Source organism: Protopterus annectens, chromosome 14.part0 (assembly GCF_019279795.1).
Source record: "Protopterus annectens isolate FY-2018-M chromosome 14.part0, PAN1.0, whole genome shotgun sequence".
NCBI classification, from domain to species: domain Eukaryota; kingdom Metazoa; phylum Chordata; order Ceratodontiformes; family Protopteridae; genus Protopterus; species Protopterus annectens.
The window spans coordinates 783,756,572-784,044,929 of NC_056748.1; the positions used below are offsets into that span (position 1 = coordinate 783,756,572).

The following is a 288,358-nucleotide window of genomic DNA, read 5'->3' on the forward strand; positions in this document are numbered from 1 at the left end:
AATCGGTACAGGTCCTTTTCTCCCTCCTTAGTGTCCAACCTTTCATACAACTCTTCATACGCCTTATCCTTAGCCTTCGCCACCTCTCTTTGCCATGCACCTCATCTCCTTATACTCCTGTCTACTTTCTTCATCTCTCTGACAATCCCAATTCTTCTTTGCCAACCTCTTTCTCTGTATACTTTCCTGTACTTCCTCATTCCACCATCGTGTCTCCTTGTCGTCCTTCCTCTGTCCAGATGTCATACCAAGCACCTTTCTAGCCATCTCTCTTACTAGCTCTGCTGTAGTTACTCAGCTATTCGGTAACTCTTTACTGCCACCCAGTGCCTGTCTTAGCTCTGTATGTGAGAAATCTGCTGAAAATAACACCTTTTTTCTTTTCCTAGAAGTGAAGACTTGGAAAGACAAAAACTATAGTATTGTTTTAGATGTTATAACATATAATGTGTTCACATTTTGTATATTAATACTTTATACTGTAGCATTATTAACTCTAATTATACATATTAACTGTACAAATTAATTGAAAGAAGTAAAGTTGCAAGTTCATTTTTGTTTCAATAGTTTAACATTTTAAGAGTAAAATGATAAGCTGAGATGTTCTGAAGTGCACAGAGGACACAGAAGTGTTGTTCTTCTCTGTCTGTTGCTACAGTCAGTTAAAGAGGAGTGTGGTTAAAGTAAGACCGGATAAGACAGGGGTCTACTGTATGGTGGATAAAGGTATCATTATCTTTTAAAAGAAATCTTTCTAAATACACAGTATGGATAGTTTTAATCAATTATCTATTAATGTAAATGGATTAAATAATGGCAACCAAAAGGAAATCATTAACAAGATATCTAAAATTAAATAGAGGAGACATTATATTCTTGCAAGAGACTCACTTGATAGCTAAAGATATACAATACTTAAATAGCTGAGGTTATGAAATGTTATCATCTGCTTCTTTTAACAAAAAGAGGGGAGGAACTGCTATACTTTGGAGAAAATCTACTGTAATGCCTAAGGTCATGGAATCCATTAATGATCCCAAATGAATATATACATTTGTGATAATTAAATATAATGGTAAACTCTATATGCTAGCTAGTTTTAACTGGATCTCTGGAATAGCTGTAAGAGTGGCTAAAAATCAATTAAACTTACTACAAAGTCATTGGAAGGGTAGTTTAATTTTAGCAAGGAATTTTAACTACATATCTAATGTAGAGGATGCAAGTGGACAGAAGAAAGATAAAATACTGACATCAGCTAAAGCATTAAACAGATGGATTAGTAATAATAATTTAGTGGATTTACTCATAAAAGCAGAAGATAAGTCATTGTTCTTCACTCATTATTCATATGAACATGAAACATAAACTAGTATTGATAGGATGTATACCTCTATAGATTTAGTTAATAAAGTAAATTATTTTAAAAAGATTCCTTGTCCTTTATCTGATCATAATGCACTAAGTATTAATATAGTAATGATTATAAGGAAATTTCAGATTATTTATAGAATCCTAGTATAAATCATGAAATTAAAAGAGTTTAAGTGTTACCACAAGGAACAAATCGAGAATTTGTTATCTTTGAATGATAATGGTAAGGTTAGTAAACTCATACTATGGGACTCCTTAAAATGCATAGTAAAGATAGAATGGTAAGATGAGCTAGTAATAAAATAAAAGTGTGGGTAAAGAGTTATTAGAAATACATGATGAAATACACAAAGAGGGGTTTGAACAACAAACAAAGAAATTAGATAATACTGAAGTCATTAAAAACGAATGACAAAATATCAAACAGTTTTAATGCATAAAGTAGAAATAGCTTTATAAAAATAAAATTGCACAGTTATGCAATGACTTCAAAAAATCTACACAGATTAGCTAATAGCATTATGATGTTAAAAAGGCACAAATCAATAATATCCAAAATCCTCACACTAATAAGCTTAATCCAGACATAGAGGAAATGCTTAATATTTTTTTAAAAATCTACGAGGATCTTAAAAAAGATAAAAAATAATAATCCTGATGATTACAAAATTGACAACTATTTAAAGAAAAATGTTACTAATAAACTTAATGACCAACAAATATATTTGTTGAATAAGCCTATTACTCTGAGAAATGATAAAGAAGCATTGGGGAAAAGGGTAAAGCTCCAGGGTTAGATGGTTTAAGTATGGAATTATACAGTCTGCTTCTGTTAAATATTTTAGAATTACTGAATGATGTTTTCAGGATAATTCAGAGTGACAAAATAATTCCTCCCACAAGGACATTTTCTGTAATCTCACCTATACTTAAACAAGGAAAGGATAATATGTTAGTTTCCTCATATAGACCTATTTCATTATTAAATTTAGACTATAAAACATTTATTTCCATTTTTACTACCAGATTAAGAGATATAGTACATTAATTAATAAAGAGCAAACATGATTTATAGTCAATAGATTTTCTTACAATAATATAAAAAGGGTAGCAACTATGTTAGATTTAGCAAAATGAATGAACAAGAAATTGGCCCTAATTAGCTTAAATATCGAGAGAGCTTTTGATTCTATAGATTGGAACTACTTGTTTAAAACTTTAGGAGTGTTTTCATTTCCAGAATATTTAGTTGGAATATTAAAAAAACTGTTATAGAGACTCCAAAGCATATGTTAAAAACTGGATCTTACTTTTATCAAGGATTCACTTTAAATAAAGGCATAAAGCAAGGCTGTCCCTTGTCCCCTCTATTATTTGCCTTAATTACTGAACCCTTAACTAACAGTATAAGAAGTAATGAAAATAACTGATGGATTCTTAATCAACATAGATGTCAAGCTAAAATGCAGCTTTTTGCAGATGATATTTTACTAACTATAGGAGATTTAAATTATTCAATCAAAGCAATAGACAAGAAATTGAAAAGTTTCAAGAAGTGCCACTGCTGAAATTTAATAATAATAAAACTGAAACTTTAGTGTTAAATCAATCACTAGATAGCAAGTTTAAGGATAAATATAAATAAAATTGGGAAGGAAAAGAATACAAATATTTAGGGATAAAAATATATCAAGATGTAAGTAAGATTATTAGTAATAATTTTGAAAAAGTAACGTATTAGAAAACTGAATGAATTTTATTTATGATTATATTAACCAAAATTTTACATATGTATATGTATATATATATATATATATATATATATATATATATACACACACACACACACACACACACACACACACACACACACACACACACACACACACACACACACACACACACACACACACACACATCATTCAATAGCTTTAATACCTGACAAGATATGTTTAATGAAAATGGAAAAAAAATGTAAACGTCATTCTTATGGTATCCTAAAAAGCTGAGAATTGCTTATAGAAATCATATAAGATTATGGGAGTGTGGTGGTATTAGCTTCCCAGATTTAGAATCTTATTCTATTGCTGCAAGTTTTAACTCTGTTATACTCTGGACAGATTCAATTTACACCAGTCAATGGAAACCATCTAGGATCAGATTATCTTATAAGTCTACTGAATATGATAAATTAGAAATATGCAATAATCCTTTCATCTAGTTAACAAAATTTACCTTAGAAGGAAATTCATTTCAGTCTTTGGACTCTGCATACATGAAATCAATTCTTAAAACAGGTAAGAATATGTTTTTAAAACGTCATTAATATCAAAATGGAAATTGTTGTGCTTTCCCATTAAATACACCTCTTGATTTAAGAAAACTCAGAACAATGTTAAAATGACTTTATTAAAAAGGAATGGATTAGTATTTTGGTCTGATTGCTTTGAAAAAGGAAAAGCCAAGTCACCAGAATATTTAATTAAAGAATATAAGTTGGATGAATCTGATAACCAGTTAATATTATCCATCAGCAAGAAATTAAGTTAATTTTGAGCCACGGTGGTGCAGCGATAACATTGTCACCTCACAGCAAGAGGTTCTTCCATTTGATTCTCAGCTGGAACACCTTCTGTGTGGAGTCTGCATGTCCTCCCTGTGGTCAAGTGGCATTCGCAAGACATGCGTGAATAGGCATGCCTTAGTTGAAGGTTGGGCATCAGGCTGGCACCTCGGCACCATAAAAATCGATTCCCAATGATTAGCGGACCAGAGTTCCACTGTTGCGACCCCTAAACAGGAAAAGCCGAAAGAAAAACATGAGTGAAAAGGAACACAACACTATTCCCCAATTATATGACTATATGAATGCTTTCAATTAGGAGTAAATTGATCTACAAAGGAAGCTAGTCCAAGTTATATAAGTTAATTATAAATAATAATAATAATAATTTTGATACAAAATTCTGGAACTGTTTAGATAGCAGTGGATTGAGTGGCTCAATACATGGTAAGAATAAAACTTTATTACTTAAGTCAATCATTCAAACTTATTCAAGTTTATTCTGGAAAGTTTTTATGTGGAAATATATACAAAGAATGCTTATCACTCCCCATAAAATCTGTGAGTTTAATAAAATCTCTTCTTCAGTTTGTTCGAGATGTACTAAAGCTGACTGGATACACGTGTTTATGGACTGAAAAATTAAATGCATATTGGGAACTGAAAAGTGGGGCAGCCACAGTGGTGCAGCAGTTAGCACTGTTGCCTCACAGCAAGAGGTTCTCTGGTTCTATTCTCGGTTGGGGTGCCTCCTGTGCGGAGTCTGCATGTCCTCCATGTGGTTGCATGGGTTTCCTCCTGGTGCTCTGGTTTCCTCCCACATCCCTAATACAGGATGTAGGTGGATTGGCCACTCTATATTGGTCCTAGATGTTAGTGTGTATGTTTGTGCCTTCTATGGAAGGTTGGGCGCGGGGCTGGCATTTCAACATCGTAAAACTCCACTGCCAATCGTTCTGTGGACCGTTGTTCCATTGTGGTGACCCCTCACCAGGATAAGCCGAAAGGAGATGATGATAATTGGGAACAGAAAAGTATGTTTTTAAGGAGTTATGGTCTGATAATTGCTCTTTAACTGGATCAGTAATATTAATGAATGTTCCACTTCATGTATCTGCAAAAACCAAAGATCAAAAAATGTTCTGGGTTCACTTGGCAGTTGCTAGAAAAGTTAAATAAAAAAACTGGAAATCTAACTCATTTCTTACAAAAGTGTTCATTACTTTAAATAAACGGGACAACGTAAAGGTCAAAGAAGGACTACTTCATGTTGATTTTGACAATGAGAATATTCTACTCTGGTTAGCTGTCTGCTACAGAGTACCTACAGGAATACAACAGTGGATTACTTTAAACAATAAGGCTTTTCCTTTTCTTTTTACTTGTTGGTCCCAGACAGAACCAGCCACTACACTGGGCTTGGAGAGCATCTAAGAGGGTCTACTCTACAACAGGTAGCCCACATTTTTTACTGCATGATAATGAGAAGATGGACAAGGCATTGAGATGGTCTGCATCGTTTTTAGAATTTAGACCCTAGTGTTGTGGTCATTTCAGTTGTGACAAGGGTTTGGACAAGTGCTTACTTGAAGGGGTATTATACTCAATAACTGGCCTAATATGTACCAAGTAAAGTGGAACAATTACATACCTGGATCTGGATAACTTTATAAGCTATATGATGAAAAAGAACTTTCTTACTGCATTGGTTTTCATACCAACTGTTTGGGACAGGCCATCTTGGAGGATATTGGAGTCCTCTGAGAAGATTATGATGACACCAATTTTGCAGGTCATCTGCAAACTTGGTCAGCCACAAACCTTTATCAATAGCTTTGACATCTGAGAATAAATGCCAAACAGAAGTGTCCCAAGATCTGAACTCTGGGATACACTGTTAGTGACAGTTCTTTTGGAGGACGTACAGCTACCAAACCTAACTTCTTGGGTTATGATTATCATCCAATTTGATATGCAATTAGTTAAAAAGGGATTGATATTTAGCTGGGAGAGTTTATTTATGATACCTGAGCATGAGATTGTGTCAAATCCCTTTGCATGGTCTAGATATGTGGTGAGCACTCTACTGCCCGCATCCACTGCTTTAGTATCTTTTTAGAAAAAGTCAACTAGGTTGAGTAGGCAGGACCTGCCCTTTTTGAATTTAAATGGGTCTACAGTCTGTATGATTTTCTGGAAGAGGCAATCTACTCAATTTATCAGCATTAGTGTAACACTTGCTTGGCCTGTAGACACTGATAATAAGTAAAAGAAAAAGATGAAATGGACTATCATTATCCAAATAGGTAATGGTTTAAGAAGAAAACAAACTGAACCTGGACATATATTAATAAAAAACAAAACTCATTTACTGTATGATATGATTGTGTGTGTGTGTGTGTGTGTGTGTGTGTGTATATATATATATATATATATATATATATATATATATATATATATATATATATATATATATATATATATGTATGTATATATATCATACACATATATATATATATATATATATATATATATATATATATATATATATATATATATATATATATATATATATATATATGGATCTATATTACGATGCCGAAACGGCTAAACACCATATGCTATTTCAGCGACACATAAAGACTGAACTACAAGTTATGCAAATGGCCAGATCACTGATTTTTTTCCTAGGGAAAAAAATCGGTAGGCCAACCAGACACGACACACCAGCTCAAACATTACAAAATGGGGGGCTGTGCCCCTCACACCCCCCTAACTAAATATACCCACTCTGAGATCGCACTACAGTGGGGAAAAGGGCAAATTCACCACAACAGCCTAGCAATTTTTTTTCCCTAGGAAAAATTCAGTGATCTGGCCATTCGCATAACATGTAGTTCGCTCTTTATATGTCGCTGAAATGGCATTCGGTGTTTAGCCATTTCGGCATAATAATATAGACCCACATATATATATATATATATATATATATATATATATATATATATATATAATTTACTATCAAAATGTTGAAAGCACTTCTTCGAATACTGTGTGTTTGAATGCACTGTTGTTAAATTTGCACAATGCTGAACTGAAATATTAAGAACTCATAATAGCGAAAGGAAAGCTTGATTCGCTATTATGAGTTCAGCATTGTGAATGGAGAGTGAGATACAGTGCAGATTGGGAAATTTACCCTTTTCCTCACTGTAGTACGACCTTGGAGTTGATATATATATAATTTGCAGGGGGTGTGCAAGGGGGCTTGCCCCCACTGCAGAAATGTAAAAAAATGTACATGTTTCCCATGGTACCTTCTCCATAACAGCCTGAAGATATGACATCACCTTCTCTTAGGTAAATTGATTTTGATTTATTGTGAATGTTGACCTTCGTGGTAGTGAGTTCTGACATTCTGAACAATCGACCATTCGACATATGCAAATTCAACACAATGATTCAATCATGTTAGTAAAAAGTGTTGTGACTTTCAACATTTTTATAGGAAGGCTATTTATATATATATATATATATATATATATATATATATATATATATATATATACACACACACACACACACACACATACACACACACACACACACACACACACACACACACACACACACACACATGCACATACACACACAGATGACAAACAGCTTACATGTGATCAAGACCATGTTATTCTTAAATAAATATCATGCACATAATACCTCTACACTAAGCACATGCTTAATACTTAACATATCATCTGGTTCAGGTTCATGGTTTGCCTCTAATTCCACTTGTGTCTCCATTTTAAAAGTAACGATCAGTTATATATGCCCCTCCTCTGCCAGAGTTAAACAGTCTATATATAACCATAAATATATAAAGTCAATGGCCGCTACAAACAAAATGTATGAATGTGTTTGGCTAGGACATTTTAACATTTTTTTCTAATAGCCAACTTATATTTCTTGATTTAGTCCTGAATACTTTTTTTTTTTGGTCTCTGCTACATAAAACGTGTTGCATTTACAACTTGCTCACTACACCGCATTCTCCAGAGAACATGTGACAAAATCTATAAAATGGTTCCAAGGGGTACAAACATTTACCTTCTGTAATAAGTTGACATAGTACATAATATAACATTTATAAGTGGCCTTTGTATTAAATTTCATTTTGCAGCCTTTTCCCCAGCTGCCTACCTGGGCTGTGATCATCCTGTATCCTACACAACCAGGCTATCAAATTCAGTTTTTAACTGTACTCAGAAGATATGTCAGATATGTGTTTATTTTAGGCACAAATGTGGGCTTATTTCCAGTTTCATCCAAAATGTCAGAATCTGTAAAGACTGTTCTTTTTCCTGATGGTTCTAATTACATGACTACCACTGACATTTTATTACCAGTTTCTGTAATGGATCTAATTGTACCAGTTTCTCTAATGAATCTAAATGCACTACTATCAACTGAATTTTTAATTGCAAATATTTTCCACATACATGACCCTCACCACCAAAAGCTTTGTTCAATGTTATCTGCCTAGTAATTACTTAACTACAGAGTAGATACACCTTTTCTTTCATTCATTTCTTACAGTATACAGTAGTCAGTTTAGCATATTTTCTGGATAATCTCTACAATGAAACCCTACCTTCATTTCATTAGTAAAAATCTCAAATATTCCTTAGTAGTATTCCTGGCTAATCCTAGAAATCAATCTCTACTTATGTTTTTTTAAGAGAATTGGATTAGAAGATGTTCAAAATATAATACCTATATCTCTGCACAGTCCTTTTATACAAACAAGTTTATAGTTTACTCAGCTTGATCCATAAAGTTCTCTGTGATAAGCATAGCTAAACTTTATGTTCATATTAGTGTCTTGCATACATGATATAACATTTTTTAAAATGAGTACACAACAAAATATTTCTGCAATAAATGGTCCCACAAACAAGTAAAGCAAAATATACACAATTCAAAATAAAGCAGGACCAAAGCTTGAGCTAGGCTGTTCTCGAGAAATAATAAGTACGTCCAAGTTGTTGTTGTATATAAAACTTTAATAAAAGATAAGCACTTTCACAAATGTGCTTCTTCAGACCATAAAGTAAGACATAAAACAGATGCTGTTATCCCTCACAGGAAGAAAAATGAATAATCCAATTACCCAATAATTAACTCTAAAATACACATACACTTATCTTAAAGAGAACATACCTACATCAATGCTACAACAGTGAAGATATGGCTCTAACGTACCTCCTTCATCTTTAAGAAGGGGTATAGGGAGACACGGTCATTTAGTCCTTTACCATAATCATCCCTAAGTGTTATAGTTCATTTGGCCTCTACTGATTCAGTATAGGTTTAGTTTCATAGTTTCATAGTATAGTACTAGGCTATCTGCCCTAGGGCATTTATAAGCCTAGCCAAAGTATATGTGGCTTTCACCACCCCATGTAATGATACAAAAATGTACAAATTAAATTTATTTTACTGTGCCTCTGTCTAGTAATGACACAGAGATGACCCCCCGGGGTAAACCTATGATCACCCATCCATTCGTCAAGATTTCTCTTGAAGAGAGTCAGTGAGGGACTCTGCCTAACATGGACTGGGATCCTTTTCCAGAGAGAGGGAAGCCTCTGGGTTATGAATCTGTCCCTCCAGCATGTCCTATTCATATTTGTGCTGAGGTTTAGATCTTTAGCTCTCGTGGCTCTGATAGATTTGGAGTTTTTGAGGTGGAGCATGTCCATTAATTCTGAATTGGACATGGCCTTGTACGTCAGGCACAGATCACCTCTGAGCAGGTGGTATGCTACTGAATAGAGCTGGAGCTGTTTTAGTCTGGCAGCATATGACATATGTTGGAGACCCTTGATCCTCTTGGTAAGGTACTTTTGGGGTCTCTCCAGCTGCTGCAGGTGCCGGGTGAGGTACATACCAAATGGGACATTGTACTCAATCATAGGCCTGATAAGGGAGGAATATAAGGGTACAATGACATCCTTTGATCTGGATGTGAATCCCTTCATGATAAGGTGGGCAAGGTAGAAGGTCTTTCTAACCACTTTGGCGACGTGGGTGTCAAATGAGAGGTCACTGTCAACTTGGGTCCTCAGGTCTCTGATTACTTTTTCTGTACTTAATGGATTACCACCTATATGGTAATTTGTGGGTACTTTGTTTTTTCCAAAGGGGATGACTATACATTTTTTGGCATTTAGTTTTAAGGCCGTGACTCTGGCACCAGTCATCTCTTTCTGTGAGGCCCTTCTGAAGGATGCATGTGTCAGCTGGTGTATCGACTATCGCGCCTAGTTTGCAGTCATCTGTGAACTTTGTCAGCCACGACCCCCCTATGTTTGCCTGCACGTCTGAGAAATAAATGCCAAACAAGAGGGGTCCAAAGACGGAGCCCTGTGGGACTCCACTAGTGACTGGCTTAGAGTCTGACATAGCTCCAGCTATTCTGACTTTGTGGGTTCTGTCCTTTAGCCAGTTTGCAACCCATCTTGTGACAAACAGGTTTACATTTAAGCTGTTTAGCTTGTCTATGATGTCTGAGTGGGGTATTGTATCGAAGGCTTTTGCCAGATCCAGGTAGGCTGTATGAACTGCTTTGCCTTCATCAATGGCTCTAGTGACTGTTTCAAAAATGTCCACCAAGTTTAGAAGGCAGGATCTGCCTTTTACAAAGCCGAACTGGGTAGGGTCAATTGTCTGTAGGTCCCTGATGTCTTTGTTTATGAGTTCCGTAATGATCCTTTCCATAGCTTTACAGACCAGGCTGGTCAAGCTTATGGGGCGGTAGTTTCCAGGGTCCATAGAGGTGCCACCTTTGTGGAGTGGGACCACTGTTGCTGTACACCAGTGTTCAGGGACACAACCTGTAGCAAGGCTAAGATTAAATAGCATTCTTATGTGCGGGTTAAGCTCCTCCAGGAGTTCACGTAGCACGCAACCTGGGACACCGTCTGGTCCCATGGATGCTGTATTTTTAGCTTTGCTGAAAGCAGCTCTCACCTGGACATCTGAGATGTCAGGGAGGTTGCATTCAGCTGACATAATTATTTCATCTTTTCGGGGAGAGGGAGGGGAGAAATTTGCACTGAACCTGTCTGCCAGTATGTTGGCAATATCTGTGGGTTCAGTGTATTTTTTGACATTATGAACTAACTCTGAGCATATCTGAGGGTTTCTGCCCAGGTTTCTAACATAACTGAAGAAGGCCTTGTGGTTATCTTTAGTGTCCTTAGCGATTTTTCTCTCAAAGTTGGCCTTTGATGATTTTATGAGCGAACGTAGTTTTTTGCTAGTGCTGATCAGAGATGCCTTCCCTTTATGGAATTTTGCTCTGTCTTGCAGTAGCTTCCTTCTCTTGTTATAAAGTTTGTTTATGGCTGGGGTCCACTAGATAGGATGCCTGCCTTTGGTGGAAAGGGTCTTGGTTTTATTTGGGATTGCATGATCCATGCATTCTTGGAGATGTCCGTAGAAAGCATTTTTGAAGGATTCAGCAGTGTGGGATGTGGTTTCCACTGGCCCAGGGGGCTTGAAGGATACCATTTCAGCCTTAAGGAGTATAAAGTCGGCTTTTGAGAAGTTTCTCATTGTGGTCTTTTGTGCTGGGGGTGGAGGTGGGATATGAATATCTAGGGTTATTAGTTTGTGGTCTGATCTCACTAGTGAGGGGTATACTTCCGGTGTTGAGCATTTTGTTCCCATGTTTGTGATGATCAGGTCAAGTATATTATTTCCCCTTGTGGGGTAGGTGACTAGTTGTTCCATCGCATTTAAGTTGATGAATTCCAGAATTCCAGGAACCTTTGGGCTAGGGTGTTGGGGCTTGAATAATGCACCCAGTCTATGTTTGGGTAGTTGAAGTCTCCCAATATGATGGTATTTGGTGAGACATTCATATCCTCCAGTGTCTTCAGGAAGGCTGAATGGAGTTCCTGAGATTGAGAGGGTTGTCTGTAGCATGCTACAAGTTGTATAGCAGTTTTGCCTACGGTTAGTTGCACATGGATGGTCTCCGATGCTTCGTGCGTTGCCACTGACCTGGAGGAGTGGGTGTCTTTAATGAATATGGACACTTCCCCTCCTTTTGTGGTTTGGCCCAGGTTTTGAGGCTGAAATGCATGATACAAGGTATAACCTGGTAGGGCTGGGGTGCTCTCAGGAGCCTTGAACCAGGTTTCAGTTACTGCACAGACATCGATGCTTTCCATACTGAGGAGAGCTTCGAGAGCCTGCATCTTGAGATTTAGACTTCTGGCGTTGAGCAGCATTACCCTTAGTTTTTTTTTTTTCCTTTTTTGTTTACTAAGGTGGTGGGTTTGTCTTTTGAGCCTTGCCTAAAAAAGGCACTATGGGGGTGGCAAGAGCCTAAGCCAATATCCGGAAGCCCAGTGGTGACAGATGCAAGCCGTCCCTTGCGAAGCAGCGTGGCTTGTCCAGCATGTCATCCCAAGCAGACAGACATTGGATCCCCCTAGAATGACACCAGTAATTGAGCCAATTATTAAAGCTGATCATCTTGTCTTTGTATTGCAGCATTATTCTTGGGGAGGGCAAGATGCTGCTCAGGGTCAGGGTCATACCGGCCTGGGCTACATAATCAGAGAGCTCCTCTATGTCTCTTTTCATGTAGTCCAAGGAGGTACGTCTCAGGTCATTCACGCCGGCATGGACAATGATGGAGTCATATTTGTACTTGCTTTGGAGTGACCTGAGTGCTTGTGTTATGTGGCAGATCCTAGCACCCGACAGGCAGCTCACCATTACCCTCTCTTTGTTCAGCCTGGTAAGTGGGACGTCAGTGTGTCTGACTATAGAGTCACCTATTACTAGTGTATCAGGCATGGTGTTTCGCCTTAAGGGCTGTGATTGTTGGCACACTGACTTTGTGTACTATGTGTTGCATGTGCAGTGTTTTGAGGTGGTGTTTTCTTGGGTGTCTGCTTTGGGAGCCTCTGTTGTTTTGGTAAGTTTTTTATTAGAGCCTCCGAGTATGTCTTTGTGTTTTTATGTGTTTGGTTTGCAGTTGTGGTTGGTTTATGTGAGACTGGGTTTGTTGTGTGTGTGGTTACCTTCTCCTCATGACTGGTCTTGCTAGTCCTGTGTTGAGAGAGTTCAGCCTCCAGTTTGGCTATATAGTTGCATCTCTCTCATGTGTTTGTGTTTGTTGGGAGGAGGAGAGGGTTGTCTGTGTACATGAGACAATTGTAACATTGTCTCAAGATTCCCAGATTAACCAGCTGAACTGGAGAGGACGTCAGTAATATACCACTCGACATGCCAGAATAGTATAAGGGAGTGATGTGAAACTGGGTCAGAGAGAGGACTTTGAAGGGAAGTGGGTATTAACATGGGTTGTAGGTGGATGTAATGCTTACATTAGTTTAAGGGTGCTTCACTTGAAAGAAAGGTTTTAGGAGCAAGTGCTAGGCTTATAATATACAGAATAGACTGATTTTGTTGAAAGTAGAGCTTTCTTAAGGGAAAAACTGAAGTGCAGACTTGGCAGAGCCAGGAATAGTTTAAGCCTGTTTAACCGGCGCTGCGCTATGCGCACAATTGCGCAAAGCCACGCAAACGCGGATTTTAAACAGGGAACTTCAAAATGTACAATGCAAAAAACAGGTAATAAAGCAGTTTAAACTTGTTCAAAGTAAGAAAAAGAAGGTCTCTCAGGTAAAACAGCAAAAAAAAAATACTTAGATCAGGAAAGTAGTCACTTTTCTCAGTTCTCTGCTGCTAGCACCACTCTGCAGGACCACAAGGAGCTGTTTCTGAGAAGTATAGCCAGAAAAAATGCTCAGAGGCAGATTTTAAACAGGGAACTTCAAAAGAGCTGGAAATGGTACAAAACGACCAATTACTACAAGCTCTTGTGCTGAGGTCACTCCTTCAGGGACAGATAGGCTGCTCAAGGCTCCCCACTCCCACTGGTGAGCAAAGAAACTTCCCTCTATCCAAGTAAGGCAATGGACAACACAGGAACTACACCACAGTTCAGAATACAGCAAAGCCTGTATACTGGTCTAAACTAGTCGAGAAAAGGCAGGAAAACAAGGACTTTTTGGGGGGTATTTTTGTTTTTTGGGTTAAAAGTACACAGAAATGCAGGAAAAACAGTAATAAATTGCTTACACAGGCTAGTGCAATTTAGTGGGCAGCCTCAACAGTTAAATTTAACAAACAAACTTTCAACCAACTGTAACGTAAGTGCAGATAATGTACAATGCAAAAAACAGGTAATAAAGCAGTTTAAACTTGTTCAAAGTAAGAAAAAGAAGGTCTCTCAGGTAAAACAGCAAAAAAAATCCTTAGATCAGGAAAATAGTCGCTTTTCTCAGTTCTCTGCTGCTAGCACCACTCTGCAGGACCACGAGGAGATGTTTCTGAGTAGTATAGCCAGAAAAATCGCTCAGAGGTGGATTTTAAACAGGGAACTTCAAAAGAGCTGGAAATGGTCCAAAATGACCAATTTCTACAAGCTCTTGTGCTGAGGTCACTCCTTCAGGGACAGATAGGCTGCTCAAGGCTCCCCACTCCCACTGGTGAGCAAAGAAACTTCCTTCTATCCAAGTAAGGCAATGGACAACACAGGAACTACACCACAGTCCAGAATACAGCAAAGCCTGTATACTGGTCTAAACTAGTCGAGAAAAGGCGGGAAAACAAGGATATTTTTGGGGGTTTTTTTTGTTTTTTGGGTTAAAAAGTACACAGAAATGCAGGAAAAACAGTAATAAATCACTTACACAGGCTAGTGCACTTAAGTGGGCAGCCTCAACAGTAAAATTTAACAAACAAACTTTCGACCAACTGTAACTTAAGTGCAGCTAATGTACAATGCAAAAAACAGGTAATAAAGCAGTTTAAACTTGTTCAAAGTAAGAAAAAGAAGGTCTCTCAGGTAAAACAGCAAAAAAAAAATACTTAGATCTGGAAAGTAGTTGCTTTTCTCAGTTCTCTGCTGCTATCACCACTCTGCAGGACCACGAGGAGCTGTTTCTGAGTAGTGTAGCCAGAAAAAATGCTCAGAGGCGGATTTTAAACAGGGAACTTCAAAAGAGCTGGAAATGGCCCAAAATGACCAATTACTACAAGCTCATGTGCTGAGGTCACTCCTTCACGGACAGATAGGCTGCTCAAGGCTTCCCACTCCCACTGGTGAGCAAAGAAACTTCCTTCTATCCAAGTAAGGCAATGGACAACACAGGAACTACACCACAGTCCAGAATACAGCAAAGCCTGTATGCTGGTCTAAACTAGTCGAGAAAAGGTGGGAAAACAAGGATTTTTTTTGTTTTTTTGTTTTTGTTTTGGGTTAAAAAGTACACAGAAATGCAGGAAAAACAGTAATAAATTGCTTACACAGGCTAGCGCACTTTAGTGGGTAGCCTCAACAGTTAAATTTAACAAACAAACTTTCGACCAACTGTAACTTAAGTGCAGATAATGTACAATTGAAAAAACAGGTAATAAAGCAGTTTAAACTTGTTCAAAGTAAGAAAAAGAAGGTCTCTCAGGTAAAACAGCAAAAAACTAATTAGATCTGGAAAGTAGTCGCTTTTCTCAGTTCTCTGCTGCTAGCACCACTCTGCAGGACCACGAGGAGCTGTTTCTGAGTAGTATAGCCAGAAAAACGCTCAGAGGCGGATTTTAAACAGGGAACTTCAAAAGAGCTGGAAATGGTCCAAAATGACCAATTACTACAAGCTCTTGTGCTGAGGTCACTCCTTCAGGGACAGATAGGCTGCTCAAGGCTCCCCACTCCCACTGATGAGCAAAGAAACTTCCTTCTATCCAAGTAAGGCAATGGACAACACAGGAACTACACCACAGTCCAGAATACAGCAAAGCCTGTATACTGGTCTAAACTAGTCGAGAAAAGGCGGGAAAACAAGGATTTTTTTTTTTTTTGTTTTTTGGGTTAAAAAGTACACAGAAATGCAGGAAAAACAGTAATAAATCGCTTACACAGGCTAGCACAATTTAGTGGGCAGCCTCAACAGTTAAATTTAACAAACAAACTTTCGACCAACTGTAACTTAAGTGCAGATAATGTACAATGCAAAAAACAGGTAATAAAGCAGTTTAAACTTGTTCAAAGTAAGAAAAAGAAGGTCTCTCAGGTAAAACAGCCAAAAAAATATACTTAGATCAGGAAAGTAGTCGCTTTTCTTAGTTCTCTGCTGCTAGCACCACTCTGCAGGACCACGAGGAGCTGTTTCTGAGTAGTATTGAGTAGTTTTAATATCACCTAACCTATTCATGGTAATGATCTTGTCAATAGCCATAAATTTAATGGTATGGTATGGTGGGGATATGAAGTACTGAGGGGAATTAAAAAAATGCATGAAGAACACAGCTGCATTTATTAAGCTGAATAGAGAAGAGGGCCAGACATTCCTCATATGTCCTCAAGTATAAGATTCTAAATGTTGATCCTCTAAGATACAATAATACAAAATCAGTAGCTTACTTGATATTTACTTTTGCTTCCCTCTGTTTACAAACAACAGCATTACACAGAATGCATGCTGCTCTCTCAGTCTACCATAGTTTTATAGCATTAGTTTATTCAAAACTTCTTATAAGAGACTTTTAGATAATATAGATACATCCTTTGATGGTACATGATGGTCACACCAGGAAATGTCTGAATAAATATTTTCTTGCAGACAAGGTGCTGTTTGAATGTTGTAGCCATCTAAGAATGTGGTTGGGTCAAAGCATTCATTGTATTACAATTTCTTAAGCTTGATCTACCCAGGTTTTGATATGTGAACAACAAGATTTTGTTCTCCTACAATCTGCAGCTTATCCAGTAAGTTGAGAAATTGACAGGCTGTGTGTTACAAGAACTTTGTACTACAGTAGTAATTCAGTAAGCAAATCCTGTGGAGTAAATGATGTCTGATATTCAAGCATCACACATTTATAGTGAAACACCAAGCCCATGTGTAATGTTACTTGTTATAATATACCACATTACAGCAAACAGAACAACATAAAAAAAATATTTTTTTGCCATACTTCTCAGCATGCATTACTATTTCGGACCAGCAACCTTTTCTGGACAGTGCTAAAAATAATGTGTTTCTTCTAAGACTAGCAGCTGTTTTTAGGGCTATGTTCCCGGTCTTCATCGCTTCTTTAGCTGGTAGCCCATGTAGGAAAAAAATGTTGCTAGCTGAACAACATGAAATTGGTACTCAAAAATCATTATGATGCTGTAAATGAAAAGTAATGTAGCCTATGTTACTGATCTAGTACCTTCTGCTTGATATAAGTAGAATGCTGCATTCTTGTGTCCTATTGCATGCACAAACACACACACAAACACACACACACACACACACACACACACACACACACACACACACACACACACACACACACACACACACACACACACACACACTGACACACATACAGAGTTTGTTATAACTGCTGCTATTGCTGCAGTTTTTTTTTTGTTAACCCCCCCCCCCCCCATTTTCTAACAAACTGATTATGGAGGCATATTTATATTTCCTCCCTGTGGTAATTTCATAATTTTTCAAATTCAAAACACTATAGGGTAACTTCTCTCTTTAAACATGTTGATTAAATTATCAAGTTTTGATAAAAAAAAAACAAGTTACATTATCTGATACCAGTCTAGATAACTATACCATTTGTCCATCAACAATACTTCTCCTCTGAGAGAGGGCATGACAATTGTTGAAATTCAGAAAAGTATTTCAGTATGTCTTTTTATGAAAAATATTTGATGTCTATGACTGACAAAATCTATATTAATAGTGACATCCAAAAAATGAATACTCTCCTCATCTTAAGTTGAAGTCAATTTCAAAATTTCTGTAGTATTATTCAAATACCCAACAAATTGTTCAAAGGAGACAATGCCTCCTGTCCAGAATATAAGGATGTCATCTAAAAATCTAAAGTTTCTATGGATTTAGTTCTTAAAAGGGGAAATCAATACAAACCAATGTTCCCATTCTGCTAGAACTAAATTTGCATATATCAGGGCACAGCCTGCCCCCATAGCTACAACCAAAATCTGCTGAAAAATTCCCCTTCAAAGTATACAAAATTATATTTTAACACCAAATCCAAAAATTGCATAATAACAGAACAATTAGTGTTTTTCATTTGCACATCTCTATATAAACATTTACTGAAGTAAGTCATTCCGTGATCATGAGGTATAATAGAAAACAAATTGAAAATATCTATAGTGCCCAACATAATTTTATCATTTCATGAAATATCATGTCATAACTATAATAAGTGCCAAGAATCTCATAGTATATGTCCTTGGTTGATCAATAAATGTTTACAGTGATGCTCCACATAGGCTTTTAAAAGGTTCTGTTTTAAATCCCTTTGCCACTACTATCAGCCTCAAAGGGGGATCTATGATATGTTTATGAACCTTTGGGATTCTGAAAATTGTAAGAATGACAGATTTATCCACCTTAGTATATAAAAATATATCTTTAGGTATACTACTTTAGCATAACATATGTAAAATTACATAAATCTTTGTATATGCTAAAAGTACCTCATTTCTAGGTACACTTCTATATGTATCAAAACCATACAAAATGTCCATCATTTTGCTGCTGTAAATCAAATGGTCCATTAAAACTACTCCCCCATCTTTGTCAGGTTTCATTACCCTGAGTGAATGATCTTTTCTCAAGTATGCAGTTTTCCTTTCTCCAATTGATAAATTGTCATTAGTCCTGTAAGGTTTTGATAAATTTTCCTAATTAATCCTTCACATATCTGTTTATACAATTGTTCACATTAACTGTAGCAACCATTTAATTTCTAAAATGACAAAATGTGGTTGTTGCAAATATTGTAAGTACATCAACAATGGCCCCTATGTCATGATAGAAGGGTGTAATAGTACATTAAGATGCCTAAGAGATTGCAATTGTAACACTAGCAATGTGGTTTACCTTGCCACTTGCACTTCATGCGAGGCATTTTATGCAAGCAAGACCACTAGAAAATTAAGAAAAAATAAAATAAATGGATTATTTTATTATAGATGGTCAGTTTACATGTATTTCATTTTTGTTCATACACAGTTCATATTATGAAAAAATGCAGTAACTTTCCATCTTTGGCAGCCAGTATTGTTTGTGTTTATTAGTTTTTGCAAGTATTTGTCAGTGTTTATTGTTTTGGTATAAACTATTAATTAAACCACTACAAAGTACTAAATAGTGCATATTACAAATCCAGAACTCACCAAGAGGGGACAGGTGAGACTGCCTATGCAAATGTATTACAAAAATTCAAGAACAAAGCACCTTGATTGTTTTGAAGATCACTGAACTGGATGAGACACTGTTCTTCAAAAACAGAGGAGTATGTTTATCTCTGGGGACTATTCAAATGAAATCCAAGACTCTTTTTAAGAAAAAAATAATGCAGTAGGCCATGTGCTGTCTTCAAGTGATGTTGCTTGCTAGTGAAGCCATTTTAGATTGTCAATGAAAATTATGTTTGTTTAATGTTCACTAGAACAGATTCATGCTGATTCATTGACGGTAGTTTCAGAAAATGTAAATAATTTGAGCAATGTTCACAGAAATTGCATTCAGTGAACATCCAAGGAAGGTTTTTTGCAGGAGGCTCAAGGCCCTCCATCCTCATACGGTGGACATCCACACCCCACCTAAATTATATATACCAACTGTGACATTAGACAACAATGGAGAAGGAGGCAAAAGCTCTACTGTTGATGAATGCATTTTTATTGACATTACTTCAACCATTTCATTCATGGATTTACATTGACTCACCAAAAGTAGTTTCAGTAAACAAATAATTTTAAAAATGTTCACTGAAATTAAATCCAAAGATTTTTTTTTTTTTTTTGCAGGGGAAACAAGCCCTCCTGCACTCACATGCGGGCTCACTACAACATTACCCCAAACATATATATACTAACTCTGACAACAGTGGAGAAAGAGGCAAACTCCAGTGTCAATGAATGTACTCTCAGCAACCTTAATTCAACCATTTTACATTCAACAAAAGTACCTTCTGTGACTTCATACATTCCCCACCTGAATGCACATGGACACTGTGATGATGTGAAGTAGTGCCTGCTGTGCCAGGGGGAGAAGGGCAGTGCATGTGCAACATATGCTAGCATAGCTAACTGGCATTTTGTAAAGAATTATATGTCATTTGACTATCAAACTGATTTCTACAAATGTTTGTGTTAAAAATGTATTTCTAAAGTTGCTTGTGTTGAAAATATATCAACAGTGGGTCCTTCTGGGTACAAAAGCAATATACATGTATGTCAGACTGTATTGTTGTAACTCATGAAATGTATATATAGTAACAGAGGATACTGGAAGGGAGGGGTTATGCTCAGACCAGCTAACGTTAAGAAAAATAGCCGGAAATTAAACAACTTGCTTTAGGCCATACAGATTTTATCTCACAGGTCTGAATGCAGCCAGAGACGCAATGTCTGTGAAAAGCCTGGGCTGGGATCCTGCTCTGTTGTCTTTAGTGGTGAACTAATTGCTACCATAGGGTGCCAGAGAATGGCTTGCTAGTTTCTGTAGGAAGAGCGGAAGTGTTGGAATTGTTTTATAGTATCCAGATGCTGTAATAAACCTTAGCTAAAGTTTTGTGCGTGTATTGTGACACATCAGTGCCAGATCCTGGCTCAGTTTCTAGGGAGAGGGTAGTATGGGAATGACAGAGTCATGTGACTAAATGTGATGTAACTCTCTAGCCAGCACTGAAATTATATTTGTATACAAGTGAGAGATGTGAGGAGTGCACTCTGTTTCTGGACCTGACAAGACACTCATCCACTTTCATCTTGCTTTGCTTTAATATGTAACTAGGAAACAGAATTTCTTCAGTCAGTTAAAAAATATAGTGAGATTAGCTAGATGTCATTTTTTCTGTATCTGTCTGTGCTTTTGTTATTTCCTTTGTTTGAAACTCTGGTGTTTATTTTAAGTATATATCTAGTATTTTCATGTTTTTTATTATTTATTATTAAATATATCTAGTATATAAAAGTTTACCAAGGATAATATTTAGAGTTTCTTGCAGATTTAAGCAAAACTGAGAGTTAAAGCTGTACATTTTTTGGCAAAGAAACATAAAAATAATCATTGTGTCCACCAAGTTTAATTTTATCACAAGGTGTTAAACATTGGATCGACCGTTCTTATCACCTGGCCAGCAGCTGCCACTCAACATAACACACTTTTATTGCCAAGCAAGGTACAGTTGCTTCACTTCCCACTGCAGTGTCACAGGTTTGATTCCAGTACATATATATATATATATATATATATATATATATATATATATATATATATATATATCTTACATTGTCCACGTTGGCTGATCAGACACATGCCTTTCTCAGGACAGAACTAAGGAAATGATCTTCCAGCACTATACAGACAAAAATAATGATGCTTTACAGCAGATGAAACCTGGAAAAATCAAAATGCACTTGTTTGCATGCAAATGAAAAATGTATTCCATTTGCCCCTGATTAAAGAATTGTAAGGTAAATTAAGTGATAAATGCCTGTCCTTCAAACTTTAGCTTGCAATGCTTCATTATTCTATTATTTGTTTAGCAGGTTAAGGATAAAAGGTGAAGTCCTAGACAGGTAAAATATACTTAAATCAAGTAAAATAAATAAAATAAGAAGGGGAAAATGTGGGCTCATGAATGATACATGAAATGAGTGACACATGCTGGGCAAGAACAGTGGGAGAAGGATTTTGAGATGCCCAGGATGTGAAGTAGTTGTCAGGTTCAGGCAACTTTGGGTTTTTACAGGATATTGGATCTGCAAGAGATTGGCAGAGTTTCATGGCAGACTATTGGAGCCACACAAGGGAGTGGTCAAACTACTCAACCCAGAAATGAAAAAAAGGAAGAGGTAACTGGAGACCAGCAAATGGGTTGGGGTGGGAAAAGATAATGAAAGAAAGGAAGAGGACAAAAAAAAAACATGGCTAGAAGTTTTCAGAAGAGTACATGTAAGTGGGGTGGCACAGAAAAGGGTGAAGTGAGACAGTAGGAAAGGCTATGAAAGAGAGGCAACAGAAGGAAGCATAGTTGGAAAGTCACATGAAAAGAGCACTAATCAGTTATAAAAAGAGATAGAGTTAGCTATGCTCATGCAGGTTCCAATACCTAAGGAAAGGATGAAGAAAGTGGGAAGGAAAAGACACTCTACCAAATGCCCCCGGCGGAGGGGGGAAAAACATTACACAGATCTTATGGAATGAGCACAGGAATAATGGGGACGAAATCTGATGCAGCACAGAGACTCAACAACCACCACATAAAAGGAGAAAGGCTAGGAGTGGTGGAATTACAGAGGAAAAAATTTACAGACATGAGTGATAATTGTATGGGAAAGGAGGTGAAGAGGGTGAAAGAGAGAGAGGGAACAAATAAGAAGGTTTTGTTCATTGGTCACTCAGTCACAATGGGTATTAGCAGAATAAACAAGTGAGAAAAAAATGAAAACAAATTTCACTGAAATTGGTCTTAGAGCTTAGAAGTGGACATTTGTGGTGGTGATGGTGGTATAGAAGGGGGGTGACCAAAGTGGTCATCTAGACAGGATGGGTGGACATATGTAATGATGCACATATGTAGTAATGACCTGTCAAAGGAGATAGCTGAGGTGGCGGAAAGCAGGGTCAAGGAGGTGGCAGAGAGATTCTAGAAAAAGGTATTGAAGGTGCCATTTGTTAGAAGTGTTACCTATACCAGCAACCATCACATAGAGGAAAGAAAGGATTAGACTGTAAAATGGCTGTCTGTTGCAATGGACAGTATATAAAGGCTTGAGACTTACAGGAGTAGGGTAACCTGGCAGATAGATCAACTCTGTATGAGCGACAGATTTCATCGTTGTCCAGAAGGGACAGCATAATGCTGGACAGGAAATCTGCTCCTCCACAATCATACCTTTAAATTAAAATAAAAGGAAGGAGACAGTGTCACAGGTGTAGAAGAAGGGGTAGGTATTCAGAAATAGAATACAGCAGGAGAACAACCAAGGGTGATATGGACCATGGCTGGGAAGTATTTCTATAAAATGCAAGGACCCTGAGTAGAAAGATGAAGAAGGTATAAGCAATGATGCAGAGGGGAGGATATACATCACTGGTATCACAGAAATGTGGTCATGGAGATGCTTTGGTGCAGGTTTTACAAGAATGACAGCGAAAGCAGAGTGGGAGGTGGTGTAGCTACTTAAAAACGGACATAAAATGTGAGATAAAAAAGGAGAAAGGACACTAATGCAAAAACGGATCAATGGATCTGATAGGGTCAGAACCTAACTAAAGTATCCTGGTAGTTAAAGCAGAGAAAGGGAGAAGAGTTAGTAGACTGATTCAGTGTATGATCCCATAGACACATAAAAGGAAGAGGAGGGAGGGAGAGAGAGAGAATAATGGAGTGGGATAGGAGGAAAACAGGGTAATATTCATGGAGGGTTGAATCTAGCAAGAGCAGACTTCAATTTCCAGGATACAGAAAGAGCAGGAACTGACTGAATAATTGGCCCATACCAGTCAACTGCTATAGGGCTTTAACAGAAAGTTTAGAATTGTGAATGTGATTCTAACTGGTACAGGGGGTGGGTGGGAGAATTCATTAGGTATATCCCCAATAATCCACCATTTGTCAGCAATTGTCATGATACTGTAAGCTTTACAGTTGGAGAAGCGTAGGCATACAAACAGAATGGCAATGGTGGGGGAGGGTGGAAAATGGATTTTGGCATTATAAAGGATAGAGGAGGAGAATAACAGAAGACTGCGGGACTAATTAAGCTACAAGAATGGGTCAGGGTGGAGTACTCAAAACAATGGACAAGGATGTGGGCATACTCCTCAGTCTCTTAGCACAAAAAATTTGGACAAAGACAAAAATAATGGGGGGGGGGCAAGGGCACAAAAATAGGGACGCATTTTAAATACTGATCTTATGAACTTAAAAATTAAATTGCTAGAGTAACAGGTTTTGTGTTGGCATGCATTTTCTGAAGGATATGAAGTCTGAAACTCAAATATTTCTCATTATTAAGCAATTTCAGTTTTTAGTGAGTTGCCGGAAAATCACAAATATTTTGAGGAACACACCAACAATTTGAGGCAAAAATCTGGACATTCTGCACTAATCTGGACTAGACAGCTGAGAAGTATGGCTGTGGGGAAGAGGAAAAATGCAGCTCTACAGGAATGTATGACAAGGAATTGGGGCAGAAGATAAGACATACAAGAAGTAAAATGGAGGGATAGAGAAGTGGAGGAGGCAAACTACAATGATGCTAGCAGAAAGGGAACAAAGGTGATGAGGGTAGCAAAGGTAAAACATGGAAGTGAATGAACAGGTCTGTGTAGTGTATCTGAAGGTTGCAGTTTGCCCCATACAGCACTCACTTCACACACACACCATAACTGACAACAATTTCCACTTTTATTGCATTACTCTTATTGGATTCACTTATGGCTCATATCTGGGCCCATACCTGTCAACCTCTGACCATTAAACATGTATCACAAAATACCATCATACTGGGAGACTTCAACTACCCAAACATAGATTGGGTACATTATTCTAGCCCTAATACCCTAGCCCAAAGGTTCCTGGAATTCATAAATTCAAATGCACTGGAACAACTAGTCACCTCTCCCACAAGGGGAGATAATATACTAGACCTGATCATCACAAACATGGGGACAAAATGCTCCACACCGGAAGTATACCCCTCACTAGTGAGATCTGACCACAAACTAATCACCCTGGATATACATATCCCACCTCCACCCCCAGCACAAAAGACCACAGTGAAAAACTTCTCAAAAGCAGACTTCACTCTTCTTAAGACTGAGATGGTATACTTTAAGCCCACTGTGCCAGTGGATACCACATCCCACAATGCCGAATCCTTCACAAATGCTTTCTATGGACATCTCCAAGAATGCATGGATCATGCAATCCCAAACAAATCCAAGTCCCTCTCCACCAAAGGTAAGCGTCCTGTCTGGTGGACCTCAGCCATAAACAAATTGTATAACAAAAGAAGGAAGCTACTGCACGTCAGAGCAAAATCCCATGAAGGGAAGACATCTCTGATCAACATTAGCAGAAAACTACGTTCTCTCATAAAAACATCCAAGGCCAACTTTGAGAGAAAAATCGCTAAGGACACTAAAGATAACCACAAAGCCTTCTTCACCTATGTTAGAAACCTGGGCAGAAACCCTCAGATATCCTCAGAGTTGGTTCACAACAACAAAAAATACACTGAACCCACAGATATTGCCAACATTCTGGCTGACAAGTTCAGTGCAAATTTCTCCCCTCCTTCACCCCCAAAAGAAGAAATACGTATCCCAGCTGAATGTAATCTCCCTGTCATCTCAGATGTCCAAGTGAGAGCCGCCCTCAACAAAGCTAAAAACACAGCATCAATGGGACCTGACGGTATCCCGGGTTGCGTGTTACGTGAACTCCAAGAGGAGCTAAACCCACACATAAAAATGCTATTTAACCTTAGCCTTACTTCGGGATATGTACCTGAACACTGGCGTACAGCAACAGTGGTCCCACTCCACAAGGGGGGTGCCTCTACAGACCCTGGAAACTACCGCCCCATAAGCTTAACCAGCCTGGTCTGCAAAGCTATGGAAAGAATCATTATGGAACTCATAAACAGAGACATGGGGACCTACAGACACTTGACCCCACCCAGTTCGGCTTTGTAAAGGGCAGATCCTGCCTTTTAAACCTGGTTGACTTTTTCGAAACAGTCACTAGAGCCATTGATGAGGGCAAAGCAGTCCATACAGCATACCTGGACTTGGCTAAGGCCTTTGACACAATACCCCACTCAGGCATCATAGATAAGCTCAACAGCTTAAAAGTAAACCCTTATGTCACTAGATGGGTTGCAAACTGGCTAAAGGACAGAACCCATAAAGTTAAAATCGCTGGAGCAATGTCAGACTCAAAGCTAGTCACAAGTGGTGTCCCGCAGGGATCTGTCCTGGGACCCCTCTTGTTCGGCATTTATTTCTCAGATGTTAAAGCAAACATGGGAGGGCTGTGGCTGACGAAGTTCACAGATGACTGCAAACTAGGCGCCATAGTTGATACACCAGCAGACACACACATCCTACAAAAAGGCCTCACAGAAACGGACAACTGGTGCCGGAGTCACGCCCTTAAACTAAATGCCAAAAAATGTATAGTCATCCCCTTTGGGAAAAACAAAGTACCCACAAATTATCACATAGACAGCAACCCACTGAGTACGGAAAAAGTAATCAGAGACCTAGGGACCCAAGTCGACAGCGACCTCTCATTTGACACCCACGTTGCCAAAGTGGTTAGAAAATCATTCTACCTTGCACACCTCATCATGAAGGGATTCACATCCAGATCCAAGGATGTCATTGTACCCCTATATTCCTCCCTCATCAGACCCATGATTGAGTACAATGCCCCATTTGGTATGTACCTCACCCGGCATTTGCAACAGCTGGAGAGACCACAAAAGTACCTCACCAAGAGGATCAAGGGTCTCCAACATATGTCTTATTCTGCCAGACTAAAGAAACTTCAGCTCTATTCAGTAGCATACTGCCTGCTCAGTGGTGATCTCTGCCTGACATACAAGGCCATGTCTAATCAGGATCTGATGGATATGCTCCACCTCAAAAAATCCAAATCCATCAGGACCACGAGAGCTAAAGACTTAAACCTCGGCACAAGTATGAATAGGACATGCTGGAGGGATAGATTCATAACCCAGAGGCTTCCCATGCTTTGGAACAGGATCCCAGTTCCTATTAGGCAGAGCCCCTCACTGACTCTCTTCAAGAGAAATCTTGATGAGTGGATGGGAGATCGTAAGTTTACCCCAGGGGTCACATCTGTGTCACTGCTAGACAGGGGCACAGTAAACTAATTCTATTATATAAGGGGACCTTCATTGTGTCACTACTAGACAGAGGCACAGTATTCTAAATTTATTCTGTACATTTTTTGTACCATTTCATGGGGTAGCAAAAGCCACATCACTATGGCTAGGCTTACAAATGCCCCAGGGCAGATAGCCTAGTACTATACTATGAAACTATCATAGCACTGGCCTTTAGAAATCATGGCAAAGGGTCAGAAAGAGAAGACATTTTTTTTTTCTTAATAGAAGGTCACTATGTATATATGACCATACATATAATTAGTTATACGAATCATTACACATACTTCATTTCTTGATTAAGTTCTGCACCCATAAACGGGGCTGACTTTATGTGGAACAGCATTACATATAAGAGTAGCAGCTAAAATCATAGATTATGTCTAAATCATAGCAGTTGAGAGGTACCACTGGGACAGTTTTTAAATGTTGCTCTTATATACTTAGAAACTTTGCATTAACGTTCGTTTTCTGAAATGTATGAAGTGCGAAACTCAAACGTTTAGTGTCTGCAACCCTCAACGATTAGCCAGAAAACACAAATTTTACAAGGAGCACAAGCAGACCAAAACAGCATGCAAAATCAGTAAAGTCTGGGACGCTTGGGCGGAATGCTTGCTAGATGTACATGTGCGCAAAGTGTTTGAAATTAAGAAATGGGAGGGGGGAGAACTTTGTCTTTGCAAATGAATTGTCCGCACAACAAACGACCACATCGTTGTTCTATACAGAAAGGGTTAATTTGAAAGTGCCACAGTTGCCGCAGCCGAAACTGGAACATACCAAATCAAACAATGGGTGAGCTTCATTTCTTAACAACAAACATTGTTTCAGTTGGATATTTCTAAGGAAGTTAAAGTAACCTATATGATAAAAACTACACTACGTTCTTTATTCCACTGCATAGATACGTCTTTTTTTTAGAAAATATATTTTCCAACAAATGTCTCCCACCTGCAGATAAACATGAGTTATTCCTTCCGTGTTTTCAGACTGCAAGGTTGACAGGTATATATGCTGCATTTTGCTTTTTTTTTTAATGAACCGTAATACCAGACTGATAACAATCTTATTTTTGTCCTTTCAAACATAGGGAAGCAAAAACAAAATCGCGACCTAATTTTATTTATGAGTTGCTTTTAGGGTATAAATTTACAGTTAAAACTGATTACTGGCCTAGCCACTACACTGCTTTGATATATTTCCGTTATCACATAATCCATCTGAGCAGTAATGCAGCAGTACGCTTTAGCTGCACTTGATTGGGATTAACACCTGAATTATACTATGGTGAAAAAGGGAAGATAGTTTGCTGCACCAGAATTTAAAGCATTTTTTGATCAGCTCAGTTGACAGTTCTTACTAAGAAAGAGACATGTTCACTAGTTCACACCAACACATATACAAATACAGGAAACACGTTTTATTGTTCAATTTGTATTTATAAAAATACAGAAAACAAATCTTATTTCTGCTCCGTTTGTATTTCCATAGGCTTGCTGTTCAGAGGGCAGAAACAATGTATTTATATGTTTTATTTGGTAATGATTGTCAGATCAAATATCATTTATGTCTCACTGTTGACGGAATATGTGATGTGAAATTCTGAAGCTTGCCGTTAACCATTCTCTGGTTTTAACATTTTCAGCAGCGTTTAACTATGTGTGGACCCATTTGTAGCCAAAGAAGTTCGAGTTTCACCCTAGAATAATAACTTAAGAAAAGTAAAAAGGAGACCGCTGTTATGGCTACACTGATGGATCTTTGGAGCTAGTATGCATGTATAGCAAAGATTTCATCTACAAGTCCTTCATAATTTTTGAGGTGACATTAAGAAATTATAAACGAGAAAAACTTGTGTATGTATGGCTAGAAAGTGAATGGAGGACGTGGCACACAAGGCATCAAGTGAGAAAAGCTAATGAATGGAGCAGAAGAGCTCCGGAGCAGTGATGGAAGAGTTTAAGACACAAAGGTAGGGTCTAAATGGACTTTCTAAGACAAACAGTGGTTCATAGTAGTACACTTAAGGAACAATAACCATTTGTTTGGTAGAGAAATATATCCTAATTTATCTGTTGCTGAAGCATGCTGAAGTTAACTTAATAGTATGTTTAAAAAAAAAAAAATATATATATATATATATATATATATATATATATATATATATACACATGTCTTATTCATCTGCTCTTACTGTAACTGTCTTAGTTGCTCTTCTGCGTGCTATCTGTTCAGTCGCTCTTACTCTGCACTTATTACTGCTTGTTAGTAGCCTTCTAATTCACTGCTTTCTGCACTTGTTTTTTCATTATTTGTTAATTTAATTGCATTTATTTGTACTGTATTTGCCATAGTGCTGCTACACTTTCAGGTGTGCTGGCCTGCACTACAATTTGAATTGTATTTACTACTGTTTTAGCTCCTTTTCTGTAACGAAAAAAAAAATTCTAAGCCTGTTTCCTGCCTTTCCTGTAACTAGTCAAGTCCAGATACAGACTTGCTGTATCCAGGACGGTTGGTAAGCTTCTGAGCCCCCCAAGCCTTTCTGTGTTGGAGGGAAGCCTTCTAGCTTATCAGTGGGAGTGGTAAGCACTAGGTAGCCTATCTACCACGGGAAGAGTGGGTTTTGGCCCAGAAGTTGTAGTTCTTTGGCCGTTTGGGCAGTTTTTCCATCTCTTTCTGCTTTCTGGTTAAAAGCCTGTTTTGCATTTGGTCCCCTCCTTTCCTATAACTAGTGTAATCCAGGTACAGATTTGCTGTATCCAGGACTGTTGGTAAGCTTCTGAGCCCCCCAAGCCCTTCTGTGTTGGAGAGAAGCCTCCTAGCTTATCAGTGGGAGTGGTAAGCACTAGGTAACCTATCTACCACAGGAGGAGTGGTTTCTGGCCCAGAAATTATAGTTTATTGGCCATTTGGGAAGCTTTTCCATCTCTTTCAACCTTCTGATTTAAAAGCCTGTGTTTGCGCTTGTTTCCTGCCTTTCCTGTTATTAGTGTAGTCCAGGTACATATTTGCTGTATCCAGCACTCTTTGTAAGCTTTTGAGCCCCCCAAGCCTTTCCGTGTTGGAGGGAAGCCTTCTAGCTAATCAGGCTACCTGATGTTTACCACTCCCACTATCTACCACAAGAGGAGTGGTCCCTGGCCCAGAAATTGTAGCTATTGGCTGTTTGAGCAGTTTTTTCCATCTCTTTCAACTTTCTGGTTTGAAAGCCGCACTTGTGCCTGTTTCCCGCTTTTCCTATAACTAGCCTAGTCCGGTTACAGAGTTGCTGTATCCAGGATTGTTAGTAAGCTTCTGAGCCCCCAAGCCTTTCTGTGTTGGAGGAAAGCCTTCTAGCTTATCAGTGGGAGTGGTAAGCACTAGGTAGCCTAACCTCCACAGAAAGAGTGAGTTTTGTCCCAGAAATTGTAGTTTATTTGGCTGTTTGGGCAGTTTTTCATCTTTTTCAACTTGCTGGCTTAAAAGCCTATGTTTGTACTTGTTCCCTGCCTTTCCTGTAACTAGTCTAGTCCAGGTACAGATTTGCTGTATTCCAGGACTCTTTGTAAGCTTCTGAGCCCCCCCAAGCCTTTCTGTGTTGGAGGGAAGCCTTCTAGCTTATCAGTGGGAGTGGTAAGCAACACTATCTACCACAAGAGGATTGGTTCCTGGTCCAGAAATTGTAGCTATTGGCCATTTGGGCAGTTTTTTTCCATCTCTTTCAACGTTCTGGTTTAAAAGCTGCACTTGCGCTTGTTTCACACCTATCTTGTAACTAGCCTAGTCCAGATACAGAGTTGCTGTATCCAGGACGGTTGGTAAGCTTCTGAGCCCCCCAAGCCTTTCTGTGTTGGAGGGAAGCCTTCTAGCTTATCAGTGGGAGTGGTAAGCACTAGGTAGCCTGTCTACCACGAGAGGAGAGGTTATTAGATCAGAAATTGTAGTTTATTGACCATTTGGACAGTTTGTCCGTCTCTTTCAACTTTCTGGTTTAAAAGACCACATCTGCGCTTGTTTCCCATCTTTCCTGTAACTAACCTACTGGTAGCACTAGAAAGCCTTAAACTGATACAAGCCTTCTAGCTTAGGAGAGAGACTTTGGAGTGATTAAGTATCAGTTTTCTGTACTTTCTTGTTGTACTTAACTGTTTACTGCCTAAACGCAGATTTTTCCAGTGTTTATTGTGATTTAAAAGCTTGTTTTTTTCACATATTGTACTTATTTGACTGCCTGTACTTTAAAAAGTTGTTTTTTTAAATAATTTATTTAATTGTTGTAGGCTACACACTAAAGTGCGATGGTCTTTTCTGATTGTTTGTAGTCGTTTAAAGCTGTTTTAAGTTTTTTACTGTTTTTGCCTTATCTTTTCAAAAAAAAAAAAATTCCTTGTTTCCCACCTTTCTAAGCTAGTATAGTCCAGTTTTCAGGCTAGTGCTGAATTCAGGGCCATGATACTAGTTTCTGAGTTACCCATACCTTACTTGGATAGAAGGAAGTTTCTCTGTTCACCTGTGAGAGGGGAGAGCTTTGAGCAACTTGTCTGTCCCTGGAGGAGTGGTCCCAGCCCAGAAATTAGTAGTTTATTGGCCATTTTGGGCTAATTTCTATCTCTTTCATTCCCCTACTATAAAAACCACGTTTGCACGGTTTTTGCGCACCTGGCTGTGCCGGTTAGCTACGGTTAAATTATTCCCGGCTATACTAAGTCTCCTCTTCAGTTTTTCCCTTGAAACTAGTCTAACTCTCAACCTAAGCACTCAAAAAGCATCTTACAGCCAAGCACTTGCTCAGACCTAATAGCAAGCACTAATATACCCTGACACTGATTGCCCAGCAGGGCATGGCTCTTTATTCACCCCTCACCAACCAAGTGACTAAGCAGCTCACCCTACTGTTCAGGCATGACCAAAGGGCAACTTCAGGTGCACTCTCCAGTCCATCTGGTGAATCTGGGTATCCTGAGGCAATGTTACAACTGCATCATGTACACAGACAACCCTCTCCTCCTACCACAAAACACTAACATATGCGAGAGAAGCAATTATATAGCCAAACTGGAAGCTAAGCTGTCTTCACCCAAGACTGGAACAGACAGTCAAGAGGAGAAGGTTAACACTTGCACCACAACTCCAGCCGCACCCAGACCTACTAAAACAGCACTGGCAAAACATGCACATAAATACACAAAATCATACTCAGAGGCTCTAAGTAAAAACTTGCAAAAGCATCATAGACCTCCAAAGCAGACACCGAAACAACCTGCACTTCCCGTCACAAACCAGACAACACATAAAACACAAAATCAGTGTGCCACACAATCACAGTCCTTAAGGCAAAATAACATACCTAACACACTAGTAATAGGTGACTCTATAGTCAGGCACACTGACATTCCACTCACTAGGCTGGACAAGCAGACGGTTACTGTTAGCTGCCTGTCAGGAGCCAGAATCCGCCACATAACACAAGCACTCAGGTCACTCCAGAACAAGTACAAATATGACTCTGTCATTGTTCATGTTGGTGTGAATGACCTGAGATGTACCACCCTGGACTACATGAAAAGAGACATGGAAGAGCTCACTGTGATCATGTAGCCCAGGCTGGTATGACCCTGAGTAGCATCCTGCCCTCACCAAGAATGATACCTCAGTATAAAGAAAAAATGATCAATTTCAACAATTGGCTAAGCTTCTGGTGTCATTCAAAGGGGATCCAGTGTTTGTCAGCCTGGGACGACATGCTCGACAAGCCGCATTGCTTCGCAAGAGATGGCTTGCACCTGTCACCCCTAGTCTTTTGAATACTGGCCCCATAGTGCCTTTTTTAGGCAAGGCTCAAAAGTCAAACCCACCTCCATAAACAGCACAACTAACAAAAAAACTGAGGGTTATGTTACTCAACGCCAGGAGTTTAAATCTCAAAATGCACATGCTCGAAGCACTCCTCAGTATGGAGAACGTCGACATCTGTGCAGTAACTGAAACTTGGTTCAAGGCTCCAGAGAGCACCCCAGCTCTACCGGGCTACAACTCATACCACACATTTTGGCCACAGAACACTGACCGAAACACAAAAGGAGGGGGTGTATCCATATTCATCAAGGATACCTACACCTCCAGGTTAGTGACGCAGCATACCTCCTCTGAGATCATCCATGTGCAACTAACATCGGGCAAATCTGCAATGCAAATTGTGGCCTGCTACAGATCACCCTCCATGACCCAGGACCACCACTCCACCTTTCTGGAGACACTGGAAAACATGAAGGTCCTACCAAACACCCTGATACTGGGCAATTTCAATTACCCTACCATTCACTGGGAAAACTACTCCAGTACAAATTCCCAGGCCCAGCGCTTCCTGGAATTCATCAACTCAAATGCCCTGGATCAGCTGGTAAACTCCCCTACCAGAGGTGAAAACATATTGGACCTGGTCATCACCAACATGGGCGACAGGTGTTCCACACCAGAGGTCAACCCGTCACTGGTTAGATCAGACCATAAACTAATCACTCTAGATGTCCACACCCCACCACCACCCCCAACTAAGGAAACCACAGTAAAAAACTTTTCTAAAGCAAACTTCACCTTACGTAAGACAGAGGTGGTAAGTTTAACAGCCCCCACGCTAAAGGTTAACGCTGCCCAAGATGCAGAAACCTGTACAAATGCACTCTATGACCACCTACAAGGATGCATGGATCGTGTCATCCCTAGCAAAACCAAGACTCATTCCTGTAAGAGAAGGAAACCAGTTTGGTGGACCCCTGCAATAAACAGGCTATACAATAGGAGGAGGAAGCTAGTTCAGAAAAAAAGCAAATTCCAAAAAGGAAAGACATCCCTGATCAGTATCAGTAAGAAACTGAGGTCCCTCATGAAATCATCCAAGGCTAACTTCGAAAGAAAAATAGCCAAGGATTCAAAAGATAACCACAAAGCCTTCTTTAGCTATGTTAAGAATCTAAGTGGCAACTTGCAGATATGCACTGAACTAGTGCAAAATAGCACAAAATACACTGAACCTACTGATATTGCCAACATCCTGGCAGATAGATTTAGTGCAGACTTCACCCCCTCTCGCCTCCAAAAGGGCCTTACTGAGACGGACACCTGGTGTTAAAGTCATGACCTCAAGCTAAATGCCAAAAAATGTATAGTCATCCTGTTTGGGAAAAACAAAACGCCCACGAATTACCACATAGGTGGCAGCCCCCTTAATACAGAAGAGGTAATAAGAGATCTGGGGACCCAGGTAGATAGTAATCTCTCCTTTGACAATCATATTGCCAAAGTAGTTAGGAAATTCTTCTATGTGGCCCATCTAATGGGGCGGCGAAAGCCGACACACTCTGGCTAGGCTTATAAATGCCCTTGGGCAGATAGCCTAGTACCTATGTACCCTTTCAGTTAAAAATGCAAGTATCTATGTTACTGATAAATAGCAGGAAGTAGAATGCAGTGGTACTAAGCCACGGTGGTGCAGCGGTTAGCGTTGTCGCCTCACAGCAAGAGGTTCTCCCGTTCGATTCTCGGCTGGAGCGCCTTCTGTGTGGAGTTGCATGTCCTCCCCGCGGTCGAGTGACACTAAAGACATGCAGGTAGGTGCGAGCGTGAATGGACATGCCTCCATTGAAGGTTGGGCGTCGGGTTGGCAACTCAGCACCGTAAAATCTACTGCCAATCATGAGCAGACCGGAGTTTCGCTGTGGCGACCCCTAACCGGGAAAAGCCAAAAAAAGGCAGTAGAATGCAGTGGTACTGATATCCAAGTGGCATGTTTTTGAATTTAAGGTACATAACTCTCAGACTAATCATGGGCAAAGGCAAAAAGAATAACAGAAGAAAAGACAAATCAGGAACACATTTTGTTTGTATGTGTTATTCATACAGAAAATTGTTAGATTATGCATGTTTGTATTGGCATGCATTTTCTGTTTTCTGAAGAGTAATATTTCTATAATGATAATTTGTGGTGTTGTTTTGATAATATGCACACATTTTATGAGAAATTGTGGAAAAGTCTGAGACAAAGTTAACACACTCTCAAGAGCTATGTTGAATGGAGACCACAAAAACTAAATGAGGCAGTTGTACAGTTTCTAAAAAAAAAATGGAAACTTAGATTTATGTTTTGTTTTTCTCCCCAGTGCCTGTACTCAGTACTCCCTTGACCTGATCATCTCATTCCTTCCTTATGGATCAAAAGCCAAACAAGGAGGTTGTAATCAAAATAGTAATTTTTGTTTTCTAAGTAAGTTACCAAATCCCAACCCCCTAGGTGGCTGATAGTCTATCCATAATACCTATTGCTTATGGCCATCTCCATTAACAGAGTGCAATATTTGTCAGGTACACGTTTGTCAATGCTAAACTGCTAAAATTAGCAGTAACTTGACCCATATAATGAGTGAGTAGATATAGTTATTTCCAGGTTTTATGAGTGGCAGTCATGGCTTCATCCCAGTGCACCATTGTACCTACTTAAAAATACATATTTTAATGGCATATGCAAACTGCTTGGTCCACAATGTCTATCCATTTCACTACCTTCTTGATACGTTGTTGATTAAGTATGATATATAACTTATTTATTTTTCTTTCCTCAGTGCACCCCTGTCTTTATTCCAGACCCCACATACTGTTAAATTTTCTCTCTGTTTTAATGCCGTCTTTTAAGAATGTGTATTCCAGTCATTCACACCATCTCCAGAAGAAAAGGCCACAATCCATCATGTCTTCCTTCAGCCTTTCATCTTAAATACCTGATTTTGTTTGCTGTATCTGCTTTTTGAAAAAAAAGTCCCCTGTTAAATTTTGGTGAGCTATTAAACTACCTCAATTACATCCCCTCTACCTTTTTTCACTTCTGCATATATTGAACTCCTGATATCTTTAATTGACTCCTGGTGAAGACCATGATCCATTTTGTTGGCCTTCTGTGAAATGTGAAATGCCTATGTCCTGGTAAAAATGAAAAAATAAATAAATGAATAGATGCAGTCCTAGGGAGAAGTCAGTTATTCAAAACAAACAAAAAAAAGTGGTACAGTTGAGTAGTTGTGCCTCAGCAGTTCAAAAGTGTCAAATACACTACTGCTCTTACATAATATTTTCATGACTTCCTCCACTAAATAAAAGTCATTAATCCTCTGATGTAAAAACAGCACACAGATCCCTTTCAAAAATAATTTTTTTGTACTTTTGTCAGTGCTAAAATAATGTCAGAAATATCTACTCCTAACCATCTTCTGGAAGATACCAACATTATAAATTTGGAAGGCCACTTGAGAGACAAACATACTTCTCCATACTTTACTTTATTACAAAAAAAATTACTTCATTTCCACAGTATGACACTTTACAGGTTTTCATCAAAGTAAACACAGATAAAAAAATATCACATACTAACTACTCTGCAAAACATTTACACTATTCAATAATCCAGTCAACAAAATTTTTTTGTACGAGTCCTGCTTCTCTTCAGACAACTGTCTTTCTAACAGCTGCCACACTGCTGCTCCCTAATTATGCCATCTGTGTGGACCAACTTGGTAATGCTACTAAAAGAAGCAACACAGTTTGTATGAGGATGTTGGCACATTTTGGTTTTATTTTAAAAAGTAGCCATTGACATACACACAATACTTCATGCATTCTGTAAACTACAGCAGTTGTGCCATAAACATGGTTTTGCTCAACCGTTTGATTGGACATGATCTTTAAAAACACTCTTTATACTCATGCCAAAGATGGTGTCCTGCATTCAGTCTAACATGTCATTCATACGTGGTTTGTATTTATATAATAACAAACATTAAACAAATAGTTAAAGTCATGTATTCAGTCAGTCTTTGTGGGCATTCTTTTTTAGTCTTTATTAAATCAGTCATAGTGTTTTGTGAGATACTGCAACAATGACATAACAGAGCTACTGCCATAGTCCATATTTCTTGTAATATCAGACTTTCCCTTTAGTTGTAAACATACTAAAAGTGCAGCAGCTTAGCATTTAGCATTGTTGTCTAAAGTGCTGATGTCTCCATTTCATTTCTTGGCTGGGGTTTTTTAATGTGAAGAACTCTGCATGTTCTCTGTGCCTCTGCTTGTGTTTTTGCCAACTGGTCTGGTTTCCTCTCCCATCCCAAAGATATACCATAGATGAACTTGGCATTCCTCCAAATTGTACATAGGTGTGTGTTGAGCGCTGTACCTGTCAATTCTCACTGATTCTGCAGGCCTTTCCAGATTTTTTTCTCATAATTTTAACCCGTCTCTCTTAAACTTTTTGATTTTCTGGTAAATCAGTGAGGATCACAGTCCGCCAGTCATTAGAGTTTCATATTTAATGTTCAGAAAATGCATGTTGACACAACTCCTTTTGTTTTATTAACTTTTTTTTAAGTGAATTAGAATATTATTTAAAAAGTCTTAGATTTGGGGGGTTTGAACAAAGAAGTTGAGAGGAATGTTGCGCACACACACTTACACCATGATATGGGCTGGTACCCTGTGCAGTATTAAATTCTCTGCCTTATGACCAGTAAATGCTGAGATATGTTCTGACTACCCTGCACCCTGAACTGGATAAAGCGGGTAAATGAATGATAGATATAGAAATGCAAAATGCGTATGCAAACACATAACAGCACTGGAAGCCCTGCTTGGGGTCACCCATTTTCTATAGAATCCTTTACATTCCCCAACCCAAACCATTTTCTGTCTTTGTTAGTATTCTTTGTGTTTGATCCTTACATTGTTGTTGATTAGATTGTAAATCCTCAGCTGTTAAGTGGTCATAGTATCCTAAACTGACTTCTAGGCACATCTCTACTCTAAAGTGTACAGCTGAATTTTCAAGTCTTGTCTCATTAGTCTTACCTTCTTTGAAAATAGAAACATGATTCCCTTCATATTGATATGGAGAGAGACTGTCTCTATGATTTAATAAACTATATGGGTTCAGGACATGTGATGTGGTTGTTAATGTGCTGCTCACAAGTATTTTTGCCCAATTTTTCACAAGCTTGAAAAGGTAGCCTTAGAGACAAACTGAATAGTCCACAACAGTCTTAATATTTATTAATTTTAATGTTTTTCTCCAGGCTTAAATGCCACGGCACTGATTTGTCCCTAGTTAGCAATGTACCACTGTAGAGGCCATTTTCATTCTCAGCTTGGAGTGTTGCTTGGGACATTAAAACTCTTAGTCTGCCATTTGCATTGTTGTAGAGTTGGTTATACACTTGACGTTTGTGCAGTGCCAGTTTACTTTATTTGATTAATTCCTGAGCATCACCACTTTGAAATCTTTTGGTCCTTCTTGAGAACATAATTCATCATCTGACTCGCCTTGAGTACTCTTCTGTTGTGTTCGAGTTCAAGATAATGCTGCTTATTATACTCCAGTATTTCTATCTGTTTTATTGCGCTCAGTCTCAATTGCTCAGTACCTGGTGGTATTTCGACACAGATCTAACATATCCTTAGCTACATTGTTTTGGATAGTTTTGTTCCTTCTTAAGCTCATTGTAGATGTGTGGCTATTCCTGCATTGTCATGCCTGAAATACTATTTTCAGTGCACTGCAGTGAAGTAAAAGTCTCCGAACTTTAAAATACTTTTGGAAGCTGGCTCTGGCCACTAATCTTCTTAGTTTTGCACCCCCCCCCCACCTCAAGTGCCCTATCTTATGCAGCTTTTTATGTCCCCTTTAAAAAAAGCTGTCTTTCATTGCATGTCTGATAAAGTAACTACAGTTTCACTGTAGAAGACACTGCCTGTAGCTGCTCTTTTCTTCTTGTAGTACCATTAGATTATTACCAGTAACCTTTTAGAAAGTCAGCAGATATGCATGCATATGTGTAGACTGAGTTCTAGAGCTTACAAAGCTTACAAACTGTCTAAAATGGGTAGTTTAATGTCATTTTAATAGTAGCAATTCAAGGTCCAGAGTATTAAAGTCAGCTTATTGTACTTTTGTGAAGAGTGTTTTTGGGGGGTGTACCTGAACAGTATACAGAAGGTTACCAGGAGTTCAATTAAAAAAAGAGGTGAGGTATATGTTTTTTTTTTGTTTTTTTTTTGGGGGGGGGGGCGCTCAGAGGAAATACCATGTTCCACCCTCAGTAAAGAACTAGAATTTTTTTTATATTCTAAAGAATGTTCCCTGAACTGATCCCTGTTAGTACCTGTTACATGTATAGTTTGTTACAGACCCACCCTGAGTGACCTAGTCTGTCCAGGAATGGTTTCCATGAAGCTCTTTTTAAAGAGGTTTAGAAAATGGCTTTTGTAAGTAGTCCAACATGACTGGCTATGTTTAGAACAAAACCTGGTGATAATGTATAAAGCCTGATTAAAAAAAAAAAAAAAGCAAACACTGACAAATTACCTGAAAGATCAAAGAGGTGGAGTGTTTTTTCTTCCTACCACCATCATTTTCAAGTTAACATTTTATCATTTATTTTATTTAATGATACATATATCCGCAGTGGTGCAGTGGTAGCATTGTTGCCTCACAGCAAGAGGTTCTCCCGTTCAATTCTCGGCTGGAGTGTGGGGAGTGCCTTCTGTGTGGAGTCTGCATGTCCTCCCCGCAGACGAATGGCGTTCCGAAAGACATGTGAATGGGCGTGCCTTCGTTTGAAGGTTGGGCATCGAGCTGGCAACTCGGCACCGTAAAAATTTACTGCCAGTTATTAGCGGACCGGAGTTCCGCTGTGGTGACCACTAACCGGGAAAAGCCGAAAGACAAACATCATAATATAATGATACCATTATGTATCATAATATAATTATATAATTATTTTATTAATTTATTTTATCATTTTCCGCTCCTGTTGGGCATCTACTTCTCAGAAGTCTAGGCCAACACGGAGGGACTCTTGCTGACCAAGTTCGCCGACGATTGTAAGCTGGGAGCCGTTATTAACTCTCCAAGTGATGTAGACATCCTACAGAAATGCCTCACTGAGAACAATGACTGGTGTTGAAACCATGGCCTTAAGCTTAATGTCAAAATATGTGTCATTCTCTTTGGGAAAAACTCAGTTCTGACTAATCATCACGTTGATGGTAGCTCACTGAACACTGAAGGCATTATAAGAGATCTGGGGACACAGGTTGACAGCAACCTCTCCTTCGACCACCACATTGCCACTGTGGTCAGAAAGTCCTTCTGTGTGGCATATCTCATTACCAAGGGTTTTGCACCCAGTAAGAAAGAGGTCATCATCTCTGTCTACTCTTCCCTCATTAGACCAATCATAGAGTATAATACCCCATTTGGCATGTACCTCACTAAACACCTGCAACAGCTGGAAAGGCCATAAAAGTACCTCACGAAGAGGATCCTAGGCCTTAAACACATGCCCTACATGGACAGACTCAAAAAACACCAGCTTTTCTCTGTCTCATATTGTCTATTAAGAGGCGATCTTTGCTTGACTTACAAAGCCATGTCTGACCCAGCCGTGTTAGAAATGTTGCACCTAAAGAAGTCCCACTCCCTCCGCACCACACGCTCCAGGGACCTCAGCCTCATTACTACAATCAACAGAACATGCTAGAAGGACAGGTTTATAACCCAGAGACTGCCCGTGCTCTGGAATAGACTTTCCCATACATGTCAAGCAGAGCACCTCACTGGCCCTTTTCAAGAGAAATCTTGATGAGTGGATGGGAAATAGAAAGTTTACCCCGGGGATCACTCCAGTGGCTGTACGTGATAGAGGGCATCGCGGCAGCATGATGCCAGGGCACTTCTATGGGCTAGGCTTGTAAAGGCTCCAGGGCCATTGGCCTAGTACACACCTATGAACCTATGAACAGTTACCTTGCAGAAACAAGTACAAATCAGTACAAATGTTTATTCAATTTCCCCCTCATGCAGCCTGTTTTTTTTCACAGTCAAATACATCTATTATCATAAAAATTTGCTGTTTCATTTTGTTATAAATATAAACCTGAGCACACTGGACTTCACATTTGCTGTCTACTCTAACTCTCCTGGGATATGATTTTCAGTTGCACAGCTTCCCTCTGACCTCCATGCTTCCTGTAATATTCACTTGTTCCCTAGATTGCTGGCACACCAGAGTAAAATGAAGAGGAGTAGTTTTGATTTATATTAAAGATACTTGGTGAATGGTTGACAAGTACATTGTCACCCTTTTGGAGAATGTTCTCAAACAGGGTGTTAATGTGCATATATCACCTGGTTAAAAAAAATCCATCTCTTCCCAACAGCATATTAAGCTGTGCCATGAAGCTTGGGGAGAAAAAATAGCAAATGGACACCATTATTTATGGTTGGTTAGTGTAGTTTGATGTTTAACAAGATGAAGATTAAAAAAGGAAACAAATTGGAAAAAAACTCGTACAAAAACTTAACTGCAGTAGCAGTTAAACTGTTGGCTGTTTTACTTTTCCATTGCTAAGCAGTTTTGTTTGTGTGAGTCTGAGTGAATGTGTGCATGTGTTTGTGAGGGAGAGTGCATATCTCTTTACTTGTTATGGCAAGATGCTTTCCATCAGAGCACATTGCATCAACAAGAAGTCTGAAACTCTAATGTTTGGCATTATTGACCAAATATAATCCTCAGACATTTACCAGAAAATTCAATGTTGTACTAATGACAGAGCAAAACTATGCAGCAAAATTAGTGACATGTTGCACAATCAGAGACAGTTAAGAGTCATGGGGAGGTTGCAGTAGGCATTGTGTGTTTTCTTTTTCTTAATTTGATCACAATGAGACCTCTAAGGTGTATTTAGTCAACAAAGTAGCTGTAATGTGTGTGCTATCGTTAAATACTTGCAAAACGTATATTTTGGATATAAAATATATCACAGTTGCATGTGCTACAGCAAATATGAAACATTAGTTCAAGGAAGTATTTTACATCAGGAATATAAAAAAGTGTATAGTAAGTAATAAAAACAAATAGATTACAGCCCATTCTATTAAGTCCAGTAATGCCCTCTAGGGTGGACATTGTCAGGGCTTGCTGCACTTGGCCTTATAAGAGCCTTGCAACACCCCTGGGTGGGCATTATTTTCCTGATGTTGCCCACCCTGTTGGGCATTATTGCTTTCTTATGGTCTTACTGCTAATCATCTGAGAGTAATTTTTGAGATATGTCATGTGATTTATATTTTTACTAGAGATACACATTTCTGTTAATTCTTCTGTTACCATACTCTGCTGAAATCATTGCATAAGGAGCTGTTATTGAGTCTTGCTAACTAGTGTTCAATGCTGTACTTTATCAGTTTTGAGCAGCTTCCTTAAACTTATGCTGACATTTACAAGATTAGGAATAAATGTGGATAGAGCCTGTAGCATGCTCTAACATCTCACCCATGCTTCTTTGTCTTCCGGTAGAGCTAAATGCACAACAGCTCCTACTGTTTCACTATCTGGTTCCTGAAACTCTCACATAGGCACATGACCCATATATCTTATTCTTGTAATAATGACCTTGCACTTTGTTGAGTTTATATTCTCTCACCCCGTCAAGTAGTTTGATCAGTCTATGATCCTGCTTTTCAGCCTTAGTATCCAAGACCAGAATGCTGTTTAAACAATTGTCTTTCAGTTATATGAACAACAGCTTTTGAAACAGTCTGAGTAGAACTGAGATTCAAAGAGTAAATAAATCTGTACTTCTCAGTAAGTATGTTAAATGTATATAGCTTGGAAATCTCTGCATCTGTCTTAATTTGCCAGCTTGAATAATAGTTATTCATTGTAGAAAAAAATAGCAGTTGATGTACCACTCACTTCTTCTTTAGAACTAAGTGGATAATGCTCCCCGTTGCTTTATTAAGGTCTCAGAGCGGTATACACCTGCAATTCTTTTCTGGACTGAGCACAGTAACAATACTTTTCACCCAGACCGTTGGTCTCATTTGTTTCACAGTTGCACTTGTGCATTTTATTCTGTGCAAATCCTGAACAGCTTCTGAAACTTTCATGGAGTATGGATGACTGAGGGATAGGATAAATCTGCATTTGGCAGAGACCAAACAAGCATCCCAGTTCAACAGCTAAATATTTACTTATTTATACGATTTGTTAGCTGGGGTAGAGCTCTGATCCCATTTGTCCAGTTTCTGTCTCCTCCCAGAATGTGAACATATATCAAATGGAAAAATAAAATTAATTTATATAATAAAAGGGCACACTGAAAACAAAGGAATAGTTAATATACAAAAGGAAAATATTTAAGAAGGTAGTTAACAGAAACCACTATGTACAATGTTTACATCAATTAGAGTAGCAACATATTAGTAGTTGGAGAAGAGTTGCTTTAGTGAAAATGATAGGCAGTATGTGTCAGACTTTAGTGATATTCAGAGTTGTCAAGTAAATTCTTGCTTTTACCATTTAAGTCATATGTTGTTTGTGGTGTGCCAAGTTTCAGACAGGTGAACTCTTTCAACAGTTTTTTTCTTGTACTTATATGTACAAGTAAGTAATTTCTGACCCAATGATGACACATGCAGACCCAAATAAGTAAGTGGTTAGGACATGGATGTAGCATCTCTCTCAGCTTCAGCACTTCAGAGGTTTGTGCCAACACTGTATTGCATTCTGTTCGGTATTCGCATAGCACAACTGTGTTATTATTTGCTTTAAGTTACTCCATCTAAGCTTTACACTGGTCCTTTGCTCCTTCCATATTCTGTACTTCACATTCTTGCCCTCTGTTGATCTTTTGATGTGTATCGTGCCATGAAAGAAGTCAGTTTCCTGGTCTTGTTCCACAAAATGCAGTTGCATTGAATGTGGCCTATATGTCTGCATTTTACACACTTTAGTGAACCAGTTTCTCTTCTTAAATAATGTACATATTTGATGGATCTAGCCAAATGCCAGACATCATCTCACTTTATATTTGTTTGCTTAAGCTAAGTTGACTGGACCCAGCAATCCTTTTTCATCTACAGTCGTATTATTTCAACTATCAAAATATTAAAAGCAAACAGCAACTACATTATTCAAAATAAAATACAAAGATGATTCAGCAATAGAGTATGATTAAGTACACTGGTGGAATTGTCAAACAGATGTACTCATGAGTAGAAAAAGACCTAGGATGACTGATTTAAAGAAAAACTTTCAACTGCTCTAGCAATATAAAACTGAAGCTAACATTTTTTTGCTCTTTCTAATACTACCTCATGCAAACTTTATCAGTTACTTGCTTAATGTTGTGCAACTTTTCACATGTTCTTCCAGACCTCCTTTCACATTTAAATTTACATATTTCTCTTTCTTCAGCAACATCAAGTTGAAAGTTATTTTGCTAGCTTTGCATTCACCTATGGCTTTTAATAAAATTGCAGTGAATAATTGCACTATAATTTAACGGTTGCTGTCATGCTTTCACATCTAACTGCACCTTTTTAAATATTTTCTGTATATGTACTTATTTATTACTCTTCCTTGAGCTTTTCCACCCAGGTCTCTGCTGAAAATGGGTCTTGCTTGACCCAGACTGTCCTGGTTACCAAATGAAAGTAAATACATAGCAACTTCAGTTCGACGTCTTGCTACAATCTACCCCTTACTTGATCATCTGGTATGGTTCATACATTCTGTCTTAAAACTCACCATATTCGAGTATTTTGCTTTATTCTTCATGAAAAATATGTAATGAATATATGGTAACTAACTCGCAGTAGTCATGGAATTTTTTTCAGTAGTGTTATTTTATCATCATTTCCTCACAAATCTTAAAATAATTGTACTTTCATTGCTTTCTTCACTACAGCCTACAGAAATGTGACACATTGCATATCGTCAGGCTTCTGAATTATTCCACTTGTACTCATGAACAAACATATGCTTCTGGAGCCACATTTTCAGTTTTTCAATAGAACATGTTGCAGAGAGAGACTGTCGAGAAGTTGTTATTGCACTACATCTTGCAGTATTACTTGTGATACTGTAGCATTTGGTCTTCAAAATAATGAGGAGGAGCTGTGCTGCTGAAACAATTTTTGCAATGGTGACATACATGAGTCAGTCTTCCACATGACAATATACATCCATGTACTTCAAACTCAAAGGTGCACATTTTTTAAAGGTGCAGCATTTTACACTCTAGTCATCTCACTCCCATCTTCAGCCTCTTGCTTATAACTTATTACATTCCATCTCAGTGAAATCACCGCAGTCATTCTTCTCCCCACCCCCAAAAAAGAGCCGTGTCATCTTTAAATTACACCTGCCCAGTATCACAACTGCCTGTACTAACCATTCTGTGAAACGACTGTCATAGGTTCATAGATTAGTACTAGGCTAACTGCCCTTGTGGGCCACTTCAAACCTAACCAATTAGCTCACATGAGAATCAAACCCTGCACCCTCTGGCTGTAAGGTAAACACCTTAACCATTATGTCAACCTCCCACAAAATCCACATTTAATATGTTTGAATGTACTGTAATAAAAAGGATGGCTTTCATTCTGGACATAAAACTCCTATTTTTCATTAATTTGTTTTAAGGGAACACAGATAAAGATCTTGTCACTAGTGCAGGATTTTGTGTATTTATCAATGCTCTTTGATCCAGTCCCACTGCCTTTTAATAGTTAAGTTGAAAAAATTAAAACTAGAGCTAAACATTGTTAATTGGTTTATCACTTACTGCAGAATCCTCTCTTTTAGAGTCCTCGCAGATGCTGTGCTTTCAAGTCCTTTCCTTATGTCTCAAGATTTAGTGCAGAGTTCAGTATTAGGACCTTTGTCTGTTCAGCTTGCATACAAACCTACTGCTGCTAGATGTATACATAATATAAGCAATCCCTTATGTTGACAACTTGGTCTTAATCAGATAAGATCACTTTCCCGCACTTCTTCGGTAACAGCTAACCAGAAACCCCTCAGTGGTTAACTTCTGCTTTTCTAGTAAACTTTTCGTTAAGTCTGTATTATGTGGAACAGCACCCAAACTGAAACTCTCTTCACCTTTATGGAGCATCCAAACATCCATTATTTTGGAAAAACAAATTCTCCCCAAATTCATATGGCTCTGGGTTGCTTCATTGTTCATTTTTCTCACTTAATATAGACAAACTCTCTTAAAAGTTCTCCCGCTAATCTGGAGCCTTTTAGCCAGGGAAACAAAAATCATTATTTCAGATGCACTGTTCAACTCAATGTAGACCATTGCCTGATTACATACTAGGCATGCTATTCACTGTGTGAACTTTAAAAAGTTCACATTTTCAGTCACAGATTAGGTTGAACAAGTGGATTATATAGGGAACACCAATTTGATTTTGGAATGCAAGGAGTCACTGTGGCAGATCAGTTTGGTAGCAGACAGAGCCCCTGTTCTGAACGAATGTATTAATATTAAGTGTTTTTTAGCACTAAAATAACATTCAAATCACAATAATATGACAATGTTTTTATATTAAGACATTTTTTATGAAGCGTTGACATTCTAAACTGTTTGGAAAACAAGACAGTTTTTTATTTTTATGGTATGATTTTATACCTTTAATTTAAAGTATCATGAAAGTCATGTGATGTAACTTATAAGAGGTGAGTTTTGAGAGGTTAACTTTTTTCTGAAGAAGTTCAAGAAGAATAAATTTGAACTAAAGTACTAAAGAATTGTGTTTGCTTCTAAATTACATCTACAGCCTTTGGTTTGAGTTTCATTTTCCTGATTACATACTTGTGTCAACCTTTCTTAACAATGTACATCATCTTCAGAACCTCCTAAGTAAAATTTTCTGATTTACAGTTAATTATTCATAGGTTCATAGGTAAGTACTAGGCTATCTGCCCAAGGGTATTTATAAGCCTATCCAGAGTGTGTTGGCTTTCGCCACCCCCTTGGATTAGTTCCCTGTGCCCCTGACCAGCAGTGCCATTAGTTCCCTGTGCCTCTGTCCAGCAGAACCACTGCAGTGATCCCCGGTGTCAATTTTCTGTTTCCCATCCACCCGTCAAGGTTTCTCTTGAAGAGTGCTAGTGAGGGGCTCTGCCTGATGTGTATTGGAATCTTGTTCCAAAGCATGGGGAGTCTCTGGGTCAGGAATCTATCCCTCCAGCATATCCTATTTATCGTTGTGGTAAGGTTTATATCCCTAGAGCGTGTGGCTCTCAGGGATTTGTTTTTTTTTAGGTGGAGCATATACATAAATTCTGGGTTGGACATGGCCTTGTATGTCAAGCAGAGATCACCTCTGAGTAAGCGGTATGCAACTGAGTACTGCTGGAGTTTCTTTAGTCGGGCTGCATAGGTCATCTGTTTGAGGCCAGTAATCCTCTTGGTGAGGTACTTTGGTGGTCTTTCCAGCTGTTGCAGGTGTCTTGTAAGGTACATCCCAAATGGGGCGTTGTATTCTATAATGGGTCTAATAAGTGATGAGTAGAGCGGCACAATAACCTCCTTTGTTCTGGATGCGAACCCTTTTGAGATTAGGTGGGCCACACAGAAGGATTTTCTAACCACCTTGGCAATATGATTATCAAAGGAGAGATTGCTATCTACTTGGGTCCCCAGATCCCTTATTACTTTTTCTGTATTTAGGGGACTACCACCTATGTGGTAGTTCGTGGGCTTTGTTTTTTCCAAAGGGGATAACTATGCACTTTTTGGCATTCAGCTTGAGGCCATGATTTTGACACCAGGTGTCATCGTCTGCAAACTTGGGTCAGCCAAAGTCCTCCTGCGCTTGCCTGTACCTCTGAGAAGTATATACCGAAAGGGAGGGGTCCTAGGGCTGAGCGCTGGAGGACACCACTTATAACCGGTTTAGAGTCAGACCTAGAATCTGCAACTCTCACCGTGTGGGTTCTGTCCATGAGCCAATTTGCAACCCATCTCGTGACGTAGGGGTTAATGTTCAGGTTGGTGAGTTTGTCTATAATACCAGAATGGGGAATGGTATCAAAAGCCTTTGCGAGGTCTAAGTAGGCTGTGTGGACCTCCTTTCCCTCATCTAATGCCTTAGTAACTGTCTCAAAGAAGTCCACCTGGTTTAGGAGGCATGATCTGCCCTTAACAAAGCCAAACTGGGTGGGGTCCAAAGTTTGGAGGTTCCCAATGTCTGTGTTAATGAGTTCCATGATGATGCGCTCCATAGCTTTGCAGACCTGGCTAGTCAGGCGTATAGGGCGATAGTTCCCAGGGTCCGTTGTGGTACCACCTTTGTGGAATCTGATATGCTGTGTGCCACTCTGTGGGTACGTAGCCTGTAGAGAGGCTGAGTTTGAACAGTGTGTTTAGGTGAGAGGTTAGTTCATTTTGGAGCTCTTGTAAGACACAGCCTGGGACACCTTCCAGTCCCATTGAGGCTGTATTTTTGGCTTTGGATAGGGCTGTTTTAACCTGTGTCATTGATTGCCGGGGCCTTACATTCTTCTGGTATGGTTATAGGCCCTTTAGGGGGTGAGAGGGGTGTGAAGTTTGCACTGAACCTGTCTGTCAAAATGTTGGCAATGTCAGTCGGTTCAGTGTATTTTGTGCCATTCTGCACCAACTCAGAGCAGATCTGACAGTTTCCACTTAGGTTCTTGACATAGCTAAAGAACGCTTTGTGGTTATCTTTGGAGTCGTTGGCAATTTTTCTTTCGAAGCTAGCCTTGGATGATTTAATGAGGGATCATAGTTTCTTGCTGATACTGATCAGGGATGTCTTTCCTTCTAGGGATTTTGCTCTTATCTGTACTAGTTTCCTCCTATTGTAGAGCCTGTTTATGGCAGGGGTCCACCAGAATGGTTTCCTTTTCTTGGAGGAGTGCGTCTTGGTTTTACTTGGGATAGCACGATCCATGCATTCCTGCAGATGATCATAGAGTGCCTTTGTATAGGTTTCAGCAGCTTGGACAGCATTGTCCATTGGCGTGGGGGCTGTGAACCTTTCCACCTCGGTCTTAAGCAGCGTGAAGTTTGCTTTTGAAAAGTTTTTCATGGTGGTTTCCTTGATTGGGGTTGGGGGCGGAATGTGAACATCCAGAGTGATTAGTCTATGGTCTGATCTAACCAGCGAGGGATTGACGTCAGGTGTGGAACACCGGTCACCCATGTTGGTGATGACCAGGTCCAGTATGTTGTTCCCTCTGGTGGGGGTGTTGACCAGTTGATCCAGGCCGTTAGCATTTATAAATTCTAGGAAGCATTGGGCAAGGGAGTTAGTGCTTGAGTAGTTCTCCCAGTTAATGTTTGGGTAGTTGAAATCACCCAGTATTAGGGTGTTTGGTAGGACCTTCATATTTCCCAGTGTCTCCAGAAATGCAGAATGGGGGCCCTGGGTCATGGTGGGTGATCTGTAGCAAGCTACAATTTGGATTGCAGTTTTGCCCGTTGTTAGTTGTACTTGGATGATCTCTGATGCATCGTGCTGCACCACTAACCTGGAGGTGTGAGTATCCTTGATGAATATGGATACACCCCCGCCTTTTGTGGTGCGGTCCGGGTTCTGTGGCCGAAAGGTATGGTATGAGGTATAGCCTGGTAGTGCTGGGGTGCTCTCTGGAGCCTTAAACCAGGTTTCTGTTACTGCACAGATATCTATGTTCTCCATACTGAGGAGTGCCTCAACTGCGTGCATTTTGAGGTTTAGACTTCTGGTGTTGAGTAGCATTACCCTCAGTTTTTGGTTACTTGTGCTATTTACGGTGGTGGGTTTGTCTTTTGAGCCTTGCCTAAAAAAGGCAGTATGGGGGTGGCAAAAGCCTTTGCCAGTATTCGAAAGCCTAAGGGTGACAGGTTCAAGCCATCTCTTGCGAAGCAACGTGGCTTGTCGAGCATGTCATCCCAGGCAGACAGATACTGGATCCCCTTTGAATGACACCAGAAATGTAGCCAATTGTTGAAGTTGATCATTTTTTCTTTATACTGCGGCATCATTCTTGGTGAGGGCAGGATGCTACTTAGGGTCAGGGTCATACCTGCCTGGGCTACATGATCAGAGAGCTCTTCAATGTCACTTTTCATGTAGTCCAGGGAGGTACGTCTCAGGTCATTCACACCAACATGTACAATGACAGAGTCGTATTTGTACTTGTTCTGGAGTGACCTGAGTGCTTGTCTTATGTGGCAGATCCTGGCGCCCGACAGGCAGCTAACTGTATCCTTCTCCTTGTCCAGCCTAGTTAGTGGGACATCAGTGTGCCTGACTATAGAGTCGCCTATCACTAGTGTGTTGGGTGTGTTATTTTGCCTTAAGGGCTGTGATTGCGTGGCACACTGATTATGTGAAGTATGTGTTTCATGGTTGGTGATAGGTTGTGGAGGTTGCTTGGATGTCTGCTTCGGAGGTCTCTGTTGCTTTTGCAGATTTTTATTTAAGCCTCCGAGTATGTTTTCGTGTATTTATGTGTGTTATTTGCCTGTGTTGCTTTGTTAGGTCTATGTGAGACTGGTGGTGTGTTGCAAGTATTACCCTTCTCCTCTGGACAGCCAGTTAGTCTGGGGTTGAGAGAGCTTTGCCTCCATTCTGGCTGTATAATTGCATTTCTCACATATATTAGTGTTTGGTGGAAGGAGGAGAGGGTTGTTTGTGTACATGAGGCAGTTGTAACATTGCCTCAAAATGCCCAGATTCACCAGTTGGACTGGAGAGTACACCAGAAACTGCCCTTTGGACATGCCTGAATAGGTAGAGTGAGCTGTTTTTCTTGTTGACTGGTGGAGACAAATAGAGAGCCTTGTCCTTCTGAACAGTATAAGGAGGGCTAGTGCTAGGGGTATTTAGTGCTTGTCATGAGTTTTAAGCAAGTGCTGGGCTGTAAAATGAGTGGTTTGAGTGCTAAAGTTGAAGGTTTGTCTAGTTCCAAGGGAAAAACTGAAGAGTAGACTTCATGGAGTCGGGTATAGTTTAACCCTAGCAAACCAGTGCTGCCCAGCACTCAAAACCGCGCAAATGCGGTTTTTATATTAGAAAGATTAAAGAGATAGAAATTGGCCCAAAATGGACAATAACACTACAGTTTCTGGGCAGAAATCACTCCTCCAATGCCAGGTAGGCTGTTCAGAGCTCCCCACTCTCACTAGTGAACAAAGAAACTTCCTTTTTGCCCAAGTAAGGTATGGCCAACCACAGAAGCTTAAACACAGTCCAGGTATCAGCAGGTATCTGAAACTGGACTTTTCTACCTTAATAAGGTGGGAAAATAGCAAGTTTTTTTGTTTTTTTTTCCAAGAAAACAGTGGAAACAAATGCTAAAACACTTTTATAGTGCAGTAATGGCTGTCGCACTTGAGTGGGAAGTCAGTAACAGTTAAAAATACAATTTTACAACAAACAATGAATTTTAAATTGCAGGCACAAATAAATGCAATTTTAGTGCAAAATGGGCGTTCTGAGAAGCAATAAATGCCAGAAAACGAGTGTTTAGGCGGAAATAGCAATAAGCAACAAGAAAAAACAAAAAATGATACTTAAACACTCCAAAGTCTCTCCTTTTGTCTGTCTGACGTTGTAGGTCTCTGCAGGACAATTGGGCAGGATCTGCTGAGCTTATACAAACACAAAAAACATGTTAATGCGGTTTTTATATCAGAAAGATTAAAGAGATAGAAATTAGTCCAAAATGGACAATAAAACTACAGTTTCTGGGCAAAAATCACTCCTCCAAGTGCAGGTATGCTGTTCAGAGCTCCCCACTCTCACTGGTGAACAAATTTTGCCCAAGTAAGGTATGGCCAAACACAGAAGCTTTAACACAGTTATCAGCAGGTATCTGAAACTGGACATTTCTAGCTTAGTAAGCCTGGAAAATAGCAAGGTTATTTTGTTTTTTTCAAGAAAACTTCATTCTTCTATGCATCACTACAAGGCTCACCAAACTTGTGTGGCTACTGTTTTACCATTTTTCCTTGAAAATTTCCCATACAAACTACTAAACAATAACTGTGTTCAGGCTCCTAAAAACTGCTGAAAAAGGTGAGATGGTGTTATTTATTATTTTATATAAGGGGTATAGACTGGGCTTTTTTTCAGCAGTGACAAAAATAATTAATGTGGTTGGAAGAAGGATACTTACAGGAGGTGGAGCAATATATGCAAATATTCTATACAGTTCAGGGTTAAACAAGTTAACAGATAACACACTCAGAAGCAATGGTTGACATATATATCTATATCTATATTATATTATATATATATATATATATATATATATATATACAATATACTTATCTATAAAAGTAAATGCAAAGGATCACCACAGCATAAAACTGCACGTGCTTTTACCTGAATTTATTTTGATTCCTCCAGTTAATCCAGAATTATTCCCTCACATTAACTGCTATCTGCAAGTAAACTGTTTAGTGTGAGAGGCTGTAAGATTTGGAAAATTCCATTGAAACAGTAACAAACTTCTTTCATGCATTAAAATCGTAAATGTTGTCCATTCCCAAATGCTGATGGGTCGTTACCTAATTGACTTTGCTATCGGACTTTGTAATCACCCCCTTCGTTCTGTGTGGCTAATATAGCAATAACCCACGCTTGGGTGTGGGTAATGCTGGATTTACCCACGGTTGGTGTGGTTTGGTCACGAGGTCGAAGTCCGAGTGGCCAAACAAAGCCAACCGTGGGTAAATCCAGCATTGCCCACACTCAGAAGTGGGTTATTGCTATTATACAATGACAAATAATTACTTTTCTTAAATAATGGCATTGTATAATGCCTCCTTGCTGCCCTTCCGCAGCTGTCTGGTATTCTGTGGCAGTTCTGATGTACTGCGCATACTTATGCCTACGCAGTACATCAGAGCTGTGGGCAAAAGCAACTGAGAAAGCAAGATCTCCGTTGCTTTTTACAAACTGTTTTGCTATGTTAAATAAGTTTAACATAGCGAGACAGCTTTAAAATAAGCAACGGTCTCGCTATGTTAAACCCATTTAACATAGCGAGACAGTTTTGAAAAAAGCAACGGAGAAAGCAAGATAACTGTTTCGTTATGTTAAATGGGTTTAACGTAGCGAGACAGTGTTGCTGTAAGAGTTATATTAATGTAAAAAGTCTGGGCGACCGGACCTTTTTCCATTACTATAACTTGGATTTACAACGTGCACGCTGACCAATCAGCGTGCACGTTTTTGAATATTAATGGGGAGTCGTTTGTCTGTTAATCTAACATTTTTCCACAGGGCAGTGGTTTGAGTTCATATGCAACATTTATGCATTTACTAGAATGGTATTGCAACATTTATGCATTTACTAGAATGGTATTGTTTTTAGTGCTTTATTAACCGTTTGAATATTTAATCAGTGTGTTTGAATATCTAATCAGTGTTTTTGTTTTCATTTTGATTTTATTCGGAGTGTGTATTTAACATTATTTTGGTTTAAGTTCATATGTAACATTTATACATTTACTAGAGTATGCAGTTATTTTTAGTCTTTCTGTAAACAGGTTGAATATCTAATCAATGTTTTTGTTTTCATTTTGATTCTACTATAAGTAAATTTGTACTTAACATTATTTTATCAAATCACTTTGTTCAGCTGCTAGTGAAACTCTGCTTAGTTTGCTAATTGTGTAGTTTGCTAATTTTTGTAGCTTGGTTTGACACAGGTCAGAAGGACCATTTCAGCCACAGTTCAATCTAACTAGCTTGTAACGTGCTTGATTCTAAATGAAATTTAAACTGGAATTCAAATTGAAGAAAAATGTAACAATTGTGGTTTTGGAATTGTAAGAGATTTATATGCAGAGTGGTCAATGAAAAGGAAGACTGCAATATGAAATATATATTTCATCTATTCGGTGTATGTATTACTGTTTTAGGAGTTTCTCCAGCTCCTCTATTTTCATTGTATGTTTTATATATAAATTCTTCATATTGCTTCTTTTTACAGGTTTCAACTGCTGGACCTGCCATGGGAAGATATCCTAGTACCACATATTCTCCGTTTAGTGCCACTGCACCACCTTATGCGACTCCAGACCGTCAGCAAGCAGTTTCAGGCACTCGTCCAAATGTATGTGGCCAACTGCCGCCACTTTACTGCTTCCCAGGTACAGACCTTCTCACCAGTCTTTTATGTAGTTTTAACTGTACTAGGATGTCCAGAAGTAAGGTTTGATTTGTCAGATTGTTAAAATCTATAGTTTCTCAAGTCTCTTTTATTGCAGTGATACTTAACTTGTTTCCTCTGAGTTATATCTTGCACAGAACATCAAACAGTGGTTGTTGTTGTCTTTCGGCTTTTCCGGGTTAAGGGTCGCCACAGCAGAACGCTAAGGATTGGCAGTAGATTTATGCCAGCTCGACGCCCAATCTTAAATGAAGGCACACCCATTCACGCATGTCTTTCGGAACGCCACTCGACCCACGGGGAGGACATGCAGACTCCACACAGAAGGCACTCCCATCATTCCAGCCTGAGAATCGAATGGGAGAACCTCTTGCTGTGAGGCAACGCTACCACTGCACCACTGCGGATCTAGAACATCTAACAGTGGTAATGGTTCAGAAATATTACTAATATCCAAGTTCAGCATAAAAGATCAAATTGGATTTTACAATCTCTAAAAGCAAATACTTCATAATGTATTCACTGTACACCTTATAGCACATATACTATTTAGTGAGATTTCCCCTAATATAACAAATGAATATATATCCAAGATATTACACCCCACTTCTTGTACTGAGAATTCTCTGTGTACCTTAAATTTTAGTAGAGCAAACTGTACAACAACCTATTTTTGAAAATCTAGAATTTAATATAGCTCACTTGCACAGCATTAATTACACTAGATTCCATACAGAGTTTATTATATAATGTATTTATGTGTGTGTGTGTTTGTGTACGCGCACACACACACACACACACACACACACACACACACACACACACACACGTGTAATTTAAACCAAACATGTGCTGGGTCTTTTGTGTGTGTGTGTTGTCTGAAGGATTGATGTATGTTTGTGTGTGAGTTTGTGTATTTTAGGGTTAGAGTCAAGGTAGGTTAGGGGGTAGGTGTAATATTGTTTGCGTGTTTGTAAATACTTGTTTGAGTTTGTCTTGTGTACCAGCAGTTTTATGGGAAGCTTTTTGGAATGTAAGGTGTAGGGTTAGAGTTGAGGGAAGGGGCAGCATTAGGGTTAGCAGACATTACCAAGGTGTTGGACTACAACCTGTAACTGTACCCCTACAACTTACCTTCCTAAAAAGCGTCCTATCACACTACCAGTATTCAAACGCATTTGAGTCTTGTGTTATTGGGGTGGTTTTGATGTTAGCATCAGCAGCGAAAATAGTTTTCCTTTCTCAATATATTTTTTTTTTTTTGTGTGTTTATTATTATATGTTCATTTGTCAGCGTTTTTTTTTTTCCAAATAGAATTTTTATTTATTTTCAATATAACATCTTCACAAAACAGTTACAGAATATGAGTGTCATTCAGTTACAAGGTTAGTAGGTGAATACAATCTATATACACCAGTGCTGCATGTAGATATACATCTGGATTAACATTAATAGAAAACACAAGAGTGAGCAAATCAACATTTCACCTGAACACATGGTATAATCATTTATTTACAATCTAAAGAAGCAATCATATTAAGGGAAATTGTTTGTTAACTGAGCCACACATGGGCAGTGTAAAGGGAGAGAAAAGAAGAAAGAAAGAGAAGCAACAATAGGGTAAAAGCCTTTAAGTCTGAATCCTCAGAGTTAAATAGTATGCTAATTATCAGATAATACTTCAAATAAGGTATCCCAGAACCTTTGAAAGTAAGTACGTTTTTGGGGACTACTTAATAACAGTTTTTGTGATGTAATATATTTAGTTGCCATGTTTCTGAAACCTATCCATGACAATTTAGTACGATCCAACCAATTTTTGGTAATGTAGAGTTTGACAAGTCGACAAAGAGTGATTAAAAATGTGATATTTTAACCTTGGGATATTCATGTCTGTGATATGTAGGACTGCCATTTCCCAGGAAAGGGTTGATTTGTGGTATCCCATTTTTTGAAGTCTCACCTTAAGAGAATACCAAATACTATGTGAATATCTACAAAACCAAACTATGTGTAGGATGTCTGCTCTGGGGTAAGAGCAGCACGTGCAAACAGTTGAGACATTCGGATTAAATGTATTTAGGTGGACAGGTATGAAGTATAGGTTATTGGTAATCATATATTGTCCATAAGTAAGTTTTTTAAAAGGGGAGAAGGAAAAAGTAGTTTTAATGGCTGATAATTTCTGCTCCTTAGAAAAATTCAGATCATGCTGGTTCCAGTAGTTCGCAAATGCTACTTTATCTTAGTGTAGGATTGTACCAATCAGCCTATAGGCAAGGGATACCATACTCTTATTACTGGTTAAAATTTCTAATAATTTAGAGACTAGATTTATATCTGGACCATCTATGTTGAAATCAAAGGGGAAGATGGCAATAAGTTCCCTAAATTGTCACAGGATTAAGATATATTTTTTAGATAGACTTAGAACCTTCCGTAGATCCGTAAGTGACAACTCTGTATGCCTGTGAATATCCCATACAGTGTATTCTTTGATAAGCGGGTATTCATTTAAGTTAATAATATTCCTATTCAATTGGAGATTTGGGTTTAGGTGTAAACACTGCAGTAGCTTGAGGTTTTTCTCCAGATTCAGGGATTCAAGTAGTCCATGAAAGGATTTGATTGTTTTCTTTTAATATATGATGCAGCTTTAATTTTCTAAGAACACATCAGTCAATGGAAGGAAGAGCTTTGGGGTTCACTCCGTTTTTTAAGGTATGGTTAAATCACATTTTTATCCAAAGGGGAGGTCCATGCTTGATTGTTGGGCCTGTAATTAGCAATTTTAATTAGTCTGCTGGTGTGTAGAACTCTATAATACAATTGTTAGATTTGTCATTGTTTTTAATTCAACATTAAATCAGTTTGATCATACATAATTGAACCGTGTGTGTGTGTGTATGTGTGTATATATATATATATATATAAAATGTATGTGTGTAAGTAAATGTATACATGTTTACTTATTTTGAAATAGGAAGATTTGAGTAAACTAGAGTGTATTTGCTGTTTTCAGAAAAAACATTTCAGTGCTACTAAATACAATCCCTTTATGTTAGGTATGCCATTGTGTAGAAAATATCTAGCTGTAATCTTAACAAGAAAATCTGAAGGTTTCAAAGAAGGTTTTGTCTTCTTCACAATAGCCAAATGTGTGATCTGTCAAATGCAATTTCCCAGACACATCAATTGTCAGTCATTGCAAACAAGTGGGAACCTGATCAGTGATAAATGCATCTTCCTTCTCTTTTCATGTTTGTAGACTGCTACAGTCTCTCTGAATCTAGTTCTCATTTAATGTACATATCTCCTAATAAACAGTTACCTGTGACCACCTCATCTAGACACGTGCAGTACATCATGATCTTTTTTTTTATTGACAACAAATAGTTAAGTGTTTGGATAACGAAGCATTTAGGTGATGCTAAGAAGGAGCTGGAATTACTTCTTCTCATGATATAAAACGTTTTAACATTTGTCTTCTCAAGATGAGATCATGGGTAAAGGAAATAGGTTTTCATTTTTAGTGTTAGAAAAATATCAACCATTGGCAATTAACAAATTACAAACTTTTTATTCCTCTAGTACTAAACAGAGACCACCGAACAAAGACTGAAAGACAATTTTTGACTAATAAACAGTAACAGTAACTGTGTCCATTATAGGGCCTTTCAGGTGACATTTAATGATCCTTGAGTAGTGACATTACCATATAAAGCTCTTATACTCCCACTTTTAGAACATAATTCATCTTTTTGTAGTTACATCTTGTCTAAAATTAAATTGCTACATTCAGTTCAATGATAGTTTACTAAAAAACTTCCTCTTTGCAAAGAACTGCATTACACCTGTAGGTTGAAGATGCTGGTTGCCCTTTATAGCATTAACTAGACATATCAAAAGGTAGTTATTTCTTGCATGTAAGACATTCTGTGATGAACATCTAAGAACCATATTAGGTGTGGAAAGCTTTACAAAGCAGTTGGCATTAAAACATGTCAATGTGAAATAAGTCATCCCTTTGATTATAACAAAAAAGAGATGGAAATTTATTATGCGAACATTACCTAGGTTCCAGAGTAATGTATACAGAGAAAGGGAGAGAGCAAGAAATATGTTCAGTAAACCGAAAATCTACACATAATCTGGCATTTGTATTCCCTGATGGCCTCGTGCCTAAATACAGGAAAGATTTTACATATTTAATAGCTTTAAAAATTGGTCTGAATTTAAAACATAACTTTTAATGACTTAAAAATCTCAGAGGTCTTGACCATTCAACCTTTCAAGAGATGAACAGAATAAAATACTAGCCACATTTATAGATTTATTGCCATTACAGAGGTAATTAAAATGTGGTCTAAGCTAATTACAAATAAGTGAATGTACACTTTATAGAAAAGCATTTCATTTAGTCAAGAGTATTCCGCCAGCAAGGGTCAGAGCTGTAGCTGGCAGATGTAGCACCCAGTTCCTTTCCCTGATTTGGCTGTCCTCCACTCTAACTTGAGCAAAGAAAACAAAGGTTCCTGATCTGATGCTCCTCACCTCTTTAGGCGTAATCTAAGGAGCATCTGTTCTTCCTCATCTGCATCCCTCAACCTTACATTGATAAGCAAAAAAAAAAAAAAAAACTCTTAAAAAAAGAAAACGGGGGAAAAAAAACAGTTTGTAATTTTTTCAGCTTTAGACAACTGCTTGTTACACGCAGCAAGTGGCATGCTATAACTTACCACACTCAAAGCAATAGAAAGTATTTCACTGCTATGTTATGTTCAGACCACAAAGACAGCATCTGAATTTATTCTTAACTGGCATTAATACAGGAGCTGGACTACTGATCAATTGGCATCTCCCAATAATGCCCCCTAACACCATACACCCGGGCAGCTGCCCCCTCTGTCCCACCCTAGCTACACTTCTGCCAGGGGTGATAACTGTGGTATCATAATTTTACAAGTTTCCATTTATGTAATAGGCACTGTTAGATGGAGTGGATGTTTCAGCATAAACTTTGTGTCATCTAAGTAGTGTTCACTTTCAGAAAGATGTCACACTATTGGTATAGATATTTGTTTATTTCTAACATTAATTGTATGTTTTAAATTTTTTTTGTTTAGTTTCTCATAAAAAATATTGGTACAGTCAAAAAAAGTAAATAAATGAATAAAAATAAAAAAAAAATCACATAAATTACTGCCTCAGATGCACTTGAGATTTGCTTATTGTGTATTTAACCCCATTCAGCATGCACATATCACTTTTTGTAAAATTACACACTGCACAGTGTCCACACTACAAATGTGTTTGTCACAATTCTTCTCTTATTACATAAATTGCTAAAAAGTATCATTTAATGCCAGACCTTTCATATAGACAAGTATGAGGTTAGATAACAAGATTTGCTCTGATAATTCTTTAGTTATTGGAACTTCAAGGTGGCTTCATGCTGATCAAAAGCTTAACTTCAGCTCTCCCAGTGTGAAAACAGAAAACTGAGAAACAGTGGCCAGTGATATTGTCAGCTTGAGAAAAATTCAGTTACTGGCTAAATAGTACACTGCCTGGATGCCTTCAAGGAAGAAACTAAGAGTGCCTGAATGAAAAGCAACTAGAAAGTGTGAAGGGAAAACACTGACTGGGAAGAACCTTGCAGCTGTTCAGCAAAAAAAGCAGTTCAAGCTCCAGCTTTGGTGCAAGACATGGCTTCCAGTAATCTAGAGGAAAAATAAGTCAAATGTACTCAGATCTGATAAAATAAATGAAACACTAAAGGAATATATGAACCCAAATAAAAAAAGGCTGGAAAAACTGGAAGAAACTTTAAAGAGATAGTCGGATAAACTGATAAAACTAGAAAAAAACAGAAAAATCAGAGGTCTAAGTGAAGAAAAGGCTGGCTGAGTATAAGACTTTTCAAAAAGAGATGTTTCAGAAAGTGGTACAATTAGAGAACAGAGCACATCTGAGATTTTCTGGTGTACCAGAGAAACTAGAATTAACTGACTATTACTTTCATGAAGACACAAATAAGCAACTGGACTGGTATTCCACCCCAGGAACTATTAATTGAAAGGGCACACTGTGTGTATGCTCCAAATATGACCATGAGAAAGCAGCCAAGACTTTTATTAGTAAAAATGCAAACCTACCAGCAAAAAGAGTTAATCCTGACAAAACTGTGGCAACAGGATAAAATATTAAAAGTTGGAGACAGGAGAGTGTTTGTGGAAAATTATTATTCACTGTACACCAGGCAGAAGAGAAACTAATTTATTCCAGTAATCACAGAATGTCGAGAACCATGTGCAAAATTCATGCTGCTGTATTCAGCTGTGTTCAGAATATTTTTTTCCTGATGGATCAGGGTAATTTTTGAACAGAATAGGCTACTGAGGAAGTGTAATAGTTTGTTCAACAGAAAATGAGCCATCAAGCAGAAAGGGATTCTTCTTCTCATTCTCATTCTTCTGATAATATAGCACACTGAGAGACTTTGCCAGTGAAACCCTTTCAACTGTTCCAAAAGAAAATGCTTGACAGACGGAGAAAAGCACAAGAGTTGATCAGAAGAATCAGAAATACTGCAGAATTGAACCAGAATCTGGTGTTGAAAGAGGGAGATGAACAGGAAGAAGACTAGCAACACATAATTCAGGGAATAAATGTGACTGCAAAGCATTAACCACGTTTGTGAAATATGACTCTGTAAGAATAAGTGGAAAGAGCAGACTTTTGTTGACTTTGTTAAACCTGTGAGTAACTGAAAATTATTTGCTTCACTTCTTGCCATTAATGTTTGGAAGGACTCTTGAGGGGAGGGGAAGAAGAAGGAAAAGGGTAACTGTAAGTAAAACGACTACTTTTCTTAACAGTATTTTGTGAAACATTTCACAATATAAATTACATATTTTGTAGTATTTTTAGTTGTTCTAAAGTGCAGTAAAGTTATTAAACATATGACTTTTTTCTTCCTCTTCCTTTCTTCTTTTTTGATATTAAGAAATGTAGGCATTACAATGCAAAAAAAGAAGAAAAGCTAGGCAAATGCATGTGTAATGTAATAGGCTGCAATATTGGGTTGTTGAAGTAGAGGATGGGGTATAAAAGTCCACAAATCATAATATATGTAGAGCTGATATGGTTTCTCTCTATTTTGCATTGGTAAATGTCTGGATTAAGACAATTGGCTTAATCTAATAAATTTTAAGTGGAAACATGTAAATGTGAGAACAACTATAAAGAAAGTTTTCTTTTAGCAGTAAATGTTTCACTTGTCTTTCAGGCTGCAGCAGAAGAATACAATTTTCTTTTTGTTCTCTTTTCCATGGAGGCAAGTTGATTATAGGGCAGTAAAAGACAGATTACTGGTTTCTTCAATGCTAAAAGTTAATGATTACTGAAAGTATGCAAGTAGTTTTTATGTTGGGATTGATAAAGATAAAACAGCAACAACAAAAAAGAACTGACATCAATGACTAGAAGTAAAAGCACAGGCAATAATATGTGTCTTAGCATGGATAACCTCAATTTCAGGTTAATTAGGAGCAGCTCTCTTTTTGCCACAGATGCTGCCTATTAGGAGGGGTAAAGTTCATTATTTGAAGATGTATGCACCTATGTGTGTTTGTGTTAATTTAACAGGTTATGGGAGTGTTTTGAGTTGTGGGGTTTTTTTTGAGTGTTTGTATTAAAACAAAAGGTCTTGTAAAATGTGACATGGGTTGCAATAATGGGTGCCTGTATCACAAAAGCTGGAAACAGACATTTAAAAAAGATGCCATATATAATAGATAGGAATAATGACTTCTTATCATAATGGTGACGCTTTCCATATTACCTTGGAATGCGAATGGTCTCAACGGTATAGACAAAAGGCCAATAATGCTTAACTATATTAAGAAATGCAGTGTAAACAGCAATGCCAGAGAAGACACATTTTGGGAAGAACTGAGCTTGTGAATTTGATAAAGAAAGGATTTTAGGATGGATATTCTGCAGAATATCAGGGGGAAAATAGGACTATTTCTATTAATTGCTAGAGGAGTTCCAGTAGTAGTAGAAGAGGAAAAAAGATGACAATGACAGACTTTTAGGTTGTTAGAAGGGGATGCAGATTATGCTGGCAAGCATTTGTATTCTACCTAAAACTGCTGTTTTGGAGTTTAAAATAAATTGGGAGAAATAATCGGTGTTCAGCAGGGAATATTACTTATAGGTGGGGATTGGAACTTCATTTGTAGCAATGATGATGTATCTTGGGGGTCTAGAAAATAAATAAAACAGTAGATGGTAGATTTTTGAAGAAATGTATAAATGTATTTGATATGAAAGACGTGAATTCAGTAGTAGGAGCTCTGTGAGAATTAAGATGCTATTCCCCAAAGTATAGTAACTGGTCTAAATTTGACAGAAATTATATTTCACAGGAACATGTTCATTTCATTGAGAACTTTGATATACACCTAATAACTACTTTGGATCATTCTCCAGTAATTACAAGATGAAAAATGCAGGGTAATGAAGTAAATCTGAGACACTGGTGCTTCACCACCTACCTGTTAAAAAGAGAAATTTAAGCAATGGTTAACTGGAAATTATCCAGGAGTTATTAGGGAAGATAGAAAGTACTCAAGAAATTATAGCTAGTGAGTAGGGTAATAAAAACGGAGTTTAAAAATAGGGCAGAAATAAAAGAAAAAAAGAGCTGGTTAAAAAGTAGTAAGAATTTAGAAGAGCTGAGAAAGTTTAAAGCATTAGAAAATAAGGAGAATCTTACAGAACAAGAACAGGTGCAATGGCAGAGTGTTAGAGAAAATAAGGGAGTACCTGGAGAATATATATGACTTTAGAAAGATGGCTGTTAAGAAGCTGTTTTTTGATAACTCCAGAGCACAAAAACTTGGGACTTAGGCAACAGGAAGTAGAAAGGGTTTTTGTGAAACATAGGGAACCTCTAACAAAAATAACTAGAGATCCTATAGAGGTATTACAGATTTCAGAAAATTTATGAAAATTTATATAAAATAAAGAAGTGGGGAAACAAAAAAAAACACAAATGGAAATTTTATGGAAGACTTAAATATGCCAAGGTTAGAGATAGATGAGACTCAGTAACAGTTAAGATTGGAGGAAATGAGATAAAAGTGGTAATGTATAACCCATCTACAGGAAAGTCTCCAGGATTAGAAGGTATTCTTTTTTTTTACTCAAGTAAAGTTAGAAGGTATTCTGATGGAAGTTTGGAAGCTATGAGGGAAGAAAGTGATAAAGATCCTAGGAGGTTACTAGGCTAATGGCCCTGGGGCCCTTACAAGCCTAGCCAAGAGTTTATCCCCAAAAAAGAAACCTCAGTCAGCACCTGTCACTCCTGTCAATGAAGGACAAAGGTGGAACCCCTGGGACAAATGTATGGTTTCCCATCTACTCATCAAGGTTGTGTTTCAAGAGGGCCAGTGCGGTACTCTGTTTGCCATGTATGGGAAGTCTATTCCAGAGACAGGGCAGCCTCTGGAAGACCTGTCTCTCCTGCAGGTTTTGTTGATGCATATTAGATTTAGGCCTATCAAGTGGGTAATGCAGGAGGAGTTAGACTTAAGGATATGGAGCATCTCTAGTAGGGCAGGGTCCGATATTGCCTTGTAGGCAAGACACAGATCACCTCTGAGAAATCTGTATGATACTGAGTAGAGTGATAGTGATTTAAGCCTGTCCGCATAGGGTAGGTGTTGGAGGCCATGGATTCCCTTTGTGAGGTATTTCTGCGGTCTTTCCAGTTGGTGCAGGTGTTTGGAGAAGTACATACCAAATGGGGCATTATACTCGATCACAGGTCTAATAAGGGAGGAGTACAGAGAGGTAATAACCTCCTTTTTTTGGAAGCAATCCATTTACTTATAAGATGAACCAAGTAAAAGGCTTTTTTGACCACTGTTGTCAAACTGAGTATCCTGTCTGTACGTTTTTGTATAGTTGTTGTCTTTCAGCTTTTCCCATATTTTAAAATGAGGGAGGAGAAGATTGTCCTGGAAAAAAGGTGTGGTGGCTGCATTACCTAAAGATGGTAAAGATCCATGTGATGCAATTTCATGTAGGCCCATTTCAATTTTAAACCATGATTATAAATTGTTTACATCTGTAATGGCAAAGGTGATGCCAAATTTGATAGATATGGAGCAGTGTGTTATTTGGAGAGGAGGCAAACATTTAAAACCATTAAATAGAACAATGATGGTTCGATTCTTGGCTGGGGTGCCTTCTCTACAGAGTCTGCATGTCCTCCCTGTAGTAGAGTTGGTTTCCTCTGGGTGTTCCGGTTTCCTTCCACATTCCAAAGACATACAGTAGGTGAACTGGACACTCTAAATTGACCGTAGGTGCGAGTATGTGTGCAAGTGAGTGGTATGGATGAAGTACTGCTGCAAGGCTAGCCACCCGGTGTTGTAAACCTTGGCTCAAGATGATTGTCACTGTTGAAGTGACACCCCGACCCTATGTGCAAAATGGGGAAAAAGGGGTTGAGGATGGATGGATGATCCAGAGGGGGCCAGAACATAAGAAAATACTGCTGCTATTGGTGGGTCTTGATGCAGAGAAAGCATTCGGAAGAATAAGCTGGGATTTTATGAATAGGCTCTGGAAGCATTTGCATTTTGTGATACAATAATAAGGTTAATAAGGTTAAGTAGAAGGATATTCAAAGGATCGGAGGCAAAAATCAAAGTGGAAGGGTTCCTCTGATAAGTTGTGTCTGAACAGAGGAACCAGGCCAGGTTTTCCTCTTTTCTGTTTGACAATGGTTCTAAATATAATGCAAATAGCAAAGAACATAAGGGACTCAGAAAATTCAAGGGTATAATAGGTATAGTGTTCAAGAAAAGTTGGCTTTATTTGCATATGATATGTTGTACCTGTTGAAACCAAAACAGGACCTCAGTGTTGTATAATATTCTGAGACAGTTCTGCATGTTTTCAGAATGCAAAATTAATGAAGATAAAACAAATACTATAGCAAGTTGGCCCAACAGTATCCATATTTATGGGGACATGATAAAATGAAATATTAAGAAGTATGGATTAAAATTACATCTTTATTATACAATTATCAATAATATAATTATACAATTAATTATAAAAAAATTCATACCTCTAGGTGTCATAGTATCATATTATTTTACTTTTTCTTCACATATATTCATACTTAAACTTTCTAAAACTGTAGCTAACAAATCCTTAGAATCACTGTTATGAAACTCTTTAAAATGTACAGCAACAGGACTATCCATTCTTTCATGTTTTATGTCTCGGCATTTTAATGCATATATAATTCTTTCAGTATTACATGAAAATTGTCCCTTGGGATAAAATCTCTTATTATTAATACAATCAAATGTTCTATCAACATGTTTAAATACATTTGTTACATGGATATGTTAAGTTAACATCTATTTAAATACATCTGGAAAGATTGATGCTAAATTCTTATATTTAAACAATGAAGTCCAGTAATATTTTATCATATCACTAATTTCTGAAGATAACAAGTCATAGGTTATCACCATATATATTTTGTTAATTCATCTTTACATGTATCTACAAATATTTTATTATTATACCTTTGTTTTGAGCATCATACATTAATTTCATCATTACCATTATTCAGCCTCTTTATTCTCATAAATTCACCATATGGGTGGATGACAACTACTTCCATCCAACAAATGTAAATAAATTTTAGTTTTAATATTTCCATTTGGTCGTTATATCCAGAAAGTTCACTTTGTTACCAACTTGGAAGCTATCAAATTTCAGACCAAATTCATTTTTGTATATCATTCATAAATAATAACTAACTTCTATTTCAAAGAGATTCATCATAATATTAGCATACATGTGAAATAATTGACCATCAATAATTATTCTTCAGACAAAATTCTATCAGTTTAATAGTTTCCCAACAGCTCTCAATCCATATCTATGTTCTATACTTGTATATAGACTTTTGTGAACCAGTACATATCCCTTGTCCATCCATCTTAAGGGTATTTTTTTTAGAAAATCAAAGCTGTTTTTTATATATGAAGGCTTTTAATCACAAAAGGATATAAAAACTGTGCAGAAACAGACCTGAAATAACTACATGCGAAACAATAGAGTGCCTGGAGGTTGATACAAATCTTTATGTATTTTGGAAGGCAGTAAAATTTTGCTACCTCACATCCTTTAGTTATATCATCTTTAACAAATAACCTATATCCTTTATTACATAAATCTTCAAATCTTCTTACAGCTTCCTCATAATGTATCATGTCACATTTCTCATATGTTTTGTTTATTGGCTGCTAGTTCTTTAATTGCTTGCCATTGCTTTTTAGTCATATTATATTTAATGTTATTTCGTTTCACATTAAACTCATTGTAAATAGTCTCAGATGCAAAATCAATCATAGCTGAGATTTTTTAATACCTTCATGCTGAAAAGAAGGCATAAAAGTACTTTCGACAATATGCATTATTTTCTATACAATTCTCATTATCAGACATACAGGAATAGAAACTGTCATCAGAATCTTCTTCAATACTTAAATCTTTCTCAATAGATACATTTAAAGAATTATTCTTGTTATTTCCAAAAAAACACATCAAATTCAATTTAAATTTATAACATAACTATGTACATCATTATTACATTTTTGAAACATTTGAACTTCCTCTAAATTCCTCTCTATTATCATATTATAATTATATTATTATGGATTAAAATTATTTGGTTATGTCAGCTAAGGAAATGTTGGAAGAGACTAAACAAATAATACAAAAACTGAGAAACTGGAAGCTTTTACCTATGGATATGGAAAGAAAGATACAGGCAGTAAAATGTTTTTAGTTTGATACACATCAGGCATTTTTTTCAAGCAGAGAAGTTCTAGATAGTAATTAATAAAGAGTTGAAGGATTTTATTTGAGAGGGGAAGAGGGCAATAGTCAAGTGGGATAAGTTGATCTTCCCAATAGCACAAGGAAGTTTAGGATTACCCGATTTGAAAGGATATTTTAGAGCTACACTGTAAGGCTCTTATATGTAACACAAACAGAAAGCTACAGTTCAAAGTTTAAAGGGATGATGATGATGATGAAGTTGAGGGGGTAATTCAAGAAATAAGAAAAGAACAGGAATTTATTAAAGAGAATAATAATCATATAGAATATTATATTTATAAAGCAACAGAAAGTATATCAAGAACGAAGCCAACATGGGAATGGAGAAAGGAGGTTCTGCTGATATGGATGACTGCAGTTAGGGATACAGATAATAGACAGGAGGAGCTGGAATTTACTGGGGGAACCAAGATATTGCCAACAAATAATTTGAGAAGGAAACGTAATAGAATGGGAAGAGGCCAAGAAGACATTTGGATTGCAGGCTAGAGATCTCCTTCCGTATGTGGGATTGGTATCAGAGCATAGACAAAAAGAAAACAGAGGAATCCTAAATGAAAGACCTCCACTAGTTGAGTTTTATTTGAAACTAGAACAGAAGCTGCTGTTAAAAAGGGATAATTAGTAGGGCATATAAAATATTACATGATAAACTACAGGAATCAATCAGAAGAGGTCTGAAAAGATTGGGAAGAGAGATTAGATATGCAATTGACCAAAGAAAGGATGGAAGAAAAATGTACGTCTCCCAAATATGCAACAAAGTCTAGAAGATTCGGGATTTTTGCTTGGAAGTGTTTACATAGATACTTATATACCCCAAGCAGATTCCAAATAATTTTTCCTCTGTAGATGACAAATGTTGGAGGTGTGATGGGGAAGAAAGAGGTAACTGGGGGCATATGTTCTGGGAGTGTAATGAGATGGCAGACTTTAATTCCCTACAGAGTACACTTTTAGGAATACTGGCTGAGCAAATAACTAAGGAAGTTGTTTTTGAGCTGGGATACAGGATCTGAATTGCCTAGACATAGTAAGACTTTGTTAAGTTTAATTCTGCTGACTGCCAAAAAAGCAATTACTAGAAAATGGAAATCAAAATCTAAACCAGTTATACTGAACAGGAAACTGGATCTTTACAAAGGGGTAAAAGTAAAGCACACAGAAAAAATGGAAATTGTGGGAACAATACATACAGAAAAATGTTTTGGAGGAAGAATGTGGTTTAAGAGGAGACAGGAATTTGAATAGTCTATATAATGTTGTTTAGATTATAGGATATATAACAATATATGTGATGTATAATGTTTGTAAATGTGAACTTGTTAATATGCTTTGATTACTTTTATATAAATGTAAATTTGCCAATGTTACAAGTGATAATTCAATAAAGATGTTTCCTTGTATCATCAACTTTTCCAGGTAACCTATAAGATTTCATTCACAAAATGTTCATTTCTTCCCAAGCTGCATGGTGCAAAGGAATAAAGTCTTGATCACACCCCAAAGGACCCTTGTTTAACTGGAGGCAGGGGCACTAGAGGGACTGAGTACTGGAAGATTAGCATAAGTGGCTGAGGTAAGCTCACCCACCAGAGTGGAGGGAAGCATCTTAGCTCACTGCAATTTCAGCATGAAGAACCCGGTAAGCCTCTATACTGCAAGCAGCATTCTGCTTGCTCAGAAGGTTGCTTACTTATGAAGTACCCATGCACATTCGCCTCCGGAAAGCAGCTATAGCAGAGCTAGGGCTTAATGCAAACACTCCCCAGCAGCAGTATGACATTGAACCAGCAATGGACATGGGTTAGTGGTAGCCGGGGGGGGGGGGGTTAAGGCAGGTGGGGTAGATCTAGTGAAAGAGGAGAAGAGCTGGTGGTAGCTGATGGCCATTTAGCTTTTAACACATGACTGTAGGGCACTGACTCCACCAGCTTCTTTAAATGATCACGTTGAGCATGCAAGACGTATGATGCAGCCATTTCTTTTCTACTACTACACATATATATTAGCTTATTTTTATCAGCATATAATAGCCCATCCAAAAATGTATTTCTTTCATAGCTATTTTAAATCTAAATTGTAAACCATACCTGTTTTGCTGAAGACACAGCCTGAATTCCATTGCTCTCTCATTAGCTTGTACTATAAAAATTAAGTCATCAATAAAATTATGGTGAGCTGTATTTTTTAATTATGTGACTTTATGTCTGTAAATACACTCTCAAATTTGCTCATAAATAAATTTATATAGGATTGTGCAAATCCTGCACTCGTTGCTTTAACTGTTTGTAGATGGTAATCATTTTGAAATTTAAAATAGTTAAGAATTAATGCAGACTCTATTATTATTTTGTGATATATGAATTTTGTGGGCTGTCACTTAAATACATCAAAGCTATCTCTGTTATACACTGCTGTACAAATACTTGGTATCACAACTAAGCCATAGTTTCCCTCCAAAATTAAAGTGTTTTGTTTGCTACTTGGATCTTTGCTATCCAATACAAATGAGTCAAACTTTAATACATACACATACATTACTTCATTCAATGCTTATCCCTAATGGTTCTAAAAACATTCTGTCCCTGCCATTATAGAGCAGCCTGGTCGATGGTGTCTATCGCTCATATATTTTTGGTAAAGTATAAAAAATGATGTTTTGGATAGTATACACCTTTTTCTAATAAATCCATATATTGCTGGAAACAAATCTCTTGATCTCTTTTTTTCAGTTTTTTTTTTAGTTTTTATAAGTCTACACATTTTTTCATAATTCAGAAATGTACATCAGTACTATATCTGAATCCTTACCCAAAGACTTAATTATTATGCTCATCTCATTCTTTAACCTTCTTAAAGCTAGTCATTCATCCTGATTCAAATTATACTTTTTCTTCTGTTGAATACCATCTACTAAATTCTGACAACATATCCTTCATAATTACTAGGTAAAGTATAAATTGTTGAATTTATAAATGGTGCATACATTTACTTGTGTATTGAGGTTCTAGTTCCTGTAAGTACATATAGACATCTTCTATGTTTGTTTCCACTTTAGCTTGACCAAACACATTACATTCACCCTGTGCAATAATGTTTTATCATTAATATTAGGTTGTATATTCAATGTATTTGAAAAAAAAAACACAGAACTACCTTTGCCATAAAAGAATACCTTCAAATGTCATTTTCAAGTAATTCAGAAGAATATCAAACTGCAGTTCTAAAAAGATAATAATGTGCAGTGCATTCCTGTGCTGTCCATTGTCAAAGGTTTTTTATATAATTCTCAAGAAGATGTACAAAGAACTAGTGTACATTACCATTTCCAAAGTTGAGTTCTACTACATCGCCCTCTTTGCCACATCTCTGCTTCTCTCTCCATGTAATAATTTGTAGAGTTCTGAATAATCTACCTCATTTGACTCTACTTTATGTCATGGCTGTTGTCTAGGTACTTGCTATGTTAACTGCACTTCATACCCTCTCCTTTCTTGTGTTGATTCTGCAGGTGGGACTTCTAGTTCAGCAAAACATACCATTCTTGCTGTCTGAAGCGGTTTGAGAGCATGGAAGAATCACTTCCTGTGATGTACTTCCTGGAAACTTTTTTGCTGTTCACATTCATATGCTCATCCTTTTTTCCCCTCTTGACATTGACACTTGAATATTCTTTCACTTATATAATCTTTAATGTCTGTTTGGAGCTTCTTTGTCTTTTAGTCATTCAAATCATTCTGTTTTTGTAGACAGTTTTTAAACCACCTGTTGATCAATATCTCTGGATGCTGCATTGGTTTATAGTGGAATAAATATCATCATATGGACAGTTAATTTCAGCTGTTATGCCCAGCAAAGTCTCTGTTAAAATTTGTAACCAAGCAGATTAAGCAAGCTTCAGTCCATCATTCTTATATGGGTATTCAGCTACAAATCCATTTGGTGTCAGTTTTATCTATTGTTAAACCTCTCCGTGTAATACATGTACTTTATTACTTTTTTATGCAAATACACTATAGTGCAAGCTAATTTCTTGTGAAAGCTAACACTAATACACTATAGTGTAAGCTCATTTCTTGTGAAAGCAGCTAAGTGTGCTACTACACTATAGGGCAAGCTAATTTCTTGTGAAAGCAGTCTAGTATGCTAATACAATATAGTGCAAGCAGTCTAGTATACTAATATACTATAGTGAAGGCTAATTTCTTGTGAAAACAGTCTACCTTACTAATATACTGTAGTGCAGGCTCATTTCTTGTGAAAGCAACCCAGTGTACTGTTTTTATCTGTTTGATTCATGGGGCAAGCTGCATGTGCCAGATCACAAAGTCTCAAATACCTTCAAATTTCTTTTTTATATATTTCTGCCATTCTCTTGTCAACAACCTATTCCGCAGATATGCACTGAACTAGGGCAAAATAGCACAAAATATACTGAACCTACTAATATTGCCAACATCTTGGCAGATAGATTCAGTGCAAACTTCACCCCCCTCTCGACCCCAAAAGGGCCCACAACAACACCGGAAAAGTGTAGTGTCCCGGAAATCACAGACGCACAGGTGAAAATAGCCCTTTCAAAAGCCAAAAACACAGTGTCAGTGGGGCCAGATGGTGTCCCAGGCTGCGTCTTGCACGAACTACAGAATTAACTAACTCCCCACCTTAACACACTGTTCAACCTCAGCCTCTCCACAGGCTACGTGCCCATAGAATGGCGCACAGCAACGGTTATTCCACTCCAGAAAGGAGGGGCCACAACTGACCCTGGTAACTATCTCCCCATAAGCCTAACTAGCCTGGTCTGCAAGGCTATGGAGCGCATCATCATGGAACTCATTAACAAAGACATTGGGAACCTCCAAACACTTAACCCGACCCAGTTCGGCTTTGTTAAGGGCAGATCATGCCTACTAAACGTAGTTGACTTCTAAGAGACAGTCACCAAGGCCATAGACGAGGGAATGTTCACACAGCCTACCTTGACCTCGCCAAGACTTTCGACACCATTCCCCCACTCTGGTATTACAGAAAAACTCACCAGCCTGAACATAAACCCCTACGTCATGAGATGGGTTGCCAACTGGCTTACAGACAGAACTCACATGGTAAGAATAGCGGGCTCCAGGTCCGACTCTAAACTAGTCACAAGTGGTGTCCCACAAGGCTCGGTCCTGGGACCCCTACTGTTCGGCATATACTTCTCAGAAGTACAGGCAAACACATGAGGACTATGGCTAATAAAGTTCTGCAAACTGCAAAGTGATGACTGCAAACTGGGAGCCATAACTGACTCTCTGGCTGACACGGACATCCTCCAAAAGGACCTTACTGAGATAGACACCTGGTGTCGAAAGTCATGGCCTCAAGCTAAATGCCAAAAAAATACATAGTCATCCCGTTTGGGAAAAACAAAACACCCACGAATTACCACATAGGTGGCAGCCCCCTTAATACAGAAGAGGTAATAAGAGATCTAGGGACCCAGGTAGATAGTAATCTCTCCTTTGACAATCATATTACCAAAGTAGTTAGGAAATCCTTCTATGTGGCCCATCTAATTACTAAAGGGTTCGCATCTAGAAAGAAAGAGGTTATAGTGCCCCTCTACTCATCACTCATCAGACCCATCTTAGAGTACAATGCCCCATTTGGGATGTACCTCACAAGATACTTCCAACAGCTGGAGAGACCACAAAAGTACCTCACCAAGAGGATTACTGGCCTCAAACATATGTCCTATGCAGCCCGACTGAAAACTCCGGCTGTACTCAGTGGCATATCGCTTACTCAGAGGTGATCTCTGCCTGACTTACAAAACCATGTCCAGCTCAGAATTGATGGACATGCTCCACCTAAAGAAATCCAAATCATTGTGAGCCACGCGCTCTAGTGAGCTAAACCTCTCCACAACAATAAATAGAACATGCTGGAGGGATAGATTCCTGTCACAGAGACTCCTCATGCTTCGGAACAAAATTCCAAACTACATTAGGCAGAGCCCCTCACTAACACTCTTCAAGAGAAACCTTGACGAGTGGATGGGTAACAGAAAATACACCCCTGGGATCACTTCATTGGCTCTGCATGACAGAGGATCGGTTAATTAGTCAATGGGGCGGTGAAAGCCGACACACTCTGGCTAGGCTTATAAATGCCCTCTGGCAGATAGCCTCATAGGCTAAGTCCACAATTTCCTCCATATTCTTTACGTCATTCAGTTCATTTCATCCTCATAAAAGTAATTTTATTTCCAATCCCAAAAAAACTCCTAACACCATAAGCTGCAGACAATATGCATTTAAATAGTGGTAAACATTTGTCTGACTTTAACTTTTATTAATGGATTAGAAGTCTCTGGCATCTCAACCCTTCAATCTTCAAAGAAACGTGTAGTCTCATGATTATTCTTCACAAAGTGCATATTAACTTTCAGTTTCTTCCCAAATGAGTCAAATAAAATGTTTATAATATGTTTAAAACAAAATGTAATATAGATGCATGGTTATACAAAACACAGTTTCATATATGTTGTAGCTTTATACTTCAAATGCATTACATTTTATATTTCAAATGCATTCTCTTCACTGTCAAATTATAGAGTACTGACAGATCAGTGAAGGCAAATTAAGTGCTGAAGGAGTTGAGGGATATTACTAGGTTTAAAGGAGGCTGGTTTAAGAATGTTAATGGAGGAAAGAAAGAAAAACAATATGTCAGGAATCTTTTAAAGCTCTGGCCTTCTCGGGCTGGGGGATGAGTCTTTGTAAGAATGTCTGTAAAGATAGTGCTTACTGGTGTTAAATGTTACAAGGTCAAAGGATAAGATTTTTTGACCACATGGTCTATGTTTTAAAAAGGTATCAAATGTTCTCATGAAGGTCTAAGTGAGGATCACAAGAGTATATAATATTTTAAAATACATTTATTTGTTAAAAACCTATGAAAAGTCAGAGTTCTGCATGCATGAAATTGATGACAAAAAGGTATAAAAGTTAAAGATTTCCTTTGTTCTGGGAGACTGGTCTGAAATTTAGTGTAGGCAGTCTCCAAGCACTGTTTATGGAATAAACCAGTACTTTGCACATTCTGAAGCATTATTCTTAACTCATTACTAAAACGTAAAACTTTCTTATTTACTTGTGTACTTTAACAGAGAGAAACAGCATAAGAGACAAAGGAACATAGCATTGCAATTATTGAGTTAACTGAAACATGGCTTCAGATAGTTACTGATTGAAAGAGAGAGTACACTTTTTGTAAAAGGAACTATACAGTTTTTAGAGAGAACCTTCCAATTAATCTCAGTATTAAGCCTTCCAAGGGTGATAACTTTGGTATCTTAGTATTAGAGATCTCTCTTTATGCAGTAACCATTGTTTTAAATTGATCATCATCAGCCCCCTTTTTCCTCATTTTCTACATGGGGTTGTGGTATCGTGGTAACTGTCACTATCTCTCGATTCAATGTGACACTCTTGCCTTCTTTGACACTCATGCCTGACTGTTGCAGATCTTCTTTCACACAATCCATCCGCCTCTTTGCTGGATCTCCTCATTTCCTCTTACCTTCTTCATATCTGTCCCAAATTTTCTTCACCAGATTGTCTTCTGCTTTTCTGCACATTTGTCAGAACCACTGTAGTCTGTTCTTTTCAATCTTTTCTTCAATTGGAGCTACTTTGGCTTCTGCACTTATGTCCTTATTTCGTCTGTCCCACATTGTGCATCCTACACCTTTCTCAGGCACTTCATCTCCATCACCTCTAGCTTCTTCATCTGCTCTGCCTTTACTGCCCTGGCTTCTGTACCATACGGTGGTGTTGGTTGCACCACTGTCTTGTATACCCTGTTTTGCAGCTTCTTTGGCATTCCTGTTATATACTATACATGAGACATGCAGCCACTCTGATTCTAGCTTTGGCTTCTTCATTCAGACTTCCCTTCTCCTCAACCACCCCTCCCAGATACTTGAACCTATTTACCTTTTCCACTATCTTCCCTTCTGTCTCAATTCTTAGCTTCTTCCGATTTCCCCAATTTGCTGCCATTACCACTGTCTTATCTGTGTGTAGTTTCATCCCATGTGCCTTCACTTTTACATTCCATTCCCCTATCCTTTGCTGAAGTTCTTGCTCAGAGTCTGCCTGTAATGCCATATCATCTGCATACAGCAACTTTACTGATCTGTCCCTTCCAACCTGTTTGTTAATGTAGTCCATCACCACTATGAACAGCAGTGAGCTCAGAGCTGAACGCTGATGTACACCCACTCCCACTGGGAAACCCCTCTGTGAGTCCGAACACTGTTTGCACTTAGAGTCATTGGGTCCTTGTACATGGCCTGCATTAATTCTACCAATGTTTCTGGGACTTCAAACCACAGCAGTACTGTTCAGATCAGCTTTCTTGGGACTTTGTCATATGCTTTCTCCAAGTCTAGGAATGCCCAGTTGGCCTCTTTCCTCATCTCTAGCTTCTTCTTAGCTACCTGTCTCACTGCAGACATTGGGTCAGTTGTGCTGCATCCTGATCTGAACTGCTTATCTCCCATCTTACGTTCTACTACTCTGCATATCCATTAATCAATCACCCTGTCCAGAACTTTCATGCAATGTGATTGGAGTTTGGTACTTCTGTTCTGCCCACAGTTTTGGTGGTGGTTCCCTTTGTTCTGGTACACTGGCATAAGTGTGCTTATTCTACAGTCATCTGGGATACACCTTTCTCTCTACACTGCTACGAGTACCCTCAGGAGTCTTTTCTCCCCTGTCACCCAACATCTTTATCATATCTGCCTGTGACCTCATCTGAGCCTGCTGATTTCCATGACTTCAGTTTCCTTAGTGCTTTTCTTACTTCTTTTAGGGTGGGCTCCTCTTCTCTCGTTGCCAGCTGTTTCTGGGGCAGTACAGCTTCTGTGTGTTTTTCTTCATTCAGAAGATGCTGGAAATACTCCTTCCATCTGCCTTTGATGTCCTGTGGACTGGTGAGCAGGTTATTGCTGGCATCCCTTATGAAGGGTGTCTATCTTCTTTATTTTTCTGTCTTTGCCTTGCAACCTAATTCTTTTATGCAACTACTGAGTCACTTTCCAGAATTTGGTAGAGTGCCTCCAGTGCCTATTCTTTGATATTGCAACTCCTTTCATGGCTCCTTTGTTAGCCAACTAGGATTCCTTCCTAGCCTGGTCAGTCTTTTCTATCTCCCACTTTTTTCTGCACTCCTTCTTTCTTCTGATGACTTCCCGGACTTCTGCATTCCACCACCAGCTTTCTTTACATACCTTATTTTCATACCTAGCTTTGTCACGTATCTGTTCTATAGTCCTCACACATTCTGTTTTGAGGTGCTGACATTCTTCTTCAGCTTCACCTATTTCCTCCTCTTCTTGGGGTGCTAGAGCCCTGAGTAATTCATTGAGCTGTTGTACTTTCTCTGCAGTCAACTTCTGTTTCTTCAGCCTGGTCTCTGTTGACTTTAGAGCCTTCTGTGACCACTGCTTGCAGCTGATTGTGGCAACCAGTGTTTATGCTGTGGGACAACTGTTTCAGTGGGGATGACTGTGTAATCATTGATTCTACCCTTTTCCTTAATAGGAGGGAGTCTACCCAAGTTGCATGTCGGCCACTGCTGTATGTAATCTTGTGACTGTCTCACTTTCTGAACCATGTGTTGGCTACTATCTAGCCATTTGCCAGACAGGAGTCTAGAATGGCCTCTCCTCCTTTATTCCTGTTGCCCCAACCATGTGGACCCAGGCAGTCCTCATATCCTGTTCTGTCTATCCCAATATGTGCATTCAAGTCACCCATTATCAACACCAATTCATGTTGTCCTGCTTTATCCAGTATATCCTGCAACTGCTGCATGATGCACTCTTTTCTTCACTGTCACAACCCAGCTGTGGGACATAGGCTGAGATTATGAATACTGTCCTATCTTTACACTGGAGTCTGACTGCCTGTCACTAATTCTGATATCTCTCACTGCCTCCTGAAGCCTCTCTTTCACCACAGTTCCCACACCATTTCTAGCCTTTTCCCCTCCTCCTGAGTAGTAGACTCTGGATCCCAAGCCAAGTGGCTTTGCTGCACTGCCCTTCCATCTTGTCTGTTGGATACATAGAATGTCTAGCCTCCTCTGTGTCATCATGTCATCCACTTCCAAGCTGCATCCTGTCAGTGAACCTACATTAAATGTAGCAATTCTCCGTTCATGTTTGGCAGGTTGATTGGTTTTGCGTACAGATTTTGCTCAACAGGGCTATCCCAATACAAATGGAAATGTTTATGGAAGAATTAAATATGCCAAGGTTAGAGGCAGATGAGGCTCAATTACTAATGGTTAGGATAGCAGGAGTGAGATAAAAATGATGTATAAACAATCTACAGGAAAGTCCCCAGGAATAGATGGTATTCCTGTGGATGTTTGGAAGCTAGGAGGGAAAAAACTGGGGTCTATATCATATGAGCGAATCGCACAAATTGCGAATGCTCATAATATCCAACGTACCGGACCTCGTACTTCCGAGATCGCGCCACAGTGAGGAAAGGGCAAATATCCCATTCTTCACTGTACCGTGATCTCATAAAAAGTACTTTGAGGTCCAGTATGTTTGATATTATGAGCGTTCGCAATTTGTGCGATTCGCTCATATGATATAGACCCAAAAAACTGATAAAGATCTAAAAGGTTTTAACAGTATTTTAAGAGGAGGAGAAGTATCAGCACCCTTGAAGAAAGCAGTGGTAGCTGTAATACCTAAAAAGGGTAAAGATCCATCAGACCCAGCTTCATATAGGTCCATTTTAGTACTAAACCATGATTATAAAGTGTTCATATCTATAATGGCTAAAAGAATGACTAAAGTAATGACAAAATTGATAGATATGGATCAGTGTGTTTTTTGTGGCTGGGAGGCAAACATTTGACAACATTTACAGAACACTGATGATCCAGAGATAAGAAGAATGTAAGAAGATACCAATGTTATTGGTGGGTCTTGATACGGAGAAAGCATTTGACAGAGTAAGTTGGGGCTTTATGAGCAGGGCAATGGAAGCATTTGCATTTCCTGAAAAAACTTTAAGGTTGATTAGGAGGATATATAAGGGATCAGAGGCAAAAATTAAAGTGGGTGTGGTCCTCTGATAATTTCTGCTCGACCAGATGCACCAGACAGGAGATTCCTGTCTCCTCTTTATTTGCTTTATATTTAGAACCATGGGCAAAGAAAATGAGGGACTCAGAAATTCAAGTATATAATTGGTGTGGTAGTCAAGAAAAGCTGGCTCTATTTGCAGAAGAAATTATTTTATACCTGACAAAACCAGAAAGAGACATTACAGTGCTGTGGAACATTGAGACATTTTCAAATCTTTTTAGGATACAAAATTAATGAAGCTAAAACAAAGGCAATAGCAGTAAATTATGTACCCACACATGGATTGGTTCAGCAATATCCGTGCTTATGGGGACATGATAAAATGAAGCATTTAGGAGTAAGGATTAAAAATGATTCTGGTGTGACAGTTAAGATTATGTGGGAAGAGATTAAAGAAAAGGTAATACAAAAACTGAGAAAATGGAAGCTTTGTTATATGGATATGGATAGTAAGATACAAGCAATCAAAATGTTGTAGTCCCTTTAGTCTTTATACACAGGTCAGGCATATTTTGTATCAACCAGAGAAGTTGTCGATAGCAATTAATAAATAGCTGAAGTACTTAATCTGGGAGGGGAAGATGGCAAGAGTCAAGTAGGATAAGATGATTGTCCAGTAGAACAGGACGGATTGGGATTACTCAATTTGAAAGGGGATATTAGAGCTACACAGTTAACACTGCTGTACATAGCACAAACAGAAAACTATAATTCAAAGTGGAAAGGGATGATGTTGAAACAGGTGGGGGAGGGGGGGGGCTCAAGAAACAGAGAGACTGGGATTTTGGATGCAGGCCTTTAAGGAGAATAACATGTATCATACAGAATATTATATCCATAAAGAAGCGGAAAGTATTCTAAGAATTAAGCCAACACTGGGAATGGAAAAAGGAGAATCTGACAATAGGGATGGCTGCAATTAGGGATATTGACAATAGGCAAGAGGGGGCTGGAATTTATTGGAGAAAATTGGCAAAGGAACCAGGTATTGGGATAAATAAACAGAGGGAAAGGTAATAGAATGGGAAGAGGCCAAGAATTTATTTGGACTGCAGGTTAGAGATTGCCTTCCTTATCAAGGATTAATATCACAATATAGGCAAAGAGAAAGAAAAGTGGGGTCCTAAATGAAATGTAATGTACTGGTAGAGTTTTTAGTAGAGTCTAGAACAGAAGCTGCCATTAAAAAAGGAATAATTAGTAGAGCATATAAAATATTGCATGATAACTATAAGAATCAATCAAAGGAGGTTAGAAAGGATTAGGAAGAGAGATTGGATAAACAATTCACAAAGAAACAATGGGAGGATGAATATTGGTCTCTCAGATATACATCAAAATCTAGTAGATTTAGGATTTTTGTTTGGAAATGTTTACATAGATATTTTTATACCCCATGTAGACTCTAGAGAATTTTTACTCAGACAGCAAGTGTTGGAGGTGTGACGGGGAAGAAAAAGGTACTTGGGAGCATATTTTCTGGGAGTTCAGTGGGGTGGCGAAATTTAAGGATTCCCTTTGGGATGCACTGTCGGAGATGCTTGGTGGACAGATTGGTGTGACGAGGGAGATGATTTTTTTTAGCTACGATACAGAATCAGAATCGAGTAGACATGTTAAGGCTTTGCTGTGTCTAACTATGATAGTTGCCAAAAAAGCAGTGGTTAAATGGAAATCTAAATCCAACTATATCAGAAGTAGTGAATATAGTAACAGAAATAAAACAACTGGAATTCAGATCTTTAGAGAAGGCTAGGAGCAAACTACATAGGAAAAAATGGGAATTGTGGGAACAGTACATACAGGGGAAGAATGAGGTTTAAAAGAAGGCAGGACTTAAATGGCCTATGTATTGTTTGACTGAAAATGACTGGGTAGAATATAAGTGATGCATAATGTTTACAACTGGGAGTATGTCATCATGGTTTGTGGTGTAAAATGCTTGAGACAAACAAAATAGGATGCAAGCCAGATTTATCTACATACTAAATAACTGTTTAATTTATATAAAACCTTCCAATTAATCTCAGTATTCAGCTCCCAAGGGTGCTAACTCTCTTTGAATAATAACTATTGTTTTAAATCCAATATTTGTTGGAGTGGATTGGGTAGCAAGTGTCAAAAATGGAGACCAGATGGCATAATGGTCAAGGTCTTTGCCTCCTATGCACAAGGTACAAGGTTCGATCCTGACCTCCAACCAATGCCTGGTGGGAGTTTGCCTATTCTTTTATTAATGAATTGAATGGAAGGCTGAGAAGCCAGAGACTTTTAATTCATTAATAAAAGTGAAGTTTTAAGTCAGACAAATGTTTATTATATTTAAAAAATGGGCTGGTCGCACATATAATACCCTGTTGTAGAACACTTGTTCTACAAGTATTACTGTACAAGGAGAGCCCTGTATCAAGTCTGCTGCTTCACAGCTACATATTAAGCCATTCTGAAGCATGGATTGAAGGCAGTAAGCCACTATGTTGGTTTTGCTTGCTAAATGAGATTGTTTAATGAGCATCAGTTAATAATTAAAATTAGCAGAAAAACAGCAACAACAAAAACTAACAGACATAACTGCAGTAAGCATTTACAATGAGCTGCCATTTTTCTTTTCACTTGCTATCTGTTGCACTTTAAAAGACATACTTAGTGAGAGTGGGAAAATAAAACAAAATTAATGCAGTGAACTAACTGCATTAGAAGGAAGCACATACTTGTGTGTATGTGTGTGAGTGAGGGAGAGGAGAGTGACCATACATATCACATACCCAAAATACGAGAACATTTTAAATGCGACTATAACTGACTTAAAAAGTTTATAAAGCAAGTGTTTGTTTTTTTCTGAAAAAGAAGTATAAAGTCAAACATTTTTTTTCAAGGGACAGAGCAGAAATGTGGGGCAAAATCAGAGACAAGTTGAGAGGTATGGGGGGATGCATTCCTTTGCAGTGCATCTATTTTTTTTAATTCATTTGATGACATGAGAGGTAAAAAGCCATGAAGGTGGCTGTAACTGTCAGGCAGTTGTGTGTGTGTGTGTGTGTACTGCAGCAACTATACGTACATACATACATAGAAATATTTCAAGCACAGGCATTAATGCCCTTCTAGCTTGCCAATATACCAGAACACTTGTTCCCATAGCAAGTGTCCAGGCTGTTCCTAAAAATATCTAAATTAGTACTTGCTTTATTGTAATTTGGTAGTCTGTTCCATGTATTAGCTGCTATATCAGAGAACCAGTTAGTACACTCTTCATTCCTATAGAATCTACTACATAGACTGCCTGATGATGCTGTAGTACTTTTTGATAACTGCAAACATTCCTAGAGGTAGTTGTCTCTAAATGTCCTATATACTTGAATAAGATCTCCTCTTAGATATCTGTAAGAGACACTGTACAAGTTCAAATAGTTCAGTCTTTCATTATAACTTAAATTTTCACATCCATGGATGCCCTTGATATATTTCCGCTGTACTCTTTACTCATGCTTTATTTTCTTATAGGGTTTCCATATGGTTATTTCATATTCAGGTTTGGGTTTAATGTAAAAAAACAAACAATGACTTCATCATTTTTGATTCCCTAGACTTTATAAACCTTTTTATACAACCTATAGTTCAATAACTATCATTAACCAATTGGTTGATATGAGTAGAAACACTTTTTATCTGGATCTACCCATATGCCCAGGTCCTCAAATGAGTCTACAGTTTCAGTCACTGTGTGCGGTATTAAATATTCACCTTTCATGTCTTCCAAATCTCATATGCTTAGTTTTTGATGTATTTATCAGCATATTATTCTCCTGTGCCCAAATGGTCAATTTAGTCAAGTTCTTTTGCCGACATTCCTCATCTGTAACACATGTAATCAGGTTACCCAATTTCAGGTCGTCTGCATATAGACTGTAGAACACCTCAGATGAAAAAGTTAGGTCTGAAAGATACAATCTAAATAAGTAAGGACCTAGGACAAAGCCCTGTGGGACACCCTGACTGTAACAAATTTCACCTGTCCAGTTGCTGTATGATACTTGCCATGTCCTATCTGTAAGCCATGCAGCTATCCATCTTGTCAAGAGTACATCAATACCTAGTTGTTCTAATTTATTGATCAGTGTTTTGTGTATGACCCTGTCAAATGCTGAAGTTAAATCTATGTTACATCACAGCACAATTTTTCATTCATAGCTGTTATTATATTGCTATAGAATGTCGTGTTACTGGTGGTAATAGATCTGTTTTCAACATATGCATGCTGATATATGGTTTTCAAGTCCCAACCTATCCAGTTCTGACAATAACTTATCCAATATTACTTTCTGCATTATTTTTCTACAACGTGAAAGTAGACTTGAGGATCTGTATAACTCTGGGTTTGTCCTACTCCCCTTTCCCTTAAAGACAGGTTTAATAAGCGCATGTTTCCAGTCTCCCCATATTTATATGACCTAGTGAATAATAGATGTAATGGGTACCGTAAGTTCTTACTGAAGTGTTCTCAGGTCATTGTTGCTAATTTTGTCTCCTCCCTTTGCTTTGTATGGATCCAGTTTGAGCAGTTCTTTTTCAATACAATCTAATTTGATTCCAGTATCTGGGGTTACCTGGATGTCACTAGTACAGTTTAACACCCCTCTTTTGGAGCCAAACTGTTTCCATAAGATTTTGTAAATATATCTATAATCTGTTGTGTCTGAGAATAGATTTTAGAATCTGCACACAGTTTATCGATTTGTATGCCTTTACTCCTTCTCCTGTATCTATAAAAAGGTTTCCTGTTATGCTTAATATGTTTATATAAATTTTTTTTTTCAAAGTTTTCTTGATCTTGGCTCAGACTATGCTTTATCTGTTTGTCCAGCTTGTTTATTTCAGTTTTCAAAGTTGTAGTTCGACCTCTCTTCCATTTTATATTTTTTCTCTCACATTAATTAATTATCTTGTTCTTATGGAAATATATCCCCCTGACGTATGGCTAGATCCTGATGTTAAACTTGTTTTTGATTTTTTGCACTCAAACAATTTCTCTTTCAAAACATTCCACATTCCGTCTGCAGTTTTTTCCACTGAACACCTCACTCCAGTTAGTTTTACATAGTGACTGTTTTGCTTCCATATAATCTGTAAAGTACAGTTGTGTACACTTACCATAAATGTAGATGTTTGAGTGTATTCACTGTTGCAGTCATCACACTTGGGTTATCTGCCTGCAGGTAGCCCTCAGTCGGTCCGAATACCAGAGTCTTGGGATTTCTGCATTAGATGCTGTCCATTATGTCAGGTCGTCAGGGGTATAAAACATGCAGCCGACGCCATTACATCAGTATTTCTTGCCCCAGATGTCGGGAGCCCCCAAAACAGGGAGCAATTACATGGTGTGGAACACCTCCAGTAAAAAGTAAATACCATAGCCATAAGATACGGCCAAAAAGAGTAAAGGTAGAGAGCATAGAGAAGGCAGGGGGCTGGAGGGAGGGTAACCAGGACTGCAACAGTGAATACACTCTAACATCTACTAGAGAAGGCAGGGGGCTGGAGGGAGGGTAACCAGGACTGCAACAGTGAATACACTCCAACATCTACATTTATGGTAAGTGTACACAACTGTACTATGTTCTTTGTGTTTCACTGTTGCAGTCATCAAACTAGGGTTTATTCCCAAAGCTGAGGAAGGGTGGAGGCAGTCAAGAAGTATTAAGGCTGTCTAGCAAGGCGGGCTGACTAGCAGGCCTTGCAAGACTGCTGTGGCAAATCGAGCTCTGGATTTAGAAAAGACAGGTAAGTGGAAATACTTGGTGAAGGTGTGTACAGAACTCCAGGTTGCAGCTTCCAGGATGTCCCTGGTAGGCACTCCCCTGAGAAATGCTGTAGAGATTGAGATAGCCCTAGTGGAATGAGTTTTGATTCCCTGTGGGATAGGTTTTCCATGGTGTTTGTAGCAGAAATGGATGCAGTGTGCTATCCATTTGGAAATGGTTTGCTTTGAAATGGCCTTGTCCTCTGCCCCTGTAGCAAAGCTGACTAGCAGCTGGTCAGATTTTCTGAAAGGTTTAGTTTCGTCAAGGTAGAACCTGAGCTGTCTGTGCACGTCCAAGGAGTACAGGATCCTTTCCCATTTATTCTTACATCGGTTAGAGTAACAATAAAGGATCCCCAATGAGGTACTTCACTTTAAAAGACTTCAGGTTTGAAACTCAAAAAATGAAAATTTCAGGTAGCGGCCGAATGGCACTTGTCAACTGCTTCTGTTTCGGGCTCCCACACGACAAGAAAAGCTAATGTAATGGCGTCGGCTGCATGTTTTATACCCCTGATGTCATGGAAAAAGTGACTGCATCCGACGCAGAAATCCCAAGACTCTGGTATTTGGGCTGACTGAGGGCTACCTGCAGGCAGATAACCCAAGTGTGATGACTGCAACAATGAAACACGAAGAACATTTAACCTTCTGTGCATTGGTTTAAATTTCAGTTTGGCAGAATTATCTAGCAACAAATTAACCTTTATAACCCCATGATCACTGCACATCAATGGTGGTAAAACTTGACTTGAAGTAACAGTAATTTCTTTAGGAACACAAACAATGTCTAGTATGTTCTGTCCCCTGGTAGTTTTTTTTTTTTTTTTTTTACAATCTGAAGCAATTGTTGTTCCTGAATATACATTGTGAATAATTTCCTTACTAATGTTATTGAATCAATATCATTCCAGTCTGTTTCTGGTAAATTTAAGTCCCCAGCTAATATTATTCTTCCCTCCTGCATTTCATGCAAGAAATGTATGAATTCTTGTAGGTCATCTGCTCTTGACTTTGGTTGTCTATACACTCCAACAATTGTTACATGTTCCAGAGTTATCTTTATTGTCACCATTGTTGTATTGGTGTTATCATTGAACATGTAATAATCACAGGTCTAGTAACTGTCTTCAATCCCTGTCATAACACCTCAACCTGCTTTTTTGTTAGAATGTCTGTTATAGTAAAAAACATTTACACCCTGACAGAACTGGTTTCCAGTCATTGTTTTTTAACCGTGTTTCACAAACAATAACATCATCAATCTTCTCAGAACGTAGCAAATTTTCCTATAAAAAAAACTTTATTATTAATGCTCCTAGAATTAACAGCCATCAGTGATGCATCAAATATTGCTGTCTGTGAACTGTTAAATTTTCGACGTGGCAAAAATCTTGGTTAGTGTTTTGTCAAATATTGCAAAATATCTGCTGCAAAATTTCTCTTCCCAGATCTTGACAAATGCACGCCACCTTGTCTGAACACGTGTGCCCAAAACTAGGCTTGAATACTCTACACATTTCCATTTTTTAAAACAGGACATTTTTTCCATGTAGGTATTTACCCAAAAAGTCTTTTCATTCATGGTGACCTGACTATCCTTTCTATAGGTTGTTGTTGTGTCTTTTGGCTTTTCCCAGTTAGGGGTCGCCACAGCGGAACTCCAGTCCGCTAATGATTGGCAGTAGATTTTTACGTACTGAGTTGCCAGCTCTGACGCACAACCTTCAACGAAGGTACGCCCATTCACGCATGTCTCCACAGAGAAGATGCTTTAGCTGAGAATCGAACGGCACAACGTCTTACTGTGAGGTGACAACACTACCGCAGCACCACCACCGCAGTATATTGATTTGTGAAAAATATGTCCTAACACCAGTACAAGCTATACTATCCAGAAGGGCTGTCACTTCCCTGCTAACAGTTAGAGAATCCTTCCGGATGACATCATTTGTACCAACATGAATAAAAACGGATCCATACTTTCTTACATTAAGTCGTTCCAAGGCTTGTCTCACATCTTTTATTTTTGCTGCTGGCAAGCATAACACTATTCAGTCTTCATTATCTTTTCTGCAAATGTAAGTATCAGTTCCAGTAATAATTGAATCTCCAGTTATAATGTCTTTGCTGATCAGCTCTGATGAGTCTTCAGCTTTTAATACAGTAATATCTGCTCTGTCGTTACGAAGGATAGATCATCACTATTAGTCTTATTAATCCCACTGTTTTCATTGTGTATTAAATTCTCATCCAGTTGGTATTGTAAATCCACAGCTTGAGCCATCTATTCAACATCTGTCTTTCGCTTCTTTTTTTCTTACAGTAATGCCCTTCAATCCTTCCATGTTCAGTTTTGATTTCTTCCTTTTCACCTGCCCCTTGTCTCTTTTTTTTTCTACCTTCTCTTTTGGATGCTTTTTCTGAAGACTGAAGGTTTTCTGATAGAAACATATGGCAGATGAACTGTTGTTAAACAGTAAAACAAATGCAACCTACTTTAAAAGAAATCCAGTTTTCTAAGTGCAGTATTGTACAGTAGGTTGGTTGTTATTGGGGCAATAATGGCCATTCCTAACATTAAGAGTCTTGTACTTTAAAAGCTTCTTAATCTAAACAGATGGGCTCTGTGTTAGGAATGTCAGTATTCATTAAGTTTCCAGGATGGTGATGTTGCTGTTCCTTGCCAGCAGTGGAGACTATGTATTTTCATGGCTTCAGTTGTTTTTATCTGTCATCCGTAATGACATAAGAAGCTGTCTTGACCTATACCACTTCAGAAAAAACAAATATGTGAAACAGGAACACGTGTAAGTGCTTTCATTATTCTGTAAAATTCAAGCCGTTTTTTTTTTGCATCCCAGAAGACCTAGCCTCATGGCTACATTACCTGCACCCAGTTGGCCCATTTATTCTGAATGGATGAAAGCAGAGCAATAACAGGTGAGGTAAGGGCCCTCCAGCTCATTTGTTCCTGCCCAGGAAGCCCAATCAGCCTATTTGTTTCTTAGCAGTAGTACTCATAAGGTTGGTTGAGCAGCTCATTGGCCCTGTGGGGCAGCCTACCCTCTTCTAGGTGGCTCAACAAGCACTGCTTAGTACTGTCACCACCAGGATTGTGCTTCTGCATACTAGATTCTGGGACACCTGCATCATAATTAGGGCTTTATCCCTCCACAACACAGAGCTGGCTGCCTGAATTATAAGTCCTATCCTTTACAAGATCAATAGTACAATTGCTTACAGTATTTCCAGTCTTTGACTCGGACTTACTAGAACATTACTTTTATTTCATCATGTATAGCTCTGTAGAGGTTGTGTTGAGTTTAAACAGCTGTATAGATTTTTGATAGCACACGTTATGCTAAATATCCTACTGGGTCACTTCTATGTGTACAGAGAACAGGAACTATATTTTATGAAAATAAGAAAACATACTGCCACAGTGCTTGGTTCACTGGTTTGGTTTTCAACTGTGTTGCCTTCCATACAGAGCTTGCATGTCTTGACTCTGCATCTGTTTTGTGAGGACAAAATCAAGGGTATTGGGGCTCCTAGTAAGGTGGTTAACTGTTTATGCTACGGAATTAACATTTTAATGTCAAGGAAGTATTGGGTATAGTGAGCATTGGCAGTGCAGGTCAGCTAGCTTATTAATAGAAAGTTGAGGTCCCCCTGCAGAAAGCTGTTGGGTTTAATGGAAATAGCATTCATGGTATTATGCTCAAAAATGATACAGTAGATGTTTTATAGCTGGCTCTCGCATCCCAGAAGCATGCCAGTAGTCATATTAGTGAGTTTCTAAATTGCTGGTAAGTGTGTGTGTGTGTGTGTGTGTGTGTGTGTGTGTGTGTGTGCGTTATGATGGATGCGTTTCCTATCCAGGATTACTTATCTGCCTTATGCCTGTTAAGTGCATTGAAAGGATCCAGTGTGTGATCCAGTGTGTATCAGAAAATGATAAAAGAATGAAAGATAACTGTCAGGGCAAGCCACTTGACAGTGTAAATATTGGCACTAGGTGATTTGGTCAGATATTGACTAATGTTGAAGTGACACCCAGACCCTATGTAAAAATGAGGAAAAGGGGGATTGATGACTACAGCAATACTATCAGAAAACAAATGGATAACTGTTTCCTTTTGCATATTCAGCTACCTTCTTCCTTAGTAAATGTTACTGTTATTCTGCAAGTACACTATCTACATTTTCCACTGCAGCTGATTTGTTCTATAACCTTTATGCCGTATGATTGCTGTATGCATAACATACCTAATTATAACTTTATGCGTAACTCTGGTGGTGAAGAAGGATAAAGCCCTGACTACAGCCCAGCCGAACTGGATTCTTTTAGCGGCTTGGACATCTAATGAGCGTTAATGAGGGATGGAGGTGTGTCCATCCCAGGGAAGATGGATGATTGCATGGGTATTCTCCATTACGTCCCTGGTGGAGGTGGAGAATGTGCTAAGGAAGAAGTAGTCTAAAGGGGGGGTTATGGTGGGAATATGGCTGAGGTTCCATGGAGGTTGTATGAGACATCACACATTCCCATTGCACACTCATCCCTCATGATGTAACCAAGCAACTAGCGTAGGCATTAGAAAAAAATGGCAGTTGTTGGACAGCACCTTACACTCCCCCCAACACATACACACACCACCCCAAGAATGCCCTTTGGTTCCACATCAGCCCTCATCGTAATTTGGGTTAAACTCTGGGGGTGAAATTGGAGTGACAGACCCAGTGATGGATATGGGGCACTGAGAACAGTTGGCAGAATGAAGCAGGGAAGCATCATCTTCTTTCGTCTTTTCCCGGTTAGGGGTCACCGCAGCGGATCATTCGTCTGCTCCTGATTGGCAGTGGAGTTTTATGGTGTCAAGTTGCCAGCCCAACACCCAACCTTCGGAAGGCACACACATGCACACACTCACGCCTAGGGCCAATTTAGTGTGTCCAATCCACCTACAGCATGTCTTTGGGATGTGGGAGGAAACAGGAGCACCTGGAGGAAACCCACGTGACCACAAGGAGGACATGCAGACTCCACACAGAAGGCACCCGAGCCGAGGATCGAACCGGAGAACCTCTTGCTGTGAGGGAAGCAGGGAAGCATAGCTTGCTCAAAAAATGTTATAATTAAGTTTTATGTTGCTTGCCATATATCTGAATTACGGCTGAAATGAGTCCACATGGTCCATAAAAAAGAATAACTTAAATAGCTGCCCTGAAGTAAATCCACTATTTACTCTTTGTTGTGTAACTTGCTGCATTTATCAATTGACAGACCCACTAAAGGGGACACTTCTGGGCTTAAAGAAATACTTTGGGCTCATTACACCCTACCTGAACATACCCATTGTTAGGCAGATTCAGTTTGACATCTTGTATGAAGGTTGGCTCTTTGTACACTAACCCCATTATGTTACACTGTGATGTCAGGGCCTGCAACGTTAACTCATTTGCCTTACATATGAGGCTAGCAAAGTTCTAAACTCTGCCTTTGTCACTGTATTGCTTGACCATGGAATAATGTTGGAATTCTCAGTAAAATAACAATGTTATGTTGTCCATATCTCGCCTTCATTCTTGCTGTTTGGGTTTGAAGCCGACCCTCGGCTCTGACTCTGCCTGATACTATAGCTCAAGAGCTTTTACTGGCTCGAGGCAAGCCCCTATCCCAGCATGCCTAGCTGTAGGTACCCAGATCTCATTTGCCGCTTGCAGCGTCGAGATTGCGGATACTGGCTCAGGCTAAGTGTTTTTGCTTTATTATATTTTTGAAGAAAATTTTCTTTACCTTATCTTATCTAATTTGTTAACAGTAGTTGTCCTTCATATTTCTACCTTTTCCTATCCTGTCGAAGTGACTTGCTTTTGTTGTGGACTAACTGTTTTTCTCTCCGGCCCTTTCCCCTCTTCTAAACCCATGTAACTTAAAGGGTTCTACGTTTTTCTTGCCTTCTTTTAAGTTTTAAGGAGTTGCTGTTTAAGTTAGAGGCTCTCCTTAGGTGTGGAGTTCGCCGTTTAACTTGGAGGCTCTCCCCCCTTCTCTCCCTTCCTGTATGTTTAAAAAAAAAAAGGATTTTTTTGTCTGTATTGGCTTGTTATCTTGTTAGTAGTGTGTTTTTTCTTTGTCTAGCTTTAGATAGTGCTGTTCGACATTATGTCGAAAGATACTGCCCAGGAATCTAAACCTTCGGGTTCCAAAAAGTGTGATTTGTGCTGTCAAAAGATGTCCCTTATGGATGGGCACATGAGTTGCGTGTATTGTTTAGGGCTTGTTCACCTGCAGGATTTGTGTTCTATTTGCCATGCATTTAGTTCACGAGTCCTGCAGGAAAGAAAGAACAAATCTATCTTAAGAGGGTTACTGAAGGGCCCATTTGATACTGCTATGGAGGGGACTCCGTCAGGAAAAAACTGGAAAAACCCACGCCTTCATCCTCTTCGGCTCCAATTTCAGATCCATCTAAAGAGAGGGACAAGTTACAAGTTAAGTTGGACCCGACTTTCGGTTCAGACAAGACACACTCATTTTTGGCTCCATCTATTGTTTTGGAGCCAGTAAGGTCTCGTAAGCGATCCAGGTCTCCTGCCTTGGAACTGGTGCAGTCTGCTCCACAGTCTCCTTTATTACAATCTGTGGCAGGCAGTCACCGGTCTTCAACCCATTCCTCTCGGTCATCCAGGAGCCTCTCGGATGATGATGTGGAGAGGGTGGTGAAGAGGCTTTTTAGAACACCAGCATTAGCCAAAATACTTTCGGGCACATCCCAGATGGAAATGGTGCAGTCTGCCCAACCAGTATCTGTCTCGATTCCTCCTCAGACTCCTCTTAAGCTCAGAGCTGAAGTGTATGGAAGTCGTAGTGGTGGAACCTTTGCTTCCAGTAACCTCCTCTGGTCTTTCAATTCCGACTACTGCTCCAATCTCAATACACCCTTCTGTCGAGGGATCTGGGAGCCGATGCTCCCTCGTCAGGCTCTGAGGGGGGTGGGTGGAGCAGCATTAGACCCTTGTCTGACCCTACTCTCCCTCTCGGAGCTTTGGCTCAGGTCACCTCGGCGCCATCGCCCTCAGTTCGGAGGAAGTCTCTGGCTTCTTTGGAGCCGGAGACTCTTTTGGGTCAGGACCACGATGCCTTCAAGGTGATGAGGAGCATGCTGTCTGCTGAGACAGCTCCACCCTCTGCTCCATTGGCTCCTTTGCCTTTGGTGCCTGTGTCCACCTCCGAACCTCCCCTCCTCTTCCCCAAGTGTAGGGAACCCATGCTCCAGGACGCCCATTGGGTGATCCCACCTCTTCACGAAACCTCCCCTGTGCATCCCTCAGAGGAGGTCCCTGGGAAGAGGACTTCAAGAGGAAGCATGTGGACTCCCCTGAGTCCTTGACATTATTCACAGACTTGGATGACTCAGAAGGGTCCCCCTCTGAAGATGTCTCTTTTTCAAACATCTTAGAAATCCTTAGACAGAGGGGTGACGAAGTCCCTTGTGCCTTCTGAAGACGAGTCAGTGTACCTTCATGTATTTGGTTCCCGACCCTCCACCTCTTGGGTATCTCCTCCTTTCGACCCACTATTGCATGTAGTGAGTTGAAAGGCGTGGAGCTCTCCAGACACGATGGAACCAGTTCCGCTGAGGCCCAATAAATTCCTAACAGTCCCTGAAGTCAGAGCCTTCTTATCCAAAGGTGTTCCCGTTGATGCTACGGGGGTGGCAGCAGCCACCAAGGAGGAACTAGCGGAAACTTCTTCATCTGTCCATCTGCCGAATAAAGAGTCTCGTACGATGGACAGATACGGGAAGCGTATGTTTTCTTCAGCAACCATTACACTCAGGTTGCCGAAATCTTTGTCCCACTTTACAAGGCTTCAGAGGGATCTCCTCAAAGAGTTAGGAGATACCTTACAGGCTCCTACAGCTGCGGGAGCCTCAGACAAGGTGGCTTCTCAGCTTTCGACCTTGACTTCTTATATGTGGCTAATTTCTTACGCAGTCGATGGGGCGAGCAGGGCAGCAGGCACAAGGGGTGGCCTTACGCAGACACTCCTGGATGCACCTTTGTCATTTTGCGGAGCCCTTCAAGTCTTCCTTTACCAACCCCCCTTTGATGGCTCATTGGCTCATCCTTATTCGGACCACAGGTAAAAGAGACTCTTACCAGGTGTGAACAGGATGGCAAAACTCTATCTGCCACAGGAGTACATTTTTCTGCTCCATCTAGGCCTCATCCTAAGGGCCTGAAGAGCGGAAAGATGTGGTTCCGGAATCCCAGGGAGCTTCATCTGACACACTTGGAGATTTCTCCCCCAGGATCAGAGGGGGAAATAACGGAAGATGCCAGTCTCGTGGTAGGGGGGGTCCACAGAATCAGGGTGACAGAGATACCTTCTCTGGTAGGCCCTTCCAGCGCTCCTGAAGGGAGGCCTGACTGTCCAACTCCAGAGACAGTCTGGGGGATATTATCCTTGTACCCAAAAACCTGGCAGACAATCACAGAAGATAAATGGGTACTATCGATAATATTCTGAGGTTAAAAAAATCACCTTATCCCAACTTCCCCTGTCAAAAAGACAGCACTCTGTCCCAGATATTCCACCCAAACTTCGGGATCAAGCAAACCTAGAGGTTCAAAGGTTGCTAAGAAAAAGAGTAATCCCAGGACGACCCCGCAGACCAAATCGGATCTGGAACTTATTCAAGGTTCTTTTTAGTTCCAAAGAAAACGGGGACTGGAGACCCATATTGGATCTCAGCAGGCTGAACAAATCAGTCAAGAAAACAAAGTTCCGGATGGTAACACTGCAGTCCATTCTTCCCTTTCTGGGACAGGACAATTGGATGTGCTCTATTGATCTCCAGGATGCATACTACCACATAAAAAATGGACAGATGGTGAAGGAGATATCTACGCTTCCGGCTGAGAGCCAGTCACTGTCAGTTCAGAGCGCTGCCCTTTGGCCTCACCACAGTCCCCAGGGTGTTCACCAAATGCATGGCAGTAGTTACGGCTCACCTGAGGTGTCTAGGATTGCAGGTGTTTCCATATCTAGACGACTGGCTCCTTACTGCCACCACCAAGCATCAGCTAATCAAGGCAGAGGAATCCACAATTCACTCTTGTTCTCAACTAGGGATCACCATAAACTACAAAAAGTCTGCTTGTTGCCTTGGCAATATATTACCTTTATTGGGGCAGATTTAGACACAAGAGCCATGATAGCAAAGCTGCCTCAAGAAAGAGTATTAACAATCCGTTGCCGAGTTGCACTGCTGTTGACAAAAAAGAGAATTCAGGCAAGATTTGTCCTCAAGGTCCTGGGTTCTATGGCAGCGGCAATCACTCTGGTCCCTGTGGCTCACTTCCACATGAGAATTCTCCAGTGGCTCCTCTTTGCAAAATGGTCATTCCAGGAGTTACCCATGTCACATCAGATTCTGATAACAGAATCCTGCAAAAAGGATCTGGAGTGGTGGCTTCACTCCCCTATGGTAACAGTAGGCAGGCCGTTTCTACCCCCCAACCTGTAGCCACAGTGACCACGGACGTTTCCCAGATTGGGTGGGGGGGCATTATCTGGGACAGACTGTTCAAGGGACTTGGCAGGAGCATGAGTACCACTTGCACATCAATGTCCTGGAGATGACAGCGGTGCTTCTGGCATTGGAAGCACTTCAGGACTCTCTACCTACAGGGACTATAGCAATTCAGATGGACAATATGTCGGTAGTATGGTACATGAACAAACAGGGTGGAACCAGGTCTTACCTCTTGTGTCGAGAGGCTGTACAAGTTTGGCAATGGGTGATGTCTTCCTAATGCTTTCTGGTTGCAACACACAACCCAGGGAAATCCATCGTGATGGCGGACAAGCTCAGCCAGGCTATCCTGATGCCTCACGAGTGGTCCCTGAAGCAGAAGTTGCGGACTTGATTTTTAACAAATGGGGCCATCCATGCTGCTGTCTGTTTGCCACCCCCCTCAACAACAAATGCAGCATCTACTTTGCCCTAGTCCCATCACCGGGACAGTCACCCAGGGACGCGCATGTTCATGATTGGCCCCCGGGACGGCTTTATGCTTTTCTGCCATTTCCCCTGATCCCCAAAGTTCTTCAGGAAGCACAGTTGTTTGGTTGCAAGTTAATCCTCATTGCCCCTTACTGGCCTTGTCGGATATGGTTCCCATTACTTTGGCCTCACCTTCAGGGGGTGGCTTGGATCCTGGACCCAGCACCAGATCTTTTGATGCATCAGTCAGGGGCTCTCCATCCTTCCATTCAAACTCTTAAGCTGACAGCTTTGTTTCTCCACTTCTGGTCTTAGCCAGGCTTCCCGATGTTTCTCCGGCAGTTCAACACATTTTGATTACCTCCCATAAGCCCACTACTAGGAAACTTTATGCTAGTAAATGGAAGAGGTTATCTTGTTGGGCAGGCAAAAATCAGGTAGATCCCTTTACTGCACCCATTTCAAAGATTCTCAAATTTCTTGCTGAAACTTTTGAGGGAGGAGCAGTTGCAGCTACTATCCGGGTTCAGTTAGCTGCCATTTCTAATTTCCATGTGGGAGAAATGGGGTAAAATATCATGTCCCGTAGGCAATGTAAGGCATTCCTAAGAGATGCTACCTTCTTAAGACCTCCAGTAAGAGATCCCCAACCCGGGATCCAAATTTTAGTTTTAGACGCCCTGATTATTCCCCCCCTTTGAACCATCTGCGTCTTGTCCGCTGAAATTTCTGACTTGGAAGACCCTTTTCTTGGTTGCAATTACCTCGGCTAGAAGGGTTTCAGAATTACAGGCCTTATCTATTCGTCCCCCGTACTTGATTTTCCATAAAGATCGGGTTTCTCTCAGAACCAAACCCTCATTCTTACCCAAGGTATGTTCTGACTTCAAGTTTGAATCAATCCATAGAGCTTCCTGTTTTCTTCCCCAATCATGGCAACAAGGCAGAGAGTATAAGCTTCAATCGTACGTTCATAGACAGGTGCGTTTCTATTTACACAGGACCAAGGACTTTAGAAAATGTGACCAATTGTTCATATCTTTTGCGGACAATAAAAAAGGTTGAGCAGTCTCAAAGGTGACTTTATCTAAGTGGCTTTCATACACTATAAAACATGTCTACGATCTGCGTAAACAAAAACGTCCAGGGAAAATTAAAGGACACTCAACAAGGGCCTTGGCTACCTCTATTGCTTTTCAAGCCAGACTGCCTTTGCATTCAATCTGTGCGACACCTACATGGCCTTATCCTCATACCTTTATCACTCATTACAAAGTAGATGTGGCCTCCCGGAACAGGGCACACTTTGCTTCCACGGTCCTGAAGAGTTTTCTCCAGTGAGCCACCCAAGAATCAGGTGCTGGGGACGCTGTCCCAAACGGCAAGAATGAAGGTGAGAAATGGACAACAGAACATAAAGAAGTTATGTACGCACCATAACATTCCATGTTTGTTGTCCTTGATCTCGCCTTCCTTCTTACATCCCACCCTCCTTCCCCCTTCCTGGAGGATCGAGAGGAATCCCTTGTGTTTATTGGTTATACTGGGTGGGTTTCCTTTTTTACAATACTTTTTGGTTAGTCCTAGTCTACCCTTCTTACTCTTGCAGATGGTTTGCACCTTTATATTTAGATGTCCTCTGATATGTAAAAATAGAGTATACCTCTTTTCTAATTGTATGGTCTAGCACTGGGTTATCACAAATGAGATTTGGGTAACTATTGCTAGGCATGCTGGGATTGGAGCTAGCCTTGATCCAGTAAAAGCTCTTGAGCTATAGTATACTGCCTAGTCGGAGCCAAGGGTCGGCTCCGAACCCAAACAGCAAGAAGGGAAGGCAAGATCAAGGACAACAAACATGGAACGTTATGGTGAGTACATAACTTCCTTTTACTGTAATGACAGAAATTATCAGGAACAGCCTAAACAAAGTTGGGGCTATTGAAACCTTGTTCCTTGACTCTTGAAACCATTCATTTCTCTCAGTCATGCATGCTTCCTTGAAATAATTGTTGCATTGGGCAGGGACTGTAGTTATCTGTCAGACAAAACATAACAGGCCAAGTAGAATATCACACCCTAAGGACCTGATTCAGAAAGATTTGCTATCAGTTTAAGTGACTTACTGTGGTTTAAGCCTGTTTTATAGATGAGCCTTACACTGCAGAAAGTCCCTTACACTGAATGGAGAATGGAGAGATGAAAAGTCAGCAAGCAAAGGAGAGTAGTAGTGCTGAAACTGAATTCCTCCTCAAGTCTTCAGGAGGTGGACCCTGTTTTCACAAAATCTCACCAAGGCGACACTGATATATAGATTGTACTTGTATAGCACACATCGTGGACAGAAGTAGGTCAAAAACTAAAAAAGATAGCTGGGTGCACAAGACCCAGGACAAAAAAGTGCCCAATCCTGGTAGACGCACTGGTGCCAGGACTGGAAAAGAAAACGGTGTAGAATTCTTAAAATATGGAAACATTCCTACACAGTGGGGCCAGGCCAGGCCCAGGGGAGGATGCCCCCGCCCCATTGTAGAAGGAAGTAGCAGTCCACAAAAATCACAAAAACTGATGGGCCAAAGAAGAGCCATAAATACGATAAAGTGGATTATTGAAGATAAGAAAGAAATTTATGTATTGTTACTATTATGCAAAAAGTCCAGAATTTCCAGATGCAAGCTATACAAAGCGATTAAGAGAGAAATCAGAGGATAGAAAAATACTTCCGCAAGAAAAACTGTCGGGAGCTTCAAATGAAAATTTGTGTTCATTAATGTAACAGCTTTATGAAAAACAGTATGTAGATCGAGAAACCTTGAAATGTTTAGAAAAAGAAGGATCTGAGGAAGTGTGAAAATGTAAACACCAAAACCAAGAGATATTTGAAAAGTATAAAAAAAGAAATATGGACATGGGAAAGAGAGAGTTATGCAAAGGAGAAATCAATGTAAAGAAGGCAGCCCCGAAGATATTTGAAGAGAAATACAGGCAAAGGCATCCGGCTATGGAAAATTTTACAATAAAGAAAAATATCACAAAGATGGAACATGTAAAAGAAGATCAGTAAAGTAGAAGTTGAAAAAATAGAAGTTGAAGTTATGGAGTGCCTGCGAAGTGAAAGATTTGATGTAGAAGGTCTAACCCAGGTTACATCACAGCAGGATGGAGTCAGTCCTCAAAGCAGGGAGAAACAGGAAGATCAGGAAACATTTTAAGAAGTAATATGGACATGGGAAAGAAAAAGAGAGTTAATGTGGTGTAATATTTATGTAAAGTTGAAAGCAAAACTAACCAGTACAAAAAGAGCAGCACCAAAGATATTTGAAGAGAAATACAGGCAAAGGAATCTGGACATGGTAAACTTTACAATACAAAAAATAAGAAGATAAAGAGGAAAAGTAGAAAAGGAGATTAGTAATGGAGAAGATAAACAAATAGAAACTGAGGGTATGGAGTACCTGCAAAGTGAAGGATTTACTGTAGAAAATCCAATTCAGAAAGCACCAAACAGGATAGAGTAATGGATATCCAAATTAAGGGGAAACCAGTGGAACAGAAAGCAGTTGGTCAGGTGCCATATGAAAATAATTTGGAGCCTTCCACAGGAAACCAGTGTAAACGTTCACTTAAAGCTAGAGAGCAAGGGAGGGAACAGGAAACTGTGGAAACTCTGATACAGTCAGTGAATGTTGAGGAGTGATAGGCCAGTGAGTTCTCCTATAATAGAGCAACAGACAGCACAAGATGAAATTGATGAGACTGTGTCACAGGAAGATGCTGTAGAACCTTCTATAGAATGCCTGCAGGAATTGGAAAACAAGGGCTGTGCCCTCAGTTTGGAAGAAAATGAGCTAAGAGAAGAATTGCTTGATTTAATAGACATGGACAGATATATCAAGATCAATGAAAGAAATGGACGGCAGAAGGTTAATTAAACCCCAAAAGTCAGACGTCTGATAAGATGAACACAGTAATTAGGACTGTTCATAGAGATCCGTCCAATATAACAAAAGTAAACTGGATGCATTATTGTGCAGCTAAATTAATAACTGATAAGAGTTCTACCACAGGAACACAGGGTAGTGAGGGAATGAAGGGAAGAAATCGAATACCGTCATGAAAATATCGAAGAGAAAATTATAAAGCAACTAAGACAAGAAGTGTCACTGTTAGACTGTAGAAGGGGGAATAGATCAGCAGAAATATTAAGAAGGATAGATGTGATAAAAGCAATGCACAGCATTAGAACAGACCAGAATCTATCATCGCAAATAAACTACATTTCAGCACAGGCGGAAAAACTTAGATAATATAAAGGAAAAGTGCAAAATTAAGCTATTTATTGATGACCCAAAAAGGTTTTATAGAGAACTGGGAAATAAGGTAAAAGGAATTGAAAGACTGCCAAAAAAAGAAGAATTAGATACATTTTGGAGAAGTATCTATGAAGATCCCGTGGAACAAAACAAAGATGCTAAATGAATAGAAGTAAAAGAAAGAATAAGTTTAAAGTTACTGGATATGAAATGGGATAAAGTAACAGCTAGAGAGACTAAAACAAAGTTAAGAAAAGCCTCTAATTGGAAAACACCAGGCCCAGATGTAGTACCCAACTTCTGGTTAAAAGTACTAACATCTTTGCATGAAGATTTAACCATGAGTAAGCACTCTTTATATGCGCACCCAAAACGGACACCAACCTGGCTAACAATAGGAAAAACAATGCTCCCACATAAGACAGAACCTGCAAGCTACCCTAAAAATTATAGACCAATAACTTGCCTTCTGATGACATATAAACTATACACTGGAATTAATGGTGACAGAGTTTATAGTTATTTAGAAGAAAACTCAATTATGGCAGTAGAACAAAAGGGTAATAAAAGAAAGTCATATGGAACAAAGGATCATTTGTTGTTAAAGTCATAGTGGAGAATCTGTAAAAAGGGGAAGAATCTAAGTATGGCATGGATTGACTACAAAAAGGCATTTGATAGTATACCGCATTCATGGATAAAAGAGTGCTTAAAAATGTATAAGATACATCTCACACTGATCGACTATATTACAGTAACCATGAAACAGTGCCAGACACTTTGCAATTAAGCCATGATAAAGGACAAATTGTTATCCCAGGGATAAAAATTCAAAGGGGAATAATCCAGGGTGACTCTGTCACTGTTACTATTCTGCCTTGGCCTTAATCCATTAAGCTGTTTACTCAACAGCTTTAGGCCATGACTATAATCTGGCTCCTAGAAAACAACAGTGTAAAGACTTCTCACCTTCTCTTTGTCGATGGTTTAAAACCTTATAGCTCATCAGATGAGGAACCGAAAGCACAACTGCAAGTTGTCATAACTTTTTCAGATGATATAAGAATGTCATTTGGTCTTGATAAATGTGCAAAAGCAACCTTTAAAGCAGGAAAACATCAGTTTGGGACAAGAATGTGATATAAAAGGAGTATGTAAGGAATACTTCAGAAGACTTAAATTAATCCTGAAAACAGCACTGACATGTAGGAACAAAATCCAAGCTATAAACCAATTTGCTCTTCCTGTCCTAACTTACAGTTCTGGAGTGACTGACTGGCCCCAAAATGTGTTGAATAGATTAGATAGGAAAACAAGAAGAATGCTTCATGCTCACCAAATGATTTATAAAAATCATTGCATACCAAGATTATACATTCCCCGTTCCGAAGGAGGGATGGGCCAGCCTGAAATTGATTATATGTATAGATCTGCAATCGTGGGACTCCACACATATATGCTGACCTCACAAAACCAAACGTAGTGAAAGTTTTGAAACATGAGGCGAATAAATCTAAGATGACTTTTCTGCTTAATCTAGCAGACGCTTATCATCGTCAAGCAAGAATGGAAATCCAACCAGAAATAGATAAAAAAATCAGGCAGCAACTGAATGTGCCAAAAAAAATTAAGAAAGAACATAAGGTGAAGGATCAGATGAGAAGGCAAGAAATGTGAAAAAAGCATAAATATAGTTGCATGTATAGAAAACTTCTGGAAGAACCTCATGTTGATCAGGAACGAACACAGGAATGGTTAAGGAGAGGCGAATTCCAACCAAGAGATGAAAGGTTAATATTGGCAGCCCAAGATAGTGGGTTGGTTTATAAAGTCCATTGAACATGTGGGCAGGGCCGGCCTTAGCTAAAATGGCGCCCTAGGCGAAGTAGTACTCCAGCGCCCAAGCCCCACCCACATCATACTCCTGAAACACCCCTATAAGCCACACCCACATGAAGGTCACTTCCCAAGAAAGCCACTCCAGTCATTTCCTTCAATTATTTAAATGCACAGGAAGAAAATATACCTTGTAATATAGTTAAACTGCAAGTGAAGTGGAATTTTTTTTAATAAGCCTGCTTTATCTGTTGCTCCTTCACACATTTTACTGTAAAAGTCATGTCCTCAGAAAATGCAAGCCTATGTGCCTTCTTTCAAAGGGATGCTTAAGTTAATCTAAACAGTTTAATTTACTTTGGGTAGGCGAGCAAGCCTTACAGCTCAGTGAAAGTAGAATAGCAACCTCTCTCCTCCCTTTGTATAGTAGCTTAAACTAGAACAGCACAAACACAGATAGACTTAGCATATGCAGTAAACCTCACTGTCATTGAAACGGCATGAAAACCAACACTCATAGAAAATGCATCTGGCCAGTGGAGGATTAGGTTTACTTTTGAGTCGTTTTCAAAATAGACTCCTTGCACACATTTTAGGGCAATGCATACATGAATTTGTTCTTTTATTCACCTTCCTGATTGTATTAAATTATATTCCTTGTATAATACAGCACCACTTGTTAGAATGTGTTTTAAAATTTGTAGTTTTAAACATTTTAATAAGCAATGAAACAAAGTATAAACCAATGACAAAATTACCCATTTCAGAAAATTTCAACCATAAAAGGCAACCCAGACTTCTGTCATGACAATCCACCAATATCACTCGATACACAATCTCTACAGAAGTAAAATCATTGGAATAATTCCACATTAAAAGAAATCTGTAACTAATGAAGGAGAATGAAGAGGTTGCGAATGGCAAACAACTTTACACCTCAATGTTTCATCTACAAATTCAGTGACTGTTGCCCTTGCGTTAATCTATATTACATTAAAAAAATTGGTAAACTGGGAATATTGCAATAGGAAATTACTAAAACTGACAAGTTCATAGTTACTAGGCATCTCATACAAAAGGAGGAAACTCAGGAGTGTAGAATCCCTATTCCTCCTTGTAATACACCAAATAATCTTCAATCATATGGGTACTGCGATATCAGCACTTCATCTACATGGCGTGGGAGTAGAATCCACAGCCTTCTGCACCAAAGGCAATTATGCTACTAACATTGCTTTCAAATTCTACAACAGTATGCCATTTGATAAAACAGTTGCACATTGAAAACGGACTTAGCATGAGCAGCAGTAAACTTTCTTTTGAAATGTAATCCCTTGAAAATACACCGAAACTCAATCCCTTGAAAATGCACTGAAAACTCCATTCCCTGAAATGCACTGAAACACAAACTCCTTTCTGTCAGCAGTCTAGTAGGTAGTGTAAAGCAGTGGTTCCCAAACCTTTATAGACCAAGACCCACTGTTGAAAATGGTAATTTTTATGACCCATTACTCATATCGGTATGTGTAGCTCTCCCGTTCCTCCTTAAAAGAGAGGACGCCGGCACCATGGAGTGTTTTTCCAGGATTTAAAGACACCATGTAAACTACTCATACTTTATTAGCAGAGAAAAATCATAGTCAAATGGGACCCTAGGCAGGGTAATAGATTGGGGCCTCCCGAGCAGCCCCTCTTTCATCAGCCCCCTCCCCAGCCATGCCAGTGTTTCGTTACTTGGCTATTTCTCCCCAGTTACTATGAACAATGTTCAAACCTCAGTGTGTATACAATTGGGTATTTTCTGCCATTGAAACAGAATTAAAACCTACATTCAAATGAAATGCATCTGTAAAGTGGAGAATTAAGTTTACCTTTGGGCTATTTTCAAGTTACAGGCTCCTTGAACACATTTTTATGGCCATGCATTCATGTATGTGTTTTTTGATTCACCTTCCTGATTGTAATAAATTATATTCCTTGTATAATACAGTACCAGTTGCTAGTATGTATTAAATTTGTAATTTTGAACATTTTTCTAGCAAACAATGAAAAAAAATGCATGACCCAATAATGATAAAACTGCCCATTTCAGAACATTTTAACCATAAAAGGCCACTCAAACTTGTCATTACAATCCACCAGTATCAATCAATATGGAAGGACTTCAGTTTAGTTTCTCATGTTTTCTTGCACCACTACTGAAAATGCTGAGAATGATAGTAACTGGGAGTCTTCTTGACTGAAGAATACTTTCCCATAATGCTGCTTGGTTGCCATGCAATTTTTTTTCATGAAGTAATTATGCTTTCTGCACAAAAAGACAGTTTTCTCAGGTTATCTGCATATTTCATGTGTTAGCATAAGCACACACAAAAGTACACTAGATACTATTTCCAAAATCTGACTAAGAAATTGTCATTAAACATACAAGGAATGTAGATTCTTTTTCTGTCACCATTTATTACTTTTTTTAAAAAGTAAAACATAAAATATCAAATACAGAAGAAATAAAACACTGTAGATGGACAGATTTATTACCTAACATTTACCTCACTCATAAATAAATTGCCTTTACATGATAAACATAGTGACACCCTCACATCCTTCAAGCTGGATCTTGATGACTAGATGGGCATCACAGATTTATCCCTGGCTTGACCTGCTTTACCCTTCTAAAATGGGAATGTAATTCCTATGATCCTGAGAACAAAGGTAATGATTATCCTGAATTTGCTTGGTTTATTACCTAGCTTGCAGGACACAGTGCTATTATGTATAAATTACTTTTCTCTATGAGATGAGTTTAGTTTAAAAATTCTCATTAATACTCTGTAGATCTAAATCTGTTGCAAGCCTTCTTTCTACTCTCATTGACTAATAATGATGCAGTTAGAAATGCAGGCCTATTGGCCCTTGTCTAACTCGCATGTGTGTTGTGTTTAAAACTAAAGCTGGCTGTACAATAGTGCTGTAAACTCAGGCTAGTTAACAAAGCTGGCAGCTCATCTAGCCTGCTGTGTGGTTTCCTTCCATCTTACCACTTTTGGAAACACAGGAGTCTGCTGGCAGCCTTGTCATGTAATGCCTGCAAACAGTGCCTTGTGGTCAACTAACAGGATTACCTTATTAGTAACAAGACCGCAGGAATTAAAGGTTATCTTGCTAACATAGTCTCTGTCCTTAACACAGATTCTCCTCAAACATGAACTTGAGTACAAAAAGTAGATTTATATCCATGACCAAAACTATAGATCTTTGTAAGTGCTGCAGCAGGCAGTCTAATGTAGGATTAGCACAAGTCAGACATATCAGCAAAGCAAAGTTTTTCTCAGCAATCAACTGGGTGAATGGTCTCTGATCAACTGCAGACTCTGTGACATGCCTGCTGCAGGAATCTCGAAAGTGAACTACTGTGGTTATGTGACCATTTCCATAATATGCACAAACACGGGTCTTTGTCCCCTTTCTGTGTGTTTCTAGGAGACACTACCTACTTAAACAAGAAGGGAAACAATGAAAATTAATGCCCCCCTGGCTACCCATGGCATAAGATGATAATAAAAGGGAGACTCTACCTACAGAAGGGACTTCTCTTGAATATCTACTCTTATTGGAAATATTAACATGACTGAAGGTCACATCAAGGGTGTGAATCACAAACTACAACAGAAAGAGTCCAGAATTATGACCGAAAACCTAGCAGTAGGCTGCCAGTATGCAACAGTGGCATTTTCCTTGCTATTATCTGTAAAGGAAAATAAATACAAATGAGAATGTCCATTAATGAGTTTCTGCCTGAAATCCAGAATGAAAACAGAAAACAAAAGAAATCTCCCACTGAAGGAATACAATGCAAGATTTCACACCAGAATTATCTGACCTGATAGCCAAACCACTGATGTTCATCAAATCAAATGTGAAATCACAGATGGCTAAAATTAACTTTTATGAAGAACTTTCTTAGGATAAAATGAAGAACTTTTTTAGGCTAAAATTAGTCGGGCATTTGAGGTATATTTAAACAAAGGAAAGAGGGTGACTCCTTGGTAATTAATTTAATCTCCTGTCAAGTTAGAAAAACACCTTTTCAAATCACATCACACAAAATACAGTCCTCACAACATCCTCTTCAGCAAGAACTTGAGACCATTTCAAAACTTCAGAAACCAGACAAGAAGCGATAAGGACCAAAGATATCTTGGCAGGAGGTCTCCTCTGGCTACATAGCCTAAGTCCCTGCACAGAAAAAGAGGAACACTAAGGGGCGCTGCTTAAGAGGTGTAGGAACAGGAACATTAAGGCTACCTGGTTAACAAGGGTCACTAGGGATTAACAGGGATGGTAGAATTAGATTTTAAGTAAGACACTCTTGACCAGAAAGAAGGGAGACAAGGACAACATGCAACTAATGTTACTGAAAGAGAGGAAACACAGTCTCCAATGTTCATTAAGGAGCATAATAATCTATGTTGGTTTCCCTAACAATGGCAAATAAGCACACTTAAGGAACATACTAAAAATGATGAAGTCTGGCCCCTAAGAAATCCATCATTTAAAAAAAAAAGCACAAGCTAAGGGGATCTGGATTTTTGGCAGATGCACTATCTGAAGGTATATGTCCTGGTCCAGGGCCCAGAAGAATTCAGTGGCCCTTAATGGAGGGATAGGTCTGAGTCTCCAGTCTCTTGCAGTGCTACCATATGGTGATTAAATTGTCAGACAACCAGAATTCTGACAATTAAGTACTTTTTAAAGGACTTCAAGGACATAAATGATTTCTCTCATTGCCAGCCTCCGATATGAAGATGGACTTATGAGGGGGTCCCATGACTCTTGAGCAGAGAAGCCGAAAAGTATTAATTTTCAGGCACTAGGTCACTGCTGGGCCTAGAAAAAAAAACATTCACAATATAGTTTGCCCTTGCAAGAGTTAAGTGGGATGACAAGGATAACTGGAAAAACTTTTCTGTGTCTATCTATCTATTACCAGATCTGTACTGCTGTGCAGGCAACCATAAGACTAAAAACATAATGCATTACCAAAACAGGTATAAGGAAACCAGCTGGGTAAGGACATCTACCCTCTCCATGGGTAAAATGCTCTCCAATTGCAGAATTCAATCACACTTCAATAAACTGGAACAAGCTGACAGAAAATCTAACAGGACTTGCCAAGGTGATTTTTATAACTACTAGACCAAGACCACGACTACCAAAGAAGGAGGAAAAGGCATGTCATTTCTCACTCAGTTATCACTGACTAGCTATATCTGTAGAAAGCTAAGCTTCGTAAATGATAAATAACAATCTGAGCCAAAGAGAGACCAAATAACAGAGATCAGGGGTGCTGGAATTGGTCCCAACCTCTGAAGAAAAGTACAAACTGGTCATAGACTGAGGAGGGATGTATATTACAGCAGGTATCCTTCGTATCCATAATTACATCCATTCTCAAAGGAATAGGAATAACAGACTGAAGAGTGATCTGAAAATAAGTGCACAGAACTTGGCAAATGAAGCTGCTACAGAGCATAAGAAGGCGCTTAACAGAGCATAAGAAGATAAGAAGGCAATCGCACACACACAGATATATATATATATATATATATATATATATATATATATATATATATATATATATACATATAATATATATAGACCAGAAAATAAATCGGGGACAGTTTTTTAATATTGCTCTTAGAAAGTCTAGAACAGGTTTTGCATTAGCCATTTTTCTGAAGGATATGAAGTCTGACACTCAACTGTCATCTATTGCTCTCAACGAATCTGAGACAAATCCAGAAATAATTGGGCACACTTTAATACCATTTACAACCTGGAACAAATCTGTTAAAGAGTTATTCACCACATTTTTTTTTCAAAAGGCACATTTTAGGAGACACATGGGTAAAACATGAGTCAAAATCAGAGACCGGTGTCATCATTTATTGAATTCTGTATTTGATGATTTGCCAGAAAATCAAAAATTTTATGAGGAATAGACCACAAATAAAAGGCAAGATACTGGACAGTTGACAGTTATGACACACTTTCTAGCACCAACATGCAAATGTAGTTTTTGACCACTTCCCGGGAAAGTGACTGGACAACTACAGGGAAGATAAAAAGTATGTACATGTTATATTGGAAATCTGTACCGCTTTATGGTCTAATGACCTACTCCATACATACACACACACTTTCTCTCACATACAGAAGCTAACGTTTTAAATTACACATAGACACACACATACACTTACCTTCTTCCTAAACCGGATGCCAAATGAGCATACACAGTCTTAACCCCAGCCCATAACTTCTAGCTTAAATTTCGCTCGTGACCGCAGAATGTATTTACTTCCATGTTAGTGTGTGCACTTATATTCCTCCTTAAAGGAAGTTACTAATACCGTGATCAACCTGTTAAAGTGGGAGGGCGCTCCTCGACTCGGTGACAAGGAAGAGTGCACGGACCGATAAAAATTAGTTAAAATAAAAAAATAAATAGATAAAATTGCGCCCTTTACAAGGCTGGCCTGATTGGCGCCCTAGGCAGTCGCCTAGTTCGCCTATGCCTAAGGCCGGCCATGCTTGTGGGAGAAATGGACAAATGTAGGTTTTGTAAAACCGAATTGGAAACTGTTGCACACCTCGTTGCTGGTTGCCACATACTAATGGCAGATGGACTGTATGCTGAAAGGCATAATAATGTGGCAAGACTGGTGCACTGGGGATTTTGTAAACATTATGGTATTGAAGTGGCTGAAAAACATTGGAAACATGGGCCACAAAGCATTATAGAAAATGAAGAAGTCTACATCACATGGGATCATCCATTACCAATAGTTCAAAAGATAGATGCTAGAAAACTGGATGTAGTGGTCCAAGAAAAGAAGACGAGTAGCACTGATCATTGAAATTGACACACCCAGTGACTACAGTGTGTTGCATACAGAAAGACACAAACGTCATAAAATATCAGGATCTGCAGGCAGAAATGAGAGCAATGTGGAAGAAAGATACCCAGACAGTTCCAGTAGTAGTAGGAGCAACAGGTCTTATAAAAAAGAATTTACAATTGTATTTAGATATGTTACCAATACATGTAACTCCATACGAACTACAGAAGGAGTCATTACTGGGCACATTGCGGGTGCTGCGAAGAGCACTACTGGCTGACATCAAATATTGAAACAATACTAATTTCATGAACTTTAATCATAGTTTGACTTAGGAATGGGGTCCTTTCCCGTCATGGTATTAGAAACCCAAAAGACTTGGAGAAATTAAAAAAGGAAGTAAACAGGATATATTACTGTACAGCTAAAGTAATAACTGATAAAGTTCTACCGCAAGAATACAAAGTAGTGAGGGAAAGGAAGGGGAGAAAGCGAATACCATCATGGAAGTATTGAACAGAGAAAACTATAAAGCAATTAAGACAAGAAGTGTCACTGTTAGAGGATTATAGAAGAGGGAACAGATCAATAAAATAGTAAGAAAGATAGACTTGATAAAAGCAATGTGTAGTATTAGAACAGATCAGGGTCTATCGTGCACTAAAAATTTCAGCACAGGTGGAAAAACTTTGAAGACACGCAGATAAATATAAAGGAATAAGCAATTTATTGATGACCCCAAAAAAATTTTTATAGAGAATTGGGAGACAAGGTAAAAGGAATTGAAAGAGCATCAAAAAAAGAAGAAATAGATACATTCTGGAGAAGTATCTATGAAGATCCTGTGGAACACAATAAAGATGCTAAATGAATAGAAGAAGTAAAAAAAAGAATAAGAAGTTTAAAGGTGCAGGATATGAAATGGGATGAAGTAATAGCCAGAGAGATTGAAACAAAGTTAAGAAAAGCTTCTAATTGGAAAACCCCAGGCCCATATGTAGTACCTAGCATTTGCTTAAAAGTATTAACGTGTCTGCAAGAAGATTTGGCCATGAGTAAGAACGATTTATATGCACACCCTGAACAGACATCAACCTGGCTAACAGGAAAAACAATGCTCCTACATAAGAATAAACCTGCACGCTACCTTAAAAGATATAGACCAGTAACTTGCCTTCTGACAATGTATAAACTGTACACGAGAATTGATGCTAACAGAGTTTATAGTCATTTAGACGAAAACTCAAATTATGGCAGTAGAACAAAAGGGCAATAAAAGACAGTTGTATGGAACAAAGGATCATTTGTTAAATAAAGTCATAGTGAAGAACTGTCTAAGTATGGCATGGCTTGACTACAAAAAAGCATTTGATAGTATCCTACTAGAGTGCTTAAAATGTATAACATACACCCTACAGTGATAGACTACATTACAATGACCACGAAACAGTGGCAGACCACTTTGCAATTAAGCCATGATAAAGGACAAATTATTATACCAGGGATAAAAATTCAAAGGGGGATATTCCAGTGTGACTCACTGTCACCATTGCTATTTTGCCTGGCCATTAACCCATACTTAACAGCTTAGGCCATGGCTATAACTTGGCTCCTAGAAAACAACAAAGTGTAAAGACCTTTCATCATCTCTCTCTTTGTCGATTTAAAACTGTATAGCTCATCAGATGAGGAACTGAAAGCACAGCTGCAGGTTGTCAAAACTTTTTCAGATGATATTAGTATGTCATTTGGCCTTGATAAATGTGCAAAAGCAACCTTTAAAGCAGGAAAACTGCAGCACCAGGAAAACATCAGTTTGGGACAAGAATGTGATTTAAAAGAACTTGAGCAAGAGGGAGTGTACAAGTACTTGGGAACTGGTGAAGGATCAGCAATAAAACATGAACAAATGTGAGTAAAACTTACTAAGGAATTTTTAGAAAACTTAAATTAATCCTGAAAACAGCATTGACATATAGGAACAAAATCCAAGCTATAAACCAGTTTGCTCTTCCTGTCCTAACTTACAGTTTTGGAGTGATTGATTGGTCCCAAAACGTGTTGGATAGATTAGATATTAAAACAAGGATATTTCATGCTCACCAAATGATATATAAAAGTCAGTTTATACCAAGATTATATATTCCCCATTCTGAAGGAGGGATGGGACTCCTTGAAATTGATTACATGTACAGATCTGCAATCGTGGGACTCCACACATATCTACTGACCTCACAAGACCCAAACATAGTGACTGTTTTGAAATATGAGGCGAATAAATCTAAGATGACTTCCCTGCTTTAACTAAGCAGAAGCATATCGGCATCAAGCAGGGGTGGAAATCAAACCAGAAGTAGATAAAAATCAGGCAGTAACTGAATGTGTCAAAAAAACAAAAGAAAGAATATAAGGTGAAGGATCAGATGAAAAGGCAAGAAATGTGGAAAATGCATAAATATAGTTACAAGTATAGAAAACATCAGGAAGAACCTCATGTTGATCAAGAAGGAATGCAGGAATGGTTAAGGAGAGGTGAATTCAAACCAAAAGATGAAAGGTTGTTATTGGCGGCACAAGATAGTGGACTACGTACACGTTGGTTTACAAAGTCAGTTGAACATGTGGGAGAAACAGACAAATGCAGGTTTTGTAAAACCGAATTGCACACTTCGTTGCTGGTTGTGACATACTAATGGCAGAAGGACTGTATACTGAAAGGCATAATAATGTGGCAAGACTGTTGCACTGGGGATTGTACAAACATTATGGCTTTGGAGTGGCTGAAAAATACTGGAAACATGAGCCACAAAACATCATAGAAAATGATGGTCTACATCACATGGGATCATTCATTACCAACAATTTGAAAGATAGATGCTAGAAAACCGGATATAGTAGTCCAAGAAAAGAAGACAAGAGTAGCTTTGATAATTGAAATTGCCACACTCACTAATTACAGTGTCCTGCGTACAGAGAGAGACAAAGTTCTAAAATATCAGGATCTGCAAGCAGAAACGAGAGCAATGTGGAAGAAGGATACCCAGATAGTTCCAACAGTAGTAGAGCAAAGGGTCTTATAAAAAAAAAGAGTCTACAATCATATTTGGATACGCTACCAATACATGTAACTCCTTACAAACTGCAGAAGGAGTCATTATTGGGCACGTTGCGGGTGTTGCAAAGAGCACTTTTGGCTGACATCAAAGAGTGAAACAATACTAATTTCATGAACTTTAATTGTACTTTGCCTTAGGAATGGGGTCCATTCCCATCATGGTATTAGAAACCCAAAAGATTTGGAGAAATTAAAAATGGATTGAAAGGTATCAGTCAGGAGAAGGGTATAAAAAATATTTCCACAGCATTGGATATATCATGGAACACAGTGAAGACAGTCACCAAAAAGTGGAGAAAATATGGGACAACAGTGACATTGCAAAGAACTGGATGTCCCTCCAAAATTGATGAAAAGACAGGATGGAAACTGGTCGGGGAAGCTGCCAAGAGACCTACAGCAACACTGAAGGAGCTGCAGGAATTTCTGGCAAGTACTGGTTGTATACTACATGTGACAATAGCCTTCCATATTCTGCATATGTCTGGACTACAGGGTAGGGTTGAAATACTGGAGCCTTTTCTTACACAGAAAAACATCCAGGCCCAGCTAAAATTTGCAAAACAATACCTCAAGTCTCCCAAAAGCATGTGGGGAAAATGTGTTGTAGTCTGATGAGACCAAGGTTGAACTTTTTCGCCACAACTCCAAAAGGTATGTTTGGCACAAAAACAACACTTCCCATCACCAAAAGAACACCATCCCCACGGTGAAGCATGGTAGTGGCAGTATCATGCTTTGGGGTTGCTTTTCTTCAACTGGAACTGGGTCTTTAGTCAAGGTGGAGGGAATTATGAACAGTTCCAAATACCAGTCACTTTTGGCCCAAAACCTTCAGGCATCTTCTATAAAGCTGAAGATGAAGAGGAATTTCACTTTTCAACACAACAATGACCCCCAAGCATACATCCAAATCAACAAAAGAATGGCTTCAGCAGAAGAAAATTAAAGTTTTGGAATGGCCCAGCCAGAGCCCAGACCTAAATCCAATAGAAAATCTGTGGGGTGACCTGTAGAGGGCTATGCACAAGAGATGCTCTCGCAATATGGCAGATTTGGAGCGCTTTTGCAAGGAAGAGTGTGAAAATATTGCCAAGTCAAATGTGCCATGCTGATAGACTCCTACCCAAGAAGACTGAATGCTGTAATTAAATCAAAAGGTGCTTCAACAAAGTATTAGTTTAAGGGTGTGCACACACAAAGTATTAGTTTAAGGGTGTGCACACTTATGCAACCAGCATATTGTACATTATTTTTTATATTTTCCCATAACAGATGTTTGTTTTTCAATTGAATTATACAGGTTATAGGTCACATTAAAGGTGGGAAAAGTTTTTAAATTATTTATTGTAGTCTCATTTTTTTATATCACAAAGACCTGGTATTTAACAGAGGTGTGTAAATTTTTTTATATCCACTGTATATTATATACAAAGTGAATATCGTAGTTGGCCTAAGGGAATAAAAAAGTAGATAAATAACATTATATAAAGGGTGCGTGAGTGAGTGAAAAAACACAATATATACATGATTTTTTCAGAGACTGGAAATAAGAGATGGCACACTAAAAGAATCACTACAAAAACAGGGAATGACGAGGTTAATTTATATGACGAGAGGGATAGCAGTTGCAATCTAAAAAAATTAAATAGTTCTATTTATTTTCCACTCACATTTCTAGAGTATATAGATTAAATGTGTACTGTTTGTAGATAATTTAGTGAACCATGATTGAAATCAGATTACTAGCTTGTTTTCTGGTGGCAGGAGAAAGTAGTCCAAACCATTTCAAGGCCTGTGCTTGGTATTATGCAGCTCACAGTGTGATGCTATTGGCTGGAGTACTTTCTATTGCTGTTTTTCTTGAGTATTTAAACAAGCATTATAGTGTGGCTTTGCACTCAGCACCTTACTATCACAACATGCACTGTACAGACATAGGCATCTTAACCTAAATCTACATTCATATCTCTAATCTCTCTCACACCCTGTTAGAAGTGCCAACAGCTGCCAGTAACTGCGTAACAAGTCACAATGTGCATGTTTGCTAACTCTAGCAGAAACCAGACAGTCAGACAAGCTTCTTTAATTTCTGTAGAATATCTTCTGTATATATGGCATTATTTCACCACAGAATTTGTTAGACATTTTATTAAATAAAACCTTTACCACCTGTTTGCACATGGAACAATTTATCTGTTACAAATTACAGATCCCTGACATTTTCCACAATACCTCACTTCTCACAAAACTCATTCTTCCCCTCTATTGTAAATACATTTCTTTGAAATTAAATCTATAAAGATCACAAGTATGTCTTGTAATAACCTTCCATAAATTTCCAAAGGCTTGTGATGAAAGATCTCATCCCAGAAATTGATAACCTCATAATATTTGAACATAAAACAATGTTTTAATTAGATTTGAGAGATGAGAATTAGAAGCATGTGGAAAAGTGCTATTGGTTTTATTTTTCTCTCTCTCTCTTACATCAGTTATTACATCAATTAAATCAAAAGGTGCTTCAACAAAGTATTAGTTTAAGGGTGTACACAATTATGCAACTAGTTTATTGTACTTTTTTATTTTTTTATATTTTTCCCCTAACAGATTTGTTTTGTTTTCAATTGTATTGTACAGGTTATAGGTCACATTAAAGGTGGGGAAAGTTTTGAAATTATTTACTGTGGTGTCATTTTTTTATATCACAAAAACCTGGCATTTTAACATTGTGTCTACTTTTTATATCCACTGTGTGTATGTATATACTGCATTTTGTCATTTACTCTGTATGTAATGTCATGTAACTATTGTTTTCCCTGGACTGAGACTGAAATGGGTCCACCGGGATCTGTGCTCTACCCTGGTTAACAAATTCAAAATAAAATAAGTAATTTGAGCAGTTCGAGCAATTTATAATAGCTTAATAAAAGTAAATATGCCAGTTAACCCAGATAGATTTATCTATGAGTTGCTGTGGTTACTTGTGGTTTGTACTGGTCACAGATCAGTAGTGTTTCACTCAAAAACTGGCAGCATTTATGTTTATTTACTTTTTTTAGTCCCACTTGGGCAGTGTCTTATGTTCTGGGGAAACCCAAGGTGTTTTCATACTCACTAGGGGAAATTTGGCTTGGTTACCAGGGAAATTCCCCTACTGTACTGGAGGAAAGGAAGTGAAGTACTCTCTGGAACTGCTAGGTGGCACCAGAGGGCTACTAGAGATCCAGGAATTCCGAGAGAGTGCATCAAAGATGAGGAGTGGAACAGGAGAAAACTCACTGAAGAAAGGAGGAGACAAAATAATTGTTACAGAGTTGGAAACTAGAGAATTGGAGATGCAAGTGCTGGTACATTTGATGAGCCATTACAGCCAAAGGAAAGAGAGGAAGCACAATGGAGCATACCTCTCAACCACTTAAAGGAAGACATCTGGACAAAGGCCCCAAAATAGGGGCAATTTTTAACGCATTACAGCCGAGTGCACTTCCAGGTGTTTCTGCAGTTACCTCCTACTGCGCCTCTAGGTGTCAAATATTGCTTGTTCATATTTGCATTAATAATTCCAAAACCGTGATACTTACAAGGTATCAGAATATTTTATCTTGAAGCGTACAGGATGGCAAACATACTTGTATTGATATTTGACCTCTTACAGTGAGCATTTGTTAGAACTGTAATGTGATAACTTCATTTTTTAAAGGCTCAAGCCACACCCACTGGGAGTTAAAGGTACATACTCAAAAGAGCTGTACTGGAGGGAATGAGTTAAACATTGCTCTTACAAACTTAGAAAGTTAGTAGAATAACACGTTTTGTATTAGCATGAATTTTCTGAAGGATATGAAGTCTGAAACTCAAATATCTGTCATTATTTTCTAACTTCAGTCTTTAATGATTTACCACTAATTTGCCAGAAAAAACACAGTTTTATGAAAAACTGAGCAAAAATATGAGTCCAAAATCTGGACATTCTGAGAAAATCTATACAGTTGAGAGGTATGCAATAGAGTGATATGGTGGAGAGGAGGAAGAAATTCAATGGAGGGAAATGGAAACCGCTGGTGAAGGGAAGACACTGAAGGTATTCTTGGCTGGTTGTGTATCTTTTTTAAGTGTTTACATCTGCAAAAGTTTTTTTTTGTTACAAGAAAGAAGTTGCTATGTAGATGTAGCAAGGCAAGGAGGAATGGAAGAAGGCTCTGAATGAGGACAAAGATTTGCAGTTTTCTCAACAGCCACAATGAAAGAACCCAGTTGTTCATAAGTAAGTACTAAGGTAGCTGTCCTTGTGGGCCATTTTAAGTCTAGCCAATTTCCCTTTTTGAGCTTGAAATAACCTATCCCATTTGGTATAGATTGGCCTTACCTATCCCTTGGTTGATAATTGTATATTACCCCTATTTTGAATAACTGGGATACTACCATAGATAATTGGAGGGGACCTGTGCATGGGATAAAGCATTTAGGAGCTGCCTCTGTCCATTAGTAGGGGGCAATCTTGGTGTGCATTTTCTGTTTCCCATCCATACTGTTGATCTAAGTTACACTTGAATAGCTACAGGGTTGTACTTTGTTTTAATTTGGATGGAGAATCTGTTCCACAGGAGCAATGCCATCTGTGAGATATACCTATCTCTCCAAACTGTTCTGTTGATGCTGCAGAAGAGGTTTAAATCCCTAGGCTGAGTATTTCTGATTCCATTTGACTTACTGATGTGCAGTAAATCCATCAGTAGTTAAGTTGGAAGGTGCCTTTCATGCCAGGCACAGGTTTCTTAGCACTTTGTAGGATACTGAGTGTAGTGGCAGAGCTTTGAGTTGGTCCATGTTAGGACATTGTTTAGGCCTTATATCCTTTTAGTAAGGTATCTCTTTGGGCGTTGCAGTTGTTGCTTGTATTTGGACAAATGCATGCTAAAGGAGGTATTATATTCAGTGACTGGCCTACTGAGGGTTGCTAAAGGGGGGACAGTGACATCCCTAGATTGAGGCACAAACTGTTTGATTATAAGCTGTGCAATAATGAAGGACTTTCTTACAACAATAGGCACACGTTATTCAAAAATTAGGTCACTCTCCATGCAAATTCCCAAATGTGAACAACTGGGTCATCTGTTAGGGTGTGGTAGTTCCTTGGGGTAAATGACTTTTCAAAGGATATAATAATTCATTTTTTGGCATTTAGTTTCAGTCCATGATTTTGGCAGCTTCCTGCATGATGGCCAATTCATTTGGAGATTTGATGAGTGTGCCTAGCTTAGTCATCTGCAAACGTAGTCAGCTGGAGCCCTTTGGTTTTGACCTTACTTCAGAAAAGTAGATAATGCCAAACAGGAAAGGTCCCAACACAGAACCCAGGGGGACTGCACTGGTGATTGGTCTCTTTGTGGAGGTAACTTCCCCTATTTTGATCATTTGCGTCCTGTCTGTGAGCCAATTGGCAATCCAGTGGGTGACATAGGAGTTTATGCCAAGTTTATTTGGTTTTCCTACTTTGCTTGCATGAGGAATTGTGCCAAATGCATTGGCCAGGTTGAGGAATGTGGTTATGGGTCTGTAATTGCCTGGGTCTGTGGAAGGCCAGGGGAATGACCGTAGCTGTTCTCCATGTACTTTGAACAAAAACCTGTATGGAGGCTGAGACTGAACAGTGTTGGGGTTGTGGCTAAATTGTGATTCATGCTATTTAAGATGCATCCAGGGAAATTGTCAGGACCCATTGATGCAGTATTTTAGCTTTTGATACCACTTTTAGGACTTGGTCTTGTGTGATAAGTGGAGGTGAGCCATTTTCATGTATATCTTCAGGGGCAGATAGAGGGGGAGAAGGGGTAAAATTGAGCTAAATTTATTTGCCAGTAGGTTTGCTATATCTCCAGCCTCAGCACAGATAACATCATTCACAATCAGCTCAGCACATAGCTGTGTTGTGATTTTGTGATTACAAATATGACTAAAAATGCCTTGTGATTGCCTTTGGCTGGGTAGGTATTTTAGCCTCAAACTTGGCATGGGTGGATTTTATTAAGCTCCTGAGTTTGCTTATATCACTGATAAGGGCTCTAACATTCTGGAATTGCTCTTAGTTTTCAACAAAATTGTTTTCCTTTTATTATAAAGCATGTTGATATTATAGTTCCATCATGTGGGTTTGTTTTTGGAGTTTACCCTTCACTTGTTGCTGTGGAGTACAGCTGCATCTGTGCAAATGTTTGCATGCTGTTATAGTGTGGTAGTGTACATTTCTGTGTATTCATTGAGGTTAACTGCTTTTGGTGGGGATTTGAAACTTGCCAACATATCACTTGGGAGTAGGTAGTTTATCTTAAAGAAATTTGTAAAGGTACCTTGGGTGGAAGGGATCTCTGGTTTCAGTTTATTTCGAAGGAGACTGCTTTATGGTCAGTCCTAACAAGTAACGAAGATATGTAAGGGATGGTGCAAGGTGTTCCCATGATAGTAAGGACCAGATCCAAGATGTTCTTCCCCCTAGTGGGTAATCTGACTAAATGCTCCAGGGCATTTGTATTGACAAAGTCCAGGAAGCTCTGTGCTTGTGCACTAGTGGTGGTATAGGTTTTCCAGTCTGTGGTTGGAAAGTTTAGATCACCTAGGAAGAGGGTATTTGGATTAATACTGAGTGATTCTAGTTCCTGTAGATAAGTGTTGTGGCTTTCTTTTGTCATAGAGGGAGTTCTGTAACTAGCTAATATATAGTATGGGAGTAACGGGACCTTTCTGATGGTTATTTGGACATGAAGAAGCTCTAATACATCATGCTGCTTTACCAGCCTTGATGTGAGTCTCTTCTGGATGTAGATTTAGACACCTCCATCTTTTTTTTCCCTTCTGTGCAGTAGTTGGTTTAAATGTGTGGAAGGCATTATAGCACTGCACAGCTGGAGTGCTTTCTGACAACTATTGGACCCCCTTTGAATGATGCCAAAAACTAAGCCAGTTAGTTTTTGCTCATATCCTGGCATTGTCCTTGGCGAAGGTAGAATGCTGCCCAGTGCTAGGCTCATACCTGCCTTGGACTTATAGAGAGTTCCATCATGTTTCTCTTTTTAGAGTCCAGAGAAGTACACCTGAAGGCATTGACATTTGGCATGCAGTATGACAGAGTCATACTGGTACTTGTTGCTAAAGGACATGAGTACATGTGCATCTACCAACCTTTGCCGTCAGACAATCTAATCATGCACGTAAGCACATTTGTTTGTTTATTTATTGGCATTTGATTACTGGGATAGTCCACTGGGCTGTAAAAGGCCATTTTCAGTGGAGGCCTGGAGAGAAAAGCTCCAAGTACATGTTACAATCTTGAACAATTAAAATAAATTGTACAGGCAAATTAGCTTCTAGAGGTTCAGTTTACATACAATTGTGTATACATACATACAAAGCTTATACATATGAACAATAATCAACTTGGAAAATTAACATGATGCATTAGTGTCTGGATATTAACAAGTGCTTTTAAATAGAGGTAGAGATAACCGAGAATTAAGCACTCCAAACAGTAAACACAGATAAAAATCAGTGTGCAGTGGAGTTGAGGAATAAGATAGTCAGGAATATGGTACAATTAGAAGCAACTGAATAGCAGGTAAAGGGTGTGAGAGGAGCTAAGGAAGTAGCAGAGGTCAGGACTTAAAGGAAGGCAGTGTAGAGCAGTTACAGCTCCAAATAGAATTAGTTATGTCTGGAAGTTTTAAAGCATGCAAGGTTAGGGTTGGTTCTAACTTACAGAACAAGTGTTCCAAATTCTGGCTACAGAATTAGAGTATAGAAGTTGGACTGACGGTAGGTTTGGTTTGTAAATCTGTAGAAGATCAAAAAGAAAATCCAGCAACTAACACAGCACCAGCAGGGTAGCAAAAATAAACATCACCAGGCTAAAATAAAAAAATTTTATGTTAAACAAAGGTAAGCGCTTTCACAGTAATTAAATTGCTTCATCAGACCTAACTACCAGAATGCACATCTAGCTATTTAAACCATGAATCATTAACCCCACCCCTTCAAACATAAATCAATTAAAAATAAACACAGCAGTCATTACTCATCATAAATAAATACTAAAACTGAATTCTTGCATCACAATAGTATGCAGCTTCAACAGCTCCTCAAATATTGCCGTTAAAAGGCTGTATTCGCAAAGTCCGTGAAGCTCATCATAAATACTAAAAACAAGTTGCTTACATCACGATATGTAGCTTCCACAGTTCCTCAAATATTTCATTAAAAAGCTGTATTCAAAAGTTCGTGAAGTTCTGAACCGCAAAACTGCAGAAAAAATACAACCCAAGTAGTTTATCCAACAGCGATGTAATGCAAAAGGGTGTCATCTCCCATTGACGTCATCATTGTAACCTAGTTGTGTACAATCAAGTAGCACCTTTCAAAGATCTAATGTTGCAGAATAACTAAATAGAAAACACACACAGATCGCACATACAGGTCCAAAAATGTTTTAACATTTAAAATCATGCAACTACGAGTTATTTAAGGTATATAAAAACAGCAGAATACCATTATGAATAATAATAATTATAAATGAACTCTAACACAATAATATCAAATATCTTTATGGCAGTCAATACTGGCTATTGATACAAAGATGATGCTTTCAGTGCTGGTTTAAAAGATACCATATCATTTAATCCCGGTACTTTATAAGACTGCAGTGCAAGGATCCAATTCTGTTCCTTCAAGTCCGTCTTATTCCTAAGGTCGTCCCCTCTTAGATCTTGCTGAATAATTTCTTAAACAAAGAATTTGAATTTATGCTGCTGGTCGGAAACAAGTACATGTGAAGCAAAAGCATTACTAGTCTTGCTATGCTTAATATCATTCAGATGCTTAAGGATCCTGTCTTTAAAGCATCTGTTGTTTTTTCCAATATAAAAAGTGTAACAAAATTCACAAAATGCATAGTAAATTAAGTTCATTGTTCCACAATTTACGTAGAATGAACAATCAATAGTATGATGTAAAGTCGGTTGCTCAAAGAAATGTTTAGAATAAATATATTGGTAGGCTTTACACTTCCTAAAAGGGAAGGTGCTGTTATGATGAGAAACAGAGTCGTCAATCAACTGCTTTGCCAGAATTTTTATAGCAGAGCTGCCTCTTGAAGGATAGATTATTGTGGAAACAGAGCTTGCGTATATCCCCTACAAGTTCTTTGAGTTCAGGACAACAATGTAAAATCCCCCAGTTTTTCCTCACTATATCGCAAACAAGATTAATATCGTTCAAATACGTAAACAAACGTCTCACTTCTCTATTACTGAGATATTCTTGAGCCTCTCTCCTTGTGTGTTGTACCGTATCTGAAACATACAAACTAGCCTTACTATCCCTCTCTGATGTAACTATCAGAATACAAGAATCTATCTCTTCTGGAGAATAACCTGTTTGCAGAAATTCATCTTTTAGGCCTTCAAATACTTGATGTAAGGATTCATCATCTGTATGTAGATGCATGGTACTAAGGAATTGTACTCTGAGCACATTCCTAGGAATGTGCCTCGGGTGCATACTACTTTTATGTAGAAGAGAATTCTTTTTACAGGGCTTTCTATATAGTTCTGTCTTAAAACTACCCAGAGCATCCCTACTCACAGTGATATCTAAAAAGTCTATCGATGTATGGGAGGTTCTAATACTAAATTTCAGAAACTCTGGAGTATTCTGAACGTATGCAACAAATTTATTAAATATTCCTACTGTACCACTCTGTAACAAAAAAAAATGTCATCCACAAACCATTTGTAGTGGATGATATATTGAGAAAAAGCATTATTACCAAGTATTTGATTGTGTTCTCAGTAAGCAAGTACAAGATTGGTGTAGCTATTCGCTCATGCAGTGCCCATAGCCATGCCAACCCTGTGTAGGCAATACTGCTCACCAAACACAAACACATTATTTTCCAACACCAGTTCTAAAAGCATGCAAATCATTTCTGTCTTCATAGTTGGAAAAACAGCATAGTCTTGTAGAAATGACCTCACATAATCGACATCAACATTGTTACGGATCACTGTAAACAGGGAAGTAACATCTAAAGTAGCAAATAAAAGCTCTTGATCAACTGGTATATGATGTACACTCTGATATAGGTCAGTTAAAAAGTCTTTAGGGTCTTTTAAAACAGACCCCACATTATGTAACACTGGTGGAAGCATTTTCTCTATATAAATAGACAAAGGCTCAGTGGTTCAACCTTTAGTAGACAATATTGGATGCATAGGAGGTCTACTCATATTTTTATGAACCTTAGAAAGTCCATATAATATCAGAATAACAGGATGTTCAACCAAAACATATTTATGCAAGTCTTCAGTACTCATGCCTATTAGCAATAAATCAAAAAGCAAAACTGAAACTCTATCAATAATTGCTGTCATTTGAGGCCTGGAGATGAGCTGAAATGTAGAGCTGTTCCATAGTGGTAAGATAAAGATCCTTATCCATTACCACAATCCCACCTCCTTTATCAGCTGGCTGAATCTCAATAGAATTAAGTCTTTTCAGATCATATAAAGCGGCACTTTCAGCCGCTGTCAAATTATAAAAAGAACAGACATGTTTATCAGTCAATGCCGATCTAATCTGCTCATCACATATAGCAGTAAATGCTTTAATAATAGGATGTTTCTCAGAAATAAATGTACTAGGTATACTGAAATTTCGTGCTGCTCCAGGTGGTTCTGGAAACATCAAAGAAAGAGACAAATTCCTAGTGAACAGCCTAAGATCAGTGAGCACTTGTATCAAATTGAATTTCTGCACTGGAACAAAAGATAGTCCTCTACTCAAAACCTTGTTCTTTTTTGGTGTAAGTACAATAGATAAAATATTAAACACCAAGCCATTGACTGTTATTTGTAATGAACATGCCCTTTCTTCGACTGACTCCGGGATCTCCTTGGTCTGTGATCCATAGCTATAGGAAGAGGCTTGGGTAGGGAAAAAGGGGGGTAGTTATCGTAGAAGGAGTATTAGACATACTTGCTACCACATCTGGTGTATTCACAGCTACATTTCCAGTAACTGAGGGCAATGAAGAAGGTGCAGCAATATCAGATTTATTAGACGTATCATCTACCGGTCCCTCATTGCCATGAGTGGATATAGTCTTCCTTTTATCCTTAAGCCACGAAAAAGCATGACCTTTCTTAAAGTCAGTTATGTCTCTCTAACTTTTTAAGTGTAGTAGCCTGAAGCCTCTTATCAAAGTTAATGATCTGTTCAAACAACTCATCAGGACTAGTAATAACAATCTCAACAGAGAACTTACTGTGTATCTCACTTTGTAAGCCATTAATATCCTTCAATAAAGCATTCTGTATAGGATGAAAAAATCTCTTAGTCATATGTAGTCCATGCCCAATTGAATATTAAATGCTTGCCACATCTGAAGCAGTTCAGGATGTGTAGCTCCCTAGGTGGGCATGTTGAGAATACAAAGTCCTCTGGGTACTACTTTATCGTAAAGGCATGCTTCCAAGTGAATCTGTAGAAGATGTTGGTTTTCAGATCTGATCTTTTGGGAAGGTAGCTGCTGAATAGTGAGGAGAGGAAGGACATACTGAGGGTTAATATACAATTGTTTGTACTGTAGTTGATTGTATGTAGGAGAGAGTGTGGTAGTTCGAGCCAGTTAAGAGAGTGCAATGCTGTACAGTGGTGAATAGAGTAAGAGGCATTAGTAACAAATCCAGCTATTTTGTTGTAACAAATTTCTAGTTTTGATTTTAGGGTAGAGAGTAAGTTGGTTTGTAATGGAGCACTGTAGGTTAGAGACAGTAGTAGAGAAGTGTTAGCAAGCATCTTTTTACTATTAGTGCTAAGGAAATGTTTGTGCCTATACAGCAAGCCCAGTTTTTCGTGAGTTTTTTAATGTTGTGTTGAATATATAGATCAAAATTTAGGTGTTCATCTATTATAACCTCTAGTAATGTAGTATGAGAGACTAGTTCAGTTGGTGTTTTGTTGTGGAAGAGTATAGAAAGTTGGTCTTTAAGAGGGTATTTTTCTAAGGGGTAAAAACAAGTAGCTTGGTTATGTTAGGACTGCGTAACAAATGTTTTTTGGTAAGCCAATTTTCAAAGGAGGAGAATGCAACTTGAGTAATATGTTGGAGCTTGGGAATGGATTTAGCAGAGCAAATGATAGTTGAAACAAAACATCTGCATATTGAATAAAAGAGCCATGGGTGAGTGATGTGTAAATTATTGATGAAGATGCTGAGTAGTAGGGGCCCCAGTATACACCCCTGGGGAACACCGCTAGGGTTAGGGAGATAAGAAGAGAGGGAGGAATTCCATCTGACTGCTTGGTGCTTTTTAGATGGCTTGTGAACCAATTAAGTGAAGAGGAGGACAGTCCAGTATGTGAGAGTCTATTTAGAAGAAGAGTATGTGAAACTGTATTAAAGGCTTTTGAAAGGTCTAAGAATGTGGACGACATAAATTTACCAGAGTCCCTAGCCCTGTTGATTATGTCCATGAAAGAAATTAAGGCAGGCATTGTGCTATGACCTGGTCTGAAGCCATGTTGTGTAGGTGAAAGAATTTGATTGTTGGCGTGAAAGTCAAGAAGTTGAATTTGTATGCATTTTTCAAGAATCTTAGAGATAGGGGAAAGAATAGCAAAAGATGGTAATTGAAGAGATCTGTGGGGTTACCACCTTTGTGGAGGGCTAAAATAAATGTCATTTTCCTGTTTTTTGGGATGTAAGATTCAAGGATGGATCTGTTTATAAGAATGCTAATGGGGTAAGCAAATGCATCAGCTGCTAGTCTAAAGTATTCAGTGGGCAAATCATCTTCATAGGTTCATAGGTTGATACTAGGCTATCTGCCCTAGGGCATTTATAAGCCTAGCCAGGGTGTGTTTGGCTTTCGCCACCCTTTTAGATTAGTTGACTGTGCCTCTGTATAGTAGGTCACAGAAGGTAGCCCTTTTAAAGTTAGTTTACTGTACCTCTGTCAAGCAGGGACACAGAAGAGATCCCAGGGGTAAACTTACAATCTCCCATCCACTCGTCAAGATTTCTCTTGAAGAGGGTCAGTGAGGGGCTCTGCCTAACATGGATTGGGATTTTGTTCCAGAGTGAGGGGAGCCTCTGGGATATGAATCTGTCACTCCAGCATGTCCTATTTATTTCTGTGCTGAGGTTCAAGTCCCTGGAGCGTGTAGCTCTAAGAGATTTGGATTTCCTGAGGTGAAGCATGTCCATTAATTCTGGGTTGGACATGGCTTTGTACGTCAGACACAGATCGCCTCTGAGTAGGCGGTATGCAACTGAGTAGAGCTGGAGTTTCTTTAGCCGAGCTGCATAGGGCATCTGTTTGAGTCTCTTGATCCTCTTGGTGAGGTACTTTTGGGGTCTTTCCAGTTGATGCAGGTGTCTGGTAAAGTACATCCCAAATGGGGCATTGTATTCAGTTATGGGCCTGATAAGTGATGAGTAGAGGGGCACAATGACCTCTCTTGATCTAGATGTGAATCCTTTCATGATAAGGTGGGCTATATAGAAGGTCTTTCTAACCACTTTGGCAACTTGATTGTCAAAGGAGAGATTGCTATCTACTTGGGTCCACAAGTCTCTAATTACTTCTTCCATACTTAATGGATTACCACCTATGTGGTAATTTGTGACCACTTTGTTTTTCCCAAAGGGAATGACTATGCACTTTTTGGCATTTAGCTTTTGGCCATGGCTCTGGCACCAGTTATCCATCTCTGTGAGACCCTTTTGGAGGATGCTTGTGTCAGCCAGAGAGTCGATTACGGCACCCAGTTTGCAGTCATCTGCGAACTTGGTCAGCCATAGTCCACCCGTGTTAGCCTGTACCTCTGAGAAATATATACAGAACAAGAGAGGTCCCAGGACTGAGCCTTGTGGGACGCCACTTGTAACTGGTTTAGAGTCTGACATGGCACCTGCTATTCTGACCATGTGGGTTCTATCCCTGAGCCAGTTTGCAACCCATCTTATGACATAGGGGTTGATATTTAAGCTGGTGAGCTTATTTATGATGCCCGAGTGGGGTATTGTGTCGAAGGCTTTTGCGAGGTCCAGGTAGGCTGTGTGGACTACCTTCCCTTCATCTATGGCTTTGGTAACTGTTTCAAAGAAGTCGACCAGGTTCAAGAGGCAAGATCTGCCCTTAACAAAGCCGAATTGGGTAGGATCCAGTGTCTGGAGGTTCCCAATGTCTTTGTTTATGATTTCCATGATGATACGCTCCATAGCTTTGCAGACCAGGTTAGTCAGGCTTATAGGGCGATAGTTTCCTGGGTCTGTTGTGGCACCACCTTTGTGGAGTGGGACCACTGTTGCTGTACGCCATTCCTTGGGTACATATCCTGTAGTAAGGCTGAGATTGAACAGTGACTTTATATGAGGGTTTAGTTCTTCTTGGAGCTCGTGTAAGATGCAGCCCGGGACACTGTCTGGTCCCATTGATGCTGTGTTTTTTGCTTTGGAGAGGGCAGCTCTCACCTGTGCATCTGTGATCTCAGGAAGGCTACACTCTCTGTTGGGATAGACATTTGCTCTTTTGGGGGGGAAGGGGGGGGACGTTTGCAGTGAACCTTTCTGCCAGGATGTTGGCAATGTCTGTGGGTTCAGTGTATTTTTTGTCATTTTGCACTAACTCTGAGCATATCTGGGAGTTGCCTCCCAGGTTTCTGACATAAGTAAACAAGGCTTTGTGATTATCTTTAGTGTCTTGTGCAATTTTTCTTTCGAAGCTGGCCTTAGATGATTTTATGAGGGATCGTAGTTTCTTGCTAGTACTGATCAGAGACACCTTCCCTTTTTGGGATTTTGCTCGATCATGTAGTAGCTTTCTCCTTCTGTTGTATAGCTTATTTATGGCCGGGGTCCACCAGACAGGTCTCCTGCCTTTGGAGGAGTGAGTCTTGGTTTTATTTGGGATAGCATGCTCCATGCATTCCTGTAGGTGTCCATAGAATGCTTTTGTAAAGGATTCTGCGGTTTGGGCCATATTTTCCACTGGCCCAGGGAATTTGAAGGATTCCACCTCGGTTTTACGAAGTGTGAAGTTTGCTTTTGAGAAGTTCTTCACCGTGGTTTCCTTGGCTAGGGGTGGGGACGGAATATGGATGTCCAGTGAGATTAGTTTATGGTCTGATCTTATCAATGAGGGGTATGCCTCTGGTGTGGAACATAGAGACCCCCATGTTGGTGATAACCAGATCCAATATGTTTTCCCCTCTTGTGGGAGTGGTGACCAGTTATTCCATAGCATTTGAGTTTATAAATTCTAGGAACCGTTGGGCGAGGGTGTTTGGGCTTGAGTAGTTTTCCCAATCAATGTTTGGGTAGTTGAAGTCACCCAGTATAATGGTGTTTGGAGAGACCTTCATATTCTCCAGTGTTCTCAGGAAAGCCAAGTGAGGTTCCTGTGTTTGGGAGGGTGGTCTGTAGCAGGCTACAAACTGAAAGGCAGTTTTGCCCACTGTTAGTTGCACATGGATGGTCTCCTATGCTTCGCGCAGTGCCACTAACCTGGAGGTGTGGGTATCTTTTTGAAATATGGATACTCCCCCTCCTTTTGTGGTTTGGTCCGAGTTTTGGGGCCGGAAAGCATGGTATGAAGTATAACCTGTTAGTGCTGGGGTGTTCTCGGGAGCCTTGAACCAGGTTTCTGTTACTGCACAGATATCGATATTCTCCATACTGAGGAGAGTCTCTAGTGCATGCATCTTGAGGTTTAGACTTCTGGCGTTGAGCAGCATTACCCTTAGTTTTTTTTTCTTTGTGTTGTCTATGGATGTGGGTTTGTCTTTTGAACCTTGCCTAAAAAAGGCACTATGGGGGAGGCAAGAGCCTTTGCCAGTATTCGAAAACCCAGGGGTGACAGGTGCAAGCCATCCCTAGCGAAGCAACTTGGCTTGTCGAGCATATCCTCCCAGGCTGACAGACACTGGATCCCCTTTGAATGACACCAATACTTTAGCCAGTTGTTAAAATTGATCATTTTGTCTTTATACTGTGGCATCATTCTTGGTGTGGGTAAGATGCTACTCAAGGTTAGGATCATACCAGCCTGGGCTACATGATCAAAGAGCTCCTCTGTCTTTTTTCATGTAGTCCAGGGAGGTACATCTCAGGTCATTCACACCAGCATGGACAATGACTGAGTCATATTTGTACTTGCTTTGGAGTGACCGGAGTGCTTGAGTTATGCGGCGGATCCTGGCACCCGACAGGCAGCTTACAGTGACCTTCTCCTTGTTCAGCCTGGTGAGTGGGACGTCAGTGTGGCTAACAATAGACACCTATTACAAGTGTATTAGGTGTGTTGTTTAGCCTTAAGGGTTGTGACTGTGTGGCACACTGACTTTGTGAGCTATGTGCTATGTGGGTATTGTTTCGTGGTAGGGGTTGCTTGGATGTCTGCTTTGGAGGTCTCTGCTGCTTAGGCAGATTTTTATTTAGAGCCTCCGAGTATGTTTTTGTGTGTTTTGTGTGTTTGTGTTTGGTTTGCAGATGCGATAGGTCTATGTGAGACTGGATTTGTGGTGTGTGTGGTTACCTTCTCCTCCTGACAGGCTGTGCCAGTACTGGGTTGAGAGAGCTTAGCCTCCAGTTTGGCTATATAGTTGCATCTCTCACATATTTTGAGCTTGTTGGGAGGAGGAGAGGGTGGTCTGTATACATAAGGCAGTTGTAACATTGCCTCAAGATTCCCATATTCACCAGCTAGACTGGGGAGTAAACCCGAAACTGACCTTTGGACATGCCTGAATAATATAGGGAACTACTTATTGACTGATTAGAAAGAACCAATAGGGAGCAAGTGCTTAAAAGGAGTAAAAGAGGATGTAGTGCTTAAGTTTATTAGTGTTTACCTATGAGGTTACTTGTACGAGCAAGTGCAGGGCTTTAGAATGAAAATAGAGTGCTTATTTTGAGATTTAGAGCAGTTCTAAGGGAAAAAGTGAACAGCAGACTTTGTGGAGCCGGGAATAGTTTAAACCTGTTTAAGCGGCGCTGCCCGACCCTGCTCTGTGCGCAAGACCGCGCAAAAAGAGAGTTGCAGGGTTTTAAAAGAGAGAGATCAAGGAGTTTGGACTTGACCCAAAATGGCCAATAAAACTACAGCTACTAGGCAGTAACCACTCCTACAGGGACAGGCAGGCTGCTCAGTGTTAACCACTGCCACTGGTGAACACAGCCACTTCCCTTTAGCCCAAGCAAGCACTGGCCTCCAAGAAACTTACAAACAGTTCAGAACAGCAAATCTGTAACTGAACTTTCTTAAATTTCAGAAAGTGGGAAAAGAGCAAGATTTTTTTTTTTTTTTGTTTTAGTTTAAAGGTAGCAGAGATACACAAGTAGCAAAATAGTCAGAACAGTGCAATAAATGACTCCACATTTGAGTGCTAGGCCAGAGTCAGGTAAAATGCAGTTTTAAGAAAACTGATTTTAAATTGAGTGCAACACAGGAAATGCAGTAAACAGGCTCTAGATGTGTTCTAAATACTGTTTCTAATACAGATATCAACTTTAGCAAGCCTGAAACCGCCGAAAAGTAGGTGGCAAAGCAGTAATTTTAAACAAAAAATCAGAAGAAAATACTTAAAATCTCAAAAGTGGCTCCTTTTTTAAGAGAGAGAGATCAAGGAGTTTGGAATTGACCCAGAATGGCCAATAAAACTACAGCTTGTAGGCAGTTGTAATAGGTGACTCTATCGTCAGGCACACTGACCTCCCACTCACCAGGCTGAACAAGGAGAAGGTCACGGTGAGCTGCCTGTCGGGCGCTAGGATCCGCCACATAACACAAGCACTCAGGTCACTCCAAGGCAAGTACAAATATGACTCAGTCATTGTCCATGCTGATGTGAATGACCTGAGACATACCTCACTGGACTACATGAAAAGAGACATAGAGGAGCTCTCTGAGCATGTAGCCCAGGCCGGTATGACCCTGACCTTGAGTAGCATCTTACCCTCACCAAGAATGATGCCACAATATGAAGACAAGATGATCAATTTCAACAGTTGGCTTAAGTATTGGTGTCATTCAAAGAGGATCCAATGTCTGTCAGCCTGGGATGACATGCTCGACAAGCCACGATGCTTCGTTAGGGACGGCTTGCACCTGTCACCCCTGGGCTTTCGGATATTGGCAAAGGCTCTTGCTACCCCCATAGTGCCTTTTTTAGGCAAGGCTCAAAAGACAAACCCACCTCCATAGGTATCACAAGGGATAAGAAACAAAGAGTAATGCAACTCAATGCCAGAAGTCTAAACCTCAAGATGCACGCACTCGAAACTCTCCTTAGCATGGAGAACATTGATATCTGTGCAGTAACAGAAACCTGGTTCAAGGCTTCCGAGAGCACCCCAGCACTACCAGGTTATACCTCATGCCATGTTTTTCGGCCCCAAAACTTGGATCGAACCACAAAAGGAGGGGGAGAATCAATATTCATCAAAGATAACCACACCTCCAGGTTGGTGGCACAGCACGAAGCATCAGAGACTATCCATGTGCAACTAACAGTGGGTAAAACTGCCTTCCAGTTTATAGCCTGCTACAGACCACTCTCCCAAACCCAGGAACCCCACTCGGCCTTCCTGAGAACACTGGAAAATATGAAGGTCTCTCCAAACACCATTATACTGGGCGACTTCAACTACCCAAACATAGACTGGGAGCATTACTCTAGCTCCAACACCCTAGCCCAAAGTTTCCTAGAATTTATAAACTCAAATGCTATGGAACAACTTGTTACCACTCCCACAAGAGGGGAAAACATACTGGACCTGATCATCACCAACATGGGGACTCTATGCTCCAGACCAGAAGTATATCCCTCACTGGTAAGATCAGATCATAAACTAATCTCACTAGATATTCACATCCCGACCCCAGCCCCTGCCCAGAAAACCAGAGTGAAAAACTTCTCTAAAACAAATTTCACACTCCTCAAAACCGAGGAGGAATCCTTCAAAGCCCCCAGGCCTGTGGAAAATATGGCCCAGACCGCAGAATCCTTTATAAATGCATTCTATGAACACCTTCAGGAATGCATGGATCATGCAATCCCAAACAAAACCAAGACCCAATCCTCCAAAGGCAGGCATCCTGTCTGGTGGACCGCAGCCATAAACAAACTATACAACGGAAGGAGGAAGCTACTACATGATAGAGCAAAATCCCAAAAAGGGAAGGCATCTCTGATCAGTATTAGCAAAAAACTACGGGCACTCATAAAATCGTCTAAGGCCAGCTTCAAGAGAAAAAATTGCACAGGACACTAAGGATAATCACTAGGCTTTCTTTAGTTATGTTAGGAACCTGGGTGGGAATTCCCAGATATGCTCAGAATTAGTCCAAAATGACAAAGAATACACCAAACCCACAGACTGCCAACATCCTAGCTGACAGGTTCAGCGCAAACTTCTCCCCCCCTTTCCCACCAAAAGGGCAAATATCTATCTCAGCAGAGTGCTGCCCCCCTGACATCTCAGATGCTCAGGTAAGAGCCGCCCTCTCCAAAGCAAAAAACACAGCATCAATGGGACCAGACAGTGTCCCGGGCTGCGTCCTACATGAACTCCAGGAAGAACTAAACCCAAACATAAAACTACTGTTCAATCTCAGCCTTACAGGATATGTACCCAAAGAGTGGCGTACAACAACAGTGGTCCCTCTCCACAAAGGTGGTGCCTCAACGGATCCTGGAAACTATCACCCCATAAGCCTGACTAGCTTGGTCTGCAAAGCTATGGAAAGGATCATCATGGACCTCATAAATAAAGATATTGGGGACCTACAGACACTGGATCCTACCCAGTTCGGCTTTGTAAAGGGCAGATCCTGCCTCTTAAACCTGGTCGATTTCTTTGAAACAGTCACCAAGGCCATTGACGAGGGGAAGGTGCTCCACACAGCCTACCTGGACCTCGCAAAAGCCTTCGATACAATACCCCACTCGGGCATTATAAATAAGCTCACCAGCTTAAATATAAACCCCTATGTCACTAGATGGGTTGCAAACTGGCTCAAGGACAGAACCCATATGGTTAGAATTGCTGGAGCCATGTCAGACTCCAAACCAGTTACAAGTGGCGTCCCACAATGCTCAGTCCTGGGACCTCTCTTGTTCGGTATATATTTCTCGGAGGTACAGGCCAACACGGAAGGACTGTGGCTGACCCAAGTTCGCAGATGACTGCAAACTGGGTGCCATAATCGACTCTCCAGCCGACACAGGCATCCTACAAAAGGGCCTCATAGAAACAGACAACTGGTGCCAGAGCCATGGCCTCAAGCTAAACGCCAAAAAGTGTATAGTCATCCCCTTCGGCAAAAACAAAGTGCTCACAAATTACCACATAGATGGTAATCCATTAAGTACGGAAGAAGTAATTAGGAACCTGGGGACCCAAGTTGATAGCAATCTCTCATTCGACAACCACGTGGCCAAAGTGGTTAGAAAAACATTTTATATAGCCCACCTAATCATGAAGGGATTCACATCTAGATCAGGGGAGGTCATCGTGCCTCTTTACTCATCCCTCATCAGGCCCATAATTGAGTACAATGCCCCTTTTGGGATGTACCTTACCAGACACCTGCAGCAACTGGAAAGACCCCAAAAGTACCTCACCAAGAGGATCAAAGGGCTCAAACAGATGCCATATGCTGCCCGGTTAAAGAAACTCCAGCTCTACTCAGTGACATACCGCCTGCTCAGAGGCGATCTCTGCCTGACTTATAAAGCCATGTCCAACCCGGAATTAATGGACATGCTGCATCTCAGAAAATCCAAATCCCACCTCAGCACTGAAATAAATAGGACATGCTGGAGGGACAGATTCATAACCCAGAGGCTCCCTTCACTCTGGAATAAAATCCCAGTCCAGGTTAGGCAGAGTTCCTCATTGACTCTCTTCAAGAGGAATCTTGATGAGTGGATGGGAGATCGTAGATTTACTCCGGGTATCACTTCTGTGTCACTGTTAGAGAGAGGCACAGTATACTAACCTCGAAAAAGGGCATAGCAAAATTCATTTAAAATGGGTGGCGAAAGCCAAACACACTCTGGCTAGGCTTGTAAATGCCCTAGGGCAGATAGCCTAGTATGAACCTTTCTTCTTTCAGCATTTTCTCCCCTTGGTAGGTGCTTCAGCAACAACTATCAAGCCTGGGAAGATGCCAAAACCATGAGGCAGCAGGGTTTTAAGAGAGAGAGATCAAGGAGTATGGAATTGACCCAAAATGGCCAATAAAACTACATTACAGCCAGGTTTGAGTAGTAATCATTTTATGGTGGCAGTGAGAATGGGATTAAAGAGAAGAGGATACAAGATTGTTGGAAATTTCAGTATACTCAAGAGAATGGTGAGAGAGAGGTATTGGAGAGGAGGGAGGAACATGAAGGTCTTGTAGTAGTGGAGTTTGAGTCTGTGTGGTGATGGGTGAAGTTGGTTGTGATGTTAGATAATAGTGTTGATAAAAGTGGGTGTTAGAGATTGGCTAAATCTGGGTAACTTTTATTAGGAAATGGAGTAGCCTTTCTTTGCCAGGGTGTAGAAGTGAGGAAATGGTTGTCCAGATTTTTTTGGGGTTATTCCTGTTATTGGACTGACATTTTGAGTAGTATTCTTTTTTGTCTTTGGTGGTTTGTTTTTTAACGTGGTTGCGGAGTTGCCTGTAGTTTTGTAGGGTGTCTTTTTTTGCCATTGTTTAAAGAATTTATCTCTGTTTTGCATTAAGTTTTGCATTAATAGCTTTGTTGATTTTGTTAGCCAAGGGTACGAAATTAAATTTTATCCTTTTCATACAGGGGAGCAAGTTTATTTAGGGTTTTTAGAAATAGGCTATTAAAATACTTTACTGCTTCATCTATCTAAATGTTTTTTAGGATTTTCCAATTCATATGTTTCAGTAAGTTAATGAATGTTTGAGGGTCAAAGTTATCTAAATTCAGTGTTTGTTTATAGTGATGTTCTTTTGGAAGGGGGGATGTTCTGAGTGTGAAAGCTGGGAGATGATGTTGTTGTTGTTGTTGTGTCTTTCGGCTTATCCCGGTTAGGGGTCGCCACAGCGGAACTCCAGTCCGCGAATGTTTGATAGTGAATTTTTACATGCTGAGTTACCAGCCCTGACGCACATCCTTCAACGAAGGCACTCCCATTCACGCATGCCTCCACACAGAAGATGCTCTAACTGAGAAAAGCTGGGAGATGATCACAGAGTATTTGGGATGGTGCCTGCTGAGATTTTGTTTGGGTCACTGACTAGTATCCAGTCTAGAATGGAGGCCTTCCATGTTACCGTTATTGAATCTGGTAGGAGATGTGATTAATTGGGTAACGTGGAGTAATTTAATATTAGAGGAGGAAAATTTTGAGCAGATGTTACACCAATTAATATTTACATCTCCCAGTATAATAGTTTCATTCTTGATTGTTCTAGAGATCCAGGCAAAGATGTCTTCCAGAATGGGTATGTTGCTGCCTGGGGAAATGTAAAAAACTACTTTGCATAGTTTTTTTTTTAAATTATTTATATTTTTAGAAATGAGACTAGAATTTCTGCAGTGGAGAACTGCAGAATAGCATTAGAGAAGGAGGTTATGCAGTAAGAACTAGGGAAGAGGAGTGTGACTTCACCTCCTTTCTTGTGGTGCTAATCTAGTCTAAGGGTGTTGAAACCTGGGGGGAGGAATTCAGAGTTTTTTGTAAGTGGATTGAGCCAGGTTTCAGTGGCGGCAATAATGTCTGGTTGGTAATGGGATGTTCAGGTGTGAAAGTCTGTGATTTTATATCAAATGCTTTGGAAGTGAAGTGTGACTAGCTTTGAGGATTTGAAGGAGTTGGGTTGAGCAGTGAGGTTAGCTGAAGTGGGTCCTAGATTGGGTTGGATATCTCCACTTAGTGGAATTGTGGAGAATCTGGGTGTGTAGATAGGTGGTTGTAATTTGTTTTCTGAGTCTATTGAGGTGCGTTTTGTGGGAGAGATCTGGATTGTTATGGGTAGAATTTTTAGTTTGTGGAAGAGAAGAGGGTGTATAGGAAAGAGGTTGGAGGATATATTGGTGACAGTTTGAGTGGGGTGATAGAATGGATGTGACAGTTGTCGGTTTAGTGTGAAAAGTACTAGGATTAAATGTTCTATGCTGAGCAAGAAGAAAGAGAAATAGGAATGTGTGAAGGAGGAGTGAAGCATAGGTAAGTATTCTAGACATATTTGTAGAGAGTATGATAATAGTAGGTAGAGTATTATTTTAGAAGAAGGATAGAAACATAATGTAACAGAGTGATATGAGAGGAGATTGTGGTTGGGAGTTTTAGGGAGAGAAATAGTGTAGTAATGTTTAGGATGATGTGGTTAGTGGGAAGTGTAGAAGAGTGAGGGGTTAGGAAGTAAGAGGTAGAATAGGAAATGTTGAGTGGTAAGGTGATGTAACAGTGAGGTGACAGGTAAATTGGTGGGTGTAGGTGTGGCTATGAAGTATAAGTGTGGGAGTAGTGGGGGTGGATGGGATTTGGGGGCAGGGTAGGGGAGAGGAGTGAACACGAGCAAAGCGGGTAGAACCACGAGTCGGACCAATCAGCCACCCCAGAGAGTCACAGGTGAGTGCCAAGAGTTAAAAAAGCATGAAGGTTGAAAGACTAAATGGTTGACAGAATTGCCTCTAAGGATATACACTAGTGTTAGTGGGTAAGGGGGGAACCTATGCTGTAGCAACCCGGTTAGAGTGCATACCTCAATCACTCAGAACTAAACGCTTTTGACATATAAACATTGGCCAACTGTATACAAAAATGGGTTGTGAAACATACACTCAGTCTGGTATTAAGAACTCTCCATTTAGGTAGATTTTTTTTTTTCTTCTTGTTTTAGTCGCAATCCTGCAGTAAGGGGGAGGACATCCAGTAATCCAGTTTAGTGTAGGAAAATGCTTGCACAGGAATACGTACAGGGGCTATAAAATAAAAACAAATCCAGAGTGGGGAGTTAGGGAAAGAGATAAGACAAGTAGTTAAACACCTGGAAAAAAGACAACCAGTAAGTGTATGCTGAGGTGAAGTGGAGTGAGAGTTGCAAGGGAACAGTGTAGCTATGGTATAACAGAGGTCAGATTAGCTAACAGATTATTTTCACTATAAAATATGTAAGAAAAAGTAGGTCAGCACAAGTAGCTAAACAGTAGATCAGTATAATAAAATTTAGAAACAAAAAACACTTGATAATCAGTCTGAAGATTCAAGCATTAATTAACAACTGCAGTATAAATGCACAAGTCAAAAACTAAGTAACACCATAGAACTGAGAAATAGATAAAATCATGTCCCAAACAAAATGCAATAACTGAGGTGAATTTTGTGCTCATTTATCACACAGGCACACTAAAAAGCTTTACAGAACTGCTGCAGAGATGCTTGAAATGTATTAAACTTCTGCTCGTTTATCACGCTAGCAAACACTACACTCATCTAGCTTAATACTCAGGCACACTAAAAGCGGTTACAAAAATGCTGCAGGGATGCTTTAAATGAGATAAATGTCTGCTCGTTTATCACTTAGGCTAGCAGTAAACACTGTGTACTGAATTATCATTTAGGTACACTAACCACGTTTAGAGAAGTGCTGCACAAATGCTTTACATAAGTTAAATTTCGGCCTGTTTATCAATCAGGCAAACACAAGTGCATGGTTATCTATTACAACAATGACATGGCGTGCAGATCAACATGTAAGTGATACACTTACTTGGCTGGCACACTAGAGCTCGGGGTCGCGAGGAACCGATCAGCTTTGGAAAATAGGATTTGAAAATGGCACCCAGTTCTAACAGAGATTAATAACGTTGGTTCGAATGCTGTACAAGGGTGGGGCCTTATGTTGATTGACATGTACAGAAATGTAGGCAGCAGAAGCATGAGGAAGACCAGGTATCCTAAACTACAAAACCAATCAGCCACCCCAGAGAATCACAAGTCAGCGCCAGTTGAAAGGCCAAACGGAGGACAGATTTGCCTCTATGGATATACACTAGTGTTAATGAGTAAGGGGGGGAACTTAAACTGTAGCAACCCAGTTAGTGTGCATGCCTCAAATCACCCAGAACTAAACTCTTCTGACATATAAACATTGGCCAACTGTATACAGAAATGGGTTATGAAACATGCACTCAGTCTGGTCTGGTAATAGGAACTCTCAGTTTAGATAGATTTTTTTTTTTCTTGTTTTAGTTGCGATCCTGCAGTAAGGGGGAGGACATCCAGGAATCCAACTCAGGGTGGGAAAACGCTTGCACAGGAATAAATACAGGGGTTGGCATGTACACCACAGCTCGGGTCACAAAGAACAGATAAGCCCTGGAGAACATGATCTGTAATGTGCATACTCTGCCCTCCTTCAATAATGACACCTTCATTAGCTACCTCAACAAATACAACTGGAATATTCTACAATACTTAAAGCTAGATGTCACCATAACTCACTTTTACAACACATTCTTAACATATTAAATGAATTATCTCAAATCAGATCAAAACAAATCAAATCCAGCCCTACCCCATGGCTCACAAGAGAAACGGAGATAAAGTTTGCAAAGAATAATCTACTGACAAAACACCACAAAATTACAATATTTTAGACAGTGTAGGAGCCTTTCTAAACAAAACTCAGATCTGACAAAACCAAATATTTTTCCAAGCTCTAAGACAACCACCAACAGATCTCTAACATTTTTGGAATGCAGTCAAAGACTATTATATATAGGCAAAACTGACTCCTTCAGCATTTTCTACCACTAACTCGGTCCCTATAGCTACCCAATTCAATACACATTTAGTACACACTGTCTTCTCCCTACTGAATAACAAACTAGCCACCAGCCTTACTGTCCCAACCAGTACTAAGCACCACCAAAATCCTTTCTCCCTCCAACCAGTATCTACCTCTACTATCAAAAAAAACCTCTTAAAATTAAGAAGAGTCCACACCAGCTGCTGACAACTTGCCATCAGAATATCTCAGAATCACTGCAGATGCTATAGCATACCCAGTATCTGTACTCCTAAACTGATCAATTATAGAAAGCTACATCACTGCCAGCAGGAAAAAAATCCCACATCTACATAAAGGGTGAACATCCACCAGCCTCTCCGATTACCAACTATGGCCATTCTATTTTCACTCTCCAAAATATTAGAAAAAATGCATTCATTCCCAACTCCTTTCCCATCTTCATAATAACAGTCTCCTCTCCAACACTTAACGTGGTTTCCAAATTCATCACAGCACCACTACTGCTCTTCTCAGTTTTATCAAAGTCACAAACTCTAATAGAAACACTAGTATTCTACCTTTTCTTAGACATGTAAAAGCATTTGGCAGTTTCACACCAAACCTGCTCCACAGACTATTTTCCTTAGGATTTTCCCATTCTTCCTACAGGTGGTCCAAAAGATATTTCACCAACAGACTCCAGTCTGTGAAATGGAAACAAGATTTCTTCACCCTTTCTGTCTGTCTCTATTGGCATACCTTAGGGATCTATCTGAGGCCATTTACTATTCAACATACTCATTAATAATCTTCACAAAACTACCAAAGAAGCCTCAGTAGTACAATCCACAGACAATGCCACGATCATATGCTCTGCACCAAGTCGCTACTCCACAAGATGTCCCTGGACTCCTTTTCCTCAGTTGAGGTCAGGCTAGATGACTACCAACTACTTTTAAATGCTTAAAAAATAATGCTGTTTTACCCAAACATCTGTCAGAAACCATCCTTCAGCATCACATCAGCAAATAACACTTCAATTGAAAGAGTTTCTAGCACAAAGCTTTTTGATGTCTTAATTGATAATAACTTAAAATATGATTCAACATATCACTCAAGCCATCAAGAAAATTCACTAAAAGTTATGCTTCCTCTACAGAAACAAACCCTTTCACATTGACTACTCTAAGAATTCTTTAGCAACATGTTATTGCCTCACTTCACTTCCCTAAGCAGCACCCATCCTGACTAACCTTCACTCCACTTTAGAAATAAACTAGGCGTTTGCTACAGTAAAATAGCTAAGTTTGCATCCCACTTATCAAGCCATTCACACCACTAACACTGAAGCACCTACACTGGCTTGAACTACCTAATTACCTTACCTATTCCCAAGTGCTTAATGCCCACAAAATAATACACAAACCCAACACCTTCCTATCACTTCAAAACATCCTCAAACATTGCTTCCCTCCTAGAAATCACTGCTCACAGAACAAGTGTCTCTTGACCAGAATCATGTCTCATAAGAGTGCAGACGACTCTCTTTACTCAAACAGGGTTGCTAAGAACTAGAACTCCATCCCACCCATCCTAAAGCAAGACAACACTACCACACATTTCAGACACAACCTAAAACAACACCTAACTTCATCCTGATTAAACCCACCTTTCTGTTTCTCTTCCATTGCCAGTCTCTCTGATTCACCCTGACTTCCACCTGTCTTTTCTGATGTTCTTCGTGTTTCACTGTTGCAGTCATTACATTTGGGTAATCTGCTGGCAGGTTGCCCTCGGTCGGCCTGAATAACAGTCTTAGGTCCTGCGTCGGTTGCTGTTTCTTCTTCATGATGTCAGGTCGGCGGGTATAAAACATGCAGCTGAAACCAATTTAATCGGTCTTTCTTGCCACGCGGTGCCCAGAGCAGAAGCAGTTCACAAGTGCTGGTTGGCCGACTCCTGAAATTTTCGTTTTCTAGTTTCAGAACCGAAGTCTTCAACCTAAAGCTATGTACCCCATTGGGGAAACTTTTTCTTACTCCTTTTCAATGTCAGTAAAAGTTAATAATTGTATTTCTTGTGGGAAGCAAATACCTCATAAAGATTTAATTTGTACTGTATTCCTTGCCTAGGCCCTGACCACAATGTGTCTTGCTGTCGGTTTTGTGCTAAATTTAACCAATGCACTATTAAGCATTGGTACATTTTTGCTTCTGAATATTTTGGCTCAAGATTTAACTATCTACAAATGTCGTTGGTTAGCAATCCGATTACCGGACTTCACAAAAAACGCATAGAAAAAGACAGAGACAGACCGTCGAGGTCCAAAACCGATGAAGAAGCTTCTCCTAAGCCAGTCGCCGGTTCGTCGGTACTCAGTGAGGCGCTTTCACAGCCCCTGATGCCCGCTATTTTTGATTCGCAGGCCTCTACCGAGACCCATTCGGAGTCTGGTATGCCGCGAGACACTTCAAGTATTGAACCCGTGGATGTCTCTCCCTTAGATGGGTCCAGAGCCACTGAGCAGGCACCGGCTTCTGAGGGTGTTTTCAGGCCTAAAGATTTGTATATTAAACAGACGACATCATCAAAAACAAGGTCAAAACCAACTTCTATGTCTAAAAAAACGACGCTTGGGCCACATGTTCAGGCCCCTATGCCTAAAAAAACAAATGATCAAAATGACTGAGGATTTAATTACCTAAAAAGCTTATGGAGTCAACATTGTCACAGCCTGGAAACAATGATTCCTATCATTCCTTGCCTGCAACAGGAGTTCCTATGGTGGGCAGAGATCTGTCACCAAAACAAGGGATTGTCATCCATTCCATTCCCTGCCACCCAAACCCTGACTACAGACATATCAGATTATGTTTGGGGGGCCCATCTGGCAGGGAGATGCATTCAGGGTGAATGGAGCCCAATTCAAATGCACCTACATATTAACCAGAAAAAAATGCTAGCTGTACAGAATGCTCTGACAGCCTTCAAGGACTTTCTTCATCCAGGACAACTACTGATAAAGACGGACAACACCACAGTTATGTGGTACATAAACAAGTAGGGGGATACCCACTCCTACCCCCTTTGCAGACTATCCATGGCTTTGTGGAACACAGCCTTGACTTACAAAATACATCTACAAGCTCAATTCCTGCCAGGAAAGCAAAATAATCTGAAGTAGGGAGTTCATTTGTCAGCAACCTGTGGGTCTTGGATCCGATATCAGATCCGAGCCGGCAACTTGTTTCAAGCTAATGGATCCGAGCTCCTAGCTCCTCCCCTCACCCATAATATCCTGCTAACCCTCCATGACCTCAGATCTAGTTTGCTGTGCTTGTGGATAGCTGGATTCCTGTGAGCTCGACTAGTAATTGGCAGTTAAGTTTAAATTTTCTGTCAAGTTTCTTCTTTTTTCACAAAAATATACAGTGTGTAAGTGTTAGGTTCCCTGTAGAGTAAAAATATTTTTCTTTTAAGTAGTTTTTTCCCTCCCTTCACTGGTCGTTAGAGAGTGTGTGTTGTGTTTTGGGGCCTGTGTGTGTGTGTGTGTGTGTGTGTGTGTGTGTGTGTAACATTACTTTTCTTTAAGTATGGCTGAGGCCCCAAAAGCCATTTTTTCTAAGTGTACCGAGTGTGGCCATAAGCTCTCCCCGGCTGATGGCCACACTCGCGTTCGGTGCCTTGGGGTTGAACACCTCACCTCAGGCTGTACCATTTGTGCAGCGTTCAACCCCAGGGCACTGAAAGAGCGGAGGTCGAAGCTGGTCTTGGCGGGACTTTTACCCCCGGACTCAGCTCCGGCCTCCGCTGCTCCCGTGGCTCCACCACAGGCTGTGGTTGCTGCCATTCCTGCCCCCCTTCCTCCGGCCGGGACTCAAACTCCCGCTAAAGCGCCGGAGGACAGGGAGGCCAGGAGGGAGAAACGGAGGGAGAAGCACCACAAGCGGCGGGCCGAGACCTCCGCTTCGGCCCCACCAGCTAAGCGGGCTTCTCCCTCCACTGCTTCTAGGTCTTCTCCTCCTCGGCTCCGATCCCCTTGTTTCTCCCCAGGGCCCGAGGAGGAGGAGGCCCGATCTCCGTCGAGGTCATCGAGGCGGCATTCCAGGCCTGCCTCGGTGACCTCTTCGAGATCGACTTTCAGTATGTCCGATGCAGACTTGGACCGGATGATGTGAAGGTTCATCCAGGCCCAGCTGCAGATGGGAGTGCTCTTGCCCCCCCCCCCCTTTGGGGGGGAGCTCGACACCTTTTTTTCCATCCTATTGCTCCTTCTCCGACCCGCTATCCGGGTTCGGAGCGTTGGGAGCCGAGCAGCGTTGGAGCCGGGGGTGGGTCGGTGCCGACAGTACTTGGTACTTCGGATCCGACCCTGCCCTAGAGCCTGTCGGATCTGACCTCTCAGAGCCGTGGCCCGAGCTTCGGATCCGAGGGATTCAGTGTGCCTTCGGCTCCGTCCAGGTCGGAGCGCACTGGTCTTTCGGATCCGATGGTCTCGGCGCCGGTTCCGATCCCTTCATCGGATCCGAGTGGGAGCCGACTCTCGGAGCCCAGAGAGAGTGGTTCCCCCTCGGCTTTCGATGTTGTGGAGATGGCTCTGTTGAGAGCATCCGGACCCCCGGTCCTTGTCTCGGCTCCTCCCTGCACTCCCTCTCTGCTGGGCCAGGCTTCCATCACCCGGCCAAAGGGACAGCCTGCTTCAATGTCCCAGATGGTTCCATTGGAACAGGATGTTGCTGGCGAGGCCTCGTCAGACAGCCCCTCCGAGGAAGTGCTCCGCAAGCATAAGTGCAAGAGGAGGCACGTGGACTCCCCTGAGTCCTTAACTGAGGACACGGACTTGGAGGAAGGGGAAGGCTCCCCAAGATCACCCCCTGAGGATGTCTCCTTTGGAGACATCATGGAGATGCTGAGGATCAGAGGTGGGTGGTCTGCCCCCAAGTCTTCCTCCGAGTCCGTGTTTCTGGAGGCATTCGAAGCAGGCCCGTCTACCTCTTGGGTGTCCCCTCCGGCCGACCCCTTGGTGGACCTCATTACCACCAGGGCATGGAAGGATCCAGACAGTGTGGAGCCAATACCAAAACGCCCGGACAGAATACTAAGCCCCCCTCAGACCGGTCGCACTGGAGCAAGGGCCCCCCCGTAGATGCCATGTTGACAGCGGCAGCCACGAAGAGGGAACTAGCTCAGGAGAGCCCCTCAGTCCATTCACCGAGCAAGGAGTCCCACTCGATGGACCGCTTAGGGAAGCGAGTTTTTAGTTCAGCGACCTTCTCGGTAAGGTCTCTAAACTATATGGCACATGTCATTAGGGTGCAGCGGGATCTTATCAAAGAATACGCGACCTCCCCCCCTGAGTCCATGTCGGCAGAGGACAAGCAATTGTACTCCACCCGAATGGCCACTCTGAGATCAATTTCAAATACCTCTATGCGGCTATTGTCCCACGCCACCGAGGGAGCCGCTAGGGCTAGCGGAGCAGGCCTAGTCATGAAACGTCAGGCCTGGCTCCGTCATTGTGACTTTGCGGAGCCTTTTAAAGTGTCTTTTGCGAACGCCCCTTTCGATGGTTCTGCCCTGTTTGGCAAAACGGTTCGCGAGACACTTGTCTTGTCCAGAGCGAGAAAGACGGGAAGACGTTGTCTGCCGTCGGAGTCCACTTCTCTACTCCCCAGCGGTCCTTTTCGAAGAACCAAAAGGGTCAGAAGAAGATGTGGTTCCGGAAATCGCAACATTCCCAACCCGCTCCGGACAACCAGTCCTTCCGTGGCAGAGGAGGACGCTGCCCCAGGGGCAGAGGGGCTCCGAGAAACTTTGGGTCCAGAGAACCTTTCTCTGAACGACCCACGCAGCAGCCCTGAAGGGTTGCCCGGCTGCTCCACTCTGGAGGCAGTTGGGGACGCTCGAGCACCTAGCGGCATGGGAGTCCATCACGACAGACCGCTGGGTGCTTCGCATTATATCCAGAGGGTACAAAATACCATTACTCCATGTCCCCAAATTCAAGAACCTCCCCGATGTACCACCCGGTCAGTGGGAGGCCGCAGCCACAGAAATTCAGCAGCTGCTAAGAAAAAGAGCCATCCAGCCCGACCCCCAAGACCAGCTCGGATTAGGGTTCGACTCCAGGTTCTTTTTGGTGCCAAAAAAGTCAGGGGACTTGAGACTGATTCTAGACCTTTCCCGCTTGAACCTGTCGGTAACTAAGGAAAAATTCCGAATGGTCACTCTTCAATCTATTTTCCCCCTTCTAAGGGAAAACGATTGGATGTGCTCTATAGACCTCAAGGATGCGTACTACCACATTCTAATGGACAGACTATCCAGGAGGTTCCTCCGCTTCCGGCTGGGAGCCAGTCACTACCAGTTCAGGGTCCTTCCCTTTGGCCTCACCACAGCCCCCAGGGTGTTCGCCAAGGTATTAGCAGTGATTGCGGCCCACCTGAGACTCCAGGGAATACAGGTCTTTCTGTACCTGGACAACTGGCTCCTGACCGCCCCAACAAGGCATCTATTTTGCTCAGCCAGAGATTTCTTTCTCCGCCTAGCCCCACAGTTAGGCATCACCATCAATGCCGACAAATCCCTTCTGGCCCCGACACAAGTCATAGAATTCATAGGAGCCAGAATAGACACCAGAGAGCTACGAGCCTTTCTAACGTCCAAGAGAATTCGGAATTTGCAACTCCATGTGCGGGCTATCCTCCAATCAGAGACCCCACCAGCGGAATTGGTCCTGAGGGCAATGGGCTCCATGGCGGCAGTGATTACGCTCCTTCCATGCGCCCATCTGAACATGCGGGTACTGCAATGGACCCTTCTAGTGCAATGGTCCTTTCTGTCCCTTCCTCTTCACCACCCCATTACTATCAGCAAGGCTTGCAGGAGGGCACTATTATGGTGGCTCCATGCTTCGGACCTCCATACGGGCCGTCCCTTCTGCACCTCTCCCCCTCTCGCCACGGTGACCACGGACGCCTCCTGCCTCGGGTGGGGGGGGCATTATTCAGGCAGGATGGTCCAAGGCACGTGGAACGACACAGAGACCTCCCTGCATATCAACGTTCTGGAGATGAGAGCGGTGCTGTACGCGTTGCAAGCACTTCAGAATCTCCCCATAGGAACGATTGCAATTCAGTCGGATAACATGTCGGTTGTCTGGTACATCAACAAACAGGGGGGAACCAGATCTTACCCTCTATGCCACAAAGCCATGAGAGTGTGGGAATGGGCGATCTCCACCAACCGCTTTCTGATTGCAACGCACATTCCGGGGCAGACCAACATCCTAGCGGACAAACTCAGTCGCACCCTTCTTACCCCGTATGAGTGGTCTCTCAATCCACTAGTAGCGAAGCAGATATTCCCAATATGGGGGCAACCCTGCTGCGATCTTTTTGCGTCTCCCTCAAACACCAAATGCGGCAATTTCTTCGCTCTGATTCCCCCTCCAGGGGAAACTCCAAGAGATGCTCTGGTGCATGCTTGGCCACCCGGTCTACTTTATGCCTGTCCTCCTCTACCCCTGATGCTGCAACTCTTACAGAAAGCCTCGCAGTTGGGGAGCAGGATGATCCTCATTGCCCCATTCTGGCCTTGGCAAATTTGGTTCCCTTACCTGTGGTCTCACCTAGCGAATCCTCCTTGGATTCTGGATCCCAGTCCGGATCTAATCTCCCATCCGTCGGACTTACCGACCCCAAATCTGGACAATCTGAAACTGACAGCTTGGTTGCTCCAGTTCCACTCCTAGTTAGGACTCCCGGTATCTCTTCACCAGTCAAAGCCATCCTTGTGGCAGCGCATAAGCCCTCCACCAGGAAAATGTACCGCAGTAAATGGAAACGTTTCTCCATCTGGGTGGAGCATCATGATCTAGATCCCTTTACGGCTCCTCTTCCGTCCATATTAGACTTCCTAACTGAACTTTTTCAGGAAGGCGCTAGTTGTTCAACCATCAAAGTGCAATTGGCAGCCATCTCACATTACCATGTGGGACATGATACAGGGCCTTTGATGTCGGCCAAGTTGTGTAAAACCTTTCTCAAGGGCACCTTCTTGCTTAGACCCCCTATAAAAGAAGCCGTACCACCGTGGGATCTTTCACTAGTTCTTCAAGCCTTGACTGCTCCACCTTTTGAACCCGCTGCTTCAGTAGATCTCAAATTCTTGTCCTGGAAAACAGCATTCTTTGTAGCCATCACTTCTGCAAAAAGAGTTTCGGAGCTTCAAGCTCTTTCTGTGAAGCCTCCTTATTTGATCTTTCACCCGGATAGAGTGTACCTCAGGATCAATCCCTCTTTTCTTCCCAAAATAGCATCAGAAACCAATACAAATCAATCCATAAATTTACCGGTTTTCTTCCCTAACTGTCAGAATAAAGGAGAGTACAAGCTGCACTCATTAGATGTTCATAGGCAGCTACGCTTTTATACTCATAGAACAGCTGGTCATTGACAATCCGACCAGCTGTTCATTTCCTTTGCCAAATTTAATTTGGGGAAAGCAATATCAAAAGTATCTCTATCACGCTGGATTTCTCAATGTATCCTATTGGCGTACCAAGCCTCTGGGAGACCTGCACCTGAAGGAGTTTGCGCACATTCCACTCGTTCCATCTCTACTTCTGCGGCCTTCAAGTCTAGAGTCCCATTGGATGATATTTGTTCGGCAGCCACTTGGGCTTCATCTCATACCTTTATTAACCACTACAAACTGGACGTGATTTCTAGAGGGAGAGCATCCTTTGGCTCTGCGGTGCTTCGCAATATCCTTCCATGATGGCCACCCAAGGTTCAGGTAGCTGGGGACTCTGTCCCACAGGTTGCTGACAAATGAACTCCCTACTTCAGATTAAGAAGTTATGTACTCACCATAATGTTCCATCTGAGTAGGTAGCTTCATTTGTCTGCAACCATCCCCCCCTCCTTCCCCCTGGCCTTCTTCGGATCTATCTTAGTTGGATACCCTTTTTGGGTATATATTGAGGGGCAAACTCGATCTGAGGTCATGGAGGGTTAGCAGGGAATTATGGGTGAGGGGAGGAGCTAGGAGCTCGGATCCATTAGCTTGAAACAAGTTGCCGGCTCGGATCCGATATCGGATCCAAGACCCACAGGTTGCAGACAAATGAAGCTACCTACTCAGATGGAACGTTATGGTGAGTACATAACTTCTTATTCTGGCAGATGAACTAAGCAGAAATCTTATGGGCCCACATGAATGGAAACCGGATCCACAAATCTTCAGCATGTTGACACAAAGATGGGGTAGCCCAGACATAGATCTTTTCGCCTCTTCCCAAAATTATCAGTTGGACAAATTCTGCACAAGAATTCATCACAAAAAAGCTTGGAAAGTGGATGCTCTATTCTTCAGCTGGAAAAACCTATCAGTCTATGCCTTTCCCCCCTCTGCCTCTGCTCTCCAAGGTTTTACTAAAAGTCAGACAGGAAAAACCAAAAATGATTCTGATTGCTCCAGACTGGCCTCGCCAACACTGGTACCCCCTCCTATGCAATATGTCACACCTACCTCCGTGGTACCTGCCTCAGACACCTTATCTACTGTCTCAGCAGAACTATCAAATTCTGCACATACAGCTCCAAACTCTGAATCTTGCAGCATGGCTAATCAACTAATTTCACCAGTCACATCTCTCAGTAAACCTGTGACGTATGTCATTTTGGAGGCTAGAAAGCCTAGTACTAGAAAATCTTATGCTGATAAATGGAAAAGATTCTGTGCCTGGAACCAAGCACAAGGAATAAACACAGCAATGCCCAATATTCCTCAGATTCTGCAATATTTAACTGAGATGCTTCATAAGGTCCTATCTTTTTCTTCCATAAAGATCCATGCCTCTGCCATTTCGGCTCATTACAACACAGAGCCTCCTCTCTTTTCTCATCCCCTGCTAAAGCAGTACCTCAGAGGGGCCAAAAATTTGAGACCTCCCAGGAGAGCACCAACTCCTGCATGGGACCTCAATTTTGTGCTGGAAAAACTCACCCTACCTCCTTTTGAACCAGCTGCTACTGCAGACATAAAATTTCTCTCTTGGAAGACAGCTTTTCTTTTAGCAGTCACTTCAGCTAGAAGGATTTCAGAACTACAGGCTCTCATGGCAGTGGAGCCTTTCATTATCTTTTATCTGGACAGGGTGGCCCTCAGGACCAATCCATCCTTTATGCCTAAGGTGGTATCCAGTGTGGCTCTTAATCAGACCATTCATCTGCCAACTTTTTTCCCAAATCCACAGAACAAGGGGGAGCGGATTCTGCATTCACTGGATGTACACGGGCAACTAAGATTCTATTTAAACAGGACAAAATCTCTAAGAAAATCAGAGCAATTACTGGTGGCATTTGCTGCAGGGGCAGAGGGAAAGGCTATTTCAAAGCAGACTATTTCAAAATGGATAAGCCATTGTATTTGTTTCTGCTACATGCACCATGGTAAACCTGTCCCCAAGGGGATCAGATCCCATTCCACCAGGGCTGCATCTACTTCTGCAGCTTTTCTCAGAGGGGTTCCTACCAAAGACATTCTAGAAGCTGCTACTTGGAGCTCAGTTTATACATTCACCAAACATTACCATTTACCTTTTTTCTAAATCCAGAGCAGGCTTTGCCACTGCTGTCCTGCAGGGCCTTATAGCTGCTCCTAATGCAGTATAATTCCATCCTCCCAACCATAGCTTTGGGATTCTACCCAAATGTACTGACTGCAACAGTGAAACACGAAGAACATAGTACAGTTGTGTACACTTACCATAAATGTAGATGTTCGAGTGTATTCACTGCTGCAGTCCTGGTTACTCACCCGCCAGCCCCCTATTTCTCTTTTATACCTCTTCTTTCTTTTACTATGCTCAAAAGCCTTTTTGGTGCACTTGCTTTTAGTTGGAGGTACATTTTTTGTGTTCTAAATTACATGCATATATATTTATATATAAAATTTTTTTTTTTTTGCTCCCCATTTGGGGGGGGGGGGCACCTGACATCTGGGGCAAGAAAAACTGATTAAAATGGGGTCGGCTGCATGATGTTCTTCGTGTTTCACTGTTGCAGTCATTACGCTTGGGTTATCCTGCTGGCAGGCTACCCTCAGTTGGCCTGAAATCCAAAGTCTAGGTCCGGCGTCGGTTGCTGTCGCCTCTTCCCTGACGTTGGTGCGCCAGGGGTATAAAAGATGCAGCCGACGCCATTTTCTTCAGTCTTTCTTGCCACACGGTGCCCGAAGAAAAAGCAGTTCGCAAGTGCCGGTCGGCTGACTCCTGAGATTTTCATGTTCGAATTTCAGATCCAAAGTCTTCATTAAAAGCTAAGTACCCCGTTGGGGAAACTTTTTTTCTTGCTCCAGACCGATGTCAGAAAAAGTTAATAATTGTATTTCTTGTGGGAAGCAAATACATCTTAAGGACTTTCATTCTTACTGTATTCCTTGCCTAGGCCCTGACCATGACATTGCTAGTTGTCGGTTTTGTGCTAGATTTAACCAACGCACTATTAAGCGTCGGTACGATTTTGCATTACACTATTTTGGCAGAAGATTTAATTATACGATATTGTCGGATAGCCATCCGACTACCGGAATTCACAAGAAACGCAAAGAAAAAGAAAAGGACAGACATCCGAGGTCCAAAACCGACGACGAGGCTTCTTCTAAGCCAGATGCCGGTTCTCAGTGAGGTGCCTTCGCAGCCCCTGACACCCACTACCTTAGACCCGCAGGCCTCTACCAACTCCCACGTGGAGTCACCTAGGCCACTGGAAGCTCAAGGTATTGGACCTTCGGAGACTATTCCCTCAGATGGGTCCAGAGCCGCTGAGCAGGCATCGGCTTCGAAGGGTGTTTTCAGACCAACTCAATTATACATTAAAACGACTTCAGCTTCAGAGGCAAAGATTAAAGCACCCTTAAAGACAAAGAAACAAGTACAACAGCCTCATGGACAGGCCTCCATGCCCAAAAAACAGATGCTCGAAATGGCCGAAGACTTAATTACTTTGATCAGGGGTTCCCATCCCCCACCTGATAAAAGGCCTAGGCAAGAGACAGAATATGAATCTTCAGATCAGGTTTCCATTTCATCTGATTCCTCTTCTGATCAGGAATACTCTCTTCCTCCCTATGAGGATTATGATGCTGAAGAATCTATCCCTTCAGCCTCTCCTCCTGAGGATTACATTTTTGGGGAAACCTTACATACCATGAGGGAGCATTTCCACTGGGAGAGCCAAGATTTTTCAGAATCTAAGAAAAGGCTCAGAGACTTCCTTTTACTACCACAACACAGGCCCCTAGCTATTCCACCTGTGTTAGACATTGTTGATGATGTATTTTCAGAGTCCAGTCTGACCCCTGACTCCTTACCTCCAGCTCCTGTTAAGCCGGAGAAGTACTACAAGGATGTTCTTCATCTCACATTGCTGCAGTCATAACCTGTGGGTAGTCCGCTGTCCTCGGTCGGCCCAAATACCAAAGTGTTAGGCTGGCGTCGGTCATGGTCGCTCAGATCTGACGTCAGTACGCCGTGGTACTAAAGCGCATGACCGATGTCATATCCTCAGTCTTTCTTGCTGCATGGTCCGAAGCAGAAGCAGCGTTTGCAAGTGCCGTCAAGGCCCTGAAATTTTCATTCTGAGTTTCAGACGAAAACCAAGTTGGCTAAGTACTCGCTAGAATATTTTGTCTTTTCTTGCCTCAGTTAAATCCGGATGTCAGAAAAAGTGAATAATTGTATTTCTTGTGGGAAACAGATACCTCATAGGGATTACCACTCTTTGTATTCCTTGCTTGGGGCCTGAGCACGTAGTCGTGTCGGTGTCGCTAGGTTTAATAAGCGCCACCATTAAACGTAGGTTAGATTGCGCTTAGGCTTGTCGTGCGTGTAATAATATGCCGTCGGATCCTCCGACGCCCGCTACCGCTAAGAAGCGCAAGGAAAAATCGTTAAAGTCCAAGCAGGATGAGTCGTCCATTCCGGACGCCGGTTCTTTAGAAACTACGGTGGAATCTGTGGATCCAGCCGAGGTTTCGGCTGAGTCTCAGGGGGATCCTTTAATATTGCAAGATGTGTACCCTCTCAGGAGATGTGCTTTCTGGGTGTGAGACTGAATACAGCCTCTCAGATGGCATTTTTGACCCCGGACAAGCAAAGAAATCTTACGCTTTACTTCCAACAATTGTCTCTACGGTCCAGGCTGACTGCAAGGACAGTCCTTCAAGCCTTGGGGTTCATGGCATCTTGTATTCTGGTGCTTCCCAATGCCAAACTGCATATGAGGAAGCTGCAATGGTATCTCAAAAGTGTATGGACTCAACACTGCCACGATTTGGACACTGTCATTCAGATAATACCTTGCATTCAAAAGGAATTTTTGTGGTGGGCTCAGGAATGTCACCTAAACAAGGACTCTCTGTGACCCGACCAGAGGCCGAGTCAGATCTTAACGACAGATGCCTCAGACAAGGCTTGGGAGCACACCTCAATGGAAAATGGGTTCAAGACACGCGGGCCTGCCAGACTTCAATATTTGCATATCAACTTGAAGGAGATGTTAGCGTCCAATTTGCATTGATGGCTTTCAAGGATCTACTTCACCCAGGACAAGTGTTGATTCAAACAGACAACACAACTGTCATGTGGTACATCAACAAGCAAGGGGAACCCATTACGTACTCTCTTTGCAGGCAAGCTATGATTTTGTGGGAAGGGTCTCAAACCCCCTTCCCTTTTCAAGTTCTGCCGGAAAAAATCCTTTGCAAATTTTTAGCGCATTTTCCCCCGAGTGGGTTATCCCTAGTAGCAGGAATTTAATTGGGGACCTGCTGATCTTTTTTCCCTAAACCCCTGCCAAATTTTTCCCTGTTCCTCCAAAATTAAAGGGAGCTCTTCATTGTTGGACCACCCGTTATCTTTCCCCCTCTCCTTCCCTCTTGAAGGCAGCGGAAGAAAGATCCTATGCCCCAATTTTGGGCCCGGGAAATGGTTCCTACTGGGGTTTACAGGATCCTCCTTGGATTCTGGATCCCAGTCCGGATCTAATCTCCCATCCGTCGGACTTACCGACCCCAAATCTGGACAATCTGAAACTGACAGCTTGGTTGCTCCAGTTCCACTCCTAGTTAGGACTCCGGTATCTCTTCACCAGTCAAAGCCATCCTTGTGGCAGCATAAGCCCTCCACCAGGAAAATGTACCGCAGTAAATGGAAACGCTTTCTCCATCTGGGTGGAGCATCATGATCTAGATCCCTTACGGCTCCTCTTCCGTCCATATTAGACTTCCTAACTGAACTTCTTCAGGAAGGCTAGTTGTTCAACCTCAAAGTGCAATTGGCAGCCATCTCACATTACCATGTGGGACATGATACAGGGCCTTTGATGTCGGCCAAGTTGTGTAAAACCTTTCTCAAGGGCACCTTCTTGCTTAGACCCCTATAAAAGAAGCCGTACCACGTGGGATCTTTCACTAGTTCTTCAAGCCTTGACTGCTCCACCTTTTGAACCCGCTGCTTCAGTAGATCTCAAATTCTTGTCCTGGAAAACAGCATTCTTGTAGCCATCACTTCTGCAAAAGAGTTTGAGCTTCAAGCTCTTTCTGTGAAACCTCCTTATTTGATCTTTCACCCGGATAGAGTGTACCTCAGGATCAATCCTCTTTCTTCCCAAAATAGCATCAGAAACCAATACAAATCAATCCATAAATTTACCGGTTTTCTTCCTAACTATCAGAATAAAGGAGAGTACAAGCTGCACTCATTAGATGTTCATAGGCAGCTACGCTTTTATACTCATAGAACAGCTGGTCATAGACAATCCGACCAGCTGTTCATTTCCTTTGCCAAATTTAATTTGAGGAAAGCAATATCAAAAGTATCTCTATCACGCTGGATTTCTCAATGTATCCTATTGGCGTACCAAGCCTCTGGGAGTCCCGCACCTGAAGTAGTTCGCGCACATTCCACTCGTTCCATCTCTACTTCTGCGGCCTTCAAGTCTAGAGTCCCATTGGATGATATTTGTTCGGCAGCCACTTGGGCCTCATCTCATACCTTTTTATTAACCACTACAAACTGGACGTGAGTTCTAGAAGGAAAGCATCCTTTGGCTCTGCGGTGCTTCGCAATATCCTTCCATAATGGCCACCCAAGGTTCAGGTAGCTGGGGACTCTGTCCTACAGGTTGCTGACAAATGAACTCCCTACTTCAGATTAAGAAGTTATGTACTCACCATAACGTTCCATCTGAGTAGGTAGCTTCATTTGTCTGCAACCATCCCTCCCTCCCCTGGCCTTCTTGGATCTATCTTAGTGGATACCCTTTTGGGTATATATTGAGGGGCAAACTCGATCTGAGGTCATGGAGGGTTAGCAGGGGATTATGGGTGAGGGGAGGAGCTAGGAGCTCGGATCCATTAGCTTGAAACAAGTTGCCGGCTCGGATCCGATATCGGATCCAAGACCCACAGGTTGCAGACAAATGAAGCTACCTACTCAGATGGAACGTTATGGTGAGTACATAACTTCTTATTCTGGCAGATGAACTAAGCAGAAATCTTATGGGCCCACATGAATGGAAACCGGATCCACAAATCTTCAGCATGTTGACACAAAGATGGGGGAGCCCAGACATAGATCTTTTTGCCTCTCCCCAAAATTATCAGTTGGACAAATTCTGCACAAGAATTCATCACAAAAAAGCTTGGAAAGTGGATGCTCTATCCTTCAGCTGGAAAAACCTATCAGTCTATGCCTTTCCCCCTCTGCCTCTGCTCTCCAAGGTTTTACTAAAAGTCAGACAGGAAAAAACAAAAATGATTCTGATTGCTCCAGACTGGCCTCGCCAACACTGGTACCCCCTCCTACGCAATATGTCACACCTACCTCCATGGTACCTGCCTCAGACACCTTATCTACTGTCTCAGCAGAACTATCAAATTCTGCACATACAGCTCCAAACTCTGAATCTTGCAGCATGGCTAATCAACTAATTTCACCAGTCACATCTCTCAGTAAACCTGTGATGTATGTCATTTTGGAGGCTAGAAAGCCTAGTACTAGAAAATCTTATGCTGATAAATGGAAAAGATTCTGTGCCTGGAACCAAGCACAAGGAATAAACACAGCAACGCCCAATATTCCTCAGATTCTGCAATATTTAACTGAGATGCTTCATAAGGTCCTATCTTTTTTTCTTCCATAAAGATCCATGCCTCTGCCATTTCGGCTCATTACAACACAGAGCCTCCTCTCTTTTCTCATCCCCCCGCTAAAGCAGTACCTCAGAGGGGCCAAAAATTTGAGACCTCCCAGGAGAGCACCAACTCCTGCATGGGACCTCAATTTTGTGCTGGAAAAACTCACCCTACCTCCTTTTGAACCAGCTGCTACTGCAGACATAAAATTTCTCTCTTGGAAGACAGCTTTTTCTTTTAGCAGTCACTTCAGCTAGAAGGATTTCAGAACTACAGGCTCTCATGGCAGTGGAGCCTTTCATTATCTTTTATCTGGACAGGGTGGCCCTCAGGACCAATCCATCCTTTATGCCTAAGGTGGTATCCATTGTGGCTCTTAATCAGACCATTCATCTGCCAACTTTTTTCCCAAATCCACAGAACAAGGGGATTCTGCATTCACTGGATGTACGACAACTAAGATTCTTAAACAGGACAAAATCTCTGAAAATCAGGCTTACTGGTGGCATTGCTGCAGGGGCAGAGGAAAGGCATTAAAGCAGCATTTCAAAATGGATACCATTATTTTTTCTGCCATGCCCATTAACCGCCAAGGAATCGTCCCTTTCCCGGTGAATTCTAGCTTTCTAGGGTCCTACAAAGAATCAAACTGCCTTGGAGTATTTCTGGTCAACTAAATACATTTACTTTTTCATCCAGACAGCTTGGCACCTGCTACTATTAGTCTAATGCAAAATCCATTTCCAAAAATTTGGGTTTGGCTCATGATCACATGAAACTAAATAGACGTTGAACTTCATGATAAGTGTTGATATTCAGCCTGAACCACCACCCTATTCTCTTAAACTCTTTTACATGGTAAGCCTTTGTCACCATAGGGAAGTCATTTTTCCAAGTACATTAATAACGGTGATATAAAAATGCCTTGGGCCCCATGGGGGGTATTGGACTTTGGGGCAAGAAAACATTAAAATGTCAATCAATGTTCTGTGTTACTGTTGCAGTCAACGCTGGTTACCAGCCTGGCAAGGCCCCCTAGTTGGCCTGAAATCCAAAGTCAGGTCCGGTCATGTGTAAACAGGCTGGCACTCATTCCCCGTTATAAGATAGCCGCCCCTTTTGTGCAGCTTTCTTGCCAAGGTGCCGAAGCAAATCCTGCCAGGAAGAATACTCCTGAGATATAAGCTGAAATTTCGATCCTCTTCATTAAAGTATCCCGTCTGAAACTTTTTCTTGAAATGGGGATGTCAGAAAAGTTAATTTTTTTCTTGGGAAGCAAATACTCAAAAGGGATTTCATTCTTACTTTTTCCTTGCCTGGCCCTGACCACGACTTTAGTTTGGTTTTGTGCAGTTTAACCTTTCCTCCATTGCGCCCTCCCATTTTCATACAGTTTGCAGAAGATTTAATTATACGATATTGCCCGGATAGGCCCCGACCCCGGGAAATTCCAATCCTAAGGAACTTGAAGGACAGGCATCCGTGGTCCAACCAAACGAGCTTCTTCTACCACATACTCAGAGGTCCTGCACAGCCCCTGAAAGACCTTACTGGAGGCGGAAGTCTTACAAACTCCCTCTCACAAGGCCACGGGAAATGTCAAGTATTGGACCTTGGAGACTATACCAGAAATGGTCCGGGCCTGGAAAAGGCATGCTTCTGTGTTGTTTTCAGACCAACTCGATTATACATTAAAATGATTTCAGCTTCAAAGGCAAAGACTAAAGCACCCTTAAAGACAAAGAAACAAGTACAACAGCCTCATGGACAGGCCTCCATGCCCAAAAAACAGATGCTCAAATAAGACTTAATTACTTTGATCAGGGGTTCCCATCCCCCACCTGATAAAAGGCCTAGGCAAGAGACAGAATATGAATCTTCAGATCAGGTTTCCATTTCATCTGATTCCTCTTCTGATCAGGAATACTCTCTTCCTCCCTATGAGGATTCTGATGCTGAAGAATCTATCCCTTCAGCCTCTCCTCCTGAGGATTACATTTTTGGGGAAACCTTACATACCATGAGGGAGCATTTCCACTGGGAGAGCCAAGATTTTTCAGAATCTAAGAAAAGGCTCAGAGACTTCCTTTTACTACCACAACACAGGCCCCTAGCTATTCCACCTGTGTTAGACATTGTTGATGATGTATTTTCAGAGTCCAGTCTGACCCCTGACTGGTACTACAGGGTTCCTGACTCTCATAAATTAGTTTTCAAAAACCCTGCTGCTGACCCAGAAACTATCTCTCAGGTTCCCAAAGGGGTCAAGGCTTCCGCTGCAAAAAACCGTAATTCTCCTGACAGTGGACTCCTAGGGCATTGGACAGATGGGGGAAAAGAGTATACACATCCGCTACCTTATTATAAGGGCTTTAAATTGTCAGTTTCATATGCTCAAATATCAGCAATATATTGTGTCACTGCTTAAACAGAAAATGTTGACAAATTCTGAATGTGTAGAAATCAAAGAAATGCAGGATTTATTGCATGCAACTGAACAAGTTGGAAAGCATACTTTGCAATGTGGTTTTGATTCTTTGGAGGCCTTCTGCAGAGCCGCTGTTACGGGTTATGTCATCAGGAGGCATGCTTGGTTAAAGGAAATAAGTCTGCCTGATCATGTCAAAGCAACATTATTAGATGCCCCATTACAGCATGATACTTTGTTTGGTGTTAAAGCAGAAGAGGTGTTAAAATAATGGAGGACAAAGCTAAATCTATGGAAAACGGTTAAGGATTTCTTACAGGTTCAGCCTCCAAGATTTAGCAGACACTGGCCTACAAAGAATTGGCCCTTTCCAGTGTCAGACAGACCACAAAGTGGCAGATACAGACGCCCAAGAGGCAGATCCCAGCCCCAAGGTTCGTACAGGTCTAAACAATGGGGTGCTTCTACCTCCAAAAGTGGAGAAGACAAATCACAGCCATACAGGAAACAGCCCCAATGACTTCCCCCTTCCTCCACCAAGCACTTATCTTCTGGCAGCACCTTTAGGGGGAAAACTAGCACTTTTTTCTCAAAACTGGCACATAATAACCCAGGACAAATGGGTCCTAGACATAGTGTCACAAGGCTATGTTTCACTTCCATACCCCTGCCAAGGACAAACGGTTGGCCAGACCTGCCAAAACATCAATGGGCAGAGGCACAAAAGCTAGTCTCATCCCTCATGGACATGAGGGCCATTCAACACGTAAGAGCAAGGACAAGGATTTTATTCAAGACTGTTCTTGGTACCAAGAAAGGACAAGACCTGGAGACCAATACTGGACCTATCTATTCTAAACACATTTCTGGATATACCAAAATTCAAAATGTTGACTCTACAGCTACTTCTGCCCATGCTGGACAAGAAGTCTTGGCTTGTGACTTTAGACCTAAAAGAGGCATACCTGCATGTCCCAATCAGACAAACATGCAGAAGATACCTCAGATTCAAAGCTGGCTCAATGCACTACCAATTCTCTGCACTGCCCTTTGGCTTATCTACTGTGCCCAGGGTCTTCACAAAGTGCCTGGCACCAGTAATTGCATTCCGCAGACAAAGAGGAGTACAAATATATCCTTACTTGGACGACTGCCTCATTCAAGCAGAGAACAAGGACATTCTGCTACAGCATTCATGCCAGGAAGAGATTTCTAACAGGCCTAGGGTACACAGTCAACGAAAAGAAATCAAATCTAGTACCCTCTCAAGAGATAATATTCCTGGGTGCAAGCTTAAATACAACTGCCCAGATGGCTTATCTCATGCCAGACAAACAAAGGCAACTGACTACCTATTTCAGTCTGTTGGCAACAAAGGCCCAGTTATCTGCAAGAAAAATTCTGCAGGCTTTGGGCTTCATGACATCCTGCATTCTACTAATTTCATGTGAGAGACTGCATATGAGGAAACTTCAATGGTACCTAAAAAGTGTTTGGACTCAACATTACCACAGCCTGGAAACAATAATTACCCTCATTCCCTGCCTGCAACAGGAGTTTCACAGGGTGAAGGCTTGTCACCAGAACAAGGGACAGCCATTCACTTTACCCCCAGCCAGGCAGACATTAACAACGGATGCATCAGATATGCCTGGGGGGGCCCACATGGCAGGAAGATGTATTCAAGGCACATGGTCCGCAAACCAAATACATCTACATATCAATCAAAAAGAGATGCTAGCTGTTCAGAATGCCCTGACAGCCTTCAAGGACCTACTTCATCCGGGACAACTACTTATAGACAACACCATGGTCATGTGGTATATAAACAAGCAGGGAGGCACTCATTCTTGCCCCCTTTGCAGACTAGCCATGACTTTGTGGGACACAGCATTGGCTTACCAAGTACATCTGCAGACACAATTCCTGCCAGGAAAGATAAATACTCTGGCAGACGAACTAAGCAGACACCTCTTGGATCCCCACAAGTGGAAATTGGATCCACAAGTCTTCAACATGATAACAAGGAAATGGGGATGCCCGGATATAGATCTATTTGCCTCTCCTCACAACTACCAACTAAGTGATTCTGCACAAGGACTTATCAGACAAGGAGGTTTGATTTTAGTGCTGAAAAGCTTAGCAGTATATGCCTTTCCTCCACCGCCTCCTCCCTAAGGTAAATTCTAAAGGTCAGACAAGAGAAGCCAAAGATGATACTGATTGCCCCAGACTGGCCTGGCCAAACCGGTATCCAATCCTAAGGAACTTGTCTCAATGCCCTCGCTTCTTGACCTTGCCTCAAATACCCATCTACTATCCCAACAAACAATCAGATCCTGCACAGCCACAACTAAAGACTCCAATCTGGCAGCATGGGCGGATAAATGCAGTGATACAAAATTCTCACTAAAGTTGTAATGGATGTAATTTTGGAGGCCAGTGAAGGCCTAGATACCAGACAAATCCGCCTGACCTGAAATGGAAGAGATTCTGTTGGAACCAGGCACAAGGAATTGATACAGCTGTACCAAATAATCCTCAGATTTTGCAATACTTAACTGAGATGCTGAACAAAGGCCTATCCCTTTCATCAGTTAAGATTCATGCCTCTGCCATTTTGGTTCATTGCAATACAGAGCCACCAATCTTTTCTCATCCCTTGTTAAGGCAGTACCTCAGAGGAGCCAAAAACTTAAGGCCTCCAAGGAGATCACCAATACCTGCATGGGACCCCAATTATGTTTTGGAAAAACTCACCCTGCCTCCTTTTGAGCCAGCCGCTACAGCTGATATAAAGTTTTTATCTTGGAAAACAGCTCTGCTCCTAGCAGTAACATCTGCAAGACGAGTCTCAGAGCTACAGGCACTCATGGCTGTGGAACCCTATATCATTTTTTATCCAGACAGGGTTTCTCTGAGGACAAACCCGACAGTTATGTCTAAGGTAGTGTCCAGTGTGGCCCTTAACCAAACTATTCATCTGCCTACTTTTTATTCAAACCCACAGAATAAGGGGGAGAGAATTCTGCATTCTTTGGACATACACAGACAGCTATGCTTCTACTTGAACAGAACCATAGCTTTCAGAAAGACAGAGCAACTACTAGTGGCATATGCTGCAGGATCACAAGGAAAGGCCATCTCAAAGCAGACTATTTCAAAGTGGATAAGCCACTGCATTCATTTCTGCTATTCACAACATGGCAAGCCAGTGCCTAAGGGCATTAGGCCACATTCAACCAGAGCAGCAGCCACTTCAGCAGCCCTCCTCAGGGGAGTACCAACCAAAGACATTTTAGAGGCTGCTACCTGGAGTTCAATACACACTTTTACAAAGCACTATCATTTACCACTCTACTCTAAATCCAGGGCAGGCTTTGCCACTGCAGTTCTGCAGGGCCTCATAGTCACTCCAAATGCTGTGTAGCTCCAGCCTCCCAACCATAGCTTTGGGATTCAACCCAAGTGTAATGACTGCAACAGTGAAACATGAAGAACATAGTACAGTTGTGTACACTTACCATAAATGTAGATGTTCGAGTGTTACTCCAGGTCTCTCAACAGCAGGTACAAGTACGACTCAGTCATTGTCCACGCTGGTGTCAACGACCTGAGACGTACCTCCTTGGACTACATGAAAAGAGACATTGAGGAGCTCTCTGATTATGTAGCCCATGCAGGTATATCCCTGACCTTGAGCAGTATCCTACCTTCACCTAGAATGATGCCACAATACAGTGATAAGATGATCAGCTTTAATAATTGGCTTAAATTCTGGTGTCATTCAAAGGGGATCCAATGTCTGTCTGCCTGATGACATGCTGGACAAGCCACGCTGTCGCAAGGGACGGCTTGCACCTGTCACCCCTAGGCTTCCAGATATTGGCAAAGGCTCTTGCCACATCCATAGTGCCTTTTTTAGGCAAGGCTCAAATTCTAAACCTACCACCCTAGAACACAAAAAAAGTAAAACTAAGGGTAATGCTGCTCAATGCCAGAAGTCTCAATCTCAAGATGCACGCACTCGAGGCCCTTCTCAGTATGGAGAACATCGATGTCTGTGCTGTGCCACAAACCTGGTTCAAGGCTCATGAGCCCACCCCAGCACTAGCAGGTTTCACCTCATTACATCATGCTCCGCCCCAAAATCCGGACAACACCAAGAAAAGGAGGGGGGTGTCCATATTCATAAAGGACACCACACCTCAAGGTTGGTGGCAACGACGATGCATCGGAGACCACCCAGGTGCAATTAACCATAGGCAAGACTGCTCTGCAATTTGTAGCATGTTACAGGCCACCCTCTCAAACTCAGGAACCTCACATGGCCTTCCTGAAAACAATGGAGGATAAATGTATCTCAAACACCATCATACTAGGTGACTTCAACTACCCTAATATAGACTGGGAACACTACTCAAGCCCAAACACTCTAGCCCAAAGGTTCCTGGAGTTCATAAACTCAAATGCCATGGAACAACTAGTCACCATCCCCACAAGAGGAGAAAACATACTTGATCTCATCATCACGAACATGGGATCACAATGTTCAACACCGGAAGTATACTCCTCACTGGTGAGATCAGATCATAAACTAATCTCGCTGGAGGTCCTCATCCCGCCCCCACCTGAAATAAAAAAGACCACAGTGAAAAACTTCTCAAAAGCCGACTTCACACTTCTAAAACTAGTGTGGTCTCCTTTAAGGCCCCTGAGCCAGTGGTAAACATTACTCAAACCGCTGAATCACTTACAAATGCCTTCTACCAGCACCTACAGGACTGCATGGATCAGGCAATCCCAAACAAAACTAAGACTCTTTGTACCAAAGGCAAGTGTCCAGTCTGGTGGACCCCAGCCATAAACAAGCTCTACAACAAAAGGAGGAAGCTACTACAAGATAGAGCAAAATCCTTGAAAGGTAAGACACCTTTGATCATTATAAGTAAAAAACTAAGAGCTCTCATAAAATCATCCAAGGCAAATTTTGAGAGAAAAATCGCCAAGGACTCAAAAGACAATCATAAGGCCTTCTTTAGCTATGTTAGAAACCTAAGAGGAAACTCCCAGATATGCTCAGAATTAGTTCAAAATGATGTGAAGATTACTGAACCTACACACATTGCCAACATACTGGCTGACAGGTTCAGTGCAAACTCCCCCCCAAAAGGAGAGATATCTATACTAGAGGATTGTAGCCCCAAACATCTCCAACGCCCAGGTGAGAACTGCTCCCTCCAAAGCAAAAAACACAGCATCCATGGGACCGGATGGTGTCCCCGGCTGTGTGCTCCATGAACTCAATGAGGAATTAAACCCGCAGTTAGGACAGCTGTTTAATCTTAGCCTCACCTCAGGATACGTAACCAAGGAGTGGCGCCGCCACTGTGGTCCCACTTCACAAGGGCGGTGCCTCCACCGACCCTGGAAATTACCGTCCCATTAGCTTGACAAGCCTTATCTGCAAAGCCATGGAGAGGATCATAATGGAACTCATAAATAAAGACATAGGGAACTTGCAGACTTTGGATCCAACCCAGTTTGGCTTTGTCAAAGGCAGATCATGCCTTTTAAACTTGGTTGACTTTTCGAGACAGTCACCAAGGCCATTGATGAGGGAAAGGCAGTCCATACAGCCTACCTTGACCTGGCAAAGGCCTTCGACACAATACCCCACTCAGGTATCATCGAAAAACTCATCAGCTTGAATGTAAACCCATACATCACAAGATGGGTTGCAAACTGGCTAAGTGACAGAACCCACAGGGTCGGAGTTGCTGGAGCCATGTCGGACTCAAAGCCTGTCACAAGTGGTGTCCCACAGGGCTCAGTCCTGGGTCCACTCTTGTTCGGCATCTACTTTTCTGAAGTACAAGCAAACACAGGAGGGTTATGGCTGACAAAGTTTGCAGATGACTGCAAACTGGGCGCCATAGTCGAAAACACATCTGACACAGATATCCTTCAGAAGGGCCTCACAGAAACGGATAACTGGTGCCAGAGCCATGGCCTAAAGTTAAATGCCAAGAAATGCATAGTCATACCCTTCGGGAAAAACAAGGTTACCCCTAGCTACCATATAGGTGGCAATCCACTGAGCACAGAAGAAGTCATCAGGGATCTGGGGACCCAGGTTGACAGTAGCCTTCGCTTGACACTCATGTTGCTAAAGTAGTTAGGAAAACCTTCTACATTGCCCACCTGATCATGAAGGGATTCACATCTAGATTAAGGGAGGTCATCGTCCCCTTGTACTCATCACTCATTAGACCTATGATTGAGTACAATGCCCCATTCGAATGTATCTGACCCGACACCTGCAGCAGCTGGAAAGGCCCCAAAAGTTCCTCACCAAAAGGATAAAGGGTCTCAAAAATATGTCTTATGCTGCCCGACTGAAAGAACTCCAGCTCTATTCAGTCTCATACCGCTTGATCAGAGGTTACCTGTGCCTGACATATAAGGCCATGTCAAACCCTGATTTGATGAATATGCTTCACCTCAAAAAATCTAGATCCCTCAGAACCACAAGGGCGGGAGACTTAAACCTTGACACTGTTATTAATAGAACATGCTGGAGGGACAGATTCATCACCCAGAGACTCCCTATGCTGTGGAACAAAATCCAGGTACATGTGAGGCAGAGCACCTCGCTGGCCTTGTTCAAGAGGAATCTTGACCAATGGATGGGGGATCGTAGATATACCCCAGGGATTACTTCAGTGTCACTGCTTGACAGAGGCACAGCAAAATAATAGGCATAGTTTTATTCAAACTAAAGGGGTGGCGAAAGCCAAATAACTATGGGCTAGGCTTATAAATGCCCTTGGGCAGATAGCCTAGTATGAACCTATGAACCTATGTATTCACTGTTGCAGTCCAGGTTACCCACCCACCATCCCCCATATCTTTGCTGCAACTTATCTGCACTTCTCTAATCTATACAACCTATGTGGTGTATTTGCTTGTAGATGAAGGTATTATATATTTTGGTGCATGCATGTTTTATTGCCATATTTATAGCCTACCCTTTTGGGGGCACCTGACATTTGGGGCAAGAAAAACTAAAGAAAATGGCGTCGGCTGCATCTTTTATACCCCTGGCTCACTGACGTCAGGGAAGAGGCAACAGCAACCGACGCCGGACCTACATGTTGGAATTCAGGCCGACTGAATTCAACAGTGAATATACTCGAACATCTACATTTATGGTAAGTGTACACAACTTTACTTTTCTTCTCTTTCATCCCCACTACTGTTCCTCCAACTAGCCTATAGCCTTAATCCTCTCCTTCTTATACCCCCTCCTTGCCCACCTCTTCATCTTACCCATCTACTGTTATCTCAACCTCTCCACTGTCAGAACTTTTTCTACTTATGTTTTTCTTATTTCTGCGTATACCCTTCCTCCTCCTCCTCTGTTTTCTGTTCCTGCTCTAATGCCATCCTACCTCATTAATGCCAATATACATATACAGAACCTGTGTGCATTATCATTACTCTTATATCTACAGCTGTTGCATGTTAGCATGTCTTTGACTTACGTAAAACAATTTAAATTTTAAAGTGTATGACACGAGTAATGTCTATAAAGTTCGTTTCAATACTACCTGCAAATTAATGCTTAAAATGCTTAATTTGTATTGTTGCTTATTGTAAGTATGTATTTTATGTGGAGCTTTTCTCCTTTTCTCCACAGGCCTCTGCTGAAAATGGGACTTGTGCCCGGTTGGACTTTCTTGGTAAACAAAAGACAATACATAAATAAAGAGGCTTAAAGGAGAAGATTGATCTTAGAGATTCACTCCTTTCCTTGTTTTTTTTTTTTTTTGTTTTTTTTTTTTGGGCGGGGGGGGGGGGTTGCCAGCAGTTGGCATTTCTAGTGCCAGCATTTCAAATCAGGAGCCCCGTTCCCTTTCTTTATGAACTTATGTTTTATCTTAGGTGCCTTTTACTGTTAACTTTGAGGTAATGTATTTGAATGTGTGTTTTTAGACGTTTTAGTACAGTACAGTATGTTTTTGTTTATTTAATTTTATGCAGCCTTAATAATGTATTTGAGTTTGGGGAGTGTGCTTCTTCTCTGTTGTGCTTGTTGATTTTTTTTTTTTTTTTTTTTTTTTGAAGGGGTATTTCTAGGTTTAATAGATTATTTCCATTAAATGACTTTTCCAGTTGGTGGTCATCTGTTCTGTGAGTGTTGTCTGTTTTAATGCAGTTTCATCTTTTTGTAAGTAGGTTGTGCTTAGAAGGTTTATGCAGAAATAACAACACTTATTGCTTTTGTTTGCCCAGTCAAGTTTGGAGTTCCAGTTCAGCCATTTTTCTAAACAAAATTTAACATTAGGTTTGATACAGAAGGTAGAAAGAATGAAAAAGAACATGCCAAGTAAAAGGAAAGCGAGTAGTCAAACAAAAGAGGAAGCAGAAAGGTGTACTTAAAAAGAAACTTCGAAGCACCTTAGGGGAAGTCACAGAAAGTAAGTGGGAGCCAATGTTAAAAAAAAGTATGTAATTAATAAGAGGACAGAACTGTGGAAAGATGTGCAGACATATTATACCACAGGAGTGATGGCGGATGATTGGGACAGCTTTCCTGATGAGACATAGGAAGGTAATAAACAATTCAAGCAGGCATGGTTTGGACATAAATGAAGTATTATGAGAGACTGTCTGCAACTTGTCTAATAGGTAGAATAGTTGGGCAGGCTATGTAGGCCACAAAAACAAATAGTTTTCACTGCTGCCAGAAGTCTATTTTTCTGTTATGAGTACGTATCACACATAAACCATCACTAAGTATTGCACACTACACAATACTCAGATCAACAGCATACTTGAACAAGGGCTCCTGCAATTGTAATTTTTTCTGCATTTGGTAATCTGCTAGTGACAGGCATGTAACACCTTTGCATTTATGGGCCATTACTGAATGTTAGCACTGATACTGTAAGTGCTGCTGTGTATGGAAAATTGGCATCACTTTCATCATATTGTTGCCCCTTGTCCTGTAGTCATGTGGTAAGTTTAGTGCCCAAGAGGAGCACCTATGATTGCAGTGTGCATTGCTGAATGCCCCAGCTTTTTGAACAGTGATACAGAGTGCTGTCTTGTGTGATTTTCAGACTATTTTATGTCTTTCTCTCAATAACCTTTCTAAAATGACATCTGTGGTTGCACAAGGCATCCTAAGTCTTTAAAGTCTCTTAAAGATCAAATGGAGGTTATAGTAATAAACAATGCCTTTGTAGAAATTCTGTGAATAAAATCAGCATAATTTAAGTCTTCCAGAACAGCAGTGGCTACTAACCCAATGCAGAATAGTTTGCATATTTAAAAATATGCATGATCTTCCATGTTTTTTTGCAGAAATGTCACTTACTGAATTAATATTGATGTCAATGAAATCAGACTCCACTAAAAAGTTAACCCATTACCCTAATGTGTTTTTTTTTTTCTCTTTTTAACTTTCATCACAGGTTGGTCCACATCTACCACGGGAGGCATTTTGCAATATGTTGAAAGATAATAAGGTACTGCAGGAGCTTGCCCTCAGTATTTGCTCTGATTGGCTGGCTGATAAAGAACTGCTACCAGTTCTTGGACAAAACCATCATCTTTTGTGGATTGACATGACTGGCTGTGCACAACTAACACGACATTCCTTGGTTGCTGTCTCTCTGAACTGTTCTAACCTTCAGCACATCTCTTTGCGACATTGTGAATGGGTGGACAATCTGTCTCTCCGTAGTTTAGCAGACCACTGCAGTAATTTAGAGTCCATTGATTTAACAGCCTGCAGGCAATTGAAAGATGAAGCAGCATGCTATTTGGCTAAGAAGTGTGTAAAAATGAGAAATCTGTCATTGGCTGTAAATGCCAACATAACAGATACATCTGTGGAGGAAGTTGCCAAGTCTTGCCCCTTGCTGGAACACTTGGACCTGACAGGTTGCTTACGTGTTCGCGATGGTGCCATAAGGTATGTGAAGTGAGAAAGCTTTGTTAGTTAAAGTGGATGATAAGGTGAACAGGTAATGCATTCATTGTGAGACACCCTTTTCCAGCATTTTATTAAAACAATACACAAATAGATCATGGAGGCTAGAATCTGATTGATTTGACCTAATGCAACGCATACAAACTTACTAAGATCATATTGGGAATATAGAAGCATTTTTTGTGCTTTTTTTTCTGCTTTCCATGCAGCTGAGAAACCTGCATCAACTTATCACAAAGTAAAATGCCAGTGCCTCAGTTTTCTGCAGTGTTTTCTGTAATCACCTAGTTGCATAAATGAGCTGTGACATAGTTGGCCCTAAGACAAAGGACTTCAGCTATTGCTTAATATACTGAAATGGAGGATAAAACTTTCTTTACAGCTGCACGTACTGTACGTTTGCTACATACCTAGTTTGTTATAGTCAGAGTTTAGTGCGAGATTAAAGCAGTGGTATAGCAGACTAACGCTGTGTAAGCCACGATGTGTGCAAATTCATTTTTTTAATGCAGCAACATTTTGCCCAGCATGAGGGCAGCAAATGACCAAACATATGGATAAATGTATTTAAAAAGGTATAAATAAGAAATGAGAAAGGAGTACACTTGAGGCGTACATTGCAGCTTGATTTTCCTGGGAGAGACCAGGGAAATAACTGTGTAGTGCTGACTGGGGGGGGGGGGGGCATCCTGCTGGCATCAGTCCCCTGTGAAGTGCAGTGCAGCCGTGGGCTGATGCTCATTATGCATCCAACCCTCTGTGTTTTACTAGGCATACAGAGCGGCATGTATGTAGGTAAGTGAAAAGTACTCGCATGGTGGCAATGTGATACTTCCCTAGGATGCCTCTATTTCCTTGTCGACCACGAGCCTAATTGGAGTAAATGTGGGAGAGAAAGGAGGGGTAGGTTGAACTGACAGTTGAGGAGAAGCTCTGGGGATAGCTGTTGGTCAGCTGTGTGTGACAAAAAAATAGCATTAAAAAAAAATTACATGCAACTCCCCTGCAGTTTTGGGAGACTCCAGACATTTATTTTGAAATATGAAGTCAAAAATGCTGCACATATACTAAAAATTGTCCCAGAGATGGCTTGATTAGATTGCTGGTAATATAAAAGCATACATTACTGTGGACACAGATATCTTGTTTGTTCTGCTTCTTTGCTGTTATTACTTGAATCAGAACTCTGTATTATTCAAGTGAACAGGAGAAAAAAAAAGCACTTCACTGTAATAAGCCAATCACTACATTGTAAGCAATTAACTTATTAAAGTTAGATCTACATTCCCCCACGCCTGCCCAAGCCATTCAGGTTCCATTTCTGTGCCCTGCCTCTAACCCTCCTATAAATGTCGCAAACAGTTGCCACAGTTTAAACTCTGCCTGTATGGAGCACTACAGCGCTCAGGTTTTAGTTTTACATTTAAACAATAGCAAACTACTTGCTAAGCAGTTGCTATAGTGTAGACAAGTTGCTATAGTGTAGAAACACAGAGTGCTATAGCACTCAGGTTTGACCACAAATGCAGTACCAGTGTTTAAAAAACAGTGTTTCATTAAAGAGAGATCGGGATCAGCTGATCACCCCCTCTCCCAACGCTTTGCTCTGGGGTAGCTGCCCTTCTTGCCCTGCCCTAGTTGTGCTGCTTTGTGCATGTGTATAGATCTTGCTACATACTACCATCTCATGCAGCACTGGTGCTCTTGTCTGCATTCTTTATCTATTGGAGTAGGCTGCAACTTCTGAATGTTTCTGAATAGGATAAAATGGGCATTGGAAAATGAATGTATGAATAATGTGCAAGTGCTTTTCAGTTTACGTGTTACATTAATTCTGTCACTCCTCTCTCCTCAGTGAACTACTAATGTTAACAGCATGAAACTTAGATCATTGTTTCTGAATAATTAACATCATTCTTGTTTTTATTTCCAACTTAAGGGTCAGAATGTGTTGAATGAAAATTGCAGCTGTGCTTTTTGCCATAATGTATACTGTCACAATTGTTCTGCCCATAAGGCCTTATCTCGGTGCACAGGTTTTTATTTCTGGTAGAATGCAAACTGCAGAAACAGGCAGACTTTGCATAAAAAGGATGCAAATGGAAGATCTGTCATATGTTGAGGTCACTCAAGTTTTGGAACTGACCCCTAGACAACAGCCCTCCCCCTTACTTCAAGTTTTCCTTGACCTTAAGGAGTAACAGTAATATATTTCTGGACAGCATGTTAGCAATAAATAAAACATTAAGAGTAATCTGTATCCTTCTTATTTACATTTGTGAAATAAAAACAACTCACTCATGCTTCTTAAAACTCATGAAGGAAGAAGGCATTATATGTGCAGTACACCTCAGGTCATTATAGGAGAAAAGCATTAAATAGATATTAATATATTATACCATGGCTTATGCAGCCAATCAGTGGTTGGGTGTCATCATGATAACATTTCTTATTACATTGCTGGAATGAGATCCAGCAGTTCAACAAGAGCACCTAGTGATCCTTGTAAAAGTGTAGTCCTGAAGTATCTTTCTGGCTTACATTTGTTTTATTCATGTAGGGGCGAATGTAGCACACTTAACTATCTTGTTCATGTTACACATACACCAAACACTAGGCATTAATCCCCAACATAAATATTGAACCAGTTTAAACAACGCATAGCTTTTCTCAGTACACTTTCTTTCAGTGTAGCAACAGAGATCAAAAAGAGGCATAACCCTGAAACAAAGTAAGGGGGAATGACAACATTGTGTGCAAAGTATTGAGACACCTGAAAAAAGCTGAAGTTACATTTCTTGTAATGAGTTTAAAAAGTAAAAAAAAATCATACATATGTTCTCAACACACATTCAGGCACTTATAAAGATAAATGCATCACATGTACATACAAAAACGCAGTTTGATTAAAGCAGCTAAGTGTCACACATGAAGGCATAACATACGTTTGTGTATGTGTATAACAGAGCTAAGTGACAAAGTCAAAGCACACTTAAATTATTTGTTTAATTGAACTATTAATAATAGTCACAGCACTAGAAGAGCCCGTCAGCCATGCTACAGTAATGAAGCACTGTGATTCACTTATTGTAATGGAGAAGAGATACTTTCCCTGTCCATTATAAGCACAGACTGGCACTAAATACAGCTTTTTATTAAATTTTTTTTTCAAAATTGTTGACCAAATAAAATTAGCCAAGTAAGTAAATAAACACAGTAAAATAAAACAGTAAGTAAAGAAGCACAGAAAGGGCTACAAGGTTGTTTTCCTAAACCTGCATACAGTCACCACTTGTTTAAAATGTAGTATACATAAAACTCAAAATAAAATAACAGTATAACGGCATAATAATCATAATCCAAGAAAGGGATGGGAGAACTAGAGTCTTGCAACTTCTTCTGAAATGTATCTCTTGAGGTGTCACTATGGACATTCCTGTGTGTGAGCATCCTGAGGATGGCCAAAACCAGCCAGGTGAAGTGGATGGGGCGTACTGAGGTCTTCAGTGAAGACTTTGTGGTTGAGCTTAGATTTAGGGAGAGTGGTCCTCTCAGCTCACTGAGCAATGGTAACATAGAGGACACTCTTACGGCTCCTCCTGTAAGAGCTGAGCCTACAGGGAGTATCCCTATGTGTGGCTGTAAGACCCTGCACAGGCCTCAGCCACTGGGCTTTGTACCCTTAATTCATTAGTCACCTGTTGTAATGCCATTAGATCTGATGTTTCCATGTCACTGTTCCTCACTCTTGGGTCGTAGGATCTGACATTGGATCCGAGCCAACAACTTTGCAGGCAGCTTCTAGGCTGGAGCTTCTCCCACTCGCATGATCCCTTGCTGCCATGTAACAACTCAGATCTCATTTGCCACGCTCAGCATCAGAATCAGATTCTGTGGCTCAAGTCTCCAGTGGGGATAAGTACCATTATTTTTTTCAAATTCTTCTCCTGATTTGTTCCCTTTGTAGGGTTTAGTGTTTTCTAGTATATAGTATTGGTAGTATTTAGTCCCTCCCCTCCCATTTTATTTTTTTCGGCAGTTATTGTTGTGTGTTCTCATATCCTTATTGTTTGTGGCAATTTGTTTCCATAGTTTTACAGTTTTATACTTCTTTTAGTAGTTCTTCTGGCTTTTCTGGGTTTTGACAGTAGCTTTTCCTCCCGGTTTAAGATTCAGCTTGCCCCTTAGGCTTTGATGTTTTCTCGTCCCAGCATGTCAGACAAGCCTGTTGGGTTCAAAAGGTGCTCCTCGTGCCGTCAGAAGATGCCCATGTCCGATTTGCACAGGAGTGCCTTTATTGTTTGGGTGCTGACCACCTGGAGGTTGAATGCGACATTTGTGCCACATTCAACCCCAGGGCTCTGGTCGAGCTCCAGCACAAACTTCTCTTAAAAGGTATGGGCCAAGGGGGTCCATTGGCCCAGTCCCCAGCCAAGCCTGGACCCTCTAATTGTAAGAGGAAGGCCCCCCTGTTTTCCCCGGGTTTTCTTCATCTAAAAAGGCCAGGCTGTCAGATCCCAGTTCCTCGGAGTCGACCCCAGCCTCAGACCAGTCAGATCCGATTCCTCAGATCCTAGGTCCTGCGATTCCCCCTCTGGATCCAGGTCTTCCACTCCGAGGCCCTTGGATCCGACATCCTGGGAATCTACTCCCGGATTCAAGGCCTCTGGATCAAGTCCTTCGGATTCAGCCAGATCCAGGCCAGCCGTGGATCCGGCTTCCTCGAATCCGAGTCATGTGAGTTCCAAGCATTCTGATCATCATTTCCCTTTGGATCTGAGGCGGTTGAATCTGGGATCTGTGTTGGATCCCATAGTTATTATAGAGGACTCACACTGGGTTCTGCCTTGGGGAAGTCCCCTTCTGCTTCCGAGCACAGGAGCCAATCTTTGGACAGGCAGGGGAAGTCCTTTGGGTCCAGACGTCTATCCCCAACTAGGTATTCCACCTCAGAGTCCTCCAGGAGCTTGCTCCCTACCGATATGGACAGGATGATGAGGTCCTTTCTCAATGCTCAGATTGAGTTGGGGATTCTTGGGTCCCCTGCCAATCTGGCCAGGGGTCCATCTCTTACCCCTTTGCTGGCTTCTCCGTGTCTGATTCAGATGGTGTCGGACTTTCGGGCTCTGGGAAGCATAGGAAAGGAGATGGGGGTTCCTAGAGGCCATTCTGTCTCCTACCCCGGAGGAGTCACTGACTGCCTCTGCTCGGCCTCCCCCTGGGCAGATGGAGTCCCGGGGCCGACCTCTCACCCTGGAGTCCTTGAGTAGGGGTAGGGGCTCCAGATTTGTTTTTTCAAGGACCATCTCAACCCCCTAGACTGGACTGTTCTCATCCTGATCCTGGTCAGCGTCTTGAACTAGCCTTCAGGTGGGAGTCACCCCCCCCCCTTGCAGTCCCCCTGTCTTACGAATCCACCCCCAAACCCACCCCCAGAGGAGGTGCCTCGGAAGAGATCGTGCAAGAAGATGCACATAGACTCCCCGGAGGAGTCTCTCACGGAGGATATGGACCTTGAAGAAGGGGACGGGTCCCCAGATCTTTGCACGAAGGTGTCTCCTTTGGGGACATTTTAGAGATCCTCAGGCTTAACATGGATGGTCTTCCCTACCCCTATCCTCCGGGGAGTCCGTGTTCCTGAAGGGTTTTCAAGACAGGACCATTTCCCTCCCTGATGATGAACTTGGGTCTATATCAGAAGATCGAAGTTTCAAAACTTCGAATATGATAAGGTTGACACCATCTGATCGAAGTCTTGAAACTTTGAATCTTTTAACAGAGATCTCTGTACAGTGTGGAAGGGGAAGGTTTCCCTTTTCTGTGCTGTAGTGCAATCTCGGAGTTGGTATATTTAAGTAGTGGGGGGGGGTGCAGGGGTTTATTTGTGTAGGTTGTTATTTTTATTAAATTTTCGAAGTTTCAAGACTTTGATCAAATCTGATATGGTCGACAATATATGAAGTTTTGAAACTTAGATCATGTAATATAGACGCACAAACTTATAGACCTTATCACCAGCAGGGTGTGGAAGGAGCTGGATACTGTGGAGCCTGTTCCCAAGCATGCCAATAAAGGGTCTACTTTATTCTATCGAAGCCACGTTATGTCGAATGCGAGTTCATTGACACGTAATCAGCGAATCACAAATCCAGCGAACGCACAAAACCGCGAAATTCGAAATGATGAAGTGTTTTGGTTGACCCGTCTGCACTACAGATCTGTAAGGTAAGTGTGCGATAGTTACGGACATTAGGGTTAGGATTAGGGTGCGGGTTAAGGTAAGTGCATAGATAGGTATTATAAGATGGGTAATGTATTTAACATTTATTGTAGGGTTTGAGGTAGGGGTTTGGTTAGTTTATGTGTGTGGTTTATTTATTTTGTTTGGGTATAGCTCCGTAGAGTAAGTGTGCGGTAGTTACGGACCTTAGGGTTAGGGAGGGGTTAAGGATAGTGCATAGATAGTGGTGTATGTGGGGTTTAGTGTAGGGTTTTGGTTGGTGTATGTTTGTGGTTTATTTATTTTGTTTGGGTGGGTAGTATGTTTCGGGCGGTGGGGATGGCCAAGTATGACAATTGGGTATTTTGAGTTTTGCGGTTTCGTGCGTTCGATTATTTCGCTGTTCGGTGTATATGTGTTGATGGAGTGGTGTTCGACATAACGCGTTTTCATTTAATTAAAGTAGACCGCCAATAAATTCCTCAGGTCCCCTTCAGACAAACAGTTCTGGTCTAAGGGTTTGCCTTTCGATGCTACTGTGGTAGCTGCCGCCACCGAGAAAGAGCTGGTGGAGCAGAGTGTCTGTTCATCCTCCTAACCAAAAATCCCGGGCGATTGACAGACATGGAAAGTGGGTCTTTGCCTCAGCTACCTTTGGTCTATGGGTGCTTTAACTACTTGGCACATTTCCCCCAACTCCAGAGGGACTTGGTCAAGGAGCTTACCTCGTCCCTTTCTGAGTTACTGCCTGCCGGGGAGTTAAGTAAGATGTTCCCCAAGCTGTCTACACTCGCTTCCCTAGCCAGTTCCTCAATGAGGCTGATTGCCAATGCTGCAGAAGGTGCCTCTCTAGCCTAGTAGCTTTTTTTCCCGAATTTTCTTGGTTTATATTGGCGCTCAGAGAAAGAAGGGAGGAGTGGCAGTGATGACGTCGGACTAACAAGAAAGCTGATAGGTCAGCTAACCCAACTGATTGATCTTCTCACTCCTCTCAGCCAATCGATGGTGGAAATGAGCGGAGGAGGACTGGGTGGGTGGAACCAGGAAGCCCAGTGCCAGAACGGATCAAAATGGCACGACAAAAACGGGAATAATGGAGATTTTAGTCAAACAGACATTTCTGGTAATAATAAGCGAAATGAAGGTAACAATAACGAATTTTTACTGACCCTAGCCATTTTGAGAGGTGACCAGGATTCTACCAGTGACAGGAACGATCCACCTTTGCCTGCAGGACAGGACCCAAGGACTTATGCTTCAACTTTAAACACTGGGAATGTGGACTTAAAAGACTGGTTACAAGTGAGTTTTTCAGCTAAATTTAAGGACAATAATGTCAACAAAACAGGTACTACTTTACAAACTAATGACTCTTACAGAGTAAAATTCACTAAAATGTCCAAACTTTTATTAAAGTATAGAACACTTGATATAGACAATGTATTATGGAAGAGATTGTGCCTAAGGGTCTGAGGGTTTGAAAATACCCAAACAATGTATTACCTGACAGTATATATCACAAAGAACTTTTGGAAATATTTAACAGATGTGGGTTAGAAATATTAAAAGTCATGGTTAAAGACAATAACAGGCAGAAATAAGTTATTAATAAGGACATTGATGCTTTGAATGAAGAAATTAAAAATGATGTAATTTTCATGATTCCTGATGAAAAAGAAAAATATTTTGTCATAAGGAAAGAGGTTGACTTTAAATGTGAAGATTTAATAAAGAGGAAAACCAAAAAATTAGAAAGAGACCTTTATGAATATCAGCATAACACTAGTTACCCTAAACCCAGAACAAATGACAGAACTGACTATGTTAGGCATTACAAATGGAATGAGAATAAAGTAATGGATGAGAATGGTCAAGACAGAGTACAGATAGGTGAACAAGTTAATGAACTAGATGGTTTTAATGAAGATGAACCTCTAAGAAGATCTGAAAGAATCAGAAAACAGAATGGTAATTATTACCAACAACAAAATTTTCAGAGGTGGAAGAAGGGGGAGGGGGAGGTATTAGAACTGGTCAACACACCCCACCCTGACTTAGATGAACATAATGACCCTTTTAAGCAGGATGAAAGTAATGTGTATAAGTTTGCAAAGGATGGTTACTGCATTTACAATTTTAGTCAAATTGAACTAAAAGATGAACACTTCAGTCTGTTGTCAAAAGGTATGAAATTTATTCCCCAGAGAAAAGGTGATTTAACTAAAACAATAATTGATGTGAAACTATTCACCAGAAAACTTAATTTGGGCTTAATGTTTGACCAAATGAACAACATTAACAGGCCCATTAGAAGAAAAGGTACATTCAACCCACCTTTACATCCCCAGATCCGTAATTTTGAACGGATTTTAGAAACTGAAATCAGAAAAGCCATGCCAAAAGTTAAATACAAAAACAACATAAGTATAAATGAAAAAGTTATACTGGATGAGCTCAGATTGAATAATAATATAAGGGTGATGAAACCTGACAAAGGTGGGGGAACTGTACTAATGGACACTGTAATATACGAAGGAAAGATGAAAAAAATATTTATGGACACAGACAAGTATGAAAGTGTATCAAGAAATTAAGTAAATATTTCTTACAGTAGAATAGATGGAGTTCTTTCTGACCTTTTAATGGAAGGGTTAATGGACATCAGTACCTGCAACTATCTTAAAGTTGAGAAACCTAAGATCCCTACAATCTTTGGGATACCCGAAACTCATAAAAATGAAACTGACCCTCCACTGAGACCGATTGTCTCAGCTGAGGGGTCCAAAACGCTACCTTTAGCCAAATTGGTAGATTCTAAGTTAAAAAAATATTTGGTTAAAAAAGACAAATATTTTAAAAGATTCCTGGGATCTACTTAAGAATATACATAACGGTTTGTTCAACAAAGATTTAACATTCATTACAATTGACGTCATTGACCTCTTCACATGCATTCCCCACTCTGAAGGAATGCAGATGTTAGAAGAAATTGTATTTGAGGAAACAGAAATGTCACAGGCAGATAGGTTGGTGTGCCTTAACCTGATGGAATTAGTTTTAAAATACAATTTCATTTATTTCAAAGGAGAATTGTACCAACAGGTTAGAGGGGTGGCGATGGGTGCTGCTTGCACACCTACGCTAATTTAATTTTAGCTAATTGGGAAGAAAAATATGTTCTGGACTCCATGTATAAAGATTGTTGGAGCCTCTACAAAAGGTTCCTGGATAACATCTGCATTTATTGGGTGGACAACAAGAATAGAATTCAGGAATTTGTTGATTTTATACATACCACCCTTTCTCAAATTCATCTTCAACGTTTCTGACGAAAAGCTACAATACTTAGATATAGAAATATATAAAGAAAGTAACAGGTTCAATTCAAAGGTGCATAGAAAAAACACCTTTACTAACTCATATTTGCACTATAATAGTGCTCATCCTTCTCATTACAAGAGAAATATAGTAAAAGGGCAGTATGTAAGGGCAAGTCGTATGACCTCTGACACCAAGGACTTTGTGAATGAGTGCAATTTTCTCAAGGAATTCTTTTCAGCAAGGGGCTATCCAAAAGAGTTTCTTAAAGAAATTATAAAACAAGTACAGGTAGGTAGAAATGACAAATATAAAACTTATCCTTGGTCAGCCCTTAGTTGAGAACCATAGTACTGACTCTTCACAGCAGAACCAATTTAGTAAAGCAATGGTGCTAGAATACAATGCTAGCAGGGATTAGTAAAGATAATTATCAGTGATGAGTGGGAGAAATTCAAAAATCTCACTGATTTGTAACAAATAACCAAAACAGAGCTGAAATTTGTAAATAAAAACTCACAAAGTATGAAAAATGCCTTGGAAAATGACAAAAAAAAGGCAAATGGAAGGAGGAAAGTTGGTACCTACAAATGTGGGCGATGTTCACAATGTAGGTTTATAATGAATAAGGAGAAGTCATTTTAAACAGTAGAAATGTGGTTTTAAGCAGTAAAGGATATTTTAACTGTGACTCAAATGGCCTTATTTATTTAGCTCTGTGTGAGGTATGTCATTCTTTTTACATGGGCAAAACTGAACGTAAGCTAAAAAGGAGGATATACAAACATCTATATGATATGCAAAACAGGAAGGAAACAGATAATGCCCTTTTTAAAAATTCTTTAACATGTGTCAATGGTATTTATTCCTTTTTTGTGTTGGAAGGGGTTAAAAAAGATGTTAGAGGGGAACAATGGGAAGAGAAAATAGAATACAAAGAGTTCAGGTGGCAAATAACACTTCAAGCTATATCCCCTCCAGGTTTAAATGAGAATATCTCTCTTGTACCCCTGTTGAAATTAAGGGCAGCTAAATTGTAAGATTATAAAATAAGGTATTAGCTGCTCACGTGTATTTGGTGCTTTTCCTTTTTTTACATTTAAATGCAATTTTAACTTTTACCACTAGTGTGTGCTAAAAACATTTTACTTTCATTTTAATACAAATGGTTTTATTTGTTATCTAAGATATTTAAGCATTTTATGGTTTTATAAATTCATGTGATGTATTTTTTAAGTCTGTAAAATGTATATTATGTTTTTTTTAATATTTATGAACATTTTATACAAAGTTTTATGGTTAGTAGTGTTTTTCTGCATGCAAGGTTTTAACATGAATATTCATGAGGATTAATTATGTTTTAAATTGGATGTTTTTTATTGGATAATTCACCTCTTAGAGAATTATAAAAGGCATTAATTGTTCTCTGACCCACATCTGATGAAGTGATTCAAACGAAAATGCTGGTTTTAATGTGTGTGTTTATGTGATTTTGTGCTTAAATTAAAGTTGGATTTTAAAAGAATTCCGGCTGATTCTTGGTCCTGTGGTAGCTTGGATTGTCTTAAGTCTCTCTCTGAGTTACTGCCTGCCGGGGAGTTAAGTAAGATGTTCCCCAAGCTGTCTACACTCACTTCCCTAGCCAATTCCTCAATGAGGCTGATTGCCAATGCTGTAGAAGGTGTCTCTCTAGTGGCCAGTACAGGCATCGCTTTTCGGCATTACGCCTGACTGCGCCTTTGAGGATTTGCAGAGTCCTTTATGGCGTCTTTCACTAATGCCCCCTTTGACAGATCTACCTTCTTTGGCCTTGGCCCTTTGGTCAAAGAAACACTCACCCACAGTGAGCAGGAAGGCAAGACCTTGTTGGCTGTGGGAATCAAATTTTCTACCCCTCAGCACTCTTTCTGAGCAGACACAGCAAGGAGCCAGGAAAATATGGTTTTGCAAGTTGCAGTCGGCCTTTCAGGATGCTCAGGATGAGCCCTCTTCTAGAGGTCGGGGAGAGGGTTTAACGGAAGATCCCGCTGCAGATGGGGTCCGCACAATCAGGGCTCTAGGGAACCTTTCTCTGAGAAGCCCCCCCAGTGCTTTTGAGATGCTGCCTGGGCTGTCCTGCCCTAGAGGCAGTCGGAAGTCATTTGTCACTGCACCCTTTAGCCTGGGCAAACCTTACAAAAGATCACTGAGTACTAAACATTATTTCCAGGGGCTGTTCTATTTCCTTTTCTCAGTCTCCTCCTCCAGTCAAGAGATACCTCCCTGATGCTCCACCCTATCAGAGGGAGTTAGTTCAGAAAGAAGTACTCAAACTTCTTCAAAAGAGAACCATCCAAAAGGTGCCCCCAGGACAACGAGAATATGGAACTTACTCTCGCTTCTTTTTGGTGCCAAAGAAGACCGGGAGACCTGTGTTCAATTTTGGACCTCAGTGTGCTAAATCTCTCTGTCAAGAAGTCCCAAGTTCTGGATATCACTGTCTAGTCCATTGTACCTTTTTTGCACAAGGATGATTAGATGTGCTTTGTGGATCGCCAGTCATATAAAAAAAAACAGCTGCTCCAAGAGACATCTTCGCTTTTGCGTAGGAGCCAATCAATACCAGTTCGGAACCCTGCCCTTTGGCCTCACCACAGCCTCCTGGGTATTCACCAAAATAATGGCAGTGGTCGTAGCTCACCTGAGACTGCAGTGATTCCAGGTGTTTCCTTACCTCGATGATTGGCTCCTCACAGCTCCCACCAAGTGTTTGCTGGCTGCAGCCACTCAGTATGTGCTTCAGCTGTTCGACTAGTTAAGGATTACAGTAAATCTCCTCAAATCCAATCTGATTCCTTCCCAAAATTTGGAATTTATCGGGATTCAGCTGGACACTGTGTCAGAGATCGCAGCACTCCCTCTCCATCGTGTACATCTCATCAGAACTCATGTCCAATGCCTCCTAGATCTGATTTGTCCCCAGGTCCACCTTAGTGTCAGGGCATTAAGGTCCATGGAGCCGGCAATCTATCTGGTGCCATTAGCCAGATTCTACATAAGGGTTGCCCTGTGGTCTTTCCTGTTTCATCCAGTGACAGCTTCGATCTATCTCACTCCAGTATGCAGGCATCCTCTCCTTTGGTGGGTTCAGTCTTCTGACCTCCTAGTAGGCAGACCTTTCTCTCTTCCTCCCCCCAGTGCTACTGTGATCTTGAATGCTTCCCTGTTGGGGTGGGGAGGGCATTACCAGGGAAAGACAGTCCAAGACATGTTGTCCTCCGCAGAGACCAAACTGCACATAAATATACTGGAGATAAGAGCAGTCTTCCTGAAGTTGCAAGCTTTTCAGGACTGCCTCCCTCTGGGTACCATTACAGTTCACACGGACAACATGGTTGTTGTGTAGTACATTAGCAAGCAAGGGAGCACATGTTCTTTTCTGCTTTGTTGCGAGGCCATGAGGCTGTGGGAATGGGCAATGTCCTTGAGGTGCTTTCTGTTTGCAATGCACATTCTCAGCGAGTCCAACATGTTTGGGACAGACTCAGCAGGGCAATCCTGAGTCCTCATGAGTGGTCCCTGAATCCTTCAGTGGTGAAAGAAATCTTCCTTCACTGGGTCAGCCAAACTTTGATCTGTTTGCTTCCTCTCACAACCACAAATGCAACCGGTATTTCACCCTGATTCCCCCAGTTGGGCAGGCCCCCAAGGACACTCTGGTTCACTATTGGCCTCCAGGCTAACTTTATGCCTATCCTCCTATACCCCTCATTCCTAGAGTGCTTCAGAAAGCTGAACGCCTCAAGGCCACCTCGATTCTTATTGTTACTTTTTGGCTTCGGCAGGTGTGGTTTCCTCTTCTATGGTCTCATTTGAAGTACCTCCCTAGGGGACTAGATCCCCTTCCGGATCTGATTTCCCATCCCTCCCAACTTCTGACCCCCCCCCCCACCTTCAGAGTCTTCATCTGATGGTGTGGTTTGTCCACTTCTTGTAATCTTAAATCAGTCCAGGCTTGCTTCTCCTGTCAAGAACATTATTCTAGTGCCTCAGAAGTCATCCACCAGGAAGATATACTTGAGTAAGTGGAAAAGGTTTTCTAGTTGGGACAAGCAGCAAAATGTAGTTCCCTTCTCTGCTCCCATCCCAGACATCTTACTGTTCTTGTCTTCGCTTTTTCAAGAAGGGGTTAGCTTCTCTACTATCAAAGTGCATTTGGAAGCTGTCTCCAATTTTCATGTTTGTGAGGAACCTCTCACCTTTGTAAGGCATTTTTGAAGGGTGTTTTTCTGCTTCAGCCTCCTGTCAAATATCCGTCCCCTCCTTGGGACCTTTCTTTTCTGCTGCAGTCTCTTACACAGAGTCCCTTTGAGCCTGCTCCTACATGTGACGTGACATTTTTGTCATGGAAGACCACCTTTTTGGTATCCATAACTTCGGCAAGAAGAGTTTCAGAGTTGCAGGCTCTTTCTATCAAAACACCTTCCATGGTGTTTCAAAAAGACAAAGAGGCTCTTCGAACTAATCCTTCCTTCATGTCTAAGATAGCCATGGAAACGAATCTAAATCAGCCTATTTATTTGCCAGTTTTCTTCCCTAACTTTTCTAATAAAGGGGAATATCTGTTGCATGCGCTTGATGTTCATAGCCAGTTACGATTGGCTAGAACAAAGGGTTTCCGCAGATCTGGCCATCTGTTTGTGGCTTTTTCTCTTAACAGAAAGGGTCAGGCACTTTCTAAAGTCACTACTTCTCGTTGCATTTCAAAGTGTATTTTCTAAAGTTACTATTTCTCATTGCCTATTTGTCTAAAGGCTTATCTTTACTAGGTCCAGTCAGAGCTTATTCCACTAGATCAAATGGCTACGTCAGCTGCCTATCTGGCCTGTCATTCTGTAGATGAAATTTGTATGGTAGCAACCTGGTCTACTCCTCATACATTTGTTAATCATTATAAGCTTGACATGGTCTCCAGGAACAGAGCCTCCTTTGGCTCCACAGTTCTTCAGCATGTATTTCTGTGAGGCTGCCCAGGATTTAGGGTAGCTGGGGACTCTGACCCAAGAGTGAGGAATAGTGACATGGATAATGTCAGATAAAGAGTTATGTACTTACCATAACTTTGGATCTGTGTTATCCTGTGTCACTATTCATCACTAACCCTCCCTCCTTCCCCCATCCTGCGAGACCTAGAGGAAGTGGAGATGTCCTGTCTGGTGGTCATGGTCTTCCTTAGTTGCTTTCTGACTTTAGGGGAAACTTGATCTGAAAGGTTAGAGGGCAGCAAGGGATCATGGGAGTGGGAGGAGCTCAAGCCTAGAAGCTGTCTGCAAACTTGCCGGCTCGGATCCTGTGACCCAGGAGTCATGAATAGTGACTTAGGATAACATAGATGCCAAGTTATGGTAAGTACATAACTCTTTTTCATGCTCCATGTGAATGCAGGACACACTGTTGTGGTGCTGAGGTTAGAGAAGTTTAATTCTTTCTTTCTGCCTCCCACTGAGAAGAGAACCGTTTCTTAGGATTCTGGCATCCCTATTTTTGCCATTGGATAATGATAATGAAACCTTCCCTTCTTATAGGTCCATTCTTGAACACCCATCATTTAGCAAGATTCACGGGATCATGAGGCCTTCTTCCTGGAACTAACTCTTTGCTCCTGTGCCTTCTTCGGAAATAATTAAATAAATAAATCAGTATTTCAGGAAGAAAGAAGAGGTACTGTCGCTCTTCCGTCTCTGACACAGATGACAAGCAGGTGGGGTTCTTTGTTTAGATGCTTTAATACATAGAAACACATCAGCATGGATAGCAGCATAGTAAAATATAAACAAAGTGATTAACAGACAGAACTTATAGACATACATGCTTCCATCTCAACAGCTTACTACAAAATGGCAGTCAGGCTTGCATGTGCTCAGTATTTTTACACTTGTGCAAACCCTTGGATAGCTTCTTAAACATGTATACACACACATATTGATCTACAGCCTCCCTCTTGAAAAGATTGCCGTTAGTAAAAACAACATTGGAGTTAGACATGCATTATTATAGACATTAGAAACAAAACACAATGTTCATGTCCAAGTTGCCGTGTATCTGTTACATGGTCTGGAGATACAATCAGATGTGGTAACATAACAATCTGAACTAAATTTAGCAACAGGTACAGTCTTCGGAGAACAACTCTTATCAGGAACTTTAGGATTCGTCACAGGAATGGGAATAGTCTCTGGAACTTCCTCTGGAATTGGAAAACCGGACAACTCACTCTGAGATAGAGTCTTTCTCACAGGCTATGTGCTGTGGTACAGGCTTGGACACCGGCATCAAATGTTTCCGATTCCATCGAAACTCTGCTGATTCCACAGTGGGCGATCTCAGCTCTGGGCAAATACCTTTCATGACTCCAGTCCGATCATAACCTTTGGACGTTTGCATCCTTACCACTTCTTCTTGTAATGGATTGAGTGGTTTGCTGGTCTTATCATATTAGGACTTCTGGGTTAAACGCTTCTTTAACAGATTGGTTTTCACTTACCTGTTGTTCTTGACACATGGAACCAACAATTGACTACTGATTTGTTAATGTGGTTCTGGTTTATCTCTACAGAACTTTGAGTAGATGAACCAAGATGTTTATCACGAGGAATGTTTCTGAGATTCAAAAGAGTCAGGAAAACATCACTATTGTCTCATTTTGACTTCCCTAGTAACTGTTTTGCACTTTGAACTGCACATTCTGCCAAACCATTTGACTGCGGATACTCGGGGCTACTCGTGACATGAGTAAAGTCCCATTCTTCGACAAATCTTTTGAACTGTTGGCTTGTAAGCTGCATGCCATTGTCAAAAATAACTTTTTTGCAGACTACCATGAACTGCAAAATGACACTTCATGTTAGTAATGACAGTACTGGATGCTAGTTTAGAAGTAGGTCAATCTCGAACCAGTTGAAGTAAAAGTCTACTAATACAAAATAAAGCTGGCCATTCTACTCAAAGATGTTGGTGGCTACTGTCGACCAAGGTAATTTAGGAATCTGGTTTAACTGAAGTTCTTTCTGTTGATGTAGCTTAGTACTATTATGCACAGAACAAGATAAAAGTACTCTCTCAGTATCTTGTGACATAGAAGGCCAAAACACTAGTCCTCTCGCCCTTCTTTTGGGTAGAGTCAGTTCCTGGATGACCACGATGCAAGGTAGTAATGTACTCTTGTTGCAAGGACTTTGGAACTATTACTTTCCAACCTTTCATAATGATAACATTGTCAACCAAAATCTCATCTCTGTATGGAAAATAAGGTTGCACTTCCTAAGGTAAACTGGATTGCTTTGATGGCCATCCTTGATTGATTGTAAAACTGGATCTGTGGCTCTGTGATCTCTCAACTCCAAGACATGTGGAAGAAAAATGTCTCACTTCCATGACTTCAAAATTCTCATGCTGTTCAGTTGTGTTTCTGGGCGATCTGGATAATGTATCAGCAAGATAAAGAAGTTTGCCTTTCTTGTAGACAAGAGTGAAATAATACTTTTGCAATCTTGGCATCATGCGTTGCAATCTGGCTAGAGCTGAATGCACAGGCTTTCTCAAGGTAGTGACTAGAGGTTGGTGGTCCATTTCGATCTGGATAGGTGAACCATAAACTCTTTCTCGATCTGAACATACTGCATTTCAGTTTGGGTAAAAGTTCTCAATGCATAGGCAACAGGTTGACCCTCTTGTAGAATGACTGCACCAAGACCAAATTTCGAAGCATCATATGAAAGAGAACTGGCTTGTGAACATCATAGTATCTGAAAGTTGATGGACAAGCAATTCTGTTTCAGAACATCAAATGCTCTTTGGTGTTGCTCTAAACAAGACCAGTATACATCTTTACATGTCATCTCTCTAAGCGATGCTGAAAGTTGGCTCAAATCTAGAATGAACTTGACTGGATAGTTGACAATGCCAAAAAAATGTTGTAGGGCTTAACATTGCCTGGAGCTGGCATCTGGAGTATGGCTGTTTGCTTTGAAGGGTCTGGTCATAGGCCTGGACTAGTAAATAAATAACCAACATGAGTAAACTTTTTTAGCCTGAATTTGCATTTCTGTGGGTTGAGCTTAAGATTCTTTTGATGTGCTCTTTCCAGAACTTTTCTGAGGTTTCTGTCATGCTCAGCTTCATCATTACCTCCTACTAGTATGTTGTCTACTGTAATAGCACAAGGATACCCAGAAAAAAGTTGCTCTATTGTACGTTGAAAGACTTCCTTCACAGAATTTATCCCAAATGCCATTCTTAAACATCTGTATCTTCTAAATGGAGTACTGAAAGTAGTTCTTGTCAAGCTGAATTTGTCAAAATGAACTTTTTGCATTTAAGGCAGAAAAAAAAACAATGGCATTTGGCATCAGAGCTATAACTTCTTCAACTGTGGGCTTTTGTTCAAATCCGGTGGATCAGTACATATTCTGATATCATCTGAGCTTTTCTTAGGAGCTACCATGGATGAAACCTATTCAGTCAGAGTTGATGAACCTACTGGACAAATCACACCTTGTTGCACCATTTTATCTAACTCAGCTTTGTTTCTGTCTTGAATGGCTATTGGAACTTTTTAAGCTGGACTGACATCTGGGTCTAACTTCATGGAGTACACAACTGGAAGCTTTCCCTAGTTTGTCTTCGAAAAGATCAGCATAGGTAGAAAAAATGTAGAGGGCGAAATTAGAGTGGTGGTCTTTCAAGCTAACTTGGTGGACTTCCTTGTTAAATGAAGCAGTCCCATTTTCAAACTGTCCTCTGATCCCTAATAATGACTGGATGTACCTCTTGACCACATAAAATAACAACTCGTAACTTCACCTGCTGTGCTGGGAGCAACATGAAAGCACTACTTAGCTTTCAGTTTCTTCACCACCATAAGTAACAAGCTTCGCACACTTTCACACTTTACCAAATCAAGCGTTTCAACTTGACACACTCTAGCACATGATTTTGCTGAGATAACATTGCACTTGGAATCTGTGTCAACTTTGAGCTCTATGGGTTTTACATTTATGCAAACAGTACAAAATACTTCATTCTTTGCCCTTAAATCTGCTGCATTAAGTGGTTCGTGAAGCACTGACACACCATCAACATAAAGGGTAGGGTCGAAGCTTTCTAATTGATCAACGCTTTTCTTAAAATGTTCTCTTTTAATAAAATAATGTAGGCCTTTTGATTTACAAAGCCTCTTGAGATGATTTCACTTATTGCATTTGTGACATTGCTGACCAAAAGCTAAAACATTTTTCCTTTTTAGATTCATGATTTCCACCACATTTAAATGAAACTGGGTAAGCATGCACCCTCATCCTGTTTGCTAACTCACTCTTTTGCTTCATTGAGACTGCGTGAACTCTGGAACTTGCTGGAAAGCTCTTGGGTTTACCAGTGGATGCTGCAGGGGCTACAGTTGCTGCTATATGCTTGGGCCTGTTTCTTTTAACCAGGTGCAGCATACTATCAACATGAGCTCTGGAAGTTACTGGAAGCAGGCATCTTTCATTTGTAAGAATGTTTGTGTGCTGTTCTGTGAGCTCGTATATCTGACAAATCACAGTGGCCTTATTCAAAGTTAAGTCACTGTCATGAAGCAAAATCTTTCTCACAGCATCATCTTTAATATCACAAATAAGTCTGTCCTTTATCAACTCATCCCTTAAATCACCAAATCTGCATGTTTTAGCCTTGTTTCTCAAATCAGTTAAATACTGCAAAAGTTTCACCAGGTTTTCAATCCCATGTATAAAATAACTGCCTTTTCATTGTAACATTTGTCTGGGGGTTACACATTTCTCTGAATTTACATTTTAAGCACTCTGGTCCTGCCTTGACTCAGTTGGTACTACAATATGACAGTTTTCCCCCTCGTGCATAGAGAGCAGGTGCATACACAAATGAATTTTCCCTTTCTATGGCTTCAGACCCATATAAAGTAAGCAGAATAAATGCCTTTATATGATCATCTTTATCAGAAAGTGCAGCCTGTATGAAAATGTACTCTTGCTCAAACACTCTCCAGTTCTCTGCAATATTATTGTCAAACGCAAGCGCACTGGGTTTTCCAAATCCATCTGCCATGCCCACAAAGTATGCACAAATACACTGAAGTTATGGCCCTTGTAACTATATATGAACAGACTGTTCTGTGAGCTTGTAATAACGTTCAGATGCATAGTAAACTCTTCGAAGTATGCTCTGAAATGGCTGCATTTTGCAAAATACATTTACTGTAATACTGCGCAAACATTTTATACACTTCTGATAACTCGGATAGCTTTAATTAATACGAAAAATACATGCTTGGCGAAAATGCAGTCGTTTCCTCTTATTTATTTATTTTTTTTTGCAATTCGAATTGTATTTCAAACATTTTCCGCAGTAATTTGAATAGATTTTATCAGTATCGGACATATTGGTTTATTCGAATATCTTTTAGAGTGTTCTGTATGTCTTGTTTTATATATTTTGCGAATAAAAAAATTATTTGAGCAAGTTTTAACATCTGAAATTCGTTTCTGACCTGTTTTGCAAATTATGCATGCAGTAGGGATGATTCACTCCTCTATATTCCTCCAATACCAACCAAGTGCCCCTCATACCTCTCAACTGGAAACATCAAAAATCTGGACAAGGCCCATGAAAATAGGTACACATCTGTTTGCTGATTAACGTAAAATTTGCATGCATAATTACATAACCCCATCCACTCCGGTAGAATTGTGGGATACCAACTTTCAAATGCAAACTGAAGAACAGACAACCAAAATATGGCACCAGAGTCCCCCTGCACCTGCAGCCATTCCAATGTCCCATTACATGGCTGTTTCACACTATTTACCATAAACACTAATGAGTGCATATTGGTTTACTTCTACAATGATTATTTGGATTTTATTTTTACATTTTATAGTACAATGCACAAACACAAATAGATACCTGCTAAACAAAGTAGTACTTTCTTACAATGAAACTAGACTTGGCATTAAAACTTCTCTGCCCTTGAAACTCACATTTATTGAAGCAGCATTGAAACCCACACCACATCCAAAGAAAATGCATCTGGCCAGTGGTGGATAAAGATTACCTTTAGGCTGTTTTCATATCATAGGCCCCTAGCACACAAAACAAGAAACATACATGTGTTCTGTGATGCACCTTCCTGATCAAATTATATTCCTTATATATTACAGCACACTTGTTAGACTTAAGTTAAAGCACATTTTAAACTTATTGTTTGAACATTTTTCCAATAGGCAGTGAAACAAAATGCATGAACCAATAATGACAAAATTGCCCAATTCAGAACATTTTCATCATAACATTTTATTTACACACACACACACACATATATATATATATATATATATATATATATATATATATATATATATATATATATAAATATATGGATCCCCTTCACAACATTGAATGGTCATAACATCTAAGCTCAGAACATTGAGACCATATCATCTAAAACTCATAACATCGAAACTTTGCATCACAATTCAAAACCTACAAATCACATGTAAATAACATCCCCCCACCTAAAACAACACCAAAGTAGTAAACCCCACTGTAGTGCGATCTTAGAGTAGGTATATTTAATTTATGGGGGGGACATGGGGGGTGCAGGGTGGCTTGCCACCCTGCAGAAATGTAGTAGCAAGTATGTTTAATACTTTGGTGGTGTTTTAGGTGTAGGGGATGTTATTTACATGTGATTTGTAGGTTTTGAAGTTGTGATATAAATTTTCAATGTTATGAAATTCAGTGTTATGAGTTTTAGATGTTATGGTCTCAATGTTTTGAGCTTCGATGTTATGAACTTTAAATGTTTTGAAGGGGATCCATATATATATATATATATATATATATATATATATATATATAAAATAGAATGACAGTAGTGCAAGCCATAGGCATATTGCACAGCTTGTACTTATTTTCAATTTTATTTATTTATTTATTTATTTTTTTTGGGGGGGGGGATAAGGGACACATTTAAACATTGCTTGTATAATTTTGGAAAGTTGCTAGAATAAAATGTTGTGTTACCACCATGCACGTCACTGCCAAGTCTTGAACCCAGGACCCCTTGCACTACAGTCAGAGCAACATGCCACTATGCCAAATCAGCAGTTTCCTGAAAGACAGGAAGGCTGAAATGTAGATGGCTATCATTTACTGAATTCAGTTCTCACTTCTCACCATAGCTCTGAACCTGTTGGCACAAAAATCCTGGACAAAGCCAATAATGGGGGAATACAGCCCCCAAATAGGGGCAGATTTCAAGTACTGGTCTTATAAACTTAGAAAATTGCTAGAATAAAAGGTTTTGTGTTGCCATTTATTTTCTGAAGAATATGAAGTCTGAAATTCAAATGCCTGTCATTATTTAGTGACTTCAATCCTTCAGTGATTTGCCAGAATGAAAACCACAGGCTTAATAATTGCTTTATAGGTGAGACCTTGGAATCTGTGTTTATATTCTGATTCTGGTGAGAGTAGGAGCAGAGTGCATTGATTCCTGCCTCTTTCTGGTTGGAGAGTGAGTGTCTGTGCTTAACATACCTGATTGGTCTGGTTGCTATTCGAGGCATCTACCAGAAAAAGGCTACAAGCCTGCAGACCCTTGCATCATCTGGGACAACACTGTGGATCACCAAACAGGCCGTGGCCTGTTTCTCTTCTTGGTATTGGTGCTAACGTTTTGCTTCTGGTGAGAGAAGAAGCAAATGAGTATTGTATCCCAAGAGAGTGAAGCTGTGCTGAAACCAGCATTAGTAGTAGCCAGGCAGTAGGCATTCATGCGACTCCCCTCTTTTCATCATTCTTGATAAGCTAATTCTTTATTTTCAGTAAGTACTGCTTGATTTTTTTCCTAACTTTGAAATATCTGCCTAAATACTTCATCCTTAAATTTTCAGGGTTTACGTATTAAGTGCTCTGTACAGACTCAGACACTTCAAGTGACATTTTCCTGTAAAAGGCTTCGGTACTTATATACTGAGCTCATATCCAGGCTTGTCTAAAGGTCAATTCCCTGTGCTTTCGCCTGTCAACATGGTGAACTTGGGCATCCTGAGGCAATGCAGCAACCACCTCATGTACACAGACAACCCTCTCTTCTTACCTCTCAACACTATGACTTGTGAGAGATGCACATATATAGCCAAATTGGAAACCAAGCACTCTCCAGTCAAGACTTTATTAGCCAGTCAAGAGAATGTTAACACCTGCACCACACCACATTCAACACATAGCCCTCCAGAACTTACACCACCACAACCCTCACATAATAACATAAAACACACACCTACTTTCGCAGAGGCTGTCAATAAAAATCTGTCCAAACAACAGAGACCTCCAAGGCAGAAACGCAAACAACCACCACATCCCAGCACAAACCATGAAACACGTAGCTCACATAAACAGTGTGCCACTCAACCAAAGCCCATAAGGCAAAACAACTTACCCAATACACTGATGTCCCACTCACTAGGTTGAATAAGGACAAAGTTACAGTCAGCTGCCTGTCAGGTGCCAGGATCTGCCACATAATGCATGCACTTAGGTCACTCCACAACAGGTACAAACATGACTCTGTCATTGTCCATGTTGGTGTGAATATCCTGAGACGTACCTCCCTGGACTAAATGAAAAGACTGGAAGAACTCCCTTGTTAGCCTCAGCAAAAAACTGAGATCCATCATCAAATCCCCTAAAGCTAGTTATGAAAATAAAATTGCTGCAGATTCTAAAGACAACCACAAGGCATTTTATAGTTATGTCAAGAATCTACATGGCAATACTCAGATCTGCTCTGAGTTACAGCACAGTGGCAATACATATACAGAAACAAGTGATGTTAAGTTGTCTATCTCGCCTTCATTCTTGCTGGATGGGTTGCCACTCTAAAAGCTCGAGAGTTGGTTACACCGGCTCGAGGCTCCCCTTATATCCCACAATGCTAGGCGTGAGTTACCTCAGATCTCGTTTGCCGCTACAGCGATCGAGGTGTTTGGCTTCTACCGGCTTCTTGGTGAGTTATTGTAGAGCAATTTCTAGTCTACTTAAACCCCTTTAGTTTAATTCTTAACAGTTATTTCCCTTAGTTTAGTGGATTTTGTCCCTTTTTCTCTTCTTTTATCCCCTTTTCCACAAAGAACTTATGAGTTCTTCCCTCGGGCCTTCGGGCCTTTTCCATCCCCTAGTGGTGTGTGTGTGACTTTCTCAGGAATTTAAAAACTTTGATAGTGAGTTTTAATTTTTGAGTTAAACTTGTATAGGGTGTAATCAGTGTGTTTGACTGTCTGTGTGTGGTTACACTTCCTTCAATAATGTCTAAAGACTCAAAGGTCTCAGGCTTCAAGAAGTGTGACTCGTGCTGTCAGAAAATGTCTCTGACAGACGGTCACACTTCTTGTGTCTACTGCCTGGGATGCAGGACTCTTGTGCTGTATGCCATGGCTTCAGCCCCAGAGTCCTGCAGGAAAGAAAAAATAAACTTATTTTGAGAGGTTTACTTAAGCCTGAGGGTTCCCTCACTGTTCCTTCGGGAAAACCCTCCCTAGGTCCTCGGCTCCAGCTTCTGAGCCGAGGCCAAACCTCCCTCCGGCTGGAGCCGATGAGTCTTAGACTGCAGTTTCTGTGGTTCCTCGGCTCCGCTGGAGCCGAGGTATTGACCCTTTGTCGGTTCCGACTAGACCTTCGAACCGACATCTAGAAAGAGGTCCAGGTCACCGCCCTTGGCTCCGTTCATTCGGCTCCAGCATCTCCCTTGCTGTCTGAACGGAGCCATAGATCTCACTCCTCTAGGTCATCGAGGCTTTCGGACCATGACCTTCAGAGGGTAGTGAGTCGACTTCTTAAGTCCGAGGCACTGGCCCAAATGCTTCAGAGCCCGACTCATCAGTCGATGCCTGACCCTGTCCTCATTATGTTCCTCCTCCGACTCGCTGAGCTCGGAGCCGGGAACCGAGACTGTGGTAGCCGGAGCCAATACAAATGTCTTCGCTCCATGATTTCTTCCTTAGAAGAATTGGACTTCCCGCTCGGCTCGAGGGGTGAGTGGCATCGACCCTTGTCCCACCCCGCCTCCCTGTCGGAGCCGCTGGTGAGTTCGGCTCCGACATCGGCCTCGGAGCCATCACTGTCGGTGCCGAGGGAGGTTTTAGCTTCGAGCGGGACCTCTGGCTCTGCCTGACAGGGGTGCGTTCAAGGTCATGCGGAGTGTGTTGGAACCTGGTTCAACGCCACAGTCAGCTCCGTCCGCCCCTCCCTCTTCGGTGCCTCAGGTCAAGTCGACTCACTCCCTCATCCCAGACCGCAGAGAGCCAGCTCCTCAAGAATCCCCTGTGGGGATCTCATCCTCTTCCGAGGCCTCTCCTGAATTGGCAGAAGAGCCCCCTCGGAAGAGAAAGTGTAAGAGGAAACACATAGACTCACCTGAGTCCGTCACCTCTGACACAGATTTAGAGGATTCCGAGGGTTCCTTCTGAAGATGTCTCATTTGCAGACATTCTAGAAATCCTCAAGCAGAGGGGAAATTGGCCAGCCCTCAACCCTTCAGAGGATGAATCTGTGTACCTTGAGGCGTTTGGCTCTCGCCCTTCCACCTCCTGGGTGTCTCCCCTTGACCCCTCATGCAGGTGGTAGCAAAGGCATGGACGGCTCCTGACTCAGTGGACCCCACTCCCAGGAGACCCTCAAAATTTATCATGGCACCAGCGGATAAACAATTTCTGACCAAGGAGTTTCTGTGGATGCTATGGTGGTTGCTGCTGCCACTAAGAAGGAACTAGCTGATCCTTCAGTGCCTGTCCATCCACCTAACAAGGAATCTAGGTCTATGGACAGGTACGGAAGCGGATATTCTCATCGGCGACCTTTGCAATGCGTCGCTGAACTACCTATGCCATTTTACTCGTCTTCAAAGAGACTTGATCAAAGAAGCGAGTGACATGTTGAAGGATCCTACAGCTGCGGGTTTTCAGGACAAGATGAACACTCAGCTGGCTACCCTGAACTCCATAGCTAACTCCTCCATGCGCCTTTCAGGTATGCGGCTGATGGAGCGAGCAGGGCCGAGGGACAGGTGTAGCCTCACGCAGGCATGCCTGGATGCGGCTATGCAACTTTGGACCCTTTAAAACGTCTTTCACTAATTCCCGCTTGATGGATCATCTCTTTGGTCCTCAAGTGAAAGAAACCTTGACTAGCTGGACGGATGGCAAGACTCTTTCTGCCGCCGGAGTCCGTTTTCTACTCCTTCTAGGCCTTACCCCAAAGGCCAGAAAAGTGGGAAAATGTGGTTCCAAGCAATCTCAAGGGACTTTGCCTGACGACAGAGTCGGTTCCCGCCAGAGGCAGAGGGGGAACAACAATGGTGACGCCGCGCCTAGAGGCAGGGGGTCCAGAACCAGGGCAATCGAGAAACTTTCTCCGATAAGCCTTTTCAGCATCCCTGAGGTGTTGCCCGACTGTCCACCTTCGAGGCAGTCGGGGAAGATTGTCACTGTACCCAGAAGCCTGGCTATCCCTAACTCGAGACAAGTGGGTACAGTCCATCATTTCGGCTATTCCATTCCCTTCTTGCATTCCAAACCGATCAAAAATCCCTTCCAGATGTTCCACCCAAAGGGATCTTGCAGCTTTGGAAATTTCAAAGCTGCTTGCAAAAGAGCAATTCAGCCAGTTCCAGCAGACCAGCAAGGATCCGAATCTACTCCAGGTTCTTTTAGTTCCAAAAAAAAACAGGGGACTGGAGACCAATTTTGGATCTCAGTATCTTGAACAAGTCAGTCAAGAAAACACGATTTCGGATGGTCACGCTACAGTCCATTCTTCCCCTATTGGAAAGAAAAACTGGATGTGCTCTATAGACCTTCAGGATGCGTACTATCATATAAAAATGAACAGACGCTCCAGAAGATTTCTCCGCTTCAGGCTGGGAACCAGTCATTTTCAATTCAGAGCCCTGCCCTTTGGACTCACCACTGCCCCCCCGGGTGTTTACCAAATGCATGGCAGTGGTAGCCTCTCACCTGAGACGTCAGGGATTCCAGGTGTTTCCATATTTGGACGACTGGCTCCTCACAGCTCCCACCAAGCATCTTCTTCTAAGGGCCAGGGACTACACCTTTCGCATTTGTCAAAACTTAGGCATTTCAGTAAATTGCGAAAAGTCTGTTTTGTCGCCTTGTCGTTATTACCTTCATAGGCGCAATTCTGGACACAGTCAACATGTCTGCGAGGTTAACAGATCAAAGAATAACAGACATACACAAACTGGTCTCGCTCCTCTTCAGCAGCAACAGAGTCAAAGCCAGGTTAGTTCTGAAAGTATTGGGGATTATGGCGGCTGCCATACCTCTGCTTCCATTAGCCAGATTCCACATGAGAATCCTTCAATGGATGCTCTTCACACAATGGTCATACCAGCAACTTCCGATGTCCCACACCATTATGATTACGCAAACATGCAGGAATCATCTTCTGTGGTGGATGTCTTCCCTCAGCTCTTCGTGGGAAGACCCTTTGTTCCTCCTCCGGTTGCTACTCTGACAACGGACGCCTCCCTGATCGGGTGGGGGGCATTATCAGGGCAGAACTGTCCAGGGCACATGGCAACCAGACGAATGCCACTTGCACATAAATGTTCTAGAGATGAGAGCAGTGCTTTTAGCGTTGCAAGCCCTTCAAGACTCTCTTCCCTTGGGAACGATAGCAATCCAGACGGACAATATGTCTGTAGTGTGGTATATCAACAAACAAGGCGGAACCAGGTCCTACCTTGTGTCGAGAAGCACTCAGACTGTGGCAATGGGCGATTTCTTCTCAGCGGTTTCTGATAGCAACGCACATCCCTGAAGTCCAATCAAATCGCGGACAAGTTGAGCAGAGCTATCCTCATGCCCGTGGTCTCTGAAAGACTCTGTTGTGAGAGAAATTTTTCTCAAGTGGGGTCAGCCTTGCTGCGACCTTTGCTACTCCCCAAAACAGCAAGTGCAGAGATTTTTTCACCCTATTCCCTTTACCAGGCCAGCCCAGCAGAGACGCCTAGTCCAAGTTTGGCCCCGGGGACTTCTGTATGCATTTCCTCCCTTCCCACTTATCTCTCAAGTGATACAGAAAGCTATCGCTCAGAAGGCCTCGTTGATCCTCATTGCTCCTTACTGGCCTCGACAGGTTTGGTTCCCCTTTCTACATCACTTTCTGTCGGAGCGACCTTGGCATCTGGACCTAGTTCCAGAGCTTTTGATCCATCAGTCGGGTCAGTTTCATCGCTCCCTTCCCTCTCTGAACCTCACTGCTTGGTTCCTCCAATTCCAACCTTAGCCAGGCTTCCTCAAATATCTCACTCTGTTCGAGATATTTTGATAGCCCCATAAATCTTCCACTGAAAGATTTATTTGAGTAAGTGGAAACGTTTCCTATTGGGCTCAAGGAAGGGACATAGATCCTTTCACTGCCTCCATCCAAATGGTCCTTGACTTTCTAGCTGAACTCTTCCATGCAGGTTCATCTCCTTCTACTCTTAAAGTTCAATTGGCAGCTATTTCTAACTTTCATGTGGGCATTTCAGAGTCTGCCATAATGTCCCACAAACTTTGCAAAGCCTTTTTGAAGGGAGTTTTTCTTCTCAGACCTCCTATAAGAAATCCTCCTCCTCCTTGGGACCTAAATTTAGTTCTTAGTTCTTTGATTCTTCCCTTCGAACCTGCAGCCTCCTGTTCTTTAAAATTGCTATCATGGAAGACACTCTTTCTGGTAGCTATTACTTCAGCTAGAAGAGTTTCAGAACTTCATGCACTCAGCTGTTGACCTCCTTATCTGTTGTTCCATAAGGACAGGGTATCTTTGAACCAACCCGTCTTTTTTACCTAAGATAGCCTCGGCCTAACCTAAATCAAAGCATTGACCTTCCTGTGTTTTTTCCAGAATATTCTAACAGGTTTGAACAAAATTGCATTGGCTAGATGTTCATCGTCAGTTAAGGTACTATTTGGATAGAACCAAACAATTCAGAAAATCTGACCAGCTGTTTGTCTCTTATGCAGAAGGCAGAAAGGGACTTTCAGTTTCAAAGGTATCATTATCTAGATGGCTAACATCTCTGATTTCCCTTGTTTATGAAATTAGACACCAAAAGCTGCCTAACAAACCTAAAGCCCATTCTACCAGAGCTTTGGCTACTTCTATAGCCTTCCAAGACAGACTGCCTATTGACACCATTTGTGCAGCGGCTACTTGGGCTACTCCTCACACTTTCATTTCTCATTATAAGTTGGATTTAGCTTCTAGGCATAGAGCTAACTTTGGTTCCACTGTTCTCAAGAGTCTGTTCCGTTAGGCCACCCAGGACAAGGTGCTAGGACGCTGTCCCATCCAGCAAGAATGAAGGCGAGATAGACAACTTAACATATAGAAGTTATGTTCTTACCATAACGCTCCATGTTAGTTGTCTTCTTCTAGGCCCCACCCTCCTTCCCTGGCCTGGACAGACCTAGAGGAGTTTGATTGTGACCTCTCTTTCTACCACCTCTTTACTTTAGGTATATGCTCTGCTGTGCATATTTCCTAGATCAGGATGTAGGTCACCCTTCTCTTCACCCTTGTTTATAGAGGTGGACTTTGTTTCTAGTTATTCTGCTACTATTATAAGCTGGGCCTAGCTTACAAACGAGATCTGAGGTAACTCACGCCTAGCATTGTGGGATATAAGGGGAGCCTCGAGCCTGTGGAACCAACTCTCGAACTTTTAGAGTGGCCGAGTCGGAGCCGAGGTCGGCTCCGAACCCATCCAACAAGAAGAAGGCAACTAACATGGAACGTTATGGTAAGAACATAACTTCTATATATTGCCAACATATTGGCCGACAGGTTCAGTGCGAAATTTACCCCCCTTAAGAGCCTATCACAATTCCTGAGAAATGCCAAGTCCCTATTATCACAGCTACACAGGTAAAAAACACACTGTCCAAAGCCAAGAATACAGCTTCCATGGGACCTGATAATATCCCTGGCTGTGTTCTACATGAATTACATAGTGAACTGGCACCACACCTGAGTACTCTGTTCAGTCACAGCCTCATTTCAGGCTTTGTTCCTACCGAATGCGCATTGCTACGGTCATCCCAGTCCACAAAGGGAGAGTGACTACAGACCCTGGGAACTACCGCCCCATTAGTCTGACGAGTCTGATATGTAAGGCTATGGAGCGCATCATCATGGACCTTATAAACAAGGACATAGGGAATCTCCAAACACTGGACCCCATGCCGTTTGAGTTTGTGAAAGGTAGATCATGCCTGCTCAACCTGATAGACTTCTTCGAGTCTGTCACCAGAGCTGTGGATGAGGGAAAGGTAGTTCACACAGCCTACCTAGATCTTGCCAAGGGCCTTTGACACTATCCCTCACTCAGGAATCATAGATAGACTCACTAAAAAAGAAGATCTGAAGTAGCTAACTTCATTTGTGTAGCAACCTATGGGTATCGGATCCGACTTCGGATCCGAGCCGGCAGTTTTCAACAGCTTAGTTCAGAGTTCTTAGCTCCTCCCCCTACCCATAAAACCCTGCTAACCCTGACTGACCTCAGATCTAGTTTGCCGCGCTTGTCGTCGTTTTCGAGCTCCAGGCTTGGTCGTTAGTTTGTGAGAAAAAAATAGAAACATTTTATTCTTTTCTATCCCTTTAGTGTGAGTGTGGTGTGTTTAGATCCTTTGGTCTGTAAACCCTAGTGTTAACTTTATTTTAGTTATATTTTTTTCCCTCCCTCTCCCTCGCTGGTTTGTCAGGGTCTGTGTGCGTGTGTTGGGGCTTAACGAGTGTGTCCTCCTTAGCTTAAAATGTCTGAGGCCCCAAAACCAATCTTTTCCAAATGCACCGAGTGTGGCAATAAACTTTCACCGGCTGATGGCCACACTCGGTGTGTTCTGTGCCTTGGGGTTGGACATCTTTCCTCTGGGTGTTCCATCTGTGCGGCGTTCAACCCCAGGGCACTTAAGGACTGGAGATCCAAGCTGATCCTGGTGGGTCTCTTGCCCCCGGATTCGGCTTTGGCCTCCGGTCCTACAGTGGCTTCCACCTCGGCTTTGGCAGCGGCCACTCCTGCCTCTCTCCCCCCAGCCGGGAATCAACCTCCTGCTGTAGGCCCGGAGGAGAGGGAGGCCAGGAAAGACAAAAGGAGGGAGAAGCACCACAAGCGGAGGGCCAAGGCCTCCACGTCGGCCCCCCAGCTAAGCGGTCTTCTCCCTCCAGGGCTTCCCAGTCTCCTCCCTCTTGGATCCAGTCTCCATGTTTTTCACCGGGTCCTGAGGAGGAGGAGACCCGATCTCCTTCGAGGTCATCGAGGCGGCCCTCCCGTCCCGCCTCGGTGGCCTCGTCGAGATCCACTCGCAGCCTTTCTGATGCGGATTTGGACTGGATGATGCAAAGGTTCCTCCAGGCCCAACTGCAGATGGGAGTGCTCCTGCCTCCCCCCCCCCCTCTGGGGGGGAGCTCAACCCCTTTCTTTGCCCCGATAGCTCCTTCTCCGTCCCGCTTCCCGGGTTCGGAGCTTTCGGAGCCGGGCAGCCTTGGAACCGGGGGTGGGTCGGCGCCGACAGTCTCGGGTACTCCGGCACCAACGCTTCCCTCGAGCCTGTCGGGTCCGTTTTTGTTGGATCCAAGCACTCGGAGCCGAGGGCTGAGCTTCAGATCCGAGGGTTTCAGTATGCCTTCGGCGCCGTCCAGGTCAGAGCATACTGGTCCGTCGGATCCGATCGCTTAGGTGCCGGCCCCGGTCCGCCTGTCGGATCCGAGTGAGGGTCTGCTCTCGGATCCCAGAGAGAGCGGCTCTCCCTCAGCGTTCGATGTGGTGGAGAGGGCCCTGTCAACTGCTTCCAGGACCCCGGTCCTTGCCACGGCTCCACCCCGCACTCCTCCTCTGTTGGGTCTGACTTCCATCACCCGGCCCCAGGGACAACCTGCTTCAATGTCCCAGGTCGTTCCCCTGGAACAGGATATTGCTGGTGAGGCCTCCTCGGACAGCCCCCCCGAGGAGATCCCCCACAAGCGGAAGTGCAAGAGGAGGCATGTGGACTCCCCTGAATCCTTGACTGAAGACACGGATTTGGAGGAAGGGGAAGGCTCCCCAAGGTCACCCCCTGAGGATGTCTCCTTTGGAGACATCATGGAAATGCTCAGGATCAGAGGCAGGTGGTCTACCCCAAAGCCGACTTCGGACGAGTCCGTGTTCCTGGAGGCGTTTGAAGCAGGCCCTTCTACCTCTTGGGTGTCCCCTCCGGCCGACCCCCAGGTGGACCTGATTACCACCAGGGCGTGGAAGGAGCCGGACACTGTGGAGCCAGTCCCGAAATGCCCTGACAGGATCCTAAGTCCCCCTGCGGATAGGCCCCATTGTAGGAAGGGTCCCCTGGTAGATGCCATGTTGGTGGCGGTGGCAACTAAGAGGGAACTAGCTCAAGAGAGCCCCTCAGTCCACCACCCGGGCAAGGAGTCCTGATCGCTGGACCGCATAGGGAAGCGGGTGTTTAGTTCAGCGTCCTTCTCGGTTAGGTCTCTGAACTATATGGCACACGTTATTCTATTTCAGCAGGATCTCATTAAGGAATACGCTGCATCGCCCCTGGAGTCCATGTCGGCGGAGGACAAACAGCTGTACTCCACCCGTATGGCCACTCTTAGGTCCATTTCCAATACCTCTATGCGGCTACTATCCCATGCCACAGAGGGAGCCGCTAGAGCCAGCGGAGCAGGCCTCGTCATGAGGTGTCAGGCCTGGCTCCGGCATTGTGATTTCGCGGAACCCTTTAAGGCGTCGTTTGCAAATGCCCCTTTTGATGGTCCTACCCTATTTGGGAAGACTGTTCGCGAGCCAGAGCGAAAAGGACGGAAAGACGTTGTCTGCCGTCGGAGTCCGCTTCTCTGCTCCCCAGAGGTCCTTCTCCGGGAACCAAAAGGGACAGAAGAAGATGTGGTTCCGGAAGTCGCAACAGTCCCAGCCCGCTCCAGATCCCCAGTCCTTCCGTGGCAGAGGAGGACAGGGAGGACGCCGCCCTAGAGGCAGAGGGGGCCCGAAGAACTTTGGGTCCAGAGAACCCTTCTCTGACCAGCCCATGCAGCAGCCCTGAGGGGCTGCCCGACTGCTCCACTCTGGAGGCAGTCGGGGGACATTTCTCGAGGCACCCCGCAGCTTGGGAGTCCATCACAGCAGACCGCTGGGTGCTTTGCATCATATCCAGAGGTTACCAGATTCCTTTCTCTTACCCCCCTCTCTTCCCCAAGCACCTCCCCGATGTCCCACCCGATCAGAAGGAGGCCGCAGCTGCGGAAATTCAGCAGCTCCTAGAAAAAAGAGCCATCCAACACTTCCCCCAAGACCAGCTGGGATCGGGTTATTACTCCAGGTTCTTTTTGGTGCCAAAAAAGACGGGGGACTTGAGGCCAATCCTCGATCTCTCCCTCTTGAACCTGTCAGTAACCAAAGAGAAGTTCTGGATGGTCACTCTTCAATCCATTCTCCCCCTTTTACGGGAGAACAATTGGATGTGCTCTATAGACCTCAAGGATGCGTACTACCACATTCTCATGGACAGATGATCCAGGAGGTTTCTCCACTTCCGGCTAGGGGCCAGTCATTACCAATTCAGGGCTCTCCCCTTTGGTCTCACCTCAGCCCCCAGGGTGTTCACCAAAGTGTTAGCAGTGATAGTGGCCCACCTGAGGCTCCAGGGAATTCAGGTTTTTCTGTACCTGGACGACTGGCTCCTGACCGCCCCGACAAGGCATCTACTCTGCACAGCCAGGAACTATTTTCTTCGCATTGCTCCCTGGCTAGGGATCACAATAAATATGGACAAATCTTCTCTCACCCCAACTCGGGTCATAGATTTTATCGGGGCCAGGTTAAACACAATCAATCTTTGTAGCCTTCTTAACCCCAGAACGACTTAGAACCCTGAGGCTTCATGTGCAGGCCATCCTTCTATCTTCAGCTCCTCCTGCGGAATTGGTCCTGAGGGCTCTAGGCTCAATGGCAGCGGCAATCAACTTATTGCCAGTGGCATGTCTGAACATGAGGGTCTTGCAATGGACCCTCCAAGTCCAGTGGTCTTTTCGTCACTACCCTCATAGTCATCCCATTCCCCTCAGCAGGGCTTGCAAGAGGGCTCTTGTATGGTGGCTACAATCTCCGGACCTCCACATGGGACGCCCCTTCTCTATGGCCCCTCCCCTTGCCACTGTGACCACGGACGCCTCTCGCCTCGGGTGGGGGGGCACTCTTCGGGCAGGACTGTCCAAGGCACGTGGAACAACACGGAGACCTCTTTGCATATCAATGTCCTAGAGATGAGGGCAGTGCTGTTAGCGTTGCAAGCACTTCAGGACCTTCTTCCTGTAGGGACTATTGCGATCCAGATGGACAACATGTCTGTTGTCTGGTACATCAACAAACAGGGGGGAACCAGGTCTTACCCACTCTGTCGAGAGGCCATGAGAGTGTGGGAATGGGCAATCTCCACCAACCGTTTTCTCATTGCAGCGCACATTCCGGGATGGTCCAGCATCCTGGCGGACAGACTCTGTCGCACCATCCTTTCCCCTTACGAGTGGTCTCTCAATGCGCAGGTAGCGAATCAGATTTTTGCCAAGTGGGGGCAGCCCTGTTGCGATCTTTTCGCCTCTCCTTCAAACACCAAATGCAACAGCTATTTCACTTTAATTCCCCAAGTCGGGGAATCCCCGAGAGATGCTCTGGTGCATGCTTGGCCTCCCGGTCTGCTTTATGCTTATCCGCCTCTTCCACTGATGTTAAAGTTTCTACAGAAAGCCAGTCGGTTGGGGAGCAGGATCATCCTCATTGCCCCATTCTGGCCTTGTCAAACCTGGTTTCCTTACCTTTGGTCTCATCTGGTGAATCCTCCTTGGATTCTAGATCCCCTCCTGGATCTGATTTCCCACCCTCTGGGTCTCCCAACCCCGAACCTGGTCAGTCTCAAGCTCACAGCTTGGCTGCTCCAGTTCCACTCATAGCTAGGACTCCCGGCATCTCTTCCCCAGTCAAAGCCATTCTAGTAGCAGCCCACAAGCCTTCTACTAGGAAGATTTACAGTAGCAAATGGAAACGTTTTTCGATTTGGGTGGAACGTCAAAACTTGGATCCCTTCACAGCTCCCTTACCTGCTGTGTTAGACTTCTTATCAGGACCGTTTCACCAGGGGGCTAGCTGTTCCACCGTCAAGGTTCAACTAGCAGCTATCTCTCACTACCATGTCGGATATGATCTGCGTCCTTTGATCACTTCAAAACTGTGCAAGACCTTTCTGAAGGGCACCTTCGTGCTCAGACCTCCGGTAAAGGAAGTGGTATCTCTGTGGGATTTGACATTAGTGCTTCAGGCCTTGACCGCTTCCCCCTTTGAGCCTGCAGCTTCAGTGGATCTCAAGTACTTGTCTTGGAAGACTGTCTTTCTCGTCGCCATCACTTTGGCTAGAAGAGTTTCTGAAATTCAAGCCCTTTGTGTGAAACCCCCGTATCTAACCTTTCACAAGGATAGAGTTTACCTCAGGACCAATCCCTCTTTTCTCCCTAAGGTTGCTTCCGAGTCAAATATCAGTCAGTCCATTAACCTGCCAGTTTTCTTCCCCAATCATGAGAACAAAGGGGAATACAAACTACACCTTTTGGATGTGCATAGACAACTTCGATTTTATATTCACAGGACATCTGGTCATAGGCAATCTGACCAGTTTTTCGTCTCCTTTGCCAAAACGAATTTGGGTAAATCGGTATCTAAAGTCACATTGTCTCGATGGATCTCACAATGTATTCTTTTGGCTTATGAAAGTTCTGGTAGGCCCGCACCTCAGGGAGTCCATGCCCACTCTACCCGATCTATGTCCACCTCTGCTGCCTTTAGATCCAGGGTATCCTTAGATGATATTTGTTCGGCTGCCACTTGGGCCTCATCTCATACCTTTATCAACCATTATAAACTGGATATTATCTCCAGAGGGAGAGCATCCTTTGGCTCTGCAGTGCTCCGGAACATCCTTCCATGATTGCCGCCCAAGGTTTAGGTAGCTGGGGACTCTGTCCCATAGGTTGCTACACAAATGAAGTTATCTACTTCAGATTAAGAAGTTATGTACTTACCATAACGTTCCATCTGAGTAGATAAACTTCATTTGTCAGCAACCGTCCACCCCTCCTTCCCCCTGACCTTTGATTGTTCACATTTGTTGTCTTCAGAGATGGTCTTTGATATTGATCTATCTTTAGTAGTTGCTGTTTTAGGGGCAAACTTGATCTGAGGTCAGTCAGGGTTGGCAGGGGTTTATGGGTAGGGGGAGGAGCTAGGAGCTTGGATCTAAGCTGTTGAAAACTGCCGGCTCGGATCCGAAGTCAGATCCGATACCCATAGGTTGCTGACAAATGAAGTTTATCTACTCGGATGGAACGTTATGGTGAGTACATAACTTCTTATTATGTCTTACCATAATGTTCCATCTATGTTGTTGATCTTCTTCCATTCATCACTGATGAGTTCGGTCCCGAGCCCCTCGGAACTGTGTCGGCCTAATACCAAGCTCACGTAAACCAAAAACTCTCGAGCGAAGCTGCTAGCTACAATGCCCTTCTCCCTGTTACCTCAGATTGAGTTTGCATAAGACATATAGAAATAAAGCAGAGGCCATTTCTGCGCAAAAACCCTGACACCCCTCAAGGACCCATGAGATCCACCAGGAACCTTTGGTGGGGAACAGAGGGTGGGATGTGATGAATGGAAGAAGATCAACAACACAGATGGAACGTTATGGTAAGACACAACTTCTTTATCTGATGTTGTTAATCTTTCCATTCTTCACTGATGGGACAGAATCCCAGGCTGCCTGAGAAACCTGGGTGGCCTTATGGAAGAACATTCTTGAGCACCATTGAGCCGAAGGCCGCTCTTCCCCTGGAGACCATATCCAACTTGTAATGTTTGATGAAAGTGTGTGGTTTAGCCCAAATGACTGCTGCGCAAATGTCGTCCATAGAGGCTCTGGAGTGAAAAGCTACAGAGGTTGCTATAGCTCTAGTTGAATGTGCTTTGATATTGTGAGGTCTAGGCTCATTTGTACATGAGTACGAAAAGGAAATAGTCTCTGAGCCACTTTGATAAAGTGACTTTTGACACAGCATATCCCATCCTTGGACCAGAGAAGGAAATAAAAAGTTGGTCTGTCTTGCATATAGATTTAGTCCTGTCTAGGTAAAAACGTAGTTGCCTATGCACATCCAAGGAGTGTAGGCAGTATTCTCCTTTATTGGAATAGTTCAGGAAAAACACTGGGAGCTCGATGGATTGGTTCACAGAAAAATCAGAAACCACTTTGTGGAGAAAGAATGGATTAGTTTGTAGAGATACTCTGTCTTTATGAAATATCAGGTACGATCTCTTGATGCATAAAATCTGAGATCCATCTAGCTGAAGTGACAGCTACCAAAAAGAGAGATTTCCATGAGAGAAATTTGACATCACATTTTGCAGCAGGCTCAAAAGGGGGTTGAGAGAGAGAGAGACTGCAGTACTAGGGAGAGATCCCACGTCTCTAAGGGACACCTAATTGGAGGTCTGCTGTGAAACACTCCTTTGAGAAAGGTTTTTCACAGGCGAATAGACATAAATGAATGCCCTGTACTCCATTATGAAAATTGGAAATTGCTGCTAAATGGACTCGTATGGTAGAGGCTGATGCTCCGTTTTCAAAGAACTCAGAAAGGTATTGAAGGATGATAGAGACGGGGCTGATAAGGGATTTAGCATCCATTCTTTAGACAAAAGAGAAAATCTTTTCAATTTATCTCTGTAAAGTTTTCTGGTGGATGGTTTATGGGAGGCCAGAATGATCTAGTGAACAGGTGAGGAAAGGGCTTCCTGCCTGGCGACTAATGGAAGTGGAGAAACCAAGCCGTCAGCTTGAGAGTGGACAGATTTGGGTGAGTTAACCCTTGGGGATGAGAAATTAAGTCTGGACAAGTGTCCAGGATCCATGGAGGCTGTAACAGATGAGGCCAGAGGAGGGGGAACCACAGTTAACGAGGCCAGAATGGGGCAATGAGGATCACCTTACATCTCAACCAAATGGCTTTCTTTAAGAATAGAGGTATCAGGGAATTGGGGGATAAGCATAGAGGAGACCCGTGTGCCAATCGTGACGTCTCTCGGGGACTCTCTCTCTAGGGGAAAGAGGGCAAACTAGCTGCTGCATTTGTTGTTCGAAGGGGAGGCGAAGAGGTCGCAGTAGGGCTGGCCCCACTGGCTGAAAATTTCTGCCGTCACTTTGGGATGTAGAGACCACTCGTGTGGAAGGAGAATGCATCTGCTCTACCTGTCTGCAATCACATTGGAACTCCCTGGGATATCCGTTGCTATAAGAAGGCTGTCGGAAGCTATCGCCCAGTGCCAAATTCTCATGGCCTCTTGACATAAGGGGTAGGATTTGGTTCCTCCTTGCTTGTTGATGTACCAGACTACTGACATATTGTCTGACTGAACTGCAGTAGCTCCAGGGGGAAGAAGTGGATGTAATGCCTGCAATGCTAATAGCACTGCTCTTAACTCCAGAACACTGATATGTAGGTTGGCCTCTAAGCTCGATCACGTGCCATGGACTGTCTTTCCCTGAAAATAGCCCCCCACCCTATCAGGGAAGTGTCTGTGGTCACAGTGGCATTGGATTGAGGGGTCTGAAAGGGACGACACCAAAGTTCTGCATCTGGCCTCATCCACCAGAGGAGATCTTGCTTGCAAGAGTTGGTTATGAGCATGTGCAAGTTTAGGTGATGATGATTTGCAAACCACTGGGACAATAGGAGCCATTGTAACAGTCTCATGTGTAACCTTGCCAAAGGAACTATTGGAATGGCTGCAACCATGGACTCCAGAGTCTGGAGAACGTTCCTTGCTGACACCTTTTTTTGACAGAGCATCACACGCACTTGCCATCTTAACCTCTGAAGCCTGTGAGTCGGCAGAGATACCAGGCAGGATCGGTATCGAAAACTGCCCCTATAAATTACAGTTGTTGGGTAGGTTCTAAGTTGGATTTCTCCCAGTGTACAGTGATGCCTAGGGACTTCGCTAGTGAAAGGGTGTAATGGAGGGCCATAGTCAGAAGACGCTTGGTGGGGGCGGAGAGGAGCCAATCATCTAAATATGGAAACACCTGGAATCCTGAAGTCTTAGATGAGCTGTCACCACTGCTAGGCATTTCGTGAACACTCTAGGGGCCGTTGAGAGACCGAATGGCAGGGCTCGGAACTAGTAATGATTGGCTCCTAGCCGGAAGCAAAGGAGACTCCTGGAGCATTTGTCCATTTTGATGTGGTAATGCACATCCCAGAGGTCTATCGAGCACATCCAAACAGCCTCCCTTAAAAATGGGAGAATGGATTGAATAGTGACCATGCGGAATTTGGTTTGTACAACTAATTTGTTTAAATGGCTGAGATCCAGAATGGGTCTTCAGTCCCCGGTCTTTTTTGGCACTAAAAAGAATCTTGAGTAAAACCCGGATCCGCATTGGTCTGGAGGGACTGGTTGGATGATTCTTTTTTGACACAGCTTTCTTATTTCTGAAGCCGCTTCTTCCCTTTGAATGGGTGGAATATCGGGAAGGTTTTTTGTAGGTTTTGGATGGGAGGTTTGAGGGATATAGTAGCCTCTGGAGATTATTCTCTGCACCCATCGATCATTTGTAATAGAGCATCAGGCAGTTTGGTGCACAGAAAAACAAGCCCCGACTACTTTCTGAGGAAAAGCAATTGGGCAATGCTTCAGCAGCATTGATATGACCGCCCAGAGAAGGAATCCCTGGAGTCTTGATTTCGGGAACCCCCCTGCCCCTAAAGGGGCGTCTTCCACCATTGGAACCCTCTCTGCCTCTGGGGGAATCCTCGCAACATGCGTTACGGGAAGGACCTTGTGATTTCTTGTGCCAGATTTTCCCACTCCTCTGGTTCCTGAAAAAAAGAATGTTGAGGCTTGGAAAAACGTAGGCCAGCAGCAGACGGAGTCTTTCCATCTTGCTCGCGACTGGCCAGTGTGTCCTTCACTTTAGAACCAAATAAGTAAGATGGGTCAATAGGGGTGTTCAAAAAGGAGGACTTGAAGGAGTCCACGAGGTCACAGATGCGCATCCAGGCATGATGCCTCATGACTAGGCCTGCACCCGCAGCTGTAGCTGCCCCTTTGGTTGCATGGGAGAGCAGCCTCATGGATGAATTGGGAATAGATTCAAGGGTGACAAGTTGAGAGGCAACCTTGTCCCATGCCTCGTCAAAAACTTGACCCACGAGGAATCCAGAAAGTTCAGTAATCAAATCTCTTTGGAGCCTCATGAAGTGTTCTAAGTAGTTCAGGGACCTGGCAGCAAAGGTCGCTGAAGCAAAAACTCACTTCCCTAACCTGTCCACAGCCCGAGACTCCCTGTTGGGCGGGTGAACAGCAGAACTTTCTTCCACTAGATCCTTTGTAGTGGCCACCGCCACCACCATAGCATCAACTGGCAATCCTCTGGACCAGTGGGGATGCTCTTCTGGGGGAGAACCTTATAAGGTCTCCAGGGAATGGCCTCAATAGAGTCAGGGTGAAGTTCTGATGTTGGAGGAGCGCTTCCCAACGCAAGCACCCTCTCCATCACCCGAAAAGCAGGCCCGCCCATAGAGGAGTGGGAGCCCGGAACCGAGAAGGAGAGCCTCGGAACCGGGGTCACACCCCGCTCCCAGGGATGGAGCCTCAAGCAGGATCGGTGCAGACATTATCCCTGGATCTGAGGGCTGAACCGATAAAACACTCTGAACCGTGCCCTGGACTGAGGACCCCCCCCCCCAACCATGAGTCTGAGGAAGGGACAGTGCCGTCGGAACCGAAAACCAAAGTGGTGGCCTCGAAGCCTCTGTGACAGTCACTGTCAGCGCAGAGGAATGAGGTTCCACAAACGACGTTGGATCAATGGGCATCGGAACCGACTGGTCAGAAGGAGGAGTATACGTTGGAGTCCTGGGAGAGCAAGACCCAAGTCCCAGAGGGGGATGAGTCTTAGGAATATTTGGTATCCCTCTGGCCGTCAACAGCTGATCCAATAGTTGCACCACATCAGGTTTGGATAGACTATTGGTGGACCTCGTGGACACTCTTGAAGGGGAGTCGGGTCGATCCAAAAAAGGGCTGTACATTTGACCCAGGAACGGATCCAAGGAGGGGAGTATTGGGTCTGTGGTTTCTGAGCTAGTGACACCGTAGTCTCTAATTTGGAGACAGGTAGCAAAGGAATCAGTGGAGTAGTAAAAAGGCTCGGTGCTGAAGAGGCACTTGGAGTCAATGTCATCGGTTACAAATAAATTGCGTGGGTCTAAACCATTTTCGATGTAGTCAAAGGCAAAGTCGGTGCAGTAGCTGAAGTCGAAAGCAAGGTCGTTGCCGTAGCTGAAGTGGAAGGCAGGGTTGGTGCCGAAGGTGGTGCCAACGTCTAGAATCCTGTAATGTCCATGGCTTGAGTCGTAGTAGTAATGGGAGCAGAGCTCAGAACAGTAGTAGTCAGAGCCAAAGTTACAAGTCTATGCTCCGAGAATGTTTTGTGGGCTTTATTGTTTATGTGTCTTACTCCTATCACCAGCCGGTGAAGAGGGATCAGAATGGGGGTGTTTCTTGTCCTTTATTGGAGGCGTTGAGACCTCAGACACAGAAAGGGCCTCTGAGAAAGCAGAAGTGAGAAAGCCTTTCAAAATCAATTTATTCTTTCATTTAGCGTCCGCTGACTGAAACTTTGGCAAACTTGACAAGGGGGTTTAACAGAGAGGTGAGAAACCCCCAGACATTAAACACATTCATCGTGAGAGTTGCTGTTTGGGAGTTTTCCATTGCAAGAGGTGCAGTGTTTAAACCCCGAAGTCCTTTTTTTTTATCAGACATTTCCACACACTCACTCACACACACTCACTCACTCACACACACTCACACACTCACACACACTCACACACTCACACACACTCACACACACTCACACACTCACACACACACTCACACACACTCACTCACTCACTCACTCACTCACTCACTCACTCACTCACTCACTCGCTCACTCACTCACACTCACTCACACACACACACACACACACACACACACACACACACACACACACACACTAATCACAAGTTAACTGGAAAATCAAATAAGGAAAAACACCAAGAAAGCCAAGAAATGGAAAGAAGATACCAACGATGGTATTAAGCAATACCACAAGGGTAAGGAGAGGGTGTACCAACTATGGTAAAAGAATTACCCAATGGGTAGAGCTTGTTAGGAAAGTTACAATAACTGTAAACTGAGTGAAGTAGAAGGGAAAAGATTTAGAAAGTGACTAAATAAGGGATAAATATCCAAAAATACAAAAAAATATCAAGAAAAAATATCACTTAGCTTGAGAGCTCGGTGAAATGCTGCTATATGGCTACATGACAAATGAGATCTGGGGTAACAGGGAGAAAACATTGTGGGTATCAGCTTAGCTCGAGAGTTTTTGGTGTACGTGAGCTTGGTATTAGGCCAAGACGGTTCCAAGGGGCTTGGAACCGAACCTATCAGTGATGAATGGAAAGAAGATTAACAACATCAGACCTAGGCATAAACCCCTGTGTCATAAGATGGGTTGCCAACTGGCTCACTGATAGAACCCATGCTGTGAAAGTAGCAGACTCCAAATCTGACTACTGACAAGTTACAAGTGGTGTCCCACAGGGATCGGTCCTAGGTCCTCTCCTGTTTGGCATCTACTTCTCTGAATTTCAAGCCAACACAAAGGGACTCTGTCTGACCAAGTTCGCAGATGATTGCAAACTGGGAGCCATTATTGATTCACCAACTGATGTAGACATTGCACAAAAAGGCCTCACTGACACCAATGATTGGTGCCAGAACAATGGTTTTAAGCTCAATGCCAAAAAGTGCATTGTCATTCCCTGTGGGAAAAATTCAGTGCCCATAAACTACCAGATAAGCGGTAGTCCACTGAACACCGAAAGTGGGATGAGAGACCTGGGGACACAGGTTGACAGCAACCTCACCTTTGATAACCACATTGCCACTGCAGTCAAAGTCCTTCTATGTGGCACATCTCATTACAAAAGGTTTCTCATTCAGGAAGAAAGAGGTCATAATCCCTTTCTACTCATCCCTCATTAGACCCATTATAGAATACAATGCCCCATTTGGTATGTACCTCACTAGACACCTACAACAACTGGAAAGGCCACAAAAATACCTCACTAAGAGGATCTTAGGCCTTAGAAACATGCCCTATACGGACAGACTCAAAAAACCCCAGCTATACTCTGTCTCTTATCGCCTACTTAGAGGCAATCTCTGCTTGACCTATAAATCCATGTCTGACCCAGAGCTGCTAGATATGCTACACCTAAAGAAATCCCAATCCGTCCATGCCACAAGCTCCAGGGAACTAAACCTTATTACCACAATAAACAGAACATGCTGGGGGGACAGGTTCCCAACCCAGGGACTTCCCATACTCTGGAACAAACTTCCCATTCATGTCCAGCAGAGCACTTCACTGGCCCTCTTTAAGAGAAATCTTGATGAGTGGATGGGCAATACAAAGTTCACCCCAGGGATCACTTCAGTGGCCTTGCTTGAGAGGGGGACTGGGAACTAACTTTGGGTGGCATGATGCCAGGGAATCTTCTTGGGGCTAGGCTTATATAGGCTCCAGGGCCATTAGCTTAGTACGCACCTATGAACCTATTTAATGAGGAATAGAAGAAAAATATATTCAAATGTCTGTCATTATTTAGTGAATTCATTCCTTCAGTGATTTGCCACAAAAATCCTGAAAACCACAGATTTAATGAGGAATAGAACAAAAATATGAGGCATAAATTCACAAATGGTGGCGGTTAGGGACTTTAGGCTCTTTTTACCTGTACCCAAGGTACAGGGTTTGAGCCTGAGTACCTCTAGCCACCAGGTGTATTTCCTTGGGGGCATTTACACTCGCATGCACACACACACACCTCTATTCTTTCCATTAAGTAACTCACAACTCTGTGCAGATATCTCCATTAAGCAAAGCTCTGTGGCAGCAGGTAGCAGATAAATACCTTAAACAGCCCAAACCCAAGCAGATGACAAATACTCCGCAGCAACTAATGCTCTGGGTAACTCCACCAGATAAAACTCAATAACTCCACCATCGCTCGAAATACAGATAATTCCACCAGCAGCACCATCCAACTCCGTTCATTTCTGCCAGCCGGAAATGCATGCATGTGAGGCCTTGAGCTCAATTCCAACAGGCTGATGGAGATGACATCATTGCGACATGATGACGTCAGCTCAAAAAGCGTGAAAAGAAAAATTTTTTAAAAAAATCGGAAATGAATGGGTGCCACTCGGGAATCGTGGCACCCCATTATTTGGACCCCAAAACTCGGTAAAAACTGAGTAATTCGGTATGGTTGGGAGTTATAGTGCCCCTCAGACTCAAATGGAAGAAACTGGAGCTCTTTCTGGCAACAAGTCATTTTAGTCATGCTTCCTTTAACATCATGCCCTTTTAGACATGTCGCTCGTCCCTCTCTAACATAGATGACAGGCAGGCGGGGTATTTTGTTTAGATGCATTAATACATAGAAACACATCAGGATGGATAGCAGCATGAAAAAGTATAAATGAACTGATTAACAGACAGACCTTACAGACATACATGCTTCTATCTCAACAGCTTACTACAGAATGTCAGTCAGACTTGCATGTGCTAAGTATTTATACTCTTGTGCAAACCCCTTGGATAGCTTCCTAAAGATAAAGCTACACACATTGATATACAGGTACCTTAGGTCATTCTTCCCATAGAAACTGTAGACAAGAAGCATCAATATTCATTTCCTTCTGCTCCTGAGCAGGTGGAGGTCCTTTGTGAGCCCCCACATGAGTATGATGAAGTCCTTACTAAGCATTTAGAGAAAGAGACTCCTGTGTGATCTATAGTGTAGAAAGTATATTGGAGTATTTGAGAATGTATCACCTGTGCCTTTTTCAACAGTTTTGCTACAAAGTGTGTAGTGCAAAGGTATGGACAGGGTAGGCAAGAGGATTTTCTCATTTGCCACTTTGGATTTTTTATCTGTACGCTGTCTAATCTGTCCCACTTCAGTACTTCCTGTTAGATCAGGCTGTAGAACAGCTGGCAGCATTTCCTTTATCTCCGGTCAAGGAATCTCAGGAAAAGATCCTTCTGATGGCTTTCGCCTTGGGCTTTCACAAAAGCTGTTGTGACTTTCAACACACTGATGCTGTGCCTGGTGTAACAGGCTCAAGAATGTCTTTGCATTGGAGTGTGTAGCTCATACCATCCAGCTTTCAGGATGAGATGAGGCATAATACTCCAGATACCCTTTCTGAGATGGGACCTCTTTGGACATGCTTTCTATGGCATGGCATTGGACATTCAAATGAGAAAGCAGGGAATGGCCAGTGTGGGGAGACTCTGATGACTTCTTACTTCCTGCTGCTCTACTTATACAGTCTTGTGTTTTTAATTTATGTGATTAAATTAAGGCAAAACACACAAAAAAAAACTTGACTGTCTTCTTCTGAATGGTGTATGAATTTATCTCATTAGAAATGCATGTTACAACACATTTACTTCTAGTCCCTGACTTAAGTGTTCTTAAGTAAATTAAGTGACAAATATCCATCCTGTACTCCTAATTATCCTTTAATTTATCACTTGTGATGAACTTGCTTAGGAGGTCAGCAGTAAAACTTGAAGCAAAAAGATGTAGCCAAGTTACAAAAAAGTAGGTGTGTGTAAATATGGACGTAATAAAAAAACAGCATGTGTGTGTGTGTGTGTGTGTGTGTGTATGTGTCTAAGTATTCAGTGGGAAAGGAAAACACCATAGACAGGTTCTCCCACATTGCATGCAGTTGGCATGGTGTCTAGACAGCCAGGTACATGTTCTTTCCTACGATCAGTAGTTTCATCTTTCAACTAGGAAACCATTGTAATGGTGAATTTTTACACATAAACATCCATTACAATATAGACAGTTTTCTAGTATTGTATTATGCACGCACACATGCCAGACAGAGATACAGGTAGCTAGGTATAGGACAACATGAAAGAAGTGGCACAGGAGGCTACACCAAATTCGACTTGTGAGGTGCTTGGTGTACAGGAAGGGTTTTTGATTTTAGGAGCTGTATAATGGCAGACAACAAAAGATCTGGAGGAGACTGGGGAAGGTAAGGTGAAAGGTGAAAAGCTAAAGATCATAATGGGTAGGCCAATCCAGTGAGACAGGGTGGAGTAGGACTTTGGGAATATGTAGGGAGAAAAAGTAGTTGTTTGGAAGACAAGGAAGGTCATCAGAGGAATACAGGCAGGTGGATGGCACAGAATAATATGAAGGAAGAAAAGCAAGAGATGCAGCTACACAATGAAGGAGAAAGACGCTAATGTGACAGAATGGCTACAGATAGCACATAGTGATGAAAAGGAGATAGAACCATTGGCGATTTGGCAGGTATAAACACCACAAAACAGCAGGAAGAAAGTGGATAAGAATGGGCATTCAGACATGGGAGAGCCAGAGGGTGAAAGGATCAGAACATTGGCGAGGTCTTTGAGGGTATGGGGTGATGGAAGCATGTAGCAGGGGTGGTTACATCAAAGTTGTGGAGAGGAGGGTCAGTACGTAGCAGAGTAGAGGGTTTTGGTGACTGGCAAATTGGTCAATATAAAGACCGAGTCCTAGCAGGGGAGAATAGAGAGAGACAAGATTGTAGTGAAATCACTGTCAGAGCTTTAACATAATACAGTATGGGAGGAGGAAGTGACCATAGTGGTCACCAAAGGGATGGGACAGAATCATGTTGTGGGCACCAGCAACCTGTCGAGGAGAGAGCTGATGTAGTAGCAAGCAGTGCCCATGAGATAGTTGAATGGCAATAATAATATGACAAAAAGTTTTGCCATGAACCTTTATTCCTCCTGGTGCCTTGGCATCAACCTTCCAGAGATTTTAACACCTGAATAAAAAGTAGGAAATACAAGAAAACTATCAATTAAAAATCAGTAAAATACTAATTGATAAAATACTTCTAATTATACTCCTGATTAAGACCCACTCGCGTTAAAGTGCCATACTTCAGAATAAGCAGACTTTACATGTATAATAACAGATCTTTTAACTGTTTTCCACTCCTTATATTACAAGTAATTCTCTTGAAAACCATACTTTTAAAGAAACTATCAAACTGTTGTGCTTTTCCAGAAATGTATAATGCCTAGGACTGTTTTTCATAATATTTCTAATGTTTTCCATATTGTTCTAGAATTCTCGCCTTAAGTTTCTCCTTGTATAAAGAGGACTACAAGAACAATTCAAACTATAAACTACTTGGTCAGTATTGCAAGAGTAACTTCTAGCTAAGTTATATTTGCTGCTGTTAATTTTATTAGATCTTTTCACTATGCACATACAAATGTTGCAGTTACTGCATGGGACTGTTCCCATGGTCATTCATCTGAAACCCAGTGGTGTGAAGTTGTTCAATCTCGCCTTCATTCTTACTGCTGGGGATCGGCTCCGAGTCAGCCTATTTGCAAAGCTCGAGGTCGAAACCCTATCCCATAGTGCACCTCCACCTTCCCCAGGTCTAGTTTGCCTCTGCAACAGATCGTACGTCTTCTACACCTCAGGCCGTATTTTTTGGAGATAAGTGCATTCCTTTTGGAGTTTTTACTAGTTTCTTTCTTATTTAGTATTGAGAAGTATTCAGCCAGGATAGGCTAACCTTTCTCTTGTGTTTTTTGTGCCAAGTAGTTGAGAAAAGAAAGAACTTTGTGTTCTCATTTCTGGCGATAGGCGCTGTTGGTGTTTCTTTAGGTTTTTTCCTTATCCCATACAGCCGAGTTAGGCTTTCTTTAGTTTATAACTGTAGCCGGTTAGGCTTAATTTTGTTTTTTGCAGCTACAGCAAAGTTAGGCTTTCCTTAGTTGTTATAACTGTAGCCGGTTAGGCTTAATTTTGTTTTTTTCTTTGCAGCTAAGTCAAGATTTAAAAATTAGAGTGTAGACTTTATTGTTTAGTTTTGATCGTTAGAGTTCTGCCTGAATTGTTGTTGGGATTTCTGTATCTTACAGTGAATTAACTGCAAGGTCTGCAATGTCTGAAAAAGCTAAGTCAGGGTTTAAAAAGTGCCCTAAATGCAATAAAAAAATCTATCATGGATGGCCACACCACCTGTGTTTACTGTTTGGGAGAGTTTCATCTCCAAGAAGTTTGTTCTATTTGCCATGGATTCAGTGCCAGGGTTTTGGCAGAGCGGAAAAGAAAGTTAGTTGAATGTGGTCTGATCAAGTCTGCCTTTCAGTCAGACTTGGTTACTGCTTCTCCAGGAAAACCAAAACCATCATCTTCTGCTTCTTCTACTGCAGGTTCAGATCCAAAGGGCTCTTCATTTCCGAAGGTTTCCAGAAAGGTTCCTGTCTCAGTTCCACAGTCATCGGCGCCATCTGTACATGTAGTTGGTAGGAGCCGGTCCCCAGTCTTGGAATCAGTATCTCCAACCTTAAGATCTCCAATTCTGGGCTCACTGGGTCCTTCTGTAGCTTCCTCTCGAGCTTCCAGACTTTCAGATTCAGATGTGGATCGTGTGGTACGTAGACTGCTACAGAATCCAAAACTGGCTAAAATTCTGTCTGCTTCGACTCGGGCAGTTTTGGAACAGAAAAAGTCACCTCCTATACTTTCTGCTCCTCCTCCGACTCGAGCCAAGACATCGGAGCTGGAGGAAGCCGTTCAGTTGATTGTGAAACCGTCGGTTCCGAAACCCACTTCATACCTGTCGGCACCAATAACCCTGATGTGTACTGCTCCGGCGGCAGACTCTGGGAGCCGACACTCTACCGATGCGTCGGTTCCGACTCTTCCCCTTGGGGCCTCTGTGAGGATGAGCTTGGCTCCCACCTCTGGCTCAGAGCCTCCATTTCTGGTGCATGAGGAGTCATTGGTGTCCTCGGACCCGGGTGCTTCCTCGCATTGGAGCTATGGTGCCTTCGATGCCATGAGGAGGATTTTGTCCCCCCGGACAGTCACAACCTCTGTGATGGCCACCTCCTCCCGTAAAGCACCGGAATCTTCTCCGTCACTGCAGACACACTGTAAGCATAGGGACCCGGAGCCTCAGGAAGCCCCATGGGGGAACCCGGCTCTTCCAAGACCTCCCCAGAAGTTCCCACTGAAGAGGTGCCTCAGAAGAGGTTATGTAAGAGGAGACATTTAGATTTCCCGGAGGAATCCATTACATCCGACACCAATTTGGAGGAATCGGAAAGGTCCCCTAAGTCTCCCTCTGAGGATATCTCCTTTGCGGATATCCTAGAGATCCTTAACCAGAGGGGTGACTGGCAGCCCATTAACCCTACTGAGGATGAATCGGTGCTCCTGAAGGCTTTTGGCTCTCGACCCTCCACCTCTTGGGTTTCTCTACCCTTTGATGAGTTGATGGACCTTTTATCTCGAAGGGCGTGGGAATCACCAGATACAATGGAGCCCGTTCCTAGGAGGCCCAACAAATTCATTTCAGCTCCCCATGACAAAGCCTTTTTATCCAAACCATTTCCTGTCGATGCCATGGTGGTTGCGGCAGCCACTAAGAAAGAGATGTCGGAGACCTCTACATCTGTCCATCCACCTAATAGGGAATCTAGGTTTATGGACAGATATGGCAAGCGCATGTTTAGTTCTATGACCTTTGCTCTTCGGTCTTTGAACTATCTTACCCACTTCACAAGGCTTCAAAGAGATCTCAAAGAGTTAGGAGATACTCTTCAGGGTGCAGTAGCAGATACAGTGGCGGACAAAGTAACGTCACAGCTTGCTACCCTTAATTCTATCGTTAACTCTTCCATGCGCCTCGTATAATATGCAGCCGATGGGACGAGTAGCGCAGCGGGTACAGGAATAGCTCTTCAGAGACATTCCTGGATGCGCTTATGTTCTTTTGCGGAACCTTTCAAGTCGTCCTTTGTGAATGCCCCATTTGATGGTTCTTCCCTTTTTCAGACCAAAAGTTAAAGAGACCATCACCAGATGTGAGCAAGATGGAAAGACTATCTGCTAGAGTCCATTTTTCCACCCCTACTAGACCTTATCCTAAAGGTCAACGGGGAGGAAAAATGTGGTTCCACAAAGCCCAAGGAGCCTTTTTGGATTCATGAGTTGAAGCCTCCTCCAGGGGCAGTGGTGGACGACAACGCCCACGCGGCAGAGGAGGTCCGCAGAACCAGGGCGACAGGGATCAGTTCCCTGGGAAGCCCTATCAGCACTCCTGAAAGGAGACCCAACTGTCCTGCTCTGGAGGCAGTCTGGGGACGTTTATCTTTGTACCTAGGCACCTGGCTCAAAATTACAAAAGACAGATGGGTACAAAATCTCATATCCAGAGGCTATTTCATCCCCTTTCATACCCACCCCAAACCAAAAAAAGGAATCCCGGATGCTACACCCAGTCTTCGGGATACAGCAACACTAAAGGTTCAAAAACTGTTAGAAAAAAGTGTCATCCAACCAGTCCCAACAGACCAGCAAGGATCCGGAACTTACTCAAGATTCATTTTAGTGCCACAGAAAACAGGGGACTGGAGACCAATTTTGGACCTCAGCAGACTCAGCAAGTATTTAGAAAAGACAAAGTTCTGGATGGTCACGCTTCAGTCAATACTCCTGTTCCTAGGGAAGGACAATTGAATGTGCTCAATAGATTTTCAGGATGCGTACTACCATATCAGAATGGCCAGGTCATCCAGAGATCACCTGCGCTTCAGGCTGGGAGCCAGTCATTGCCAGTTTCGTGCCCTGCCCTTTGGTCTCACTACAGCCCCAGAGTGTTCAAATTTATGGCAGTGGTCATGGCTCACTTGAAACATCAAGGAATTCAGGTGTTTCCATATTTGGATGACTGGCTCCTCACCACACCCACCAGGCATCAGCTTATTCAGGCGAGGGACATTAAGGCTTAAGGACTTGTTGACTGTGTCCAAGTCTGCTCCTATAAATACTGTATGCTGCGACGGCAATAAAGCAGACTTTTCAGAGTTTATTGTGATGCCCAATTGAGAGCAGAGATCTAAGGTAATGTCCCTCGCCTGAATAAGAGACCAAAGGGCAGGGCATGAAACTGGTAATGACTGGCTCCCAGCCTGAATCGCAGGTGATCTCTGTCATCTAAATGTAAAATTTGATGATTACCCTACTGCATCAAATTTTAGATTTTCTTTCAAAACACAAAACACCAGCATCGCAGATTCTCAGGCTGCTGGGCACCATGGCAGCAACTATCATTGCAATACCTCTGATGAGATCACACATGCGCATTCTTCAGTGGCTGCTATTCACTCAATGGACTTTTCAGGACTTATCAGTGAATCACCCAGTTCTGATAACCAAACTCTTGCAAGAAGGATCTTCAGTGGTGGCTGACGTCTGAATCTGTGACCATGGGACGTCCCTTTGTCCTTCCGGTTCCAGTTGCAACGGTGACCACGGATGCCTCCCTGATCAAGTGGGGGGGGGGGCATTTTCAGGGATGGACAGCCCAAGGTACATTGCAGGCACACGAGGCTCAGTTGCATATAAACATCCTAGAGATGAGAGCGGTTCTCTTAGCATTGCATTTCTTTCAGAACTCTCTTCTTCTGGGCACAATTGCAATCCATTCAGACAACATGTCCATAGTCTGGTACATAAACAAACAGGGTAGAACCAGATCTTATCCCCTGTGTCGAGAGGCTCTAAGAGTATGGTAATGGGCTGAGTCCACCCAGCGCTTTCTGATAGCAAAGCAAATCCCAGGAAAATCCAATGTGATAGCGGACAAGCTCAGCAGGGCAATTCTGTTGCCTCATGAGTGATCCCTCAAGCACGAAGTAGCGGAAATGATTTTCTGCAGATGGGGCCAGCCTTGCTGTGACCTCTTTGCGACCCCCACAAACACCAAATGCAGCAACTACTTTGCCTTAATCCCTCAACAGGGACAGTCCCCGAGGGACGCAGTCATACACGATTGGCCCCCAGGACTCCTTTCTCCCTGATTCCCAAAGTTTTGCAGAAAGACATTTTTCTGGGCAGGACACTTATCTTAATAGCCCCATATTGGCCTTGTCAAATCTGGTTCTCCTTTCTGAAGCCTCATCTAGTAGAAGAACCTTGGATCCTGGACCCAGTGCTGGATCTTCTGACCCACTTGTCAGGAGCTCTTCACCCTTCACTTCAGTCCATCAGACTGACAGCTTGGCTGCTCCAATTCCCAGAATAGCCAGGTTCCAAAATTTATCAGCAGAAACTCAACATATACTTTTGTCCTCAAATAAATCTTCAACCAGGAAACTATACCTCAGTAAGTGGAAGAGGTTTTCAATCTGGGCTCAGCAGAACAACATTGATCCCTTTCTGGCCTCTATATCGAATATCTTAGAGTTTCTGACCAAACTCTTTAATGAAGGAGCTGCAGCAGCAACCATTCGTGTGCAACTGGCTGCTATATTCAATTTCCATATAGGTGAATCAGGAAATGGTATTATGTCTCACACATTGGCAAAAGCTTTTCTGAAGGGTACGACGCATCTAAGACCACAGTTAGATCACCCACCACTCCATGGAATCTGAATTTGGTCCTATCCAAGATTATTCTTCCACCCTTTGAACCTGCTTCTTCCTGTGAGCTGAAATTCCTTTCATGGAAGATCATTTTTTGGTGGCCATTACATCCATGCGCAGAATTTCAGAGTTGCAAGCCCTTTCAGTTAAGCACCCATATTTGATATTCCACAAAGATAGGGTTTCTCTCAGGACAAACCCTTCCTTCTTACCCAAAGTTTGTTCAGAATACACCCTTAATCAAGCAATTGAATTAACCTGTTTTCTTTCCCAATCACACTAATCATTTGGAATATATGCTTCACAAGCTTGATGTCCATAGACAGCTTTGTTTCTATTTAGACAGGACAAAAGACCATAGGAGATCTGAGCAGATTCCAAGAAAGGTGCAGCACTATCTAAATCTACCTTATCTAAATGGCTGTCTGATTGCATTTCCGTCATAAAGCACACTGCAGACATTCCCTTAGAGAATAAGGTCAAGGTCATTCTACCAGAGCAGTTTAGACTTCCATAGCCTTTTTGGCCAGACTACCCATTGATTCTATTTGTGCAGCTGTCACATGGTCTAGGCCACATACCTTCATAACTCACTACAAAGTAGACAAGGCCTCTATAGGGACAGGGCTTCATTTGGTTCTGCTGTCCTTAGACAGGTACTCCCATGAGCTGCCCAAGAATGTGGTGCTGGGGATGCTACCCATCAGTAAGAATGAAGGTGAGATTGAACAACTTCACATAAAGAAGTTATGTACTTACCTTAACGTTCCATGTGAGTTGTTCTTCTCGCCTTCATTCTTACAAACCCCCACCTACCCCCTTCCAGTATCTGGAAGTTCAAGAGGGGCTCTATGTTTGGTTTTGGTTCTTCTGAGGAGTTTCCTCTCACAAGTTGTGTAGGTGATTTCCTTTGATATCTGGTATAGATATTAGCACTAGTTGGCAGCAAACAAGATCTGGGGAAGGTGGAGGTGCACTATGGGATAGGGTTTCAGCCTTGAGCTGTTGGAGACCTCAAGCTTTGCAAATAGGCCGACTCGGCTCTGAACCCATCAGTAAGAATGAAGGCGAGAACAACAACTCACATGGAACGTTATGGTAAGTACATACCTTCTTTTTCTTTTGGTCTCACAAAATGAGTATGAACCAGGATGTCCTCCAGGTCTCTCCTCCAACAATATGAAAGTAATTGCACCCCTCTTAAATTCTTAATGAAAAAGTCATCCCCTTGTAAAAGCTGCCAATGTCCTTTCACCATCTTTGGTATCTTATCAGATATACAATCTTATCTTGCCATAGATCTCTACATGGATAGAGCATTTCATGGATGACATGGATATGTTTCCACTCCTAAATTGAATTTCTTGATATCCATGCCTCAAACACATAAGTTGGTTTTGATCACAGACCTACTCAAAATCCTCTGTGTTTAGAATATAGTTTTAAACATAAAACAATAAAGAAAGGAGAGCAAAGCAATGCTGCTGAAGAAGCAGAGCTCCCTAAGAACTACCAAGGTTGGCAGTGGTCTTTTTTCCTACTAGCTAGCTTAGAAGAATGATGTCAGTATGCCTGTTTGGTCCCCCAGTCTTTCCCTATTGGACCTGATCCTTTAGAAAGAATTAATACAACCAATTCTCAGAAGCCATACCTGTATAAGAGGAGTCTAATGACCATAACTGTTAGTCACATTTTTTTTTTTTTTTTTGCGTACTTAACATTACAGTAAGAGTAATTTTCTTGATTTGGCTTTTCTGTGATTTTGTTTGATCATGTATTTTGAAAGTGACATCCACTTGTATGGAGCAAGCTGGCAGTGCACTGCAGAGTGTGTGTGTGTGTGTGTGTGTGTGTGTGTGTGTGTTTTCACTTAAACCATGAAATGTAAATATACAAGCTAGGGCTGTAGTTATGTTGATTGAGTTGTTCATGTTGACCTACAAACTTAATGAGGTATGACTTATTCTAGGGTGAGTTGATAGAACATAGCTAAACCATTTTTAACTTTGGGCCAGGATGCTGCAGCAACAATGCTGCCTACCTCGTCAGCAGGTTGCATTGTAATGTTTTGTGCAGATCATGATGCTTTTAATTTTTACTTTAACCAAGTATGTGATCACCTCTGAAGGTCAAGGGCTCACTGCATTCTGATTGATGTGTTTGTAATTCATTTATTACAGAGTTCTGCATTAATAAATACATATAACAAAATGTTTTTCATGATGCCACCAGACACAGAGACTAGAACTAGAGATTTGACAGCAATGATGATTGAAAAAAAGAGAGTAGTTCGTAGTCTATTTGTTTAATTTTCCCTTTTTCCATTGCATCACTCATGGTTTCTCTCTCTGAAATTGTTGCCATGGAAGCTCTAAGTCCCCTACTGTAAATTAACAGCATTAAAATGATTCCTGTTCATATGTTTTTTTTTCTCACAGCTTCTACAGCTTTCTCACTAAAAGCGACTTTACGTCAGAAAGAGTGAGTTACAGTGGAGAAGTGGAGATTTGAAGCAATTTCCTGAGTTAACAGTATTGCATCTTTGCTTTATTGCTGTTTTTGTTCTTAACTGTTGATGATTTCTGGTTTTACACTGAATGTTTTGGTAATGTTTCAACTTCTATTAGAAATGTTATAATAAATGCACATGAATGGCACTTTAGCACCAAAGTAAAATGGTGCAGTAGTGGGCGGGCTGTGGTACAAGATGACATTTGATAGATAGTAAAGCTCCACTGTTATATTTTAAATGTTTCTTTTTTTATTGGTAATATTTATTTTTTCATTTGTTTAGGACAGTAGCAGAGTACTGCACTAAAATACAGTCCCTCAAGGTGAACCACTGCCATAACGTCACAGAGTCAAGTTTAGGTATCCTTCGAAAGAGAGATGTAGAAATTGATGTGGCCCCACCACTCCAGAGAGCACTCGTTTTACTACAAGATGTCGTTGGTTTTGCACCACTTATTAATCTTCAGATTTAAGAACTACATAAATAAGAGTAGCACTGATTGGCAGACTAAAAGATGCCTAAAATGGTGCTAAAATTAAATTTTCTTCATCACTTTGTGTAGATTACTGAATAACATTGCCATTGAGAACAACGGAGAAAATTAGGGAATATATTAAGGACACATCTGCACAATATAGACACCAGTGGTAAAATATGTGGTAGTGGCTTAATTATGATTTTGGTAGTTTACGGTTTGATTTGAAGAGAAGAAACCTTCAAGTATTGGTCAGTCATTAAAGCCCCCTTAGAAAGCTAAACTCAACAGTAGCTGTGGTTAATACTGTCAAACAATGCAGATTTTTTTTTCTGTTTCTTGATTGCATGCTACAAGTTAAAGCGTTTGTTATTTCAACAGTTTTTTTGCAGAGAAATGGGAGAAGACTATATGTATGAACCTTCTGAGACACATTTTCATGCCCCCCCCACTTGCTGTCTAATAATGAGTGACCTGAGCCTTTAATGTCCGACAGACTTGTCAAGAATACTGTTGCCAAGAGATGTCAGTGTTACAGTGCTTACAAATGCAACTGACTCGCAGACTTCCACACCAAAAAAAAAGTAATCCACAATTTAGTGTAGGGGAGCTCATGACCATACAGCACTCACAGAAAGCAGAACAACAATTCTCTATCTCTGCAGATCCTTGTTAAGTGCTAAGCTACGTAGAAACCTTTTGGGATGGAATAATTTATTGCTGATTCTTTTTCTTGGTTCCCTCAGACATCATTTTTACTGGCTCACAATCCAGTGCCCCATGTCCTTGCCAGGTCTACCAGCTATTCTCCTACCCTCCCCAGACTTACTTCAGTATTGCTGGAGCCAGTTATGGATCCTAAGGGTGTCCTTGTGGCTTGGATTGACTGTGTCTCTGTCCATTTCTTTTTTCTTTTGATGTGCCCTGTTCACTCCCTTTCCTCGTCTCCTGCCCAACTCCTATTGATTGTATTAGAGGGAAACTCCCTCTTTGAACTCTTAGCGACCATATCTGCGAGCACCCTCCCACCCTGAATGGGCATGCCCATCCCTTTCCTGCTGCCCCATCAGTTGACAAAGCTGCTTATCGAACCCTGATTATCTGGGCCATATTCAGGTTTTTACCCCTCTATAAAAAATGTACTGCTGGTTCTTAAAATCAGTGGACCTTGCTACAAACACAGCTAATTAAGAAACTTTACAGAGTAGCATTGCTGCTGCACACCAGTTGGTACACCATTTGAAAGTCTGTAAATATTGATAGTATTTATTTATAATTTATTAGTAATTTATATTTGTAACACTTTACATAGTACTGTTTGTAAGGAGGTGAGACACACCTTTAAGGAAACCATAAAGAATAGGGTGTTGGGTTAAGGGGATAAGGAAGAACATGGTTTGAAATTTTTTTTGACTTGGGGATATGCTTACATTGGAAATCAACAAGTACCATCTACACTGCATACCATACTCTCAGAATGAAATGTGCACAGTTCAGCATTCTAAAGTATCTTGTATCTACCTTACATTTTCTTGTTTGCGAGCTTTTGTGAGGAAGCTACTGAAACTTTAAATGTTCTTCGTGTTTCACTGTTGCAGACATTACATTTGGGTAATCTGTTGGCAGGTTGCCCTCAGTCGGCCCGAATAGCAAAGTCTTGGGTCCTGCGTCAGTTGCTGTCTCTTCTTCCATGACGTCAGGTCGTCAGGGGTATAAAACATGCAGCCGGCGCCATTTTAATCAGTCTTTCTTGCCTTGCGGTGCCCGAAGCAGAAGCAGTTCACAAGTGCCGGTCGACCGACTCCTGAAATTTTCGTTTTCAAGTTTCAGAACCGAAGTCTTCAACCTAAAGCTAAGTACCCCATTGGGGAAACTTTTTCTTGCTCCTTACCGATGTCAGTAAAAGTTAATAATTGTATTACTTGTGGGAAGTAAATACCTCATAAGGATTTTCATTTGTACTGTATTTCTTGCCTAGGCCCTGACCACAACGTGCCTTGCTGTCGGTTTTGTACTAAATTTAATCAACGTACTATTAAGCGTCGATATATTTTTGCATCTCATTATTTTGGCTCAAGATTTAACTATCCAGAAATGTAGTCAGTTAGCAATCCGACTACCGAAATACGCAAAGAAAAAGACAGAGACAGACCATCGAGGTCCAAAACCAACGATGAAGCTTCTCCTAAGCCAGATGCCGGTTCGCCGGTACTCAGTGAGGCACTTTTGCAGCCCCTGATGGCCGCTACTTTTGTTTCGCAGGCCTCTACCGAGACCCATTCGGAGTCCGGTATGCCGCGAGACACTTCAAGTATTGAACCCGCGGATGTCTCTCCCTTAGATGGGTCCGGAGCCGCTGAGCAGGCATCGGCTTCTGAGGGTGTTTTCAGGCCTTGAGATTTGTATATTAAACCAACGCCATCTTCCAAAACAAGGCCAAAACCAACTTCTGTGTCTAAAATTCGACGCATGGGCCACGTGTTCAGGCCCCTATGCCTAAAAAAACAAATGATCAAAATGGCTGAGGATTTAATTACCTTGATCAGGGGTTCCCAACCCCCTCCTGCTAAGAGGCCTAGGCAAGGCACTGATTATGAATCTTCAGATCAGGTTTCCATTTCTTCCGATTCCTCTTCTGATCAGGAATTTTCTATTCCACCTTATGAGGATTCTGATGCAGAAGAATCCATTCCCTCTGCTTTCCCTCCTGAGAATTTTCTTTTGGAGAAACTTTGCATACCTTAAGGGAACATTTTTATTGGGAGAGTCAGGATCTTTCAGAATCCAAAAAGAGGCTTAGGGATTTCCTCCTCCTTCCTCAGCATAGGCCTTTGGCTATACCTCCTGTTTTAGACATTGTTGATGACGTTTTCTCAGAATCCAGCATGGCTCCTGATTCTCTGCCTCCGGCTCCTAGTAAGACAGACAGATATTACAGGGTTCCTGACTATCACAAGTTTCTTTTTAAAACCCTACTGCTGATCCTGAAACTTTTTCTCAGGGTCCCAAGGGTGTTAAGGCTTCTACTGCTAAAAATCCTACCCCTTTTGATAGAGACTCCAGGGCGCTGGATAGATGGGGTAAGAAGGTTTACACGTCTGCAATCCTGGCAATCAGGGCTTTAAACTGTCAATTTTATGTGCTTAAATATCAGCAGCATGTCTTGAGCTTACTGAAACAGAAAATTATATTGATTTCTGACTGTAGAAAATAGAGTTACAGGATTTATTGCACTCAGCTGAACAAGCTGGAAAGCATACTTTGCAATGTGGTTTTGATTCCTTGGAGGCCTCTTGCAGGGCTGCCATAACTGGATCTGTGATAAGAAAGCATGCTTGGCTCAAGGAGCAAAATCTGGCTGATCATGTTAAAGCAAAATTGTTGGATGCACCTCTACAACAGGACAGTCTATTTGGTAATAAGGCAGAAGAAGTTTTGAAAACGATGGAAGACAAAGCTAAATCTATGCAAACTGTAAAAGATTTCCTACAAGTGCAGCCATCCAGGTTCAGTAGGCACTGGCCTACTAAGAATTGGTCCTTTCCTGTACCCAACAGAGCCGCTCAGGCAAAACCCAGAAATTCCAAAGGCACCAGGTTTCAGTCACAAGGAACTTAGAGAACAAAACAATGGAGCGCCTCCACCTCCAAATCTGGAAGTAGCAAGGCCCCTCCCTACGGCAAACAGTCTCAATGACTTTCCTCTGCCATTTCCAAGCACTTACCTTTTGGCAGCCCCTTTGGGGGGAAAACTAGCACTTCATGCACAAAATTGGCATCTAATTACCCAGGACAAATGGGTCTTAAATATAGTATCCCAGGGATACAGATTTCATTTCCACACATTGCCAGTTCCAAACGGATGGCCAGATCTGCCTCCAAATCAGTGGGCAGAGGCCCAGAAATGAGTTATGTCCCTCATGGATATGGGGGCTATTCATCCAGTACCAGAAAAGGAAAAAGGACAAGGTTTCTGTTCAAGACTTTTCCTGGTACCCAGAAAAGACAAATCATGGCGTCCAATTCTGGACTTAACCATTCTAAATACTTTACTGGACATTCCAAAATTCAAGATGCTGACTGTACAACAGTTATTGCCTATGCTGGGCAAGGATGCCTGGTTGGCAACTCTAGACTTAAAAGAGGCTTACCTGCATATCCCAATCAGGGAATCTTGCAGAAGATGCCTCCGCTTCAAAGCAGGCTGTTTGCATTACCGGTTCTCTGCACTGCCCTTTGGCTTATCTACTGCACCCAGGGTCTTCACAAAGTGCCTGGCACCAGTAATTGCATTCTGCAGACAAAGAAACATTCAAATTTATCCTTACCTGGATGATTGTCTAATTCAGGCAGAAAACAAGGACACTCTTCTTCAACATCTGGCGTTTGTAAAAAGGCTTCTAACATGCCTAGGGTACACCATCAATGAAAAGAAATCACAACTGGTACCCTCTCAAATAACTACATTCTTGGATGCAAGCTTGAATACAACTGCCCAGATGACTTACCTCACGCCAGACAAACAAATTCAATTGATGACATACTTCAAACAAGTGGCCACAAAAACCCAGCTATCTGCAAGGCAAATTCTGCAGGCTTTGGGGTTCATGGCTTCCTGCATTCTACTAATTCCATGTGCAAGACTGCATATGAGGAAACTTCAATGGTACCTTAAAAGCTTATGGAGTCAGCATTGTCAAAGCCTGGAAACAATGATTCCTATCATTCCTTGCCTGCAACAGGAGTTCCTATGGTGGGCGGGAGCCTGTCACCAAAACAAGGGACTGTCATTCTTTCCACCCCCTGCCACCCAAACCCTGACTACAGATGCATCAGAGTATGCTTGGGGGGCCCATCTGACAGGGAGATGCATTCAGGGCTAATGGAACCCAATTCAAATGCACCTACATATCAACCAGAAAGAAATGCTGGCTGTACAGAATGCTCTGACAGCCTTCAAGGACTTTCTTCATCCAGGACAACTACTGATAAAGACGGACAACACTACAGTTATGTGGTACATAAACAAGCAGGGGGGTACTCACTCCTTCCTCCTTTGCAGACTATCTATGGCTTTGTGGAGCACAGCCTTGACTTACCATATACATCTACAAGCTCAATTCCTGCCAGGAAAGCAAAATACTCTGGCAGATGAACTAAGCAGAAATCTTATGGACCCACACGAATGGAAACTGGATCCACAAATCTTCAGCCTGTTGACACAGAGATGGGGGAGCCCAGACATAGATCTTTTTGCCTCTCCCCAAAATTATCAGTTGGACAAATTCTGCACAAGAATTCATCACAAAAAAGCTTGGAAAGTGGATGCTCTATCCTTCGGTTGGAAAAACCTATCAGTCTATGCCTTTCCCCCTCTGCCTCTGCTCTCCAAGGTTTTACTAAAAGTCAGACAGGAAAACCAAAAATTATTCTGATTGCTCCAGACTGGCCTCGCCAACACTGGTACCCCCTTCTACTCAATATGTCACACCTACCTCCTCAGACACCTGGACTACTGTCTCAGCAAAACTATCAAATTCTGCACACTCAGCTCCAAACTTTGAATCTTGCAGCATGGCTAATCAACTAATTTCACCAGTCACATCCCTCAGTAAACCTGTGATGGATGTCATTTTGGAGGCTAGAAGGCCTAGTACTAGAAAATCTTACGTTGATAAATGGAAAAGATTATGTGCCTGGAACCAAGCACAAGGAACAAACACAGCAAGGCCCAATATTCCTCAGATTCTGCAATATTTAACTGAGATGCTTCATAAGGGCCTATCCTTTTCCTCCATAAAGATCCATGCCTCTGCCATTTCGACTCATTACAACACAAAGCCTCCTCTCTTTTCTCATTCCCTGCTAAAGCAGTACCTCAGAGGGGCCAAAAATTTGAGACCCCCCCCCCCCCCCAGGAGAGCACCAACTCCGGCATGGGACCTCAATTTTGTGCTGGAAAAACTCACCCTACCTCCTTTTGAACCAGCTGCTACTGCAGATATAAAATTTCTCTCTTGAAAGACAGCTTTTCTTTTAGCAGTCACTTCAGCTAGAAGGATTTCAGAACTACAGGCTCTCATGGCAGTGGAGCCTTTCATTATCTTTTATCTGGACAGGGTGGCCCTCAGGACAAATCCATCCTTTATGCCTAAGGTGGTATCCAGTGTGGCTCTTAATCAGACCATTCATCTGCCAACCTTTTTCCCAAATCCACAGAACAAGGGGGAGCGGATTCTGCATTCATTGGATGTACACAGACAACTAAGATTCTATTTAAACAGGACAAAATCTCTAAGTAAATCGGAGCAATTACTGGTGGCATTTGCTGCAGGGGCAGAGGGAAAGGCTATTTCAAAGCAGACTCTTTCAAAATGGATAAGCCATTGTATTTGTTTCTGCTACATGCACCATGGTAAACCTGTCCCCAAGGGGGTCAGATCCCATTCCACCAGGGCTGCATCTACTTTTGCAGCTTTTCTCAGGGGGGTTCCTACCAGAGACATTCTAAAAGCTGCTACTTGGAGCTCAGTTCATACATTCACTAAACATTACCATTTACCTCTCTTTTCTAAATCCAGAGCAGGGTTTGCCACTGCTGTCCTGCAGGGCCTTATAGCTGCTCCTAATGCTGTATAATTCCATCCTCTCAACCATAGCTTTGGGATTCTACCCAAATGTAATGACTGCAACAGTGAAACACGAAGACCATAGTACAGTTGTGTACACTTACCATAAATGTAGATGTTCGAGTGTATTCACTGTTGCAGTCCTGATTACCCACCTGCCAGCCCCCTATTTCTCTCTGATTATACCTCTTTTTTTTCTTTTACTATGCTCATAAGCCTTTTTGGTGTATTTGCTTTTAGTTGGAGGTACATTTTTCGTGTTCTAAATTACATGCATATATATATTTTTGCTCCCCATTTGGGGGGCACCTGACATCTGGGGCAAGAAAAACTGATTAAAATGGCGCCGGCTGCATGTTTTATACCCCTGATGACCTGACGTCATGGAAGAAGAGACAGCAATCGATGCAGGACCCAAGACTTTGTTATTCAGGCTGACTGAGGGCAACCTGCCAGCAGATTACCCAAATGTAATGACTGCAACAGTGAATACACCTGAACATCTAAATTTATGGTAAGTGTACACAACTGTACTTTTTGTTTATTTTTTAAGCTTTTTTGTACTATCAGTTTGCCGTATGTCTGATCTCCAACTACTGGCCCCCTCATGCCACTGACCATGACTCAGTGTGAAACTAATCTAGGTATCCATCTGCTGTTAGCTGGTTCCCTCTTATCCATTAGGCAGTAACCCTGTTGTGCAGCAAACTGGTTATGCACCAAGGGAGGGGCAGTTTCTATATTACAGTGTATTCTATCCCACAAAAGAGCATATTAGACAGTAAGTTTAGCAGTACTCTGTGTGCGCCCTTACCCTCCTGAATTAGGCACACTGTCAGATTTCAATTATTGCATCTCATTAGATCAGTGATTTTCATCCTGGATGTCTGTAATTTTGTGGTCCTTCAAGCATCTGACCAAGAATCCCCCACAAATTCCTCTTAGCGTTAAAAATAAGAATGGCTTTTGTCAGTGGAAAAGTAATTGTAAATGTCCACAACTTGTTGACACATTCAGTAGGTGTGCAGAAGCCATCAGTTGCAAGTTTCACATTAATGGCAGCGATAGTATAGTGGATGTTCTTCGTGTTTCACTGTTGCAGTCATTACATTTGGGTAATCTGCTGGCAGGTTGCCCTCAATCGGCCTGATTAACAAAGTCTTGGGTCCTGCGTCGGTTGCTGTTTCTTCTTCCATGACATCAGGTCGTCAGGGGTATAAAACATGCAGCCGACGTCATTATATCAGTCTTTCTTGCCGCGCAGTGCCCGAAGCAGAAGCAGTTCGCAAGTGCCAGTCGGCCGACTCCTGAAATTTTCGTTTTCGAGTTTCAGAACCGAAGTCTGCAACTAAAAGCTAAGTACCCCGTTGGTGAAACTTTTTCTTGCTCCTTACTGATGTCAGTAAAAGTTAATAATTGCATTACTTGAGGGAGGCAAATACCTCATAAGGATTTTCATTTGTACTGTATTCCTTGCCTAGGCCCTGACCACAACGTACTTTGCTGTTGGTTTTGTGCTTTATTTAATCAGCGCACTATCCGTCGTTGGTACATTTTTGCTTCTAAATATTTCGGTTCTCTGTTTAATTATCCAGAAATGTCGTCTGTTAGCCATTTGACTACCGGAATACCAAAAAAACAAAGAAAAAGACCGAGACAGGCTGTTGAGGTCCAAAACTGCCGACGACGCTTCTCTTAAGCCAGTTGCCAGTTCGTCGGTACTCAGTGAGACACTTTTGCAGCCCCTGATACCCGCTACTTCTGATTCGCAGGCCTGTGCTGAGACCCATTCGGAGTCAGGAATGCCATGAGATGCTTCACAGATGGAACCCACGGATGTCTCTACCTTGGGTGGGCCTGGAGCCGCTGAGCAGGCACCGGCTTCTGAGGGTGTATTCAGACCTACAGACTTGCATATTAAACCAACTCCAGCTTCAATACTAAGGCCTAAATCTCGATCTATGTCTAAAAAAACGATGCCCAGGCCACATGTTCAGGCCCCTTTGCCTAAAAAACAGATGATCAAAATGGCTGAAGATTTAATTACTCTAATCGGGGGTAGTCAACCCCCCCCCTCCCCCAAGAGGCCGAGGACTGAGCTTGACTATGAATCTTCTGAACAGGACTCAGTTTCTTCTGATTCTAATAATGTTCTGGATTTGTCCATACCTACTTATGAGGACTCTGATGCAGAGGATTCCATTCCCTCTGTTTCTTCACCTGAGGATTTCTCTTTTGGGGAAACTTTACATACCTTAAGGGAGCATTTCCATTGGGAAAGTCAGGATTTCTCTGAATCCAAAAAGAGGCTTAGGGATTTCCTTCTTCTTCCTCAGCATAGGCCTTTGGCTATACCTCCTGTACTAGACATTGTTGATTATGTGTTTTCAGAATCCAGTATGGCCCCTGATTCCTTGCCTCCAGCCCCTAGCAAACCAGATAGATACTACAGGGTTCCTGAGTCCCACAAATTTATTTTCAAAATTCCTGTTGCGGACCCTGAAACCATTTCTCAGGGCCCCAAAGGCATTAAGGCTTCTGCTAAAAATCCTACCCCCTCTGATAGAGACTCCAGGATGATGGATATATGGGGTAAAAAGTTTATACTTCTGCAACTTTAGCAATCAGAGCTTTAAACTGTCAATTCCATATGCTAAAATATCAACAGCATATCATGGGACTGCTAAAACAGAAAATGATGTTGATTTCTGACTGTGTGGAGAATAAAGATTTACAGGATTTATTGCATTCAGCTGAACAGATTGGCAAACATACTTTGCAATGTGGTTTTGATTCTTTAGAGGCCTCTTACAGTGCTGCTATTACTGGGCCTGTGCTTAGAAGGCATGCTTAGCTTAAGGAGCAATCTCTGCCTGATCATGTTAAAGCAAAGCTTTTGGGTGCTCCTTTACAGCAGGACTGCCTTTTTTGGCAATAAGGCTGAAAAAGTTCTGAAAAAGATGGAAGATAAAGCTAAATATATGCAAGATGTGAAGATTTCTTACAAGTGCAACCTCCTAGATTTAGTAGGTACTGGCCTACTAAGAACTGGTCCTTTCCAGCACCTTCGAGAGCCACTCCAGCCAAACCCAGACATTCCAAAAGCACCAGGTTTCAGTCCCAAGGGACTTTCACAACTAAGCAATGGGGGTGCTTCTACTCCCAAATCTGGAAGCAGCAAGGCACCACCCTATGGTAAACAGTCTCAATGACTTTCCTGTACAAATATCAAGCACTTACCTCTTAGCCGTCCCTTTGGGGGGAAAACTGGCTCTCCATTCCAGAAACCGGCAACTTATAACCCAGGATACGTGGGTGTTAAATATAGTGTCCCAGGCATACAGATTTCATTTCCTCACACTGCCAACCCCGAACGGGTGGCCAGACCTGCCCCCAAATCAGTGGGCAGAGGCTCAGAAACAAGTACTTTCCCTCCTAAACATGGGGGCTATTCAACTAGTACCAGAAGACGAAAAGGGACAAGGTTTCTACTCCAGACTTTTCCTGGTACCCAGAAAAGACAAATCATGGCGTCCAATTCTGGACCTGTCCACTCTAAACACCTTTCTGGACATTCCAGAATTCAAGATACTGACTCTTCACCAACTACTTCCTATGCTAGGCAAGGATGCCTGGTTGGCAACTCTAGATTTAAAAGAGGCTTACCTGCATATCCCAATCAGGGAATCTTGCAGAAGGTACCTACGCTTCAAAGCAGGCTGCATGCAATATCAGTTCTCTGCACTGCCCTTTGGCTTGTCTACTGCGCCCAGGGTATTCACAAAGTGCCTGGCTCCAGTAATTGCATTTTGCAGGCAAAGAAATATTCAAATATATCCATACCTGGACGATTGTCTAATTCAGGCAGAAAACAAGGCCATTCTTCTAAACATCTGGTGTTTGTAAAAAGAGTTCTAACTTGTCTAGGGTATACCATAAACAAAAAGAAATCACAACTGGTACCCTATCCAAAAATTACATTCCTGGGTGCAAGCTTGAATACAACTGCCCAGATGGCTTTCCTTACGCCAGAAAAACAAATTAATTTGGTGACTTACTTCAAACAGGTGGCCACAAAACCCTGCTATCTGCAAGGCAAATACTGCAAGCCTTGGGGTTCATGGCCTCCTGCATTCTTCTAATTCCATATGCAAGACCGCATATGAGGAAACTTCAGTGGTACTTAAAATGTTTGTGGAGTAAACATTGTCACAGCCTGGAAACAATGATTCTTATCATACCTTGCCTGCGCCTAGAGTTCCTATGGTGGGCAGAGGCCTGCCACCAAAACAAGGGACTGCCATTCACTCCACCCCCTGCCGCCCAAACCCTGACTACAGACGCATCAGACTATGCTTGGGGGGGGGCTCATCTGGCAGGGAAGTGCATTCAGGGCAAATGGAGCCCAAATCAAATGCACCTTCGTATCAATCAAAAAGAAATGCTAGCTGTACAGAATGCACTGACAGCCTTCAAGGACTACCTTCATCCAGGACAATTACTGATCAAGACGGACAACACGGTCATATGGTACATAAACAAGCAGGGGGGTACAAATTCCTGCCCCCTCTGCAGACTAGCCATGGCATTGTGGAACACGGCCTTGGCATATCAAGTACAACTACAAGCTCAATTCCTGCCAGGAAAGCCGAATGTTCTGGCAGACGAACTTAGCAGAAATCTCATGGACCCACAGGAATGGAAACTGTAACCACAGATTTTCAACATGTTGATACGCAAATGGGGGAGCCCAGACGTAGATCTTTTTGCCTCAACCCAGAACTACCAGTTGGACAAATTTTGCACAAGAACTCATCACAAAAAAGCCTGGAAAGTGGATGCTCTGTCCTTCAGCTGGAAAAATCTTTCACTCTATGCCTTTCCCCCTTTGCCTCTGCTCTCCAAAGTTCTACTAAAAGTCAAGCAGGACAAACCAAAAATTATTTTGATTGCTCCAGACTGGCCTTGCCAACACTGGCTCCTACTCCTGCGCAGTGTGTCACACATTTCCCCGTGGCACCTGTCTAAGACACCTTCCTTACTGTCTCAGCAGGAGAACCAAATTCTGCACCCTCAGCTCCAAACTTTGAATCTTGCAGCTTGGCTAATCACTTAAACTCCCCCTTAGCATCCCTCAGCAAACCTGTGTTGGATGTCATTTTGGAGGCGAGAAGACCTAGTACTAGAAAATCTTATGCTGACAAATGGAAAAGATTCTGTGCCTGGAATCAATCTCAAGGGATGAGCACAGCAGTGCCCAATTTACCTTAGATTTTGCAATGCTTAACTGAGATGCTTCACAAGGGCCTGTCTTTTTCTTCCATAAAAATCCATGCCTCAGCCATTTCAGTTCATTACAATACTGACCCCCCCCCCCTCTACTCTCATCCTCTTCTAAAGCAGTATCTCAGAGGAGCCAAAAAATTGAGACCACCCAGGAGAGCCTCAACTCCTGCCTGGGACCTTTTCTTTGTATTGGAGAAACTCACTGTACCTCCTTTCAAGCCAGCTGCTACTGCAGGCTTAAAATTTCTTTCCTGGAAAACAGCTTTCCTTTTAGCACTGCAGACTTAAAATTTCTATCCTGGAAAACAGCTTTCCTTTTAGCAATCACTTCATCTAGAAGGATATCTGAATTACAGGCTCTTATGGCAGTTGAGCCTTTCATCATCTTTCATGCGGACAGGGTGTCACTCAGGACCAATCCATCATTCATGCCCAAGGTGGTATCCAGTGTGGCTCTTAATCAGTCCATTCATTTTCCAACTTTCTTTCTCAAGCCACAGAACAAGGGGGAGCAGACTCTGCATTCATTGGATGTACACAGACAACTTAGATTCTACTTGGACAGGACTAAATCTCGAAGAAAATCTAAAAACTGCTGGTAGCATTTGCTGCAGGGGCAGAGGGGAAGGCTATTTCAAAGCAAACTATTTCTAAATGGATAAGTCATTGTATTAATTTCTGTTATAAGCACCATGGAAAACCTATCCCTCAGGGGATCAGATCTCATTCCACAAGGGCTGCATCTACTTCAACAGCCTTTCTCAGGGGTGTTCCTACCAGGGATATTCTAGAAGCTGCTACCTGGAGTTCAGTTCATACTTTCACCAAGCATTATCACTTACCAATTTTCTCTAAATCCAGAGCTGGCTTTGCCACTGCTGTTTTGCAGGGTCTTATAGCTGGTCCTAATGCTGTATAAATCCATCCTCCCAACCATAGCTTTGGGAATCTACCCAAATGTAATGACTGCAACAGTGAAACATGAAGAACATAGTACAGTTGTGTACACTTATGCTTAAAAGCCCTTTTGGTGTATTGCTTTTGTTTGGAGGTATATTTTTTGTGTTTTTAATTATTTATATATATATATATATAATTTTGCTCCCCATTTGGGGGGGCACCTGACATCTGGGGCAAGAAAAACTGATGTAATGGCGTCGTCTACATGTTTTGTACCCCTGACGACCTGACGTCATGGAAGAAGGGACAGCAACTGACGCAGGACCCAAGACTTTGTTAATCAGGCCGACTGAGGGCATCCTGCCAGCAGATTACCCAAATGTAATGACTGCAACAGTGAATACACTCTAACATCTACTTGGTTTTGTTGATTTAAAGCACCTTAAATTCAATTTTATTAAAATCAATTACACTAGTATCATTATATCTTATGGATAATGTAAACACATATGTGCTATTTCCAAAGCATCCTTCCACCTCTTAATTTGTAAAATTAGAGGTTTATCACAGCAGGTAGAATGACTGATGGTTTCTTGAGAAGTACTGATGATGTCTGCAGGGTTCCTCCACCATAGAAATGTTGAAAAGCATGCAGTGTTAGTCCTCCAGCATACACTAGGAGTGAGGCACTTACTAGAAGCAGTCCCACCCCTCCCCCACACAAGCACAGCGCAGTCTTTCAGCACTCAGTCTGTGCACAGTCAGACCATTAGTCTAAGTGACTCCATGGTGTTTCAAAACTTGAATTATCACTATTGCACATGGAGGTTTTACCCCTGTGCTGTCAGGCAGTCATCACTCCAAGTATCTAAAATGAGTTTTGAACAAATTACTTTACATGGTGACAGTTCTGGAGACCAGATTGTATTGCAAACTGAAAAATTTTTTACTTCTTTCATTATGTTATTTTTCCTGCTGTACATTCATGCCCCTGTACAGCTGGATGTTTCTGCTGTATATCTGCAATGTATTAATTTTATTTATTCACTCAAGGACTTGGAATTTTCTATCAAACCTATTTTTTATCCATTTATCCAGCGCTATGTATGCACTGAGTGCCTTGTGCTGTCAAGTTTTAGACCTAGAAGTTTGATGTGTTTTTTCTGAACTGGATAGTCTTCAGACTACCTTTATGTTTAGATGGATATTCCAAAACTGAGTGTGTTATTCTAAATTAGACCTTACTTGTGATCTGTAGAGATGTTAATGCTTTTAATGATAAATGTATGAGAGACATTATTATGTCAACAGAAAGAAAATAGTATGTTTTCATTGTGAGTTACAAAGTGCAAATGACTTCAGATTGTGCGGTATCCATAACTGTTTCATTCAAACAATAAATTTTAAGCCATATAAATGTTAAGTGCAGTAGCAAGTATTACTTTCAAGAACTACATCATAATATGCAATCTAACCATAATGTTATGTTTGTGTGATAATTTTGAAACTCTTGATTATCCCTTTTGGGTAAGTTTTGCTGAACTTATTTTCGTAATAACAGCAGACATATGGAGTGTGAGGGATGATCCTGACGTTTTGTGACCATCTGATATCATTAGCAGGATATGCCCCATATAGTTATGACTGTTGCAGCAATGATCTGATAAAGAACATCGATGGGAGCTTTAATTCAACAGAAAGTTAGAGGACATAGCTGCAATTGTCAAGTGTCCTTGGTGTTGAAGTGCAGAACCAACATTGCTTTTTGTGTGGATATTGTAGCTTCATAAATGAGTGCCAGTAATGCATTTGTGGCCACGGCAGTACTCTGGCATGTTGATTTAACAGTTTTTTTTTGTTTTGTTTTTAATTCTCTGCTTTGAAATAGAGGGGATGTTAATTCAGGAAACTGCACACAGTGCCAGAAGACCTACCACAGTTCTGTAGGATACAGTGAAAAAACGTAATGAAACTGAATTGTAATAGTGTAGTCTTCATGGATGATTCAAAAAATATAAAACTTCTTGACAAAAGCAAGCAACATGATAATGCTTTGATTGCCCTGCAGTACCTTAAGCATAACTTCTTGTTATTTGACTGGCCATAATAACTCTTAATCAAAGTTAAATGCAAAGAATTTAAAACTAATTCAGTTTTAGTAGTATATACACTTCCCTAACATATTCCTATTTGGCTTTCTATTTCCTATATGTGTTTTATTTATTTATATATATATCTATATATATATATATATATATATATATATATAGATGTAAAATGTATATGTAGGTGGACAATACAGAACCTCTGTAAACTTCCTCCTAGTAAGAAAATGGCATTGTGGTATTATCAGTGGTTGCAAAGTCATCCCCAGTGAAACAGTTGGCTCACAACATAAACCACTGGTTGCCAGAATTGTCTGCAAGCAGTGGTCAGAGAAGGCAGTACGGTCCAAAGAGATTAGGATGAAGACCGGGAAGTTAATTGAACAGAAAGCAGAGTGGTCCAAGGAAGTACTTTGGGCTCTAGCACCTCAGGAAGATAAGGAAATGGATGGAGTTGAAGAAGAATGGCAGAGCCTCAAAACAACATGTATGAACAGTTATGTGGTCGAGCCAGGTATGGAAATAAGTTACATAAGGAAAGCTGGTGATGGAATGCAAAAGTCCAGGAAGTCATCAAAAGAAAAAAAGGAGTGGAAGAAAAAGTAGGAGATGGAAAAGATGGACCAGGCTTAGAAGGAATACTAGCTGGCTATCAATGAAGGTAAAAGAGCAGCTGCAACAGCAAGGAACAGGGTAGCAGAGATGCTCAACCAGCTTCTGAAAAGAGACTCTGCAGATGGCGCACACAAACTCTATCAGGTTGCAAGGCAAAGACAGAAAGATAAAGAGGATAACCATCAAGACACCCTTCTTGAGGGATGCCTGCAACAACCTACTTATCAGCCCAAAGGTCATCAAAGACAGATGGCAGGAGTATTTTCAGCAGCTTTTGAATATAGAAAACCCTACAGAAGCTGTACTGCCCAAAGCACAGCCTACAATGAAATAAGAGGAGGAGGAGCCCACTCTAGAAGAAAGAGCAGTACTAGGGAAAATGAAGATTCGAAATGCAGCAGGCTCAGATGAGGTCACAGCATTTAAGGTCAAGATGTTGGGTGATTTTTTAGAGTTGAAATGGCTCCAGAGGGTACTTAAAGCAATATGAAGAGAGAAAGGTCTATTCTAGATGACTGGGGAATAAGGATTCTTGTGCCAGTGGACAAGAACAAAGGGGAAATTCACAATTGTGGGCAGTACAGAGATGTATCAAATTCCTGTCACATTGCATGAAAGTTCTGGAGAGGGTGACTGAATGTTTGCAGTGCGATAGACAGACAGTTGAGGATAAACTAGAGATAAGGAAAGGCTACAACTGGGCATTCGTAGACTTGGTTTAAAGCAAATGAGAAGGTCCCAAGAAATGTGATTTGGACAGCCATTCAATGGTTCAAAGTCCCAGAAACATTATTAGAATTAATGCAGGCTATGTATAAGGGCTCAGTGACACAAGTCCAAACAGTGTTTGGACTCTATGGGGTTCCCAGTGGGAGTGAGTTTGCATCAGGGTTCTGCTCTGTTCATATCGGTGATGGACTACATTAGCAAATAGCTTGAAAGGGACAGATCAGGAAAGTTGCTGTTCGCAGATGTTGTAGCATTGTAGGCAGACTGTGAACAACAGCATACGATAGGAGAATGGAATGCAAAACTGAAGGCACATGGGATGGAACTTGATGCAGATAAGACAGTTGTAATGGTAGTAAATGGTATGGAATCAGAAGAAGCTGAAAACTGACACAGAAGGGAAAAATGGAATAGGTTAACAGCTTCAAGTATCTGGGAGGGGTGATTGTGAAGAGGCAAATCTGAACGAGGAAGTCAGTGCTGGAAACGGAGGGTCTGCAGCCAACTGGGACAGAGTGTTAGGGGTATTGTATGACAGAAGAATGCCGAAAGGAGCTGAAAAGTAAGGTGTGCAAAACAGTGGTGCAACCAGTACTACTGTATGGTACAGAAACCTGGGCAGTAAGTGCAGTGCAGCTGTGGAAGCTAGAGGTGATGGAAAGGAAGTGCTTGAGATGGGCAGTAGGACGTGCACTGTGGGACAGAAGAAGAAATAATGATATCAGAACAGAAGCCCAAGTAGCTACAGTTGAAAAGAAGGGAAACACAATCTGCTGAAGATTTGGGACAAACCGGAAGAAGGCAGTAGGAAACAAGGATGTCCAGCAGAGAGATTGATGGATTGTGTGAGTGAAGACCTGTGATAGTCGAGCATGACTGATGAAGAAGTTAGGTGTGTGGTGTTGAACTGAGAGAGATGGTGACAGCTCATGACATCCTGACCCCATGTAAAAGAATGGGAAAAGGAGAATGAGGAGGAGGATGATTTATAGGTCGATCAGAGACTCTAAACTGACCATTGGTGTGAGTGCATGTATTTGTGTGTGTAATATGGTAGAAAGTACATGTCAGGGTTAACCACTTGGTAGTCTGAAGAGTGGCTCGTTCTAGGTGATCTGGTCAATGTTGATATGACTGCCCAACTCTATGTACTAATGGGAAAAAGGGTAATGGTGCCTAATATTTTTGGGTGTGTGTATATGTATATGTATATATATATATATATATATATATATATATATATATATATGAGTGTGTGAGAAATAAATAAATATATAACAGATTATCAAGTTTTCAGAAACTCAAAATTCATATAGCCTGGACCATATGATCAAGTTTCCGAAAACTCAAACATCCAAAAAAAAAAAAAAACATAAAAATCTAGTTTTTTCATGGGGCAATCCCCCTTGCACCTCCCAACCCTGCAAATTTAATATATCAACTCTGATATGCAGTAAATTTCCCTTTCTGCACTGCACCGCGTTCTCCATTCAAAACCTTTAAGTTTCTGGAAACTCAGTCATATGGTCCCAACCATATCAATTTTGAGTTTTTGAAAACTCGATCATCTGATAGGGATCTATATATATATATATATATATATATATATATATATATATATATATATCTATACATACAAACATACACAGACACAGAGCTTTCACAGCAGGGCAGCCCAGAGGTGTAGCCAAGAACACGCAGGAGAGTACTGAACTGGTTTATTAAAACACTTAGAAGGATTGAGCGCTTTCGTTAAAAACCTTTTTCAGAATCAATGTACACCACCAAATACCATCCTTAAATACCTTCCCCCTAAATCACATATCCAGTAAAATCTCACCATTAATTATTACATTGAAATTCAACACGTCATAGTTAAAAAAAGAAACACACATTTGTAAATATAAACATATGTACATATATACACCTAGAGCATTCCTATGTTCCCCCTTCCTGATATCCAAGCCATGTTCATAAATAGCAACTGTAATTCTGTAGGGGTGATTTATTTGGCCAAGTGTCAGAAATGTGAGTATTTCTATGTTGGAAAAACCAAGAGAAAATTAAGAGAGCGTATTTATGAACATGGCTTGGATTGATATCAGGAAGGGGGAACATAGGAATGCTCTAGCCAAATATGTCATGGAATATAGTGACCATTGCTTTGGTTTCTTTGTGTTAGAATGTGTGGTAAAGGACCTCGGGGCAGTGGGAAGACATCCTGGAGGAAAAGGAATTATGTTGGCAGATTAAATTGAATGCCACAACCGCCACCCAGTTTGAATGAGGGTTTTTCTATTTCCAGTGTTTTAAAGCACAAATCTTATATTTTATAATTTGAAATATTGCATTATTTTTGCATATGTGTATTAGCCTGGGAATGGGTATATATATGTACATATGTTTATATTTACAAATGTGTGTTTCTTTTTAAACTATGAGGTGTTGAATTTCAATGTATTAATTAATGGTGAGATTTTATTGGATATGTGATTTAGGGGGAAGGTATTTAAGGATGGTATTTGTTGTTGTACATTGATCCCGAAGAAGTTTAATGAAAGGGCTCAATCCTTCTGTTTTAATAAACCAGTTCAATACTCTTCTGTGTGTACTTGGTTACACCTCTGGGCTGACCTGCTGTGAAAGTTTGTACAGTTTGGTCTGTTTTTGGTTTTGTGGTTACCTAGTTTTGTGTTGTGGATTATCAAAAATGTCCAGTTTTATTTCATGGCAAAAAAGCAGTAGTATAGCATCTTTCTTACACATCCTCATAGTGCACCAAAGTAACTTTGTGAGCAAAAAGAAATAATACAACTGCCTCAAAACCCTCTCCCAGTATTCTGTTCCCTTCAGGCTGCTGAGGGGAGAGCTATACTTGGCATACAAGGCATCATCGGACCCTACACTGATGGACATGCATATCCGCAAACAAACAGCACAAGAATTACCCATTCTAAGGACTTAAACCTTGCCTGTGATATAAATGGGACCTGATGGAGAGTCAGGTATGTATCTCAGAGACGACTACTTCTGTGGAACAGGTTCCCTATCCATGCGAAGCAGAGTTTCTCCCCATCCCAATTCAATTCCAGCTTGGACAGTTGGATAGGTAATAAGAAATTCACCCCTGGTTTGGAACAAATGTCTCTACTGGACAAAGGCAAGACATGGTTAATCTCCCAGGCCTCTTGTAAATGTTTCATTTCCCAAGCCCCCACGTATACTCAACAAGGGTACCAGAACTTGTCTGAGATTCGATGTTCATGGCTGTGCTTATAAAGGCCCCAGTGGCATACCTCTCAACTGTCCCTGATTTTAACTCTGTCCCTCTTAATCCTTCCTAAAACTAGTGACTTTTGGAGGAAAGGTGGTGAATTACACTTAATGAATAATGACAATAATTAAGAGTTATAGACTTCTTTTACTTCAGAAAATGTGTATCAATTCATATGCTCTGATTCTGTCAATGTTTCAAATTAATAGCAGTAATATTTTAAAAGTGTGCCTGATTGTCCCTGATTTTTTCTTGACTTGACCCTGAATCTGTTGAAATTTGTCCCCGATTGGTTGAGAGGTCTTCCCAATGGTCATTAGCCTAGTACACACCTATGAACCTAAGTACTTTTTTTTCCCATAAAACAGGGCAACAGTTGTTTCCAAAGCAAGCCAATTATTCCTTCTTGCATTGCTAGGAAGCAGGAATCAATACTTATAGCAAACAGATGCTCTCCTGTAAAGTCTCCACTCTGGATTCCTTCCCAAGAAAATATTCTGGTTTTCTCAGAATTGTCCACAGCAATTCCTCCTTACCACAGCATAATACCCAGAACTTGACATTCAAGATATGCATTTCTCTTTTATGAGAGGCCTCTGTACTTTGTGAGAGTGTATACTATATAAAACACCTCCTTCTTAAGCTCAAGCCTTTGTCTCCCTCCGTGGACAATCTACTTCCTTTCTTAATCAAACTAGCAGCTAACTCCTAAGCCTACCCCATCTCTACTCTTATAAACCAATATATTAGTGAATCCCCTGTTTCCTTAATCTGGAAACACTTCTGTACCATACTCTCCATAAGGGAGGCAACTCCACAGAACTAATATCCTATGTTACTCTCCAAACTCTCTGACCTCAACCTTTTCAGTACCACTATTTCCTGGTTCTCTAGCTGTCTCACTAATAGACAGCAATCAGTTAAATGGCTCTCATCAAAACTGGTGTTCCTCATGGGTCAGTTCTCAGTCCCTTATTATTCAATATCTTCACTAATTACTTGCTTTCTTCCTGTCCTGACTTCTCTATCATACAATATGCAGATGACTGCACAGTCATTTCTACCTCAGACTGCCTCTGTGACCTTCATCTCCTGACCCAAAACTCCTTCAACTCTATTGAACAATGGCTCTCCAATAACCAACTTATCCTAAACCCTAAAAAGACTAAGTTTTTTTTCTTACCTAAATCTCACACCTCAAACCTACCTTCTGCATTACATCCCTTGACAACACTGTCATTAATGATGAAACACGCACCAAACTGCTCAGAGTCATCTTGTATGACCAGTTCAAATTCGACCACTATGTCCACCACTGCATCAAAAAACACATCAAAAACTGGGGCTGCTATACAGAAGTAACAAATTTCTCACAAAAGACTCTAGACTTCTTGCCCATGCTTTCCTTCTTCCTAGTCTTCTCTACAGTTCACAAATACTAACTATACTACAAGTTTCTCTCCTTTCCAAAATGGAATCCGGCTATAACAAAGTTGCAAGATTTGCTGCTAACCTTACCTCAAAGACACATCACTGCCAGTCCCTCAATCTGTTACACTGGCTAAAGTTCCACCACCAACTTATCTACTCCCAACTCTGTATGATTAATTCCGTCATAAACAGACCCTCTGCCTGCACTTCTATCACCCCACTTATCCCATGTTATACCCCTTCCAGAACTTTCAGGAGTTCCAACCAACAACTGCTGGAAATTTACCAACCCACAAAATTCATAGGCCAGAATCTGTATAGCTACACTCCCACACTATCCTGGAACAAACTACCCTTGTGCATCAGAAACATAGCCCATGCACAGGAATTCAAAAAAGCATTTAAACAACATCTACTATATACCTAGAGCTGTCACTGTAGTAAGTCTAACACAAACCACCCTCCCTAATACCATCTCTCTCCCAACCTATCTGCCCTCCACTATCGCTTTAGTAGTATCTGCTCTACCCTCCTTATTACTCTCAATATTCACTTCATTACAAGCTCGTACTACCATTCTCTAAACTTCTAAACCTGGACACAGCACTATGCTGCGTGTCATCCTACCTGCCTTTTCAAAACATAACTACCTCTAACTTCTCACAATTTTTGTACATTAGTTATTTGACTATGAGCTACTAAACACAATTTGTACTCCTATTCCATGTTTGTGAGCTTTTGTGAATTTAATCTCTTTGTATTTTTTCATCACATCTGTGAGCAATTTCCCTTTTCTTAAAGCTCAGTTGTATTACATACTTACCTGACACACTTCTGTATGTATGTGTGTGTGTGTGTATGTGTGTGTATATATATATATATATATATATATATATATATATATATATATATATATATTTATTTTTTTTTTTTTTTAAGCTGTATGAATTGTAATTATACATTTTTGCTTCTCTGTGGATCTTGTGGATTGTAACTGTGCAAATTTGTTTCTTCTGTGGAGCTTTTCTCCCCGAGCCTCAGCTGAAAAAGGGCAGTAACCCAGTCAAACTTTCCTGGTCAACAAATGTCAAACAAATAAATATGGTAGGACTGTTGCCATCTCTTTTATAAATCATTTAATTATATAATTGGTTTCATGAACTAAACTGTACAGGAATCCTCTCTGCATAGTACAAAATTATTTAACCTTAAAACATCAGTTCTGTTTACATCAGGTTTTAAAGCAATAGTCCAAACTATGACTATTTACTCAGTTTTACATACCTTTCTCCCAAGAAACAGCACACTTTGTTACAATATGTGTATTTCTTCCAGGTGTTTTATGTGAGGGTGTATACTGTCAATTAATAATCAAGCTTGCCTTTTCATTTCATTTTCTAAATGTATATATATATATATATATATATATATATATATATATATATATATATATATATATATGGATTCCTATTACAAGAACGAAAGTTCACTACTTCGAACTTGTAATAGGAAGCCTCACTTCTGCGAAAGTTCACTTTAATGAAAGTGAACTTTCACGTAAGTGCACTTCACCAAAAGCACCACAGCACAGTGGAGGACATAAAAAAACAAGCTATGTCCTCCACTATGGTGCAATAGTCACAGACCTTAGGGTTAAGGCACGGGTTAGGGCAAGGGGATAGTTAGTAAAGCTATCCCCTTACCCTAACCCATGCCCTAACCCTAAGGTTCGTGACTATCGCACCATAGTGGAGGACTCTGCTATGTCCTTCACTGTGCTGCAGTTATCACAGACCTTAGGGTTAGGGCACGGGTCATGGTAAGGGGATAGCCCTATGGGCTATCCCCTTACTATGACCCGTGCCCTAACCCTAAGGTCCGTGGGTACTGCACGGAAGTTCAGTACAACACCCATTATTGCACTGAACTTTGCATAAGTACACTTTCGATTAAGTGCACGTTCGCTGCAGTGAGCATTCCATGCACTATTTTGAATTAGTGAAAATTCGATCTAGTGTATGGAATCCATATACACACATAACATTTTAATATTTTTGTATCTGTCATCTTGTTATCATGAGATTGTAAACTTCCTCTCTGGATTCTGGCTGAAGTCTGTCTACTTGTCAGTCCACTACCCTGATTAATATACAGTAAATAAAATGGTTCTCTGTTAGCTTTCAGAAACAGAAGAATAAGGCCACATTATTTAGTGAGGTAAAGCTATGACTATGCCACAGGCAACCCAGGTTAAATTAGCAGGCCAGGTGTCCACTGGAGCTGGTATGGTGAGGCCGGGAGTGCCTATACTGGGGGTAGGAGGGGTGGACTGAGTTCCATAATCCTTTACAGAAGTAACAATGGAAAGGATGGCATTCATGTACCAAACGCAATTGTATTGTACCCTCATTGTTAGTGCATGCGAAAACACTGGGGGGATAAATGGCTCCTGTGGTGAAAACAATCACTTTTTCTCTGCAAAGAGGAGTTAGAGCCTATAACATAAACTGTCATTGCCAGGGTGTCAGCAAAAACACAAAGCACCTAAGTGGCTGGCTGGATGATGACTCCCTCCTGAAGCTTCCCTCACCATACTGAGGATATCCATTACAAAGGAATGGGATCAAGCCCAATTTTGGGAGACTTGATGAGGCATGACAGAAAAAAAAAAACACAAAAATAAGTCCATATTAGTATAAGAAAAAGACTGCAAGGCCACTATAATGTAGAAATGTATAGTTAAAATAGCAAGAGGAAACACAATAAGCAGAAGCTAGTGGGAATGTTTTCAAGAACAAAGATGATAGCATTTTTGCAGATACTGTTTAAATGTATATTGTGCTGTTTTCCAGTGACTTCTTGAATGTCCTGTCATTATGAGGTTACTTAACCTGACATTTTGACGATAGTACATTGGTTGTGGGACTCTTAAGACTGCCTTTCTGCTTTTTCTTAAATCTCTTTATTCAACATGACATCTAAAAAGTGACATAGGTGCATAAGCAGTAACAAAAAAATATAATTTCCTTTATTTGCATGCAGTATACATATAAGCTTTCTTTTAACAATTTTATTCATTCCAATATTACCTAAATTGCTCCAGAAGGTTTAAGATGTTTTAGAAGTACTTACGTATTTTTATACTGCAAGCAGACTTCCTTAAAATTTTCCTTCTTAGCATTATCATGTTTGTGTTATTACCACAAATTCAATTTATTTTTATGTAATTTGCTCCTTCCCTTCTGTAAAGATCTCTTATCTCCTTTTCAATATTTGGCACTTCAGGTACAGTTGATTTAGATTTTGATTTACTTTTTTTAGTATTTTTTTTTTTTTTGGTGGGGGGAGTAGCATTAAGGTTAGTAAGGGCTTACTTGGTCTGGGCAATTCAGATTCTGTAACAATAAACACAAAATAAGCCACTGCTGCCAAAACAATACTCAAACCCAGAAAACAAAACTCAGTCAACTCCAAAACCAATGAAAAGGAATCATTCCACTGTCAAGAAACATTAACATATGGTTGATTTATTAAAGAAACAACAATCAGTTAAGCTCTTTCATCTCATCAAACGAGACTTCATCACAACTATTGCAAGTTACTTCTCTGCTTTATATACTTAGTTACATCAATTAAGCAATTACAACAGGCAATTAACTCATTAAAAAGCGAACATGAAAAAAATCATTAAATAAGTAATACATACATATATATATATATATATATATATATATATATATATATATTGCACACAGTTTAAAAATACTTTTGCATTTACTTCCAAACAAAAATCCTAAACCTTCTGAAGTTTGTTGCATACTTGGGAGCTGTACAGATGTTACTCCCCTCGATTGTTCCTTTGTATATAGCCTTTCCATTATTTCTCCACAAATCTTTAATAGCATCTCTGTTTATTACAGTTCTCATTCAGTATTTTTCATGCCCTACTCACTATCCCTTTTTACTAGCAACTTCTGTCCTAGAGCCAACTACAGACTTTATGAGAGCTCTTCTTTCATTTAGCAATCCCCTGTCCCTTTATCTATACTTTATCTGTCTCTGGTAGGAAAAGTTGTCCAAACTTCTGCTTGGCCTCATACTATTCTATTACCTTTTCCTCTAGTTATTTGCTCCCAAAACATTGGATCTTTTTCTGATTTTCTCCAGTAAATTCCATCTCCCTTTTGCCTTCTTTTTTTCCGTCCTATTTGTAGTCCTTCCTGTTAGTAAAATCTCCTTTCTCCATTCCCATGTTGGCTTAGTTCTTATAATATTTTCTGCTACTTTAATCATAAAATATTCTGCATGGTTGTCCTTATTATCCTTAAGGACTTGCATCCAAAATATTATTCTCTACTTACTTCCTGAACTTGCCTGTTTCATCACCATGGCTTTCCACATTGACTTACAACTTTCTACTTATGTTTTGTATATAAGCCTTAACTGTATAGCTCAAACCTAGCCTTTCAAATTAAGTGATCCAAAACCACCTTGTTCTATGGGGAGAATCCACATACCCGACTTAACGCTTGCTTTCTTTGACTCCCAAATATATTTCTTTAACTCTCCAGTAATTGTGGTCCACAACTTCTTCTCCTGTTGATAAAAATATGTCTGACTTTTGTATAAAACTGAAGTAACTAGAAACATTTTAACTGCTTCTACCTTTCCATGCATATCCATAATCAAGAACTTTCACCTACTCACTTTCTGTTTTAGTCTTTTCCCACATATCTTCAGATGCCATAGTAGAATCCTTATTAATCCATACACCTAAATACCTCTTACCATGTCCCCATAAATATGAGTAGTGCTGAGCCAATTCATAGGTACATAGTTTACTGCTATAGCCTTTTTTATCTTCATTATTTTGTATCCTGAAAAGACTTGAAACTCCTAAAATGTTCCATAACTAAAATATCCTTTTCTGGATTTATAAAGTACAAAGTAATATCTGTGAATAAAGCAAACTTATTGATTACCATACCTGTTATATCCTTGAATGTGTTTCTCTGCTAATTGCTCTAAATATAAAGCAAGTGACAAGGTGGAAAGTGGATACCTCACCTTGTTCCTCTGTTCAAACACAGATTGTTGAAGAGAAACCCTTCCACCTTAATTCTTGCCTCCAGCCCTTCATATACCCTACTAATCAATCTTATTATACTTTCAGTGAAGGCAAATGTTGCCATTACCTTACTCAAAATCCCAGCTGACTTTGTTGAATGCTTTCTGTGCACCAAGACCTAACAACCATAGTGGTGTTTTCATAAACTCTGCTTTCCTCTGGATCATTATTGTTGCCAAATAATTGTCTCCCCTCCAGAAAACCACACAAACATATCCGTCAGTTGTGGAAGCACATTTGCCATTCTATTAGCTAGCATATCACATAAACATGTTGCAATCATGGTTTAAAATTGAAATGAGTATGTACAGCTTTCTTCTAATTTCTAGTACTCCTGCTCCTTTAAAATACTGTTAAACAAAAACCTTCCAATCTTAATCACTTCCTTCTCTCGTAACTTTCACATTTCCACAAGACTACCACATTTCTGGAGATTTCACTTATGCAATACCATTTTTATCTCAACTTTTACGATGTTGACTATTAACTGTTGGCCTTCATCTGCCTCTATCATTAGTATAATTAAGTCTTTCATACATATTTCCGTTTGTGTCTTTTCTTTGTTTCCACATTCCTCTGCTTTATAGAAACTAATAATTCTGAAGTATCTGTAATATTGTAATTGGAGCTGTGGTTATTTTTCTTGTTATAAGCTCCCTGGGTTTTGCAACAACCCTTTCTTTCTGCTGCATAAGTTGATGCACTAAAAGATTTTGTGCTCTGGAGAGGTTAACAGCAACCCGTTTAAGATTGCCTTTATGCTTTGAGTAAATCTGCATTTTATTTTCTGTTTTGAGTAATCAGTTTGGCTTAGTGTGTTGGCCATCTTGGATTTAAGGTGCAATTTGATCCAAAGGAGAGGCAGATGCATTATTGCAGGTCTTGAATACCTTATAGCACTCGAGCTTCAGATTTCACTTGCTTTTTCATTGGTTAGTTTATATTATTGATTGATTCTTACTGCACAGAGTGTAGCTTTGGATTTTCTTTTAATAAGCCCCAGAGGCTGCACCACATGTACTCATTGTTTAACTAGTTGAAGTATTTTTAAATCGTAAGAAAATACTTTATTTTTCTGTGTGCACTTAAGTTGCCAAATTGATGCAGCCATTTAGAGCTGCTTTCTGCATTGCTTGATACTGTTTCTGCATTTTATTTTGTGTTTTTAGTAATCTGTTTGGACTGGTGTATTATAGTGGTTTGATATAAGTGATGAATTATTGCAGGTCTTGCATAGCTTGTAACACTTTGGCTTTAGAGTTTACTTATTTTTCAGTGGTTATTCTGTTTTCTTGATTAATGCTTACTGCCCATAGCTGTGCAAGAGCAGCTCTGCGGTAGTTTTATTTGCATAGTAGGCAGTGTGTGTAAGGAAATTCTCTGTTCTTGTACTGTTGAGAATGTACCTTTAAGTACTGTGAGTGAGCTACTTTCTTCTACTCCATTAAAAAAAATTTCACTGGGCTGCACATAGCTGTGCTGAAGTGAGCTTATGAGCAGATATTTACAGTCCTCCTCTTGGCTGCATAGTCATGCATTTCTCCAGTCCAACAAATGTTCCCTTGTATTATTTCCCCTGCCCCTCTCCAGTCCATGCAAACTTTCATCATGCAGCAGTACAGGTCATTATGGAGAGACAGCAGACAGATCAATCTGTTACCAGCCTTATAGCACATGGTTTCCTAAGGCAGTCTAAGAACTGACTTATACTCACTAAAAATAAACTCTACTTAACCCAAAGGACTCTCTTTGAGAAATGTAAACAATTAACTAAACTGGAGGTGCCCCTGTCTATTAATAGTAGCATGCATAGAGCTTAAAACAGTCTTACTCCCACCCACACCTGTGGAACATCCACATACTGTAAACACAAAGCTGTCTCATACTGATAGAGTTAAAAATCTCTACCAAGACATCCTAGAACTCCTAAACCTAGGCTTTAGCTTAAACCCTCAAATCTTTCTCATGCATGCTAACCAGCATCGACAGGTTTAAACCAAAGTACAGCATGTTCTGGCACTAAACTAAACACAGTCACACAAAAGGGTCTCACAACCAATATGCAGAAGCCCAAGCTTGTACATCTAGCAATGTCCTGGTCATAGGTGACTAAATAGTTAGAGACTCAGATACTACACTCATTAGGCTGAGCAAGGACAGGGTGGTGGTTATTTATGTCTCGTGTGCCAAGCTCCACAATGTCACAAGGGCCCTCAACTCCATTCACTCCAGGCACACATGTAACCTGATCATTGCTCATGTGGGAATGCAGCTCCCTAGATCATATGATGACTGATATGATGGAGCTCTCACAGTATGCATCTGAAATGGGTGTCAAACTAGTATTGAGCTGTATCCTACCATCACCAAGAATGATGTATAAATGCAAACAAAAGATAACTGAATTAAATTACTGGGTCAGCTACTGGTGTCATTCTAATGGGATCCAATACACACACACACACATTTTATATACATATATACACATATATATATATATGTGTGTGTGTATATATATATATATATATATATATATATATATATATATATATATATATGTGTGTGTGTGTGTGTGTGTATATAAAATCAGTCTGTTAGTAAATAATTGACAACCCTAGCTGCTTTGCTACATATCGCCTGCATCTCTGTCCTCATGGTTTCTATATATTGACCATTACTTTTTTCCTTGCCAAATCCCTTTTTTAAGAAAGTTTAGGTTCTTCAAATTGCATACATATCCATTCAAAATCAAAACAATATTAACAGATGTCATTACTCAATGCTAAATGCCTTAACGAAATGTTGTACTCCTTATAGGCATTTCTAACCCTGAAAAATGTAAATATGTGGTTAATTGCACTTAAACATGGTTTCAGAACAGTGATATTGCTCCCACAGTAAAGGGATTTAATGTTGTCTTACTCCTTTAGACCCAACTCTGAATTGGAAAGCATAGCTGAAGGGGGACTGTTAAGAAACTATTTCACCTCTAGAGTTGTTAACATAGTACAAGGACAAACTCTTCCACATCCATCTCATAATAAACAAAACCCAGTACCACAATGTTATCAACTACCCTACCCCTTTCATTACCCTGTCAAACCATGAGATAGTATGTAAACAAATTAGCATCCTCCAATATTGTGCCAAACACTATCCCGTTGGTGACTTTAACTATCATTTCATAAACTGGGAACCTATATTACCATAAATAGGTATGCACAAAGATTCATGGAATTCATTAATTCCATCTGCTTAGACAAACTAGTCAAAACCCCAGTTAAGGGCTCAACAGTACCAGACCTTGTGCTTAATATCCTAGCCCACCTCTGCTCAACACATGTAGTTATCAAATCACTGGTCAGATCTGAGCACCATGCAGTAACTCATACTGTAAGTGCAAGATCCAAGTTACCTCATAACCCCTCCATTTTCAGAGGGTATTCCAAGGCAAATCTACTCCATCTAACTGATGACCTGATGAAATTCAAACACCCTCCTTACCTGAATGACCCCACATCACACACAGCCTTATCCATGCATACGTTCTATGCCCAGGTCCAGACTTACAATGAAGCTGAAGACCCCATAAGGTATAAATACTCTGCCGACTTTAAGAACAAATCTATTTGGTTGACCCCCCCCCTCCAATAGTAACAAACCATACAATAACAGGAAGAAAATTGTAGCCATAAAAGCACTAACTTCCCATCCAGTAGAGAAGGAATCAAAAAGATTAACTTAGAAATAAAATCAAATAATCCAAAAGCAAATATAAATGGAGAATTGCCACCCATTCCTAGGATGACCACAAAGCCTTTCTTAGCTACATTAAGAACCTCAGAAGCAATACCCAACAATACCCAGAGTTAATACAAAGTAACATCACCTCAGGATACCAACATATTGGTTGATAAATTCAACTCAGACTTTACTCTCTATGTCAACATCCAGAGCACATTAGTAAGCCTATACCCCCTGACCAGCTCTGAACAAATCAAGTGCTCTACTAGGCCAGTGATGGCAAGCCTATAACACGTGTCAAAGGTGACACATGCCACAACGTTTTGGGTGACACACCAGCGATCACCAACACTCAAGTTACCAAAGACACTGCTTTTGCATTCGTTCCTCATGTGAAGTGCACTGAATTATTTTGTGCCAGGAGCTTTTGACATGCCAAACACAAAAAGTTCACCATCACTGGCTAGGCTAAGAACATTAACTCGATGGGCCCAAATAATGTTCCAGGCTGTTTTCTTGTCAGCACCAAACATTGCTTGGCTGATTTGTTATTAAGTCTATTCCATCTCAGTCTCCCCACTTGGTTCATGCCAGAGGTATAGAGAAAGTACAGGTGTGTAAAAATTTAACATAATGGTTGATGTCCTCTTCACTGTTGCAGTATTTCTTACAATAGGTATCCCTGCTAATGGCAGCCCAACATCCAGCCAGTATACCAAAGCCTTTAGGTTACCTAAGATACGCAGTATGTCACATGTATGCTCCCCGCATATAGTGTAAGGCATAAAGGTGATATTCAAATGTACCACTCTCACAGCTGAGAATCCCAGTCAGAACAGCAGTCCAAGGAGTAGAGCGGTAACAAGTACATCAGGAAGAGAAAAGAACCAGGGGGAGGAGGGAGGGAGTGAATGCTGCAACAGTGAAGAGAAGGACATCTATTGTTTTGGTAAGTTCTTACACAGTTGTACTATGTCCTTCCATTTCACTGTTGCAATATTCCTTACAGTAGGGAGAGTGTAAAAGCTCAGGAAGAAGAGAGGGAGGGGGAAGGACCAACAGAGCCCTCTAGGAATCCATGAAGAATGGCCCTAGCAAAACCAGCTCTAGCTCTGGATATCACATCCAACTTATAGTGCTTGGTAAATGTATGCACAGAAGTCCAGGTAGGTGCCTCAAGAACAGAGTTAGTATTCATACCTTGAAAAAAGCACCAGAAGAAGCTACAGACCTAGTGGAATGAACCTAAACAGAAGAAGAAAAGCTATTGCCATGAAAGGAATAACAAAAATAAATGGCTTTAGAAATCCAAGCAGAAATAGTCTGCTTGGAAACAGCCAATCCTAAGGATCTAGGATGAAAAGAAACAGAGCTTATCAGATTTATGAAAAGTCTTAGTCAAATAAAATCTGAGTTATCTATGCATATCGAAAGTGTGCAGCACCTTCTCACTAGCAGACTGTGGAGAAGGGGAAAAGGTGGGCAGATGAATAGACTGATTAAGAGACAACTCATTGACCACCTTGGGTATAAAAGAAAGATCAGTACACAAAGGGACACCCTGTCCTTATGAAAAACTAAAAAGGAGGGCAAGCCATAATCGCTTGAAGCACTGACACCCATCTGGCAGAAGTAAGGGCTAACAAAAGTGCAGTCTTCCAAGAACAATGCTGTAAGGAAGCTGTAGCTGCATGCTTAAAAGGAAACAATCAATTTTTACAAAACTAAGATCCCAGGGAAGGGGGGACAGGCTTCCTGGGGGGCCTAATATGAAGCACACCTTTAAGAAACTGTTTAGCCTCAAATCTAGAACTGAACAGAGGTGATAAAGGCAGACAAGCAGAAATAGCTGATAAGCAGGCCTTATCAGAAGAATAAGCCAACCCAGCATCGAGCAGTTCACACAGATAAGCTAGAACCAAAGGAACATCCACAGAATGTGGATTCAGGTTTCAAGAAAGACACCAAACAGAAAACATCTTCCACTTGGATAAGTAGGATTTCGTAGCTGCAGTACCCGAAGCACATCCTCAGAAAAAAAAGGTGTCTGTTTTGTTTGTCTTTTTGGCTTTTCCCGGTTAGGGGTTGCACAGTGGAACTCCGGTCCGCTAATGATTGGCAGTAGATTTTTTTATGGTGCTGAGTTGCCAGCCCGACGCCCAACCTTCAGCGAAGGCACGCCCATTCACGCATGTCTTTCAGAGGCCACTCGACTGTGGGGAGGACAATGCAGACTCCACACAAAAGGCACTCCAGCTGAGAATCGAACAGGAGAACCTCTTGCTGTGAGGCAACAACACTAATGCTGTACCACCATGGCTTTCTGTATGGAATCAAAATCCTATCACCCACAGTGCCAGTTGAAGAGTGGACAGGTGGAGATGGAAGAGAGATCCCTTGTCTTGTGTGAGTAGGTCCACCCTGTGAGGTAAGTTGTGAAGAAGAGGGGAACCAAAGCTGTCTGGGCCAAAAGAGTCGCCAGCAAGATTTGTGGAGCATCTAGTTGTATTTTGAACAGGACTTTTGGAATGAGAGGAAGGGGAGTCGAGGCATAAAGAAGCATCCCCTTCATGGAAAAAGAGAGGGCGTCCATTTTCCAGACAAAGGGCATGGGACTCTGGCACAAAATAGAGGAAGTTGTCTGTTCAGAGGGGAGGCAGATAGGTATACTTGAGGAGTACCCCACTTGGTGGACAATGTCCAGAAACACTTCTTTGTGAAGCACCAACACATGGATTGTGCTATGGACCTGCTCAGAGAGTCTGTCACAATGTTCTGATCTGAAGGAATGTAAACTTCCTGAAGTGTCATATGATACTAGATATCTAGTTCCCATACTTGAAGTGCCAACCAGCATAGAAGGTAAGATCTCATCCACCCCTTGCTTGCTGACATACCATATCACTGTAAACACCTTGCGAGGCCCTGGGGAGAATAACAGCTCCTTAGAGGGAAGAGGGGGTTGAAAAGGGAGCCCTAGACTGAGAGTCAAATGTTGAAACCACCACTGTAATTCCAGCTTGAGGAAAGAAAGAAGAGGAACTAAGAAGTCGAGTGGATGAGAATGCTGAAGCCAAACTGACTTTAGTACCACTGAAGTTTTCTCATGGAATTTGGCAAAAGAGAGCATAGGAATGGTGGCCATAAAACCTAGAGGTCTCCAAAACTCTGTGACTGAAGCCAGAGGAAGAAGGGATTGAAAGAAAGAAATAAAAATTAAGGCTTGGGAGGAGTCAGAGATGCCAGCATTGGAACAGTCTAGATCCTGCACTCCAGAAATACGTGATCCTGTGAAGGAGTCAGAAAGGACTTTTGTAAGTTTATGGTGAAACCCAAGCATTGCAAGAGAGAGAAATGGTAAAATGAAGATGCTGCAGTAGAGTCTCTGGAAAGGATGCCTGAAAAGGGAAATCATCTAAGTAGGGAAAGTCCTGTATCCCCCATGGCCTTCAAAAAGCAATCACAGGAGCGAGGCATTTGTTGAATATCCCTGGGGCAGTAGAAAGGCCAAAGGGCAAAGCAGAGAACCAAATGCCAGGAAGCAACAGGGAAACATAGAAACATCCTGATGGGGATGAATAGGGGTAGGAAAATAAGCATCCTTGATGTCCAGAGATACTAGAAAAGCCTAAGGAAGCAGCACAGGGAAAGTACAGTTGTGTACTCTTACCATAAATGTAGATGTTCGAGTGTGTTCACTGTTGCAGTCATGACTATAGGGTTCTTCCTGCCAGCAGCAGCCCCTGATTGGCCAGAGTCCCAAAGTCTGGATCGGGCATCAGCTGAGGTCGCTTTTATCCTGACATCAATGCGCCAGAAGGTATAAAGACCTCAGCTGACGCCATTTCCCCAGTTTTTCTTGCCCAAGATGTCAGGTGCCCAGAAAGAAAAGGCTAAAAAAGAAACCATGCCCAAAACCTCATCAGCCAAAATACCTCATAACAGATAATACTCAAAGAAAAAACAAAAGAGGGGGTAGGAGGGAGGGTAACCTAGACTGCAACAGTGAACACACTCGAACATCTACATTTATGGTAAGAGTACACAACTGTACTATGTCCTTCGTGGTTCACTAATGCAGTCATGACTGTAGGGTTGAGTCCCAAAGCTAAGAAAGGGTGGCTGGAGGAGAAACAGAGGAAGCGGTCACAAAACCTTGCAAAACTGCAGAAGCAAAACCGGCCCTGGATTTAGAATAGAGAAGGAGGTTGTAATGCTTAGAAAAAGTATGTACAGAACTCCAAGTAGCAGCCTCCAAAATATCCTTGGTAGGAACCCCACAAAGAAAAGCTGCTGAAGTAGCAGTAGCCCGGGTAGAATGAGTCCTAACATTAACAGGAACTGGATTACCATAATAAGAGTAACAGAACTTGATGCAATGGGCAATCCACTTGGAAATAGTTTGCTTAGTGATTGCTTTCCCTTGAACAGTAGCAGCGTAAGCGACAAACAACTAATCAGATTTCCGGAATATCTTGGTCCTGTCAGGTATAAATGAAGCTGCCTGTGCATGTCTAAAGAGTGCAAAAGACTTTCTTCCTCACTTTGAGGATTAGGATAAAAGGTAGGCAAATGAATAGACTGATTCAAGGCCACTGCTGAAACCACCTTGGGCATAAAGGTGGATTAGTCCATAGAGATACCCTGTCCTGATGAAAAATAAGGAAGGGTTCCACAGCCATGAGTGCTTGCAATTCCGAAATTCTTCTAGCAGAGGTAATAACTAAAAGAAAAGCAGTTTTCCAAGACAAAAATTTCAAATCCGTGGAAGCTGCAGGTTCAAAAGGAGACAAGGTTAATTTCTCCAAAACATAGTTAAGATCCCAAGTGGGAACAGAAGCCCTCATAGGGGGCCGAATATTCTTAGCCCCTCCAAGAAATTGTTTAAGTAATGAATGAGAAAAAATTGGAGGCTCCATATCGTAATGAGCAGAAATAGCAGAAGCATGAAGCTTAACAGATGAAAAAGATAGGCCCGTATGTAACAACTCTGTCAGATACTGTAAAATCAGAGGAATGTTCGAACAGCAGAATCACCACCCTGGACTTGATTCCAGGAGCAAAATCTTTTTCATTTACCTGCATAAGATTTTCTAGTGCTGGGCCGTCTAGCTTCAAGGATTACATCCATAACCTGTTTGGAAAGGGTAGAGGTGTTCACAGACCCTGGATCCGCCAGGCAGCTAGATTCAGAGTTTTGACATGACTGTGCAGTATCCAGCCGTCCCGTTGAGACAGTAGATGAGAGATTTGAGGCAGAATCCAGGGAGGCTCCTGAACCAGGTTCATCAGAGTGGAATACCAGAATTGCCAAGGCCAATTGGGAGCCAGTAAAATCATTTGCGGTCTGTCCTGTTTTATCTTCAGAAGTACCTGAGGTAGAAGAGGAAAAGGAGGAAAAGCATATACTGAGAGGTGTTTCCAACTGAATGAGAGGGCATCCACTTTCCATGCTAGCTTGTGGTAGGTCCTTGTGCAGAATGTCGGAAGTTGATGATTCTGAGGGGATGCAAAGAGATCTATGTCCGGACATCCCCACGCCTTTATAATCATCCTGAATATCCGAACATCCATTCGTGTGGATCCGAAATGTGTCTGCTCAATGTGTCTGCCAGAGTGTTGTCTTTTCCTGGCAGGAATTGCATTTGTAAGTTGACACTGCAGGTCAGAGCAGTGTACCATAGAGTCATGGCTAATCTGCACAGGGGGTAAGTGTGAGAGCCCCTCTGCCTGTTTATGTACCACATCACTGTAGTGTTGTCTGTATCAACAATTGTCCTGGTAGAAGAAGGTCCCTGAAGGCTATCGGGGAATTCTGTACAGCCAGCATCTCCTTCAAATTTATGTGCAGGTGTGTTTGCTCCTTTGTCCAAACATCCTGAAGACATCTCCCGTGCATGTGGGCTCCCCAGGCATAATCTGAAGCATCCGTTGTCAGAACTTGGTTGGTCGGTGGAGGACAAAAAGGCTTCCTATTGTTCTGTAGACAGGCTTCGGCCCACCAAAGAAACTCTTGCTGGAGACTAGGCAAAATCGTGATCACTGTTTCCAAACTGTGGTAATGCTGGGACCATACACTCTTGAGGTACCACTGCAGTTTCCTCATATGCAGTCTTGCATATGGTATTAGTAGAATGCAGGAAGCCATGTAACCCAAAGCCTGCAGAATTTTTCTTGCAGTCAGCTGTTTCACTGAAGCCAGGTGTCGGAAAGAAGAAGCCAGTTGCACTTTTTTGTCTGGTGTCAAGGAAGCCATCTGGGTTGTAGTACTCAGAAGAGCACCCAGGAAAGTAATCTGTTGTGTGGGTACCAGATTTGATTTCTTTAGATTCACTGTGAAACTGAGGTACTGAAGAAGATGCTGCACAAAAGCTAGATGCCGAAGTAGAGTGTCTTTGTTGTCCGCTTGAATAAGACAGTCATCCAGATAAGGGTATATTTGAATCCCCTTCTGTCTGCAAAATGCCATTACTGGTGCCAGGCACTTTGTAAAGACCCTGGGCGCAGTAGATAAGCCAAAGGGCAGCACAGAGAACTGGTAATGCTTTGAGCCGCTTTGAAACTCAGATACCTTCTGCACTCTTGCCTTATAGGAATATGCAGGTATGCTTCTTTTAAGTCCAAAGTCACCATCCAAGCGTTCTTGCCCAACATAGGCAGCAGCTGCTGCAGAGTGAGCATCTTGAATTTTGGTATATCTAGGAAGATAAAATACCTTGCCTGTTTCTGTCTCTCCGTGACATTCTTGGACTCTCTTTTGTTGGATTTAGTCTGTTCCTCGTATCCAGTTTATATCTAGGAAGGTGTTTAGTACAGAAAGGTCCAGGATTGGTCTCCACGAATTTTCCTTCCTGGGAACCAGGAAAAGTCTGGAATAAAAACCTTGCCCTATTTCTAAATTTGGTACCAATTCTATGGCCCTCATAGCCAGGAGGGATTGAACCTGCCATTGCGCTTCTGCCCACTGATGATTTGGCAGATCTGGCCAACTGTTCGGTTTTGGCAAGGTGTGGAAATGAAATCTGTAACCTCTTGAGACTATGTCCAGAACCCATTTGTCCCGGGTTATGTGGCTCCAATTTTGATAAAAAAGAGAAATCCTTCCTCCCAAAGGTGCTTACAGGAGAGGAGCCCCTGGAACCAGAAAGGGAGAGTCATAAAGACTGTTTTCGGTAGGGTTGAGACTTATCTTCACCTCCCTTGGGAGAGAGGGCACTCCACTGCCTATTCCTAAAATGGGTGTGTGCCTGTCCCCTACCTCTGGAACGCCTGAATCTGCCTCTCTGAGACCTGTCCGAGCCCGGAAAGGACCAAGGTTTAGTTGGCCAGTGTCTGCTAAATCTAGGAGGTTGCACCTGTAGAAAATCCTTAACCGTCTGCATAGATTTGGCTTTGTCCTCCATTTTCTTTAATACCTCTTCAGCTTTGGACCCAAACAGAACATCGTGCTGCAAAGGGGCATCCAAAAGTTTGGCTTTAACCTGATCCGGCAAGCTTTGTTCCTTTAACCAAGCATGTCTTCTAATAACTGCGCCAGTTGTTGCAGCCCTACAAGAAGCTTCCAAAGAATCAAAACCACAATGCAGGGTATGTTTACCCACCTGTTCAATAGCATGCAATAAATCCTATAACTCCTGATTATCCGCACCAATAGAAACAGCTGACATCTTTTGTTTAAATACAGACAAAAGGTATTGTTGATACTTCAGCATATGAAATTGACAGTTCAAAGCCCTAATAGATAATGTAGCAGAAGTATAAACTTTTTTACCGCATCTCTCCAAAGCCCTGGACTCTCGGTCAGAGGGAATAGGATTTTTAGCAGTGGCCACTTTAACACCCTTAGGACCCTGAGAAATTGTTTCCGGATCAGGTGAAAGATTCTTAAAAAGAAACTTGTGAGAATCTGGAACCCTATACTACCTATCCAGTTTGTCCGGAGCAGGGGGAAAAGAATCAGGAGAGAGAGAAGCTTCCGAAAAAACATCATCTACAATGCCCAATACAGGGGGAATAGCCAGAGGCCTATGCTGTGGGAGAAGAAGAAAATCCCTAAGCCTTTTCTTGGATTCAGAGAATTCCTGCCCTTCCCAGTGAAAATGCACCCTCATATCATGCAAAGTTTCACCAAAAGAATAATCCTCAGGAGGAGAAGCTGAAGGAAAGGAATCTTCAGCATCAGAATCCTCATAAGGAGGAAAAGAATAATCCTGCTCAAGGGAAGAAGCAGAAGAAACAGAAATTTGGTCTGAAGAATCATAATTGGACTGTAATCTAGGCTTCTTGTCAGGAGAGGGATGTGAACCCCTGATCATAGTTAAGAGATCTTCAGCCATCCTAATCATCTGCCTCTGCGGCCTAGGACCCTGATCAAAAGGTGCCTGTGCTTGCCATTTCATTTTAGCTGGAGCCTTCGACTTTGTCTTTGAATGTAAAACTGAATCCACATTTACAGGAACCTGTGAAGGCCCGAGAACTCCCTCAGAAGCCGGTACCTGCCTACCGGCTCTGGACCCAACTGAGGGAGCAGTATCCGAAGGTCCAGTCCCTGACAATTCTGAAGACCCCATCAGCTCCACACCTGAGTTGGTACAGGCAATTGGTTCAAAAGAGGCGGATGACAGGGGCTGCAAAGGCGCCTCACTGACGACCGACGAACCAGCAACTGGCAATAACTGAGTAACATCCTTTGCTGTGGACCTCGGAGGCCTGTCTGCATCTTTGCACCTCTTACACACCCCAGAAGCCAGAAAAGAATCCGAAGACATGTTATAATTAAACCTTTTTCCAAAATAGTAAAAGGCAAAGTTATATCTACGCCTAATAGTACGCTGATTAAATCTAGCACAAAACGCACAATTAGCAACGTCGTGGTCAGGACCCAGGCAGGGAATACAGTAAGAGTGAAAATCCGTATGAGGTATTTGCTTCCCACAAGAAATACAATTATTAACTTTTTCTGACATCTGACTGGAGCAAGAAAAAGACCTCCCCAACGGGGTACTTATCTTATAAAATGAAAATCCTGGGATTAAATTCAAAAACAAACAGGAACAGGCCGACCAGCATCAGTGAACTGCAAAGGGCACTGTGCGGCAAGAAAGACTGGGGAAATGGCATCAGCTGAGGTCTTTATACCTTCTGGCGCATTGACGTCAGGATAAAAGTGACCTCAACTGACGCCCGATCCAGACTTTGGGACTCTGGCCGATCGGGGGCTGCTGCTGGCAGGAAGAACCCTACAGTCATGACTGCAACAGTGAACCACGAAGGACATCAAAGTCTGAGGGCACAACATTGAAAGGAAGGGACCTTTCAGAAAGGTGTTTAGGTGAGAGAGATCCAGAATGGATCTCCAAGTGCCTTCTTTCCTGGCAACCAAGAACATCCTGGAGTAAATCCCTTTCTCCTTTGGGAAACTGGAACTTCCTGAATAGTTCTCTGTGTCTAAAGATCCTGAAGTACCCCTGGAAAAAATTCCAACTGTTCTTGAGAGGGGGGGGGCTGAAGAATGCCCATGAAAGGGGGAAGAGACTTCCTGACTATGTAGTACCCTAGACGGATAATGGACAGAACCCAGGTATCTTGAGTAATCTGTAACCAAACTGGAAGGGACAGGGAAAGACGAAGAGAAAGATGAATATGGTTCAGAAGAGGAGGATAGTCAGACAGCACTTTGTCAGGAAAAGGAGATTTCTGTGTTACAGCAGTCTGGGTGGCTTTAGCAGGAGGGGCCCTTTTCCCACCCTTTTTACCCTTGGGAGGAGGGTGAGACTGCCTTCAAACATAGACTGGCGTATTAACACAATTCCTTTGAAATTTAGGCACAGGAAAGACAAAAACATGTTTTAGCTCTTGTAAAGCCTTGCCCTTATCGTGAAGAGACTTAAACAAATCAGATACACCTGCACCAAATAAGTGTTTGTTATCTAGAGGAGCATCCATCAACTTAGCCTTAATATCATCGGGCAAAAGTTGAAGCCGAATAGCTCCTCATCACAGAACCAAAAGCAGCAGCTGTAGAAGTTGTTTCTGCTGCATCATAACTGCACTTAATAGAGTGGGGAACCACCTGACAAAAAGTCCCTAACAAGGAGAAAGCCAGAAGTCTTTCCCTGAGTCAGGAATGTCAGAAGTTACCTGAGAGGCTTGAGAAAGGAGAGACAAAATATATCTTGACATATGGGTCTGATAATTGACAGCCCTAAAAGCAAGGGCAGCCGAGATATAAACCTTACCTAGCCTTTCCATAGTTCTGCTGTCTTTAACAGAAGGCAGTAACTGAGATGGCTTGTTGGATGCCACAGGAGGTTCAGCAGAAGAACATTTATAGAGACATGTGCAATCATCAGGTACCCTATAAAACCTATCAGGTTTTTTGAGGGCAGGGGGCTGGGAGTCTAGAGCCTGAGATATAGAAAAGGCAGCCAAAACAGGAGGAACAACAGAAGGCCCCTGGGAGTCTATTTGCAGAAGCTCATAATACCTTTTCTGAACCTCAGAAACCTGGAAACAATCCCATTTAAAAATTCTACTATTCTGGAAATTGTGTCTGCAAAGGAAACCTTCTCAAAAAGAGTGTCATGATTAGTGGACTCCTCTTCTCAGAACCATAGTTTAAGGGAGAAGGAATATAGGAAGAATAAGCAAGGGATTCCTCATCTGAAGTCACCTCCTCCTCAGAGGAGTCCTATTCCTTAGGCCTTTCAAGTGGAGTAGAGGACCAAGGTGGAACAGGAACAGAAACTCCTTGAGGAGGCTTCAAAGCCATAAAGGCATTAAACAACCCATGAATGCAATTCTGACATTCATTCTGAGGGTGCCCTTAGGAGCAGGCAAAACATGTTTTGTTTTTTTCCAATGGGATGTTCACCTTGGAAAACATAGAAGGCTCAGACCCTGGATGGCATTCTACAGTGGTAATCGATACTTCCTCCCTAATCAAAATCTGAGAATACCCCTAGGCCCTTCGGTAATAATCAGCTGCAGTTCCCCTGAACATCTGAAGTGGATGTCTGCAAGGCCAACAGGGATGTGCGTGAGGTCACATCCATGCCAGCATCCAAAGCTGTCATGCCAGAGGAATCCAAAGGAGGAGCTGGGCGATCCTCCAGGCTTTCACTAGCCTTAGGAGAGATGCCCGGTGGAGGTAATACAGTGGAAGAATCAGACCTAGATTTCTTGGACGCTTTCTTCACGGATTGCTGACCTTTGGAGCAGGAAGTTTCTTCCACAGTGTCTTTCGCTAAAAGCTTAAGACATTTGTTCTCTAAATACAAGGCCAAAGAGGAAAGCCAAATATGCAGAGTCTTTGGGATGAAAGGCTGACAAATGGAAAAGGGTGTATGGTTGTGGGAAGCACGGAGCAAAATAAGCACTGCTCATGACTATCTTTATGGGAAATTTGTTTTGAGCACTGGCAATTACCCTTTCTGGATGACATGAACCCCACAAGCAACAAAACAAAAGGAAAAAAGATAACAGCAAAAACCCCAATGGGACACATCTGGTAAATCAGCAAATGAAGTGGGCATTCAGAACGATGATCAAAAGATGGCATTTGGACGGTCAGCAAAGAAGTCCTGAGGATGGTACGTCCCGACATCACCTTTACGTCCTATGCTGTAAGTGGGGAGCATACTTGAGATGTATGGCGTAACTTAGGCAACCTAAAGGCTTTGGTATACTGGATGGAAGTTGTGCCACCCTTAGCAGGGGATCCCAATTGTAAGGAGTACTGCAACAGTGAAATGGAAAGACATCTACTATAGTCATCCCATTCCACAAAGGGGGACCCACTGCTGATCTGGGAAAAGATTTATCAGGCTTAGCTGTAAGGCAATGGACTGCATCAATATAGAACTCATTAACAAAGACATAGGCAGTCTTCAAACTTGTGACCCAAGCCAGTTTGGATTTGTTAAAGGCATATCCTTCCTGCTAAACATAGTGAACTTTTTTTTGAGAAAGTTACTGTGGTATTGGATTAAGGCTAATAGGTTCACACTGCATACTTGGTCTTGGCCAAAGCCTTTATCATTCCAAATTCTGGCATCATTGATAAGCTAATCTAACTACATGTAAATCTCCATGTTACCTGCCTCAGTGACAGAACCTAGTCTGTTTTGTGTTGGATGCACATGCTTAACTAAAAGAGAAGTTAGGAAAACGATGCACCAGGGATCTGTACTGGAACCACTCTTCTTTGGTATTTGTTTCTCTGATGCCAAGGCCAAAAGCGAGGGCCTGTGGATGACAAAATCTGCTGACAATTGCAAACTGGCTGCTCTCGTAAAAAGCCCAACAGACAACTGGATTCGCCAAGGGGGCCTAACATTCACAAACCGATGGTGCTTAGACCATGGCCTAAAACTAAATGCCAAGAAATAAGTGTTGTGTCCTTTGACAAACCCAGACTCTCATGCTCCTTTCACAGAGGTAATACCCCCATAAAAATTGGCTCTGCTATTAGGGACTTGGGTATTTTCATTTTTGACCACCATGTGACCGTTGCTAGGAAGTCCTTTTATATAGCCAGAGTAATCACTAAGGGTATATTATCTAGCTCCAAGGAAATCGTCATCCCCTTCTAGTCCTCCCTCACCAGGCCAGCTGCAGATTATAAAGCCCACTTTGTTACGTACCTTTCTAAGCACATGTCCCAGCTCAAGGGACAACAGCATTTCTTTGCTAAGATGATCAAGGACATTTCCACCCTGACCATTTTAAAGTGCTCCCACTATTTTCAGTGTCCTGTCAACTTCTGAGGAGACCTCTGGCATGTCAACAGAGCCTTGAAGGATCCAGTCCTATGCAACCTCCTTCATATCCACCCTAAACAGCTGCTCAAGAAATCACATAAATAGAACTTGCTGGTGAAATAAATATCTATCACAGAAAATATTTATTTTACTGAATAGACTCTTCTGGATGTAGAAGAAGAAGTTATGTCTTACTATAAAGTTCCATTTGTGTTGTTCATCCTCTTTCATTCATCACTGATGGGTTCGGTTCCGATCCCTCGGAACCGAGTTGGCCTTTCTACCAAGCTTGCGCCAGCCAAAAAAAACTTGAGCTTCTCTACCCAGAATACCCTTCTCCCCATTACCTCAGATCGAGTTTGCTAGAGAAAAGGAAGTAAAGTAAGGCCACTTCTGTGCAACTACCCTAGGGCACTACTTAGACCCAAAGTATCCCCCAGGAATCTTTGGAGGGGGAAGGAGGGTGGGACGTGATGAATGAAAGAAGATGAACAACACAGGTGGAACGTTATGCTAAGACATAACTTCTTTATCTGATATTGTTAATCTTCTTTCCATTCATCACTGATGGGACAGAATCCCAAGCTACCTTGAGGTCCATGGGCAGCCCTTACGGAAGAACATTCCTGAGTACCATTGAACCAAAGGCAGCTCTCCCTCTGGAGACCAGGTCCAATTTGTAATGATTGATAAAGGTATGAAGCTTAACCCAAGTAGCTGCTGCACAGATGTCATCCATGGAAGCCCAGGAATGGAAAGCTACAGATATTGCCATAGATCTAGTGGAGTGAGCTTTAACCTTTGGCATAGGTTCATAACTGAGGGAATAGATGAAACGTACGCAGTCTCTTTGCCATTTTGATAAAGTAACCTTGGAAACAGCCTCTCCCATTCTGGGCCCAGAACAGGAGATGAAAAGCTGGTCAAATTTACAGATAGGTTTGGTCCTGTGTAGATAAAATCTCAGTTGTCTACGTACATCTAAAGAGTGAAGGCAGTGCTCATCTCTATTGGCAAAATTTGGAAAGAACACCGGTAGGCCAATCGTCTGGTTTATGGAGAATTCAGAAACTACTTTGGGGAGAAAGGATGGATTCATCCAAAGTGATACTCTGTCTTTATGAAGGACCAGATAGGGCCTCTTGATACACAATGCCTGCAGCTCCAAGACTCTTCTGGCAGATGTGATGGCTACCAAGAACAAGGATTTCCAAGACAAAAACTTTAGGTCACACTTCGGAGCAGGTTCAAAAGGTTTCTGAGTCAAAGACTGAAGGACTAGAGTGAAGTTCCATGATTCCACAGGCTGTCTGACAGGAGGTCTGATATGAGGAGTCCCCTTGAGGAAAGCCTTGCAAATGCATAGAGAGATAAGAGGGGTGCCATCTATACCATTGTGGAAATTGCCGCTAGATGTATTCGTACAGTAGAGGCAGGGGCTCCATTATCAAAAAACCTAGTCAAATATTGAAGCACTGCAGTAACTGGAGCCGAATATGTGTCTAGCATGTTATCCTTGGACCAGATGGAGAATCTTTTCCATTTATCCTGGTATAATCTTCTGGTGGATGGTTTATGAGAGGCCAGAATGATGTCTCAAACAGGTGAGGAGATATCAGCTTGCCTGGCTAAGTGGAGAAACCAAGCTGTCAGCTTGAGACTGTACAGATTTGGGTGAATAATCAGATCTGGTAGAGGGTCCAGAATCCATGGCGGGTATACTAGGTGAGGCCGAAGGAAGGGGAACCAAACTTGTCGAGGCCAGAATGGGGCTATGAGGATCACCTTGCATCTCAACCAAAGAGCTTTTTTTAGAAATTGTGGGATCAGAGGGATGGGAGGATAAGCATAAAGAAGTCCCGTGGGCCAATCATGGATCAGAGCATCCCTTGGTGAGTCCCCTTTCTGGGGAAGTAGGGTAAAATAGCTGCTGCACTTGGTGTTTGATGGGGAAGCAAAAAGATTGCAGCAGGGCTGGCCCCAGTGGCTGAAGATTGCTAACATCACCTCGGGGTTGAGGGACCACTCGTATGGCATGAGGATGCATCAGCTCAGCTTGTCCAGAATCATGTTGGAGCTCCCTGGGATATACGTTGCTATTAAAAAGCGGTTGGAAGCTATCGCCCAGTGCCAAATTCTCATGGCTTCTCAACATAGGGGATAGGACCTGGTTCCTCCATGCTTGTTGATATACCAGACCACTTATATATTGTCTGTTTGAACTGCAATTGCCCCGGAAGAGAGAGCTGAATGGAGGCCTGCAATGCCAACAGCACAGCTCTCAGTTCCAGAACACTGATATGCAGGTGAACCATGTGCTTTGGACAGTCTTTCCCTGGAAATGCCCCCCCCCCCACCCAATCAGGGAAGCAAATGGCTGTGGGCTGAGGAGATTGAAATAAATTGAAATTAATGACCCCAAAGTTCTACATTTGGCCTCATCCACCAAAGTAGGTCCTGTTTGCAGGAGTTGGTTATTTGAATCTGGTAACTGAAAGGTGATAGTTTGGGAACCATTGACACAGAAGGAGCCATTGCAGAATCCACATGTGTAGCTTTGCTAGAGGCACTATTGGGATTGACGCTGCCATAGAACCGAGGGCCTGAAGAACTTCCCTTGCAGGAAAGTGTTTGTGAGAGTATCACCCAGAGTTGAAGCCTCAATTGATGTAGTCTGTAAATTGGGAGTGATACCAGACAGGATTAAGTATTGAACACTGCTCCAATGAACTTTATTTATTGTGTAGGGACAAAGTTTGAATCCTCCCAATGTATCATTATTTCCAACAATTTTGCCAGAGAGAGAGAGTATAATGTAGTTTTGTTACCAGAAGATGCTTGGTGGGGGCAGCAAGGAGCCAGTCGTCCAAATAGGGAAACACCCGGAATCCTTTTAGTCTCAAGTGAGCTGTTACCACTGCCATGCATTTCGTGAACACTCTGGGGGCTGTAGAGAGACCGAATTGCAGGGCACGGAATTGATGACTGGCTCCTAGCCAGAAGCGAAGCAGACTCCTGGAGCGTTTGTCCATCTTGATGTGGTAATATGCATCCCGGAGATTTATAGAGCACATCCAATCACCTTCTCTTAAAAAGGGGAGAATGGACTGAACCGTGACCATCCAGAATTTGATTTGGGAGACTGACTTGTTTAAGCTGCTGAGATCCAAAATGGGTCTCCAGTCCCCTGTCTTTTTTGGCATCAAAAAGAATCTCGAGTAAAATCTGGATCCACGCTGGTCTGGTAGGACTGATTAGATGGATCCTTTTTTGAGACAGCTTTGTAATCTCTGAAGCTGCTGCTTCCCTTTGACTGGGTGGAATGTCGGGAAATTTTCTTGGGAAATTTAGCTGACAAGAAAGGGGAATGGTGTAACCTCTGGTGATACTCTACCAGGCAGCTTGTTGCAGAGAAAAATGACCCCTGACTGCTTCCAGAGGTAAGCAATCAGGCTGCTCCTCAAGAGAGCTAATAAGGCTGTTCAGAGAAGGAATCCCTGGAATCCTGATTACGAGGACCCCCGCTGCCTCTGTAGGGGCATCTTCCGGAATTGTTACCCCGTCTGCCTCTGGGAGTATCATCAACACGTGCAGTACAGAAGGGACCCTGAGATTTCTTATGCCACATCTTTCCACTCCTCTGATTCCCGGAGAAGGTACGTTGAAGGTTTGAAAATTGTAGGCCTATGGCAGACAGGGTCTTTCCATCCTGCTCACACCTGGCTAGCATATCCTTCACTTTGGAGCCAAAAAGGGATGAATCTTTGATGGGAGCATTCAGAAAGGAAGATTTGAAGGGGTCCGCGAGGTCACAAATGCGCATCCAGGCATGATGCCTCATATCACTGCCCGAACCTGCTGCTCTAACCACCCCTTCGGTTGCATGTGACAGCAACCTCATGTACGAGTTGGATATTGATTCCAGAGCTGTGAGGCCACTTTGTCCCTGACCTCGTCAGACAACTGTTCTGCAAGCGTCCCAAACAGTTAGGAGATCAAGTCCCTCTGGAGCCTCGTAAAATGTGTCAAATAATTCAGGGATCATATGGCAAAGATCTCTGATGCAAAAACACACTGCCCGGGACTCCCTGTTGGGTGAGTGGACAGTGGGACTTTCCTCAGCCAAGTCCTTTTTCATGGCCACTGCCACCACCATAGCATCAACTGGTAACCCTTTAGACCAATGTGGGTTCTCCTCGGGAGGGGTAAGAATTTTGTCTGGTCTCCTCAGGATTGCCTCAATGGAATCAGGGTTCTTCCAAGCATGCTGCATGACAAGCTGGATGAGCTCGTTGGCAGGGGGGGTCACCCAAGTGGTAGAAGGCCGGGCACAAAAAGCCTGCAGGAACACGAACTCCTCAGACGAAGGGTTGGAGGGCTTCCAATCACCTCTCTGCTTTAACATTTCCAGGATGTGACCGTGGGGACCCTTCACCATCATTGTAATCCGTGTCTTCTGTTAGGGACTCCTTGGGGGAGTCCATGGGCTTCCTCTTGCACATTTTCTTTCGAGGGGGCTCCTCAGTGGGGGTCTCTGAGGAGGACTCAGAAGAGCGGGTACCCTGTGGCTTCTCTGCTCACTGTCCCTGGGGGTGGTGGTCTGTGACAGCTGTAGCTCAGGGGGTGATAACTGGGGTTCCACCATCAAAGGAGTGCTGCCAGAAGCAAGAGCACTCTCCATCGGGCGGAAGGCAGGCCCAACCGAAGAGGGATGGGAGCCCAGACCCCAAAATGGCAACCTTGGGACCGGGTCATACCCTGCTTTGATGAACCCGCCCCCACGGATGGAGCCTCAAGCAGGATCGGCATGGACGTGGCTATCGGCACCGAGGATGGAGCCGAGGAGAGAGCTGGCTCCATACCCAGGGCCGACGTGCCCACCCCCCAATCCCCAGATTGAGGAAGGAACGGTTCACTGGGAAACCGAAGACCAAAGGGACAAACTCAGAGCCAGCGTGAGATGCACCGTAGGCAACGAGGTGATGGGTTCCAAGAAAGATGTCGGAGCAGAAGGCTTCGGAACCAAGGTGGTCAAAGGAGGAGTGTAAGATGGAGTCCGTGGATAAAGCAACCCAAGTCCTGCAGGTGGATGGGTCTTAGCCCGGGGGATCCCCTCACTTTCTAACAACAGCTGGTCTATAAGACACACCACGTTGTGTTCAGAAAGGCTCCTGGTGGATCTAGTGGATACTCCAGACACTGAGTCAGAACGTTCGATGAAGGGGCTATATGCTTGGCCCAGAAATGGATCTACGGATGGGGAGTATCAGGTCCATGGTGCAAGGTCTGCCAACACCGAAGTCTCTAGTTTCGGGACCGTAAGTAAAGAGGTCAAACCCAGTGAGGTCGGTACAATGCTCGGTGCAGAAGTGGCACTCAGTGCTGAAATGGTCTGTTACATAAAGGAAACTAATGATGTAGTCGAAGGTGTGCCCTGAGCCGAAGTGGCCACAGGTGCCGAAGTTGAAATAGGCATAGCAAGGTCTATAATTGGTGCCGGAGGCAGGACCGGTGCTGAAATGGGCGCCAGTATCGATGGTTTTGAGATGGTCAGAGCCAAAGAAGATGGAGCTGAGGGGGCTGATTTATGCTCCGAAGATAACTTCGGAACCTTTGATTTCCCAGGCTTGCTCTGATCACCCGATGGTGAAGAAGGAACAGAATGGGATCTCGTTTTATCCTTAGAAGGAGGGGTTGACCTTCATCACAGAAATGGCCTCTGAGAAGGGAGGCTTGAGTGACCCTTTCAGAATGAGTTTATTTTTGTGCTCAATGAGAGTGCATTGACTGAAACTCTAACAAATGTCACATGGAGGTTGCACCAAAAGGTGGGACACTCCCAAACAGTATACACAGCTATCGTGAAAATCACTGTTAGGTAACTTGCCCTTACATGAAGTACAATGCTTAAAACCTGAATTACCCTTTGTATCCGACATCTTGCTAGAGAAAAAATACCACAAGCCAGATGTATAATCCAACTATAATCAAAGTCAACTTCATTCAGAAAAAGTCATAAATATAACAATACACTGGTATGATAAAGGAAAGGAAACACCTGAATAAAAGACCACTAATAGGTTAAACAATGCCAATTATGGTATTGAAGAAATACCACAAGGGTAAGGGAGGAAGGCTGTACCAGCAATGGTATTTGAAAGTGTACCAAAGTAACTACGGGTAGAGAGGAAAAACCAAGGTCAGACAGAAGAAGACACTAGAAAAACTAATCTCTTAATAAAATATGAAGATATCCAAAATTTTTCACACAACTATCAAAAAAAAGTTTCACTTGGCTGAGAGCTTGGCTGAAACACGGCTTTACGGCTATGCTGCAAATGAAATCTGAGGTAACAGGGAGAAGGGCATTCTGGGTAGAGACTTAGCTCAAGAGTTTTTTTTGCTGGCGTGAGCTTGGTGAAAAGGCTGACTCAGTTCCGAGGGCTCGAAACCGAATCCATCAGTGATGAATGAAAAGATTAACAACATCAGATTAGTAGTTCTCTGACCCTTTTTTAAGTCCAACTTGGATAACCGGATGGGTAATCCTAAGTATACCCACAGTCTGGCCTCTCAAACCCTCATGGAAAGGGGATGTAACAAAGTCTAAAGTAATTTATCTTATTGAGAGAGCTGGCCAGTCCCGTTAATCCCTTATTGAAAGATGTAACTAGATCAAAGTAATTCATCCCATGGGGGATTAGGTATTAATTTCATGTCTTGGTAAACTCAGTATGGGACCATATGGCTAGGCTACAAATGATCCACTGGATCAACAACGAACCTATGTTGATGTTTTAAAGTTATGGTTGAAATTACAGGAATACCAAAGGAAGAATATAATGCCAGAAGTGATGGCTTTAGCAGTTAATGCTCTCATTGCAAACCACTGGCTTTGCACCTGCCATAATCCAGGTTATCATCCAAAAAAATCCCTCAACTGCCTTGTCCCTATTCCTACCTCTTATGTCAGTCATCACACCTATGAAGACAAAACTCTACAGCTTGGAAGGGAGCAGTCCACTCACAAAACGTTGCTTACAACTGTATGCTGTCCCTCATACTGGTAACCACATGTAATGTCTATATCTTCTCAGAAACAGTTTGTCCAATCCTTACATAGTCTGTCTACAGCTTTAACAGGATTCTGTTTAACTGTATCATCTGTCATGTTTATGCTTTACCATGCTTACACAATTTGAATGATTACTTTCTATGTAATTTTTTAACTTGTTGCATTTGAATTTATATCACTGTACCTCTGGGGCCCTGAAGTTATTACCATATCTACAATACATTTTTCTCTATCATGCTGTATTCAACTACTAGCTAGCTCTATTTTCAGCTAGAATATGCCTACTCATAGTATGTTTGTGTTTTTATTTTTTCTATATCTGTTATTGTTTGCAATTTTTTTTAGCCGGAGCTTTTCTCCCCGGGTCTCCACTGAAAACGGGCTTTTAACCCAGTCGGACACTACCTGGTTAACCAATGTAATAAATAATGACACTGGTGACCTGAGTTCAATTGGTAGATCCATCACCTGACAAGCAAGCCAGGACAGGTAAAGCCAACTGACCAGTTGCCAGCTGTCCTATCTCAGTCAGATGGTGGTGAATAGTCTACCACAGAAGTATCTGTTTTAGGTGACCAGATAGTTATTTAAAGGTACACAAAATGCAGACTGAGCTTGCATGAAAATAGTGTACTGTAAAAATACTCATAAGGTGTAGTGCCATCACTGGGCTCGTGTATGTTTGAGCATGCAAAAATAGCCCAAGGAAAAGAAGAACAAATTAAAAGAACTCTTGTCAGCTATGAAGGATTGGCACTAGGTGCTTGGCTCTTACCTCTCACTTTTTTGACAATGTATATGTTTGCTGAAAGGATAGTCCCACTTTATATTAAACAAAGGCAACCCCCTCCCCATGGGGGTAATGTGGAGGGTTGCACTGGTTATGCTGATGGGGGAACAAACTGATTATTAGGGTACCCAGACAGGTGCTACATGCTGCTGAAGAATTCTCTCTCCCCACAGAACTCAGTTACATCTGTGTACAGAATGAAGTTGGCCCTGTTAATAACACTCAGTGCTCTAGAGTTAAGTTGAAGGAATGTCCATTATAGAGAACAGATCTTAAAATCCAAACATGAAAACAAAGTAAAGCCAAGAGAAGATGACCAAGAAAATCAATAATTTGAAACAGTTTAATAAACAACCAAATGCTTGTTATAAGGACTTCAGAGAACAGATCTTAGTAAATGTGCTAACACATAGTACATTGTCCTTTAGGCTTATTGAAACTAGGCAGTGTTTGAGTTGCAGCTTTTTGAAGTAACGGTGTCATTAATACAGGCATCAGTGAGTTTGTTTGCAAATGAACAACCCTATCTGTAGGCTGTGTTTGTTTGTAGTAAAGAAGCTAGCCTGCTCCAAAAAGTGTGGACAAGACTGAATAATATAATTTTGATTTTGCTTTAAGCTCACTGAAAACATGGTGGCTCTGAAATAATAACACAATGCAAACTGCTCAAGCAGTATAGGCAGAATGGCATATTACCAAATAGACTGAGATTTTTCTGTAAGTTGATCTTAATTGTACCCACTTGGAGTCCCAGAGAGTTGAAAATCCATCAGAATGTTGCTTGGATTGAGCCAGGAGGAATCCTATTTAAGACTGCTGGCCAATGTCCCTGTGTGAGGGAACAGTTAGTGCAATGATGTCAGTGAGATTGTTGCCACCTTCTGCATTGTGAGTAGATGACCTGTAAGACTACTAGTCTCCAACAGAGGTTACACATGCATCATGCTGCCCCAAACCCTCCACTCAGGGCAGGAGAGTGGGATATTGGCCACTTCATTCTGTCCCCAAGTCACCCTACCCACTACTGAAGTTCACTCTGAAAGTTGAGTTGCCATTGGAGCAAAACAGATGCCCTGTCTTTGTGACATTGGGCCAACATTCTGTGCTAAGATGTATACTGGAAAATGAGGGATAATGGAGGATCAGTGTTTCCCAGCAGTAGATGATAAACTTCTAATATCAGTGGGAGCTGGAACTAATGAAGTTGTAAAATGAAGATTACATGTACAGTACAGATCTGCCATATCATCTGGGATGTAGGTAGTGGTTTGATTACCAGCATGGAGTGAGGTAGGGGTTGGACTGAAGCAGAGTGAAAATCCTCCCACTTACACCCTGAGGGTTTTTATATTCCAAGTGGAAGGTACCATGATTGGCAACTCCATGGAGTATGATCTCTGCAAGAGTCCAGGATGGCTGAAGTTGAATTAAGAAAGCTTAAGAATATTACCTCATTCAATTAAGGGGCCACATGTCAAAAGTGAGCTGGAGTCAATCCACATATTTTATTTTTTTCTCAGTATTGGTCTTGAATGCTTTTTCCATTTGTCTTTTGACCCAGAAACTTTATTTAGGATGTAGGTGAAGTGACTGTTAGAAGAAGATGGTCCTTTTGGGTGGTATTAGCCAGGAGAAAGGATGCTGGCAGCATTATTTTCAGAGGTAAGGTGAATGTATCTTCCTTTGTTTCCAGAGGAGAGAATAATTAATTTTTCTCTTAAGTTTGTTCAGCATGGAATTTAACACATTAAGGGATACTTGCCTATGGTCACCTGAAGGTTAAGTTATGGAAATTATTATAAACATTGTTACTGTCTCCATTTTGAAAAGGCTGGTGATGCTTCATCAGTATAAGTGGGACTAGTACTTAGGAGTATTGATATGACCACAGACCCTGCTTTTACTGTGTCACAAGATGATGGGTAGATGAGTGCACAGTATGACAGTAGTGAGAAGGGTACAGTTCTGGCATAAAAACAAAAGTCATCTACTTGTCATAAATGTAGATCTGGGTGATGTGTCCATCCTCTTGAACCATCAGGATTTAGCTGCAGGCTCAAGTCAGCACCTCGCTGAGACTTTACCCAGACTTCTAACTTCTCCCTAATTCTTAATGCTCTGTTTTCCTTCTGTTTCCAGATCAAAAATACACAATGTATGAACCAAAATCTGCAGTGCACAATCTGTTCAAAAGAAAACTATGACATCATCCTCTACAGGATTTACATGATACAGCTAGGGTGAAGGAGCATTGATTTGTTAAAGTACATAACTTTCATATCTGATGTGATTGCTTCCCATTCTCTTAAGCCATCAGGACATAGTACCTAGATGATCTTTCTGGGTGGAATCAAGAAAGGATCCCATGGAATATGGTAGCACCAATGAAAGACTCAGATCTGAAAATCTTGTCTAGATTATGCCATTTTGCAAACAAATGCAGAAAGGTCCATGTCACAGCCACACAAATCTCATCTAATGAAACTTTTTTTAAAGAAAGCTTGAGTGAATTCCACCTGCTCTGGTTGAAATACCACTAGACCAAAAGTCCAAAAAACACAGAACCAGCAGGAAAAAGGCTTGAAAGATACACTCCCAAATATATGAAAATGTCCACCATGCCAGCAAATAAACTCCAAGAGTTTAATGCAAATAAAGTGCAGGATAAAGCATAAGCTCTTTAGTCCATAAAATAAGAACTTTCTCAGAAAATATATATTTATGAAACATATATATATATATATATATATATGCATAAAATATATATTTTTATATTTATATATTTCATAAATGTATATTTTATGCATGAGTCTGATATATTCAGTTGATATTGTTCATAATTTTTCATATATTGTATAGACATACATATATTTCTTTAGAGTATCTTCAGTTAAAATGGATGATTGTAATCCTTTTCCTTGCTGGCATCTTTAAGGGTGTGTGTCTACATTTAATTGTTTAGTGACATTATTAGAATGTGTATATATATTCATTGGGAGGTTATTTTAAATTTGTCTGATAAAGTTCTTATTTTAAGGATGAAGGCGCTTATGCTTTATCCTGCACTTTATTTGCATTAAACTCTTAGATTTTATTTGCTGGTATGGTGGACTTTTTCATAGATTTGGGAGTGTATCATTCAAGCCTTTTTCCTGCTGGTTCTGTGTTTTTTGGACTTGGGGTAGTTTGTTACATTCAACAGTCACCAAGATAAGTTTACCCTGAATGCCTTAGAGCTGACCTTGCTATCACCATATGAAACAAACTACTTTGAAATGTTCTGCTTAACTTTGGTCTAAGTAAAAACATAACTAGCTGTGAACATCCAAATAGTGTAAAATATTTTATTCTCTGAATATTCTGAAAAAAAAAAAATAAAGGAAGATTAATATTCTGATTTAGAATGGATTCTATGACTACTTTGTACATGACTGCAGGATGTTCACACAGACACTTTGTGAAAGATAAGATAAGGAGGTTATTTGGTAAAGGGCTTGAATCTCAAAGCTCCTTCTTGGTGAGGTAACTGCCACTGAGTAGAAGCATTTGTTTTGTAGTAGGATACAACGTTTTGCACACTATTAGAGAAATCAAGGTCTCTCATAATGCTGATGAAAATTAGATACATCAGGATAATGAACCTTAATGGAGCTATAAATGAACCTGGAGTAAAAGATTTGAGACAAGTAATCTAGCACAACTGAAAAGTTTCTAAAAAAGCAGTCTAAGCCTTTAGAAGAGGCACACATTAAAAATCAATGTCACTTATTCTTCTTTGTAGCATATTTCTGGGTTGGAGCAATGGTTTGGATGATCCTGGAAGGGTAAGGAGCATACACTTCCATCAACAGAAGTGGTGGAACTATGCTGTCAAGTGAAAGGAGTGAGGGTCTGAATGATGCTGGCTGATAGAGTGGGAGTAGAGAGTTCAGGACACCTTCAAGTGTAAAGCTTTCTCTAGATGTTGAGGCCACAGCAGGAAGGACCACATTTGTCACACACACAAAAACATCTCTTTTAGAATGATTTTTGACCTTGTGAAGAGTCACTTTATTGAGGAATTTAGGACTTAAGGGATATGGGGAGACATAAAAGAGACCAGGGACCACATTTGGACTACAGTGTCCTTGGGCCATTTGCTCAGTGTGGATATCATGGAAAAGACATTGTTACAGTTAAGTGTTAATTAAGTCAAGAGAAATGGTTGCAGCAAGATTTCCCACAGTAATGCAATAGACTGCAGGCTACTAATGGATTGATGGAATGCTCATGAGGCATCAGAAGATAATGATTAAGCCTGTTTGCTAGAGTTGGTCTCACCAATAATGTGACTTGCAAATAGAAAGTGATCAGAATATATGACCCACTCCCAAACTCTCCAAGCCTCATTGCACAGGGAGTAAAAATTACTTCCTCCCTCCCTGTATAGCTGCTATGCTGTCTATGTGTATGGCAATAGCACCCAAAGAATGAGAACCTTGGAAGGCCTGCAAGTCCTAGGACTGCTATCATCTCCAACACGCAACTATGCAAATTGGTCTTTACACGTGGCCACACTCCTTGAAATGCCCTGCCCTGACAATGCATCCACCCCAGAGCAGATGTGTTCACTGTGAATCACTAGTAGCAATGGAAGTGGAAAGGAGTACTTGGAGATAAACTTGGACACTGAATCCCTAAGCAAAGATGTGACTTGAAATTCTGACCCTGTCTGAGAGAAGTCTAAAGGACTAATTGCATTTAGTTTTTGTTATCTACAATAAGACATATGAGGAACAGAATGCATAAAGAACTTGAAAAATAGTTTCTGTCATGAAGCTTAGAGCTTTCAGGCAGTGAGTTATGATAGCTGAAGAGAGAAGGAAAGAGACCGATCTCTTAAAGGAGGGATTTTTTCCTAATGGAGACTTGTAAGCCACATTGTCCAGAAAATATGCTATAAACACTATGGTCTGCAATAATTCCATTTGTAACTTTGCAGTGTTCACCATGATGACCATGGACTGAAACAGAGAAAACTACACTCTTGCTAGTAAATGTTACTCTAGGTAAGAGGGCTAAGAACCAGTCATCTAGGTAGGGGATGATCTTAGCTCCTTAATCTCTAGTGTACAGCCTCTGTGGCTATACATTTGATGAAAGGCCTAAGAATGAGGTGAGACTAAGTGAGAGGGGGCAAAACTGAAAGTGGTAGACTCCTACTTAGGAGTGTAAAAAATGTCTTCACCTCCTTGATTATTTTAACATGAAGTTAGGCTGAATGAGCATATCCAATCTCTCCTGGCAATATGAACTATCTTTACCAAGACTATATTGACATTATCCCCAAGATAATGTTCTTTAAGCTGTTAAGGTCTAGGATCAACGTGAGGTTATTTTTTCTTAGGTACGGAAAATAATTTGTAATAATATCTGGACCCTCTTCTATGGTGGAACCATTTGGAAGACTGACTTTGCCAGGAAGTTTGATATAGCTTGCTTGCCACCCACTTTTGATAGAGGTAGAGATCTGGAAGAGGGAGAAAGTGTGTGTGTGTATAGAGAACTAGGACTGGAAACTTTGTAACCTCTGAAGTGATGCCCTAGATTGTCCTTGTCATACTGTGATGGACATCTATGCAGACAGGTAGAAAGACAAATGACCCCAGCTGCTTCTGTAGTAGACAGTCAGGCATGATGTTCTTTGTATTTCATTGTTGCAGTCCTAACTTGTGGGATTTCCCATTGTGAAAGCTGTTGGCTGGCCAGACTACCAGAGAAAAAATTCCCTCCTCCTTAGGCTGGCAGATGCCCAAACCAATGTCAGTGTGCTAAGGTATATAGGGAGCCAGCTGATGTCATGATATCAATCTTTTCTTGCCTTTCGAGCCCGAAGCAGTGTTTCAGTGCATCAGTCAGTCCGCACCAGAGAGGCATCATCAGAAAGATAAGTACCTCATTGGGGAACTCTTTTCTCTTACTTTAACTCATGTCAGATAAGGTAAACAATTGTCTCCACTGTGGTAAGCAGATCCCACACAGAGACATGTATTCACTTTGTGACACCTGTTTGTTAGGTCCAGATCATGTCATCCCTAGTTGCTGTTTTTTGTGCCTGCTTTAATTCTAGGATGATCAGATGTAGGGCTGAGATCTTATCTAGATTCCTTGGTCTTAAATCTTCCCATCAGTGTCTGATGGCATCAGCCAGACATTCAGAGGTTGAGCAGCCTAGGCATAAGAGGGAAAAAGATGAGAGACCCAAGCTTAGGGTTTGGATAACATCAATTCTCCATCTCTTTCTCCTTCCTTATGATCATTGAAGAAGGCAAGGTGCTTCTGCAGCCCCCTTGTATGTCTGAGGTGGTGGAGCAAGCCACTACAAAGAGACATGTTCAGAGTCTGATATGCCATTAGGTTCCTTTACTTCTGCACAAGCCCTTACTTTAAGCTCATTAGTTGGGTCTTGGGCTGCTCAGCAGGCCTAAGATTCTGATGAGCACACTTTAACCAATGATGCTCCTTTGTGGCTTTGGCCTATACTAGTTCCTTATTCCTCCAAAGAGACAGCCATCAGAATTTTGGATGCTCCTAGGCCTAAGGCCAAAGCGACTCCTAAGAATGATGCTTCTGAAGGACCTGCTCCTAGGCCTACTGGCCCCCTTTCTCAGGGATATCGGCAAGACTTGGTTAGGCTAGCTGAAGACCTGATTTCCATAGTTAGATCTAGACAAGCATCCAAGGATTCTTCCCCAGGAAAAAGGAAAAGGGATCCTACTTCTGAGGTTTTTCCAGATCCTTTTGAATCTCCTGAGGATTTTGACCTAGAGTGGTCTGATTATGAAGAAGGACCTTCCCGCAATTCTTTTGAGGAATCCGATTATAAGGAGAACCTGGCACCTGCTTCCCCCCCCCCCCCCCCAGAGGATATTACCTGTGGAGAGACTCATGAAGGACCATTTCCAGTGAGAAGCACAGGAATACCCTTAGTCTAAAAAGAGAATCAGGAATTTCCTGGATCTGCCAAAACATAAACCTCTTGATATTCCTGTTGATTTAGAGGTGGTTGAGGATGTCTTCCTAAATTCCTCCTTGAATCCTGACTATCTTACCCCAGCCCCTTGAAAAACAGCAGGCCCTTGATAGAGTTGGGGAAAAATGTATATACCTCAGCCACCCTAACCATCTGGGCTCTCAACAGTCAATTTCACAGTATTAAATATCAGTAAACCACCCTGGATCAGCTAAATCAAAAGGTCTCTTCCCTTGAGGATAAAAACCTTTCTAAGATGCTTTTGGATCTCTGCCACTCCAGTTCAAAGGTAGCTAGGCATTCCTTACACTATAGCTACGATGCTATGGAGGCTTGCATATGGGCAGCAGACAATGGTTCTATTATTAGAAGGCACATGTGGCTTAGGGAACAATCTCTTCCTGACCATGTTAAATCTAACCTTATTGATCCCCTAGACAAGGACTTCCTCTTTGGCTCTAAAGCTGAGGCTGTTCTTAAAAAAATGGAAGATAAAGCTTAGTCTATGCAGACTGTAAAATACTTCCTTCAAGTTCAGCTACCAAGTTTAGTAGTAACTTCCCCACTAAACACTGGCCATTTCCCTCCCAATCTACAAGCAGGCAGAGAAAACCCCAGCAGAAAATGACACAAAGGCAGCAGGAACAGCTGCAGAGACCCAGGCAGTGGATCTCAGAAACTTCCAGGCAAGGGAGTTCTTGGCCACAGGTTTCTGCCAGAGAACAACAGTGACTCACCCACCACACTCCCTGCACCCACACAAGACTAGGAGGAAGGCAGTCCCTGTTCAAACAAAATTGGTACTTCATTACTTCAGACAAATGAGTTCTAAATATTATTTCAAATGGTCACAAACCCACTTTCAAAGAGCCTTAAAATACTCAGGCTATCCTGACATTCCTCTAAATAAAAAGAAGAGGCCCTCTCTCAAATTCAGATTTTGTGTTCTCAGAGATCAATGGAACCAGGTCCAGGTCAGAAAGCAAAAGGGTTATACTCCAGGATATTTCTGTTTCCCAGAAAATAAGGCTCTTAGTGTCCTATCTTAGATTTGTCCAACCTCAATCAGTTCCTCCTAGTTCCAAAATTCAACATGTTGACTCTTCAAAAACTCTTGCCCATGATAGCACCACAGGCCTTTATGTTCTGTGTGGATCTAAAAGATGTCTACCTAAACATTCCTGTTCAGGAACCGCACAGAAGCTTTCTTCACTTTCCTGGGGGCCCTCCTGGACTCTTCCTTTCAAAAAGCCTTCCTTCCCTCAGACAAGGTCTCCTTTTTGACTGACTACTTTCAAAGAATCCAACAGAAACAATGCATCTCAGCCAGAGAGTTCCTCCAGGCACTGGGCTACAAGGCATCTTGTATCCTCATGGTTCCCCTGGCCAGGCTGTGATAAGGAAACTCCAGTGGTACCCATTCTTGCCTCAAGTATGGAATTCCATGGTGGGCACAGACTTGTGCACAAAATCTAGCCTTTCCATTCAGATTCACTCCCCAGGGTCAGACTCTACAAATGCCTGAGAGAAAGCCTAGAGGGCTCACTTCAAGGACAAGCAGATAAACTGGAAAGAGCTTATGGCAGTGCAAAAAGGCCTGGTAGCTTTCAAGGAAAAATGGGAGCAAGGGTTTCTGTTAGTCAAGACAGACTACTTCACAGTTATGTGGTACATAAACAAGCAGGGGGCACCCACTCTTACCCTCTATATTGTCTAACAGTGCAAGTTTGGGGAACTGCTCAATCTCTGGGGTTGCACCTCTTGGCACAATACCTTCCAGGTTCTCAAAATACTCTAGCATATCATCTTAGCATAAACTTGATGCCAAGAATGGCATCTTCATCAGAAATATTTCTCAGCTTGGTCCAGAAATGGGGAGTCCCACAGGTAGACCTTATTGTCACCAAAGAAAACACTCAACTGAAAAGATTCTGTTCCAGGAACAAATAACAATCAGCTTGGAGAACAGATGCTTTCTCCTTCCCTTGGACTCATCTCTTCTTTTATGCATTCCCTCCCCTGCCTATTCTTCCTTAGGTGCTATTGAAGATAGAAGAGGGCTCAAAAGCAATACTGATAGCTACAGAATGGTCCAGGCAGCACTGGTATCCTCTGCTTCATGAACTAACCAACCAGAGTCCATGGATATTGCCTCAGAGCATCAACCTTCTAACTCAGGACAAGTGAAGGATTGTGCACCCCAACCTGTATATGCTCAGCCTTTCAGCTTGGATAATTCCACAACATCCAGGTCCAAGCCCACCCTGAACAAACAGGTTCAGGGCATTCTAAAGGAGGCTAGAAGGCTTAATACTAGAAAATCATACTCAGCTAAATGGAAAAGATTTTTCATCTGGTGCCAACAGTAGCACCACCACAATCCTGATTCAGTCCAGATTTCTGTCATTCCAGACTACCTGGCTAGTCTGGTTGATAAAGGCCTTTCCTACTCCTCTACTAAAATCCATGCATCTGTCATTTTGGCCCATATACATGCTCTTCCTCCTGTCTTTTCCCATTCTCTAAGACAATTTCTTAGGGGAGTCATCCATATCAGACCTCCCAGGAGGCAACCTCCCCCTCCACGGGACCTTAATTTTGTTCTGCAAAAACTGACTCTGCCTCTTTCTGAACCTGCAGCCTCTGCCCATCTAAAGTTTCTAACTTAGAATACTGCCTATCACCTCTGCTAGCACAGTCTCTGATCTGCAGCTCTCCCAGGGTGAAAAGAGAAACTCAGCAGAGAAGGCCAGTAGACTTGTGTTTATGGGTAAATTTCACTAACTGGCTAGTAAGTGAACTGCCTGGATGCCAAGAAAAAAGAAATACAGAGTACCTGGAAAAAAATCCGGTGCAAAAAGTGAGGAAGAAACATTAACTGGTGAAATTTCTGCAGCTGTTTAGCAAAAAGCAATGCAACCTCCAGACATGAATTCCAGTAACCTACAGGAAGTTATAAGACAACTGCATACAGATCTGGTTAAAATAAATGAAACACTGATGAAGTATATCAACACAAATAACAAAAGGCTGGAAAAATAGAATCAGCTTTAAACAAATATTCAGATGAGGTGATAAAAGCTGCAAAAATCAGAGGTTAAAATGAAGAAAAGGCTGGCTAAATATGAGACTGCTCAGGAAGAGATGTTTCAAAATAAAATTCGAGGACAGAGCATGTAGGGAAAACCTGAGATTATTGGCTATACAAGAGAAGCTGGATGGAAGAGACTGCATTAATTTTATGAAAGCACAAATAAGCAACTGGACTGGTATTCCACAGCAGTTGTTAGTTGAAAGGGCACATCATCTGCATGCTCCAAACCTGCCTGTGAGAAAGCAACCTAGACTTTTAATAGTAAAGATGAAATCTTACCAGCAGGAGTTGTTGATTTTGATAAAACTGAGGCAAAAGGACAAAGCACTAAAAGTGGGAGACAGCAGATTGTTAGTGGAGAATGATTACTCATTGTACACCAGGCAGAAAAGAACCAAATTTAGTCCACTATTCAAGGAATGTCAAGATGCAGGTGTGAGACTGAAACTGCTGTACCCAGTTGTCTTCAAAGTATTCTTCCCTGGAAGGACAAAATCATTTTTTATGCAGTACACGCTAAGGAGGAAATACAAACGCTTGTCCAACAAAAGGTGAGCTGTGAAACAAAGAGATTCTGCTTCTTGTTTTTCTGGTAATAGACCACATAGATATTGTACCTGTGAAGCTTTTTCCAGTGTTTCATCATAAAATGTTGGAGTGAAGGAAGGGAGCAGGAGAGTTGACTAGAAGAATTGAGAGTACATTGGGAATGAAGCAGAGACAGGATTTGGAAGATGGAGATGAACGGTAATAAAACCAGTAACTTAACATGGGATTACAATGCAATAATTATGTGTGTGAAATATGACAGAAAGAACAGTTGTGTACACTTACCATAAATGAAGATGTTCGAGTGTATTCACTGTTGCAGTCATCACATTTGGATTATCTGCTTGCAGTAGCCCTCAGTCGGCCTGATTATCAAAGTCTTGGGTCCTGTATCAGTTGCTGTCTCATCTACCATGACATCAGGTAGTCGGGGTATAAAGCATGCAGCCAACGCCATTACATCAGTTTTTCTTGTCCCAGATGTCAGGTGCCCCCATAATGGGAAGCAATTATATATACAAGGTTACACCTCCAACAAAAAAGCAAATACGCCAAAAAGCTTTAAGCATAGTAAGGAAGAATAGAGGTACAGCCAGTAGAAGTCAGGGGGCTGTAGGGAGGGTAACTAGGACTGCAACAGTGAATACACTCGAACATCTACATTTATGGTAAGTGTATACAACTGTGCTATGTTCTTTGTGTTTCACTGTTGCAGTCATTGCATTTGGGTAGATTCCCAAAGCTAAGTATGGGAGGAGGAAATTAGATCGCATTAGGACCAGCTATAAGGCCCTGCAAGACTGCAGTGGCAAAGCCAGCTCTGCATTTAGAGAAAATTGGCAAATGGTAATGCTTGGTGAAGGTATGTACAGAACTCCAGGTAGCAGCCTCTAGGATGTCCCTGGTAGGGACACCTCTGAGAAAGGCTGTAGAGGTAGATGCAGCCCTGGTTGAATGTGGTCTAATCCCCTGTGGGGTAGGTTTTCCATAGTGCTTGTAGCAGAAAGGAATGCAATGGCCTATCCATTTAGAAATGGTTTGCTTTGAAATGGCATTCCCCTCTGCCCCAAATGCAACCAATAGCTGTTCAGATTTCCTGAGAGGTTTAGTCCTGTCCAAATAAAATCTAAGTTCTCTGTGCACATCTAAGGAGTGCAGTATTCATTCTCTTTTGTTCTGTGGATTAGGAAAGAAGATTGGCAAATGAATGGACTGATTAAGAGCTACACTGGATACCACCTTGGATATGAAGGAGGGATTCGTCCTGAGAGATACCCTGTCTGCATAAAAGATGATGAAAGGCTCCACTGCCATAAGGGCCTGTAATTCAGACACCCTTCTTGCTGAAGTGATGGTCAAAAGGAAGGCTGTTTTCCAAGAAAGGAATTTCAACTCTGCATTTGCAGCTGGCTCAAAAGAAGGTAGAGTGAGTTTTTCCAATACAAAGTTAAGGTCCTAGGCTGGAGTAGGGGCTCTCCTGGGTGGTCTTAAGTTTTTGGCCCCCTCTGAGGAACTGCTTCAGCAGTGGGTGAGAGAAAGGGGGTGGTTCTGTGTTGTAATGAGCTGAAATGGCTGAGGCATGAATTCTGATGGAGGAAAAGGAAAGGCCCTTGTGAAGCATCTCAGTTAAATATTGATGAATCTGAGGTAAATTGTGTGCTGTTGTGCCCATCCCCTGAGTTTGGTTCCAGGAACAGAATATTTTCCATTTTTCAGCATAGGATTTTCTAGTACTAGGCCTCCTTGCCTCCAGAATGACATCCAGCACTTGCTTACTGAGGGATGGTAACGGAGAGATCAGGTAATTAGCCAGGCTTCCAGGTTCAGGGTTTGAAGCTGTGGGTGCAGAATTTGTCCCTCCTGCTGGGACAGCAGGGCAGGGGTCTGAGGCAGGTGCCATGGTGCCAGCAGTGGCACACTGTGCAAAAGGGGGTACCAGTGTTGGCAAGGCCAGTCTGGTGCAATCAGTATCGTCCTTGGTTTGTCCTGTTTGATCTTTAGTAGTACCTTGGAGATGAGAGACAGAGGAGAAAAGGCATACACTGATAGGTCTTTCCAGGAGAAGGACAGGGCATCCACTTTCCAAGCTTGCTTGTGGGGAGTCCTTGTGCAGAATTTTTCCAATTGGTAGTTCTGGGGGGAGGCAAACAGATCTATATCTGGGCTCCCCCATTTGTTTCTCAACATGTTGAATATCTTTGGTTCTAGTTTCCACTCGTGTGGGTCCATGAGATTTCTGCTTAGTTCGTCTGCCAGTGTATTTAGCTTTCCTGGCAGGAATTGAGCCTGTAGGTGCACTTGGTAGCTCAAGGCTGTGTTCCACAGAGCCATGGCTAGTCTGCAGAGAGGGTATGAGTGGGTTCCCCCCTGCTTGTGTATGTACAGCATAACAGTGGTGTTGTCTGTCTTTACCATTAATTGTCCTGGAAGAATGTGGTCCTTGAAGGCTGTCCGAGCATTCTGTATGGCTAACATTTCTTTTTGATTGATATTCTGGTGCATTTGACTTGGGTTCCAGTTGCCCTGGATGCACTTCCCTGCCAAGTGAGCCCCCCATGCATAGTCTGTTGCATCTGTTAGGGTTTGGGCAGCAGGGGGTAGAGTGAATGTCAGTCCCGTGTTTTGGTGGCAGGCCTCTGCCCACCAAAGGGAACTCTATCTGTAGACAAGGTATGATAGGAATCATTGCTTCTAGATCCTTAGAATGTTGATGCCATAGGCTTTTTAAATACCATTGTAGTTTCCTCATATGTAGTCTTGCTTATGGAATCAGCAGAATGCAGGGGGCCATGAACTCCAGGGATTGCAGTATTTTCCTTGAAGATAGCTGGGTCTTTGTGGCCAGTAGTTTGAAGTAGACTGTCAAATGAACTTGTTTCTCTGGCATAAGGAAAGCCATCTGGGAAGTTGTGTTCAAGCTTGCTTCCAGGAATACAATTTGTTGGCAGAGTACAAGATGTGATTTATTTTCGTTTATGGTGTACCCCAGAGAAGTTAGCAATTTCTGTACAAATGCCATATGATTCAATATGTCCTGGATTTCTGCCTGAATTAGACAGCCAGGTATGGATATATTTGGATATTTCTTTGCCTGCAAAATGCAATGACTGGAGCTAGGCACTTTGTGAATACCCTGGGTGCAGTAGATAAGCCAAAAGGCACTGCAGAGAACCGATAGTGCATGTAGCCTGCTTTGAAGCATTGGTATCTAATGCAAGATTCCCTTATTGGGATGTGCAGGTAGGCTTCCTTTAAGTCCAGTGTTGCCAACCAGGCATCCTTGCCTAGCATAGAAAGCAGCTTTGGGATCACCAAAAAAGTGTTTAGGACAGGGAGGTCCAGGACAGGACACCAGGAGTTGTCTTTTCTGGGCCCCAGGAAAAGTCTTGAGTAGAAACCTTGTCCCCTTTCCTCTTCTGGAACAGGTTGAATAGCCCTGATGCTTAAGAGGGAGATAATTTGCTTTTGAGCCTCTGCCCACTGATTTTGGGGTAGATCTGACCAACAGTTTGGGGTTGGTAAGGAGTGAAAGTGGAATCTGTATCCTTGGGAAACTGTATTTAAAACCCATTTGTCCTGGGTAATGAGTTCCCAATTTTTTGCCTGCAGGGCAATCTTTCCCCCAAAAGGAACAGTCAGTTGTGCAGGGCTTGGAAGATTTAAAGTTAAGTCATTGAGACAGTTTACCATAGGGGGAGTCTTACCACTCCCTGCTTTGGAAGTGGGAGCCCCCCACTGCTTAGTCCTGTGAGTACCGTGGAACTGAAGTCTGGGTGTTCTGCTGGATCTGGGTTTGGACTGAAAAAGCCTGGAAGAGGCAGGAAAGGACCAATTTTTAGAGGGCCATTGCCTACTAAATCTGGGAGGCTGTACTTGCAGGAAATCTTTAACCGTTTGCATAGATCTAGCTTTTTCCTCCATCTTAAGTACTACTTCTGCTTTGTTGCCAAACAGGCAGTCTTGGTTTAGGGGAGCATCCAGCAATTTAGCTTTAACATGATCTGGCAAAGATGGCTCCTTAAGCCAAGCATGCCTTCTAAGTACAGACCCAGTGACAGCAGCCCTGCAAGATGCCTCTAGTGAATCAAAACCACACTGCAAAGTATGTTTTCCAACATGTTCAGCAGAGTGCATTAAATCCTTTAAATCTTTATTTTCAGCACAGTCAGGAATCAACATCATTTTCTGTTTAAGTAATCCAATAATATGCTGCTGGTACTTTAGCATATGAAACTGGCAGTTTAAGGCCCTAATGGCCAAAGTTGCAGAAGTGTACACCTTCTTACCCCATCTATCCAGTACCTTGGAATCTCTATCAGAGGGGGTCGGATTTTTGGCAATAGTAGCCTTAATGCCCTTGGGTCCCTGTGAAATGATTTCAGGATCCACAGGAACCCTGTAATATCTATCAGGGTTTTCTGGAAGCAGGAGGTAAAGAGTCAGGGGTTTTCTGGGAGCAGGAGGTAAAGAGTCAGGGGCCAAGCTAGATTCCGAAAAGGCATCATCAACAATGTCCAGTACAGGGGGATAGCTAAAGGCCTGTGTTGTGGCAGGAGTACGAAATCTCTAAGTCTCTTTTTAGAGTCAGAGTAATCCTGGCTTTCCCAGAGAAAATGCTCCCTAAGAGTATGCAAGGTTTCAGCAAAAGAGAAATCCTCTGGAGGGGAAGCAGAGGGAATAGAGCCCTCTGCATCAGAATCCTCATATGTAGATAAGGGTAAATCCTGGTCATCAGAGGAAACAGAAATTTCAGAGTACTGATCAGAAGAATCATAAGTAAACTCAGTCCTAGGTCTCTTACAGGGGGAAGGGTAGCTTCCCCTGATTAGAGTAATAAGGTCTTCAGCCAGTCTTATCATTTGTTTTTTAGGCATAGAGGCCTGACCATGCAGTCTGGGCATTGGTTTTCTAGGCATGTATCGAGTTTTAGGCCTAGAACAAGAAGATGGCTTTGGTTTAATATGCAAGTCAGTAGGCCTGAATACACCCTCAGAAGCCAGTGCCTGCACAGTGGCTCTGGACCCCTCCAAGGTAGAGTCATCCACAGGTTCCACAGTTGAAGCATCTTGTGGAATACCAGACTCCGAATGGGTCTCAGTAGAGGCCTGTGAATCTGAAGTAGCGGGTATCAGGGGCTGCAAAAGCGCCTCACTGAGTACCGGAGAACTTGCGACTAGCTTAGGAGAAGCGTCGTTGGCAGCTTTGGACCTATGTGGACTGTCTCTGTCTTTATCTTTGCATTTTTTCAGAATGTTGGTAGTCGGGTGGCTTACCAAAGCCACATCTGGATAATTGAACCAAGTACCAAAATATGTAGAAGCATAAATAAACCAAGAATGAATAGTTCGTTGTTTAAATAAGGCACAAAACCGACAGCGAGGTATGTTGTGGTCAGGGCCTAAGCAAGGAATGCAGTACAAATTAAAATGTTTATGAGGTATTTACTTTCCACAAGAAATACAATTATTAACTTTTACTGACCTTGGTTTAGAGCAAGAAAAACTTTCTCCAATGTGGTACTTAGCTTAGTTGAAGACTTTGGTTCTGAAACTCGAAAAAGACTGGCACTTGCGAACTGCTTCTGCTTCGGGCACCGCACGGCAAGAAAGACTGATGTAATGGCGTCGGCTACATGCTTTATAACCCTGACTACCTGACGTCATGGAAGATAAGCAACCAACGCAGGACCCAAGACTTTGATAATCAGGCCGGCTGAGGGCTACTGCAAGCAGATAACCCAAATATGATGACTGCAACAGTGAAACATGAAGAAAATCATGAAAATCTGGAAATATTGAACTTTTTCAGAATTTGTTGGACTTGTGGGAGACTAAAGCATATGCCCTACTTCATGTCATTAATGTTCAAAAAATGCTTTTGGGAGGGGAAGAGGAGGGAGAAAGGTAACTGTAAGTAAAGAAATATCGTTCTTACTAGCACTATTTTTGTGGTGTATGGTTTCCTTTGCATGTTGTAAACCGGTACTGTTGTTTTTTTTTCTTTCTTCTTGTTCAGTTTTAAGAAATGTAGGCAATGCAATGAAAAGAGCATGACAAAAGAAAAAGGAATGTGCTTTTTCTTATTCTTGCATGGGGAAATGACTGGATTAAGGACCTTAGGTTGATTTAGTAACAAGTTAAGAGTAAGCAAGTAAACGAAAAAGAATATTGAATATTATGAGGCTTTTTCTAGCAAATATATGTAGGCTGAGCAGCAATTCTGCAGTTGGTCTTCATGTTTCCATGGAAACAATCTGATAAAGGGAAACTGTCTGTCTGGTTCTTGTGTCTCCATGGAGACAATCTGATAAAGAGAAATTGACTACAGGCTGGTGGAGAGTGATTGGCTGAAGGAAAAAAAAATAGAAGAGAAATTGGCTAAGACATAATATTCTCTGAAAGCATTCAGGGGTTTTCCCAGCTGGGAGAGCTATAAAGAAAAGACAAAACTAGTTAACACTTAGTAGAAGCACAGGCTGCACCATGCATGTTGGCATGTTTAACCTTTCTTTCATGTTAACTCATGTCTGTGAGTGTAGCTGTCAGTTTGGGACTTTTGTTCCTATTAGAACGGTAAAACTTCAATACTTGAAGATACACATAGTTATTTGAGTTTATATTAAGTTAATAGGTTTTAGGGGGTATTGGAGTGTGTTTTTTTTTGTTTGAAGGCTTTCAATAAAACAAAATGTTTTGTAAAATGTGACATAGGCTCAAAAGGATATGACAATACACAGCTGTATAAAAGTTCCCCATGTCAAACAATGTATGCATGTAACACAAGCTGGAACTAGACATTTAACAAAAAGATGTTATGCATAAAAGGTGGGAATAGTAATTTTTTTATGCAATGATTCTTTGTAGTGTATTTAAATGTCAACGGTCTCACATACAAATACAAAAAAGAAAGAGTAATGAACTATATTAAAAAAACGTAGAGTGCAAATAGCTATGTTACAAGAGACACACCTAGAATCTCCACATCTAGGGTAGCAATTGAAGAGTCTTGCTGTATGGAAGGCAGTAGTCTTTAGAATAACCCTCCTTATTGTATTTTTGAGCTTGTTTAGATCTGATAATGAGAAGTGGTCTTGATGTTTTGCTCATTTTTGAGAACTAAAAACATCAGCTGTTTTAGTCAAGTTAGTCACTGTATTGTTATCTTTAATAGGAGTCTAAATTACTTGCTTTATCCTTTCAGTGGACTCCAAACTTCATAATATATATATATATATATATATAGATAGATAGATATAAAATCTAAAAAAAATAATGTCTTTCGTTTTTTTCCCGGTTAGGGGTCGCCACAGTGGAACTCCGGTCCGCTAATGACTGGCAGTGGATTTTTACGGTGCAGAGGTGCCACCTCTATGCCCAACCTTCAAAGA

The 288,358-nt window shown here is 41.5% G+C and overlaps 1 protein-coding gene across 1 annotated transcript; it reads left to right on the forward strand.

The window, feature by feature from the left end:
* The first annotated feature begins 27,907 nt into the window (after positions 1-27,907).
* On the forward strand, positions 27,908-220,133 carry FBXL15 (F-box and leucine rich repeat protein 15). Its single transcript, XM_044056532.1, has 5 exons — positions 27,908-28,001; positions 28,642-28,968; positions 53,831-53,990; positions 164,036-164,538; positions 219,658-220,133. The coding sequence occupies exons 2-5, from the start codon at positions 28,919-28,921 to the stop codon at positions 219,845-219,847; spliced, it is 903 nt and encodes a 300-aa protein (XP_043912467.1). The 5' UTR covers positions 27,908-28,001; positions 28,642-28,918; the 3' UTR covers positions 219,848-220,133.
* The last annotated feature ends 68,225 nt before the right edge of the window (positions 220,134-288,358 follow it).

Bases quoted from the DNA above. Each gene is read 5' to 3' on its own strand.
- FBXL15 (XM_044056532.1), top strand. From the start codon at position 28,919: ATGGAGCAGAAGAGCTCCGGAGCAGTGATGGAAGAGTTTAAGACACAA. The intron at 53,991-164,035 runs GTACAGACCTTC...CTTTCATCACAG, and splicing joins GCCACTTTACTGCTTCCCAG to GTTGGTCCACATCTACCACG. The intron at 164,539-219,657 runs GTATGTGAAGTG...TCATTTGTTTAG, and splicing joins GTTCGCGATGGTGCCATAAG to GACAGTAGCAGAGTACTGCA.